This window comes from Oryctolagus cuniculus, chromosome 13, assembly GCF_051225735.1.
Source record: "Oryctolagus cuniculus isolate XC-2025 breed Fujian yellow rabbit chromosome 13, ASM5122573v1, whole genome shotgun sequence".
Taxonomy (NCBI): domain Eukaryota; kingdom Metazoa; phylum Chordata; class Mammalia; order Lagomorpha; family Leporidae; genus Oryctolagus; species Oryctolagus cuniculus.
The window spans coordinates 60,918,835-61,142,866 of record NC_142879.1 but is presented as its reverse complement, the minus strand read 5'-3'; the positions used below and the strand labels follow the sequence as shown (position 1 = coordinate 61,142,866).

At 42.0% G+C, this 224,032-nt stretch overlaps 1 protein-coding gene and 2 pseudogenes across 11 annotated transcripts; 2 read left to right on the top strand and 1 right to left on the bottom strand.

Annotated features, from left to right (window-relative positions):
* The first annotated feature begins 22,238 nt into the window (after nt 1–22,238).
* Nucleotides 22,239–171,407, top strand: MTR (5-methyltetrahydrofolate-homocysteine methyltransferase). Of its 10 annotated transcripts, none has more exons than XR_016219029.1 (34): nt 22,250–22,659; nt 30,287–30,498; nt 34,495–34,584; nt 38,507–38,576; nt 41,868–41,960; nt 43,327–43,433; nt 51,045–51,104; nt 51,827–51,921; nt 53,693–53,793; nt 55,165–55,226; nt 56,195–56,262; nt 60,322–60,401; nt 66,130–66,242; nt 69,609–69,749; nt 79,792–79,977; nt 93,659–93,838; nt 96,374–96,490; nt 97,021–97,161; nt 112,384–112,473; nt 114,516–114,668; nt 115,461–115,568; nt 116,924–117,024; nt 118,513–118,651; nt 126,206–126,273; nt 127,272–127,392; nt 142,408–142,489; nt 147,422–147,520; nt 148,556–148,631; nt 151,215–151,370; nt 152,845–153,041; nt 162,884–163,084; nt 163,837–164,029; nt 165,775–165,887; nt 166,329–168,239. XR_016219029.1 is itself a non-coding variant. In XM_070055569.2 (33 exons), the coding sequence occupies exons 1-33, from the start codon at nt 22,626–22,628 to the stop codon at nt 166,413–166,415; spliced, it is 3,795 nt and encodes a 1,264-aa protein (XP_069911670.2). In that variant the 5' UTR covers nt 22,239–22,625; the 3' UTR covers nt 166,416–171,407. The 10 variants fall into 10 exon arrangements, 6 of the variants coding, with proteins under 6 accessions (XP_069911670.2, XP_051676704.3, XP_069911673.2 ...); XR_016219028.1 differs by having other exon boundaries at nt 22,270–22,659; nt 30,284–30,498; XM_070055569.2 differs by lacking the exon at nt 118,513–118,651 and having other exon boundaries at nt 22,239–22,659; nt 166,329–171,407.
* Nucleotides 171,408–180,067: 8,660 nt separating this feature from the next.
* Nucleotides 180,068–201,992, bottom strand: LOC149122618 (peptidyl-prolyl cis-trans isomerase-like 4 pseudogene; annotated as a pseudogene). The gene is made up of 3 exons (XR_016218791.1): nt 201,942–201,992; nt 201,035–201,106; nt 180,068–196,142 (listed from the first exon to the last, which is right to left on the bottom strand). The product of XR_016218791.1 is annotated as a peptidyl-prolyl cis-trans isomerase-like 4 pseudogene (transcript).
* Nucleotides 201,993–210,257: 8,265 nt separating this feature from the next.
* Nucleotides 210,258–210,474, top strand: LOC149122617 (copper transport protein ATOX1 pseudogene; annotated as a pseudogene).
* The last annotated feature ends 13,558 nt before the right edge of the window (nt 210,475–224,032 follow it).

Sequence of the window (224,032 nt, the reverse complement as noted above, 5' to 3'; positions counted from 1 at the left end):
CCCTCTCTGTGATTCCATCTTCCTTTCAAGTGAATAAATAAATCTTTAAAAAAAGGGAGGCAGATTTAGGGTTAGCCCAATTAGAGGTGAGTGAGAAATGGATTAGAAAGAAGTGCTTAATCAGGAGAATTAATTTAACCAGAACACCCAGTTAATTTAATTTTAAATGTATGCATACCCAGCCACAACCTCAGAATTTCAGACTCAGGAGGTCTGAATTAAGACCTGGACATATGTATTTTTTTTAAGCTCCCAGGGGATTCTGATAACAGCCAATTGAGAACCACTGGATTAGAGATAAAGAAAAGGTTGGTAGTCATCAAAAAGTCTAAAACCATTGAAGCCCTTCCTAGAAAGCTTGGTCTGAAGTTGGAAAATAAGAATGGGCAGGTGAAATCTTGCGCTATCTGGGTGGTAATAGAGGAATACTTGAAAACTAAGTTTTGGAATGGAACATTTTAGCTTGGCTCATGGAATAAGCAGCTGAATATGCACTCTCTATAGCCCTTCTATGAAAGGAAACAAATGTAAATGATACACAGGAAGAAATTTGTGTTTCATGGAACAGTTGCTAATTGTTACCAAGAGGGCAGAATCATCTGCAGTTTTGGGGTTTTATTTGAAAAGACAATACTTGACGTGTCCCCACTGGGATTTCTCAGGTACCCCTTTGCTTACGGAATGGTTATATTGTCCCATCTGAGGAATTTTCATTTTACATCTGGCATTGCAGGGGAAGACTGCGTTTTCTGTTTTGAATTCATCCATTATTATCTCAATCCCTAAGCAGCTGACAAACCATCATTCTTTCTAAGCTTGGAACTAGTAGTAGTGGTTTGGCAGTGAGAATCCCTGGCTATAAATTGCTAGGGCCTGAAAGTCTTTTAGAAGTTACCTCTGCTGGCTGGTGCCGCGGCTCACTAGGCTAATCCTCCACCTGCGGCGCCAGCATCCTGGGTTCTAGTCCCTGTTGGGGCACCGGATTCTGTCCCGGTTGCTCCTCTTCCAGTCCAGCTCTCTGCTGTGGCCCGGGAGGGCAGTGGAGGATGGCCCAAGTGCTTGGGCCCTGCACCCGCATGGGAGACCAGGAAGAAGCACCTGGCTCCTGGCTTCGGATCGGCACAGTGTGCCAGCCATAGCGGCCATTTTGGGGGGGTGAACCAATGGAAGGAAGACCTCTCTCTCTCTCTCTCTCTCTCACTGTCTAACTCTGCTTGTCAAAAAAAAAAAAAAAAAAGTTACCTCTGCAGCAGTGCGGATCTCCCCTTGTTGGTAAAACAAATAGGCAGGGAGGAAACCTTGGGAGCCCAGCAAGGTCTACTCTCAAATCCTTTCGCATGGCTGGGAAACTAAAGTGGTGGATGTTCATAAAGCCAATCCTAATAGGTCTTTGCCAGACAGCTCCTGGAGGAGAAAAATTGGCTTTGTAAGTAGAAGTTGTGGAGCACAGAAAGAGACCCTCAGAATACTCAGGATGAACAATGAAATGGTATTATGGGGGCCAGTGTCTGGCATAGCAGTTGAGATGCTTGTACCCCGTATCAGAGTACCCATGTTTAATTCCCGTCTCCAACTCCTGACTCTAGCTTCCTGCTATTAAAGACCCTGGCAGGCAGTGGTGATGATTCGATGATCAGATGCCTGTCTCACATGTGAGACCCAGACTGAGTTCCCAACTTCCAGTTTTGCCTCCACCTCTGGGAGTTGGGGGCATATGGGAATGACCTGGCAGATGGGAGTTTTCAGTTCTTCCCACTACTACACTGGAATAAATTTTTTAATGGTAGTGTGGTTAATACTTAATTATATACCTGTAAAATTAGGAAGGTGGTAATTATATAACTGTAAATTAGGAAGGTGGCCAAAACCAAGAAAGAAAACTCTCATCAAAATTAAGATAAAAGAGCTGAATGGACATTTCTCCAAAGAAGACATAAAGTGGTCGACAAGTGAAAAGGTGCTCAACATCATTAACCATCAGAGAAATGCAAATTGAAACAACTATAAGGCCAGTGCCATGGCTCACTTGGCTAATCCTGCGGCACCGGTACACCAGGTTCTAGTCCCGGTCAGGGCACCGGATTCTGTCCTGGTTGCTCCTCTTCCAGTCCAGCTCTCTGCTATGGCCCGGGAGGGCAGTGGAGGATGGCCCAAGTGCTTGGGCCCTGCACCTGCATGGGAGACCAGGAGAAGCACCTGGCTCCTGGCTTCGGTTCAGCGCAGTGCTGGCCGTAGTGTCCATTAGGGGAGTGAACCAGCAGAAGGAAGACCTTTCTCTCTGTCTCTCTCTCACTGTCTATGACTCTACCTGTCAAAAAAAAAAAAACAAAAAAAAACCAAACAAAAAAAACCTACAAGATACCACCTCATACTCCTTAGAGTGGTTATTACAAAAAAAAAGTCAAAAGAGAGTGTGGGGAGCAACTCGGACTAGACTAAGTTACTGGAATTAAGACTTATTCTATGCATCTGCTCTCCCACAATATGGCGCTGAGAAGGGAGTGAACAGCTTCTACACAGCTGCCTCTAGCCAATTTGATTGACTGAGCTGCAGGAGCTGATCTTGCTCCTGATTGGAGGAGAGCAGCGTACTCGGCGTGTGGGTAGCAGAGTTGGGATTGGTGGAAGAGGACTATAAAGGAGGAGAGAGACAACATGCACCAGGAACATCTGAGGGGAACACCTGAGGAACATCTGAGCAGCCCCCGAGAGAGCCGGCCAGCGGTGTGCCACTCCCCCGCGGAAGTGGGGAAAGTGGCAGGGGGAACCGCCCTTCCACGGAGGTGGAAGGGACGGTAGCCAACCCGGGAAGAACCAGCAGCAAACCCGGGGAGGGCCGAGCAGACGAAAGAACAGCGCAGGGTCCTGTGTCGTTCCTCCACGAAGAGGGGGAGCGACATAATGGTGCCGTGACTCGGATATGAAGCCTAGGCAGGGTTTAGTGTCGTTCCTCCACGAAGAGGGGGAGCGACAGAGAGCATGTTGGTGAGGGTGTGGAGAAAAGGAAGTTCTTGGTACAGTCACTATGGAAGAGAGTATGTTATAAAGAAATGCAAATAGAACTGCCATATGACCCAGCAAGCTCTTTTCTGGGCATACACCCAAAGAAAATGAAATCACCACCTCATAAAGATATCGGCACTCTGATGTTCACTGCAGTGCTGTTCACAATAGCCAAGATACAGAAGCAACCTAGGTGTCACTAACAGATGGGTAACATATATACAATGGGGCATCATTCAGCTCCCCAGAATAAAGAGATCTTGCCATTTACTACAACATAGGTTAGCCTGGAGAACACTATGCTAAGTGAAATAAGCCAGAGACAGAAAGAAAAGTGTGTGGTCTCACTTATATGTGGAATCTAAATGTTCAGATATATAAAGAGAACACAACTGGGTACCAGAGGTGATAGGGGAGGGGGAGGGGGGAGGCGTAGGCCAGAGGATACCAAGGAGCAGATATTAGGATGAACAAATCAAGAGGTCTCATGTGCAGCTTAAGAACCCATAGGCAATAAAATACTGTATATGGGATTACTGCTCAGTGAGTAGTTCTAGCTGCTCTTGCAACAAAAACAAGACAGAGAGTTGATGGATGTGCTATTTGCTTCATTATAATAGTAACCTTATACTATCTACATGTAAGGCATAAAATTGAGTTGTACACCTTAAATATACACAGTAAAATTATTTTTTAATAATTGGATTAAAATAGTTTAATTGCCTTTACTTGAGTCATCAGCTGCTGCCTCCCAGGGTGTGCATTAGCAGGAAGCTGAAATTGGACACAGAGCTGGGATTTGAACCAGACACTGTGATATGGGATGTGGCCATTCCAAGACGCATCTTAACTGCTGCACCAAATGAAATGCCTGCCTCCAAAGGGCCTTTTAAAAGAGCATGGCCCGGCACACTTCCTCCCCAAAACATGTTTCTGCCCTAACATGTTACATTCTGGCGTCTCCACTCTGGGGGCACATGATACCCACTAAGAATGCTTTATTAAATTACTCATGCCTGGCCCCTATCCCAGACCACTTAAAGAAACTAATAGGTAGCAGTGGGAGTTTAGGGTGGGAATACCCAGTCACTTATGGTAGTCTGCCCAGATGAGTCTAATAGAGTTGGGCCAAGAACCACTATCCTGCCAAACATAAACCTTCCTCTGTGCCTCAGGATTCAATTCTCTGCTTTGTGACTTGTTCGTGAGAGAAGCAAAAAATGCAAGGAAACCAGTGTGTTAATAATTTTTTAACTCTTTGCCAGTAGGGGGCCTATTTCCGCTTTTGGGAGACCTCGCCTCACCTCGCCCAATCTTCACAGGTGCTGCTTGCAGCACAGCCTACACTCTGCTCATACTTCTCTTTTCTTTTTGAAGATTTTATTTATTTGAAAGTCAGAGTTACAGAGAGAGAGAGGGGAGAGATCTTCCATCTGCTGGTTCACTCCCCAGATGGCTGCAACGGTCAGGGCTGGCCCAGGCTGGAGCCTGGAACAAGAAGCTTCATCCAGATCTCCTACGTGGGTGCAGGGGCCCAACCACTTGGGCCATCTTCTGCTGCTTTCCCCAGGCCATTAGCAGGGAACTGGATTAGAAGTAAAGTAGCTGGCGGGTGCTGCAGCTCACTTGGTTAATCCTCCACCTGCAGCGCCAGCACCCTGGGTTCTAGTCCCAGTTGGGGCACCGGATTCTGTCTCGGTTGCTCCTCTTCCAGTCCAGCTCTCTGCTGTGGCCCAGGAGGGCAGTGGAGGATGGCCCAAGTGCTTGGGCCCCTGCACCCACCTGGGAAACCAGGAGGAAGCACCTGACCCCTGGCTTCAGGTCGGCGCAGTGCGCCAGCTGTAGTGGCCATTTGGGGGGTGAACCAACGGAAATGAAGACCTTTCTCTCTGTCTCTCTCACTAACTCTGTCAAAAAAAAAAAAAAAAAGTGAAGTAGCCGGAAATGAACTGACACCCATATGGGATGCCGGGGCTGCGGCTTTACCAGCTATGCCACAGCACTGGCTGCCTCATACTTTTTGCACCCTCAATCCTTCTGAATCTTACTAAGGTGAGTTTAACAAAGGTGTAAACAAAGAGGTTGAGAAATCATTTTTGGGGAGTTCCTTTTTGGAATGCTTAAGTCACCATACATCACTCTGAAACTTTGATCTTCTATCTTAACGATCTGCTAGTAATTGAAAAATGAAGTCAGATTTTTAAAAAAAAACTAATGTATTATTTATTTATTATTTATTTAAGAGGCACAGAGACAGGGACTGATCTCCCATCTGCTGGGCCATTCCTCAAATGCATGCAGTAGTGGGGGGTGGGGACATTCAGGGGTCTGTAACTCAATCCAGGTGATTGGCATGAATCCAATCACTTGAGCCATCACCACTGCCTGCCAGAGTCTGCATTAGAAGGAAGCTGAAATCAGGAGCCAGAGCTGGGAATCAAACCCAGACACTCAATGTGGGACAGGGGTATCTTAACAGGTAGGCCAAATGCCCACCCCAGATTTTGTTTAAATGACTGAAAGTCAGGCTAATTCAGCTAATAATTTAGGCAAACTATGTAGGGGACATTTTCCATTTTTTCAATTATCTAAATCTTCAGGTCGAATTTTTTTAAAAGGATGATTTGTGTATTTGAAAGTCAGAGTTACAGAGTGGGGAGGAGTGGGGAATCTTCCATCCTCTGGTTCACTCCCTAAATGGCTGCGATAGCTGGACTGGGCCAGGCCAAAGCCAGGAGGCAGGAGCTTCATCTGGATCTCCCACTGGGGTGCAGGGGCCCAAGGACTTGAGCCATCCTCTGCTGTTTTCCCAGTCGCATCACCAGGGAGTTGAGTCAGAAGTGGAACAGCTGGGACTTGAACCAGAGCTGACATTGCAGGCAGTGGCCCTGTTTGTGACCATTCTTTAAAATTTTTTTTTAGGGGCCAGCACTGAGGTACAGTGGGTTAAGCCACAGCTTTTGGCACTGGCATCCCATATGAGTGCTGGTTCGAATCCTGGCTGCTCCACTTCTGATCCAGCTCCCTACGGATGTGCCTGGGAAGGCAGTGGAAGTCCCTGGGCCCCTGTAACCACAGGAGAGACCCAGAAAAAGCTCTGAGCTCCAGGCTTTGGGCTGGCTCAGGGGGTGAACCAGCAGATGGAAAATCTCTCTCTGTGGCTCTGCTTTCAAGTAAATAAATCAATGTTTATTTTTTTTTCTTGATCAGTAAGCATGCTAGCAAAATTTAATGAAGACAATATACCTGTCAGGCCAGGTGGGCATCTCAGCCAAGAACGGAGAGCCCAGTCTGTATTCAGACTGGAGTTTTGATAGATATGGGCCCACCCCCCACCCTCTTCTGGAATATTCTGGGGTAGAGGGCTTTCCAGATGTGGAATTCATGACATTGCTTCCAGGACTTTATGAGCACAGTGGTATTGGACCTAATAGCCCCCTGGCACAGAGTGGAGAAGGTTACCCTAAGCTGCTCCCCGCAACCCCACTGCCCAGGGAGGCCTGGGTCCCCTCCTCTTTTATAAATGAGACAACATGTGGCATGGGTCCTAAAGGATGAGCGTGACAAATGTCTCATCTTTCACTTGGACCTTTCTTTATATCAATCACTCTTCTGAGAAGGTTTACAGACAATAGCGATAGGAAGGCTCTTGTCCAGCCTTGCTGCACTCTTTGTCATTCCATTTTCAGATCCCTGATCCCCCTGTATGTTTGGGATACGAGTTATATTAACACGGTCTATCAAATACCCTTTAGCCTGTTACTCTTGGCTGCATTCAGCCTATGATATGTGATGGCAGAGCCCTGGCCAACCAGAATGTTCTTGTCCTCCATGGAAAATAACCTTGGGAGGTGCCATGCACTGCAACTGTATGCATGGACCTCAGGTTGGAAAAGTCAGACTCGCTGCCTGCGAAGGGTTGAGCCTGGTCTTGGCACTTGGTGAAGACACTAAGAACATGTGTGGATTCCTTTCTACTAAGGAGAATATTGGAGAGGAGGCTGCCTAGGAGGATGAGGTATGTTCTAATGGGTGAGGATCGTTCTAATGGGAATTTTCTCATGTGTCATAAACTTCTACAAATTTTCCTTCACTTAAAAATATAAGTTTTGCTTTTGTTTTCAATCAACTACACCAGAAAAATGGCTTCACATTTCACAGCTTCCAGTTTTAATTGCCCGTTCTATCCTCTAGAATAACCTCCAGGTTCTCTTCCCCTGATCTGCCCTGGCTGAACTGGCACGCTTCTTGCTGGACGGACAGTATCTGGGCATCTTGGAAGCTCTGACAGTACCCGGCTATCAGCCCCAGGTTCTGGTGAGTTGCTTGGTTCTTCACAGTGTGCTTGAACAGCTGCCCCTGATTTCCCGTTAACCTTGTGTATCTTTCTCTGATCACAGATCGAATTTTATCATCTTCTGGGTTCTGCCTCCCTCTCGGCGTTATTCTATCCAAAGCAGACTACTTTCCCTATTTGTTTTGATGTGTCCCTTGTTTTCTTGTCTCCATAATTTGCCCAAAGATCCTCTCCATTAGTCTATTTCTTTTCAACAGATTTGCTGATTAATATTCAATCTAACCATAGTCTACTATAATATTTACCCAGTGTTATTTACTTAATATTTTTTATTTTAAAGCAATACAGTTATCAAAAAAGAAAATGTATTACTGGAGAAAATTTTATCAGAAAGCAATATCGCTTTACCATAAATAGAAGGTAACTATAATTAAAAATAAATATATAAATATTTCCTAACCATGTGATCTCCATTCATCATTTGCTGCAATGCTGCCTCTGTTGCAGAATATTCTTGGTTTCAGAGTGCACAACCTCAGCCTGTCACTGCACAGCCTCTGAGCCTGAGAAATCAACCTTAGGGGTTACAATTATGCCTGTTTCCTCTTTACACTGCCATGCAGGGGGCCACAGGTATATCTAGCAATACCAGAACTCAGCTCTCTCCCCAGGTTGAGAGGTCTACCTTAACACTCCCATAGACGCTCCTATCCTGAGTGAATCCATGTGTCTGAATCCCTGTGGGAAGCTGTGTGGTCACCGAGTTGTCATCATGCAATTAAACTTTTTTTTTTTTTTTTTTAAGGGAAAGGGTTTATTGGTGGGGGAAGCCCGACAGACCAGAGGAAAGGGCCAAAGAAGGAAAAGAGAGAGGAGAGCGTTAAGAAGAGAGAGAACGAGACAGAGAACTATGTGTTCAGGAACAGGTCCTGTTAAACCTTTGGGGAGGAGCAGAGAATCCCATTAGGATGGGGGTGAAGCTGACACCAGTGATTGGGTCATGGGGTCACCTGGCTTCCAGAAATGGTGGCGGGGGCTAGAGCCTAGGATGGTGTCACGCCGTAGATAAGATTGCTCCATTTTACTAATGTTCCCCCGCTTTTTTTTTTTTTTTATAAAGCAAGAGTTGTATGGGATTGCATCAGCCCCAAAAGTCCAGGAGGAGTAGAAGGATGATGATCTGTCTTTAGAGCTACTTCCTGCTGACATGGGGCCACGAGGTGCTCTCTGCTGGCATGGGGTGATGTCTCAAGCTGCTGTCTCCTGGGTGGGGAACCAAGTATATCCCTGTAGCAGCATTTGGTTGACTGCCTGGTTGGTGAAGGCCTTGGCTCGTTCCGTTATCACCTCTTGTAAATACTTAAACAGACAGGGTAGTATAAAAGACAGGGTGAGAATAGCAACCAATGATCCTAAGAGTGGCATTAACCAAGTAATGAGAGGATTTCATAGAGGAGAGGAAATGAGGGGGGTCTCTGGATCCTTGTAAAGACTGTTGATGGATGTGGTTTAAAGCTGATCCCAACCAAGACTGGGAGAAAGGCCCGCTTGTCTTCTGTGGGTAGAGGGGTTTGTCTGGGGAGAAAATCCTGAACAATCATATAACATTAAGTAGGGGAAAGGACCATCGATACACACAGGTGGGGCAATTCAACTTTTATGTCTCTTCTTCCTGTATCTGGCAGCCCCCAGATAGTTGTCATAAAATTAACCATTCATTGCCTTGCTTCCTTTGGGTAGTTCTGGAAGGGGATTGCTGTTTATGGATTATGGGCACGGTGAAGGCTGTGCCATACCATCCCCAAAGGAATCCTGCTGAGGTCACTTTGTACTAATTGATGGATTCCTAATCTCAATCTCTCTTTCAAGCATTCTGCATATTTGTGGTAGAATGACTGGGAAATGATAACTCAAAGTCACCCTAACTTAATGGGCAATTTGGGGCCCAGAAGACAGCACCAGAGCATGCTGGAGAGTCCGTATATTACATATTCATAGAATTATTAAATCACGCATTTCTTTTACATGTAAACTTAGCCCAAATGAATGCATTAATGAATTAATCAATCACATGGCTACATCTAGCATGTAATGATACTATGATATATTTTTCTATGTCTGGGATCTCAGCCAATTCCCAATAGATTTTGGTACTCAACAGGTAAAGATATCTCTTATTATCATTCTTTAAAAATATTTAAACATAGATTTTTAAAGTATTTGAGGCAGATTTTGTTTTATTTTTTATTTTTTGTGGCTAAAGTACTTTATTAAATTAAGTATGTAATTTGCAAACGGCTTCATAAGAAATTTTAAAATCAGTAATAAACATTTTCAATAAAAAATACAGAGTTAACAGCAAAATTACATTTTCTTTATAGTACAAATAAAACATTTATCTCTGATATACCGTCTGAAAATTTTATAATATATTCTCCAACTGATAGCTGCAATATTGTACTTCAACAAGAAGTCTCGTGATTAATTCAATCATCTAGTAATAACAGACTTATCATTTGGACCATAAAAATCAATTGTTCAACTTTAAGGAAAATAATAAGCTTTGTCATCATATAACGTGAAGTTATGTATAAAAGGCTCTTCAGCATGTAGATGTGTTCTAGACTTGTTTCTTTATTAAAGTCTATAAAGAGGCATTAAGTAATACTGTAAACTTGAATTACATTTTAAAAATAAGCACCATTAACATACATTCTACACAAACCTATTCAGCTTTTAAACAACACATTTTTTGACCACACATTTAAATCTGTTTTCTTTACATGTAAATAAAATGTGCAATATTTAACCACTACACAGGAACATTATCAAACTTTACCTCATTGCACAAAGGAAAAGCACTTAGAAAAAGCACTTGGAAAAAACAGCACACATTATTTTTGTCTTTTTTATACATTTTGTAATTTTCTTAAGTTGAGAGCAGTTAAAAACATTGTCAGAGCAATTTCCTGAGTTTCAAAAGTTTCCAATTTCCAGCTCAGAAATAACTAATCTGGTTTTATTCGTGTCCTTTTTCTAAGCATATAAAACACTTGGATTTAAAAAGAAAGACTGAAATAAAAGACAGGAAGCTATGCAAAACAACTGTAAGCTTTTCTTCTCAAGATGTGTTATAATACCCAAGATGCTTTATAAAGTCAAAACTTCTACCATTTAATGTATCCTACCTATAAAAGCTAAATATTTGCAGAGAGTATGGAAGTACTAACAAACAGAAGAAGCTTCACCTTGAAAATAATACAGACATGAATAGCCCACAAATTTAAGAAAACAAGCTTCCATTTGTCACATGGATTGAAAACACTGTTAAGGGTCCCCCTGGTCCAACCATTCACCCATTGTGGTTTCTACATTAGTTCTGTTTTTATCTCTGGCAAATAATTGGTGAGAGACTATTACTGTTACTAAGACTTTCCAAACTATAGAAGTGTTGTATTTTAAAATATTTTAAAAGATTAATTAAATTTACAAAGAGTCATTGTAATGACCATGTATTTGCATAAATATACCAATACATGGAAACTTGGATCAACTTCAGACTATCTTTACCTGTGACAGAAAAGATTTAGAAATGGGCAAAAGAAGGAAAATTTATAATTAAGCAGACCGGAAAGAGACTAAAATGTCATTCTGGGCTCTGCTCACCATTCATATGTACATGGTATATAAAGAAGACTGTATAGGTGATGTTGGTGATGTCAGAGTGGTAGCAAGATGCTAAACTACACAAGGTGCAGGAACACCCCCCCCCCCCCACAATGAATTGGCAGAGGCTGTCTGATGCAATTATTTGGGAATTCTGGGTCTCCTAGAACGCAAGCAGCACCCTGAGAGAGCTTCATGGAGGGACTGGTACATTTCAGACAATTTTAGTTTTCCTGCAATTCCCACAACCATATGGACAGCAAGCATTCTTGGTGTGGCTCGTAGGAGTCAGCTCTGGGCAATAAGAGGCTTGTCCTCCAAAAATCAGGGCTGCATGTTTTGGTTGCTGATTGTTGCCAGCGCAGGGAAGAGATCAGTATTTGTTTCAGCCTCCACAGGCTGAGTCTACAAGATGAGAGTGAAAGAGACAGGATCTAGTTTCCTCTCTAATGAGAGCCAGACATTTAAGGAAATCTTTGTTAGATCGCTAGTTGAGTGCAGAGGCAGTGGAAGAGAAGCCAAAATAACCACCACTACAAGGAACCTATGCTTTGCTCCTTAGGAAGAATCACAAAAAGGATATTGTAAGATCAAAGAATTCTAATATCTAGGCATATACCAAAAGGAAATGAAAGCAGAACATTGAACAGGTATTTGTATGTCAATGTTAATTGTAGTGTTATTCACAATAGTCAAGAGGTAGAAATAATAGAAGTATTCATGAACAAATGAACAAAATATGGTATGTAAGTACAATGGAATATTATCCAAACATAAAAAGGCATGACATTTTGACACACACTACAGCATAGATGAACTGTGAAAACATTATCCAATGCAAAGGGAATAAGCCATACATAAAAGAACACAGAGTTTATCAATTTGCCGAAATGAGGCACTTAAACCAGGCTATATCATAGAGACAGAAAGTAGAATAGCACTTACCAAGGGCTGGAAGCAATGGAGAATTGGGAGCCACTGCTTAATTTTTAGGATTTCCTTTTGAAGCAATGAAAAAGTTTTAGAAGTGACAATGTAATACAACATACCCAATGAATTGTATACTTTAAGTGGGTGGATGGTACAGCATGTGAATTATATTTCTGTAAAGCTTTATATCTTTTTATATCTGTAGAAAGGCCTTATGGGAAACAGGCTATCATCACAACACAGCAGTCATTTTTGATGGGGGTGGAGACTAGTGATTCAAGAATTTCATAGGCACTCAGGCAGTTGTTCGTGTATATGAACAATAGCAAGACCTTTTATATATGGCAGAGCTTAGAATATCTGTCATGCATTTACCCATCTTCCTAAAATTGCCTGCAGCCAAGAAATGTCCTTCCTTCCTTCCCATTTATTTTCATCATAGTCCAAGCCTATCTCCTTCCCTTGATTCTTTCTCAGTTTCTCATATTTCATATTAATTTCTTCCTTTTCTCCATTTTCATTTGTACTCTTGTTACCTCATTTATCTTGATATATATTGTCTTATTCATTTATATTTTCTTTGTCTACATTAAACTCTCTTCGGAGAAGGAATCCTATTAGAACTTTTTTGTATTCCCCAAAGCAGCTGAATTGATGCATATTCATTTCAGGCACCCAATAAACATTTACTTTATAAAGTTCTGCTTTCAATATATTCCAATAATCTACACAATGTCATAGGCTTCAAGTTCTTTGAAATGAAATTGACTACCAATAAAAAAACTCCAAGATTCAAAACACTATAGAACTACCCATGCAATATAAATTAATGATATTTGGCAAATGGAATAAATGAATAATTGGTGATTAAATATTTGAAGAAATAGATATATTGTTTAATTTTAATGCTTTGAGGCTATATTTCATTTTTATGAGACCAAAATTAATGATTTTGATTTTCATGAGAACTTTCTGTGAAGGTCCTTAAGACCAACTTGTCATCCAAGTGTTAAAGATACATCAAATACTTTTAGAAATATGTAATAGTTTATGGGGCCGGTGCTGTGGCGCAGCAGGTTAACGCCCTGGCCTGAAGAGCTGGCATCCCATATGGGCGCTGGTTAGAGACCTGGCTGCTCCACTTCCTGTCCAGCTCGCTGCTGTGGCCTGGGAAAGCAGTAGAAGATAGCCCAAATCTTGGGTCCCTGCACCTGCATGGGAGATCTGGAGGAAGCTTCTGGCTCCTGCCTTCGGATCAGGGCAGCTCTGCCCATTGATGCCAACTGGGGAGTGACCCATCAAATGGAAGACCTCTCTCTCTCTCTCTCTGTGCCTCTCCCTCTGTCTCTGTAATTCTGCCTTTCAAATAAATAAATCTTTTTTTAAATTAATGGAAAAGTAGAATTAAAAGATAAGTTAATCTGGATGCAAAAAATGTTGAAATTTGTGCATAAATTGTTTTGTGAACTTTCTTTTGAGAGGCAGAGAGGGTGAGAGAGCTTCTATCTACTGATTCATGCCCTAATGCTCACAACAACTGAGTGTGGACTAGGCCAAAGCCAGGAAGTCTGAACTCAATACAGATCTCCCACATTGCTGGCAGGGTCTGACCTACTTGAGACACTACTGCTGCCTCTCAGGGTCTGCATTAGCAGGAAATTGAACTTTTTGAAGTGCCTATACCAAGTATATACTTGCTTCTGGACAGAGCAAAGCTGACACTGTTGGCTATCACTAGAGAAGAGTTGGCTCACCTGCTACCCAGGCAATGGTTGGATGACTTTGGAGACTACTGTTGTCAAGCCACAACAACCTGAGGTGTCCAATCCCCAGTACACATACCAGCTGCACCTTCACATGAGGAACAAGTTCGAAGATTCCATTAGCAAGGTGGGCTTTCTTGAGTTCCCTCCTCAATGCTTCTGTTCCTAAACATATTCATCCTCACCTCACCACAGACATTTTCTGAGGGACACGGTTTTCCTTTACTAGGATCAATACCTTTCATCAAATTATGGTCATTTTGACTTGGGGGACTATTTTTACTTGATTGATGGTTAACTTAGTGAGATTTTACTATTAACAAATAAGAAAATCACATTTCCAATTTTAGAGAATGGCTATGCCTTTCAAATTACGTCCTACCTAAACGAAACAACATAAAAAATCTCTGTCCTTTATAGAGTCCTCTGTGAAAGTTGAGCTATCACATTTGTTAATATCCAAAGAGTGGTGACTGCCGAATTTCTCCAATAATTCGTTCTTAGACACATTACTTACTCATTTGCCACTGTGTGCCAGGTAGTAGGTGTTCTGAATTTAGAGTTGAGTTCAAGACAGAAAAGATGCTGTACTTAAATAAGTCTTTCTTGCACTTAATAAAAGACTTTATGTACACATTGTACTAGGGAAAGGCATCTGACCTACCAGGAATCAGGAAGGTCTTGTACTAACAGTTTGGGGATAATATTTTGTGGCATTCCTTTAAATAACAAGCCAGGTAGGAATGCCTTCCATTGAAAATTTACCACTCTTAAAATTCCAGGGTTTCGTGAATGAAGATGGCATTTGTCTGAATGCAAGGATGCAGCCACATTTAATAAGCTCATATTATTCTATTGAAATAAGCAATTTGGTGAGCCCCTTTCTTCCATAGAGAATGCTGTTACTCAAAAGGACATATGACATATTAGCTAAGTAATTAAATGCATGAATGTTGAAACCAGCTTTCCCAGGTTTGAGTTCATTCTATCAGAAGTCTGATTTGGGGCAAGTTATTTAACTTCTTTTTACCTTGATTTTCTCATCAGATACTGACAGCAACCAGCTTATGGTACTCTTCCTCTATGAGGCTTCATAATGGTATTATAATTGACTATCACTTGTCTCACCCACTAAGCTGCAGGACCTTTATCTCATCATTTCAGCCCTGGTGCACATAACAGTGGCAGTCAATATTTGCTAAATAAATACATATGTCATTTCACCCAAACAATTCATCAGATTTCAATAACTGGATCTTTAAACAACAGTATACTAAGAACTCTTTATCTGTTAAATAGATTTTAAAAGAGGCCTTTGATTTGGAATAGGCTCCTGCACTAAGTTCCAACATACTAAACCAATATGCTGTTAACGAGTGACTGGTTGATTCACTAAGCTTTACTTAGTTAAGTTGTTATCTTTGCCAAACCTGTTTTTGTATGAGTTTTTGTGAGTTCCAGTTTCTAGAACTTGCTCTGGTTCTGAGAAGTCTCTGATTCATGAACTGTTTTTTGTATTGCTTTGTTTTCTCAAGTTAAGTTCTACTAAACTTAATTAGCCTAAGGAATTTTCTCTTTTAACTTATCTTTTAATAACTTGAATTATGTCCTAAATGAAACAGAAATTCTAGGTTTCAATTTTATTATCTTAATTGGGCCTTTCCTTCCAAGCAGGACCAGAAAATAACACTCACTAGTCCACTTAATTCTTTCAAATAACCTCTATTTTAAAACTTGCCCTTTTTTTTTTTTTTATTTGACAGGTAGAGTTATAGACAGACAGAGAGACAGGTCTTCCTTCTGTTGGTTCACTCCTCAAATGGCCGCCATGGCCAGGGCTGTGCCGATCCGAAGCCAGGAGCCAGGTGCTTCTTCCAGGGAGCCAGGTCTCCCATGAGGGTGCAGGGGCCCAAGCACTTGGGCCATCCTCCAGTGCCCTCCCGGGCCACAGCAGAGAGCTGGACTGAAAGAGGAGCCACCGGGACTAGAATCTGGCACCCATATGGGATGCTGGCACTGCGGGTGGAGGATTAACCAAGTGAGCCACAGCACCGACCCCAAAACTCGCCCTTAAAAGGCAAACAAGAGTAAAATATTAACTTGGTTTAAAATGCTAAACATTTTTAGCATTGAACATTAACTAATTTCTTTTTCAGTTACGAGAAAATAACTTATTCTCAACTAATTCTCTTCAATTTGAAAATTATTTACTTTATTTCCTTTTATGTTTAGTATGTAAGTTTCTAGGATTCCAAGGTAAGACTTCAGGGACAGGAATTTGGTCTAGCATTAAGGCATTCAGTGAGATAGCCACATTCCATATAATAGAGTGCCTGCGTTTGAGTCCCAGCTCTGAGTAATTCTGGCTTCCTGCTAATGCTGACTCTGGTAGGCAACAGGTGTTGGCTCAAATATCTGGGCCCTTGCCACCCTTGCAGGAAAACTGGTGAGATGAGTCTGGGTTGGTGTTGTGGTGTCAGTGACAATCTACGACACAGGACACAATGGTGAGAGTAGAAGAAGTGAAGTTTTGTTTTAAGTAAGAAAAAGAGAAGCTCCCAACAGTACTATCAGAGCGGCTGGTAGAGAGACCGAGCTGCTGGGGTCTCGCAGTCTAGGGATATTTTTATGTCCTTACCACGTTACCTCCAAGGAACTAAGGTGGTGGTCCATACATTAGTTATTGTGAAGGCCAGGGCTGGGAGGGAAGGGGAACAGTCTTAATGGAGCCCTTTCTGGCTTGTTTTTATCCAGACCTAGATCTTGTCATGGTTGATAAGGATTTGTTACAAGGGCCTCCATCCCGTTCTGTTAAGGGTATACGAGCTGGCAGGGAGCTGTGGGACGGCCTTAGTCTGGCCTGCTTCTAGTCCCAAGCTCCCTCACTCGCATGGCACAGCAAATGGAAGGTTTATTTCTTTCTATGTCTGCTTCTCCCTGTGAGATCATTTTCCCTTCCCTATGTCTCATTTCTTTAAAGATATGTATATTGGTGCTGGCGCTGTGGCATAGTATAGGTTAAACCATTGCCTGTGGTACTGGCAACCCATATGGGCAGCAGTTCAAGTCCAGTCTTCTCTACTTCCAATCTGGCTCCCTGATAAAGTGCCTAAGAAAGCAGCAGAGGATGGCCCAAGTGCTTGGGCCCCTGCACCCACATGGAGGAAGCTCCTGACTCCTGGCTTTGGTCTGGCCCAGCTCTGGCTGTCGCAGCCATTTAGGGAATGAACCAGTGGATAGAACACCTTCCTCTCTGTCTCTCCCTCTGTCTATAACTCTGCCTCAAATAAATATACAAACCTTAACAAATAAAGATATGTATATTAGCAGTTACTATGTTTAGCTCTAACTTCACTCTCTTAAGCTGATCAATCACCATATTGTTGTCTATTAAATAAAAATACTTGGCTGTACTCAGACAAAACCAAAGAAAAAAACCAACAAAACCAAATCCCAAAATCCTGAAGATCAAACTAAAACAAAAAAGAAAGCAAATCTCTTTCACACATTAGTTTTTAAAAATCTTGCAATAAAATCCACAAATATCCCTCCTTATCTTTTCAACATTGATAATTCTGGTATTTTTCAGCATTTGTAAATATATCTTTGCTTACTTAAGCCCTAATTTACTGCATTGGGCACTGGCATAGGGCTGCCTGAGTTCTCATTATATACCCATATACCACCTAGGTTGTCTGAGTCCTTGGTGCTACCTTCTTGTTAACTTTTTTAAAGTCTCCAATTCTGCCCTTCTTCTTCTTTTTTTAAGATTTATTTATTTATTTGAGAGGCAGAAAAAGAGAGAGAGAGGGAGAGAGTGGGAGAGGTCTTCCATCCACTGTTTCATTCCCCAGGTGGCTGCAATGGCCAGAGCTGGGCCAATCCAAAGCCAGGAGCCAGGAGCTGCTTCTGGGTCTCCCACGTGGGTGCAGTCACCTTAGGACTTGAGCCATCTTGTACTACTTTCCCAGGCCATAGCAGAGAGCTGGACTGGAAGTGGAGCAGCTGGGATTACTGTATGGGATGCCAGCATTTCAGGTGGCAGCTTTACCTGCTAGGCCTCAGTGCCGGCCGCTCCAGTTCTGTCCTCCTAAAATAAGGGCAAATATCTGAACTCTACATGGAGAAGATTAAGTAAGAGATTTCACATAAGAGTTTAAGGGTTTCATTGAAAGAATTACATAATTAGCTAAAATTAATCTTTGTATTTAATGTTAGTCATGCCTAAATTCAGGTGCTGGAAAAATTAGCCCTGTAAAAGATCAAGTATCTTTTGATAACTGAGAATGCTCTTGAGGTCCATGGAGCAGGTGGCACAAATTGAGTCAACTGATACCACAGGTGTTAAGTATTACAGGGAGAAATTCTAATTCACTCTGTGTGGGAACAAGGAAAGAGTGAGGTCTCCCAAGGCTACTGGTTACAATAAAATAGCCGCAAATTTCTTATACATTCTTTCTCACTACCTTGTACCTTGTGCCTTGTGCTAGGATCACCTCTTACAGACTCAATATTCAGCTAATTTTTTTTAAAAAATTATTTATTTGAAAGAGTTACAGAGAGGGAGAAGGGGAGAGGCGGGGGGGCGGTGGGGGAGCAGGAGGGGGAGGGAGATGGGGAAAGAGAGAGAGAGAGAGAGAGAGAGAGAGAGAGAAAGATTCCATCCAATATTTCACTCCCCAGATGGCTGCAATGGCCAGGGCTGAGCCAGGCTGAAGCCAGGAGTCAGGGGCTTCATCTGAGTCTCCCACGTGGCTGGCAGGGGCCCAAGGACTTGGGCCATCTGCTGGTGCTTTTCCCAGGTGATTAGCAGACAGCTAGATTAGAAGTGGAGCAGCTGGGACACAAACCCGCATCCATATGGGATACTGGCATCGCAGGTGATGGCTTTGCGCACTATGCCACAACGCCAGCCCCTCAGCTCATTTTTAGTCATCTTTGTGGGCAATCATAATGGTTGTTGACCTCTGTTATTCTAGGGCTGGGTTTAATCTTGAGAATACAAATGGATTTGAGGAAAGGAGACAATAGGCTCACCTTTTTGGCAGTCAGAGATTTTTCTTGGGGGAAGTCATTGATTACCTTGACAGATCCTGGGGTGTCACACATTGCTCCAGACCGGGCCTCAGTTTACATTCTCAGTTCTCTGACTAGCAGGGCACTAAGAATGACCTATTGTGTTTGACACACATGACGGAGCACAGAGAATAATGTAGAAAGCTAGCTTGCCAACTCAATATTGGTGTATAGAAAGAGATGGATTTTTGGGTCCACTGATCAGTGCTTTCTCTACAAAGGTAATTCTACTGGGAAATAAGCCCCAGATAACCAAGGGTTTGTTTGCAAGTCTGACTTCTACAATGAGTTTGTGTTGGATGGGTTTAATGAAAATAGCAGTTGGGGGAAGTGGGAGTGAGGGGAGAGGGTAGCTAGAAGGCCATCACCAAGATAAAATATTCTCTTCTATGGAGATGGGAGACCCAAGGCCTTGCCTCAGTTGTCCCATGCCACCTGAAGATAGATGTGCACTTGTTTCTTAACAGTGCTGTAATCAGATACTATAAACTGAGTGTCTTAAAACAACAGACATTTATTGTTTCACTATTCTGGAAACTGGAAGTCTGACAATCAAGGTGTAGGCAGGGCCATGCTCCTTCTGAAACATACAGGGAATCCTTCCTCAACTCTTCGAGCTGCTGGTGTCTGCTGGCAAAACCTGCCGTTGCTTCATTTGTAGACACATCACTCTAATCTCAGCCTTTGTGAGCACATTGTGTTTTCTCCTGGTGTCTCTCTGCTCTTCTTAGAAGGACACCAGCCATATTAGACTATGGGTCCACCCTACTCCACCACGATCTCATCAAACTGAACTAACATTTGTGACAATCCTGTTTCCAAAATTTTCATTTTGAAGAACTAGGGTTAGGGTTTTAGCATGTTGTTGGAGGGACATAATCCACAATAGTGGTCTTGGAAATTTCTTTTGAGTTGCATACATTATTTTGTAGGAATTCACTGTTTCTTTAGGTACTATATATTTCTTAATCTTTTTGGTCATCATTTTATGACTACAAGAAAATGCAGAATTTGGCCAGTTTATTTATTTTTAAAAGATTTATTTATTTTAAAGGCTGTGTGTTTGTGTGTGTGTGTGTGTGTGTGAGAGAGAGAGAGAGAGAGAGAGAGAGAGGCATCTCCAAAGTGCCCACAACAACTGTGGCGTGGGTGGCAGAGACCTAGGTACTTTGGCTATTATTTTCTGTCTCCTGGTTGCATTAGCAGAGAGCTGGATTGAAAGTAGAGGTAGGATGGTAGGACTTGATCCTAGGCACTCTGACAGGGGATGTGGCTATTGCAAATGGTGGCTTGACTCACTGGACAATAAACCCATGGATTTAGTCAGTTTTAGCTGAGAAACTAAACTTTGATGAGTTGCTAAAAACAGAGAGTGATATACAATTCTTTTGGTGTGTGGTAGTGTTACAGAAATCCGGGGTGGGAAAACTCCCTTCATTCAAACAGGCACCAGAAGCAGTGGAGGCTCCAAGAAGTTTAAAAACGCCAGCAGCAGGCTCAGCTGGAATAATTTCCTGAGAACTGAGCAACAATCCCAAGTTTCTTATATTTATAGGTTCATCAGCTTTATAGCTTAACTGCTACAGCATTGGTGGGTTTAAATTGCAGCCTTCGTAACTTTAGGACCACACTTCCAATGGTCGGTGGGTCCGGTATGTTTGTCAAAGAGATACCAGGGGCTGGCACTGCAGCGTATTGGGTAAAGCTGCTGCCTGCAGTGCCAGCATCCCATATGGGCGCTGGTTTGAATCCTGGCTGCTTCACTTCCGATCTAGCTCTCTGCTATGGCTGAGAAAGCAGTGGAAAATGGCCCACCCGCGTGGGAGACCCAGAAGAAGCTCCTGGCTCCTGGCTTAGGATTGGTGAACCAGTGGATAGAAGACCTCTCCCTCCCTCCCTCCCTCCCTCCCTCCCTCCCTCTCTCTCTCTCTCTCTCTGCCTCTCCTTCTCTCTCTGTAACTCTTTCAAATAAAATAAATAAATCTTTAAAAAAAAAAAAGAGAGAGAGAGATACAAGGGGCAGATTTATTAGGGTAGATTTATGACTGGAGTTACAGAAGCAGAACTTAGGATGTCTTCCCTCCCTAGACAAGATAACAGTGTGCAGCTATCTCACTAGTTACTGCGAGCGGCCACTTTTCAAGGTCTGTGTTGGGGGTGAGGGGCCCGCTTTTCTTTGTCTTTGGTTGCGGCCGTATTTCCTCTACAGTAGGAAGAAGGTAGCAGTAGATGAGGAGGTACCTGAAATAGCATTTTGAAGAAACACATTAACAATCTTTGCTGGACAGGTGATAATTTGAAACTAGTCCTTATAATTTTGACATCTTCAGCTATTCAGGGGCATTTCATCTTTCCCAAGCTTTTCCTTGCTGCTTCATTCTTATTTATTTCACTTTCCCCCTTCCAAGTATTCCCAGACTGAAGTACCTGGGTTCAAAACATGACTCTGGCTCTTGACTCCAGCTTCCAGTGTGGACCCCGGGAGGCAGCAGTGACGGCTCAAGTAACTGGGAACCAGCTACCCACTGGGTGACTTGGGTTGAGCTCCATCACCTGGCTTCAACCTCAGGTGTTGGCGGGATATTTGGGAATTGGATCAATGGATGGACTCTCTCTCTGATTAAATAAGTAAATAAATTGAAGTATAATTACATGCAGTAATTAATGCAAGTTTGTACCTTTTAATAAAAGCCTAGTAAACTTCTTAATTTGGTTACTATTTTATTTTTTAGATTTATTTGCTTGTGCTCTCATCTACCACTATCAGCCTTACAGGGCTGTCCTGTGTTTTAAATTCTCTTTAGTGCTGCTGCATTTTACCCAGTGAGTTTCTCCCACTGGAATGGTCTTGACACACACCTTCTCTTCCCTTAAGACCAAGCTTGCTTAGAGGACTGCAGTTCTTTTGGCACATGTATGTTGTTTTTTTTTTTTCTCCTGTTCAGTTATAAACGTGCTGTAGCTTTTTTCTTCGCAATCGAAATGTGTAGCACAATGCTTGACGGTAGGTGTTTAACAAATATTTACTGGCCTTTGATTCCATGTATGTTCTTCAGAGTTTTCATAGTGCATTCACAAGTCCACACGATCTCATTTAATCCTTCCTACAAGCCTATAAAATATTCATCACTATCGCTTATCTTTTCCCATATAGTGTGTGGAATGGTGACTGACAAGGTTAAGTATCTTACTCAGTGCAAAGCAATAGCAAATCAGAAATAGAGTTGGTCTTGTGACTTCAAGTTCCGGGCTCAGTCACCAAACAGCTTGTTGAAGCCAGCGCCAACTAGGCGACGCCACTTCGAGGGGACACTCTGGGCGCACTCCCGGAAACTCTGTGCAGAAATTCTCAAAGCCTCTGCGTGTGGGGACTTCGGATCCAGGACTACATCTCCCAGAGAGCTTCGGGGCGAATCCTCAGGTGATTGGTTGACATTCACAGCCAATACAGCTGCGAGGATCTAGTGCAGCCCAATCAGAGGCGTGAGAGGGTGGGATCTCCCACGCCGAGGCTAGATTGAGCCAAGAGCTAACGGCTTTCTGAGCTTCCCAAATCGCTGAGGGGCTGAGAAACGCGCCCCGGCGTCCTTGACGCCACGTTGGCCTCTGCTTTGGGTCCATGCCTGCGCTCTCTCAGTAACCCCGCCTCTGGCTGCGCGACTCGCCGCTCGGTGACTGGGAAGAAAGCACGTGGCGCAGCGCTTGTCGCGGGCTCGCGCCCGGCCGAGGGAGGTTCCCTGGCGTGGCGGACCCTCTGTCCCCTCAGAGACCCTAGCTGCTCCGGCCTCCCCTGCCCGACTGTCCCGGCGCTGGCTGGCGTCGCGCTCGGCCGTCACCTGTGCAGAGCGGCTCTTCCCCGCCGCGCCCCCCGCGGGAGGAGACTCGGCAACATGTCACCCGCCTTCCAAGAGCTGTCGCAATCCGGTAACGCTGCGGTCCCTCTGCTCGGTTCGGTTGCGTGTGTAGTGACCCGTGCTGTGGCCTCTTCACCCCTCGGGTGTTTCTCTGCTGCGGGAGACGCCCGGAGGGATTGCCCTGTGAGCCGGCGGCAGCTTTTGAACTTGGCCCAGTATCTCCTGAAGGCCACATTTTTTTTTTTTTTTTTTTCTCCGCTTCTTACCTAACCTGCTGTGCCCTTTCCTCCGCAGGCAAACAAATCATGAAAACTTGCAAAGCATCCCGCTCCCCATTCGCCTGAAACACTCGCTTGACGTCAAAATAAATAAATTTTGCCGTTCAGTGCAGCCTGTTCCAGCAGGGCGCGGTGGCAGTTTTGCATGATGTAATGTTCTTATTCCGTAAATGCTTGTTGGGCACCTTCTGCCAAAGAAAGTTCAGGTGCTGAGGCCAGATAGGGAAACCCACACAACTAGGTTTTTTTTTTTTTTTTTTTTAAGATTTATTTATTTATTTGAAAGGTGGAGTTACAGAGAAGCAGAGGCAGAGAGAGAGAGAGATCCTCATCTGCTGGTTCACCCCCGAAATGGCAGCAAGGGCCGAAGCTGGGCCCATCTGAAGCCAGGAGCCAACAGCTTCTTCCAGGTCTCCCACACGGATGCAGGGGCCCAAGGACTTGGGCCATCTTCTGCTTTCCCAGGCCATAGCGGAGAGCTGGCTCGGAAGTGGAGCAGCCCCAACCGGCGCCCATACGGAATGCTGGCACTGCAGGCGGTAGCTTTACCCGCTACACCACAGTGCTGCTCACAAGGCTAGTTTAAACTGCACAGAACTTTTATTTTCCGGGTGTGTTTCTGCAAACGCCAGTGTGCTTAAAATCACTGTTACCAATCCCTGCTTGCAGATACTCAGTCAATCTGATGTTGGTGGTCTGGGATTGAGTGTAAGAGAAAAACGAGTTGAGCTAAGAACTGAATTAATTTTAGCTTTATAATAAGCTCTGGGTCTCTTAGAACGTCATCCCTGATTATGATTTGTGTGCATATGTATGTCTAAAACAAAACATAAAATCGTGTGAGGTGTGAAGTAGGAGACACAAAAAACGAGAGTTAGTAATGAGGACAGAAGAGTAGCTGAGTAGCTGCCCTATGGTGGAGTGAGAATTCTCAGTTCTTTTGGGGAGTGAACCAGCGCAGACTGAGTCGGGAGCAAGGAGCTTCTTCCAGGTCACCCACGTGGGTACAGAGGCCCAATTTCTTGGGCCAGCCTCTGCTGCTTTCCTAGGCCTATCACAAAGGGAGCTGGATTGGAATTGGAGCACCAGGACGTGAACTGGCGCCCGTTTGGAATGCTGGCATCATGAGCAGGTTACCTAACTTGCCATGCCAGGATGCTGGCCCTTTAATGAAGTTTTTAAATGAAGAGCTTGGAGTTCTTGAATCTTAAAGTTGACCGCTAAGGCTAAATGTCTGTGATCTCAGACCAATATTGTGTTCCCTTGGGGAAGGAGGCTCGTGGGCTAGCAACTACTTCTTGTGAGAAAATTTTAGCTATATCTTCTAAAGGTTTCTTGGGTTTCATCTTTGCTTAATACTATACCTGTTATTGTGTATATTAATAAATGTTATGTAATTAATGAATAGTTGATGACAGAATGAGTAAATGATTCAGCCAAAGCCTTTCTGTGACTTACTGAAATCCAAGGGGGGAAATACAGTATTTAAAAAATTGGAATAATACCCAAAGAGATGCCTACAAAATGTGGCAAGCTGATACAAACTAGAAATTAGATATCTAAAAATAAAGTGCAAAGTATCTTGCCAGGGACTTAGAGGGCAGTCATAAGATCTTTAATATAGCAAAAGCAAGAAACTGCTGAGAAAGCATTAGGGAACATTTGATTACAATGCAGAAAATAAAAATATCATTTCTTTTCTGTATGTGTTCCCCACTTAGCACAAAGGAAAGGGGTGTTCTAAGTGAATTGTACCTACTTGTTGTCACTATATCTCCAGGGGAGAAGTGTTCCTGACACTAATTTATTACTTAAATCCATTTACCAGGCGTTTTTGGTTTCTGCCTTCATCTTGTGATTCTTTAGGATATTTCTTCAAGGTGGTGCTACCATTTGATTTCAACACCTGATTGTTGCTTTAGCCAGTTAATTCTATGTTTTTTTTTTTTTTTAAATTTTATTTATTGATTTGAGGGGTAGAGAGAGAAAGGAGAAAGAAGGAGCTCCCATCCGTCTGCAGTGGCTGGGGCTGGGAACTCAACACAGGTCTCCCAGCTACTTGAGCGTCACTCTGCCTTCCAGGATCTGCATTAGCAGGAAGCTGGAGTTAGGTACTGGAGCTGGATATTGAACCCAGGTACTCCAGTATGAGATACAGGGAGCTTAACTGCTAGGTCAAACACCAAAACCTGTTTATTTTTTGGAATGTTTGCTGTGAATCAGAATATTATCTACCAGAAAATTAAATGTTAATGATGGAAAACAAACTCAACAAAATACATTGGTTTGATTGACTCAAACTGGAGAAAATGCTGTGTGACCTCTTAAGCTCACTAACGGCGCACATTCCTTGAGACTGTCCTCTGTTCTGCAGTTATCTTCTTTTGGGTCTCCCACATGGGTGCAGGGGCATGAGCACTTGGGCCATCCTCCACTACTTTCCCAGGCACATTAGCAAGGAGCTGGATGAGAAGTGGAGCAGCTGGTACTTGAACTGGCACCCATATGGGATACCAGCTTTGCAGGTGGAGACCTTACTCGCTATACCATAATACCAGCCCCGAAACAATGGATTTTTAAGGACCTCAGTTATAGAGGAGTTTTTTTCTCAGTCCATACAATTCCCATGCATATTTGTTTTATTGTATATTCTCTTTTATCTATATTTCCCATTCTCTCTATTTCACATACGTCTGCATATTTGTAGGTTTCCTTGCAGTCTGTAGTCTGTGTATTTTTAGTTTATATAATGCTATCTTGATGGTTAATCATTTTGAACTTTTATTTGAGAGGCAGATATATACTCCCTCCCTTCCTCTCTGTCCTACACACACACACACAGAGCTCTCATCTGAATGCCTGCAATTACGGGCTAGGCCAGGATGAAGCCAGGAGCTGGGAACTCAGTCCAGGTCTCCCATGTGGGTGTGGCAGGCACCAGATTACTTGAGTCATCACTGCTGCTTCTCAGGGTCTATATTAGCAGAAGCTGGAGTCAGGAGCCAGAGCTGGGTATGGAACCCAGGTACTTTGATAAGGATTGTGGTTATTTTTCTTTTTTAGATTTATTTATTTATTTGAGAGGCAGAGTTACAGAAAGAGAGAGGAAGAGACAGAGAGAGGTCTTCCATCTGCTAGTTCACCCCCCAAATGGTTACAACAACTGGAACTGGACTGATCCTAGTTTACTGAAGCCAGGAGCCAGGAGCTTCCCGGTCCAGGGTCTCCTGCTTGGGTGCGGGGTTCACCTGGGCCATCCTCCACTGCTTTCCTAGGCCACAAGTAGAGAGTTGGATTGGAAATGGAGCAGCCAGAACATGAACCTGCACCCATATGGGATGCCCGCACTGCAGGTGGAGGCTTAGTCTACTACGCCACAGTGCTGACCCCGTGGGTATCTTTAAAAAAAAAAAAAAAAGATTTATTTATTTTGAAACTCAGGCTTACAGAGGGAGAGGGAGATGGGGAGGGGTAGGGGTAGGGGTTAAGGAGAGGGGGAAGGAGAGATCTTCCATCCTCTGGTCATTTGCCAGGTGGCTGCAATGACCAGGACTACGCCAGGTCAAAGCCAGGAGCCACGAGTTTCTCCCTGGTTTCCCACTTGGGTGGCAGGGGTCCAAGCACTTGGGCCATCTGCTGCTGCTTTTCCCAAACCATGATCAAGGAGCTTCATTGCATTGGAGCAGCTGGGATGTGAACAGCGCCCATATGGGATGCTGGTGTTGCAGGTGGTGGCTTTACCTGTTAGGCCTCAACACTGGCCATGGGTATCTTAACCAGTGTCTAAACTGTTATGCTGAACATTCACAAGAGCCAGCTGTATTACTGTGGCATATCTGGTTATCAGTGTGTAGTATTCCACAGTGAACATTGTTCTGCTCTCAGGGAGCACAGAAGAAAATAGGTTGGTGTCATTAAGGTTTGTTTTGAGTGATTTGTATTGACTTTGGTACAGACAGTTGGGATCTATTGAAGATGCTTAACATTTTTCTATAGATGAGTAATCTGATAGTGGTGCATTGGATGGATTTGGAACACAAGGTGGCCAGGTTTGGTAGTGGTCTCTTTGTAGGACCTTTGTCTTTATTTATTTATTCTTTTCATTTGAAAGGCAGAGTTGGGGCCCATGCCATTGCATAGCAGGTAAAGCTGCCTCCTGTGGTGCTGGCATCCCAAATGTGCACTAGTTTGAGTCTCAGCTGCTCCTCTTCCAGTCCAGCTCTTTGCTAATGTACCTGAGAAAGCAGTGGAAGATGTCCCAAGTGCTTGCCCCATCACCCACACAGGATACTCAGAAGTTGTTTCCGGCTCCTGGCTTCAGATTGGCCCAGCTTGAACTGTTGTGACTATTTGGGGAGTGAACCAGTGATTGGAAGAGCTTACTCTCTTTCTCTCTGTCTCTTTCTCTCTCTAAATCTGCCCTTCATATAAATAAATAAATCTTCACTTGATCTTAGCCAAAAGGCCAAGAAGTGATAATAAATAAATCGTAAAAAAAAAAAAAAAATAGAGGGAGAGATTTTCTATCTGCTGTTCACTCCCCAAATGGTCACAATGGCCAGGGATGGGCTAGGCAAAAGCTAGAAGCCAGGAGCTCCCTCCAGGTCTCCCACACGGGTGCAAGGGCCCAAGCACTTGGGCCATCTGCTGCTGCTTTTCCAGGTGCATTAGCAGGGAAACTTGATCAGAAGTAGAACAGCCAGGGCTTGACCCAGTGCCCATATGGGATGCTGGTGCTGCAGTTGGTGGTGACTTTATCCTTTATCCTCTACACCACGATGCCAGCCCTGGACCTTTGATAAAAATGCTTACAAAGCGCCTCCACTTGTATGATATTAATTGCATGGATATATCCTAGAGCTCAGAGATGATTTGTGGTGGTTGGCATGTGTAGTCAGGGCCTGAAGAAAGGGTTCACAGTTAGCTTAGAAGGTGAGTTGAGTATGAAGGGCCTTTTGGAGGTAAAATCTGTAGGGCTTGGAATCTGAGTAGATGTTCGTTATCAGGGAGAACAAAGAGTTAGATAATACCGAGATTTTAAGGTTATGCTTCTGGGAAGGATGTTGCTATTCACAGAGATAGGGAGATCACGCAGAGAATTTAGCAAGTTTGTTTTTGAAAATTAGATTGAGAAGCAGGTGGGTATTTTAGGTGATGTTATCAGATGAACAGTTTGAAATTTGAGGTTAAGATTGGGGTCGGGGCCGGCGCTGCGGCTCACTAGGCTAATCCTCCGCCTAGCAGCGCTGGCACACCGGGTTCTAGTCCCGGTCAGGGCACCGGATTCTGTCCCGGTTGCCCCTCTTCCAGGCCAGCTCTCTGCTGTGGCCCGGGAGTGTAGTGGAGGATGGCCCAAGTCCTTGGGCCCTGCACCCCATGGGAGACCAGGAAAAGCACCTGGCTCCTGGCTCCTGCCATCGGATCGGCGCGGTGCGCCGGCCGCAGCACGCTGGCCGCGGCGGCCATTGGAGAGTGAACCAACGGCAAAGGAAGACCTTTCTCTCTGTCTCTCTCTCTCTCACTGTCCACTCTGCCTGTCAAAAAAAATAAATAAATAAATAAAATAAAAAATAAATAAAAGATTGGGGTCAGGTGTTTTGGTAATTAAAAATTCATTGTTGACTACAAAAAATGTTAGAGTGTGGTGGAGTAAGACATCATGTTAGGAAGATAAGGAATTTGTGGGTGCTGTGGTATAACAGCTGAAGGAGCCAGGAGCAGTAGATAGGGAAGAAATGGGATGTGTTGGGGTGATGATGATCATGCATTCTTTTTTTGTTGTTGTTGTTAAAGATTATGTCAAAGGCAGGGGAGAGAGAGAAGGAGGGAAAGAAGGAGGGAGAGGAGAGGAGAGGAGAAGAGGGGAGGGGAGGAGAGGAGAGAGAGATTCTTCCATCTGCCAGGTTACTGCCCAAATGGCTGCAACAGCCAGGGCTAGGCTAGACTAAAGTCAGGAGCCAAGAGCTTCTTCCCATCTCCTATGTAGGTACAGGGACCCAAGTACTTGGGCCATCTTCTGCTGCTCTCCCAGGCATATTAGCAGGGAGCTGGATCAGAAGTGGAACAGCTAAGACTCAAACTGGTGTGCATATGCGATACCTTCAGGCAGAGGCTTAACCTTCTACACCACAGCACCAACCCCTGCATTCTTTAAGTGCAGAGAGGATAAGAGTTAGCTGAACTGTAAGAGTATTTTGAGGTAGAGAGGTGATAAATTTGAGGAACTTCCAATAGAAAACTTCTTTGTATAGGATTGGGCTAGATCACTTACAGAGTGAGAAAGATGAGGATTTGGTTGTAAAAAGAAAGCAGAAGGCCTCCCTCTCAAACCCCATTCCACCCCGCCCCCCTCGCCCAACCTGGGAGGATTAAGCTGTCACCTAGTGGCAGCTTCTGCTTGGCCCAGCCCTGGTTGTTGAAGCCATCTGGGGAGTGCACCAGTAGATCGATCTCTCTGTCTCTCCTTCTTTCTCTCTCTCTATGTCTCTACCTTTCAAATAAATAAATAAATTTAAAAAGAAAAAGCAAAGGTTAGGATAGCAGATGTTGGAAGTGTTCAGGGAACTCAAGAAAAGATGAATCAAAGAGGTTCAACATTATGAATTTTCATTGACTGCAGTCAGCATAGTTTGTTGCTTTCCAGTAGTTCCTAGAAGAACCAAGTTCAGAACCAAGAATTAGAAATCAAGGAACATGGGGAAAACTGAGAAGTTTGAGAGTTTGTTAGCCAGTTACTAGTTCATAAATGGAGCAGAAGTGAGTGAAACACTGCTTGCAGGCTGTTAGTTCTGGCAGTGCGTGAGGGAGATGTTCAAAGCTGACACTTTAAATGGCTATTTGGAATTACTGATGGTTTTTAGGTATCCATGCTAAATCTCCCTGTTAAGGGAATATTTAATAAAAAAGAGCCTCAATGTCTTTCTTGCACATCCTGGCCTGGCCTTATATAGCTTTGCTCATTGCTTCTTTGTTTTTATCATCTCTGAAGCAGAAATAGCTATAGCTTCCTTTTACCTTGGTTGGGTGCTTCATCAGTGATTTTGTACCATGTACATCTTTTATTAGGTACTGTCATGACTTAATGACAAGATTTTTGGGAAGCATTTTTCTTTTTTAAAAAATATTTTATTTATTTATTTGAGAAGTTAGTTACAGCCTGAGAGAGGGAGAGACAGAGAAAAGTCTTCCATCTGCTGGTTCACTCCCCAAATGGCCACAATAGCCAGGGATAGGCCAATCCAAGGCCAGGAGCCAGGAACAACTTCTGCATCTCCCACGCTGGTACAGGGGCCCAAGCACTTCGTCCATCTTTTGTTGCTTTCTTTGGGAAACATTTTCCTAATGCATCTTTTATGAGCTACTTTTATTCTCTATTTTTTTTCATGTTTCTTTATTAAATGTTCACTTTCTTTAAAGCAGATATGAAGAAAACTCCACAGCATGAAATTGAAGCCATTCTGCAGAAGAGGATTATGGTGCTGGATGGAGGGATGGGGACCATGATCCAACAGTACAAACTCACTGAAGAACACTTCCGAGATCAAGAATTTAAAGACCATGCCAGGCCTTTGAAAGGCAACAATGACATTTTAAGTATAACTCAACCTGATATCATTTACCAGATCCATAAGGTAAAGTATTCTTACACACTTTTTTTTTTTTTTTTTTTTTTTTTTGACAGGCAGAGTGGACAGTGAGAGAGAGAGAGACAGAGAGAAAGGTCTTCCTTTTGCTGTTGGTTCACCCTCCAATGGCCGCCGCGGCTAGTGCACTGCGGCCGGCGCACCGCGCTGATCCGATGGCAGGAGCCAGGTACTTATCCTGGTCTCCCATGGGGTGCAGGACCCAAGTACTTGGGCCATCCTCCACTGCACTCCCTGGCCACAGCAGAGAGCTGGCCTAGAAGAGGGGCAACCGGGAAAGAATCCGGTGCCCTGACTGGGACTAGAACCCGGTGTGCTGGCGACGCAAGGCGGAGGATTAGCCTATTGAGCCGCGGCGCCGGCTGTATTCTTACACATTTATTTAAGTTTTTTCTTGTACCAAGGTCAGACCACTGTGCTAGGTGTTCTGGGGAGTACAAAAGAAAGAGGGATTTATTCAGAAAGCAGATATTGGGTATCAAATAAAAGTCATGTATTCTGGTAGTCACTTGGAATAAGATGAGGAAGATAGTTTTGCTGCTCTTGAGGTGTTTAAACTCCAGTGAAAAACATTAAAAATATGGACAAATGAAGGGTTTCATATTTACTATTTTATTTAAATCACCAAAACAGCCTTATGAAGAAATATTGAGAGGTGGTATCTTAGTTCAGGCTACTATGAAAAATTACCATAAAGTAAATGGCTTCATAACATACATTTATTTCTCCTAGTTCTGGAGGCTAAGAAGGCCATGACTGAGATCTAGTAGATCTGGTGTGTGGTGAAGGCCTGCTTCCTGGTTTACAGACAGCCATCTTCTTGTTCTCACACTGTGGAAAGCAAAAAGAGAATGCAAGGTGTTGGAAGGTGTATCAGTCAGCTTTTTGTTACTTTTAATGAAAATAACTGAGACCTTCTTAGGAAGGAAGAAGGTTTACTTCAGCTTACAGTTTTGGTGGTTCACAGTCCAAGATTGGGTGGCCCCATTAGTTTGGCATCTAATAAGAATGCACGTGGAGGGTCTCACATGAGGAACCCAGGAGCAAGGAGACACAGTGGGGCACTCTTTATGTACCCTCTGTGTGGTCTTTCCTTACAATGCTATCATGACTTGAGTTTTGAGCTGCTTCCTAGCAACCTGATGTAAGCTGATCATTTTTCTAAAGCTCCTCCTTCAGACTCCACAACAGGATCAAGCCTCCATTTTAATCCTTCAACCATTAAATCCATTAACCAAATTTTACATTAAGTAAAATTTTGGAGTTTAAATGTCTGCATGACATTGGGAGTCAAATTTTGTTCAGTCCATCAACAAAGGACATTGCTATGGTCTCAATGTCCATGTCTCCCAAGATCTCTTTTTCTATTTTTTTTTTTTTAAAGATCTATTTATCCATTTGAAAGAGCTACAGAGAGGGAGAGACACAGAGAAAGAGATCTTCCATCTGATGGTTCACTCCCCAGATGGCTGCAATAGCCAAGTCGAAGCCAGGACCAGTAGTCTCCTTTGGATCTCCAATATGGGTGACAGGAGCCCAAGCACTGGGGCCATCTTCTGCTGCCCCTCCCAAGCCACCAGCAGGGAGCTGGACTGGAAGTAGAGCAGCTGACATGAACCAGAATCCATATGGGATGCCAGTATTGCAGGCAGTGGCCTCACCCATTACGTCAGAATGCCAGCCACATCTCCCAAGATTTCTATTTGCCCAATATTGGGTGTATTAGGAGGTACCCTTATAAAAGAGGCCAAAGGGAGCTTATTAACCTCTCTCACCACGTGAGAACACAGAAGATACTATCTATGAACCAGGAAACAGGCTCTCACCTGTTAGAAAATTCTAAGATGTAAATACCATTCATGTGTTTTAATTTCTATTTTGGTCTGATTTTCTGTACTTGGATATTTTTAAAAATATTATTTATTTATTTGAAAAGCACTTCCTAGATGCCTGCAGTTGTCATGGCTGGGCCAGGTAAAAACCGGGAGCCCAGAACTCAATCTTAGTCTCCCACATTGGTGGCAGGGACCCAGGTACTTGGGCCATCACTGCTGTGTTCCAGGGTGTGCATTAGCTGGAAGCCTAAATCAGAAGTGGAGCTGGGATTCAAACCCAGGCACTCAATGTTGGGGTGTGGGTGCTCTAAATGGCTGCCTAACTACTGTGCCAGGTGGTTGCCTCTATAATTTTTGGATTTCTAAGTTAGATTGTTTCATATGAGGGTACTTGTAAAAGCTTGTAGAAAAATGGAATCAAAAAATAAGTTTATTTGGGTGCAAGAAATTTTTGAAATCCATTATGATAAGCATTTTCCATGAACTCTTTGAAGTACCTTTGTACGGTTTGATTTGCATTTTTTGTGTTAGCATTAAATATTCAATTTACTTAACACCTCTTCCTAGGTATTAAAGTAGTTTTTAATTTTTCTTGCTCTTTTTAAAAAATATTAAATTTTAATTAATTTGTTATTATTTATATTTTTCAAGATAACTTTCTCAGAGGAGAGGAGTCACAGTAAAGCACCCTTCCTCTTTGCTGAGGCTGCTTGGGTACAGGCTCCAAACACAGCTTGGTGACTGGGAGTCTTGTGGTTCAATTCCCAGCCATCCTCCTCAGCCTTTTTTTTAAAGATTTATATATTTATTTGAAAGGCAGGGTTATAGAGAGGGAGAGGCAGAGTCAGAGAGAAAAAGGTCTTCCATCCGCTGGTTTACACCCTAAATGGCTGCAACGGCCAGGGCTGGGCTTGGCTGAAGCTAGGAGTCAGGAGCTTCTTCTGGGTCTCCCACGTGTGTGCAGGGGCGAAGCCTTTAGGCCATCTTCTGCTACTTTCTGAGGTGCATCAGTAGGGAGCTGGATGGGAAATGGAGCAGTCAGGACTCAAACCCAAGCCCACTAAGGCTGTTGGTGCTGCAGGTGGTGACTTAACTTGCTATGCCAGCGCTGGCCCCTTAATTTGTACTTATAAAAAACAAACCCATAAATAAGAATAAGTTCTGATTTGACTGCCATTCCAAATTACCATTTTTTTCTCCAGAGGCAATGGCTGTTACTAGTTGGTATAGTCTTTCCAAATCCTTTTAAAAATGTATTTATATGTTTATACATGTGCTGGTAGAAAACTCAGTACTGTTCATGTGTAAACTTAATGGTTTCATGCTTCTTTTTCTATTTCTGTTTTCTATTCATTATCTTAACTACATCAGCATATGTAAATATATATTTTGCACTCTATAACATGTAACAATAGATATACTGAAGTTTATTTCTCTATTGAAGGATATTTGGAATGTGACATAAATTATTATAAATGTATATATGTTATTATAAATGTGTATATGTTGGTTTTTATTTCCCAGTTCTTCTTCAGACACTGCTCATTAGCTCAGGAAGGGTTGAGTTTTTTTGCTTTTGGAAAATAAAGAGGGTCGAGAGTCTCTAGGGAATTGGGTTGATGTTGAGGTGGAAGACTGATTTCCAACAGGGAGGACAGAAGGGCACAGAAGTCTGCAAGGTTCCAGGGTTGGAGATTTGAGGTTTCAGAGAATGGTACTTTCAGTATGCTTATTGAGAAGGTAGGGGAAGCATGGAGAAGGTAAGGGCACAGAAGTAATGTTTGTTAAGTGCCCCTTAAATGCCAGATACTTACTGTGTTATCTTGAGTTATCATATAGCCACCTTGTTTACACAGAAGGGTTATGATACTTACAAATGAGGAGACTGAGACTCAGTTTAAGGAATTTGACTAAATTTGCATAACTTAGTATATTAACTTTGACTTCAGGTTCTGTGCTGTATATTTAAACCTCATGTCTTTCTGTGACACACTTATACCATGTGCATCTCTAGCTTCTAGTGGAGTGCCTCACTTTTAGTCGGTGGTCAAACGTGGTTGTTGATGGTGTTGATGAAAGGACATCCTTATTTTTGGGGAACAGGGACTCTGAAACTCCTAAAAATTGACTTTACTATTTCATGTTGTAGGAATACTTGCTGGCTGGGGCAGATATCATTGAGACAAATACTTTTAGCAGCACTAGGATTGCCCAAGCTGACTACGGCCTTGAACATTTGGTAAGAATTCCATTTTTGCTCCTATCTAAGAAGTTTATCAGCATTTGCTGCATTAGTAATTGCTAGTGAGAAAACCACCCGAAGCTACAGAGTCAAGCTAATACCTAGTTATCTGTTGTTTTGGTTGAGACAGGGAAAGTAGTTTGAATTTCTTCTTAATAACAGCCCATTTATTTCCCAACTGTCTGCTTTAATGGGCAAGAAATAATCAAATGAAAATTATACTTATATGCAGAGACTATTGATAAAGGCATACTCTTTAGTTGTGTACACATAGTTTTATGAGGCCTTTTAAAGCATTTGTTGGTAGATGTGTTTTTTCTTTCCTTTTTTTTTTTCTTTTTAAGATTTATTTATTTATTTGAAAGGCAGAGTTACAGAGAGGCAGAGAGAGAGAGAGAGAGGTCTTCCATCTGCTGTTCATTCCCTAAATGGCCACAATGGCTGGAGCTGCACTGATGCAAAACCAGGAGCCGGGAGCTTCTTCTGGGTCTCCCACACTGGTGCAGGAACCCAAGTGTCTGGGCTGGCTTCCACTCATTTCCCAGGCCACAGCAGAGAGCTGGATCGGAAGTGGAGCAGCTGGGACCCAAACTGGCACCCACATGGGATTCTGGCACTGCAGGCGGCGGCCCTACCTGCTAAACTGCAGCACCGGCCCTGTAGATGGTTTTTTAAATTGGGGCAAAATACACATACAATTTACCATCTTAACTATTTTATTTCTTCTGAAACTAATACTTTACTGTTTCCTTGAAGATAAATCACGTTAATTTGGATTTTAAACAAATGATTTTTTTTCATAGAAAGGTATTTATATTGTTTTTCTGATTATAGAAACAATGTGTACTATAGAAAATTTAAAGTCGATCCATCATCTCATCTTAATGATTTTTAAGTGTAGAGTTTAGTGACATTAATTATACTCAGGTTATTTTGCTGTCATCACTGCCATTCATCTGTAGAACTTTTTATTTTGCAAAACTGAAACTTTATATCCGTTAAACAATAATTCCTCATTTTCTCCATTTCACTGTCTCTGGCATCCACCATTCTAACTTCTGTCTCAATGAATTTGACTATCCTTGTACCTCATATAAGTTGAATCATGTAGTGTTTAACCTTTTATAATTGATTTAATTCACTTAGAATAATGTCAGGAATTCATCCATGTTGTAGTATGTATCAGAATTTCTTTTATTAAGGTTGAAAATATTCCACTATATGTGTATACCACATTGTCTTTCTGTATTCATTTGTCAGTGGACATTTGTTTTGCTTCTGCTCGTTTGCTATTGTGAATATGCAATGGTGCTACTATGAATATGTGTATGTAAGTATTTACTTAGTCCCTGCTTTTAGTTCTTTTGCACACACACACAGAGAAATGGGATTGCTGAATCATACAATACTTCTGTTTTTAATTTTTTGAGGGACTGTCATACTGTTTTCCTTTATCATATATACTGTTTTCTCTAGCACCTGCAACCTCTTATATGTCACCAGCAGTGTACAAGGGTTCCAATGGATGTATTGCCAGTGCTTGTTATATCCTGTTGTTTATTATTTTTTGATGGCTTTCTTAGTGGATGTGGGTGGCAGATATAGTTTCCTTTTAATCAACATGATACTTCTATTTTAAAATTTTTGTAAAATGTTAAGAATGGAAATACATGGTAGATGCTGAAGTCCCCATTTTTGTATAGGATTTTTCCAGATATATACATCTGTTTCCATGTAAGTACTCCTGAATACTCTGACACTGATTCCTCTCATATTATTGATCCTTGTGAGATCAAATGTCTGTTGAGTTATCAAGAGAAAATAAAATTATGTTCTGGTTACTTCTGCAATACTTAAAGACAGGAGTTGACAAACTGTTTCTTGAAAGGACTGGGTAGTAAATAATTTAGGCTTTCTTAGCTACATAGGGTCTCTTGTAACTGTTCATATCTGTGATATGTAAATAATGGTTGTGGTGGTGTTTCAGTAAAACAAAACCAAACAAAACACAACAAGAAACGAAAACTACAGACCAATATCTTTGAGAACATAGATGGAAAAATTCTTAATGAAATGTAGCAAATGAAATCCAAAAGCATATAAGGTTCATACACCATAATCAAGTAGAATTTATCCCAGGAAAGCAAGGAGGGTTAAACATTTGCAAATCAATAAATGTAATAAATCACATCAGCATAATGAGGAACAAATTCTATATGATCATCTCACTAGAGGCAGAAAAGGCTTTTGATAAGATTTAACACCCCTTCATGATAAAAACTCTCAACAAATAAGATATAAAAGGAATGAGCCTCAAAATAATAAAGCTGTGTATGGCAGCTCCATAGTCAATATCATAATGAATGGGGAAAAGCTGAACTCTTTTAAGATCTGGAACTAGACAAGGATGTCCACTTGCAATACCTTATTTGTGATACTTTATCAAATTTTCAGGAAGATAATAATCTACAAGAAGTTCAAATTCACTGAATCTATCTATTGGGCAGTGAAGGAAGTCAAGGCCAGTGGAAGTTGCTATGGGAACTAATGGTTTTGTTTTACTGAAACACCACCACAACCATTATTTACATATCACAGATATGAACAGTTACAAGAGACCCTATGTAGCTAAGAAAGCCTAAATTATTTACTACCCGGTCCTTTCAAGAAACAGTTTGTCAACTCCTGTCTTTAAGTATTGCAGAAGTAACCAGAACATAATTTTATTTTCTCTTGATAACTCAACAGACATTTGATCTCACAAGGATCAATAATATGAGAGGAATCAGTGTCAGAGTATTCAGGAGTACTTACATGGAAACAGATGTATGTATCTGGAAAAATCCTACACAGAAATGGGGACTTCAGCATCTACCATGTGGTATGGGAACTGCTGAGTCACAGCACAGTGGCCTGAATATAGTTCACAATTAACATATTTTCTGAGCAAGTAGAAGAGGGGAGTGAAAAGGAGTCAAGCATAAATAATGAGAGGCATAGGAAATGTTGATTACCTTGATTTGATCAGTGTACATTGTATACTTTTATTGGACTACCACAGTGTACCCTATAAACAGTTACAACTATTAAGGGTTAATGAAAAGTTAAAAAGCTAAAGGAGATAGTTATGCTGTCTAGTCTAATTTGATCACACTTTAAATACATGTAATGAATTGTACTGTAGCTAATAGATATGTATAGTTAAAATAATAAAACTTTATTTATAAAAATAGGCATTGGTCTGTATTTGCCCTGTAGGTCATAGGTAGTGTGCCAGCTTTCTATTTAGGATCTTCTCATTTCTTATATACCTGATGGGAGAATCCAAGGTACATAAAATCTTAGATTGGAAGGGATTGTAAAGATCATAAGTCTAGGACCTTCTGATCTGGTCTGTGCAAGAGTTTCCAAATGGCCATGGACCTCTTTAAATTATACACAGCACTTTGTGCTAGTGAGAGGTTTCATTGTCCTTTATCATATTACTGATTCCAACAATTATACAGTGAAGGAAATGAAGGCCAGGAGAAGTTGTTAGCAGAAGGCCATGACAGAACCAGTCCTAGAGCTCAGGTCTGCCTCTGAAGCGTCTTTTCTGCATTACTCTACTTTTTCCTTAATTATATCAATTTATTCTGTGACATGCAAGATGACATGCCACTAACTAGCTTGTGGTTAGGGAGAAGAACCTAAAAGTGCTTCCCAGGAACTTTTGCCTTTCCCTGCTGCCTTTGAAGACTAGGGCATCTGATACACCTTTTTTGGCTAAGATTTTATTCAGACTTCAGATTAATGCCCGGTTTTTTTTTTTTTTTTTTTTTTTTTAAGAATAAAACTGGGTATTAGATGGCCATGAATTTCTCATTTGTCTTATGGAAGAAGTGAAGCATAAGCTAATGTTTGTGGTTGATGTTATTAGGCCTACAGGATGAACAAGTGCTCTGCGGGAGTGGCCAGAAAAGCTGCTGAGGAGATGACCCTCCAGACAGGTAAGGATTGTTCTTCCTGTTTTGATTTTTCTCAGCAATAATGTTCTATCTTTAGTTCAGGCTTTTCTATATGACCTTTGGCTTTGAGCAATGCTGCAGACGTGGTGTTTTGCTTGTTTGCAGATTACTTCTCTGCAGTTCCATAATCAGGCATTCAGCAACTTGTCGCTCCCCCTCTTCGTGGAGGAACGACACTAAACCCTGCCTAGGCTTCATATCCGAGTCACGGCACCATTGTGTCACTCCCCCTCTTCGTGGAGGAACGACACTAAACCCTGCCTAGGCTTCATATCCGAGTCACGGCACCATTATGTCGCTCCCCCTCTTCGTGGAGGAACGACACTAAACCCTGCCTAGGCTTCATATCCGAGTCATGGCACCATTATGTCGCTCCCCCTCTTCGTGGAGGAACGACACAGGACCCTGCTGTGGGGAGCAACTCGGACTAGACTAAGTTACTGGAATTAAGACTTATTCTATGCACCTGCTCTCCCACAATATGGCGCTGGGAGAGGAGAAAACAGTTTCTACCCAGCTGCCTCTCACCAACTTGACAAACTGTAGGACCTGCTCCTGATTGGAGGAGAGCAGCGTGCTCGGCGTGTGGGCAGCCGAGTTGGGATTGGTGGAAGAGGACTATAAAGGAGGAGAGAGACAACATGCACCAGGAACATCTAAGGGGAACATCTATCTGAAGGAACACCTGTGCAGCCCCCGAGAGAGCCGGCCGGCGGTGTGCCGCTCCCCTGCGGAAGTGGGGAAAGTGGCAGGGGGGCCCGCCCCTCCACGGAGGTGGAAGGGATGGTAGCCAACCCTGGAAGAACCAGCAGCAAACCCGGGGAGGGCCGAGCAGACAAAAGAACAGCGCAGGGTCCTGTGTCGTTCCTCCACGAAGACGGGGGAGCGACATAATGGTGCCGTGACTCGGATATGAAGCCTAGGCAGGGTTTAGTGTCATTCCTCCATGAAGAGGGGGAGCGACACCCTGCGTTGTTCTTTCGTCTGCTCGGCCCTCCCGGGGTTTGCTGCTGGTTCTTCCCGGGTTGGCTACCGTCCCTTCCACCTCCGTGGAAGGGCGGTTCCCCCTGCCACTTTCCCCACTTCCGCGGGGGAGCGGCACACTGCCGGCCGGCTCTCTCGGGGGCTGCTCAGGTGTTCCTTCAGATAGATGTTCCTGGTGCATGTTGTCTCTCTCCTCCTTTATAGTCCTCTTCCACCAATCCCAACTCTGCTACCCACACGCCGAGTACGCTGCTCTCCTCCAATCAGGAACAGGTCCTGCTGTTTATTGGTTGAACTAGAGGCAGCTGGGTAGAAACTGTTTTCTCCTCTCCCAGCGCCATATTGTGGGAGAGCAGGTGCATAGAATAAGTCTTAATTCGAGTAACAGTCTAGTCCGAGTTGCTCCCCACACAACTCTGTGAATTGATGCATCCCTGTGGGTCTTGGGCTTAAGCTTTACTCTTGTACACTGCTGGTGATTAGCTTGTTTTTGTAGCTAGGTCCTTGATTTCCTTGTATATTTAGAGCTAAAATAATTTTTCTTTTCTAGAAGCACATTATCAGGTTATTGAAGTAACAGTAGGCTATTTTAATTATTTGATTATCATTAGGAATTTTGGTCTCATCCCTTTAAAGCCACCTTGCTCCCTATGATTGGCTTAGTTAGAAAGATAGCCCTTTTAGCATTTCCTCTTTCTACTGCTGATGTCTTTGAAGACCCTGCTACACACTGAAGAACATTAGATTCAGTCTTGCTAGGACTTGACAAGAGGATCTTGAAATAATCTCCTGGCTGGCTGTCATCAGAACACTTGGGCCCCAGTTAGTGGGAGGCTTTGGGGGAGAGAAAGGAATGGAAGAAATAAATGGAGCCCCTTAACATTTGGAAATGCGGTTATTGCCAACAGGAACAATATAGAGCAAAATTGTTAGGAAGTTAGATACAGCATGCTAATGAAGACCAAAACAATTTACTGGAAGTCTGTTTCTGAGAGACAATGTTTAAATCCATAGAAATGCATATACTAGTACCCCAGCAGCCTTGTTGGTCAGAGGATATTTAACCAGCTGATACAGGGAGAGAAAAGGCATTTTTCTTATACTCACATTATTACCCCACTTTGGGGAAGATAAAGAAATTTTGGACCTATAACCTGTTCAAAGGCAGGGTTATCAAGTAGTTGGTGGTTTTCTCCAGTTCACTTGAAAAGCATAACCCAGTTATTCAGTGGCTGTAATCACCAAAGGTAATGAACAGTATGACCCCTGGCTTATGCTATTTTATATTAATGAACAGAACTTCTCAGGCTGTTTTAGAAGTATCTGGACTCTAATCTAGAGGAAACTTTATTAAAGAATTATTAAAATAAAATTTAATCTTCTTCATACTTCCATTGCAGGCTTTAAAATTGTTAATCTTGATTTAATAATTAACCTCAGTGAAGAGCCTCCATTATAGTACTGGAGAACATTTTAAGTTGAGTGCTACTGTGAGGCAGTTTTTCAGAGGCTCAGTTAAGTTCAGGACCTTCACAATTTATTTATAGAAAGAATTTGTCCAAATACAGCTTTGTTTATGGAAAGGGATTACTTACTGAAACAGTTTGAGGTCAGCTGTATGAGAATTCAGTTTTTTGGATTGCTTGATCACAATATATGCCTAATTCCTTTCACATATTTACCAGTGGATCTGAGCAGGCCCTGTGAACAAATGTATGTTAGCAAAATCTATGAATCATGTCTCTATGTGAGATAAGGACTACAAATAGCCTCTTGTTAGTTTAGTAGAGGTCAAATTTTATTGTCAAATAAATTTGGAAGAAAATTGGGGTCTTTAGGAAATTTCTGGATTTCAAAGTTGTGAACAGAGGATTGTAGACCAAGAAGAATCTTACAGCCTAGTGATTCACAACAGAAGAATGGAACTGTTGGGCCTGGTGTTGTGGCATAGTTGGTAAAGCTGCTGCCTGTGATGCTGCATCCCATGTGGATGCTGGTTCTTGTCCTGGCTGCTCCATTTCTACTCTGGCTCTCTGCTATGGCCTGGGAAAGCAGCAAAGGACAGCCCAAGTACTTGGGCTCCTGCAACCATGTGGGAGACCAGGAAGAAGCTTCTGGCTCCTAGCTTTGGCCTAGCCCAGCCCTAGCCATTGGAGCCATTTGGAAAGTGAACCAGAAGGTGGAAGATCTCTCTCTCGCTCTCTCTCTGACTTTCAAATAAATAGAATAAATCTTAAAAAAAAAATTGAACTATTGAGAAATTTCACATTTGTTTTTCTTTTCCCAAAGGAATTAAGAGATTTGTAGCAGGAGCTCTGGGTCCAACTAATAAGACACTCTCTGTGTCTCCATCTGTGGAAAGACCAGATTATAGGAACATCAGTGAGTATTTATCATATGTAATCATTGAGCTTGGGCGAGTACTTTTGTGCTTTAGGAATCTGTAAATCTGTAAGATGTGATCAACAGTAGGGTCTGCTTCAGAGTTACTATGACTTCATCTGTGTAAAGAATTCACAACCATGCCTGGAATATAGCAGACATCTTTTTATTATTGTTTGAGTTTCTTTCAGATGTACATGGTGTGTCAGTTCTCCTTTATCAGCTGTGGAAGAAAACAACTGAAATAAAGCTTTACACTGAGAGGCTGAGAAAATGTGGATACTAGATCTTGGTCTATTATATAATAGTCTACTATATTCCCATTTAGTTTATCAGAATACAGTCCAAATTATCTAAACATACTAGCATTATAAACATTAAAAACTAGTGCATTTGTGAAAACATACTTGTTATGAAAGTTGACAAAAATTTCAGAAATGGTCAATTTCTAAGCATCAAGATTATAAAAATAATTAAAATGTTAGAACTAAATAGTAATGTTACTGAATATGATAATGGGTTTTATGTACATGAAAAACTTAGGCAAGTATAGTTAGTAAGCTTTTAATGACAGAATTTTGCACATCACAACACCACACTTTTCACGAGGTATTGCTTATGCTGGGCTTATGTGTGATTGGTATTCTTTGGTCTAGACCTGACAGAGGGGAGTGAACCTCTTTACTGTTGTGCAGAGTGAGGTGAGAAATACAACAAACATAAATTGGTCATTTAGACTTCTCTGTTGAATAGCTGAGCATTTCTTTTTTTTTTTTTTTTTCCTTTTTGGGTTTAAAGGTAAAGTGGGGAGAAGGATTACCTCTCAGGTGGAAGTAGATAACCCAAGAGATTTCAAACAAAAATTTTATTTAAGAGTAATTGAATATTTTTTGGTTTGAGATTCAAATTGCCTATCAGACAGCTTTCCTTTCTGACAGAGTTGGTGTAAGGGCAGAAGCAAAATCCACTGAACTACAGCCTTTTATGACAGAGTGAGTCTTTGACTCAACCTGTGATGTATCAAATCAGTGTGACAAGTTTCTCACACTCATCTCTTAATGGCTGATTGAGATGAACTGTGGAGAATGATACATTGCATAGTTCAAGAAATTCCTATACCTTCCTACTCACTTCTCAGCTCAAACATGGGAAGTGGAGATTATATAGGAAGTGTTTAAGAGCATCTACATTCACTGTTTATCTTCCATCACTGCGTATTTTTTTATTTGGTTTCTTATAAAAGGTAGTGTTGTCCTCAAACTATATGCTATAAACCAGCAGTAGTTCAGAGGGGCTGGATCTGAACTCACTACCCTCGGGTCATTCAGAAGATACAGATGAGCTGGATGTGATTTATTTTTTGCAGCATTTGATGAGCTTGTTGAAGCATACCAGGAGCAGGCCAGAGGTCTTCTGGATGGTGGGGTTGACATCTTACTCATTGAAACTATTTTTGATACTGCCAATGCCAAGGTGAGTTAAAAGAATTAAAGGGATAAGGCTGGGTTGAGGGCTGTGAGCTATCCCGCAATATAGTGAGAAGATAATAATCCAAGTTAAGTAAATTTTGTGTATTTGCTTCCTTTTATCCTTGAATATTTTTAACTGAGGCCAGTAGAGGAAGAAAAATGTCAGTGGAGTTGTCTTTTTAGCTTTTAAAACATTTTTTATCTGATTATGAATATATAGCTACTATATGTATATATATTATATATCCATACATACTCATTGTAAATTCAAAAGGTACATAACTATACGTAGTGATAAGTAAATATCCTTCCTCTCCTAATCCTTGGCTCTCCAGCTGTCTTCCTAGACCCACGATTATAGTTTGGGGTTCTGACAGATTCTCTGCAAATATAAACATATGTGTGTGATCCTGTGTTTGTGTTCTTTACAAATGTACAAAGGTATATAAGTGTATGAAGTGAAAAGTAATATTCTTATACATATGTCTTTGCACAGTATATCTAAATGATATGTTTTGACAAGGGAAATTGCTGAGTCAGATTTTATCTTTAGTGTCAAATTACCCTCCATTTGCATTCATTTATACTCCCATAAGCAAACAGGGTCAAAAAGTGCTGATTTTATTATACCTTCTGTAACACCAGATATTCTTAAACTCTTTGAACTTTTCCAGTTTAAAAAGTGAAAAATGTGACCTCACTGTAATTTTAATTTTTGTATTTCTTACTATAAATTGAGCATCTTTAGTTTTAGAGGTAATTACAGTTCCTTTTCTGTAATTTATGTACTGTGCCTTTATTGTATTGGATTTTTGGTGCTTTTTTAAATTTTTATTTAATAAATACAAATTTCAAAAGTACAACTTTTGGATTATAGCAGCTTTCCCTCCCCCCCATAACCTCCCTCCCACCTGCAACCATCCCATCTCCTACTCCCTCTCCCATCTGATTCTTAATTAAAATTAATTTTTAATTATCTTTATATACAGAAGATCAACTTAGTATATACTAAGTAAAGATTTCAACAGTTTGCAACCACACAGACACACAAAGTATAAAGTACTGTTTGAAGACCAGTCTTACTGTTAATTTGCATAGTACAATAGGATCTCTACATGGGGAGTAAGTGCACAGTGACTCCTGTTGTTGATTTAACAATTGACACTCTTATTTATGACGTCAGTAATCACCCGAGACTCTTGACATGAGCTGCCAAGGCTATGGAAGCCTCTTGAGTTCAAAAATTCCGATCTTATTTAGACAAGGCCATAGTCAAAGTAGAAGTTCTCTTAACCCTTCAGAGAAAGGTACCTCCTTCTTTGATGGCCCGTTCTTTCTGCTGGGATCTCACTCACAGAGATCTTTTATTTAGGTTGTTTTTATTTATTTATTTATTTTTTTTGCCACAGTGTCTTGGCTTTCCATGCCTGTGTAACTCTCATGGGCTTTTTAGCCAGATCTGAATGCCTTAAGGGCTGATTCTGAGGCCAGAGAGCTGTTTAGGGCATTTGCCATTCTGTGAGTCTGCTGTGTATCCTGCTCCCATGTAGGATCATTCTCTCCTTTTTAATTCTATCAGGCATTATTAGTGGACACTAGTCTTGTTTATGTGATCCCTTTGACACTTAATCCTATCTTTCTGATCACTTATGAACTTAAACTGATCACTTTAACAAGTAAGATGACATTGGTACATGCCACCTTGATGGGACTGATTTGGAATCCCATGGCACGTTTCTAGCTCTACCATTAGTGCTAAGTCTGAGTGAGCATGTGTCGAACTGTATATCTCCTCCCTCTCTTTTCCCTCCCTTGTTTTTAGCAGGGATCACTTTTCAGTTAATTTTAAATGCCTAAGAATAATTGTGTGTTAATGAAAGAGTTCAACCAATGGTATTAGGTAGAACAAAAAAAAAATACTAAAAAGAATAAAATAGTAAGCTGTTCCTCGACAGTCAGGACAAGGGCTGATCAAGTCATTATTTCTCATAGTGTCCATTTCACTTCTACAGGTTTCCTTTTAGGTGCTCAGTTAGTTGTCACATATCAGGGAGAACATATGATATTTGTCCATTTGGGACTGGCTTATTTCACTCATCATGATGTTTTCCAGATTCCTTCATTTTGTTGCAATTGAACAGCTTTCATTTTTTTTTTACTGCTGTATAGTATTTTATAGAATACATATCTCATAATTTCTTTATCCAGTCTTCTGTTGATAGGCATTTAGGTTGATTTCATGTCTTAGTTTAGCTTTGAATTCCATGTCTTAGATATTGTGCTGCAATAAATATTGAGATGCAGAGAGCTCTTTTATTTGCTGATTTAATTTCCCTTGGGTAAATTCCAAGGAGTGGATGGCTGGGTCATATAGTAGGGCTATATTCAGGTTTCTGAGGAATCTCAACTGTCTTCCATAGTGGCTTTACCAGTTTGCATTCCCACCAACAGTGATTTAGTGTCCCTTTTTCCCCACATCCTTGCCAGCATCTGTTGTTAGTTGATTTCTGTATGTGAGCCATTCTAACCAGGGTGAGACGAAACCTCATTGTTGTTTAGATTTGCATTTCCCTGATGGCTAGTGATCCTGTGCATTTTTCTATGTGTCTGTTGGCCGTTTGGATTTCCTTTTTTTTTTTTTTTTGTGGTGAAAAACCTTTTATTTAGAATTAGCCATCTGGACTCAGTTCAGATGATCCCAATTTTGTTGGCAACGTCCAGAGCATCATAGTCAGGAGCCAGCTGCACATATGCCTTCTTCTCTCCATCAGGTCTGATCAGGGTGTTGACTTCGGCCACATCAGTGTCATAGAGTTTCTTCACAGCTTGTTTGATCTGGTGCTTGTTGGCCTTGACATCCACAATGAACACCAGTGTGTTGTTGTCTTCTATCTTCTTCATGGCCCACTCCGTGGTCAGGGGGAACTTGATGATGGCATAGTGATCAATCTTGTTTCTCCTGGGGGTACTCTTCTGAGGGTATTTGGGCTGCCGTCAGAGGCGTAGTGTCTTGGGCCGCCGGAAGGTGGGGGATGGATGTGCGGATCTTCTTCTTGTGGCTGTGGACGCCTTTCAGCACTGCCTTCTTGGCCTTCAAGGCCTTCACTTTGGCTTTGACTTTAGGAGGGGCAGGAGCTTCCTTCTTCGCCTTCGACACCATCTTGGTGAAAAGGGTTTCTGGATTTCCTCTTTTGAACAATGTCTAGGCCGGCGCTGCAGCTCAATAGGCTAATCCTCCGCCTGCGGCACCGGCACCCCTGCTTCTAGTCCTGGTCAGGGCACCGGATTCTGTCCCAATTGTCCCTCTTCCAGTCCAGCTCTCTGCTATGGCCCGGGAGTGCTGTGGAGGATGGCCCAAGTGCTTGGGCCCTGCACCTGCATGGGAGACCATGAGAAGCTCCTGGCTCCTGCCTTCGGATCAGTGCGGTGCACCGGCCACAGCACACCAGCAGCAGCAACCATTGGAGAGTGAACCAACAGTAAAGGAAGACCTTTCTCCCTGTCTCTCTCACTGTCCACTCTGTCCAAAAAAAAAAAAAGAAAAAGAAAAATGTCTAGATCCTTTGCCCATCTCTTAAGTGGGCTGTTTGGTTTGTTGTGGAGTTTCTTGATCTCTTTGTAGATTCTGGCTATTAATCCTTTATCAGTTACATAATGTGCAAATATTTTTTTTCCCATTCTGTTGGCTGCCTGTTCACTTTCCTGACTGTTTCTTTTGTAGTACAGAAACTTCTCCATTTGATGTAATCCCATTTGTTAATTCTGGCTTTGCCTGCCTGTGCCTCTGTGGTCTTTTCCAATAAATCTTTGCCTGTGCCTATATCTTGCAGGGTTTCTCCAATGTTCTCTAATAATTTGATGGTGTTGAGTCGTAGGTATAGATCTGTAATCCATGTTGGGTGGATCTGTGTGAGTTGTAAGGTAGGGGTCTTGCTTCATGCTTCTTCACGTGGAAATCCAGTTTTCCTGGCACCGTTTATTGAATAGACTGTCCTTACTCCAGGAATTGGTTTTGGATCCTTGATCAAATATAAGTTGGCTGTAGATGTTTGGGTTGATTTCTGGTGTTTCAATTCTGTTCCATTGGTCTATCCATCTGTTTCTGTACCAGTACCATGCTGTTTTGATAACAACTGCCCTGTAGTATGTCCTGAAATCTGGTGTTGTGATGCCTCTGGCTTTGTTTTTGTTGTACGAGATTGCTTTAGCTATTCGAGGTCTCCTGTGTCTCCATATAAATTTCAGCATCATTTTTCCAGATCTGAGAAGAATGTCTTTGGTATTTTGATTGGTATTGCACTGAATCTATAAATTGCTTTTGGGAGAATGGACATTTTGATGATATTGATTCTTCCAATCCATGAGCATGGAAGATTTCTCCATTTTTTTGGTATCCTCTTCTATTTCTTTATATTTATATTTCTTTATATTTATATTTCTTTCTTTAAGATTTTGTAATTCTCATCGTAGAGATCTTTAATGTCCTTGGTTAAGTTTATTCCAAGGTATGTGATTGTATTTGTGGCTATTGTGAATGGGATCGATCTTAGAAGTTCCTTCTTAGCTGTGGCATTGCCTGTGTATACAAAGGCTGTTGATTTTTGTGCATTGATTTTCTATCCTGCTACTTTTCCAAACTCTTCTAGGAGTTCCAATTGTCTCTTAATAGAGTTCTTTGGATCCCCTAAATAAATAAAAAATAAATTCTTAGCCTATTTTAGTTCAGTCAATTCAGTATGTATTTATTGAACAGGGACCTTTTTTTTTTTTTTTTTTTAAGATTTCTTTATTTATTTGAAAGATAGAGTTACACACAGAGAGAAGGAGAGATACAGAGAGAGTTCTTTCTCAAATGGCTGCAAAAGCCAGGGATGTACCAGGCTGAAGCCAGGAGCCAGGAGCTTCTTTTGTGTCTCCCATCTGTGTGCAGGGGCTCAAGGACCTTGGCCATCCTCCGTTTCTTTTCCAAGTGCAAAACAAGGAACTGGATTGGAAATGGAGCATCCCAGACTCGAACTGGCACCCCTATGGGGTGCTGGCCCTGCAGACTGTGGCTTAACCCACTGTGCCACAGAGCCAGCCCCAAGTCTTTAAATGAGTCTTTTATTGAGGAAATCAGGCCCTTTTCAATAATGAGTAGCAAATACTGCCCTCTAGGTTGTTTAGCTTTTGATTTTATATGTGGTGGTAAGCGTATATTGTTTCATTGTGTATTTTAATGATATACGAGAATTTCAATTCTTATAGTTGACTTTCCAGAGTCTGTATTGTTTTGAAGGGGGGTGGGTATTATACTTATGGGGTACTCCTCATTCCAAGATAATGAGAAAGAATTGGTCTTTTTTTCCCATAATACTTTGTAACTTTTTTCAAACCTTTAGGATTGCTTAATTCTTAAAGAAATAAGGCCATATATTCAAAAATTTTGAACTTTTTTTTTCTTTTTTTTAGATTTATTTATTTATTTGAAAGGCAGAGTAACAGAGAGAAGGAGAGACATAGACAGAGGAAGATATTCCATCCACTGGTTCACTCCCCAGATGGCCTCAATGGCCAGAACTGGACCTGGCTGAGGCCAGGATCCAGGAGCTTCTTCTTCTTCTTCTTCTTCTTTTTTTTTTTTTTTTGACAGGCAGAGTGGATAGTGAGAGAGAGAGACAGAGAGAAAGGTCTTCCTTTGCTGTTGGTTCACCCTCCAATGATCACCACGGCTGGCACGCTGCGGCCGGCACACTGCGCTGATCCGAAGGCAGGAGCCAGGTACTTCTGGTGTCCCGTGGGGTGCAGGGCCCAAGCACTTGGGCCATCCTCCACTGCCTTCCCTGGCCAGAGCAGAGAGCTGGCCTGGAAGAGGGGCAACTGGGACAGAATCCGGTGCCCCGACCGGGACTAGAACCCGGTGTGCCGGCGCCGCTAGGTGGAGGATTAGCCTAGTGAGCTGCAGCGCCAGCCGAGGAGCTTCTGTGTCTCTCACAAGGGTGCAGGAGCCCAAGCACTTGGGCCATCTTTTACTGCTTTCCCAGGCCATAGCAGAGAGCTGGATCAGAAGTGGAGCAGCCGGGTCTTGAACCTGCGCCCATATGAGATGCTGGCACTAGAGGTGGCAGCTTTACCCGCTATGCCACAGTGCTGGCCCCATGCTCCACTTCCTATCCAGATCTCTGCTATGGCCTGGGAAAGCAGTAGAAGATGGCCCAAGTGCTTGGGCCCCTGCACCCAAGTGGGAGACCTGGAAGTAGCTCTTGGCTCCTGGTATCAGATCTGCGCAGCTCTTATCATTCTGGCCAACTGGGGAGTGAACCAGCAGATGGAAGACCTCTCTCTCTGTCTCTTCTTCTCTCTGTGTAACTATGACTTTCAAATAAATAAATATATCTTTAAAAAAAAAAAGGTTGGTTTAAAATATCAAGCTTATCATCCTAAATTCTAGAGAGCATTTGGGTCTAGTTTTTCTAGTAATTTATCTGCTGATGTGATAGCACCCCTACTATTTACCATAGCTTTAGGATATGTCTGAGTAGCTGGTTGACCTAGTTCTCTTTTGTTAACAACTTCTCTCTTTCCTGGATATTCTTACCCGTTTGTTTTCCATAAAATCTTTGGAATTAATTTATCCAGTTCTAAGAAGGAAATTCTGATGTTGTTGGCTTACTAATTTTCCAGGATAAAACCTACCATCACAGAGAATATTAATTACAGGTTGAATTCTGGTTTCAGAAAATTGAATTGTGAAAACATGCACATCTTAGAAACAAGATACATAATGATAAAACAAAAGGGAAGATCCATTGCCTGGAACTTAAACTGTGGACTGACTAGCACATAGTAACATGGGATTAGTACTTTAACAACCCAGTCTAAGCTAATGTTGTTTTTGTGATGACACATAGGTTCATACCGTATGTGAGAGCGGATGAGGAAGGCCGACACTTCTTGTTTGTTTATTTTAATTTTGATTAAAGAAAGAAGAATAAGCTCTTTTTAAAAAAGATGTATTTATTTATTTTAAAGTCAGAGTTATACAGAGAGAGAAGGAGACACACACACACACACACACACAGGGAGAGAGAGAGAGAGAGAGGTAGGTCTTCCATCGTTGGTTCACTCCCCAATTGGTTGCAATGGCTGGAGCTGTGCCAGTCTGAAGCCATGAGCCAGGAGCTTCTTCCAGGTCTAGCATGTGGGTCCAAGGGCCCAAGCACTTGGGCCATCTTGAACTGCTTTCCCAGGCCATAGCAGAGAGCTGGATCAGAAGTGGAGCAGCTGGGACTCGAACCGGCACCCATAGAGGATGCTGGCACTGCAGGCAGCAAGCAGCTTTACCCACTATGCTACAGTACCAGCCCCAAGAATAAGCTTTTGAGCTCCAGGAAATATTAGTTCACAGGTGAACTTTAGTCAGCATCTATTTTGTTTTAATTTGTGCAGTGTTATACTTGGGAAAAGAGCATTGGGATTGTGTTTTATGAGGAAGAAATTTTTCTTTTCCCCTGAGAGCTCAACATGTGTTTTATCACAGGACATCATGGAAAAGGATGGGTTCTGATTAGGCAGTTAGACTGACCTCGGACCAAGTCTCTTAGAACTGAGGATGTTCTTCCTTTTCCCCTGACAGGCAGCCTTGTTTGCACTACAGCAACTTTTTGAAGAGAAGTATACTCCCCGGCCTATCTTTGTAAGTTTTAAAATGTTTGCAATGTAAAATTTGTATTTTATTAATGATTGTCATTGTGAGCATAGGTCTCCCTCCTTCTACCGCTCCTGGCATAGTGGAATATTGATGGTATCTCTTAGAAAATATCTACCTTAATTTCCTCTGTTAACCTTCCTCCTACTACCACTTCTAGATCAATAGTAGACAAAGAAAATGAATCTAGAAGTGGTTGTTGAGAAGCAAGCTGTTCAAAAAAAAGCTTGGCTGGTCAGGTTTCCTGCCAAAGGTTTACATGCTCAGTCTTATTAGGTCCCAGTGCTGAAGACACTAGACTGCTAGTTCATTAACTTAATAGGCAGACCTATGAGAATCCTAAGATTGCTCAATGAGAATGGAATTGAACTGAAACAAAAGATGTTAATAAATCAGATGTTTAACATCAAAAGGCTAGAATAACCTGAGGCATCTCTGGGAAAGCTCCTTCAGTGGAACTGGACCTGTGAGTTTGAAAGCTGATTTGGGCATTGCATTTGCTTCAGTGCTTTTCTCTACTTTGATGGCTTTCTGTCTCTTCCCTGAGCTCCTTATCATATGTCTGTTCTGTTAACAGAAAATACTGTCTTAGTTTCTTAGTTCTCATAAAAGAACAAAGAAAGCTTGTTCATTTTATTTTGTCTTTGTGTCTATGTTCTAAATTTGCATCTGAATGAGCATTGTTGACTTCACTTACTTTGCTAACTCAGATTTCAGGGACGATTGTTGACAAAAGTGGACGGACTCTTTCTGGACAGACTGGGGAGGCATTTGTCATCAGTGTGTCTCATGCAGACCCACTCTGGTGAGTGATCAGTCTTTCCATGATTCTCTTCCTTTTGGGGACTCCTTTCTGATGGCTACAGATGTGACCTGGGAGGGGATTGCTTCCACATATTTCCCCTGTGCCCTTTCCATGGTGTATTGGTTTTCCTTTAAGTACTTTCAACTTTTCGCTCCAGAGCTTGAGAAGACCACTGCTAAGTAAGTCAATTTGAGGGGCTGGGAGAGTTCTTCTAGCTTCTGGCCCAGCCAAGTATTTCTCTGTAGGTGAGCCCCTTGTAGTTTCAGATCACAAGTAACACTTTAAAGCTGCTATCCGTCATTTAAATTTTTAAGGCAATGCTTTGCACATTTTAAGGCCATGCCTGTAAGGCCGCCACAAAATACACCAAACATCAGAGTTAGAGGAAAGGCTTATAGTTGGGGAGGTTGGAGGAGGAGAGTAAGAGAGAGACAGCACGTGTTCAGGAACAGATCCTATTAAAACTTTGGTTGGTGGGGGGGAGGGCAGGGGAGTAGGAGCAGGGAGTCCCATTAGGGTGGGGGTGGAGCTGACACCTGTGGTTGGACCATGGGTCTTAAGACCGAAGCCTACTATGCAAGGTGGTGATGGGGGCCAGGGCCTAACATGGCATCCCGGGCATAGATGGTGCCACAGATAAGACTATGCCATTTTACTAACAATGCCCCTTGCTATGTATCTGACAACCAGAAGCAGAAGCAGTCTAACTTGGTATAGGTGGGAATTCTTTCTATTTTATTTTTTTAAAGATTTATTTATTTGGGGGCCGGTGCTGTGGCTCAGTGGGTTAACACCCTGGCCTGAAGCGCCAGCATCCCATATTGCCACCGGTTTTGGTTCCAGCTCCTCCTCTTCAGATCCAGCTCTCTGCGGTGGCCTGGGAAAGCAGTACAAGATGGCCCAAGTTCTTGGGCCCCTGCACCCATGTGGGTGACCAGGAAGAAGCTCCTGGCTCCTGGCTTTGGATCGGCATAGCTCCGGCCGTTGCAGCCATCTGGGGAGTGAACCGTCAGATGGAAGACTCTCTCTCTGCCTCTCCTCTCTCTGTAACTCTGACTTTCAAATAAATAAATAAATCTTAAAAAAAATTATTTATTTGAAAGAGTTTCACAGAGACAGAGAGAGAGAGAGAGGAGAGAGAGAGGAGGGAGAGGAGAGAGAGATACCGATCTTCCATCTACTGGTTCACTTCCCAGATGACTGCAACAGCCAGTGCTGGGCCAGACTGAAGCCTAAAGCAAGGATCTTCATCCTGTTACTGGAGAAATTTCAGGGTTCTTGTCTTCGCGCAAGAAAGAATTCAGGTGTGAGACAGAGAGCAGTGGGAGGTAAAATAGCAAGGTTTATTAGGGAAGGGACATCCGTAAGGATGGAAAGGCACCTCTCCAGACAGAGCCTGAGAGGGTGCCCAGTCTCTCGGACTGGGGGCGGGGGAAGGAGTGAGGTTACATGGTTGGGTGGAGAGATTACACCTGGCCAGACCAGGCGGGTGACTCAGCATAGAGGCAGAGGGCTGAGCGCGTAGTGTGGTTGAGACCGGGGGTTTTTAAGGAGATGGGTCTTGCTTCCCCACCTGTTCCTCTTGGAACAAAGGGCTTTTTGGATGCAAATGTTAAGAGGAGCAGCTGGGACTAGAACCGGTGCCCATATGGGATGCTGGTGCCGTAGGCGGAGGATTAATCCACTGCGCCATGGCGCTGGCCCTGTCATTACTTACATATGCATAGGTACTTTGAAAGGTAATGCTTCTAATATCTTTTTGTTTTTCCAGCATTGGATTAAATTGTGCTCTGGGTGCAGCTGAAATGAGACCTTTTATTGAAACAATTGGAAAATGTACCACATCCTATATCATCTGTTATCCCAATGCAGGTTTGTGTTTCTAGGGGAGATACTTCCACAGATTGGGTAACAGATTTTGATTTAAAGTTTTTCACTTCTTTGTATATAGTCAACATTCAACAGGAGTTTTCCGTAAGAAGAGTGCTTAGGACTAGACCAATATTTCCACTCAAATCTGAAGAAATGGTTTGCTTCAGTCTGAAGCTACGTTGGAGGACATACCTTCAGGGAATGGGCCTGGACACATAACTGACCAGAGCATAGTTTATTTATTATTTTTAAGAAATTTTTAATTTCTTACAAACTGTTCAAAGTGAACTATATTTTATTTTAAAGATTTATGTATTTGAAAGGCAGAGTTACAGAGAGGCAGAGGCAGAGAGAGAAAGAAGTCCTCCATCTGCTGGTTCACTCTCCAAATGGTCCCAATGGCTGGAGTTGCACCAATCTGAAGCCAGGAGCCAGGAGCTTCCTCTGGGTCCCTGACATGGACGCAGGGGCCCAAGGACTTGGGCTAGCCTCCACTGCTTTCCCAGACCACAACAGAGAGCTGGATTGGAAGTGGAGCAACCGGGGCCGGAACTGAAGCCTGTATGGGATGCCGGCACCACAGGTGGCGGCCTCACCGACTATGCCACAGTGCCGGTCCCAGAGCATAATTTAATCCAATGTCACTTTGGTGACAGTGCCTATCATGTGGAAGTGGCCAGAAGGATGAGTATAAAGAAGAGAAGAAGGATTACTTCTCTCTGCTCTGCTCTGTTAGCAGAAAAGCTGACTTCCAGTTTATTGAGTGTAAAAATTCTGATGATATTTGTAGACGCTTCTTAAATCATTCACTTAAACTTGCTAATCTGAGTTAGCCAGGTTTCTAGGTAAATGCTTCTTTCTCCAAATATATACATTTTAATGCCTAGTAAATTTTATTTCCCACCAGAAATAAGGTAACTAGACGGGGATAATAAATAAAACAGAAAACTGGGTAGAGACTAAATTGTTACTTGAGAGAATTTGTTTGAAAGCAGATTGGTTGTCTTTGCTTTCAATTACATTTCAGATGCTCATTAGTTCAAAAGATACCTAGTACTGCTCCCTACCTAAGAACCTTTTGTTAAGAAGAATGGATTTCCATTATGGGAAGGCAGTGGAGTAGTGGCGTTCTGTGCCATATAACAGTCAATCTTTTCTTTGAAATGAAAAAGAAATGGTGAATGTTTATTTTTCTCAGTGATTTTTTTGGAGGTGTGGTATCTATTTACTATGTATTGTCATGAGTATTTGTTTTTGTAAGCAATCATTTGATATAAAATTTGATATAAAATTTAACTTTTAACCTAAAGCCTTTAAACATAGAATGTGTACTTGTGAAGGTAGTTAATAATGGTTGAAATTCTTTCTCAGGTCTCCCAAACACCTTTGGTGACTATGATGAGACACCTTCCATTATGGCTGCACACCTTAAGGTCAGGAATGTTCTCTCACTTGGGTTTTTAAGTGATGGCATTTTAGAGTTATACTATTTAGTTGCAGAATTTCCCCTCAGATATATATATATGTATTAATAGAAAGTTTAGCTACTCTGTATTAAGGTAGTAGAGGCATGAGAAGGACTGGCTGTTAGCATCCTATCTCTGATTGACACTGGTGATCACTGGAAAATTCCCAGTGGGGTCCACCCCAAACCAGTCGACATTTGCTTCTCTTCTGAGATGTTACTTCCTCTGCACCTCTCCCAAGTGGTTGCCTTCCTCCCCTTACCCCCAAGGTTTCCCATTGCCATATTCATCGTCCTCCCTTTCTCCAGATACTTGCCATCCTTGAATCCTAGATCAGGAAACAAATACCCTTTACTGCTCCTTAGTGTGCTCATCTGCTGATGCCTGATTCACTCACATTGACTTTTCAGTTCTTTGACTTCCTCTTAGTTATTATGCCCTTTACTCACTAGCTTGTAGTTAAACTTGAGATCTGTGATGTCTAATATGTAGCCACTCACACATGTGGTAGTTGGAATACTTGAATGAGGCTATGGTACAGGAACTGAAATTTTTACTTTAAAAAGTTTTTAATTTACATTGAAAAGCTAATATTCATGTTGTATGTAAATGTGTAATGAAGCTCACATTCATTCACTTCAATCTATGGGTAAAAATTTCTTTAATATCATTAGATAAATGAATACATTTCCCACTGCAGTTTAAATGGTATAAAGGATCTCATAGGCTATGAGTGATTCTCAGGTTTTACCTTTATATCTAAGGCATGTATAATCTTTATGTCTAATTAATTATGTCTAGTTAATTAAGTAAGTTTAGCTGTGTTTTTAGTATAATTTTATTAGGGAAATTAGATGGCTTTTGTGCTGAGTTGGTAGTGTTTAGTTTAGAATGTAGATGGATTTGCTGAAACTTTTATCTTTTCTTAAATACAGAACTTTGCTATGGATGGCTTGGTCAATATAGTTGGTGGATGCTGTGGTTCAACACCAGCTCATATCAGGTAATACTCACCTCTAGGTACTTTTGTTATGGGCAGAATTCTTTTCCCCTGGAGTTCATATGTTGGAGTCATAACTCCTAGTATCTCAGAATGTGACTGTGGAAGTTCTAACCTCTCGTGTCTCAGAACAGGGCTTTTGAGCAAGAGGTAGTAAGGTAAAATGAGATCATATGGGTAGACCCTAGTTCAATATGACTGAAGTCCTGAAGAGGACACAGATGCATACACAGAGGAAAACCTTATAAAGACACTTGGGAGAAAGCTGTTTGCAGGCCAGTGGAAAAGGCCTTTTGAAAGACAGACCCTGGCTGGCTCCGTGACACAGTAGATTAATTCTCTGCCAGTGGAACAGGCATCCCATATGGGCTTTGGTTCTAGTCCCAGCTGCCATTCTTCCAATCCAGCTCTCTGCTGTGGCCTGGGAAAGCAGTAGAAGATGGCCCAAGTTCTTGGGCCCCTGCACCTGCATGGGAAACCAGGAAGAATTACCTGACTCCTGGCTTCGGATCGGCGCAGCTCTGGCCATTGTGGCCATCTGGGAAGTGAACCAATGGAAAGAAGACCTTTCTCTCTGTCTCTCCCTCTCACTCTGTAACTCTACCTCTCAAATAAATACATAAACCGAAAAAAAAAAAAGACAGACCCTGCCAATTTTATCTTATACTTTTTTTTTTTGACAGGCAGAGTGGACAGTGAGAGAGAGAGACGGAGAGAAAGGTCTTCCTTTGCCGTTGGTTCACCCTCCAATGGCCGCCGCGGCTGGCGCGCTGCGGCCGGCGCACCGCGCTGATCCGATGGCAGGAGCCAGGAGCCAGGTGCTTATCCTGGTCTCCCATGGGGTGCAGGGCCCAAGCACCTGGGCCATCCTCCACTGCACTCCCTGGCCACAGCAGAGGGCTGGCCTGGAAGAGGGGCAACCGGGACAGAATCCGGCGCCCCGACCGGGACTAGAACCCGGTGTGCCGGCGCCGCTAGGCGGAGGATTAGCCTAGTGAGCCGCAGTGCCGGCCTATCTTAGACTTTTGTCACCCAAATTGTTTTTTTTTTTTTTTATTTTATTTTATTTTATTTTATTTTATTTTATTTTATTATTTTTTTTTTTTTTGACAGGCAGAGTGGACAGTGAGAGAGAGAGACAGAGAGAAAGGTCTTCCTTTGCCGTTGGTTCACCCTCCAATGGCCGCCGCGGCCGGCGCGCTGCGGCCGGCGCACCGCGCTGATCCGATGGCAGGAGCCAGGAGCCAGGTGCTTTTCCTGGTCTCCCATGGGGTGCAGGGCCCAAGCACCTGGGCCATCCTCCACTGCACTCCCTGGCCACAGCAGAGGGCTGGCCTGGAAGAGGGGCAACCGGGACAGAATCCGGCGCCCCGACCGGGACTAGAACCTGGTGTGCCGGCGCCGCTAGGCAGAGGATTAGCCTAGTGAGCCGCGGCGCCGGCCCCAAATTGTGAAACAATACATTTCTGTTGTTTCAGTCACCCTCGCTATCTGTAGTACATTGTTATGGCTGTCCTTACAAATGAATAGATTGAATAGATCTCTTTATTATGAAAAATTCCTCCAAAAAAGTAGATAAATAATTAAACAAACCTCCATATGCCTATTTTTAATATTGCCATAATTTTCAAGGTTTTGCTATTCTTATTTTATTCCCAGCTTTCTTCCTTGAATAATATAAGAGAAATTCTATAAATCATAATATTCTACTTTGAAATACCTGAATAATATTTGAGTGCTGAAAGAGGGACAGCTCCTATTTTTTGTGGGTAAATGCATGTTTCCATTAGATTCTTTTATGGAAAGAAGACAAGTGTCTTTTTTTTTTTTTTTTTTTTTTTTTTTTGATAGGCAGAGTTAGACAGAGAGAGAGAGACAGAGAGAAAGGTCTTCCTTTTTCCATTGGTTTACCCCCTAAATGGCTGCTACGGCCGGCTCTCCGAAGCCAGGAGCCAGGCGCCTCCTCCTGGTCTCCCATGCGGGTACAGGGCCTAAGCACTTGGGCCATCCTCCACTTCTTCCCGGGCCACAGCAGAGAGCTGGACTGGAAGAGGAGCAACTGGGACAGAATCCGGCGCCCCGACCGGGACTAGAACCCAGGGTGCCGGCGCTGCAGGCGGAGGATTAGCCAGGTGAGCCACAGCACCGCCTAGGACAAGTGTCCTGAAGTCAGGAAAAGTATCTTTTCTTTGCTTGGTGCACGGTCATTGCTTCATTCACCTTTTGAAGTGAGTGTATGAAGAAGGGGAGTGAAACAGAGCATGACCTGGAATGTATTTAACTCATTATACTTTTGTGGCTAATGGGAAGATTGAATTTTGGTGGAATAGAACATAATTTAGGACTATTTTTCTTTTTTCTTTTCCCCTAGAGTGATTGATGATCATATTTTGAGGCAAGCTTCTCAATATTCCAAGTCTGTTTTCATGCACATATCTAAATTTCAGTGCTTTTTTTGGATTTCTGTGGTATCTATCTTCTTAAATCAAATTTTTAAAATATATCTGTTAAGGGGCTGGAACTGTGGCTCAGTGGTTAAACCACCATCTGTAGTGCCGGCATGCCATATGATGCTGAATAGTCCTGGCTGCTCTACTTCTGATCCAGCTCCCTGCTAATGCTCTTGGGAGGGCAGTGGGACATGGCCCAAATTCCTGGGCCCCTATGCTTGTGTGGGAGACCTGGAAGAAGCTCCTTGCTTTGGCCTGTCCCAACTCTGGCTATTGTGGCCATTTGGAAAGTGAGTCAGCAAATGGAAGGTTCTCCCTCCCTCTCCCACCTCCATCTCTCTCCCTCCCTCTCCCTCTCTCTCCCCCCACCTCTCTCCCTCTCTCTAACTCTGCCTTTCAAATAAATAAATAAAATCTTTTAAATAGTATGTGAAGCAGGCCGGCGCCACGGCTCACTAGGCTAATCCTCTGCCTTGCGGCGCCGGCACACCAGGTTCTAGTCCCGGTCGGGGCGCTGGATTCTGTCCCAGTTGCCCCTCTTCCAGTCCAGCTCTCTGCTGTGGCCAGGGAGTGCAGTGGAGGATGGCCCAAGTACTTGGGCCCTGCACCCCATGGGAGACCAGGAGAAGTACCTGGCTCCTGCCATTGGATCAGCGTGGTGCGCCGGCCGCAGCACGCCAGCCGTGGCGGCCATTGGAGGGTGAACCAACGGCAAAGGAAGACCTTTCTCTCTGTCTCTCTCTCTCACTGTCCACTCTGCCTGTCAAAAAAAAAAAAAAAAAAATAGTATGTGAAAGCTATTAGTAGTTGAATATAGCCGATCTTCAGATCACAGATTCTTACTGTTTTGAAGATTATTTCCTCTTTCAGAAGAAGAGTTGTTTTAAACACCTTTGTGTGTATTTGTGTGGCATCTTTACCTGTCTATTTGTATTTATTTGGTGCTTTTACTTAGATACCCAAATACTAATTATGGGTGACAGACACTAGAGTGAGTCGTTCTTATTGATTCTGATAAATTTAGTAGAACAGCCAGATTTTTCCTGATTGAGCAAAGATATGATTCATTACAAGATTTTAGAAGTAATTATTTTGGAGTGTTAGTGCCTTATTGCTGTCTACTATGCATGTGCATTAGTTAAAACAGATCCACAGGACCTAATTCTCTCCGTTCTCAGCCCCTCTGCTCTTGTCTGCTGCTCCTCCTCAAAGCTGAAGCCTTTTTTCTGTTAAAACGTTGAGTTGAAAGCAAGGGCATGTTTTAGGTGTGAATTTGATGAACATCTGTGTATTTGGGGAGAAGATATGAAGGTTGCTGTTTGCATTTGCAAAAACGGTCAAACAACGTCAGGTTCACAACTTTGGGAGAGAAGCAACACAGCTAGTGCACAGCCAACTGGGCAGGCATATAAAAGTTAGTTGATTAATTTTCTGCATTGTTGAAAAAAAGGGAAACTGTGGCTGCACATTTGGAAGTAAGTATATAATTAGTTGCTTAGTTATGTTTATTTTTTTGTTCATTAGTCTTAATTTCATAGCTGTAATTAGTTTAAATTAATTTTATTCTGAATTAATGGATATAATGTTTCTTTCTTTCTTTTTTCCGACTCAGGGAAATTGCTGAAGCTGTGAAAAATTGTAAGCCTAGAATTCCACCTGCCACTGTTTTTGAAGGATACATGTTACTCTCTGGTATGTCATGAAGATATAGTGTTTATAGTTTGAGAAAGTACTTCTTTTAAAAAAAATTCTTATTATTATAAAGGGGACAGATTTCTTTTTTTTTTTTTTTTTTTTTTTTTGACAGGCAGAGTGGACAGTGAGAGAGAGAGACAGAGAGAAAGGTCTTCCTTTTGCCGTTGGTTCACCCTCCAATGGCCGCCGCGGCCGGCGCGCTGCGGCCGGCGCACCGCGCTGATCCGATGGCAGGAGCCAGGATCCAGGTGCTTTTCCTGGTCTCCCATGGGGTGCAGGGCCCAAGCACCTGGGCCATCCTCCACTGCACTCCCTGGCCACAGCAGAGGGCTGGCCTGGAAGAGGGGCAACCGGGACAGAATCCGGCGCCCCGACCGGAACTAGAACCCGGTGTGCCGGCGCCGCTAGGCGGAGGATTAGCCTAGTGAGCCGCGGCGCCGGCCCAAAGGGGACAGATTTCATGTATTTCATAGATACAATTCTAAGAAGATAACTATAATTCCCTTTTCCCTGCTTCTCTCAATCTCCCTTCCTTCCTTTTTTTTTCCTTTTAATTTTTGCAATAATATGCTTTCACTTTACTTTGTAATCACAGGCCTAATGTGCCATGAACCATAATGTTCAACGAGTAAAAGTAGAAAGACCACTGTTCCACAAGAATACAAACAAGGACTATGAACAATAATCAAATCATAAGAGAGACTAGTTATAGAGCATATTTACTATGTTTAGTCTAAGGGATAGTGATGTTTGTGCCAAGCAATTTGTTTATTAGGTCAAAGAAGAGTACATATTTATCTTGGCAGTTGTGTAAATTATAATGAACCATTTGTTGTATTAGGGGTTGTGGTAGATAGATGTCAACTTTGGGGTAAAAGTGAGTGATTTGCCCAGGTTATAGTGAGATCTTTATTGGCCCTGTAACTATTGTGCTGTGTTTTACAATTTTAATTGGCAGCTTGGTACTAGCTATGGAAAATTCCAAACTACCAAGGTCTAGTGTTTGGTGATGGCAGCAGCATATAAGCAAATTTCATTTACTTACAAAATATTCTGTTGTAATCTTAAGATTTGCTGTGTATTTAGGACTTTATAAGGAGTTGTGTATTTACTTTGTGTTTGATTCTTAGTGTGAGTTTTGATAGTCAAATAAGGAAGGTTTGTAAAACAAGTCATTCCAACTGTTAGGAAAAAAACTTTAAAATTTCATATTCTTGCCTCAATATTTTCTTAAAATGTTAGATAGGAACTTTAAGCCAAAAATGTATGATTTTTTTCAGAGAATCTATAAATAATACACATGGGAAATAGCATATCTCTAGTAGCATATAATTTGTATAGAATTTAATATCTCTCTAAAATGGAAATATTTTTGTTTCTTATTTTTTTTTAGACTTATTTATTTGAATTGAAAGTCAGAGTTAGAGAGCGGGAGAGAGAGAAAGAAAGATAGAGAGATATCTTCCATCTACTGGTTCACTCCCCAGATATCTACACAGAACCAGGAGCCAGGAGCTTCATATTGGTCTCCCATGAAGGTGGCCAGGACCCAAACACCTGGGCCATCTTCCGATTCTTTTCCCAGGCCATTAGCTGGGAGCTAGGTTGGAAGTGGAGCAGCTGGGACACGAGTTGGTGCCCTTATGGGATGCAGGTATGAGCCTTAACCACTCCACTATAATACCAGCCCCTGTTCCTTATGCTAGTGTAAGAAAAATAAAATGAAATACAATTAACAGTAAAAGTAACATCAACTTTTGTCACTCAGAACATACTGCATACAATTAATCCCAATGAGGAAGTATGAAATTGAGGTAATCAACATACTTCTTCAGTCTACCTCCCCCCTCTTTTTAAAAAAAGATTTATTTATTTGAAAGGCAGAGTTAGTAAGGGAGAAACAGTGACGGAGAGATACCTTTTGTCTGCTGGTTCACTCCCCAAATGGCTGCAATGGCCGTAGCTGTGCTGATCTGAAGCCAGGAGCCAGGAGCTTCTTCTAGGTCCCCCACGCGGTGCAGGGGCCCAAGGACTTGGACCATCCTCCAGTGCCCTCCCAGGCCACAGCGGAGAGCTGGATTAGAAGTGGAACAGCCATACTAGTAAAGCCACTATGGAAGACAGTTTGGAGATTCATCAGAAACCTGAATATAGCCCTACCTCATGACCCAGCCATCCCACTCCTTGGAATTTACCCAAGGGAAATTAAATCAGCAAATAAAAGAGCTCTCTGCATCTCAATATTTATTGCAGTTCAATTCACAGTAGTTAAGACATGGAATCAACCTAAATGCCTATCAACAGAAGACTGGATAAAGAAATTATGGGATATGTACTCTATAGAATACTATACAGCAGTAAAAAAAAAAAAAGTAATCTGGTCATTTGCAACAATATGGAGGAATCAGGAAAACATCATGATGAGTGAAATAAGCCAGTCCCAAATGGACAAATATCATATGTTCTCCCTGATATGTGACAACTAACTGAGCACCTAAAAGGAAACCTGTAGAAGTGAAATGGACACTATGAGAAACAATGACTCGATCAGCCCTTGTCCTGACTGTCGAGGAACAGCTTACTATTTTATTCTTTTTAGTATTTTCTTGTTCTACTTAATACCATTGGTTGAACTCTTTAATTAACACACAATTATTCTTATTTAACTGAAAACTGATCCCTGTTAAAAATAAGAGTGGGAATAAGAAAGGGAGGAGATGTGCAGTACTTGGACTTACCCCTCATGGTAGATCTAGAAACCTGCCAGGGGATTCCAAATCCCATCAAGGTGGCATGTTCCAATGCCATCTCAAAGTGATCAGTTTCAGTTCATAATTGACCATAAAGATAGGATTAAGTGTCAAAGGGATCACATAAACAAGACTAGTGTCCGCTATTAATGCCTGATAGAATTAAAAAGGAGAGAACGATCCAACATGGGAAGCAGGATACACAGCAGACTCATAGAATGGCAAATGCCCTAAATAGCTCTCTGGCCTCAGAATCAGCCTTTAAGGCATTCAGATCTGGCTAAAAAGCCCATGAGAGTTTCTCAGGCATGGAAAACCAAGACACTGTAGCAAACAAAATGACCCAAATGAAAGATCTCTGTGAGTGAGATCCCAGCAGAAAGAACGGGCTATCAAAGAAAGAGGTACCTTTCTCTGAAGGGCTGAGAGAACTTCTACTTTGATTATGGCCTTGTCTAAATAAGATCGGAGTTTGTGAACTCAAGAGGCCTCCATAGCCTTGGCAGCTCATGATAGAGCCTCAGGTGATTACTGACGTCATAAATAAGAGTGTCAATTGTTAAATCAACAACAGGAGTCACTGTGCACTTGCTCCCCATATAGGATCTCTGTCCTTTATGTGTTGTACTATGCAAATTAACAGTAAAACTAGTATTAAAACAGTACTTTATACTTTGTATATCTGTGTGAGTGCAAACTGTTGAAATCTTTACTTAGTATATACTAAGTTGATTTTCTGTATATAAAGATAATTAAAAATGAATCTTAATGAAGAATGGGATGGGAGAGGGAGTAGGAGATGGGAGGGTGGTTATGGGGGGAAAAAAACACTATAATCCAAAAGTTGTACTTTCTAAATTTATATTTATTAAATAAAAGTTTTAAAAAAAAGTGGAGCAGCCAGGACCTGAACTGGTGCCCATATGGGATGCAGGCACTGTAGGCGGCAGCTTTACCCACCATGCCACAGCATCAGCCCCTACATATGATTTTTAAGAAATAATTTATATGTAAGGATGAAAGAATCCTTTTTCTCCAATGTGAATATCATGCATTATTTCTAAATTCCTCTAACAGTCACCTTCAATTAAATTTTTAAAAGAAGAGATCAAGGGGCCGGTGCTGTGGTGCTGTAGGTTAATCCTCTGCCTGCAGTGCTGCCATACCATATGGGTGCTGGTTCTAGTCCTGGCTGCCCCTTTTCCAATCCAGCTCTCTGCTATGGCCTGGGAAAGCAGTAGAAGATGGCCCAAGTCCTTGGGCCCCTGCATCCGTGTGCACAGGAGACCCGGAAGAAGCTTCTGGCTCCTGGCTTCGGATCGGCGCAGCTCTGGCCATTGTGGCCATCTGGGGAGTGAACCAACGGAAGGAAGACTTCTCTCTCTGTCTGTCCCTCTTGCTGTCTGTAACTCTACCTCTCAAATAAATAAATAAATCTTTATTAAAAAAAATTCATCAAGCACAATTTTAAAAATTGCTCTTTTATACATTGCAAACTTGAGAGAAATATAGTTTTTTATCAGAGACTTCACATTCATTGTAGATCATAAGTGCTCTGTGCAAAAATCAAAGGGAGGTCACAAGAGGACTTCTCAGCATTTAAATGTTGGCATCCCTGTTTGCCTGTCCTATAAGCCTCAGGGTCAGATTTGGGGTCATGGACAGCCCTAGACTAACCTGTGAGGCTGATGCTATGAGGTTCATTTCCAGAGGCGAGGGAAATCATAAGCCAACACTTTTGGAATTGGTAGTCTTCTCAGGTAACAAATAGCCTGGAATAGTTTTAAAATTATTGAACTTATATTCATTATTTTTCTCTCCCTCTTACTTCCTCAACCAGTGCTTTGTTATAGTACTCAAGCTATTCTTTTTTTTAATTAATAATGACTGCTGTGATGCTGGTGTAAATTTTATGCTTATTAGTGTTATCCAGTTTCACATTTAAAATTATGTTATAAGGTAGGCGACTTACAGTCTCTTATTTTGTAAGCTCAGGAGCTGTGTAGGAATTGCCCCAGGTTAGTCAGGTAAATGATTTGAACCCAAGACCCTCTGTCTTCAGAACCTGCCTTTAACTATCCAGGAGACTGTGTGTCTCTTAATACTTAAGTACGTGAATAGCAGAACAGTTGTACTTGTTCTTTACACATATGTTGCTTTTTGCATCAGTATAAAATGTATCCTAATGTATTATCTGATATTTGTCCTTAAATTAGCCTATATCAAGATAGATGTTATTACTTCTTGATAAATAAAGAAGCAGGTACCAAAAGCTCAGGTGGCTTGCCTAGAGTCAGCTTATTGGTGGTGGATCTGCCACAGTGACTGCTGTCTCAGGACTCAACCTTGGTCCTTCCTCGTAACTGGATTCAACCTTGCTTGTTGTGAGTTTTTGGCTTTTGGGTCAAGATGAAGTAAAGCTCTAAACTCAATGTTAGTAGGATTAAGAAAGCTTGCTCCATCTAGCCTCAAGCTAATGTTTGCAGGGACATCTGTGGAACAGTCTTGTGATTCAACTTTCTTCGTGGCTTTTGCCCTAGACACTTGGTTAACCTGTTGTCTCCCATCATCCTTTATATAGGACGTACACTGAGCAACAGCTGTACTACTTATGGTAACTGAAATAATGTCATTGAAACATTCACAGAGTAAAAACTTCAGACTTAATGGTTTAAATAAGGGAGAAGGTAATGATTTTTCCCAATGTTTCAGAGATGGTATAATTTGGCCCTTTAGGGATATTTGCAACACAAAACCCTGAAATATTTCTTCTTTGGAGAGTTCTAGTTATAAATGTAGCTGCAACAAGTAGTCTTTTGAATTTGGAGAACACTGTGGTCCTGTTTCCACGTTGGATCACTTATGTACTCAGATGGGCGACGGCAAGTAATTTATTTCTTGTGAAAACATTTATGTTTGTCTCATGTCATCCATATGCATTTTCAGAAAATTTTCAAAATGCTTCTCCTTTTAAGGTCTAGAGCCCTTCAGGATTGGACCGTACACCAACTTTGTTAACATTGGAGAGCGCTGTAACGTTGCAGGATCAAGGAAGTTTGCTAAACTCATCATGGCAGGAAACTATGAAGTGAGCATCTTCATAAGACCTCTGAGGCATCTGCCATGTCTTTGGCTAGACAGCATGTAAACGCAACAGCTTTCTGACTTTACTAGTGTTATTAGTAGAGCTGTTGGGAAGTATGCGGTGATGGTAATGTGTGTTTGCAGCTGCCTGGGCTGGTGGGAGGATGAGGCTTCAAAAAAATCAAAGCTGCTATCATTAATATTTGTCAAAATGTACTGCATTTGGGGCACGAAATGGGATGAGATGGTGGAGAATTCAAGTTCTAGCTATTTCTGTTAATTGTGAAATAAGTTAAAAAATTTGAAAATGTTTCATTTTGGCTTCCCACAAATCTTTCTGGGGAAAGTGAAAGCCAAGAAAATTCCTGTTCAATTCTTCATGACCACATCAAATGCTGATTGATGAAGGTATTGTTTTGTTAGCTGTAAACTAAAATAAATAAACAGATGAAAGTGATAGGCTTTTGCCTTGGAAAGTTTATGTGATAGTTGTGGCCATGGTGTTTTTAAACTTGGTCAGCGTAAATCAATCAAAACAAGGCCTACTGAAGATGTCTGGGTAGATTTTCTTCTGCAAGTATTAAAAATGAAGTCATTTAGTCTCAGTTTTAATGATGGTCAATTTAATCGTCCAGCTTTTTCTTGCTTTAAGGTTTTGCAGCTTTTAGGAAATAGATCTTCTAGAAACCAGTATCAGATTGAATTTTTATCACAAGGGGAGGGCTCATTTATCACCCTTTATGGACCTGTTAGTTATTGCATGAAGGGCTGTCTGCCTTCCAACTTCCTCTGCCAACGCATTACAGGGGCCTTCTTATCTCCTTTTTTTTTCTGGGTATAGGATAAAATTGAGTCTCCTTAGGCTGTCATTCTGTCCTCTCCATTTATGCACTAAACTACCTTCCCTCCTGACTTGTTACCTAAACATTCCAGGAAACTTGCCTCTGCCTCCATGCCTTTGCTCATGTTTATTCCCTCTAAAGTGCTATAGCCCTTTGTAGTTGTATGTTTTTCAGTTGGCAATATTTATATTTATGTTTTGATTTCTATGCCTATCCTGTGTTGTTCCTTTTAGCTCTCAGATTTGTTGGATTTGACATTGAGAATAGAATGTTTTAGGAAGAAGGAAATAATGGTGGAAGTAGTAATACCTGTCATATGATTGGGTTTTTCCATGTACCATTTACTGTGCTACTGTGTTTATTTCATTACTGAGTCTTGACAGGCTCATGAGTTGGATACTATTGTTATCCCCATTTTACTGAAGTGGAACAGAGGCTTGGGAGGTGAGATTAATTGTCTGTTGTTTGACGGCAAGGAAATGATAGAACCTAAGTCTGCCAAGCTCATGTCCTTAACTAGCTTGCTCTCTCTGCTTAGTGGAACCAGTAGAAGGAAACAGTCCCTCAGAAGGCTTTGTGCAATGTTTTCCATGACTTAATGATCCCTCAGTGCTCTGTAGTTTCATGGAGAGAGTGCTGACCTGAATGTAGTTCTAGTTTTATCCTCTTGCTTAGTTGGTTCACCTGTAAACAAAACACTGCATCTCTTGGGCCTGTTTGACAAGGTTGGACTATCAGATTGTTATTCTGTGACTCTTACTAAATAGACGGGCTTTGGGGGCCTGCATTGTGACTCAGTAGATTAAACCACTGCCTGCAGTGTTGGTATCCCATATGGGCACCAGTTTGAGTCCTGGCTGCTGCACTTCAGATCCAGCTTCTTGCTAATGTGCCTGGGAAAGCAACAGAAGATGACCCTAGTCCCTGGGCCTGTGCACCCATGTGGGAGACAAGGTTGAAGCTCCTAGCTGCAGGCTTCGGCCTGGCACAGCCACAGCCAGTGCTGCCATTTGGGCAGTGAACTAGTGGATGGAAGATATTTCTCTCTGTATCTCCCTGTCGCTTTCTCTAACTCTGCCTTTCAAATAAATAAACAAATCTTAAAAAATATATATAGGCCAGGTACCTCTGTCACTGTGTATCTATTTGCCTCCTTTAAACCATCTCCCATTTGGCAGCTGAAGACTCTCCCTCTTAGTTAGCTTTCTCCATATTTGGTTTATAGAATCCTTTTCCTTTTCTGAATATTGAAATAATCATGGCATTTGATCTACGTATTGTATGGCAGAGCCCTGTAGTATTTTATGGGACTATATATTGTGTGTCCCCAATTAGATGAAATCCTTCAAGAACAGAGATTTGTGAGTTAAACTGACACTGAAGAATTTCTTGACTTGCTGAATATAATTGTGGTCTTTTCTCCATGCAACCTTGGCTCACTATGAATGATTTTTCCTTGTGGCATAGGCCAGAGAGTTTCATGCCTGTTGTGTCACAATGATGGCTAGAAATTTCTGTTTGATATTTTTGGGCCAATAAATCAGGATAACATCAGCATCTATGATTGATTTATACTTGGCTTACTTTATTTTGCTGTGAAATGTACAGCAAGAATTTTATAAAAAACTCTCGACTATTTCCATCAGTATTATTAAATGTGTGTATTTGCCAAGTGTTGTTCAGGGTAGGCAATGCAGAAACCTGCCTTGATTTCCAGTTACTTCAGATCTGCTTGCAAGCAGTGAAGTAGTACTCAGGAAATCATGAGGTAATGGGGTTGTAATAAGCCATGTTATTATGATGAGAGGCCACAGATAATTGTGGAATAAGCAATGTTTCCCAAAGTGTGTTCTCTGGAACACTGATCCTACAAGATATTCCTTAAATGATCTTAAGTGGGAAATACAACATACTGTGTCCTGTTCTTAAAGGGTGCAGTTATAATAGTGTGTTAAGGGAATTGAAAAGCCTTCCGGCATAAAAATCTACTGAAATTTATTTAATTCAACAGTTATTTTCATGTATCTCCCATTAACAGCCTGTGGTGAGTGCTTTGCACGTCTAGGCAAAAAGTTACATGAGGTTTGGGAGGTTATTCTAAGAACCTTTCTTGGAAGAGATGATACTCGAGCTGTGTCTTAAACACCATGGAATAGAAAGGGATTGCTTTCAAGCAGAGGGACATTGTGATCTGTGGCACAGTGATGGAAACGGAGTCAGCTGGTGAAGGGTTTATTGGGGGCCAGTGGGAAGTTCAGTTGGGTAAGAAGATGGGGCTGCCTCAGAGCCTTTGACCACCAGGTTGAGAAGTTTAGATTCTGTATCACAGGAAAACACCCTTGGTGTGTTCCAAATGTGAAATACATGATGGAAGAAATGTGTAAGAGGGACGAATCTGTGAGGATACTAGAAGGAAGGCAGACTTAGCATCAGGGAGCCTGCTGCTGGGTATATAAGGGATTACTTTTGTTAGCCTTCTCTTGAGTCACCATCTCCTAATGCCACTTTCCCCCACATTCTTTCTTCAGGAAGCCCTGAGTATCGCTAAATTGCAGGTGGAAATGGGAGCCCAGGTGCTGGATATCAACATGGATGATGGCATGCTAGACGGTCCGAGTGCAATGACCAGATTTTGCAACTTAATTGCTTCTGAACCTGACATCGCCAAGGTTGTGCAAAGTTTATACTCAAAGGATTTTACCTGACTCATTTTGTCCTTCATTTATCTCTGCCAGTTGTCTCACTGACCTGACAACACTTGAACTGGTTTTCTGTTTTTGTTTGTTGAAAGTGCAGTATGATTGTCAACTTTTTCAGTGTAATCTTTTTGATAGAAATTTTTATGTATTTGAAATGCAGGGAGGGAGGGAGAGAGAGAGAAAGATATCTCTCATCCACTGATTTGTTCCTTAGATGCTTAACAACAGCTGGGACAGGGCCAGACTGAAGCCAGGGAAATCAACCTGGGTGCCCTACATGTATGGTGGGCACCTATCTACTTAAGCCATCACCTGCTGCCTCCCAGGGTGTGAATTAGTAGGAAGCTGTTGGGATAGGAATAGAGACTCAAACCTAGGCAATCTGCTATGAGATGAGGGGTGTCCCAAGTGGCTTTTTTTTTTTTTTTTTTGGACAGGCAGAGTGGACAGTGAGAGAGAGAGACAGAGAGAAAGGTCTTCCTTTGCGTTGGTTCACCCTCCATGGCCACCGCAGCCAACGCTCTGCGGCCGGCGCACTGTGCTGATCCGATGGCAGAAGCCAGGTGCTTCTCCTGGTCTCCCATGGGGTGCAGGGCCCAAGTACTTGGGCCATCCTCCACTGCACTCCCTGGCCACAGCAGAGAGCTGGCCTGGAAGATGGGCAACTGGGACAGAATCCGGCGCCCCGACCGGGACGAGAACCCGGTGTGCCGGCGCCGCAAGGAGGAGGATTAGCCTAGTGAGCCGTGGTGCCGGCCCCAAGTGGCTTCTTAACCACTATGCCAAATGTTCATCCACCTTTTTTGATAGAAACCAAATTTTGAAGAGAGATGTGACTTCTTTTTAGCTGCTTCCAAGGCTTTGAGACTGATGATAAGAATTCATTGAGTGTCCACAGATATCTGGACAGACTGAGAACCTACTTTTCACATCTCAGAAGGAGATACTTAACCTGTTCTTACCACATCACTGCTTCCATTCCTGCCATACATAATGAAACTCAATTGATCATTCCTATTGCAGGAGGAAGAGACCTTTTTAGGAGTATCAGATTAAGACAAAACTACAAAATGAGTAAATCAAGGTATATTATATCAGCTTTTACATTTGTTCCTTAGAAGGCAAAAGATAATTTTTGTGTTGGTTTTTTAAAAATATTTAGATGAGTTCTAAGAACTTTAGAAATATCATCTTGTTTTTCTGACATTAAAGTTTTGATGAAGGGTGATTGTTGAAGTTCCTTTTTTTCCCATAAGATCTTCCTAGTGTTTTTAAGAGTTTAAGAGTTGTATTTTTCAGGTTGAGCTTTCATTTTGCTCAACTATTTAAAAAATTTTATTTTCTTACGTGAGAGGTAGAGTGACAGAGACATAGAAAGAAAGACAGATAGAGATTGTCCATTTGCTGGTTCATTCCCTAAATGCCTCAGTGGCCAGGGCTGGGATAGGCTGAGGCCAGGAGCCAGAAACTCTTATCTGGGTCTCCTGTGTGGGTAGCAGGAACTCAAGTAGTTGAGCCATTGTCTGCTGCTTCCTAGGTGCATTAACAGGAAATTGGATTGGAAGCTGAGTAGCCAGGACCAGAGCAGGCACTCTGATATGGAATATGGGCATCTCAAGTGGTGAATTAATCAGCACAGTACCTGCCTCATGTTTGCTGAACTGTGATTTGTGTCTCAAACCTCTTTACTAAAAAGACTCATCACTCCTTTGAGAGGAAATATTTTGAGAATTCAAGGTGAAAGGAAGCTAAATGATTGGTTCAAAGTCAGAATCAGAGATGGGGCCAGCTGTTTTCAGCTTAGTAGTGGAAAGAGGGCTGAACCCTTTAGAGTTTCAGTCTAGTCGAAAAACTATTGGCCTTATTCATGCTTTGCCTAATTTGTCAATTGTAAAGATAAACATGCCTTGTCAACTGTGAAGGATTCCATGTAATTTAAGGGATTTTTACTTGGTGTTGTGATTGCTTTAATAATTTTTTTTGTTTCTTCATTTTTACCTACTACCTAAATTTATTAGAGGCCAAAATTTGACCAAATGGGGTAGGACATCTTTTTAAAAAATTACTTATTTATTTGAGAGATAAAGAGAGAAAACAAGTGCCGGGGCAAGAGACTACACTCTTACCTGCTTGTTCACCCCTCAAAAGCCCCATAATAGCTGTGACTTGGGCTGAGGCTGAAGTGGGGAGCTGGGAACTCAATCCAGATTTCCCATGTGGCTGGCAGGAACCTAATTATTTGAGCCATCGCTGCTGGCTCACAGGGTCTCCATTGACAGGAGACTGGAGCCAGGAGCCAGAGGTGGAAATTGAAGGTGGGTACTCTGATGTGGGATGTGGTCATTTAACTGGCCTCTTAACTGAGGCAGGAGATAGCTAGGGTCTTAATAAAACAGTAAGAAAGAGGAATTTCTTTTTTTTTCTTTATTTTTGACAGGCACAGTGGACAGTGAGAGAGAGAGACAGAGAGAAAGGTCTTCCTTTGCCGTTGGTTCACCCTCCAATGGCCACCGCAGCCGGTGCGCTGCGGCCGGCGCACTGCGCTGATCCGATGGCAGGAGCCAGGTACTTCTCCTGGTCTCCCATGGGGTGCAGGGCCCAAGCACTTGGGCCATCCTCCACTGCACTCCCTGGCCACAGCAGAGAGCTGGCCTGGAAGAGGGGCAACTGGGACAGAATCCGGTGCCCTACTGGGACTAGAATCCTCTGCCGGCGCCGCAAGGCAGAGGATTAGCCTAGTGAGCCGCGGCGCTGGCCAAAAGAGAGAGGAATTTCAAAAGGCTGTAAAAACTACATTAACTACTGGGCTAAATTTCCAGTCCTATAAAAGCAACATATGGACATGTCTTCAGTAGGTTGAGACACTGGAATATCAGCAAGCTTTGTATTGTCTTTACATTTAACCCTTTGCCTAGCAAACCCCTTATTATTAACATGCTTTGAAAAATCAAAATCAGTAGAGTCCTTGTTTATATTTGTTGTCCTTTGGTGATGTAGCTTAGGGTATTGCTGACTATTCATTCTTTAATCATTAGTTGAAGTTTTTCCTGCCCAGGAAGCTTTCCTTGAATTCTCTCTCTGATTCTCTTCGCACTGGGTTTGGTGTTCCTGAGAGATGCTCTCATAGCAGTCTGCTTCTCTGGGGCTCTAGCATCAGTCACACTTTGTGTCATTACTTGTTTAATAATTTATCCTTGTAAGCTTGAGCAAGAGACCTGTCTGCCTTACTAATGTTCCTGTATTTATTTGTTGAAGGGCTTAACTAAGTCATAGGGCCTAGATCTATTGCATTTCAAAAAACTCATCTAATCCTTCCTGTAAGTCTTCCCTTTTATCTTTCATGGAACAGAGGCATGAATTAAAAAGGAGCCTCTTCTCATCTGTACATTTCAACTTTGTCCTTTCTTTAGTTGCATTTCAAGAGTGTTATATGGCTGGCGCTGTGGCTCAGTAGGCTAATCCTCCGCCTGTGGCGCCAGCACCCCGGGTTCTAGTCCTGGTTGGGGCACCGGATTCTGACCCAGTTGCCCCTCTTCCAGTTCAGCTCTGCTGTGGCCCAGGAGTGCAGCAGAGGATGGCCCAAGTCCTTGGGCCCTGCACCCATATGGGAGACCAGGAGAAGCACCTGGCTCCTGGCTTCAGATCAGCATGGTGCGCCAGCTGCAGCAGCCATTGGAGGGTGAACCAATGGTAAAGAAGACCTTTCTCCCTGTCTCTCTCTCTCTCTCTCACTGTGCACCCTGCCTGTCCAAAAAAAAAAAAAAAAAAAAAAAAAGAGTGTTACATCTTTTTTACTTTCTAAGATTGAAACTCATTTTTTTTTTCCTAGTCAGGAACTTGGACTTCTAAAGAGGAGATAGAATTTGAATAACTTGGGTAGAGAGCTGTTCCCAAAGGGCAATAAGGCTATAAGGCTAAGAACTGAGTCAGAGCAGTGATGTCTGAATCTTACTTGAGCTGTTCACCTCAGGGTTTAGGCACTTGAAAAGTACACTAGTACTGAAGCCAGTGAGCTGATATCTCTGGTTCCATCCTGCTGCTGTAACTGCGATCTTTGAGTTATAAATTCTTGGCCCATGCATGTAATCTATTGTAATGCTGACAGTACTCCTTTTTGGTACGTGGTTAGTTGTTACTGATCAGGGAGAACATACGATATTTGTCCCTTTGGGACTGGCTTAATTCACTCAGTATGATGTTTTCCAGATTCCTCCATTTTGTTGCAAATGACCAGATTTCATTGTTTTTGACTGCTGTATAGTATTCTATAGAGTACATGTCCCATAATTTCTTTATCCAGTCTCCTGTTGATGGGCATTTGGGTTGATTCCAGGTCTTAGCTATTGTGAATTGAGCTGCAATAAACATTAAGGTGCAGGCAGCTTTTTTGTTTGCCAATTTCATTTCCTTTGGGTAAATTCCAAGGAGTGGGATGGCTGGGTTGTATTGTAGGGTTATATTCAGGTTTCTGAGGAATCTGCAGACTGACTTCCATAGTGGCTTAACCAGTTTGCTGGTTAGTGGGTTAGTGTCCCTTTTTCCCCACATCCTTTCCAGCATCTGTTGTTGGTAGATTTCTGAATGTGAGCCATTCTAACTGGGGTGAGGTGTGATTTTGATTTGCATTTCCCTGATTGCTAGTGATCTTGAACATTTTTTCATGTGTCTATTGGCCCTTTGGATTTCCTCTTTTGAAAAATGTCTCTTAAGTGGGTTGTTTGTTTTGATGTTGTAGAGTTTCTTGATCTCTTTGTAGATTCTGGTTATTAACCCTTTATCTGTTGCATAGTTTGCAAATATTTTTTCCCATTCTGTCGGTTGTCTCTTCACTCTCCTGACTGTTTCTTTTGCAGTACAGAAACTTCTCAATTTGATGCAATCCCAATAGTTGATTTTGGCTTTGACTGCCTGTGCCTCTGTGGTCTTTTCCAATAAATCTTTGCCTGTGCCTATATCTTGCAGGGTTTCTCCAATGTTCTCTAGTAACTTGATGGTGTCAGGTCGTAGATTTAGGTCTTTAATCCACGTTGAGTGGATTTTTGTGTAAGGTGTAAGGTAGGGGTCTTGCTTCATGATTCTGCACGTGGAAATCCAGTTTTCCCAGCACCATTTATTGAATACACTGTCCTTGCTCCAGGAATTAGTTTTAGATCCTTGATCAAATATAAGTTGGCTGTAGATGTTTGGGTTGATTTCTGGTGTTTCAATTCTGTTCCATTGGTCTATCCATCTGTTTCTGTACCAGTACCATGCTGTTTTGATTACAACTGCTCTGTAGTATGTCCTGAAATCTGGTATTGTGATGCCTCCGGCTTTGTTTTTGTTGTACAAGATTGCTTTAGCTATTCGAGGTCTCTTGTGTCTCCATATAAATTTCAGCACCATTTTTTCCAGATCTGAGAAGAAGGTCTTCGGTATCTTGATTGGTATTGCATTGAATCTATAAATTGCTTTTGGGAGAATGGACATTTTGATGATATTGATTCTTCCAATCCATGAGCATGGAAGATTTTTCCATTTCTTGGTATCCTATTCTATTTCTTTCTTTAAGGTTTTGTAATTTTCATCGTAGAGATCTTTAACATCCTTGGTTAAGTTTATTCCAAGGTATTTGATTGTTTTTGTAGCTATTGTGAATGGGATTGATCTTAGAAGTTCTTCCTCAGCCATGGCATTGTCTGTGTATACAAAGGCTGTTGATTTTTGTGCATTGATTTTATACCCTGCTACTTTTCCAAACTCTTCTATGAGTTCTAATAGTCTCTTAGTAGAGTTCTTTGGGTCCCCTAAATAAAGAATCATGTCATCTGCAAAGAGGGATAGTTTGAGTTCTTCCTTCCCAATTTGTATCCCTTTAATTTCTTTTTCTTGCCTAATAGCTCTGGCTAGAACCTCCAGAACTATATTGAATAGCAGTGGTGAGAGTGGGCATCCCCGTCTGGTACCAGATCTCAGTGGAAATGCTTCCAGCTTTTCCCCATTCAGTAGGATGTTGGCCGTGGTTTTTTCATAAATTGCTTTGATTGTATTGAGGAATGTTCCTTCTATACCCAGTTTGCTTTCAGTTTTCATCATGAAAGGGTGTTGTATTTTATCTATTGCTTTCTCTGTGTCTATTGAGATAATCATATGGTTTTTCTTCTGCAGTCTGTGAATGTGGTGTATCACATTGATTGTTTTGCGCACATTGAACCATCCCTGCATACCAGGGATAAATCCTACTTGGTCTGGGTGGATTATCTTTCTGATGTGTTGTTGCATTCTCTTGGCCAGAATTTTATTGAGGATTTTTGCATCTATGTTCATCAGGGATATTGGTCTGTAATTCTCTTTCAATGCTGCATCTTTTTCCGGCTTAGGAATTAAGGTGATGCTGGCTTTATTGAAAGAATTTGCTCCAAGTATTTTGGGCATTAAGAAAAAGTGTATTTTTCTTTGTTGGTTTTATATCCTACCACTTTACCAAACTCTTTTATGAATTCCAATAGTTTCTCAGTGGGAGTCTTTTATATCCCCTATATATAGAATCATGTCATCTGTGAATAGGGATAGTTTGATTTCCTCTTTCCAATTACTATCCCTTTGATTTCTTTTTCTTGCCTAATGGCTCTGGCTAAAACTTTCAGACTGTATTAAATAGCAGTGATGGGAGTCGGCGTCCTTGTCTGGTTCTGTATCTTAGTGGGAATTCTTCTACCTTTTCCCCATTCAGTAGGATGCTGTCTGTGGGTTTGTCATAAATTGCCTTGATTGTGTTGAGGAATGTTCCTTCTATATCCAATTTGCTTAAGGTTTTCATCATGAAAGGATGTTGTATTTTATCAGATGCTTTCTCTGCATCTATTAAGATATCCATATGGTGTTTGTTCTTCACTTTGTTAATGTGATGTATCACATTGATTTGCGAATGTTGAACCATCCCTGCATACTAGGGATAAATCCTACTTGGTCTGAGTGAATGATTTTTCTGATGTGTTGTAGGATTCAATTAGTTAATATTTTGTTGAGGATTTTTACATCTATGTTCATCAGGGATATTGGTCTATAGATCTTTTTCTCTGTTGTGTATTTTCTGGCTTAGGAATTAAGATGATGCAGGCTTCATAGAAGGAGTTTGGGAGGATTCCTTCCCTTTTTTGAAGATCTTGAGAAGAATTAGAATTAGTTCTTTAAATGTCTGGTAGAATTCAGCAGTGAAGCTGTCCAGTTCTAGGCTTTTCTTTTTTGGGAGGGTCTTTATTACTAATTCAATTTCCATATTGGTTATTGATCTGTTTAGGTTTTCTATGTCTTAATGACTCAATTTTAGTAGATTGTATGTGTCTAGGCATCTATTCATTTCTTCTGGATTTCCCAATTTGTTGGCAACAGCTCTTTATAATAATTGCTGATGATTCTTTTTATTTCTGTGGCATCATTACATTTCCCTTTTTATCTCTGATTTTATTGATTTGGGTCTTATCCCTCTTTTTTTTTTTTTGCTTAGTTGGGCCAATGGTATATCAATTTTGTTTATTTTTTCAAAAAAAAGTTCTTCATTTCACTGATCTTTTGTAATTTTTTTGTTTCCAATTTTTTTTATTCTCTAATTTTAATTATTTCTTTCCTTCTACTAATTTTGGGTTTGGTTTGTTGTTGTTTTTCTCAGTCCTTGAGGAGCATTGATAGCTCATTTATTTGGTATCTTTTCAGTTTCTTCATGTAGGCACTGATTGCTATAAACTTCTCTCTTAAGACTGCTTTTTGCTTTTGCTGTATTCCATAAGTTCTGATAAGTTTTATTGTCATCTTCATTTGTTTCCAGAAATTTTTTTTGATTTTTATTTTGATTTCTTCTATGACACACTGTTCATTCAGGAACATGTTGTTCAGTCTCCATGTGTTTGCATATGATCTAGAGATTCTTGAGTTGTTGATTTCCAGCTTCATTCCATTGTGATTAGAGAAGGTGCATGGTATGATTTTGATTCAGTAGCCTTTGTATACACAGATGTTGCCATGGCTGAGAAAGAACTTTTAAGATTAGTCCCATACATAATAGCTCCAAAAAGAATTAAATACCCCAAGGATGTCAAAGATCTCTATAATGAAAATTACAAAACACTAAAGAAAGAAATAGAAGAAGATATTAAAAAATGGAAAAATCTTCCATGTTCATGGATTGGAAGAATCAACATCATCAAAATGTCTGTACTACCAAAAGTAATTTAGAGATTCAATGCTATTGCAATCAAATTACCGAAGACATTCTTAGCAGATCTAGAAGATATGATGCTAAAATTAATATGGAAACACAGGAGACCCCGAATAGCTAAAGCAGTCTTACATAACAAAAACAAAGCCAGAGGCATCACAATACCTGATTTGAAGATATGCTGTAGGGCAATTATAATAAAAACAGCCTGGTACTGGCACAAAAACAGACCGATGGAATGGAATAGAAACTCCAGAAATCAATCCATGCATCTGCAACCAACTTATCTTTGAAAAAGAGCTAAAATGAATCCCTGGAGCAAGGATAGTGTCTTTAACAAATGGTGCTGGGGAAACAGGATCTCTATGTGCAGAAGTATGAAACTAGACCCATACCTTACACCTTACACAAAAATCTACTCAAAATGGATTGAAGACCTAAATCTATAACCCAGTACCATCAAATTACTAGAAACATTGGGAAAACCCTTTAAGACATTGGCATATGCAAAGACTTTTTGGAAAAGACCCCAGAAGCACAGGCAATCAAAGCCAAAATTGACAAATAGGATTACATCAAACCGAGAAGCTTCTGCACTGTGAAAGATACACTCAGGAAACTGAAGAGTGAACCAACATAATGGGAGAAAATATTTGCAAATTATGCAACTGATAAAGGGTTAACATCCAGTATCTATAAAGAGCTCAAGAAATTCAACAACAACAACACAAACAGTCTAGTTAAGAGATGGGCAAAGGACTTGAACAGGCATTTTTCAAGAGTAGAAATTCACTTGTCCAACAGACACTTGAAAAAATGCTCAGGATCACTAGCCATCAGGGAAATGCAATCAAAACCACAATGATGTTTCACCTCACTCCAGTTAGAATGTCTGTCATATAAAAATCATCAAACAACAAATACTGATGAGGATGTAGGAGAAAAGGTACCTTTATCTACCATTGGAGGGAATGTAAACTGGTGCAGACACTGTGGAAGATAGTGTGGAGATACCTCAGAAATCTCAATATAGACCCACCATATGAGCCAGCCATCCCATTCCTGGGAATTTACCCAAACCAAAAAAAAAAAAATCAGCATCTGAAAGAGTTATCTGTACCTCCATGTTCATTGCAGCATAATTCACAATAGCTAAGATACAGAATTAACTCAGATATCCATCAACTGTTGACTGGATAAAGAAATTTTGGTATATATACACTATGGAATTCTAAGCTGTAAAAAAAAAATGAAATCCTGTCTTGCAGCAGGAGGGACGCAACTGGAAACCATTATACTTAGTGAAATAAGCCAGTCCCCCAAAACAAGACATCATATGTTTTACCTGATCCGAGGTAACTAATAGAGTACCTGAAATGTAGTGTATTAGAGTGGAGTGGATATTTTGAGATTTGATGATTGTTTATAGCCCTTGTCTCTTCTGTTGAGGAACAGTGTTTTTTTTTTTTTTTTTTTTTCATACTATTTGTTGAACTCTTTTACTTAATGTAGGGTTAGCTATATGATCATTGAGTAAACTGAAAATAGATCTTTGTAAAAATTAAGAGTGGGAATGCAAGATGGAGGAGGAAGAATGGTTGGAGCATGGGTGGGAGAGAGGGTAGGGGGAAGTATCACTATGTTCCTAAATCTGGGTATATGAAATACATGAAACTTATATAACTTAAATAAAATTTAAAAAATTTAAAAAGTAAAAGTATATTAAAATCCTATCTCTGACACACTACCATTATTTGTTTATTGTTTCCTTAAAGAAAAAGTAAGGAATCTTTGATTTTTCTGCCGTTTTGATCCCAGGTGCCCTTGTGCATTGATTCTTCCAATTTTGCTGTGATCGAGGCTGGGTTGAAGTGCAGCCAAGGGAAGTGCATTGTTAACAGCATTAGTCTGAAGGAGGGAGAGGATGACTTCTTGGAGAAGGCCAGGAAGATTAAGAAATTTGGAGCTGCTGTTGTGGTCATGGCTTTTGATGAAGAAGGACAGGTGAGTGATTTCTTTTGGCTTAGCTTCATTGTACTACCTAAGTTTGATAGCAGTAGGAGAAAATGAAGTCTGAAACAACTATACACACATACATCTGTCTTTCTTTCTCTTTTAAGATTTATTCTATTTATTTGAAATGTAGAGTTGCAGAGGGAGCGGGAGAGACAGAGACAGAGAGAGATCTTCTATTCTTTGGTTCATTCCCCAAATGGCCTCAGTGTCTAGGGCTGGGCCAGGCTGAAGCAAGTAGCCAGGAGCTTCATCTGGGTCTCCCATGTGGGTGGCAGGGGCCCAAGCACTTGGGCCATCTTCTGTTGCTTTCCTAGGTGCATTAATAGAGAGCTGGATACTCAAACTAGTACCCAGATGGGATGCCGGGCATTGTGTAACTTATTGCACCACAACATTGGCTGCACACACACACACACATATATGTATATATATATATCTGTATGTGAAAATTTGATAAATAAAAACGTTTTATGTCGGTAAAGAAATGTTGACTTAACAAATACCACTAGGGACAAGTGGCTATTCTTTTGAGAGAAAATAAAGTTTGAGTCCTTTCTTAGTATGTTTTTTTTTTGGTGCTATAAGACAGTACCATAGACTGAATAATTTATAAACAATATTTATCTGACTTATGATTTTGAGGGTTGGGAAGATATAGGGGCCATATCTGACTTTATCATCCCACGTGGAAGGGCAGTGAGAGGTTGAGAGAAAAAAAGAGAAGGGCCAAATTCATTTTTACAACAAATTCACAAGAGCAAGTCCATTCCCGTGAAAATAGCATTAATCCATATGGTGAGGACAGAGCCCTCAGGATCTGATCACAAATTGAAGGTCCTGCCTTAGCACTAGCCCCATTTTCTACCATATACTACAATAAAATTTACATTGATTGAAGATGTAATTGTAAGGTGATTCTGAAGAATACATAGGAAAACATTGATTTCAGCTTAGAATGCAGATGATATTGGTGACTTCGGAGGCCAGAATGAAAATTATTAGAGCTGGCCCGCGCCACAGCTCAATAGGCTAATCCTCCGCCTGTGGCGCTGGCACCCTGGGGTTCTAGTCCTGGTCGGGGTGCTGGATTCTGTCCCGGTTGCTCCTCTTCCAGTCCAGCTCTCTGCTGTGGCCTGGGAGGGCAGTGGAGGATGGCCCAAGTCCTTGGGCCCTGCACCTGCATGGGAGACCGGGAGAAGCACCTGGCTCCTGGCTTCGGATCGCAGGCCTCAGCGCGCCCACCATAGTGGCCATTTGGAGGGGGTGAACCAATGGAAAAGGAAGACCTTTCTCTCTGTCTCTCTCTCACTGTCCACTCTGCCTGTCAAAAAAAAAAAAAAATTTTGTTAGAACTGTTCATATAAAAATGTACAGCATTGAATGGTGAATGATGTGGTGGTACTTGGAATGTGAATAATAGGATTGTGTCTGGTTGTGGGGAGCTGTTTCCCCTGGTTGGCAGACTTGTTGCTCAGTATAGAAATAAAAAGTCTGAAACATAGTGCAAGAGCAAAAACGAATTTATTTGCAATAAGTAACAGAAGCTCCCCGTGTTGGGGAGTTGCCCCAGAGCTGGGAATCCAGTCCCCTCAATGGGCTGATCTCTTTTATATTACTTTTTTCTCCCTCCTCCCTTATTTGTGAAGTACTGTTTCCATATGGGGAGCCGATGAGGTTTGGCTTCTACATTTGGTGTGGCTTGTATAAGATGGTGGCAGAGTAGGAATAATCTCAGGGCATTTTGGTCCGGGAATTTGAAAGCATTGAGCTGTTCGGATGGGACTGACTGTGGCAGAAGCAGATTTGGGCTGCAGGGGGTATGTTGAGCATGCAGCTGCATAGATGAGTCTGGGTTTCGTAGGCAAAGTCTGGCTTCAAGGTATGATTCCCTTACTTGGGAATTATTTGTGCATAGGTGATAATTAAAATGAGACTGGACAAGCACACCAAAAGAATGACTACAGAAACAGGCAGAGTGGATAGTGAGAGAGAGAGACAGAGAGAGACAGAGAGAGAAATGTCTTCCTTTTTCCATTGGTTCATCCCCCAATGGCCGCTGCGGCTGGCGCACCGTGCTGATCCGAAGCCAGGAGCCAGGTGCTTCTCCTGGTCTCCCATGCAGGTACAGGGCCCAAGGACTTGGGCCATCCTCCACTGCACTCCTGGGCCATAGCAGAGAGCTGGACTGGAAGAGGAGCGACCGGGACTAGAACCCAGGGTGCCAATGCCACAGGCGGAAGATTAGCCTATTGAGCTGTGGCGCCGGCCCAAGACTGAGAGTCTTGAAACCCCAGTGCTTAGTGACTGAGGAGAAGAGAAGATACCATCAGAATGATTTGGAAACAGCCTGTTTGATAGGTAGAGAAGCCAGAAGATAGGGTTTTCTTGGAGCTGAATGGATAACAAGCTTCAAAGAGAAGGGGACGATCAGCAATTTTAAAGAAGCTGTGGATAGATCAAGTAGGATGAGACAAAAATTTACCATTAGATCTAGAAGTGGAGTCATTGGTGATCTTGCTGTATGTAGTGTTTCCAAGGAGATTAAATATTTGTTGGAGTGGGTATAAGAGAATAGAAGAATGGATACAGCAACTTTTTTGGAGGAGTTTTGCTACAAAAAGCAGAAATAGAGGGAACGAGGGGCCATTATGAAGTTAAGAAAGAGTTTGTGGGTGAGTGTGTTGATGACGTGACAACATGTTTTTGAATGCTGATGGGAATGATCTGGTAGAGAGAGGGAGGAATTGATGCAGGCGAGAAAGGAGGCATTTGCAAGGTGGATGGCTGTGTGAATTGAGAGGGATGGCAATCTGGGAGTGGAGCAGGTAGATTTAGATCAGAAGCTGTAAGTTTGTTCACAATGCAGGGTTGAAGACAGAGTAAAAAGTGAAGACCTATAGGCATGGTGGCCTATGTCCTTGTGGGGGTCTTTGGTTATTTCTATTTTCTCAGTGATATTGTTGCTGAAGTCAACTCTGGGAGTGAGAGTGGATATTGGGTGCTTTGCAGATATTTGGGGATTACACAGGAGTATAAAGTGGAATCCTTTTGACAGGGAAAGGCAGTTACTGCCTAAACTTTTAAAAAAATATGTATTCTTGATTCTGATCCTTTAGTTTCTGATTCATTTGGTCTGGGATAAGGCCTAGCTTCCATAATTATAGTCTTGGAAGTGATTCTCATGTATACTGTGGTCGAAACTACCAGCAGAGATTATTTCACTTAGTCCTCACATAACAACTGCCTCATGTGACTGACATCCTGTTTTACAGTTAACCTAAGTCATGTTTAGGACATGTTGAAATCAAGTGTTTTGCCCTTGGTCTGCCTTATTTGAAGACTGATAAGTTTTCATATTCTCTGTTTTCCCAACGCTTTGTTCATAACGCTTTGTTGTGATACTGCATAGTGCTCAATCTTGTCTAAGAACAAGTTGTCCTAATTTAGATTTTTTAAGAATTTATTTAGATTTTACTGTTTATTCATTTTAAAGATAGAGTTATAGTGAGAAAAGGAGAGACAGAGAGAGAGAGAAAGATGGATCTTCCATCTACTGATTTAGTCCCCAAATGGCTTTAACAACTAGGACTGGGCCAGGCTGAAACCAGGAGACTGGACTTTCTTTTGGGTCTCTTACATGAGTGCAGGGACCCAAGCACTTGGGCTATTCCCCACTGCTTTCCCAGGTGCATTAGTAGGGAGCTGGATCAGAAGTGGAGCAGCTGGATTTTGAATTGGCATCCATATGGGATGCTGGCATCACAGGTGGCAGCTTAACCCACTATGCTATGACACCAGCCCCCCTAGTTTAGATTTGAATGTGACCATTTATAAAAAGCAAATACAGAAAAAATTAACTTGATATTTATGAAAGAAATACAAAGTAAAGCAAAAGTAAGGTAATGTTGGGGCAGTTGTTTGTTCTAGTGGTTAAGATGTGGTTTGGACACCTGCATCCTACATTGGAGTGCTTGGGTTTGAGGCTCAGCTTCACTCTTGATTCTAGCTTCCTGCTAATATGTACCCTGGAAGATAATAGTGATGGCTTAAGTAGTTGCCTTAAGTAGTTGGATCCCTGGCACCCACATGGCAGACCTCAATTGAGTCTCTTTCTCTGTCTCTCAAATAAAAGTTAGTAAGTAAATAAAATGTTAAGATACTGTCTTATCCCTTCTAAATTAGTAAAAGCAAACTTAAAAATGATCAAGGTTGGTGTAGGTACAGCAGTGATGAAACAGAAACCTTGTTTATTGTATAGTGTAGCATAAAATTGTATAATCCTTTTGAAAGACAATATAATACCTGTTAAGAGACATAAAATTATTCATACTCTGTGGGCTAATAATCTCATTTAAGGGAAATTATTCTAACAAAAGAATTCAGCACAAGAATATGTACAAATATATTCAAAGTTTTTTTATCAGTATTATTGAAAAATCTAAAAACCCAAATGCCACAGTGAAGAGAAATAGATGGGTTATATGATTCTATGGAAGGATTATGTAGATACTTAGGTACTATGGCAGTTATGGAGCAGCACTGTCAAATTGGTACATGTTGAAAATTGTCAAGAGTGAAGCAAAAAATTTATACACTTGCAAAGGTCAGAAACTAACAATACAGGTGCCTTGATATAAAGGTATTTTTAATGACTTTTTTTTTAAGATTTATCCATTTTTTTTATGAGGCAGAGTTACAGAAAGAGAGAGGGAGAAACAGAGTTCTTCCATCCACCAGTTCTCTCCCCAAATGGCTGGAGCTGAGCCGATCTGAAGTCAGGAGCCAGGAGCTTCCTCCAGGTCTCCTACGTTGATGCAGGGGCCCAAGCACCTGGGCCATCCTCCACTGTTTTCCCAGGTCATCAGCAGGAAGCTGGATCTGAAGTGGAGTAGCCAGGATTAGCACCACAGTAGGAGGCTTAACCTACGATGCTACAACGCTGGCTCCTTGATTGACTTCTTGTAATGCTGTTGGCTGTAATAGGTAGTTAAGAATCAGAATTCGCTTTTCTTGAATAATATCTTTATTATAAGGAGAAAGCAGCTCTCTTAAATGGAAAATCACTGTTTTATAAACAAAGCAGAGTAACCCATGTCACTTTGCGTTCAGTGTCTGGCTGCTATCTTTTGTTTTTTGGTTCATGTTTGTGATCCGTGTTGCAAACAAAAGTGCAAGATCAAGAGGGAGAGGGACTGGCCCTGAGAGGGCTAAACTAAAAGCAACAAGGAAACATTTCTGTACCTTTTTTTTTGTTAACAGTTTTGATCAACTGCTGTTTTAGTATTAAGAACAAGACAGGGGCTGGAACTGTGTCACAGCAGGTTAAAGCCCTGGAGTGCAGTGTTGGCATCCCATAATTTGCGCCAATTTGAGTTCTGTCTGCTTTGTTTCTGATCCATCTCCCTACTAATGCATCTGTGAAAGCAGTAGAAGATTACTCAAATCCCTGGGCCCCTGCACCCATGTGGGAGACCCGGAAGAAGCTTCTGGCTCCTGACTTTAGATCAGCTCAGCTCTGGCCTTGGTGGCTATTTTGATATCGGCCAGATTATTACAGATTTTCAATATTAATAACCCTGTGGGTTCTTGCCACTTATTCAGAGAAGAATTCTGAATACTGGCTCAAATAGACCAGGCAACATGGTAAATTTTAAGTTTTTTATTCAGTGAGAGGAATACACAGGAGAGTTAGGGCTTTCTAGAAGCTAAGTTGGGTCCATACTAAGTAGAGCAGCCCAGGAGCGAGCCATGTGGAGCAAGCATGTGGTTATGAGCAGCCATGGTAGCTTAGCGTGGGTGGCAAAGCAAAGGTAGAGAGTGATTTTGGGGTGCTCTTCGCCTTTTATATGCTTTCCAAAGGGGAGTGGTTACATAGCCTGATGGGCAGAAGGGCATTCAGGTGAAATCAGGTAGGGACTCGAGATCACACAAGGAGTATGGTGGAGGGCATGGTCTCCAGTTAAAAAATCTAATCAATTTTATACTATCTGGGGAGTGAACCAGCAGATGGAAGTCCTCTCTCTCTCTCTCTCTCTCTGATTCTACCTCTCTCTCTGTAACTGTCTTTCAAATAAATAAAATAAATCTTAGAAAAATAAGACATAAAGTACCTTTATTATTAAAATTTCTGTGGTAAGAATAACTATTACTACTCTCCAGATTTTTTTCTCTTTTTCTAATTGAAATGATTGTTTTTATATGATAATTTTGGATAATGTGATATTTCTTAGGAATACAATTATCACATAATGATTGGACTATATTATTTGTACAAGTCAGTATTATCTTATAAATGGATGCATTATATACAATACATTTTCAATTTATGGAGATTTGAAAACACATTTTCAATTTATGGAGAAATTAAGCACCATTGAGATATTGTGCCTTGGATGCAGTTGCTAGAAGCCATCAGGCTCCAGTCTCCTAGCCACCCTCCCTTGGTTTAACTCACTGCATTGAGGGAGTTCTAAGCTGGTCCTACAAGATTCTTTTTTTTTCTTATAAAAATATTTATTTATTTATTTGAAAGTCGGAGTTAACACAGAGAGAGGAGAGGCAGATAGAGAGAGGGCTTCTATCCGTTGGTTCACTCCCCAATTGGCCGCAACGGCCGGAGCTGCGCCAATCCGAAGCCGGGAGCCAGGAACTTCTTCCAGGTCTCCCACGTGGATGCAGGAGCCCAAGCACTTGGGCCATCTTCTACTGCTTTCCCAGGCCATAGCAGAGAGCTGGATTGGAAGTGGAGCAGCCGGAACTAGAACCAGCGCCCATATAGGATGCCGGCGCTTCAGGCCAGGGCGTTAACCCGCTGTGCCACAGTGTGGCCCCATACAAGATTCTAATCACTGGACTCTCCAACAGATAACACAAGGGATTGTCTTTAGGGGAAATTCCAAGTCCAAGGCAGAAAATAACTACCACCTGCATAGAGCCTCCAGGCTGACTGAAGCCCGCTTGGCCATCATACCAGCAGGGCATCTTGTTGATGCTTTAGGCCTCAACTGCTGGCTTCTTTTGCCTGTGAACTAAGGTACAAATTGCCTTTTTCCTTATCTCAACAGACAGAGCAGCAACAGAGAAGGAATATGTTAAGTCTTGGTGACCGGCCAGAGGCCAACATGCAGCCGTCCCTATTCTTTGACCCTCTTATTCTGACTCCCCCTTCCTTGTAACCTTTTTAAAAAACTCTTTAAAAAACACCATCATTTAGCAGAGCAGAACTTCTTGAGACCTGGAGGTCTGCTACTGTCTCAGCAGTCAACAGATTAAATATTCTAATTCATTTATCCCCAAAGCTTGTCTTTGTTATTTTGATTTGGCATAGGGAACAGGGACCAAGCTTTCAATAACATAATCTTAACCTAGAAAATAATGAAGAATTGGTATCTTATAAGTATTCTTATTTGTCATTGAGGAATTTGGAATCTCTTTCCAATTACTCATTTAATACAGTTTTGTACTTTCTTTCGGTAGGAAATTTCAAAATCATTCCCAGGTATTTTGTGTTTTGCTGTGATTTGCTTATTTTCCCTTTGGTAAATTATTTTTCCTTTGGTAATCAGATTCTTTAATGAACTTAGAAAAATTGAAACTGTTTTTCTGGTGAATATTTTAATTTATTTATTTTTCAATGTTTTTTAACATTTAAAAAAATTTATTTGAAAGGACTACAAAGAGGGCGATCAGTCTTCCATCCATTGGTTCACTTCCCAAATGGCCACAAGGACCAGGGCTGGGCCAGACTGAAAATATATCTCTAATCAATAGATGAGTCTTTTTGCTTTTCTATGAAGCATCTGTTCCTGCTCCATCCATTTCTGAGTGCTGTGAAGCACTAAAGCAGATCCATCTCTGTTCTATCTAAAGATTTGATACGTGGGTTAAGAATTTCTTTCTCATTTCTCCCTTCACCCCCTACAGAGCTTGCATTTTTTTTTTTTTCTCCTAAAGGTGGCATTTGAAACAATGCTTCTTTAAACATCCAGAAATTTTCCATAATGGCGCCTGTAGTTTCTGGATTGCAGCAGATCTCTGTTCCTCGCCAGTATCAGATCTATAGAGACTGCCTTTTAGTCTTGAATGTATAGTGTCTGAGACCCTGTCCATTTCCCCCTTGACCCTGAATTTTGGCCTTGAATGTGAGCTCTGTCCTGGGTTCAGGTGAGTGTCTTTTAACCAAGAAGCATTCTAAGTTGTATTTGCTTCCTTTTTGTTATTTTAATGAAAATATCTGAGAGGAGCTTCTTAGGAAAGAGGTTGGTTTCAGCTTACAGTTTGGAGGTTGCAGTTCAGGATCTGGCAGCCCTATAGGTTGGCATCTGATGGAGGCTGATCATGTGTGCAGAGAAACGTTCACACTGTGAGCCAGGAAGCAGAAAGAGCACTAAGGCTGCTTGAACTCAGTAATCAACCCTCTTGCAAGAACCGTACACCTCCCAACTAACCCAGCTCTCAGGCATCATAAGTTGATCAAGTCTCCACCTTTAACTCATCAACCACTAACATTAAAACATCAGAGTTTAAACGTCTTGCATGAATTTTTTTTTAAATGTATCATTTAAAAATATTTATTTATTTGAAAGGCAGCATTACAGGGAGAGAGAGGGAAAGATAGAGAGATCTTCCATCTGCTGGTTCACTCCCCAAATGGCTGCAAAGGCTGGGGCTGGGCCAGGCTGAAGCTAGGAGACAGAGCTAAGAGATAAGAGTCTCCCATGTCGGTAGCAGGGGCCCAAGTACTTGGACCATCTTCCACAGTTTCCCCAGGCCAATCAGAAGGGAGCTGGATGGGAAGTGGAGCAGCAGGGACTTGAACTGGTGATGTGTGATGTCAGCATTCCAAGTGGTGTTTCAACCCTCTTCACCACAATGCTAAGCCCCTTGCATGCATAAGTTTTTAGGAGACAAGTTCTGTTGTCCCATAACAATTGTCTTTGTATTTCCATAACCGTAGCTCAGGGGTCTTCTCTGTTCTTGTGATGTTGGCAGAGTGTCAGCTGTCTTCATTTTTACACTCATGGCTGCTACTTCTACCTGGGCTCTTGGTTTCCTAGCACTTGCTTACAGCTGCTTTGGCACAGCAGAGAATTCTGTTTGAAAGATTTCTGACTGAGCCTGTGCCCTCAGTGACCAAACTATCCTTCACCTTGCTTTCTCTGAGAAATCTCCCTTTCTTCAGCTTGTTCTTTCCAACTTGTTGGTGTTCTTCTGATGGCACAAGAATCCTTTCCATCATTTTTTTTTTCACTCTGTAGAAGCAGGACAGCCCTCTGCTGTTCTTATCATCTGTTTTGATGATAACTCAGAAATTGTTTTATATTTCTCCTGAGTGTTTGGTATTGTAGCAAAACCCAAGAGTAGACTTAAGTAAAGCCTTAAACTCACTAATTGCTGTCTAGCTTTTCTGTGGCTTAAGAATAAACTGTTCATAAAATCATACAAGACATTTGTTCTTTCCTCCTTTCCCCTTAGATTGTCACTGAGTTTTTTGTCTACCCCAACATAAGGAGATGCCATATCTCATTTCTCAATGATTCTCATCCTGGCTGTACACTAGCATCTAATGGGCTCTTGAGAAAAATTGTTGCTGATGTTTCATTTCAAGATTCTATTTAACTGGTTTAGGGTGAGGTATTAGTACTAAAAAACAAAAAGGCAAAAGCCTGCCCAGTTACTATAATGTGCAGCCAGGGCTTATAGCCCTTCCTGATGCGGGAAAGCCCCATTCTGTTGTTTCACCAAATTTCTTTTTGGTCTGTGAAATTCCAAAGCATGATTGTAGCTTACTAGCATGTGTGCATTGCAGCCCTAGCTAAGATATAAGACAGTGAATCTTGGAGAGTGTATTACAGTGTAGTCTGCTCCTGGCAGAGGCCTGCACACTGATATATTGTTCTGAGATTTGTCTGTTTATTCCGTAGGCAGAGGTTGAGCGGGTGTTACTGTGACATGTACTGTGCTGGCATGAGAGCAGTTTCACAAGGGTCTTGTTCTTTTTTTAAAAATGATTTTATTTTATTTATTTGAAAGAGAGTTACAGAGAGAGCTAGAGACAGAGAGAGAGGTCTTCCATCTGCTGGTTCACTCCCCAGAGGGCTGCAATGGTTGGAGCTGTGCCGATCCGAAGCCAGAAGCTTCTTCCGGGTCTTCCACGTGGGTGCAGGGGCCCAAGGACTTGAGCCATCTTCTACTGCTTTCCCAGGCCATAGCAGAGAGCTGGATCAGAAGAGGAGCAGCTGAGACTAGAACCGGAGCCCATATGGGATGCCAGTGCTTCAGGCCAGGGTGTTAACCTGCTGCGCCACAGTGCTGGCCCCCAAGGGTCTTGTTCTAATGGAGGTTATGGTTGATGACCCTTTTCTGGCTCTGGAGATTGATTCCTGTACATGAGGGTGTTCCTCATGTCCCCCTGGCAGTGCTGCCCTTGGTATGTAGCTGGACTCCATACTCCAGTCTTCTGTATGTGACAGACTCCTCTGTGCCTGCTCCTCTGGCTTAGAAACAGAGATGACCAGAATCTTGACTACCTGAGGCTGCCGGGTTAGGCCAAGTGTCTGTGGGCCTCTCAGGCTTTAGCAGAATGTTTTGTGTATACAGGCCATAAGCTGTGACAGGGAGGTTTGCTCTGAGACCTGCTGGCATCTCTCCCCACTGTTAACATCCTGTTTTCTGTATGAGCCTGTGGTTTTGACCACATCTTCAATTTAGTCAAAATTTTCCATGCAGAACTAGCTGAAGAGGGGGCTGGATCCACCAAAGAGTATAGCACTTAGCATCTCCCATTTGGGCTGTCACCAAAAAACCTCTACTATCACTATGGCCCTTAGCCAATGAGCATACATTATGTGAAATACCTGTCCAGCAGGCGCCCTTATACAAGGACCCATTAAACAAAAACAAAAACAAAAAACAAAACAAAACAAAACAACCAGCAAAGCCTTAAAAACTCTGTGCACTTCATGAAAACTAGTGTCCTGCTTGGGCACTCAGTCTGGTCTCCTTTCAGACTAGATACTCTACTGTCGCTTTGCAAAACAAAAATTAAGTTTCTGCTTACTTGGAACAAGGGAAAGAACCCTTCCCTCAGTAACTGGTAATACTACTAACCAAACTAAGTTAGTAAGAACAACTAGTATCACTGGCAATCCCAATCCCTATACCTCCCCTTTTAGTGAGCTTAAAGTCTACTACTCCATTTGGCCTTCTGGTGAACTGAAGTCAGCTCTGGGTAACTGCTTTTTCCTAGGCCCATATCTTAGTCTCGACTTCAACTTTCTCACTCTAACTAAAGGCAGAGGAAATAAGAAGTTGTTCAAATTGAGATGAGTTTACTGCCTCCCTTAGAACCTGGAGGAGTGGGGCTGAAGACTTGCTCCTTGTCACCCTTTTCTTAGGTCTGCTAAGTTTGTAAGGGCATTTCCCAGATAGGAAGTGAAATCTAACCCAACCAGCTGCAGGAAGCAAGAAAAGATTAAAGAGACTAAAGAGAATAGTTGAAGAAATAAGTACCAAATTAGGTAAGTGATCAAAAGAATAGACCTGAGTGAAATTTTTTTTTTTAAGATTTGTTTATTTATTTGATAGAGTTACACAGAGAGAAGAAAGGCAGAGAGAGCAAGAGCGAGAGTGAGAGAGAGAAAAGTCTTCCATCTGCTGGTTCACTCCCCAGATGGCCACAATGGCCGGAGCTGCACCGATCCGAAGCTAGGAGCCAGGAGCTTCTTCCAGGTCTCTCACAAGGGTGCACACGGGCTTGGACCATCTTCTACTGCTTTCCCAGTTCATAGCAGAGAGCTGGATCGGAAGTGGAGCAGCCAAGTCTTAAACTGGCATCCATATGAGATGCTAGCACTGCAGGCGGTGGCTTAACCCTCTATGCCACAGTGCAGGCCCCAGAGTGAATTCTTTTAATTCCCCACCATTGTTTGCTTTCTGGAGGATGAGACCTCACTGTCCTTGAGTCAAGTCAGTGTCTCTGAGGTTCCTGGGAGAGCTCCCTCCAGAGGGCAGGAAGTATGTGATCAGAAACTGGGACTAAACCTTAGTGTTCATATCCAGGCAGGAGCATCTTCCCTGAGTCCTCAGCTTGGAAGATTGCAGTACATCTCAGAGGGGCTCGACATTTCTCAAGCACATTTTTCACATTCATTAGAATTTCCCATAAGAATTGTATGTGATTTATTTTTTTGGAATCACTATAGTGATAACAGGTTTTTCTATCAATAGATTTGCTTTTCTAAGAAATCTCATCACAAATCATTGAGTATGTCATTTGGTGAATATGCTGTATGTTTGAGTTATAAATTTCATCAGGAGACACTTTGCATGACAAAGTTTAGTAATTCTTTGAGTAAAATAATAAGTAATAAAACAGCCAGGGCTGGCGCTGCGGCTTACTAGGCTAATCCTCCGCATGTGGCGCTGGCACACTGGGTTCTAGTCCCGGTTGGGGCGCGGGATTCTGTCCCGGTTGCCCCTCTTCCAGTCCAGCTCTCTGCTGTGGCCCGGGAGGGCAGTGGAGGATGGCCCAGGGCCCAAGGACCTGCACCCGCATGGGAGACCAGGAGAAGCACCTGGCTCCTGGCTTCAGATCGGTGCAGCGCACCAGCTGCAATGCACTGGCCGTAGCAGTCACTTGGGGGGTGAACCAACGGAAAAAGGAAGACCTTTCTTCTCTAACTCTCTCACTGTCTAACTCTGCCTGTCAAAAACAAAAACAAACAACAACAACAACAACAACAAAAAACCCAGCCAAAAATAATAAATAAGTTTCTAAATTAACACTGATTCTGGAAAGAGATATTCTGAAGAAGAATGGAGAAGCTGGAAATGGTAGAGGTGTGCAGGCTAAGAGAGAGTGATCAAGGAAGGCCTTTGGAAAAGTGATGTTTAGGTAGAGACCTGAGTGGTATAAGGCTCAAAGCCATGTCACTGTATGTTCTGGGCAGCAGCAGCAGAAAATGGAAAGGCTCTGAGGTGTGAGCAAGCTTGGTGGGTTTCAGGAACATCAAGGGAGTAGCATAGGGGAAGAAGGGTAGAGGAGAGAGCAGGTGGTTGGAACTGACATTAGAGATGGCTGCCCTGGTTCTGTGGGTGATAGGAAGTAGTTGGGAGTACAAGTTTGCTGCAGTCTGTGTTTTACCTTCTAGGGACATCTTGAAGGGTAACACTAAATTTTGTGTATGACTTAAAAGCGTATGTTAATAAGCCAGTGCTGTGGTGGGAGGATAAATAGGTATCTGAGTCTACTTAAAATATGATTGCCATAAGATACAGGAAAAGATGGCAGTGTTGCTTGAGAGAAGAGCTTAGATCTTTGCAGGGAGGTCAAGACAGGGAGGACACTTATTTTTTTAATCTATTCTTTAGTGGTGTTTGAGTTTATATTTGATATGTGTAGCTTTAGAAGTTTATTAATTTGTTATAATTCACAAGTAAAATTTGATTTTTATTAAATAAGCATTAATTGTTGTGGTAATGTTGTTAATGGTATCTTTAAATCAGTTCTTTCTCTGGGATAACTTAATAAATGTTTAGAGACTATTTAGCATTTGGATTTTTATAAAATCTAAGCATTGATACTTGAGTGCTCTTGACATGTGAAATTGCTCTGTTTTCACAGATAACACTTAATTTTTCTGTTTCAAATGACATCTCCTTTCCCTAGGCAACAGAAACAGATGTCAAAATCAGAGTGTGCACTCGGGCCTACCATCTACTTGTGAAAAAACTGGGCTTTAATCCAAATGATATCATTTTTGACCCCAATATCCTCACTATTGGTACTGGGATGGAAGAACACAACTTGTATGCTATTAATTTTATCAATGCAACAAAAGTTATTAAAGTAAGTATGGATATTTTCTGTCTTTTACTCAACTCATGGCTCAAATTTATCATGTGAGTCCGGTGAATGGTTAGAGCTAACATATATATATGTGTGTGTGTGTGTGTGTGTGTGTGTGTATTAAATATATGTATAGGCTGGGAATGTTGACATTCTTGTTCTTGGTCAATTGTTTTTCTGAAATTTAAGGACTTTTCTTCTTTTATATGATATTGTTTTAAATTGTTAAGTATAACACACATAAGTGAGAATATATAAAAAATATGTGGAATATAATAAACAATTAATTATGACGCATATCCTAGGTTTCACTTAGCCTAGAATAAAAATGACTAGTCTCCCATGTGCCTCCCTTTCTGATTACACCTTATTATAAAGTACCTTTTGTCCTGATTTTTATACCACTTTATTGTGTATTTTCATAATTTCATCATTTATATGTATAACTTGGATTTACATTATCCATGGATTTTGTAATTCCAAATTCACATACTCATTAAAACTTGTGACCCCAAAATCAGTACTCATGCTGTTTCTGTAATCATTCACAGACATACCCATGTGTAAAGTGGTGAAGAATTTGAATAACCCACATGAACCCAGATGAGATTAAATAGGGTGATGATAAACCTTGTTTTAGCTCTCATTCTTTTTTTTTTTATTTTGATAGGCAGAGTGGACAGTGAGAGAGAGAGACAGAGAGAAAGGTCTTCCTTTTGCCGTTGGTTCACCCTCCAGTGGCCGCCACAGCCGGCGCATTGCGCTGATCTGAAGGCAGGATCCAGGTGCTTCTCCTGGTCTCCCATGCGGGTGCAGGGCCCAAGGACTTGGGCCACCCTCCACTGCCTTCCCGGGCCACAGCAGAGAGCTGGCCTGGAAGAGGGGCAACTGGGCCAGAATCCGGCGCCCCGACTGGGACTAGAACCTGGTGTGCCGGCGCCGCAAGGCGGAGGATTAGCCTAGTGAGCCGCGGTGCCGGCCAGCTCTCATTCTTTTTACAACTGTTTTTCACTTTTTTTAAAAAAACAGATTTTATTTATTTGAAAGGCAGAGTTACAGAAAGAAAGAGGTAGAGAGAGAGAGAGAGAGAGGGAGAGATCCTGCATCTGCTGATTCACTTGCCAAATGGCTGAACCATACCAAAGCCAGGAGCCAGGAGCTTCATACGAGTCTCCCACATGGGCGCAGGGGCCCAAGAAGCTGAGCCATCTTTGGGGATGCTAACACTGCAGGCAGCAGCTTAATTCCCTATGGTACAATGTTGGCCCTGATTTTACCTTTTTTTTTTTTTTTTAAATTTATTTTATTTATTTGAAAGACAGTTACAGAGAGAGAGGTAGAAAGAGAGAGAGAGGCTGGCGCCACGGCTCAATAGGCTAATCCTCCACCTAGCGGTGCCGGCACACCGGGTTCTAGTCCCGGTCGGGGCGCCGGATTCTGTCCCAGTTGCCCCTCTTCCAGGCCAGCTCTCTGCTGTGGCCGGGGAAGGCAGTGGAGGATGGCCCAAGTGCATGGGCCCTGCACCCCGTGGGAGACCAGGAGAAGCACCTGGATCCTGCCTTCGGATCAGCGCGGTATGCTGGCTGCAGCATGCCGGCCGTGGCGGCCATTGGAGGGTGAACCAACGGCAAAAGGAAGACCTTTCTCTCTGTCTCTCTCTCTCACTATCCACTCTGCCTGTCAAAAAATAAATAAATAAATAAATAAATAAATAAATAAAAGAGAGAGAGAGGATCTTCCATCTGCTGGTTCATTCCCCAAATGGCTGCAATGGCTGGAGCTGAGCCAATCTGAAGCCAGGAGCCAGGGGCTTCTTAAGCTCTTCCATGTGGGTACAGGGGCCCAAGATGGTGGACCATCCTCTGCTACTTTTTCAGGTGCATTAACAGGGAGCTGGATCAGAAGCGTAGCAGATGAGACTCGAACCGGCACCCATATGGGATGCTGGTGCTGCAGATTGGGACTTTAACCCACTGTGGCACAGCATTCCCCCTCCCCCATTTTGCTTTTTAGGATTTATTTATTTGAAAGGCAGAGTTACAGAGAGACAGAAAGAGAGGTCTTCTATCCACTGGTTCACTCTCCAATTGGCCGCATCGATTGGGGCTGTGCTGATCCAAAGCCAGGAACCAGGAGCCTTGAGCTTCTTTTGGGTCTCCCACATGAATGCAGGGGCCCAAGCACTTGGGCCATCTTCTACTGCTTTCCCAAGCCATAGCAGAGAGCTGGATCAGAAGTGGAGAATGGGACCGGCGCTGTGGTATAGTGGGTAAAACCGCTGCCTGCAGTGCCGGCATCCCATATGTGTGCTGGTTCGAGTCCCGACTGGTCCACTTTCCATCCAGCTCTCTGACAGTCGAATAAATAAATAAATAAATATATAAATATTAAAAAAAAAAAAAAACCCATAGGATCACTGTATTGCCCAAATAAGCTTATGTTTTTACTTTCCACTTTTACATATAAAGTTTAAGAGATGTGTTTGCTGCTTTTGGGAAATAGGGATATATTTTCAGATTCTTAAATTTCTTCCAGGAAACCTTACCTGGAGTCAGAATAAGTGGGGGTCTTTCCAACTTGTCCTTCTCCTTCCGAGGAATGGAAGCCATTCGAGAAGCAATGCATGGCGTTTTCCTTTACCATGCAATCAAGGTATGGTAGAAGTCCTGTTTGTGCTGTTGAAACCAATTTTTATTTAGGGCAAGGATTGTAAAATATGGCTACAGGCTCACTCTTGCTTGCTGCCTGTGGCTGTAAATAGGTTCTACTGGGACAGAGCTACACCCATTCACTTACATTTTTAGTAGTTGCGGGAGAGACTGTGGCCTGATATATTTTCTCTTTTAAAGATTGATTTACTTCGGCGGGGGGGGGGGGGGGGGGAATGAGTATGCACTCCCAACTGCTGGTTCATTCCCTAGATGCCTATGTTGGCTGAGACTAGGAACCATCACTGCTACCGCCCAGAGTACATATTAGTAGGAAGTCAAGAGCCATAGCCAGATATCAAACCCATGCACTCCACTATGGAATTGGAGGTGTCTTAATTGACATCTTAACTGCTACACCAAATTCCTGCCCCTGTTAAGATATTTTCTTGTCTGGCCCCTTCAGAAAAAGTTTGCAGATCCCTGATGTAGGGCATCACTGCACATCCTAGCTTTTCTTTTTATTGCCCTTAGTTTGGTATGGACATGGGGATAGTGAATGCTGGAAACCTCCCTGTGTATGATGATATCCATAAGGAACTCCTCCGGCTCTGTGAAGACCTCATCTGGAATAAAGACCCTGAGGCCACTGAGAAGCTCTTACGTTATGCCCAGGTAGAGAGAAAAGTGTTTTCACAGATTACTTTTTTTTAATCCTTGAACTTACTACTCATGGTTATTAGACTTTTGTTGTTGAATAGAAGCAATTATTGAATTGTGTCTTTAGGTCACTGAAGATTTATTTATACAGAGAATTCCAGGAAAGGTATGGTGGGGGTGAGGAAAGAGAAACAGATCAGACCTAGGATGCTTTGGTTTTCTGAACTGAAGTTTGTTTAAATTTGTCTTAAAATGTGAAATTTGCTTTTCCTGTACCAAAGTAACACATTATTTCTGGAAAATTAATAAAACACAGATAACCAAAGGAAATAATAAAAATTATTACTAAAAGTTAATAAAATAAAAATAAAATTGATTAAAAATTTTTCCAAAGTTAACACTTTGAGATTTTGTTATAACCATCTAGTCATCTGGTATTTTATGTACTCATAGGTGTATACACATTCACATTTTTCTTCAAAAATAGAACTATATTCTAGATGCTTTCGATGGCATCTTTGTTATGCAGCATGTTGGGAACATCCTCACTTTTTTATTTTATATTTTTCTATTTCTTCATCTAAAATAGCTTTTTTGGATTTTCTTATGTGACTGTGTTGGTATTACCCATTTCCCATTGTTCTGTGTGCAGGTCTGCATAGGATTTGGTCTCTTTGTGCCAGGGTTCTGCATTTCAAAGCTGGAGGTCTGTTTGTATTTGATCTGTAAAAGTAGGGTTAAGAGTAGTTAATTAGAAAATCAGCCCCTTTTCTCCCACTTATTTTATGTTAGCACATTAAATATCTATCATGGGTGATTAGAATTGAATTTAAGGAAATATGAGATGTTTTTCTCAAGAAAACTTGGACTTTCATCTATTTAAGAGAGTAAGGGCAAAAGAAGACATTTTCCCCCCTGAGCCTGCTGGGAAGGTAGTAGTATGCTTTTGTGTATATTGCCAAGTTTGTCAATTTTTTCCATGTTAGAATTTGAATTTAATTCTGATAGAACTGCTAACTTTTCCTATTCTACAGAAGAGTAATATTCTGGAAGAAGAATAGGACCATGTAGATTAGCTGCATCCTTGATTTATCAGCCTTATTGGCAGTAAGACTAGCTTTCTGAAACTGTGGAAGCCTTAGTTTCAGCAAAACTGTGAAAGTGCGCAAACCATAGTCCTCTTAGTTTCTTTACACATTTCAAATTTCTCATATGGACCCAAGACAGATCTTGGTCTTGGTTGTTGAAGATATTATCAAGTTCTGCTTCTCAGCTCATTATATAAGAAATAATCTCTAGATACCTGCCCCTCCCTTCCATGACTGTTTCTGCTCATCTAGGCAAAATGCTTATTAGCCCTTTCTTACTCTTTGAACATTGAGATATGAATATCTGGTTTCCATCGTAGCCCATCTTCGACCTTGCAGGGGGCTCTTCATTAATAACTAATTAAGATAGAGTTCTGTTGAAAGCCAAGGGGACATCATATCTTCTGTAATCATGATGTTGTAGTCAAGAGTTCTTTCTGAACCTAGGAAATGATGTGTTATTTTTCCTCCTGCCTGTCCAGGGAAGGCAGCTCAGGAAAGGGGAGGCTCTTTATTTGTAAGACCATTCACATTTAAGATTTTGTTGACATTGTCCAGTTTGTCGGATGTCCTTTCTAGCCTGTATTCACTTTTTGATTTGTTTACATGTTTTTGTTTCTGTATTCTGAGCCACTAAGAGGTTGTGCCCTTGGAGACACACCTGAACTGAGGGAAATCTTAATGGAAATTATAAGAACTTAGCAATCCATCATGTAATAAATTGCTCCTTTAAAAAAAAGGTTTATTTATTTATTTGAAAGTCAGTTACAGAGAACGAGAGGGAGAGCTAGAGACAGACATATCTTCCATCTGCTGGTTCACTCCAAGTTTGCCTCAACAGCCAGTGCTGGGCCAGACCAAAGCCAGGAGCTTCTTCTATGTCTTCCACATGGGTGGAAGGGGCCCAAGTACTTGAGCCATCCTCCACTGCTTTTCCCAGGCCATTAGCAGGGAGCTGGATTGGAAATGGAGCAACTAGGACATGACCCAGCACTCATATGGGATTCTGGCATTACAGGTGGTGGCTTTACCTGCTGTACCACAACACTGGCCCCAAAATTGCTCCTTAGTTATAAGCCACTGACCCTCTGTGAAGTGGGCTATCTACATTCAGTTAGTAACCAATTAACAACCAAAACAGGTGTACCTTACTAACTCCTGAGAAATGCCAGCTTTGTCGCTGTTCCCCAGTGCAACCAGGGCAGGAAAAACAGGAATATTATAAGGTAAATAAGGGTTATGGGAAGTTTTTTAAAAATAAATAAGAGAAAGATGATCTCTTTTGTTACTAGTGATGAAATCTGTACCTGAGTTCTTGTCTGAGACATTGAAAATGCTGGGAAGATTCTGCCTCTGATTTTCCAAGGCTCCCTAATCCCACATCTGGGGAGTAATGGGCTTCTTTTGAAAAATGAATTCACATGGGATTTCTTTATTAAATGCTTCTCTGTTCCAGATCATTGTCTCTCTTGGACTAGACAGTTGTGCTGAGCTCTATGAATGATCCCGGATCTTGAGAGTATTGTTAATACTTCCCCAGGAGTTTCCATAATTTTCCAGTCATCTGTTTCTTGATCTGGCCTTGATCCTTCTCATTGCCATCTGAGCTCCTATTCATTGCTTTCTCTAGAGCAGGGGTGGGGAATGTCTGGCCTGAAATCATTTGGTCTGGCCCTGCCAAGGCAACTGCAGGTGGGACTTGAAATTCAATAAATGTATGGCAGGCTAATTTTATTTTATTTTATTTATTTATTTATTTAAAGATTTATTTATTTATTTGAAAGTCAGAGTTAAACAGAGAGAGGAGAGGCAGAGAGAGAGAGAGAGAGAGAGAGAGAGAGTGAGTCTTCCATCTGATGATTCACTCCCCAATTGGCCGCAACAGCCGGAGCTGTGCTGATCTGAAACCAGGAGCCAAGAGCTTCTTCTGCGTCTCCCATGTGGGTGCAGGGGCCCAAGGACTTGGGCCATCTTCTACTACTTTCCCAGGCCATAGCAGAGAGGTGGATTGGAAGAAGAGCAGCCGGGACTAGAACCGGCACCCCTATGGTATGCCGGTTCTTCAGGCCAGGGTGTTAACCCACTGCGCCACAGCAGCAGCCCCAAGCAGGCTAATTTTTAAATCGATAATTTTGTATGACATGTGAATGATGTTATAAATATTCAAAAGGCCCTTGGTAGAAAAAAGGTTCCTCACCCCTGCTCTAGAGCAATTTACTCCTCTTAATGCTGGTCCAGTTGAATATCAGAAGCCATGAGACCCCTAGGAAGCAGAAACAGCTCTAGAGCAGGAGGAGGAAGTTTTTCTTACCAGCCATTATATGTATGCATACAAGGAGAAGCAGGTGGATATATTGATTTATGGTAGCTTCTGATTTTGTGCATTTCCTCATGTGCTGGAGTCTGGTCTCCCTTACCAGGTACCATGTGTTAAACCTTGGTTGAACAACTAATTTGAAAGTAAGATGGGCTGAGCATGCTGTCTTGTACTTCTGGAGTAACTGCTTTTTTTATTTTTATTTTTATTTTTTTATTTGACAGATAGAGTTAGACAGTGAGAGAAAGACATAGAGAAAGATCTTCCTTCTATTGGTTCACTCCCCAAATGGCTGCTATGGTCGGTGCTGCTCTGATCTGAAGCCAGGAGCCAGGTGCTTCTTCCTGGTCTCCCATGTGGGTGCAGGGCCCAAGGACTTGGGCCATCCTCCACTGCCCTCCCGGGCCACAGCAGAGAGCTGGACTGGAAGAGGAACAATCGGGACTAGAACCCGGTGCCCATATGGGGTGCCAGCGCCACAGACAGAGGATTAACCAAGTGAGCCTTGGCACCAGCCCCAGGAGTAACCGCTTTTAAATGGTGCTGTTTCATTGTTTTAAGTCCTGATTGTCTGAATTGGGTTCATCAGTTTTGGGTTATAACTGTCAGGTGGGGTAATTGTCACCCATTGTAACCTCCAATGTTTTACTGCAATCTTTTATGGTGTTTTGTTTCCTTCACTTGCCCCTGTCCATGGTTTGTATTTCTTGACCCCTCCCTGCCTGCTAAGTGTGACACATTGTGATTTTTTTCTGTGACAACTGGTCATATTATTCAAGAATTTTTGGAACATTCTACCCTGTTTTTAAACAGCAAACTCCATCTAGCAAGCAAGAATTATCTTAGTGTATAGCTGATATAACAAATGGTATTACATGTGTCTAGTGATTGGAATGCGAGCATTTGAAGAACTTTTTTTTATTATGATTGATTTATTTATTTGAAAGGCAGAATTATAGATCTTCCATCCTCTGGTTCACTCCTCAAATGGCCACAATGGGAACCTGAAACAACATCTTGGTCTCACATGTTGGTAGGAGGGACCTAGCTACTTGGGCCATCAACTGCTGCTTTCTCAGGTGTGTTAGCAGGGAGCTAGATTGGAAGTGGAGCAGCTGGGACTCGAACTGGTGCCCTCATGTGATGCTGGCACTGCAGATGGAGGCTTAATTTGCTGAGCTACTGACCTCAAAGCAGCATTTTTTTTTTTTTTTTTTTTTTGACAGGCAGAGTAGACAGTGAGAGAGAGACAGAGAGAAAGGTCTTCCTTTTTTCTGTTGGTTTACCCCCCAATGGCCGCCACGGCTGGCGAGCTGTGACCGGCGCACCGCTCTGATCCGAAGCCAGGAGCCAGGTGCTTCTCCTGGTCTCCCATGTGGGTGCAGGACCCAAGGACCTGGGCCATCCTCCACTGCACTCCTTGGCCACAGCAGAGAGCTAGACTGGAAGAGGGGCAACTGGGACAGAATCCGCCGCCTCGACTGGGACTAGAACCCAGTGTGCTGGCGCCGCAGGTGGAGGATTAGCCTATTGAGCCGCGGCATCGGCTCAAAGCAGCATTTTTAAGAGTACCCAGAAATGGGGGGCTATTTTAACAGTACTTCACAAAGGCCTGCACTAAGAGGTGGCAACAGAAGAGGAATTAAGAGATAATCATAAAGGCAGTAGATAACAGACTATGAATACAAAGGAGAGAATCAACCAGCAGAAGAGAATAAGATTTTAAGGCCAGGGTGGTAACAGGAATGATGACAACACAAGAGCTCTCTCACATACTGAAAAGCCTGCAATTAGAAAAAAAAGTCCAGGGCCACTGCTGTGGTACAGTGGGTTAAGCCAGCCTCTGCAACACTGGCATCCCATATGGGCACCAGATCAAATCCTAGCTGCTTCTTTTCTAATCCAGCTCTCTGCTTATGGCCTGGGAAAGCAAGCAGAAGATGGTCCAGGTTCTTGGGCCTTGCACCCACATGTGAGACCCAGGAAGCTCCTGGCTTCGCACTGGCCGAGATCTGGCCAACGTGGCCATTTGTGGAGTGAACCAGAAGATGGAAGACCTTTCTCTTTGTCTCTCCCTCTCTCTTCCTGTAACTCTGCCTCTCAAATAAACAAAATCTTAAAAACAAACAAAAAAACCCAGCTTCTCTAAGATTTTTATTAGCACTCCAGTTTGTGATGACCACTCCTTTCTCAAAACTTCTCATGTATCTAATTGCTATTATGTACCTATTCAGCCCTTGACATATACTTTCTCTGTAGCTTATATTTCTCCTGTATTTCTACTTATTTTATGTTATGGCAAAGTCTTTGAGAACATAGGCTGTGTCTTTTTTTAAGATTTATTTATTTATTTGAAACAGAGAGGGTGAGACAGAGAGAGAGAGAGAAAGATCTTTATTTTTTTTCCTTCATGAAGCTTATATCTTTTTTTTAAAGCTTTGATTTAATGAATGCAAATTTCATAGGTACAACTTTAGGAATATAGTGTTTCTTCCCATCATTCCTACCCTCCTACTCCCACTCCCATCCCACCTCCTACTCCCTCACTCATCGCATTCTTCATTAAGATTCGTTTCTAATTAACTTTATATAGAACACCAGCTCTGTGCTCTGTAAAGATTTCAATAGTTTGCACCCACACACACACACACACACACACACACACATAACGTAAAAAGTACTGTTTGAGAACAAGTTTTGCAGTTAATTCTCATAGTACAACTCATTAAGGCCAAAGGTCCTACATGGGGAGTAAGCGCAAGGTGACTTCTGTTGTTAATTAAAAAATAACACTCTTATTTATGACGTCAGTGATCACCTGAAGCTCTATCCATGAGTTGCCGAGGCTATAGAAGCCTTTTGTGAACACAAACTCCATAAGTATTTAGACAAGGCCGTAAGCAAAGTGGAAGTTCTTTCCTCCCTTCAGAGAAAAGTATATCCTTTTTTTGATGGCTACTTCTTTCCACTGGGATCTAACTCACAAAAGTCCTTCATGTAGGATTTTATTTTTTTTTTTTTTTTTTTTTTTGCCACAGTGTAATGGCTTTCCATGCCTGAAAGACTCTCATGGTCTTTTCAGCCAGGCCAGAATGCCTTAAGGGCTGATTCTGAGGTAAGAGTGTTATTTAAAGCGTTTGTCATTCTATGAGTCTGCTGTGTGGACTTTACTCATGTTGGACATTCCCTCCTTTTTAATTCGATTATTATTTGCTATTTATATGATTTTTTAACACTTAATCCTATCTATATATTCACTTTAACACTTAATATTATCATTTTAATAATTAAGATTGTGACTTGAGCTGCAATAAACATGGAGGTGCAGATAGCTCTTTTGTTTACTGATTTCATTTTCCTTCGGTAAATTCCCAGGAGTAGGATGGCTGGGTCACATGGTAGACCTGTATTCAAATTTTTGAGATGTTTCCATACTGTCTTCTGTAGTGGCTTTACTAGTTTACATTCCCACCAACAGTGGATTGGGGTACCTTTTTACCCACATCATCTCCATTTATTGTTTGTTGATTTCTGATTGAGAGCCATTGTAACTGGGGTGAGGTGAAACCTCATTGTGGTTCTGATTTGCATTTCCCTGACAGCTAGTGATCCTGAACATTTTTTCATCCGTGTGTTGGCCATTTGGATTTACTCTTTTGAAAAATGTCTGTTTAAGTCCTTGGCCTGTCTCTTAACTGGGTTATTTGTTTTGTTGTTGTATAGTTTCTTGATCTCTTTGTAGATTCTGGTTATTAATCCTTTATCAATTGCATAGTTGGCAAATAATTTCTCCCATTCTGTCAGTTACCTCTTTACTATCTTGACTATTTCTTTTGCCGTGCAGAAGCTTTTCAATTTGAAGTAATCCCATTTGTTAATTTTGGTTTTACTGCCTGTGCCTCTGTGTTCTTTTCCGAGAACTCATTGCCTATGCCAGTGTCTTTCAGTATTTCCCCAATGTTCTCAATTACTTTGATGGTGTTGGATTGTAGATTTAGATCTTTAATCCATTTTGAGTGGATTTTTGTGTAAGGTGTAAGGTAGGGGTCTTGCTTCATACTTCTGCATGTGGAAATCCAGTTTTTCTAGGACCATTTGTTGAAGGGACTGTCCTTGCGCCAAGGATTGGTTTTAGCTCCTTTGTCAAATATAATTTGGTTGTAGATGTTTGGATTGATTTCTGGTGTTTCTATTCTCTGCCATTGATCTATCCATCTATTTTTGTACCACTATTAGGCTGTTTTGATTATAGCTGCTGGGGCTGGCACTGTGATGTAGCGGGTAAAGCTGCCACCTGCAGTACCAGCATCCCATATCGGTGCCAATTCAAGTCCCAGTAGCTCCACTTCCGAAGCAGCTCTCTGCTATGGCCTGGGAAAGAAGTGCATGATGGCCCAGGTCCTTGAGCCCCTGCACCTGTGTGGGAAACCTGGAGGAGGCTCCTGGCTCCTGGCTTTGGATCGGCGAAGCTCCAGCTGTTAACAGCCAGTTGGAGAGTGAACCAGAGGATGGAAGACCTCTCTTTCTCCCTCCCTCCCTCCCTCCCTCTCTCTCTGTCTCTCCTCTCTCTGTTTAACTTTAATTTTTAAATAAATAAAAAAATCTTTAAAAAAAGATAATAACTGTCTTGTAATATGTCTTGAAATCTGGTATTATGATGCCTCCCACTTTGTTTTTTTGTACAAAATTGCTTCAGCTATTTGAGGTCTCCTGTGCCTCCATATGAATGTCAGCATCATATTTTCTAGATCTGAGAAGAATGACTTTGGTATTTAGATTGGTATTGCATTGAATCTCTAAATTGCTTTAGGAAGAATGGACATTTTGATGATATTGATTGTTCCAATCCATGAACATGGAAGATTTGTTTCATTTTTTTGTATCTTCTTTTATTTCTTTCTTTAATGCTTTGTAATTCTCATCATAGAGATCTTTGACATCCTTAGTTAAATTTATTACAAGGTTTTTTTTTTTTTTAGCTATTGTCAATGGGTTTGATCTTAGAAGTTCTTTCTCAGCCATGTCATTGTCTATGTATACAAAGGCTGTTGATTTCTATGTATTGACTTTACATCCTGCTACTTTACCAGACTCTTCTATGAGTTCCAATAGTCTCTTAGTAGTCTTTTGGATCATATATATATATGATCCAAATATATACATATATATATATATATGTATAATCATGTCATCTGCAAATAGGGTAGTTTGATTTCCTCCTTCCCAGTTTGTATCCCTTTGATTTCTTTTTCTTGCCTAATGGATCTAGCTAAAACTTTCAGTACCATATTGAATAGCAATGGTGAGAGTGGGCATCCCTGTCTGGTACTGATCTCAGTGGGAATGCTTCCACCTTTTCCCCATTCAATATGATGCTGGCTGTGGGTTTGTCATAAATTGTCTTGATTGTGTTGAATGTTCTTTTTTCTTTTTTGGACAGGCAGAGTTAGACAGTGAGAGAGAAAGAGGGAAAGGTCTTCCTTCCATTGGTTCATCCCCCAAATGGCCGATCTGAAGCTAGGAGCCAGATGCTTCCTCCTGGTCTCCCATGTGGGTGCAGGGCCCAGGCATTTGGGCCATCCTCCACTGCCTTCCCAGGCCACAGCAGAGAGCTGGACTGGAAGAGGAGCAACCGGGACAGAATCTGGTGCCCTAACTGGGACTAGAACCAGGGGTGCCGGCACCGCAGTTGGAGGATTAGCCAAGTGAGCCACTGCGCCGGCTGAATGTTCCTTCCATGTTGCAATTTATTAGAGTTTTCATCATGAAAAGGTGTTATATTTTGTCAGTTGGTTTTTTCTGCATCTATTGAGATAATCATATGGTTTTTGTCCACCAATTTGTTAATGTGATCTATCACATTGATTTTGTGAATGTTGAACCTTCCCTGCATACCTGGGATAAATCCCACTTGGTCTGGTTGAATGATCTCTGATATGTTGTTGGATTTGATTGGCCAGAATTGTGTTGAGGATTTTTGCATCTATTTTCATCAGAGAAATGGGTCTTAGTTCTCTTTTTCTGTTGCATCTTTTCCAGGTTTAAGAATTAATATGATGCTGGCTTCATAGAAAGAATTAGAGAGGATTCCTTCCCTTTCAATTGTTTTAAATAACTTGAGAAGAATTGGAGTTAGTGCTTCTTTAAATGTCTGGCCTGGTAGAATTCAGCAGTGAAGCCATCTGGTCCTGGGCTTTTCTTTTTTGGGAGGGTCTTTATTACTGCTTCAATTTATGACTTGGTTATGGGTCTGTTTAGGTTTTTTATGTCTTCATGGCTCAATTTAGGTAGGTTGTATGTGTCCAGGAATCTATCCATTTCTTCTAAGTTTCCCAGTTTGTTGGCATACAGCTCCTTGTAGTGGTTTCTGATGATTCTTTTTATTTCTGTCTGTTGTTATGTTTCCTTTTTCATCTCTAATTTTATTGATTTTGGTCTTCTCCCTCCTTTTTTTGGTTTGTTGGGCCAGTGGTATGTCACTTTTGTTTATTTTTTCAAAAAACCAGCTCTTCATTTTGCTGATCTTTTGCATTGTTTTTCTGGTTTCAATTTTGTTGATTTCTTCTCTAATTTTAATTATTTATTTTCTTCTACTTTTTTGTTTGGTTTGCTGTTGTTTTTCTAGATCCTTGAGATACATTGATAGCTCATTTATTTGGTGCCTTTCTAGTTTCTTGATGTAGGCACCAACTGCTGTCAACTTTCCTCCTAACATTGCATTTGCTGTATCCTACAAATTTTTAAGTTATAGTGTCATCTTCATTTGTTTCTAGAAATTTCTATGATTTCTCTTTTGATTTCTTCTGTGACCCACTGTTCATTTAGAAACATGTTATTCATTCTCCATGTGTTTGCATATGATGTAGATTCTTTTTTTTTTAAACTTTTATTTAATGAATATAAATTTCCAAAGTACGGCTTATGGATTACAATGGCTTCCCCCCCATAACGTCCCTCCCACCCGCAATCCTCCCCTCTCCCACTCCCTCTCCCCTTCCATTCACATCAAGATTCATTTTCGATTCTCTTTATATACAGAAGATCAGTTTAGCATACATTAAGTAAAGATTTCAACAGTTTGCTCCCACACAGAAACATAAAGTGAAAAATAATAGATGATTTTTTAAATGATGATGAAATCAGATCAGACCTATTGTCATGTTTAATCCCAGTGAGAGTCAAGTTGGGAATTGATAATTTCTTCTTCTTCTTTTTTTTTTTTTTTTACAGAAGATCAGTTTAGTATACATTAAGTAAAGATTTCAACAGTTTGCACCCCCATAGAAACACAAAGTGAAATATACTGTTTGAGTACTCGTTATAGCATTAAGTCTCAACGTACAGCACATTAAGGACAGAGATCCTACATGAGGAGTAAGTGCACAGTGACTCCTGTTGTTGACTTTACAAATTGATACTCTTGTTTATGGCATCAGTAATCTCCCTATGCACCAGTCATGAGTTTCCAAGGCTATGGAAGCCCCTTGAGTTCTCCGACTCTTATCTTGTTTAGACAAGGTCATAGTCAAAGTGGAGGTTCTCTCCTCCCTTCAGAGAAAGGTACCTCCTTCTCTGAAGACCTGTTCTTTCCACTGGGATCTCACTCACAGAGATCTTTCATTTAGGATTTTTTTTTTTTTTTTTGCCAGAGTGTCTTGGCTTTCCATGCCTGAAATACTCTCATGGGCTTTTCAGCCAGATCGGAATGCCTTTAGGGCTGATTCTGAGGCCAGAGAGATTCTTGAATTGTTGATTTCCAGTGTCATTCCATTGTAGTCTGACAAGATGCATGGTATTATTTCGATTATTTTGAATTTGCTGAGACTTGCTTTATGGCCTAGTATATTTTAAATCCTAGAAAAAGTTCCATGCACTTGAGAGAAATATGTGTACTCTGTGGCTATAGAATGGAAGGCTTTGTAGGTATCTGCTAGGTCTATTTGGTCTGTGGTATTGATTAACTCTGTTTTTTCCTTGCTGATATTCTATCTGGTTGACCTGTCCATTGCTGAAAGTAGGGTTACTATTTATTTGAGTCTATATCTCCCTTTAAATTCCTTAGGAATTCTTTTAAATACCCAGATGCCCTGTAATTAGGTACATATACATTCATAATAGTCACATATTCCTGTTGGATTGATCCTTTAATCATTATGTAGAGTCCTTTGTATCTTTTAATAGTTTTTGTGTTAAAGTCTATTTTGTCTGATATTATGATGGCCGCACCAGCTCTTTTTTGGTTTCTGTTAGCATGGATTATATTTTTTTACCCTTTCACTTTCAGTCTGCAGGCATCTTTGTTGGTAAAGTGTGTTTCTTGTAGGCAGCAAATAGATGGGTTTTCTTTTTTAATTCATTCAGACAGTCTGAGTCTTTTAACTGGGGAGGTGAAACCATTTACATTCAGTGTGACTATTGTTAAATACTGTCTTTGTCCTGCCATGATTCCTTAAACAGTCCTATTTATATATTTTGGATTTCATTTGTACTTTTGCTTGGTCATTTTTTACATTCATCTTCTTTTGTAGTGATGCTCCTGTTTCTGTGTTTCTGTGTGTAGCACATCCTTGAGCATCTTTTGTAGGGCTGGGTGAGTAGTTCCAAATTCTTTTAAGAAGATCCATATTTCTCCATCATTCATAAATGAGAATTTTGCAGGGTACAGTATTCTGGGTTGACAGTTTTTTTCTCTTAGGGCTTGGAATATATCTTGCCATTGTCTCCTTGCCTGTAGTGTTTGCAATGAGTCTAATTGGGTTTCCTCTGAACGTGATTTGTTGTTTCTCTCCTGCACATTTTAAGATCTATTCTTTGTGTTTCACTGAGTTTTGCTACAGTGTGTCATGGTGATGTTCTTTTCTGGTCATGTCTATTGGGAGTTCTGTGTATTTCTTGTACTCAGATGTCTCTTTCTTTCTCCAGATTAGGGAAGTTCTCTGTTATTATTTCATTAAGATGGCCTTCTAATCCTTTCTCTTTTTCCACAGTTTACAGAATTCATAGGATCTGTAAATTGGGTTGTTTGATAGAAAATTGTAAATCTCCAACCGTGATTTTTTAGTTTTCCAGTTTCTTCTTCTTGTATTTGGTCTGACTGTATTATTTCAGGAAATTTGTCTTCTAATTCTTACATTCTTTCTTCTGTCTCATCTATTCTATTGCTAAGACTTTCCACTGCATTTTTTATTTGATCTATTGAATTCTTCATCTCCAGTATTTCATTCTGGCTTCTCTTTAAAATCTCAATTTCTTGGGAGTGCTTTTCATTTAGGTGGTGAATTTGCTTCTGATTGCCTTTAAGTAGTCTGACTATTAATTTTCTGAATTCCTTTTCTGGCATATCCTCGATCTCTTCTTCTTCAGCCTCCATTATTGAAGAGTTATATTGTTCCTTTGGGGAGTTCATAGAGTCTTCCTTATTCTTATTCTGGATTTTTCCTTTGTTCTTAGGCATTTCTGGTTGATTTTGTCTTTAATTTGTGACTTTGTGCCTGTGTTGCGATTTCCCTCTGCTATGACCTGCTATGTGTCTGTGTGTTGCAAGTGGAAGCACGGCAGCCCTGCCTCCTGGAGCCCTGTTTACTTCTAGATTGTGATGGAGGTGGGTACCAGGGCTTTGGTGCACTAAGCCCTGCCTACTGGGGCTGGGCTTGCTTCTCACTGGTGCATGAAATGAGCTCAGGGTTTCACTGTTTAAGACTAGTCCTTGTTGTACAGCTTGCATGGTGGGGAGGAAATCACTCTGAAATGTTGTGATCCTTGTTCCTGGGTGGGGGGTGTTGTGAGGTGGCCCCCACAATTGATGGATGTGTGTGCAGGAGGCAGCCATTGGCAGACCCCTGCTTACACTCAAAAATGTGAACAATCAATATGGATTCTCCCTGCCAGCTGTAGGTCCCATTGTGGGGAGAGGGGAGACATAGATGGACTGTGGTGTGCCCAACCTCTCTGCTTCTTCCCCTATAATTTCTCCTTCTTCCTGCTTGGAGCTTCAAACACAGTTCACCAAGCTTCTGTGCCTGCCGCTATTCTGTAGCTCCGTAGACTCCTGACTTCTTACCTGGTTCACTGCTGGGGGTGGTGCCAATCTTCTCATTCAGTCTCTGCTGTATCTTCGCTGTGTTTCCACCTCTTCTCTTTGTTCCCTTAGCGTGGACATGAGCAATCTCCGGTGGACTCCTGGGCTACTCTGCGCAAACTTCTTGAGATTCCGTCACCGGCTTGTATCCCTTTGCTTATTAACTATTTTTCCCTGCATGACTTGGAATGTCCTGTTGCTATACTGCCATCTTGTAGCTTATATCTTAGATAGAGATCTTCTATTTGGTGGCTTACTTTCCAAATGGCCTCAATGGCCAGGGCTAGGCCAGGCTCAATCCAGTAGCCAGAACCTACATCCAGATCTTCTACATGGGTGGAAGGTGTTAGGTTTGGAATAGCTCGGGGTTCTGGCCTTTTGTACCTCCAGAAAAGGGAGATGGAACCGACCTCAAAAGAGACAGGGTGCTTTGTTGAAGCGAAGAGGGCTGGCAATCTGTTCTTGTGAATAGACTGCACGCAGGGTACATGGTGGGCTGGGTTTTTATCTGGTTGAAGAGGAGGTTTGCAGCTGATGTGAGGTAGCAAGTAAGGGGCTTTTAGAAACCACTGGGAACTTTCCTCTTATCTGTTCCACAAGCAGCCATGTGCAGCTGCTTTGCATGGAGTCTGGGGGAGGTTGAGCCTGGTTCTTGCATCAAGGATCTCACAAAAAAGGGGAGTACATGGCCAGAGGGTAGGGAAAGGGGGAAGGGAGGGCAGGAATAGGCAACATGCTCTTTAGAAGGGAGCTAAATACTTGGGCTGCCTTCTCCTTTCCAGGTGCATAAACGGGGAACTGGTTCAGAAGTGGAGCATCCAGGACTCAAACGGGTGCTCATGTGGCATGCCGTTGTTGCACCACAGTGCCAGCCCCATAGGCTGTGTCTTTTTTTTTTTTTTGAAAGTTTTTTTATTTATTTGAAAGACTGAACTGGTGTCTATATGGATGCTGGTGTTGCAGGCTGCGGCCTTAACCACTATACCACAACGTTGGCCCCAGGCTGTATCTTAAACCTCTTAGTGTGCCCACCTCCAGAATGTCTGACTTAATTTTGTTATGGCCTGTGTGCGTCTGTGGGTACTGGTTATTCTTAGAGCATGGAAGGTTCTTCAGATTTAGAGTATAGCTTCATTACCGTCCTAGAAATGTTTTATTCTGTGTTATCTTTTAGGAGAGAAAAAAAAGGATGAAGTCTTATCTCTCTACCAAAACTTCAAATCCTTGACAGTTTCTTTTTCCCTGTCTCCTTCCCTCAAACATTTAAATTTTTTAAAAAAGATTTTGTTTATTTATTTGAAAAGCAGAATTATAGAGACAGAAGGTGGGAGAGAGAGAGAGAGAGAGAAAATTTTCCATCCACTGGGTCACCCTCCAAACTGGCTGCAATGGCCAGGGCTGGGCCAGGTTGACTCCAGGAGCCTGGAACTCTTTCTAGGTCTCCCACATGGGTGGCAGGGCTCCAAGTACTTGGGCCATTTTCTGCTGCCTTCCCAGGTGTGTTGGTGGGGAGCCTGATTGGAAATGGAACAGCTGGAGTTTGAATTGGTGCTCATGTGGGATGCTGGCATTGACTTAACCTGCTGTGATACAATACCAGCCCCAAAACATTTAATCTTTCATGCTAGGAGACTCTTACTAGAGTCTGGAAATGTAAAAGAAGAATAAGATACAGGTTGTTTGGTTTTTGCTGCTAATTAGTTAAATAAGTGACCAGTTAAACCCATTTTTTTTCGGTTTTTATTTCAATTCAGACTCAGGGCAAAGGTGGGAAAAAAGTTATCCAGACTGATGAGTGGAGGAATAGTCCCATTGAAGAGCGCCTTGAGTATGCCCTCGTCAAGGTGAGTTGTGGGAACCTGAACTGGCTGTCTGATACTGGTGCTGGAGGGGAGTGATGACTGCAGCTGGAGGAGATGCCCTAAACCACTGTTCTGTAATGCCCTGCCCATGCAGCATAGTTGACAATAGCCATAGCCGTGTTTGTCACAACTGGTTGTGGGAGGTATTACTGGCATCCATGGCTAAGAATGCTAATTGTCTTAAGTGCTCAGGACAGCCTCACACAATGAAAAATTTCTAGCCCAAATATCCGTAGTGCTGAAGTTGAGAACACTGTCCTATACCATGCTGCTTTGACTTCCTCAGCAAGGTAGTCCTGACTCTTCTACTGACAAATACAATTATAGGCAAGATAAATTATCTCTTGGCTTCAGTTTCCTTATTTATGCATCTGGAGAGCTTTAGATTTCTTTTTTCAAAAAATTTTTTAAAGATATATTTATGGGGCTAGTTCTGTGGTATAGTAAGTTAAGCCCCTGCCTGTGGTGCCGGTTTGAATCCCAGCTGCCCTGCTTCTGATCCAGCTCCCTGTTAATGGCCTGGGAAAGCAGTGGAAGATGGCCCAAGTCCTTGGGCCTCTGCACCCATGTGGGAGACCCAGAAGAAACTCCTGGCTCCTAGCTTCAGATTGGCCCAGCTCTGTCATTGTGGCCATTTGGGGAGTGAAGCAGGGGATAGAAGATTTCTATCTCTGTCTCTCCCTTACTCTGTCTATAAGTCTGCCTCAAATAAATAAATAGTAAGAAAAAAATTTAAAAAAAAGATTTACGTATCTGTTTGAAAGTAAGAGTTAGAGGGAGAGACACACAGAGAGATATTCCATCAATTGGTTTACTCCCCAGATGTCTGCAATCTCCCGGGCTAGGTCAGGCCGAAGCCAGGAGCCAGGGACTTCACCCTGGTCTCCCGCGTTGGTGTAGGGGCCCAAATGTTTGGTCCATCTTTTGCTGCTTTTCCCAGGCCATTAGCAGAGAGCTGGATTAGAAGTGGAGCAGCTGGGGGTTGAATTGGTGTCTATATGGGATGCCAGTATTATGGTGTCAGGTTTGCGCTCTATACCACAACACTGGCCCCTCAATTTTTTTTCTTTAGAATTTGATTTAACTCTTGGAAATTTTTTTTTAAGATTTATTTATTTATTTGAAAATCAGAGGTGCAGAAAGACACACACACACATATCCTCCATCTGCTGGTTCACTCCCCAGATGGCCACAATGGCTGGAGTGAGCCAGGTGGAGCCAGGAGCCAGGAGCTTCTTCCAGGTCTCACATGTGGGTGCAGTGGCCCAAGGACTTGGGCCATCTTCTGCTGCCTTCCTAGGCATGTTAGCAGGGAGCTTGATCAGAAGTGAAGCAGCCAGGATTTGAACTGGTGTCCATATAGGATGCTGGTGCTACAGGCAGCAGCTCAACTTAGTATGTCATAATGTCGGCCCCTCTTGGACCTTTTGAGGTTCTCATATTTCAGTTTGTTGAACTTATCAGCAGCATCCAAGCATCCTTGAGGAGGAAGTCTTGGCAATGAAAGCCAGATGATCAGAGCTGAACTGGCTTCGTGGACTTAGCCTCTTCTAAGGGCTCTTCCCATTGTCATTCCTCACCAGCCCCATACCATTACAGTGAGAAAATCTGTTGATTTCACTGAGATGTTTATGAATGTCTAGTCTATTAAAACACTAGGATACAAAGTGTATGGTATTATGAGTTTGGACTTTTAGTAGTTCTTTTACTAAAAGCTGAGTACTTAGTATCAGTGATGACAATTAGGCACTTTACATGTGTTATTTCATTTAATAATCCTCAAAATATATGTATGCGGTAGGTACTGTTGTCATTCTGACTGTGGAAACTAATGCTTAATCAACTGCCTAAATTAGAGGTAGGAGCCAGAATTCATACCCATGCAGTCTAATTATAGAACCTGGGGTCTTATAGCATTTCTGTGCTTCATATTTTGTTGGCCATTTGGATTAAGCCAATTTGGGGTATGTGTGTGTGTTTTCATCTATCTTTTCCTTTTTTTTTTCTTCTTTTTTTTTTTGTAGGGCATTGAAAAATATATTATTGAAGATACAGAGGAAGCCAGATTAAATCAGGAAAAATATCCCCGACCCCTGAATATAATTGAAGGCCCGCTGATGAATGGCATGAAAGTTGTTGGTGATCTTTTTGGAGCTGGAAAAATGTTTCTACCTCAGGTTGGCAAACAATAGGAAGGCATTTTCAGAATCAACCTTTTCTTTGTCTTTTAAAAATAGTAAGTTGGGAACCATCTGTAAATTCTTAGTGTTGTAATCTAATCTTTATGTTAGGATACTTTTGTATCACCTCTTGCCTCCAGTTCCTAGAACTTTTCTCTTGAAAGTAAAACAAACTCAACTTCAAATGTAAAGTTAATATTAAGATTTGATCTGGCCAGCCAGTATCCAACTTTAGGGATGTTTAACTTGAAAAATATTACTGTTTTATATGGTCATGTGTTTCAAGTAAACCAGAACTCTTTTGATTTGTAGCAGCTACTAACCACATCAGTTGAGAAATACATGTTGACTATCTAGGATAGGGCCATGAAAAACTACCCTCTTCTTGTGTAAGCTTAAGGCTTAGTTTTAAGTGAGTTGTAATGCTGGAGATTGAGAAGAGAAGGCTGGGAATGAGCTCATGGAGGAGAGGTTTGGAACCTGAAAGATTTGTGGAACTTAGAGAAGTGTTAGAGGGCTTTCTAGGCAGAGGAAAATAGAACAAGCAGAGGTTCCCAGGCCTGAAATTGCAACATTTTATTTTTGGTCTTGTTTTCTTTCTGCTGTATCTCATTCATTGGCTGCTTACAGGGAGGGAACATGTTCTTTGTCCTGCTCACTGACAAAAGCAGCCTGCAATGGAGCTGGCCTGAGGTCAAGTCCTGCATTCTAAGCTGCTGAGGTTTCCCCAGTGGCCATTAGCAGCTCCTGTAGTTTGGTGAAGATGCCTGACTCTGCTTTTTTCCCCAGGTTATAAAGTCAGCTCGTGTCATGAAGAAGGCTGTTGGCCACCTTATCCCCTTCATGGAACAAGAAAGAGAGGCTAACAGAGGACTTAATGACGCTGCAGAAGAAGAGGTAAGTCATTTTGTCCAGGCCTGTGGGTCATTTAAGAAGTTGGTGTGGAACACTCTTGTTGGGTTAGGGTTAGAGGCAGTTAGGCTTGCCTGTGTTTGTTACTGAATATAAAATAGGCAAATGCTCCGACATCTATCTCTTTTACCAATTAGCATAATATCTGGGATTTTCTTTTAAATTTGATCTTATGAAATTTTTGGTAGAGTCATAATCGTAGTCAAAACCTAATGATTTCAGACAAAACGGGTTCGTTTCTTCAGCAGGCACTGTCACTACAAAGATTTGAGGAAAAGGAGTTATGTTTGTTTTTGGAACACCCATTGTTGTCTCTGTACCGGTAATGTCCTTGGCATTACTTCTGGATTCAATTTAATTCCTGCTGGCTGCATCACCAGAGTAATCCTTGAGCTTTCTTTTAGATGTTTGTTTATTTGACAGGCAGAAATACAGAGAAGGGAGAGAGAGAGAGATAGAGAGGCAGGGAGGGAGGGGGAGAGAGAATTTTCTATCCGCTGGTTCACTCTGTAAGTGACCACAATGGCCAGGACTGGGCTAGGCTGAAGCCAGGAGCCAGTAGTTTCTTCTGGGTCTCCCACATGGGTACGGAGGCCCAAGGACTTGGGCCATCTTCTACTGCCTTCCCAGGCCATAGCAGAGAACTGGATTGGAAATGGAGGAGCTGGGACTTGAACTGGTGGCCATATGGGATGCCGGCACTGTAGGCGACAGCTTTACCTGCCACGCCACAGCACCAGCCTCATTCTTTTTGACCTTGTATAGCTCCATTCTTAATTCTTAAATTGATTGGAGTTTGTGAATGGCCCAGACAGTTTATAAAATCCCACTTGTCTTTTTCTGTTTGTGAGGGAGGAGGCTGCTGGCAGTGCACAGAAGAACCATATTAAATAAACAGAAAGGTAATCAGATGCCCTCTGCACTGGGCTGGTGTGGTGGTTTTGCAGGTTCTGCTGGAATGTATGCAGTTAACCAACTCCTCCCTCTCTCTTCTCCCTCTCCTTTTATTGTTAACAATAAACATTTGGCAGGCAGTTATGGGGAGTTGAGGGTATAGTCTTCAGCTGTGAGACTGTGTTGTGTTTTACCTGTTGTTTGGGGTTATGGGATCCATGATTTCAGTTGAAGCCCCTTGGACTAACCTACTAGATGGGCTTCCTTTGATCTGCTTAGGCGCACCACAGTCTTCCTGCAGACACCACTGTTGAGTTTCCACATCTGTCCGAGGTTGTTCTGGTTGTATTAGATTCCTTCTGTGCTACCCCCTGTCTGGCTCTGGAGAACTGGGTGATCTGCCCTTAGTGACCCCAGCCTGCTTAGCTGCCTGGCTTACTTTCTAGGATCCTTACCAAGGCACCATTGTGCTGGCTACTGTTAAAGGTGATGTGCATGACATAGGCAAGAACATTGTTGGAGTCGTCCTTGGCTGCAATAATTTCAGGTAAGTTACCACTTCACCTCCTTCAGTCTCCTTTCTCTCTAGAACTGAAAGCATTTCAACAGAGTAATTCTTCATTGGGAGGGAGAGGCAGTAAATATTAAAGGTTATGTTTTACTTCTTTTTGTTAACTATATTTTCAAGTTTTCTATAGCGAACACAGCTTTTCAAATAAAGTAAGTTGGTAATTATCTATTATGTATTCAGTAGTGGGGTCAGAGCAACCAAGAAGCTTCCTGGGAATTGACATTGGCACACAGGATCTATGTTCAGCTGCTCCTCCCTGTGGCTCATGGTGGTCAACATATTCTACTTTTTTTCTCAGTAAACCGTCAGATTTTAGAGCTGAGAGCTTATAATTGGCTAAATGGAATTTTATATGAAGGCCATGTCTGTATGTCTCTTCATGCTTTGCCTACAGCAGGACCCTGTGTGTTACTTGGTGATGTTCAAGTTAATTTTGGAATGTTGTATATATAAGCAAAACCCCTTTCTGCTATATATCATTATAATGAATCAATATTCATAATACTGTTACTTTCCAGTGTGCTATTTTCTCTAGATCTATCTAGATCTTCTGTAGAAGAGAACTGACTGTAAGCTGTAACTGTGCTCCTTAGAGAATTCTCTTCTCTGTTGTCAGATGACAATCACTCTAAGCCCCCTTCTTATGCCAACATTTTATCCATCTCTGCTTAAATTTAAGGTTGGTTAAATGGAAACCTGGTATAGTTGGTTTCCATTTGCATTCATCACAATCAGTAAAAATACAATTCAATTGATAATTATTATTATTATTTTTTTTAATGTCAGTTGCTATCTAGTAGGCAGTGTACTAAAGATACTGGATAATTTAGTCAACTTTTCTCCTTTCATGAAGTTTACTGTTTATCATGCTAAATAGCCCACTATACATTCAACCATGGTACTGAGACAAGAAACATTGAAGAAGGTGACTTGGAGGTAAACTTCCTAGAAACAATTCCTTTTTTTAAAAAAAAATATTTATTTATTTATTTGAAAGGCAGAATTATAGTGACAGAGGGAGAGGGAGAGAGGGAAGGAGAGAAGGAGGGAGAGAGAGAGAGAGAGAGAGAAAGAGAGAGAGACCTTCTGTACTTGCCAAATGGCTGCAATGGCTAGAGAGAGAGAGAGAGACCTTCTGTACTTGCCAAATGGCTGCAGTGGCTAGGGCTGGGCCAGGCTAAAGCCAGGAGCATCTGGTTGTTAGTGGTCTAAGTACTTGGCGATCTTCCCCTGCTTTTCCAGGCACATTAGCAAGGAGCTAGATGGGAAGTGGAGCAGCCAGGACTCAAACCAACAGTAATATGGGGTGCTGGCATTGCAGGCAGTGGATTAACCCACTGTGCCACGTCACTGGCCGCTAGAAGCGATTCTTGAGATATCTTTGCCACATGCTTTATCATTATTTATTTTGATCAGTGGATGATTATCTTGGAACATCATACTAAGGAATATTTTTCCTCTCAGTAAAGACATTTTAAGAGACCCTGGAGAATTACGGCATTGCTCCAGGGTGCCACTGGAACTGAATGTCAAGCTGTGAAGGCTGCTTATTAAACCCGAGGCTTTTCTGCAGCACATCCAGGTCCTGTCTTTTGCACTGAAGGTTTGCTTATCTTTGCCAATAAATCTTACTGGGGGAATGTTTTCTGATGAAACTTTAATTTCTTTTCCCAGAAAAATGAGTGAACATGTAAACTTCCTAATTAGAGTCTAGAAGCCTTTTGGCTTACATTTCATAACACACAGCCTCTTGCATTGATGAGTTTTATTTTATAGTGTCAGCAAGTAGGCAAATGCCTTATGTAGTAATGTGCACTTTTGCTGAGTGGCAGCGTGACACTGGTGCGCTTGTGTGAATCAGCCAGCTAGTGAGTGAGTCCAGCAGACCATCCACTTTCAAATCCTCTTTCCTGGCTTTTTGTCACTGATGCAGTAAATCTCACAAAAGAATAAAAATGTTTTTCTCTGTGGGGAAGGAAACTAAAAATGATAGTGTCTTCTTAGGAAATTATATTTTGTGGGGAAGCTGATATGATGCAATTGAACTTGCAAATTTGAGGATTTGAATAGATCTAGGGATGAATTCACCAAGGGTCTGCTAATACCTAACTTTTGCTTACCATTTCACAAAGTCTACAGTGCTTTTATGTCAGTGATTTCTTTCTCTTTTTCCTGGTTTTGTTTCTATTTTGTGGCTCCTTTACTTTCTTTCCTTTGATCTTTCCTTTTTTTCCATGGTTTTCTTCCTGTCCTGCCTGCTTTGGAGCTATTTCATTTCCCAACTTACAAATGGAAAAATGAACTTAGAGAACTTAAGTATTTTTTTTTCATGGTCACACAGCTAACAAGTAGCAGGCTAGGCTCAGGGCTTCTGATTCTAAAAGCTGGGACTTTGTACTGTTTCACTTTACTTTGTGTGTGTGTGTGTCTGTGTGTTTATACTTTCAAAGAACCTTAACTGTAATGTCTAATGTGATTATTCTAGATTCCCTTTAAGAAATAAAGGGAATATTTAGAAATGTTTTGATTAGATTCTTGGTTATTTTAATTTTTGATTAAAAAAGACAAATTGAGACTTTCTATATTTAACAGAAAATGCACACTGTTGAATTGGTAAGAAAAAGTGTGATATGTCAATGGAAATTCCAAAATTTATATATCACATCTAGCATTTTAGAAAATATGGATCTGATGAAAAAGATAATGAGGCATATTTGTATTTGAAAGGCCAGTTCTTTTTTTTTTTTTTTTAAAGATTTGTTTATTTATTTGAAAGAGCTACTGAGAGAGAGAGAGAGAGAGAGAGAGAGGGAGAGGGGGAGAGAGAGAGAGGTCTTCCATCTGATGGTTCACTCTCCAGTTGGCCACAGTGACCGGAGTTGCGCTGATCTGAAGCCAGTAACCAGGAGCTTCTTCCAGGTCTCCCACTCAGTGCAGGGGCCCAAGGACTTGGGCCATCTTCTACTGCTTTCCCAGACCATAGCAGAGAGCTGGATTGGATGTGGAACAGCCGGGTCTCGAATTGGTGCCCATATAGGATGCTGGTGCTTCAGGCCAGGGCATTAACCCGCTGCTCACAGTGCCAGCCCCAGACCAATTGTTCTTAATATAATTTTCTGGTATGAGTAAAAAAAATAAGGGGGCAACAAATAGGTGTGAATGAAAATGGTTTGTATAATAGAATATTCAGCTTAGTGAGGAAAGTAGGTAAGTTATTGGGGCACACTGATCCCATCTTTCTTGCACACCTTCACATGTTCACAGTATTTATTTAAAGGCTTTTAAAGCAGAAACTTGCAGAGTTTTGTTTTGCTTATTGCTTTTAAAGCAGATGTGACAACAGACCCTATTAACCCACTTAACCATTGAAGACCATGAATGGGGATTGTAGACTTGGAGGGCACTGCCATCTAGTGGTAAATCATGTGAATTGCAGGAGCAGCAGATAGACTGCACCTACCTTAGTTAACAGAGTAATATGAGTAAAGGGTTAAGGGACAACAAGTATTTGTTATCTTAAAGGGATGCAGATGCAGTTCATTTTCCTTTTAAATTTTTCCTCAAAAGGAAAATGACTTTTTGTTTGATATTTTGGTATTTATTTTCTAAATTCTATATATTCTTAAATAATATTGGACGCTTTTGCTAAAGCGTTCAGTGCAGTTTACATTTTTTTTCTGAATTAGAAACCCAAATGAAATTATTGTACTTATACCTCTATTCAAAGTATTTTAGAGGGCCGTGTTGTGGCTCACTTGGTTAATCCTCTGCCTGTGACGCCGGCATCCCATATGGGTGCCGGTTCTAGTCCCGGTTGCTCCTCTTCTAGTCCAGCTCTCTGCTGTGGCCCGAGAGGGCAATGGAGGATGGCCTAAGTGCTCGGATTGGCGCAGCTCCAGCCGTAGCAGCCATTTGGGGAGTGAACCAATGGAAGGAAGATCTCTCTCTGTGTCTCTCTCTCTCACTATCTATAACTCTACCTGTCAAATTAAAGAAAAGTATTTTAGAAACAAACTTTCATTTTTATTCTTTGAAATCTCTAATATGGCAAAATGCAAGAATGTATATAAGGAGAGGCTGATAGACATGAGGTATGGTGCAGAGTAACAAAGGGAAACCAAGGGAGAGTCAAGGAGGATGGGGGTCTACGTGGGGGAAGCAGGTATAGGGGAGGGAATGTTTGGGGATGATCTGGCCCATGCCCTCCTTGCCAGGACCCATGTTCCCTAGGGGCTTCGAGCAGGTTCATAATTGTGCACCTTCATGATGCAAGCCTTTGTCTAGACTGCCTTCAGTTGCCTTCATTCTAGCTAATATCTGCTTTATTTATTTTTTTGGAGAATTCAGCTCAGACATCCTCTTGGGATGCTTTGTCATTCTGTAGCAACACTATAAAAGCCTCCGTTCTAGCACTGATATTCTAACTCACTCTGCATTCTAAGTCAGAGCTTGCCAGCAGTTTCTCAACTCATGTGCCAAGAAACACAATTCCTATCCCTTTCAGTGGAACTCGGGGCAGCATGAATTCTAACTTGGTTGCCTAGGGCTGTGAGCAACCTCCTTTGTGTGTCTCAGCACCATGGTATTATTTTCTCTGTGTGGAAAAGGTTGGGAAGTGCTCTTACAGTCAGTGGTGTAAGTGACCGTTCTTCAATAAGACTTCTTTGGAGGTAGGCTACTAAGATGGAAACTGAGCTTGCATCCAAGTCTCCTGACTCACTGTTCTCAGTCCACGTCTTTGCTCACTTACCAATGGCTGTCATTTTGTTTTCTAGTTCCCTAAACATGGGAACTGATTACATCTGATTAAGGGAGGTCAAGACTTGAGGTTCTACATTTTCAGTGAGCCCTTAGGTAATGCTGATGCAGCTGACAGGAGTCTACCCTGTCAAGGGCAATGTTGGGCTTGCATCTTCTCATCCAGTCTTATGATTTTATTATCATTTAATAATCTGACAGGTCACCATTTTACCTCCGGTTTGGGTTTATCCCCAAAACTCCAGACTTGACTATCTGAGGGCTCCATTTGGATATCTAAAGAAATCTCAAACTTAATATTTTAAAACTGAGCTGATCACCAACATCTTGTGAACACCTCTGTCTCCCTGTTTCAATAAATGGCAAATCCAGCTTTACCACTCAAAGAAAACCCCTGGAGTTGTCTTGAACTTCTCTGTTCTCTCATATCCCACATGTGATCCACAGATCTACTCTCAGTGTTTCTAGGACCTGACCACTTCTCACCACCTACACAGCTTCCTGCCTGGGTTTCTGCAGCAGCCTCTCTCTGCTTCTACCCTGTACTGTTTTCCCTGCATTGTTTTCCAGTCCAGAGTAAATCTATTAAAACTTTTGTCAGATTTCTTGCTCCATGGTTTACATGCTTCACTGACTTCCCTTCTCTCTCACTAAAGTCCAGAGCGCTTGTAGTAGCCTTCAAGACTCTCCATCTGTGGTTCAACCTGGGAGCTGCTTGGGCCCCACCTATGGCCAATTTAATTGCAGTCTCTGGGGATGGCATCCAAGATTTAGTTTGATTTTGAAAACCGCTCCTGTGGTGATTCTGATGTGCAATCTGCAGGCACTTGCCTGCTCCTTCTCTTTGAATTCATCACCCACAGCTTTCTCCTTCCTGGTTGCTGTTCCAGCCACAACAGTCCCTTTGCTCTTTCTCAAATAAGGCAAACCTGCCTGCATATGAGATGTTCTTGAAAGAACCAGTGCTGAAAAAAAGAAAAAGCAGTAGGAGCAAGATGATTTCTTGCTACCAAACAGATGATTTTTAATTTTTTTTTTTTTTTTTTTTAAGATTTATTTTTTCCTTACTTGGAAGGCAGAATTACAGAGACAGAGAGAGAGGCAGGAAGGGGGGAGGGCAGAGAGAGAGAGGGAGGGAGGGAGGGAGGGAGGGAGGGATGGAGGGAGGGAGGGAGAAAGATATGCCTTTTAGCCACTGGTTCACTCCCCAAATGGCTGCAACTGCCAGGGCTGGGCCAAACTGAAGCTAGGAGCCAGGGACTTCTTCCAGGTCTCCCACATGACTGCAGGGTCCCAAGCCCCTTGGATGGATCATCTTCTGCTGCTTTCCCGGGCACACTAGCAGGGAGGTGGATTGGAAGTGGAACATACTTGAACCAGTGCCTATATGGGATGCCAGCGTTGCAGGCAAAGGCCTAACCTGCTGTGCCACATTGCTGACCCCTTTTAATTGAATTTTAGAAATATCTGCAATGTTGAAAAAAAGTAAGCTTTGAAATGCATGCCTTTTTGTCTTGATTTAAAAGCAGTATACTGTTTTGCCTAGTTTTATATGCAGCTATTCTATACTTAATCATTGTTTAACAAAAAAAAATGCATTTACTGGATGTTCTTCAATATGTTTTTTTCAAAAGGTATTGTGGTAGCATTTTACTTCTGTTAAAACCTCAGTGGTTATACATCATTAGCACCTCCAGTATTTGCTCCTGGGTTAGCACTAATAACGCTGAATATAGTTATCATTGATTTGAAATTGTCTTACCTTTTACCACAGATTCTGTATCTGCTAATTTTTTTTAAATCCTTTTAAAAAAGGTAATGTGGGAGACCGGTGCTGTGGCAAAGCAGGTAAGGCTGCCACCTGTAGTGCCAGCATCCCAGATGGGCACCAGTTTGAGTCCCTGCTGCTCTACTTCTGACCCAGCTCTCTGCTGTGGCCTGGGAAAACAATGGAAGATGGCCCAAGTCGTAGGGCCTCCATACCCATGTGGGAGACCTGGAAGAAGCTCCTGGCTCCTGGCTTCGAATCTGCACAGTTTGGCCATTGGTGGCCATCTGGGGAGTGAACCAGTGGATGGAATGACCTCTATCTCTCTTTCTCTCTGCCTCTCTGTAACTCTGCCTTTCAAACAAATAAATAGATCTTTAAAAAATATGTAATGTAGAAACAAACTAAAAATCCAACAGGATAGGAGGGCATACAGTGAGAAATAAGTCTCCTTGCAGCCCAGGTGTCCAGCAGCCGATTACCAGCTGATATGGCATGTCTGAGTGTCTTCCAGTAGCTATTAAGCATTCTTTGTTTTTATTTAAACATTTTTGCCTATTTAATTTTAAGAACTGTTGACATCATAAAATAGGTGGGAATGAATGCTGTAATGTTTTAAAATATTTATTTATTTGAAAGGCAGAAAGAAAGGCAGAGAGGCATAGACAGAGAAATCTTCCATCTGCTGGTTCACTCTCCAAATGCCCACAACAGCTGGAGCTGGGCCGATTTGAAGCCAGGAGTCAGGAGCTTCTTCTTGGTCTCCCACATGGGTACAGGGGCACAAGTATTTGGGTTGTCTTCTGCCGCTTTCCCAGGTACATTAGCAGGGAGCTGGATCGAAAGAGGAGCAGCTGGGACTTGAACTGTTGCTCATATGTGATACTGCTGCTACGGGCAGCAGTTTTATCTGCTGTGCTACAGTGCTAGCCCTGAATGCTATAATTTTTAAAACAGCTTTTAACAAATGCTCATAACAAATTTACATTGTAAAAATGACTTACTGTGGGCGCTCTCTTAATCTAAAACAGGCAAAAGTCATACAGAGAACATTTTCCATGGCAGACATTCCTTTCCTCTGAGTTCCAGGAGGGTTTCCTCCTTCATTAATTGAGGTTCCTCTGGCATTATTTTGTTTTCTCAGCCTAGCTCCAGTGTTTTTTTTTCCCCCAGTGCCTGTCTCTTTCTCTCTCTCGTGTGTGTGTGTGTGTGTGTCCATCTAGAGTCTGCCTTTCCTTAAGTCTTGTCCCCCTTTCTTGCTGACCTGCCCCCTGAGTTTTTCTCCCTTTCCTTGCCTTGCCTTAAGAAGCCAGATTTCCCCATCATCAGCTCTTCCTGTGCAGGAACTGACCTCCTCATTGACTTCTTTTTTTTTTTTTTTTTTTTGACAGGCAGAGTGGACAATGAGAGAGAGAGACAGAGAGAAAGGTCTTCCTTTTGCCATTGGTTCACCCTCCAATGGCCGCCACGGCCGGCGCACCACGCTGATCCGAAGGCAGGAGCCAGGTGCTTCTCCTGGTCTCCCATGTGGGTGCAGGGCCCAAGGACTTGAGCCGTGTTCCACTGCACTCCCGGGCCATAGCAGAGAGCTGGCCTGGAAGAGGGGCAACTGGGACAGAATCCGGCGCCCCGACCGGGACTAGAACCCAGTGTGCCAGCGCCGCAAGGCGGAGGATTAGCCTAGTGAGCCACGGTGGCGGCCTCATTGACTTTCATGTTTTAGCAGATACTTATTAAGCAACTTCCCCAAGATTTTTTAAATATCCTAAATGGATAAAATAGTGGGTTTTGGTGCCAAATACTGATTTAGCTTCTAAGACTGTGAATTAGTTGTGGGACTGGACAAGTTGCTTAACTTTTTTAGGCCCTTCCTCATTAAAATGGGGCAACAGCTGTATTTTCATCTAAGAGTTGCTATGAAGGGTAAATGAGATGGCTTATTCAAAAAACTTAGGGGGAACAACCCAAGTGTCTTTCAGCAAATGAATGGATAAACATTCATCCTTAAAAAAGGATGAAACTCTGACATGAACACTGAATACATTGTGCTAAGTGAAATAAACCAAATATGGAAGGACAAATACTTTATGATTCTACTTGTGTGAAATATCTAGATTAGGCAGATTTATAAAGATAGAAAGTAGAGGTTACCAGGAGCTGAGTTACAGGCAGAGTTGGAAGAAAGAAACCAGAGTTATTGCTTGATAGATACAGTGTTTCTGTTTGGTGTGATAAAATAGTTTTGGAAGTAAATAGTGGTGATGTAACTGTAATCAATGTCACTGAATTTTACACCTAAAAATGCTTAAAATGAAAAATAATGTATATTTTACCAGTTAGAAAATAACAGAAACCACTGAATTATACACATTACATGGTTGAATTATATGGAGTGTGAATTATAACGCAGTAAAGCTATTCTAAAAGTTGAGCATAGTACTTGAATATACTCAGTGCCTAATCAATGGTGGCTGACAGTGGTAGCATTGGTTCATATTTAATGAGCATTTTGTTGTGATTCCAGTTTACGTTAGAACAGTTTTTAATGACATAAATTTTAAAAATGTTCATTTCAGCTTTGTCTTTAATGGATTCTCGTTAATTTTCTCTCATCTCATTTTTGTGCCATAGAGTTATTGATTTAGGAGTCATGACTCCCTGTGATAAAATACTGAAAGCTGCTCTTGACCACAAAGCAGGTATTGTGTGACTATACTTTGGACATTTCACTACATATCATTTCCCTAAGAGTCCCTCTGTCAGTGAATAGTAATGTCCCAGCCCAGGTAGAATCCATGGGACCCTGAGATGAAAGTGCCAGCTCCTGCATGGAGCTGTTGTGGCCAGTTACATTGGGGAATGAGAGAGGGGCATCGTGACTGTGGAACTCTTTTTTTTTTTTTTTTAAAGATTTATTTATTTATTTGAAAGTCAGAGTCCAATAGAGAAAGAGAGAGAGGTATTTTCTATCTGTTGGTTCACTCCCCAAATGGCTGCAATGGCTGGGGCTGGGCCAGGCTAAAGCCAGGAGCCAGGAGCTTCTTCTGGATCTCCCATGTGGGTGCAGGGGCCTGAGTACTTGGGCCATCCTCTGTTGCTTTCCTAGGTGCAAGAAAAGGGAGCTGGGTCAGAAGTGGAGCAGCTGGGACTCGAATTGGTACCCACATGTGATGCTGGCATTGCAGACTTGTGGCTTAACCTGATGTGCCAGACCCCATGGGACTCCTTTCAACCTCTAGATGAGTAGAATAGGGCCAACTTGTTATAAGAGAATGGTTGTATTAGATTTTTTTCCCCCTGTATGTAATCATTTTTTGAAAACTGGAACATATTCAAGTCTGACAATTCATGAACTAGGGCTATCTTTTTTTTTTTTTTAAAGATTTTATTTATTTATTTACTTGAAAGTCAGAGTTACACAGAGAGAGGAGAGGCAGAGAAAAAGAGAGGTCTTGTATTGTATGACTTCTTAAAACTTGGTGAGTTCATTCTTGCAACTTAAAAGTTCTAAATTCTGTTTACTAACAAAAACAAACAAGAAATTGAAATTCCCCAATCAGAAAAAAATGTCTTAGAAACAGAAATCGAGAATTGTGGTTAGACCTTGTGGTCTTTATTACAAAGTTTAAAAAATGAGTCTTATTATATCGTCCCTTCTCATTGTCCTTTTTAATCTTTTTCCTTTTTTAAATAACAGATATAATTGGCCTGTCAGGACTCATCACTCCTTCCCTGGATGAAATGATTTTTGTTGCCAAGGAAATGGAGAGATTAGCTATAAAGATTCCATTATTGATTGGAGGAGCAACCACCTCTAGGTAAGTCATGCTAATGAGCTTTTTGCTCATTTAAATTCTCTTAAGTGCCAATGTTTAAAAACAGTGATAAATTTTGCTTTGTTTTTTGTTCCTTATGCTGAGCACATTTCCCATCTTCGCTGGTGCAAAAGCTATAATACTTTTGGAGCATATTGTAGTCACACTCTGTGACTTTTTGGTCTTTTCTGGATGCCTTTGGCCTTTTTTTTTATTCTTCTGGCTTACTGTTATCTTTTTTCTTAGTCTTAATTTTCTGTTTAGTTCCTAGGAATTCTCCTAAACTCAACACTTTTGAAATCATACTGAGTAGAGAAGCTGTATTTTTTGGCACAAAGATGTTGCTTGAACTTTTGTCCACTCGGTCTTGAAGCAGATATCTGAATAGTTAGAAGTTCCTTTGAACAAATAGAAAACTCATCCAGCTAGAATGAACTGAAGGATCACTTTGGGGAATTGTTTCTGAAAGGGGAACTTTTTGGGCTAGAAGCTGTAAAGAGAAGAAAGTTCAAATGTGATCATGTGATCATTATTTGGTGTCTCAGGTTTTTCTTAGGATCATGATCCTGGTGATACTTGAGAAGAGATGTATTGATTATGGGCACTAGACTTTTTATGATACATTCTTTATGCCACACATTGTTTACTTTGATGGGGCACACTAGAAAGCTGAAGCGTTGAATTTGATGATTCCATAGCATCTACTTTACTTTTTTTTTTAAGATTTGTTTATCTGTTTATTTTTACTATTCATTTGAAAGGTAGAGTTACAGAGAGAGAGAGCAAGAGAGACAGAGAAGTCTTCCATCTGCTAGTTCACTCCCCAAATTGCTGCAACAGCCAGAGCTGAGATGTTCTGAAGACAGGAGCCAGGAGCTGCTCCTGCATCTCCCATATGGGTGCAGGGGACCAAGCACTTGGGCCATCCTCCACTGCTTTCCCAAGCCATAAGCAGAAACCTGGATTGGAAAAGGAGTAGCTGAAACACGATTTGGTGCCTGTATGGGATGATGGTGCCTCAGGCCGAGGCTTAGCCTACGATGCCATAATGCCAGCCCTATTTATTTGAAAGGCAGAGATATGGAGAGAGAAAGATCTTCCATCTACTGGTTCATTCCCCAGTTGACCACAACATCCTTGGCTGGCTAGACCAAAGCCAGCAGCTTCAGCCAGGTTTCCCATATGGGTGGCAGGGGCCCAGGTACTTGGGCTGTCTTATGCTGCTTTCCCAAGTGTATTAGCAGGGAGCTGGTTAGAAAGTAGACCAGCTAGGGATCCAGCTGACTGGATATTGGCATTTAGGTGGCAACTTCTCACTGTGCCAAAACATTTACTTTTCTGGTGCAAAAATGTAATAGAGGCTTGGTCATAGAAATTCCAGAATTCCTTTCACACTAGAAACAACTGTTGAACTATTTGTGTTAGTCATTGTTGTTCACAGAAGTAGAACCAAGAGGTTGAGTTTATATACAGATTGATAGATTTATTCAGGAATGGGCTCATGTGATTATGGGGGTTGGCAAGGCTGAAATCTAGCTGGAGACCAAGGGAAGAGTGGATGTTGCCTCTTCAGTCTGAAGACAGAATGCCTTTTTTTGGGGCCGGCACTGTGGCTCACTTGGTTAATCCTCCGTCTGCAGTGCCGGCATCCTATATGGGCACCGGTTCTAGTCCTGGTTGCTCCTCTTCCAGTCCAGCTCTCTGCTGTGGCCCGGGAGGGCAGTGGAGGATGGCCCAAGTGCTTGGGTCCCTGTACCCACATGGGAGACCGGGAAGAAGCACCTGGCTCCTGGCTGGCTGTAGCAGCCATTTGGGGAGTGAACCAACGGAAGGAAGACCTTTCTCTCTGTCTCTCCCTCTCACTGTCTGTAACTCTACCTGTCAAATAAATTAAAAAAAAAAAAAATGCCTTCTTTCTTGAGAGCATGTACAGGGACTTGATGGGGCCCCTTAGTCTTTATTTATTTATTTGAAAGTCAGAGTTACACAGAGAAAGAAAGAGAGAGAGAGAGGAGAGAGAGAGAGAGAGAGAGAGATTGAAAGAGCTCTTCCATCCACTGGTTCACTCCTCATATGGCTGCAATAGCTGGGACTGAACCAGGCCAAAGCCAGGATCCAGGAGCTTCTTCCAGGTTTTCCACATGGGTAGCAGGGGCCCAAGCACTTGGAACATCTTCTGCTGCTTTTCCCAGGCAAGTAACAGGGAACTGGATCAGAAGTGGAGCAGCCAGAACACGAACTGGTGCCCATATCGGATGCCAGCATCACAGGTGGTACCTTACCTGCTGTGCCACAGTGCCGGCCCTGGGACCTTCTTTTAAGACCTTTTAGTGGTTAATGAGGCACATTGATGTTATGGAGGGTAATTTGCTTTACTCAAAGTCTACTATTGAAATGTTAATCACATCTACATAAGTACTTGCACAACATAATTTAGATTGCAGCTTAACCACAAACTGCATACCAAGGACTAGGCAAGCTTGCACATAAAATTATCCATCATACCATTTATAGTTTGAAAGGATCATTTTTGCAAGTAGCCACATATTTTGTATCTTTTACCCATTCTCTTCTTTTGATACTCAAATGACGCCGTAATTGGACTATTAGTGCTTACATCAGAAAACTGGATTTGTTTTTCCACAAAGAACATACATACTAGTAGGATATGTGACAGAACTGTTCTTAAGGGACCAAATGTTGATAACTGGGATTTTTTTTTCCCCTTAAAGATTTTATTTATTTGAAAGGCAGAGTTGGAAAGAATATGAATCTTCTCTGATTCACTCCCCAAATGGCTGTATTGGTGGGACTGGGACTGGCCAAAGCCAGGTTCCTGGATCTCCATCTGGGACTCACACGTGGGTGGCAGGTGGCAGCACTTGGGCCATCTTCCACTGGTTTCCTAGGCCATTAGCAGTGAGCTAGATTGGAAGCAAAGCAACCATGACTCAAACTGGTACTCATATTGGAATGCCAGTGCTGCAGGCAGCAGCTTAACCTGCTGTCCTACAATGCTGGCTCCAGTAACTGTTATTTTGATGAGTATAATCTTGGGTGATTGATGACAAGCTTAGTAAAGAGAATGATAAAAGAATCTATAGGCTATTGGCAGAATGAGGACCTTTTAAAATCACAGTTGTAAAGTAGAATAAATATTTAAATGAGCAGATGCATTAAAATGCATTATGAGTTATATACATGTGATGTTGGCTTCAAAATAAATTTTTTATATAGTAGGCTATGTAACACTCAAGTTCAGGATCAGGAATTTATTACTTGGCAAGTTGGCAGTTGACCAGATATTTCATTTTGTTGTATCTCTTACACCTCAGAGATTACAGAAAACAAAAAGCCATTCAAAAGCAACATGAGGCCGGTGCTGCGGCTCACTAGGCTAATCCTCCGCCTTGCGGCGCCGACACACCAGGTTCTAGTCCCAGTCGGGGCACCGGATTCTGTCCTGGTTGCCCCTCTTCCAGGCCAGCTCTCTGCTGTGGGCCGGGAAGGCAGTGGAGGATGGCCCAAGTGCTTGGGCCCTGCACCCCATGGGAGACCAGGATAAGCACCTAGCTCCTGGCTTTAGATCAGCACAGTGCGCCGGCTGCAGCGCACCGGCTGTGGCGGCCATTGGAGGGTGAACCAACGGCAAAGGAAGACCTTTCTCTCTGTCTCTCTCTCACTGTCCACTCTGCCTGTCAAAAAAAAAAAAAAAAAGGCAACATGATTGGCCACTAAGGATATATCACTGACAAGATTAGCCTCTTAAGAATTATAGATAAATTCTTTAGTGATTAGCAAGTTAGAATGATTGAGATAAAAAATCACTCATTGTGTCTTCAATGATTGCAAACTATCTGTTCTCATTGTGAAACTGTAAAAAAAGTCATGGGTCCCATGACTTCCCAGAGTTTCTTCTAACTCTCCAGCTTTATTGATGAGCTCTGAATTTTCTGATTCTCTTCTCTCAGTGCCCATTGTAGTTTCTGGAAAATTATTTGGAAAATAAAAGCCAGTAGCGGTGTTTTCCAGGAGCCATCTCCTTCACTGTGGTGCTGGAGCAGTCCTGGGGGCCGATGTGGTGTGGCAGTTAAGCCTCTCCCTGAGACTCAGGTATCCCATTTGGATGCTGGTTTGAGAGCTGGCTGCTCTGCCTCTGATCCAACTCCCTACTAATGTGCCTGAGAAAGCGGTAGAAGATGGCCCAAGTGCTTGGGCCCTTGCTACACTTGTGGAAGACCTGAAAGAAGCTCCAGGCTCCTGGCTTTGGCTTAGCCTAGTCCCAGCTGTTGCAGACATTTGGGAAGTGAACCAGTGGATGGAAGATCTCTCTCTGTCTCTGTCTCTGTCTCCCTTCCTCTCTTTATAACTCTGCCTTTCAAATAAATTAAAAAAAAAAAAAAAACCTTACCAAAAACAAAACAAAAGCACATTGTCCCACAGCATCCAAGACTTGAGTCTAACATCCCCCAAACTGAACAAGACTCTTTCTTCAGCAAGTTCTTATTTTAGTAAACCCTTTTACAGAAGTATAACAGCCAAACAGAAAAGTACCCAAGTCATACAGGTGTATGACTCAATAAGTTTTTACTAAAATAACCATTCCCCACATCATGAAGTAGAACATTAATGGCCTCCTGGGAACCTTGCTGGGATCGCCACCCAGTCATCTTTTCCCATAAAAGTAATCAATAGTTCTGTCTTCCATTACTATAGGTTGGTTTTGCCTACAGTTCATCTTTTTTTTTTTTTTTTTTTTTTTTTTTTACTACTTTATTCCTTTTAGTCTTTTTTTGTTCTACTTAATACATTGGTTGAACTCTTTAATTAACACACAATTATTCTTAGGTATTTAAATTTAACTGAAAAGTGATCCCTGTTAAATATAAGAGTGGGAATAAGAGAGGGAGGAGATGTACAATTCAGCACATGCTCAATTGGACTTACCCCTAATGGTAGAGTTAGAAATTCAATCCCATCAAGGTGGCATGTACCAATGCCATCTCACTAGTCAAAGTGATCAGTTTCAGTTCATAATTGATCATTATGATAGGATTAAGTGTCAAAGGGATCACATAAATAAGACTAGTGTCTGCTAATACTAACTGATAGAATTAAAAAGGAGAGAACATGGGAAGTGGGATACACAGCAGACTCATAGAATGGCAGATGTCCTAGACAGCACTCTAGCCTCAGGCTCAGCCCTTAAGGCATTTGGATCCAGCTGAAAAGCCCAGAGAGTATTTCAGGCATGGAAAGCCAAGACACTCTGGCAAAATAAATGACCTAAATGAAAGATCTCTGTGAGTGAGATCCCAGTGGAAAGAACGGGCCATCAAAGAAGAAGGTACCTTTCTCTGAAGGGAGGAGAGAACTTCCACTTTGACTATGGCCTTGTCTAAATAAGATCAGAGTTGGCAAACTCAAGAGGCTTCCATAGCCTTGGCAGCTCATGACAAGAGCCTCGGGTAATTACTGACGCCATAAATAAGAGTGTCAATTGTTAAATCAACATCAGGAGTCACTGTGCGCTTACTCCCCTTGTAGGATCTCTGTCCTTAATGTATTGTACTGTGTGAATTAACGGTATAACTAGTACTCAAACAGTACTTTACAGTTTGTTTTTGTGTGGGTGCAAACTGTTGAAATCTTTACTTAGTATATACTAAATTGATCTTCTGTATATAAGGATAATTGAAAATGAATCTTGATGTGAATGGGATGGTAGAGGGAGTGGGAGTTGGGATGGTTGCATGTGGGAGGGAGGTTACGGGGGGAAAAAGCCGCTATAATCCAAAAGTTGTACTTTGGAAATTTATATTTATTAAAATAAAGTTAAAAAAAATAAAAAAAAGATTTATCCATTGGAACTCTATCTGGGTCTCCCACATGGGTAGCAAGCAAGGGCCTAAGCACTTGAGCCATCTTCTGCTACTTTCCCAGGCACATTAGCAGGGAGCTGGATTAGAAGTGGAGCAGTTGGGACTTGAACGGGCACCCATATGAGATGCCAGCACTGCAAGTGGAGGCTTAACCTTCATGCCACAGTGCCAGCCCCTACATTTCATTTTTATATAAATATTATTTTTTTTGTTGTTTTTTAAAGATGTATTTATTTTGAGAGGCAAAGTTACAGAGAGAGACAGAGATCTTCCTTCAGCTGGTGTACTGCCCATATGGCCACAACAGCTGGAGCTGAGCCGGTCTAAAGCCAGAAAACAGGAGCTTCTTCTGGGTCTCCTGCTTAGGTGTTGGGACTCAAAGACCTGGGCCATCCTCTGCTGCTTTCCCAGGCACATTAACAGGGAGCTGGATTGGAATTGGAGCAGCTGAGACTCAAACTGGCACCCATATGGGATGCTGGCATCGCAAGTGGCAGCTTTACCTGCTGTGTCACTATGCCAGCCCCATAGATTCTTGTCGTATGTATTCTATATCTAGCTTCTTTTGTTCACCATCATGTCTCTGAGACCCAACTGTGTTGCAGTAGGTTTTTTTGTACATGTGTGAGTGTTTTCATTTCAGTGTAGCATTCCATTGAAAATATACTAGATTTATGTATCCTTGCTACTGTTGGTAGATGTTTGGATTTTCCAGTTTTGGCCTATCACAAATAATGCTGCTATGAACATTTTTTATGTATTAGTTTTAGTGCCTGTTTGTGTATATTTCTGTACAGAAGCAGAATAACTGACTCATAAGATATACATACGATCTTCATTACCTATTGCCAGATGGTTTTGAAAGTGATTGTAACAGTTTATAGTCCCACCTACAATTATGAGAATTCTGATATTTCTGCATTCTTTTTAATTTTCTGCATTTTAGTGGATATAGTAATATTTGGTTTCCACTTGCATTTCTCTGCTGATTAATAGTTTAGCAACTATTCCTATGTATGTATATATTGACCATTTGGACATACTTTTCTTTTTAAAAAAAGATTCATTTTATTTATTTGAAAGACTTAAAGAGATAGAGAGAAGGAGAGATAGAGAGATCTTCTATTCTGCTGGTTGACTGCCCAAGTGGCCACAATTGGCTAGGGCCAGGCCAAAGCCAGGAGCCAGGAACTTCATCTGGGTGTCCTACATGGCTGCAGGGACCCAAGTACTTGGGTCATCTTCTGCTACTTTCCCAGGCACATTAACAGGGAACTGGATCAGAAGTGGACTAGCTGGGGTTTGAACAGTCCACCCATATGGGATGCTGGCATTGTAGGTGGTGACTTAACCTGTTTTGCCGACAAATCTGGCCTCTTGGATATACTTTAAATTATTTTTAATTTAAAAACTTTTTTTTCAATATTTATATATTTATTTGAAAGACAGAGTTAGAGAATGAAGAAGACACACACACACAAACACATACAGAGAGAGAGAGAGAGAAAGAGAGAAGGCTTCCATCTGCTGGTTTACTCCCCAAAAAGGCTGCAATGGCCAGGGCTAGGGCAGCCCAAAGCCAGGAGACATGAGCTTCATCCAGGTCTCCAACGTAGGTGCAGAGGTGCAAATACTTGGGCCATCTTCTGCTGCTTTCCCAGGCAGGAGCTGTATCAAAAGTGAAGCAACTAGGACTCTAACTGGTGTCCATATGGGATGCCAATATTACAAATTTTTTTATTTAATATGTATTTTTATTGATTGGAATGGCATGGAGATAGAGAGACAGTAATCTCATATCCCTGTGTTCACTTCGCAAATATCTAAAATAGCCAGGGCTAGACCAGCCCACAGCTGAGAACCAAGAACTCAGTCCTGGTCTCCTATCTGGGTTGTAGGGACCCTTGTATTTGAGCCATCACCTGCTACATCCTAGGGTGCACATTATCAGGAAACTGAAATTGGGAGTGGATTCAGGACTCAAATCCATGTGGGATTTGAACATCCAAGGGACATCTTAATTGCCAATCAAAAACGCCCCTCCTCCCTAAGTAGTTTTAAAAAAATAGGTATTCTGCTTTATTCTTAATGATTCATTTATACTATTTAAGAAAACTGTTTTCCAGGAGAGAAAGTAGGAGTTTGAGTGTCTCAGAAGCCCAAAACATTCAAAACCACTGTTAAGTCTGTCTCTAGTGGATGGATCCTTGCACAAGTTGAAAGGGTAGTTGAGATTTGGAGTCAAACATGGGTAAAAATATGCTTAGAGTATCCTCTTTAAACCTGTAGCTATTAGAGAATGTAAAACCAAATATTCTCTTATCTGTAGTATGTAAAGTTTGGGTGTCACAAACTAGAATATGAGTGATATATATGAAAATATGCTTGGAGTGTGCCTTTTAACCTGTAGCTATGAGTATAGAAAATGGAATATTCTCCTATTTAAAATATATAGATGATTTTGATATTACAAAGTAAAAATTACTTTAATGGAAATGTGCTTACATTAACTCCAGAACTACTTCAGGATATAAATTCTATCAGTTAGCTTTGACTTTTAACTGACTTATAGCCAATGACTTCAGAATAGCTTTTAAAATTATTTCTTAGGTCTCTTGGAGAATTCAACAGGAAGTCAAATTGCTCCAAGATAGAGTTAGTTAGTTTTATGAGTTTTTCTTTTAAGTACTATGAAGTTAGTTGTATCAATTTACGTAAGTGATTTTATTTTCCTCTTTGCGTTGACCACAGGGTAGCCTAGAAGTGAGGCCTGGGTATAGAATGTCTTGTCTAGGCCCAACGCTGTGGCGCAGTGGGTTAACGCCCTTGCCTGAAGTGCTGGCATCCCATGTGGGCACCGGTTCTGGTCCTGGCTGCTGCTTTTCCGGTCCAGCTCTCTGCTATGGCCTGGGAAGGCAGTGGAGGATGGCCCAAGTCCTTGGGCCCCTGCGCCCGTGTGGGAGACCCTGGGCTGGGGGGTAGGGCGGGGTGGGGTTCCGGTTTCTGGCTCCTGGCTTCAGATCAGCACAGCTCCGGCCGTTGCAGCCATCTGGGGCGTGAGCCACTGGACAGTGAACCTCTCTCTCTGCCTCTCCTCTCTCTGTGTAACTCTTTCAAATAAATAAATAAATCTTTTTTTTTTTTTTTTAAATTTTTAAACTTTTATTTAATGAATATAAATTTCCAAAGTACAGCTTATGGATTACAATGGCTTCCCCCCCCATAATTTCCCTCCCACCCGCAGCCTTCCCCTCTCCCGCTCCCTCTCCCTTTCCATTCACATCAAGATTCATTTTCAAATATCTTTATATACAGAAGATCAATTTAGCATATATTAAGTAAAGATTTCAACAGTTTGCACCTACATAGAAACACAAAGTATAAAATACTGTTTGAGTACTAGTTATAGCATTAAATCACAATGTACAGCACATTTAGGACAGAGATCCTACATGAGGAGTAAGTGCATGGTGACTCCTGTTGTTGACTTAACAAATTGACACTCTTGTTTATGGCATCAGTAATCACCCTAGGCTCTTGTCATGAGTTACCAAGGCTATGGAGGCCTTTTGAGTTTGGTGACTCTGATCTTATTTAGACAAGGTCATAGTCAAAGTGGAGGTTCACTCCTCCCTTCAGAGAAAGATACCTCCTTCTTTGATGACCTGTTCTTTCCACTGGGGGATCTCACTCACAGAGATCTTTCATATAGTTTGTTTGTTTGTTTGTTTGTTTGTTTTTGCCACAGTGTCTTGGCTTTCCATGCCTGAAATACTCTCATGGGCTCTTCAGCCAGATCTGAATGCCTTAAGGGCTGATTCTGAGGCCAGAGTGTTTTTTAGGACATCTGCCATTCTATGAGTCTGCTGTGTATCCCACTTCCCATGTTGGATCATTCTCTCCCTTTTTTAGTCTATTAGTTAGTATTTGCAGACACTAGTCTTGTTTATGCGATCCCTTTGACTCTTAGTCCTATCATTATAATCAATTGTGAACAGAAATTGATCGCTTGGACTAGTGAGATGGCATTGGTACATGCCACCTTGATGGGATTGAACTGGAATCCCCTGGCACGTTTCTAACTCTACCATTTGGGGCAAGTCCGATTGAGCATGTCCCAAATTGTACATCTCCTCCCTCTCTTATTAGGATACAATTTCAGATTCATCCTCATCATCTAGCCCATTGCTTCTATTGTATAGGAAAAAGAGATTCCAATGTTTTGCATCTTTTCATACTTCAGAAAGAAGTCTTCATCTAGCTGGAAAAGGGAGAAAGTGGATCAATATAAAATTATTTTATAAGTAAGCCAAGAACACTTTTAATGGTTGACTGAGCTCAAATTTCATGCCTCTGGTCATCAAGCATTGCCAGTTTTTATGTTGAAGAGTAGCAGTTTGCTTTCACTGATGTTTTTAAATAGTAGAATCTGTCAGTTTCTTCTTAGTGCCCTTGTTCAGAAGATCATCGAAGAGAGAATTGACCAGAATTGACTGAGAACCTTTGAATTCTTAATAAATATTAATTGTATTGATTTTAAAATCTAAATTTGTATAGTTCTTTTTAAGTGAAAGTGTTGTCAGGTTTAAAATAATGCTTCCTTGCAGAATATACATTTCATGTAGAATGTAGATTGAAGTACATTGGTTTGGTCAAAGAGGTTATTATCCAAAAGAATTAGAAACAGATTTTGTCAGACTTATGGTCTCTTTTGACAGTGGGAACAGCAGCTTCTTTGTAACTTTTCTTATGGTTTGAAAATCCTTCCTCTGGCAGAATACTCAAAGATATCTTCAAGGCTTCAATTCCTGAGCAAACACTGTGCACAAAATGGGTCCTCAGGAGGAGTGGAGTTCATTTAACTGCTCTAGGGCCATCATCTGACTTTCGCTGCTTCTCTGTACCCTAGCCTCCCAGTCCAAAAGATGTCTCTGGCGCTCACTGGCTGGTGGTTGAATGTCCATGTGGCAGTTCACTTTGTGGCTTATGCCTTAAGTTTTTCTCTTTCTTTTCATGAATGGTGATCCTCTTAGGAACAGAGGAGAGGTGAAGTGTTATCAGCTTTGCTGATTCATTAGGCGTGAAATTTTAGAGGCTTCCCTGAGAAGCTTGTTAAAAATACACTTGGGGTCAGTGCTGTGGTATAGGAAAAGTTGCTGCCTGCGATGCTAGCATCCCATATGGGTGCTGGTTTCTGTCCCGGCTGCTCCACTTTTGATCCAGCTCCTTGCTAATGGCCTGGAAAAAGCAGTAGAAGAAGCTGCTCCACTTTTGATCCAGCTTTCTGCTAATGTGCCTGGGAAAGCAGCATTGGATGGCCCAGGTCCTTAAGTCCCTGCACCCAACTGGGAGACCTGGATGAAGCTCCTGACTCATAGCTTTGGGTTGGCTCAGCCCTGGTCATTGTGGCCATTTGGGGAGGGAACCAGTGGATGGAAGATTTTCTGTCTCTTTCCCCTTCTATCTCTGGAACTCAGACTTCAAATAAATAAATCTTTAACAAAAAATACACTCGCATATATATTCCCCTTTTAATATTCTCTTGTGTGTGTGTGTGTGTTTTTTTTTTTTTTTTTTTTTGATTTATTTGAAAGGTAGAGTTGGAGTGGAGGAGAGAGAGAGAGAACGAGCAAGCTTCCATCCACTAGTTTACTACCCAAATAGCCACAATGGCCAGGACTAGGATGAAGCCAGGAGCTTCCTCCAGGTCTTCCAAGTGCAGGGGCCCAAGCACTTGGGCCATCTTCTGCTGTTTTCTCAGGCACATTAGCAGGGAACTGGATTGGAAGTGAAGTAGCCAGGACTAGCGCCCACATTAGATGCCAGCACTACAGGCAGATTTTTAACCTTCTGTGCCACAGTGCTGGTGCCTACGTTTCATCTTTACTTAAATAGATTCTTTTTTTGTTTTTTAGAGATTTTTTTCTTATTTGAAAAGCGAAGTTACAGAGAGAGAGGGAAAGATAGAGACCTTCCATCCGCTGGTTCATTTCCCAAATGGCCACAACAGCTGAAGCTGGGCCGGTCTGAAGCCAGAAGCCAGTAGCCAGTAGCTTCTTCTGGATCTCCCAGTTGGTTGCAGGGACTTAGACCTGGGCCATCCTCTGCTGCTTTCCCAGGCACATTAGCAGAGAGCTGGATCAGAAGTGGAGCAGCTGACACTTGAACCGGTGACCATATGGGATGCCTGTGCCATGCCACAGGTGGCAGCTTTACCCACTACACCACAGTGGCAGTCCCTAATATTCCCTTTGTTTTAAAAATTACCTCTGTAGTCCACGTTTACTAAACTATGCTGAACAATTCAGAGGAATATAAAGTCAAATTTAACTCTTTCCCTTCCCAACTTTTGTCCCAGTAAAATCAATGTTAACACATCAATGTATATCTCTTTGTGTTTTTCTAAATATACACAAACTTAAATATAAGATTAGTTGGTTGGGGCAGGTTGGAGGTATTATCTTTTTTTGTTGTTACATATTATAACTGAAATATTTATTGACCTGTTTAAAATGATAGATGAAGATTATTAGCAGATTACTTTTTTCCATCTCTACTACCTAATAATTATTTTTGTTTTAATTTTTTTGTTAACAATAATTGGTGTTTAATTTTAAAGATGTATTTATTTATTTGAATGTTAGAGTTACACAGTAAGAGAAGGAGAGGCAGAGAGAGGTCTTCTATCCGCTGTTTCACTCAGCAATTGGCTGCAAAGGACAGAGCTGCGCCAATCCAAAGCCAGGAGTCAAGAGCTTCCTCTGGGTCTCCCATGTGGGTGCAGGGACCCAAGGACCTGGGCCATCTTCGACTGCTTTCCCAGGCCATAGCAGAGAGCTGGATTGGAAGTGGAGAAGCTGGGACTCAAACCCGGCGCCCGTATAGGATGCTGGTACTGCAGGCAGCGACTTTACCTGCTACGTCACAGCGCCCAAACCCCGGTGTTTGTTTTTTAAAAATGGAATTGCATTAAACATCATACTACTTTGTTTCTTTCTCATATTATGGCACATTTTAGACAGCATTCCGGATGAAAATACATTTTCATTGAGGGTAAAAAATCAGAAAGCACCTGACTGGGGAAGAGTGCTGTCACTTTAGGAAAGAAGTCATAAGGAGAGAGGTCTGGAAAGCATTTCCATCTTGTGGAAACTGTTGTCCTGCACCCTCTATTTGGGATCAGAGCCACTGAACACTTCTTGCCTACCTTCAGTGCCGCAGTGGGGACTGGGTACATTTTCAGTTCTCCTTTAAGTTGTCAGGTTCTAGAATGGAATGACAGTTCTGTGGTCTATGTTGTTGTTCTAAACATTCAGTGATCAGAGGGCAACTTGTTTTACATTTGAGTTAATTAGATAATTTTAAGGATGAAAGGTATACAAACAGTTCCAAGTTGTCAGTAGGGATTTGGGCTTAACCAGTCATTTTAAAGTTTTTCTTTAAGGTAAAATAAAATGTTTTTAAAGTATGTTTATTTTTCAAAGAAGATTTGGTACATTTTAAATAATACTTAACTTTTAGCTTCTTATAAAAACAGTCATTTGAAAGTGAAATAAAAAATTCAAATATCATGTTTTTGTGTGTGTATGTATTATGGTATTTTATGAATTCTCCTGGATGGTAAGTTGAGAACATGATAAAAAATATATCTTTTTCTGAGAGTCTTAAGTTCCATCTTCAGATACAGTCACCTAAGGTTCTTTGTCAAAAAGGATAGTGAACTTCATTTGAGACTGAGATAGAAATTAATATTTCTCTGAAAATATACATATGTGATACTTCATATAAATTTCACATATATGCATTTCAGTACCTAAAAGGCTGTGCTCTTTGTTTTTCTAATGTTTTTCCAACTAGGGTCCAACTAGTGGGCAAGCAGCAAAACAATGAGCTGGAAATTCTAATGGCACAGAGGGTTTGAAAAAAAAGATGGCCAGAGGCCGGCGCCGCGGCTCACTAGGCTAATCCTCCGCCTAGCGGCGCCGGCACACCGGGTTCTAGTCCCGGTCGGGGCGCCGGATTCTGTCCCGGTTGCCCCTCTTCCAGGCCAGCCCTCTGCTGTGGCCAGGGAGTGCAGTGGAGGATGGCCCAGGTGCTTGGGCCCTGCACCCCATGGGAGACCAGGAAAAGCACCTGGCTCCTGGCACCTGCCATCGGATCAGTGCGGTGCGCCGGCCGCAGCGCGCCGGCCGCGGCGGCCATTGGAGGGTGAACCAACGGCAAAGGAAGACCTTTCTCTCTGTCTCTCTCACTGTCCACTCTGCCTGTCAAAAAAAAAAAAAAAAAAAAAAAAAAAAGAAAAAAAAAAAAGATGGCCAGAGAGGATCAGATCATTAAACCCAAGAATTTGGGTTCGTTGCTTTTATTGGGGGATTAAGGGGATAAAATATGGTCATTTATCTTGTACAGAAGAAGACAGAGGGTCAGGAACTGGGAACCATGGACAGGAAAAATAGAAAGGACATGGTGCTACTCCTCATTTCCTGTTGTGTAACCAGTCTTAGTGTAAAATGTTTTTGTTGCTTTTACATCTCTCTGCCGTTTTGTGTGGAAATGTGGGTTGGAGGTTCCTTTCACAAGTACAAGGTGAAGTTGTGGCTGAGGAGTGTTGGTGTCTCCCATAAATAGGAGAGCAGCAACTAGACAGCACGCCCTGGGGCTCCTGCCAGGTCCCTATTCCTCAGGGACCACGGCTAATTTTCCAGATCTTTTGGAAGATGGAACTCAACTCAACCTTCAAAATAGCTGGGACTGATGGCCTGGGACTGTTTTCTCCATCCCCCCTACCTCCCCTGCACAGGCTTAGTTCAGAAAGGCAGCTGGTGAGGACCAGCTCACAGGATTGGTCAAGTTGCTCAGGACAAGGTCTTTCTCATTTTGTCACTTACTTCTTTGTAGCTTGTCAGTTTGTAGCCTATCAGTCATTTTACCTTATTTTCTCCATCTTAAGAGTGGGGAAAAAGTAATTTTTGTTTAACAAGGGAAATTGGACATTCAATATTTGTAAGTAAGTACCTTGAAATCTTTCTCTGGAAAGCACTGTAGAAACACATTATCGCTAATGGTTCTGAACAGCAGTTGTATAGGATCTGTCAGAACTGATGGATATGCTTTTCTTCCTGACCCCTCTTTCCAGAACTCACACGGCAGTTAAAATAGCTCCAAGATACAGTGCTCCTGTAATCCATGTCCTGGATGCATCCAAGAGTGTGGTGGTGGTAAGTGTGGGCCTTCCATTTTATTTCAAATATGCTGTAAAAAGAGAATGAAGAGAGCATTAAGAATTAAAGATATCGCCCCAGAGCTATTTATTCCTTGTCCGTTTCTACTTACAGAAACTAATAGAGCAATGTAAGGCTTGTAGTGTGCCATTGCAGTGTCTGCCTCGCTGGGAGGAAATCTTGTGCTTTCAAGTACACTGAGGAACGAAGCAGACAGACAGGTGGCACCAAGACACCTTTGACCTGTACACCTTCCCGGACAGAGGGATTTCACCCACTTGTGGTATGAATAGGGATTTACGACTCCATTGCCAGATCTAAAAGAAGTGTAAGGTTTTTCAAATAACCATTTTCCAGATAGACGTTTCACTTGAGAATGGGCCAGTTGAGCTGACCCAGAGACAGAAAAACATTTGCTATATAGTCAAAACCCAGAATAATGGTCCCTTCTCAGGGAATGTAGTTAAAAATTTGCCCAAGCATCTTTCCTTGCTTTTCTCCTTCAACAAAGTCTGATATCCAATCTTGTTAATGGCTTTCATCGTTTTTGCCACTGGTGGGGATCTGAGAGACTACGTGGTTCATTGATTTCCAAGTTAGTTTTAACTGCAGCCCCCCTTGGCTATAAATGGAGGTTCTCTGGAACCTCATTGTGATACAGAAAAGAGCTGAATAGCCCCTTAACGTCCTTCATCCTGCTCCAACATCTTTTTGAAAGAGCACAGCCTAAAAACCACCAGTGTAGCCCAACCATCTCATTCTGTAAGCCAGAAGAGTTTAGTGATGGGACCTGGTGATCTGGAGACTTTCAGCGATACCATGCAGCCAGTCCTATTCCAAAGAAATTCTTTCGGATCTGTGGATTTGTTTACATGAAAGTTACATAATTTTTACTAGCACTGAAAACTTTCAGTAAGCCAGGAAATGAGCTAAGTGCTTTTATGTGGATTATCTTATTTGTCATAGAATAACCTCATGAGATAGGTTATTTTATTATGCTCCATTTAGTGATGAGCACACAGAGACATGAAGAAGTTAACTCTGGAGGCAGCAGGTGGCAGGTGTTGGATTTGAATGCAGCTGGTCCTACTCTGCTAAGTTGAACATATTCCTATTACTATTTAACAGTTCTCCTTTATTATAAAGGATAGCAGTAAATTAGGTTGGAATCATAAAATTTCCATGTTTTTAAATTTTACCTGGGACTGGCACTGTGGCATAGTGGGTAAAGCTGCTGCCTGCAGTGCCAACATCCCATATGGGTGCTGGTTTGAGTCCTGGCTGCTCCACCTCTAATCCAGCTCTCTGCTATGGCTTGGGAAAGCAGTAGAAGATGGCTCAATTGCTTTGGCCCCTACACCTGCTTGGGAGACCCGGAAGAAACTCCTGGCTCCTAGCTATGGATTGGTATAGCTCTGGCTGTTGCGGCCATCTGGGGAGTGAACTAGCACATGGAAGACTCTTTCTCTCTCTCTCTCTCTCTCTCTCTCTGCCTCAGCCTCTGCCTCTGCCTCTCTGTAACTCTGCTTTTCAAATAAATAAATAAATCTTTAAAAAAACTTTACCATTGACATAGACTAATGTATAATAAAAGCCATATGTATACATTTAAATTTTATAATAAAGCATTTTTTACAAATTAAATATTTTACTTTGAAAAAAATAAAAGTTGAGGACAGGAGCCAGGAGTTTCATCTGGGTCTCCCATGTGAGTGGCAGGAACCCAAATACTTGGGCCATCTGCTGCTGCTTTTCCCAGGCCATTAGCAAGGAGCTAGATCAGAAGTAGAGTAGCCGCCACATGAACCAGTACCCACATGGGATGCCGGTGTTGCAGGCAGCAGCTTTAACTGGTATGCCACAATGCTGGCCCCTCGAATAAATTTTTATCCTATTTTTGGATTATACCTCATAAGAGTTTTTTTTTTTTTTTAATTTTTTGACAGAGTGGACAGTGAGAGAGAGAGACAGAGAGAAAGGTCTTCCTTTGCTGTTGGTTCACCCTCCAATGGCCGCTGCGGCTGGCACGCTGCTGCCGGCGCACCGTGCTGATCTGATGGCAGGAGCCAGGTACTTCTCCTGGTCTCCCATGGGGTGCAGGGCCCAAGTACTTGGGCCATCCTCCACTGCACTCCCTGGCCACAGCAGAGAGCTGGCCTGGAAGAGGGGCAACCGGGACAGAATCCGGCGCCCCAACCAGGACTAGAACCTGGTGTGCCAGCGCCACAAGGCGGAGGATTAGCCTAGTGAGCCGCAGCGCCGGCTCCTCATAAGAGTTTATATCATATCCATGGTTGAGTATCCAGTAGGGCTAGGCTTGTTGCTATTTTCAAATGCTGATGAATGGCCTTGAACAGTTTCCATTTGGAGACAAGGTTGTTGGATCTCTTTAAGTGTATAGGCTAATGTTTTCCCTACAGGTAAGGGAAGGAATCAACCCTTTAATTCCATGTTTGCAGAACAAGCTCCTTCATTGTCTTGAAGAATTGGAGCAGCCTCGGCCTTCCTAGAAGCCAGACAGAGGGCAAGGATGGATATTTGTATTTCTGCAGTTTGGTCCCACCAGACAGCTGGTAGTGCTTAGCCTTTCTCATAAAAAAAGAAATGACCGCTTTTTCAAGTTACTCAAATATATGTCAGATGATAAATCTTTTAGGTAATCACTAGTGACGCTTTTCAGGAGCCAGTGGTATAATTTGTTTTGATCGGTTGTTATCTTTTAATCTAACTGAAATGAACATGGAACAGGACCATGCTCTTTATATATTTGAAAGATCCTAAAAAGATAAAACAGATACTTAATGACTAGAGATTCAACCCTGTGGATTCTCTTTGCTTTTCTTTCTTGTTTAATACACAACAAATTGCCAGTGTTTAGTTCTTTTTCATTTATAAAATACCTTTTTAACTTATTTCCTCTCATTGTGCAGATATTACCATATAAAATCAAAAATAAATGAAGATAAACAAAAGCTGTAATATATCTATGTAATATATCTCTGTTGGCATGAAAATGCATAATAGACTTTGATATTTTGGTAAAAGGACCATATATAATAGTTCATAGGCAGTCCATGAACTTGTATCCATCAGTCAAGTCAAACTGGACAGGATGGGACCTGTTACTGTTTTGGAAGCAGGAGGCTCCACTGGGGTGTGGAAGGTGTCAGCAAATTATTTTATGTTCCTGACTACCCAGTAGAACTTGTGTAAGAGCATTGTAAATTAAATGTAGGTTAAGGAAATCTGGATTTGCTTTAGCGAAATGTAACAGTGTTTTAAAATACTGGTTGCAGGGGCTAGTGCTCTGTTATAGTAAGTTGAAGCCTCCACCTGTGCCCCAGCATCACATATGGGTGCTGGTTCAAGTCCCAGCTGCTCCACTTCCAATCCAGCTCCCTGTTTTGTTCCTGGGAAAGCACAGAAGGTGGCCCAAGTCCTTAGGCTCCTGCACCCACAAAGGAGACCCAGAAGAAGCTCCTGGCTTCTGGCTTTGAACTGGCCCAGCTCCAGCTATTGAGGCCATTTGGGGAGTGAACCAGTGAATGGAAGATTTCTGTCTCTCCCTCTCTGTCTATAACTCTGATTAAAAAAAAAATAAAACATTGGTTGCTTCTACTTTCGGGAGCTCAGGAGTAGGCATCCCCATCTTGTTTTTCTGTTAGCTCTGCTGGTTTTCCTAAATTAAAACTCTATTGAGATGAGTTTAATGTGGGGCTGGAAAATATTTTGCAGTGTGAATACTATTTGAAAGCCTATTTCTAGTCTGCCACAATGACCTTTTCTGATTATATTCCTTAATAAAATTATTTTGTTTTTTACTAACTTGTAAGTGATTGGATTGTTATTAGAGATACTACTTGGAAAATTCACATAGAATTACAGATTTTTAAAGCTCTAAGCACCTTAGCATCATCCAGTCTAGCTTCCTTAATTTCAGATGAAGATACTGAAATCCCTGTTTTTTGTTTTTGATTTTGTTTTGTGTCAGAGAATACAGGCATTGAGCAGTGCTGTGAGTTAGCTAAATTTTTTTTTGTAATTTTATTTTGATGGTGGATATTCATCTACCAACTTAATAATTGTACCTTGATGGTAGGTAATCACCTACCAATTTGATAATCATAAATACAGATATTTAGCTGATCTTAGTTTTGCCATGTATTGAATAGCCTCACTTTTTCTCTGATCAACAATTTGCTTTCATATTTTAGCCAAAGCTCACAATTGATCATGAAGATTAGCCTCATTCCTTCATTAAACATTTAGTTAGGATGCAACTTGTACATGTCAACCACTGAGCTAGAATCAGGCATGCCAGTGGTTAAGGTGTGAACCCAGCTCTCAAAGGGCCTGTCCTCTGGAAAGGGAAGTAAATACATAAAAAGACACTGAAAACCTCTGATAAGTGCAGTGATAGAGACATGAACAGAGTGTCTTTGAAATACTACAGAGGGTATCTTAACTGTGGCAGCACTCAGTGACTCACTGGAAGGACTCACAGAACTCAGAAATGCTGTGAGTCTCACAATCACAGTTTATTGTCTTGACAGGATATAGATTAGCATCAGAGGTCAGACAGATACAGCCTGAGCCAAGGGGGTCACCATAAATCAACTGTTAGCATAAATTAGTTTGGTTCAAGGACCTGGGTATACAGTGATACTCATATCAAGCAGGATATCCCGAGGTCATAGAGTTTATCTCCCGGACACCAGTGAAGGACTAGTCTTTGTTCTGGTAAGCTTTTAACATGCTGGATTTACGCTTATTGCACATCCAGGCAGAACTTGGCCCAGTGCGTGAAGGGAGAGCAAATGATGTTAGGGAAGGCTCCTGAAGGTGGTATAACCAGAGCTGCCCATGACTGCTGGGATTGCCTTTTCTTCTGCTGCTTTATGGTTAGTGAACATTATCTTGCATTTCCAGTGTTCTCAACTGTTGGATGAAAATCTAAAGGATGACTACTTTGAGGAAATCATGGAAGAATATGAAGATATTAGACAAGACCATTATGAGTCTCTCAAGGTGAGTGACAGAAACAGGTCTTTGCTTATTTGGGCAATTCAGTGATCCCATGGTTTTTAATGTGACTTTACTGTTTTGAGGGAGGGTAAGAGCTTACGATCATTTCAGAGAAGTCTTATTTTCTAATTCAAATTAGTTTTTCAGGGTCTTAAGTTCCCAATAATTTTTGGTTATATTAAAATGAATTTTATTTATTCAGCCAAACATGTATTGGGCCCCCAGTAAGTGTTAGGTACTATGCTAGACACCAGAGTTATGAGAATGAGTAAAACATGAGCTTCTACCCAGCAGGGAGACAGGAGCTGAAACAGTGTACGGAAATGATGCTCACAGATCCCTGTTCTTGAGGGAGTAATGGAAGAAAATGGGGACATTAGACAGGACCATTGTAAGCCTCTCTCCCGGATTGCCCAACAGGACTGTGTAAAAGCGATGTTTCAGGAACTGTCCCTCCCTAGATAAACTTCAGAGAATCTGTTCAGAGCAGGGACAGTGACTTCCTTTGAAGCCGTTGAGGTAGCTCTCCCTGGTTATCTGCCTTCCCAGATTTTACTTTGTGGGAGCCTTGGGAGAATTGTTAGGCAAGGGGGAATGAGCTAACAAAGAGCCTGATGAAAACATGCTGCTTTGTTTTGGGGGAACTGGTTAGCCCAGGATGCTGTGGTTGGCCTTCTCTCTTCTTGAGTTTGTGTACCTTAACAGTCCCTCAGTTCTACCTTCTGTCCTTATGGTGGTTGATGGCAGGCCAATTAACATCCACCAAGGTTCTGAAGATACTGGCTTGCTTATTCCAGGTTCTGTCTACATGCAGAGTTGACCTTAGGTTTACATGTCAATATTCCTCGTTCTGGTGCTAGTGTAAATGAAACCCTACTGAAAGGGAAAGGAAGAACTTTTTAGAGTAAGGATTTTTATTAATAAAAGCATTTGTTTTCTTGCAAAACTTATAAAATGGCATACTTGGACGTATTTTCGTAGTAGCAGTGGCAAGCTAAGAGTCTCTGACTAAATAACTTTTTTTTTTTTTTTAAGCAGGAGAGAAGATACTTACCCTTAAGTCAAGCTAGAAAAAATGCTTTCCAGATTGATTGGCTGTCTGAACCTCACCCAGGTCTGTTTTTCTGTTGGCTAGAGAAAGGCTGGGCGTGATAACTGACAGTGCACTGAGGAGATATTTGTATTAACTTGGCTACAAAATGAAACCGGCTTCTAGTTGCTCTCAGTTGTGTCAAATAATGAGTGACCCTGATGACTGTGAACAAAGTAAATGGGTACCATTTATGGAGAGCCTGTGGTGTGCCAGACACTGTCCTTAGGTGAACCCATAAGAGCTTTGTGAGTCCTTGAGACAACTCCCATGTGAATGGGGGTCTTATCTCCATTTTAATTTGAGGAAACTGAGTTTTGGCTAATAACTTGAAACGTTACTAGGTTTCTATCTCAGATCTGTCTCTTTCCTCTGTGCTGTGCTTGAAAAAGCTCTGTGGAGATATGTGTGGGTGGAACTGTCATTGAGGTGGCCTGGGTCTCAGGCCCAAGGGCAGATGTGGAATGTCTGACATTGAACATGCCTCTGCTGGTGCAGATCTTTGTAACATTGCAGCAAAGCTGTACTGCCAGTTCCTTATTTTCTTTCTCACTCTCTCATGGGTGATTCCCTTTCTTTGTATTTCTTTTATTGGGTTTTTTTCTCTTTCTTTTTTCTTCTGATTTCTGTCCACCTCTCTTGACTCACATAGGTGTTCATGTGGGAATAAAATGTGTAAGATGTTTTGACAGACTCAGAAAGACATGAAATACAAATGCAAAACCGAGACAGGGTGAACAGGGCTTCTATTAATTGAATCCGTATTTCCAAGATGATATCTCAAATCGGCTTTTATTGCTCCTGACATCTGTGTTCTGCACATGCTCGGCAAAGTTGTGAGGATTAAATTGGAAATGTAGGTGTGCTTGGTTCTAATTTCATTCCTGCAGAGTTCTGTGTGGTTCAGTGGAAAGAATGCCAGAGTAGGAGCTGGGAGGCCAGCGTTTGCATCCAAACTTGGGTCCTGGCTCTGATTCATTACATGACCTTGAATGTCTTTCTTCCACACTTGACAGTTTCTGACATGTGAAAAGAGGGTTACTTTATGGAAATGTTATGAGGATAAAAGTAAATATCATATGAAAACCTTTGAAAACATAGAAATCACTGTGTATTCCAGCCACAAACATTTGCTCTTCATCTTTTTCTGTGAAGTTAGACACAAGGGCATGTCTGTTTTGATGAAATCAAACATCCAAAACGTATTTTTGTAGAGATAATCCTGGGAAGGCCAAGAATGCCTGGCGGCAGTGGGGACTTTACAAGTGGCTGATTTAACCCCCAGAGCAGGGCCCACTGCAAGCTCTGACTTCGGCCTAAGGGCTTTGGGGCCCTAAGGAACAGCCCTCGGAAATGTTTGTGTGGGCAACTCAGTCTTGGGGTAATTTCAGAAAGTCAGTACAGGAATGAAGGAGATCTTCTCTCAAGGCCCTGCATGTTAAACCTGGAGCAACTCGAGAACTTAGGGGGTCAGACTTGTCAAGGGCAGTGGCCCCGGGTGACACTGCAGCAGCACGCAGTTCCCTGCTTTCCTGAGCAGGAGGCCACTTTAACCAGGAATCTGTCACTAGTTGCTGTTTGATTTCTCTACTAAGTAGACTGTACAGACTGTGTTTCCAGACAAATCAACATGATAGAAGATTTACAAAGGAGGGATCAGCCTCTGTAGTAAAAAGATGACAGGGCAATATGGAGAGAGCACTGTAAGCCAGTGTGCTAAGGAACGGTTCCCAGGCAGAGATTCTACTCCTGCTTATCTGTCCCGGTACTCTCACCCTGCACTTCAAGATTCTGTGTTCTTTTAGAGCCCCTGAGGTTGGTAGAGTAGTTAGAGACTGGCAAGGATAAACAAGAAGTCTTAGAGCTGCAGGAGGGTTGGCATCATAGAGTCTGGCTGTGATACTGCTGCTCTTGGTGGCCCAGAAAGCCCAGTAGCACCATCGCTCTATAAGGCCTTCACAATTATATAAATTATGGTAGGCCTTAGACTCACGAGATGTTAAGAACAACCTATTTAATATTCATGTATACCCACTAGTCAGCTGAAGAAATATTTAATAAGAAACAGCAACACAATTATATGTAGTGGAATGCGTGTGTATATGTCCATCCCCCTTCCTTCCTTTAATAAATAACCACAGTCCTGATTTTGGGACTTCATTTCCTTACAGTTTGTATGTTTATGTCAGTAGGCAATATAGATGATTGTTTCATGTTTTAAAACTTTATATAAGCAGCCTACTATATATGTCTTTCTGTAGTGATCTTTATTTTAGTCTTATTTTCATTTGCATAGGGGAAGATTAACCCAAGTCTTTTTTCTTGGTGGAATGGGGGTGGAAGGACTGAGAGAAGTTTCCAAGAGTGGAGTAGTCAGTCAACTGCATGGGAAGAACAATTTTATTTAAGATTTGGTGCAGAATTACTCCTTTTCCACGGTAATTTAAAGTTCCCCTCTATGTAAGACAACTCCTACGGGTGACAGGAGGGAGGCAGAGCGTGGGAGTCAGCGCAGCAGTGAGGAGCTGGCAAGGCGGCCCCTGTAGGCAGTGTGCCAGTGTGAGGGGCTCGGCCTGAGCACTGACAATTGTACTTTTTTTCTTGTAGTGAAGCCCACGTTTATCGGGACCCAGGTCTTTGAAGACTATGACCTGCAGAAGCTGGTGGACTACATTGACTGGAAGCCTTTCTTTGATGTTTGGCAGCTCCGGGGCAAGTACCCGAATCGTGGCTTTCCCAAGATATTTAACGACAAAACAGTAGGTTAGTTCAGTATGTTCTTCCTTCCTGCCTCTGATAATCAGGATGTGGTACTGTGAAGGACAAAGCGGTGATTGGGATTATGCAGGGGATTTCTGCTTTCGTATTGTTAACCTGCTGAACTTCTGGGTGGGTTTTAAATTGGTTAGTACTTACTTTATCCACTAAATTTGACCTTTCACTTACATGTTCTTTCAATAAATGGACATCCGCCATATGCTGGGTTTTGTGCTGGGTACTAGGGATAAACAGAAGATAGTATAATTCCTGCCTTTACTGCATGACTAACTGGCACAGTCTATGTAATGGTTACCTGTTGGGTTCCTGTTGAAGGCCTGGCCCAGCCACATGGACACAAGAAGAGGAGACAGAGCTTAGACTGGGAGGCCAGGGCTTCCTGGGATAGGGAGCATTTAAACTGCTTTTTGAGTTACTGGAGGTGGAACTGGGTTTGCAGGATGACATTGAAGGAAAGGATCTTCCAGGTAGAGGAGATGGAGTATGGGACGACAGAGACACCTGCGCCCATTTGGGAAACTGCAAGGAGTCCAGTGGCCTGAGCATAGAGTAGAGGAGTAGGATTCGGGATTGTAAACTAGATAAGAAAATGAATCAATAAACAGTTATTCCCAAATGTCACTTTGAGCCTAATGCCTAAACCTTCCCCAAGAGACATGGAATCAAGATGAAAAGCTATTCAAAGAATCAGGTAATGATTAGATCAGAACAAGATGTGGGTGGGGGTAGACTCGTGGAAGTAGGAGACTAGATCTCAGAAAAGCCTGAGAAGCCAGTGCCTTGTCAGCTTCCTAAACACATCCTGGAAGTGTGTGCGTATGAAGCTGCTGGGACTCAGCAGCTCTCAGAAAGCCTGGAGTACAGTGGTGGGCAAGGGTTTTCTCACTGTGCTGCTCCCGAGTCATCATGGGCAAACAGTGGGGAGACCGTAGGACAGGCTATTCACAGAGCTTGGGCTGCTCCATTTCACTGACACAGAAAGCTATGGAGGGAGTCAGGAGAGTGGAGGCCTGGCTCCCTTGTGCAGGTGCCGAGACTGTCCAGGCGCTGTGCAGAAGCCACACTGTCATGCCCCCAGAGGTCACTGTGAAGTCAGTGGAGTTGTGTGTGCATGAAGAATGTCAGGGAGCCAGGAATCTGGCCTGCTTTTTCTCACCCTCTGTCTGACAGACTGCTTTGGGGAGCAATGCTTTGGCTCTCTGCCTTTTGTTAAATGGAAAAATTTAAGTGGCTTTAGCTGAGGGAAGCAGACTGGGAGCTTCACTTAGCAGGAACCACTAAGCCCTGGCTGCTCTGCCTTAAAGTATGCTGGTGGTCAACACTGAGAAATTATTTGAGGAGAATAGACAGGAGTGAAAGGAGAAGATGGCTGAAGAGGGGTAGTGGTTTTAAAAAGAAGCATTCTTGTCTGGTTATCATTGGCATCTTTAAGTGAATTCAAACCATGTTTTCCTAATAGGTGAAGAGGCCAGAAAGGTCTATGATGATGCCCAGAACATGCTAAACACACTGATTAGTCAAAAGAAACTCCAAGGCAGGGGCATCGTTGGATTCTGGCCAGCACAGAGTGTCCAAGATGATGTCCACCTGTATGCAGAGGATGCAGTGCCCCAGGCAGCAGAGCCCATAGCCACCTTCTATGGGTTGAGGCAACAGGTATGAAGGGCATATTGACAGTGAGCTCATTGTGTTTGCTTTTTTGATTTCAACACTAAAAATGTCAATGAGAATTAAATAAGAAGCTTGAGATTTGTATAAAGGTTAGAGTCTGCTCCACTTCATCCCCAACAGCCAGTCACAGGCCCATGCCCAAAGCATTTGTGAGGGTGATGGAGAGCAGGCTCCAGCATGGGTGTCAGAGGCAGGGCCTCCCAGGCGCCAGCAGTAGTGAGGCAGTTACCATTGTATTTGCAGATGGACTGCTGAGTTGCTGTTGCTTCCATGGACACACCCATGTTCTCAGTTGTCTTATTCTCTGAAGCAACAGAACATTTACTTGTTCAAGAGCACTGGTTTGCATCTGTGTATTTTTAAAATAGACTGGTGGCTGCCTTTCTCCAGGGAAGGCAGGCAAAAACTAACAGTGGCTGAATGTGTGCCAGATACCAGTTGCTAAGAGGGTGCTTGATGACCCATCCTGTTTGAGTCCCACACAGCCCTTTGGTTAGCAGTGTGCTGCCATGGCACAGATGAGTAAATGAAAGCTGATAGAGATGGTGCTGTGTTCCATGGCTTGTAGGGGCGAGCCCTGCCTGTGTGCATCCCCATGGCTGTTCTTTTACTACCCTGGCCTCCTTTGGGTTGGAGAGAACAGGCTCTTCTCAGCACAGCTCCTTTCATGTCCCCTTCTTTAAAAGCACAAATAGCATATGTGGGTCCCTTTAATTGCTGTAAAAAATAGTTGTTCTAGACTGGCGCCACGGCTCACTAGGCTAATCCTCCACCTTGCGGCGCCGGCACACTGGGTTCTAGTCCCGGTCAGGGCGCCGGATTCTGTCCCAGTTGCCCCTTTTCCAGGCCAGCTCTCTGCTGTGGCCAGGGAGTGCAGTGGAGGATGGCCCAAGTGCTTGGGCCCTGCACCCCATGGGAGACCAGGAGAAGTACCTGGCTCCTGCCATCGGATCAGCGCGGTGCGCCGGCTGCAGCATGCCGGCCGCGGTGGCCATTGGAGGGTGAACCAACGGCAAAGGAAGACCTTCCTCTCTGTCTCTCTCTCTCACTGTCCACTCTGCCTGTCAAAAAAAAAAAAAATAGTTGTTCTAATCAAGAATTGGAACCAGAATTCACCAGACTTATGGGCAAGTTAATTTCCAATAAATTATTCTTTCAGTTTTATCACTGTTTTCAGAAGGGATAGTATTGCTTTTGGTCACCACCACAGTATCATTCACAGTGACAGGTATTTTGACCATAACAATGTCTGAAGGGACTCTTCAACTGGGTGCCTTGAACAGTACCATAAAGAATTCAGTGAGGACAGCTACATCCTTATTGCTCACATTCAGGCTCTTACTGTATGCACCCAGACTTGGATACCCCAGGATATAAGCAGCAGGGTTCCAGGGTTAGATTTCAGCCCCTCTTCACTAGGGAATTGGTGACTCTTACCTGGTTGTAACTAAGGTCCAAAACTGCTGCTTTGGCTAAGCCTTTCATTTTTCAAGTCTGAGTCCTCTCCTGATCTCTCTTTACTTCCAGTGGCATTCATGTCTGGGCAGTCTGTGACATACTCTATTTGAGCGTGAACTGTAATGAATTCTCAGAGTTTGCCTTTGTAAGTCTCTGGAAAGGGGTACTGGACTGTGCACATAGATGACCTAATCAGATTTTTCTAAGGGCATGTCTTCTCCAGTACCCTCTGGGAAATTCTAGCTGCCGTGCCTGATTACTGTGGCAGTCTTTGTTCTGAGTAGGCTATGATTGCTGTTTCCTCATAGGTGCCACAGGATTCCATGACCTGTTCCTTCCTTGCTGCTGGGAAGCTTTGTAGCCCTGGTAGCCCCTGTAGTTTTGTTAGCAAAACACAGTGGAAGGGCAGAGTACAACTGGAAATGGCCCCTCCACACACAGCTGCCCCTGAGCTCCATGACATTTACCTACGCTGTTATCAAACACCTCCTGGCCTGTAGCACCCAATGATTTTCTGTCCAGTGTCAATTAAGCTGTTCTTGCTTCCATGGCCAAAAAATAGCTCCAAAGCTTCTGTAATGGCCACAAACTGATTAACTGATTAGTCCCCCGAAGAAGGAGTTTCTGTTGTGGTATGGCTCCCTGATTCTGAGCTAGTTGATCAGTCTCTGTGTGCCTCAGGTTTCTTGTCTGTAAAATGGACCTGATGGTATTATGTACTTCAGAAGACTGTTGTGAGAGTTAAATTAGTAATTTGTATAGAGCACGTACAGCAGGCCTAGAGTGAGCACTTGATAAATATTAGTTGTAAGTTGTTTGCCTTCTCAGCAAATATTTACTGATGGTCTTTTTTTTAAATCATAACCAGGACCTAAGTATTAATTCCTAATGTGCTAAAGAACTTCAAACTTTCATAGTATTGCTCTTAATTTGAACACTTGCATGATTTTTATTTCTTGATATTACCATTGTCTAAATGTAAGCAAAGCATTATCTTAGATAGTGATTTCTCTAGGATAAACTAATGATAATCCAAAAGGCCAGCAATTTCTAAGTTTACATTCAATTCCATGACTTAAAATTTCCATATAAAGGTTTGGGAATTAACAAGCTCAAAGATACATCTACTAAAAAATCTATCTAATATAATTTTTGGTATCAAGTTAACATAAATATGTAATATGTACTTGTAAGAATGACATTGTATTTTTTTCCCCAAAGAAACCTTTTATATAAGGAATACAAATTTCCTAAGTACAACTTTAGTAATATAGTGATTCTTCCCATCATACCCACCCTCCCATCCACACTCCCACTCCTCCTTCTCCTTCCTCTCCCATTCCCAATCCCATTCTCCACTAAGATTCATTTTCAATTAACATTATACATAGAAGACCAACTCTATATTAAGATTTCAACAATTTACACACACACACACACACACACAAAAGAACTTTGAGAACAAGTTTCACAGTTAACTCTCCTAATACAACTCATTGAGGACAGAAGTCCTGCACGGGAAGTCAGTGCACAGTGACTCCTATTGTTAATTTAACAATTAATGCTCTCATGTATGATGCCCGTGATCACCTGAGGCTTTTGACATGATCTGCTAAGGCTAATCCACTACCTCTGTCAGTATTTAGACAAGGCCATAAGGAAAGTGGAAGTTCTCTCTTCCCTTTAGAGAAAAGTAAATCCTTCTTTGGCCACTTAAAAAAAAAAAAGATCTATTTATTTATTTGAAAATCAGAGTTACACAGAGAGAGGAGAGAGAGAGAGAGAGAAAGAGGTTTGCTATTTGATGGTTCACTCTCCAATATGGTTCACTCTCCAATTGGCGGCAATGGTCAGAGCTGTGCTGATCCGAAGCCAGGAGTCAGTAGCTTCTTCCAGGTCTTCCACACGAGTGCAGGGGCCTAAGGACTTTGGGCCATCTTCTAGTGCTTTTCCAGGATGGCCACTTCTTTCCGCTGAGGTCTTACTCACAGAGATCCTTCTTGTAGGACATTTTGTTGCCAAAGTGTCTTGGCTTTCCGTGCCTTAAATACTCTCATGGGCTTTTCAGACAGGCCAGAATGCCTTAAGGGCTGATTCTGAGGTCAGAGTGCTGTTTAAAGTGATTGTCATTCTATAAATCTGCTGTGTGGACTGCTTCCCATATTGGAACATTCTCTCCCTTTTAATTCTGTTGTTATTACCAGACACTCGATCCTATTTATATGATCCCTTTAACACTTAATCCTATCTATATGTTCCTTTAACACTTCATATGATCACTTTAACACTTAAGATGCCATTTTTACCACCCAGCTTAATGGGATTTGGGGTCCCATGACAAGTTTTTAAACTGTACCCTTAGAAGTAAGTCCATAGGGATGTATGCAAAACTGTACAGCTTTACAGCTACCAACTTCCACCTCCCTGCCTTATTCCCATTTTTATTTTTTACTGAGATATATTTTCAATTGGCTTTATACACATATGAATAAGTTTATGTTAAGTAAAGCATTCAACAAATAGTATGAAGGAAAAAAAAACTGCTCCTTGAAAGTCAAGACAAGGGCTATTCAAGTCATTGCTTCTTGTGGTATCAATTTCTCTTCTACAGATTTCCTTTTTGGTGCTCTATTAGTTATCATGGATCAGGGAGAACAAATAATATTTGTCCCTCTGGAACTGGCTTATTTCACTGAGTGTGATGTTTTCCAGATGCATCCATTTTGTTGCAAATGACTGGATTCCTTTTTTTTTTTTTTTTTTTTTTTACTGTGTGTACTATTCTGTTCCATACTGTGCATATCCCATACTTTCTTTATCCAGTCTTTAGTTGACAGGCATTTAGGTTGATTCCATGTCTTAGCTATTGTGAATTGAGCTGCAATAAACATGGGGGTGCTGATAACTCTTTTATTTACTGATTTTGTTTCCCTTGGGTAAATTCCCAGGAGTGGGATTGCTGGGTCGTATGGTAGGTCAATATTCAGATTTCTTTTTTTTTTTTAAAGATTTATTTATTTATTTGAAAGTCAGAGTTAACGCAGAGAGAGGAGAGGCAGGGAGAGAGAGAGGTCTTCCATCTGACGGTTCACTCCCCAGTTGGCCGCAATGGCTGGAGTTGTGCCGATCTGAAGCCAGAAACCAGGAGCTTCTTCTGGGTCTCCCACGTGGGTACAGGGGCCCAACACTTGGGCCATCTTCTACTGCTTTCCCGGGCCATCCGGTCCCAGGCTTTCCTTTTTTGGGAGGGTCTTTATTACTGATTCAATTTCTGTCTTGGTTATGGGTCTGTTTTCGGTGTCTTCATGGCTTAATTTAGGTAGGTTGTATCTGTCTAAGAATCTATCTTCTAGCTTTCCCAGTTTGTTGGCCTACAACTCTTTGTAGTAATTTCTGTTGATTCCTTTTATTTCTGTGGTGTCAGTTTTTACATTTCCTTTTTCAGCTCTAATTTTATTGGTATGGGTCTTCTCCCTTCCTTTTTAGTTAGTTGGGCAGTGGTGTGTCAATTTTGTTTATTTTTTCAAAAAACCAGCTCTTCATCTTGCTGATCTTTTTATAGTTTTTTTGGTTTGAATTTTGTTGATTTCTTATCTAATTTTAATTATTTCTTTTCTCCTATGAGTTTTGGGTTGGGTTTGCTGTTGTTTTTCTAGATCCTTGAGATGCAGTGATAGCTCATTTATTTGGTGCCTTTGTAATTTCTTGATGTAGGCACCTATTGCTATAAACTTTCCTCTTAACACTGTTTTTGCTGTCTCCCATAAGTTTTTATATGTTGTATTGTCATCTTCATTTGTTTCCATAAATTTTTTGATTTCTGTTTTGATTTCTTTTATGACCCACTGTTCATTCAGGAGCGTGTTGTTCAGTTTCCAAGTATTAGCATATGTTCTAGAAATTCCTAAGTTACTGATTTCCAGCTTCATTGTATTGTTGTCTGAGAAGATGCATGATATGATTTTGATTTTTTTGAATTTGTTGAGACTTGGTTTGTGGCCTAGCATGTAGTGAATCCTAAAGAAAGTTTCATGCACTGGTGAGAATGTGTTTTCTGCAAGTGTAGGATGAAAAGTTCTGTAGATATCTGTTACGTCCATGTGGTCTATTAGTGTCAGTTAACTCTGTTATTTCCTTGCTGATTTTCTGTCTGATTGACCTATCCATTGCTGAAAGTGGGGTATTGAAGTCCCCTTTTACTAGCGTATTTGAGTCTATGTCTTTCTTTAGATTCTTTAGTATTTCCTTGTAAATAGCCAGGTGCCCTATAATTAGGTATATAAATGTTTATAATAGTTACATCTTCCTCTTGAATTAATCTCTTAATCATTACATAGTGCCATTCCTTATCTCTTTTAACAGTTTTCCTGTTAAAGTCTATTTTGATGATATTTAGATGGCTACATCACCCCCCCCCCCCCTTATTTTTTGGTTCCTGTTAGCATGAATATCTTTTTCCATCTTTTCACTTTCAGTCTGTGTGCATCTTTGTTGGTGAAATGTGTTTCTTGTAGGCAGCAAATAGATTTTTTTTTAAATCTATTCAGCCAATCTGTGTCTTTTAACTGGGAGAGTCAAGGCCATTTACAATCAAGGTGACTATTGATAAGCAATGACTTTACCCTGCCATTTATCCAAAAATATTCCTATTTTTTACTTTGAATTTCCCTTATACCTTTACTGGGAGATTTCCTTCCTTTACCTTCTTTCATAGTGATGACCATATTTCTGTGTACAGGTGTAGCACATCCTTAAGCATCTTTTGCAGGGCTGGACAGATGGTGACAAATTCTTTCAATTTCTGTTTGTTATGAATGGTCTTTATTTCACTTTCATTCATAAATCAGAGTTTTCCAGGTATAGTATTCTGGGTTGACAGTGTTTTCCCTTAAGACTTGGACTATATCTCACCATTCTCTCCTATCCTGTAGGGTTTCTGATGAGAAGTCTGCTGTGAGTCTAATTGGAGATCCTCTGAAAGTAATTGCATTTCTGTTGTGCATATTTTAGAATCTTTTCTTTATATATTACCATGGAGAGTTTGATTATAGTATGTTGTGTTGAAGATCGTTTCTGGTCATGTCTATTAGGAGTTCTGTGTGCTTCCTGTACTTGGATATCCCTTTCGTTCTCCAAATTAGGGAAGTTTTCTGTTATTGTTTCACTAAAAAGGCCTTCTAATCCTCTCTCTCTTTCCATGCCTTCAGGAACTCCTAAAACCTCTATGTTGGTTGTTTGATAATATCCTATAGATTACCAATGATGTTCTTTAGTTTTCTAATTTCTTATTTTTGCTCTGAATGTATAATTTCCTTTGCTTTTTTTCCTAAGTCGGATATTCTTTCGTCTGCTTCACCGATTCTGTTGTTAAGGTTTTCCACTGTGTTTTTTATTTGTCCTATTGAATTCTTCAATCCTAAGATTCATTTTGATTTCTCTTTAAGATATCAATTTTGTGGGAGAAATTTTCTTTCATGCCATGTATGGATTTCAGTAGTTCATGTATTTGCTTCTGATTACTTCTATGTAATCTTACAATGAATTTTTTGAATTCCATTTCTGGCATTTCTTCAATCTCATCATCTTCACAATCTAGTATTGAAGTGTTGTGTTCTTTTAGTCATGTTATCTTCCTTATTCTTGTTTCTTGAATTGTTGCATTTGGTATTCGGCATTTGTGGTGATACTTGTTGTTTTCTTCTTTCTTTTTTCACTGTGGCGGCTTTTATTTTTGTACTGTTCCTCTGTAAATTAGTGGAGTGTCTGCTTTCAGTGAATACCTAGAGACATGTAGTGGCCCTGCCCAGATGAGCTCCTCTCCTCAAAGGAGACCAGTGCCCCAGTGCTAGCCACAGTGACTATAATATTTGTCCACTCTGCTCCAAGAACCACACAAAGGATCTGTGTAGTCCTCAGTGTAAGCTCAGATTCCCAGCAATCTCCCCCACCAGGTAACCAGGGGGCCCTGAGTGTGTGGAGCCTCCCACAGTGACTGCCCCAAGCCCCAGCCATACCATAAGCCTTCCCACACAGCCTCAGTTTTTTCAAAGTCCTGGCACACAAGCCTTCCACAGTCATGAGCACCCAGCTCCTATTAGTTCTCCCCATCATACTCAGAGTCTGCACTCAGCTGATTGCTGGGTGTGGACATGAGCTGGCACAGCTGTTATGTATGTCCAAAATGGCACCCACTTTCTATTGGCTTCTTACAGGATGCTTTTGCATGTTGATCAGGAAAAAGAAATGTGCCCTTCTTTTTTTTTTTCTCCTCTAGTTTGGCAGGTACACTATCCTCCATGGGGCTCCAAGCCGAGTTCCCTGTAGTTTCTTCCTGCAGCTTTATCACCCGTAGCTTGGGCTACTTCAGTCTAGTCTCACTTCACTCTCCAAGGCTGGTATGGAGGTTCTCAGCTGCTGGGGTCCTGAGTTATTGGCATCCATGCCCTTCACGTAGGTCCACAGTGTCCCTCCTATTTGCATAGAGTTTCCTCTGTCATTTCTCCTTAACTCTTCCCTGAGACTGCACTCTCTCCACTTTTTTTAAACTGTCTTCTCCTAGACTAGAGCAGTAAGCTCCCTCCCTACTCCACCATCTTAATCCCCTCACTGATGGTCTTAACATGAAAGAACTTCAGAAAGTTCATGGAAAATGCACATTATGAAAAAATTGCATGGATTTCTTTTTTTTACACCAAAACAAACTTATTTATTTGAAAGGTAGAGTGAGAGAAAGAGACAGAGAGAAGGAGATATCTCTCTACTGTTTCACTCCCCAGATGGCCACAAAGGCTGAGTCTGGGCCAGCTTGAACCCAGAAGCTTCATCTTGGTTTCTCACATGAGTGGGGGGAGGCATCTTCTATCTTTTCCCAAGTGCATTAGCAGGAATCTGGATCAGGTGTAAAGCAGCCAGGACTTGAGCCAACACTCTGATATGGGATGCTAATGTTTTAAGTGGTGGTTTAACCTACTGTGCCACAATGCTAACTAAACTTTTCTTTTAATTCCATTTTCCCATGTATGCATCAGACCTTATTTGTCAGCTTAGTAGCGGGGAAAAGTTAGTTATCAGCTGATTGGCAAGGAAGGCACATGGGATTTTGGAGTGAATCTAAAGCAAATCCTGCTGAATTATTGATTAGGTTTAAGGATGATTCCCTAGGTGCCTTTGCTATCTCCTGTACCATCACCAGTGGCAGGCAGCACATGACCCATGTATTGTAGACTTCAGTAGTTTAGCTGCTTCTGTTGATGCAAAATGGAGGCTTATACATTTAGTGCACCCCTTTCAAACAAAGCACTTGGATTCAATCTGAATTGAAAATCTTTTTTGAGAAAACAGTTTTTAAAAATAGGTGATTGGGGGCCAACGTTGTAGCATAGTGAGTAAAACTGCTACCTGTGATGCATGGCATCCCATTTGGATGCTGGTTTATGTCCTGGCTGTTTCATTTCCAATCCAGCTCCCTGCTAATGGCCTGTGAAAAGCAGCAGAGGGTGGCCCAAGTGCTTGGGCCCCTGCCACCTATGTGGGAGATGTGGAAGAAGCTCCTGGCTCCTGGCTTTGGCCTTGTTCAACCCTGGCCATGGTGGCCATCTGGGAGAGTGAACCAGCAGATGGAAGATATCTCTGTCTCTCTGTCTCTCTCTCTCTCTCATTCTCTCTCTCTTTCTCCTCCTCTATCTCTGGAACTCTGACTTTCAAATAAATAATAAATCTTACAAAAAATAGATTTTGGGGATCAGGGTGTAGCTGTTTGGCACAGAGCTTAGGATGCTGCTTGGAATGCCATATCCTATAATGGAATGCCTGGGTTTGAGTCCTGGCTCTTCTTCTGATTCCAGCTTCTTGCTAACATACTTCCTGGGAGGCAGCAGGTAATGGCTGATGTACTTGTGTACCTGCCATTCATCTGGAATATCTAGACTGAGATTTGAGCCCTGGCTTCAGCTTGGCTCAGCCCTGGCTGTTGTAGGCATTTGGAGAATGAATCAGTGGTATGGAAAAATCTCTCTGTTTCTCACTGCCTTTCAAATAAAATTAAAATAGGTAAATTTTTTAAAAGGTGATAGTTTAAGGTTCTAGTTCCTAGCACAGAGCCTGTAGGCATTCAGCATATCCTAGGTTATTGTGTGAATGAGCCATGTATGTTATGTCATATATATTTTTTAAATCTCATTTCATTTCTTTATTCAGCAGTATTTACTGACAACTCAGTATGTATCAAGTACTATTCTTAGTGAACTCATCAGGCAGACATCCCTGTGTCACGAAGCTTGGATTCCTTTGAGTATCTCAGATTGCTTTCCACTGTCTTCTGATTTAATGTCCATGCTAACAGCCCCTTCTGCCCATGTTTGGGTTTTAAGGCTGAGAAGGACTCTGCCAGCACTGACCCGTACCACTGCCTCGCGGACTTCATTGCTCCTTTACATTCTGGAATCCGTGACTACCTGGGCCTGTTTGCTGTTGCCTGCTTTGGGGTGGAAGAGCTGAGCAAGGCCTATGAAGATAATGGTGATGACTACAGCAGCATCATGGTCAAGGCACTGGGGGATCGGCTGGCAGAGGTGAGACTACGACAGTGCACTGAGGCAGGGTCCAGGTGGTGGGGAGCCCATGAGAGGTGCCAGAAAACTGATCAGCCATGTGAACCAGTGTCCTTTATTTACTTTGAGTCACATGCTTCTGGCTTTACCATTACACATACTTTTTGGCAAAAAAGAACCTTCCAGCTTGCCATAGTTGGCTGTTGTCCTTACAGCTTCGACCTTTTTGCCTTATCTCTGATGACTTCTATTGTGTTGTCTGTTGTGATGTACTCCAAAAAATTAAAAACAGATTTCTGTTTGAGGGCCTCTCATTCTAATGTTATTTTCTGTAGATTCTTTATCATCCTCTGCATGGAATGTGATATCTGAGGCTTAGGGGAGATATTCTTCTTGTGGTGAACAGTGGAAGAAGTAGCAGCTGGTTTTTATAATGAAACGGGTTTATAGTTCCTCTACTGCTTTTTTTAGCCATTGCAACTACAGACTGACCTTCAGGGAAATCTTTAAGTTAAAAGGCCTAGCATCCCCAGGTCATTAAATATAACACTTCAAAACTCAGGTTGAGGCCAAAATTGAGCTGCTTAGCAGCTAATGAAGGTACAAACAAATCAAGAATCTAGCCTGAGGTCTCCTCTTGACAGGTTTGCCTGGCCTGGCTATGGTCCAGGTGAGAGGCTGCTCTGGCTGACTTTGATTCAGTGGGTGGAGGCCACGCTGATGCTCTGAGCTCCTTGCTCTGCCTGACCACACTGGGTGCTCTGGGTTTCCAGGCCTTTGCAGAAGAGCTCCATGAAAGGGTTCGCAGAGAATTGTGGGCTTACTGTGGCAGTGAGCAGCTGGATGTTGCAGACCTGCGCAGGCTACGGTATGAGGGCATCCGCCCAGCTCCTGGCTACCCTAGCCAGCCTGACCACACTGAGAAGCTCACCATGTGGAGACTTGCCAACATCGAGGAGTCCACAGGTGTGTACCGGGAAGTGGTGGGCTCCTGTCTTTCCTTACTTCTTAAGTAAACTTTAATAAAAGTAATGGCATGTATGATTAAAATTTTTAAAAAATAAGAAGGGTTTATAATTAAATCATCCCTTGTCCTTTCTCACTTAGCTGTTTCTTCTAATCTTTTACTCTCGTGTTAATAGTATTCTTATAGCACCATTTTTGGATTTATCAGCTTGAATTATTTCCTCTTAACCTGTAACAGAAATTTAGCTTACTTATACCAACTCATGTTATTGGTGCACTAGTGTCTTCATCCCTCCCTTGGAGGCTGTCCTTTGTCCTGTCTGAAATTTCACCTGCCTCATGCTCTTAACGCTTGTTAATTGTGTCTTTGGACATTAGTCTTGCAGAACTCCCAACTTTTCCTTCCTCTTTTCTCTTTACTTTTACACTTTTATTAAGATTTGTGGTCTTGTGTTATCATAATTTCTCTTAGGTTTTGTCTGTGTGTTGATTTGATCATTGAAAATGAACAATTACTGTGTGCCTTTTTGAGACAAAGACCAGGGCACCCATCCTTAGTGTCGTGGGCCCAAGGTAGAATTGCTCATGGTTCTGTGTAGGTTGTTGCGTGCATGTGCCCATTCTAGTCCTTACTGCATGGTTGCTGTAGCTGAGGTGATCCAGGCTAAGTTCATAGTTTTTAGTGGACTTAATTAAGAGTATGATACCAAAGCTGACAAAGGAATGTGTATTTAAATGAGGAGCTGTCAGCTCTGTTGAATCTGCATCAGCAGGAACAACAACTGATTCCAGGAGTCATGAGTCTGGGTTCAAGTACCCTAGCCCATAAGCTAGCTGGGTCACCTTTGGCAAGTCACTCAGTCTTGTTCAGTTTTCTTGTCCACAACATGAGTGGCGTAGAAGATACAGTCTTTCGGCCGGCGCCGCGGCTCAACAGGCTAATCCTCCACATAGCGGTGCTGGCACACCGGGGTTCTAGTCCCAGTCGGGGCGCCGGATTCTGTCCCGGTTGCCCCTCTTCCAGGCCAGCTCTCTGCTGTGGCCTGGGAGTGCAGTGGAGGATGGCCCAAGTGCTTGGGCCCTGCACCCATATGGGAGACCAGGAGAAGCACCTGGCTCCTGGCTTCGGATCAGCGTGGTGCGCCGGCTCTGGAGGTCATTGGAGGGTGAACCAACGACAAAAGGAAGATCTTTCTCTCTCTCTCACTGCCCACTCTGCCTGTCAAAAAAAAAAAAAAAAAAAAAAAAAGATACAGTCTTTCTTGGTCCCTTTGAGTTCTCAGATCTCAGTAGAAAATGTCTCATCTTTCCCAGTGCTATTGTAGGCTCGTGCTTCACTATAAACGAGTCTTGGTCATTCCTAGTGTCAGTAGCTCACAGAACCTGTGGAGAGCTGTTTAGATGGTGCTCTCATCTCCTGGGCCTCAGAAGGCCCAGGCTTAGGAGCAAACAAATTGGGGTAGCAAATATGGAGATAAAGGATCTTGGACGACTAGGTTAAGAGTAAAGAGAGTCTTTTCCAGGTTTGCCCCCATGGATTAGAGGAGACCTGCAGGTCCTGAATTTGTTTATGGATCTGGCAAGAATTTGCTAGACTTGTCTGTCACTTTCATGCTGTGCTGTGTGTCTGCTGAGTTCACTTTTATCCACTTGTTCAAGGAGAGTTCATTGAGTGCTTGCCAACTGCTAGGCCCTGTGCTATGCACTGAGTCAGTAAGCATTTTCCTCTGTGTTGCTCTCTTTAGGCATTAAGCTAACAGAATCATTAGCCATGACACCTGCTTCAGCGGTATCAGGTCTCTACTTCTCCAACTTGAAGTCCAAATATTTTGCTGTGGGGAAAATTTCCAAAGATCAGGTAGGTTACATTGTGTGTGGCTTCCTTAGATGCTTATTTTGTTTTAAATGGAATTCTAGAGCCTATTTGTTGTGAATGTGAACGTGAATAAAATGAATGAGTGGGGAAAGGATAAGAAATTTGTTCCAGTTAATGTCTTAATTTGGTTTTAATCCACTACACCAATTCTGGCTCTCCCCCACACACGTGTGCACAGACACAGACACACACCCAGTACACACACAAAGTTTCTAAGTATCAGATATTTACTGTGTGTTTTCCTGCCCAGAAAACAAGGCAACTTGGTGGGCAGATAAATATCTGTCTCCCTGTAGCTCAGTAGATTATTATTGTTAAGACAAGAAGTGGAAGGTACTTAATGTTTTTTTGCAGAACCTGTGAAAATTTGGTTCAAAAAGTCTTATCCCTTTGGTTTAATACACTCTTTGTAATCTTTTGCAGATTGAGGATTATGCTCTGAGGAAGAACATGTCTGTGGCTGAGGTTGAGAAATGGCTTGGACCCATTCTGGGATATGATACAGACTAACTTTTTTTTTTTTTTTTTTAACTTTTCTATACTTGATGATCCATAAGGAAATATAAATCCATAGTGCCTTAAAAACCATGAGTAACAATGAGCCTGTGTACCTTGGGTTAACAGTGCCCTGCTGCTGCCTTTGGAAGACTTTGGTGTAACACTTTAGGGGCAGCAGGATCTTCCTATAGTATCTGGAAAACAAGTTCTGTTCTTGGGGGATCTTGAATGAAGAGCAGCAAGCAAAGCTCTGATGGTGTCTCTGCTCCCTTGGGACAGGCTGGAGCTGGAGGTCTTTTGCATTTCAAAGCAAGTCAGCCTACTTTTTTCCATTTTTACCTTGGATCTAAGCAGCCACTTATTTCTCTTTTTTATTTTTTCTTAGGAAAGAAAGCCTGAAACTCAGTTGAATAGAGAATTGTATAGAGAAATGTGACCCTGTGGCAAAATGACACTGTGTGAGAAATGGGGCATTTTAATCTAAGTGGTTACAACTGAAGACTCTGACAGGCAAGAAAGTACAACCCTGCTCTCTCTCCCTGGAAGACCTCATTTTCTAAAGGCTCGATTAAATGGTTGCAGAACTCCCTTTGGCAAAAAGTATGCTCTCACTGCTTGCCTGTCAGAAATACTCACACTGTTTGCCCTAGTGTGGTCAAGTACAGCCAGGTTCTCTCCAAGCATTTTGTCCTCCCATAGTTTCATATTCCCCTGCCCTAAGAGGGAGAAAAAAATGAGATAGGGACAGAGAGTGTTTGCTATGGGTGGTTAACATCTTTTAGTCATTTTCAGAATTTAGCAGGTTCTTGGCTGAGCTGTGGTGTCATGTACAGAATTGGACAGGTGGACATTGTAATGCCACTCAGTTCTTCATTTCTCTGTTGTCCCAGCTCTAAACTTAGACAGTTGAAGAATAGCTCACTGATTTGTGTTTTAAGGGAAATTATTAAGAACATGGACTTTGAAGTCAGACATACTTAGATTCAGGTTTCAGCTTTGCCACTTAAATACCGAGTGAAGTTGGTAAATTCCTTAAGCTTCCCAACACCATTTTCTCATGTGCAAAATGATAACAGTGCTATTAGTCTGTATCTTACGGCATGAGCTGCAGGTTAAACAATGATGCCCAGGACATTTAACATGGTATCTGGTAAACAGTATCTGCTTAATAAATGGAAGCTTCTGTAGAGCTCTGTTGGTGGCCCCTCAGACTCAGAGCATAGTAGGAGCTCATGGAAACGAATATAAGAGATCAGTGGATTTGAAAAAACAGTGGGGAAATGCATGTCGTCATGACTAGATTGAATATGCTAGGTACCATTCTTTTTAGGATTAAAATACGATATAACACTGACTGGGACAGAGAAGCTACCTCCTATGCCACCAACACCATTGATGCTCATTGGAGTGACCACCCTTCTCCCTCACCTCTTGTGATATATACCTGCCTTGCCCTGAGAGCAGTAATATCAGCTGTGCATGCAGGCACAGTGGAGGGAAAGGGGGAAAAAGAACTTGGGAAGTGGCCATTCTACATATCCATAGTGGATATACATTTTTCTTGCAGAATAGCATGCATTTTCAGCATTGCTTGCCCTTAAGAATTGTGTTCTGTCTTTCGTACATTTAACTTGTGCTGAATAGAGACTTGAACCTCATGTCCTGAGACACTTCTTTGGTGGATTTGTCTTAGTTGATGCCTCTTGCATGGCAAATATGTTATTTAGATGTTGTTACATTCTTCTATGAGAAGAAATAACTTCAAATATCTTAGTGTGTTTTATCTGAACGGTAACTAGGAGTCTCCTGATTTCATTAAATATTTATAATATCTTTTCTTGGCTGGTTGTGAGATGGAATGATTTCCTTAAGTGGGTTGTTTTAATCACAATTTGAATATCTTTTTTCTTAAAAACAAAAGCAGTTTGTGCAAGTCCACATACCTATATATTAATGAACAAAGATGAACTACAACTTGAAAACATCCTCCTTGGTTTATTTTAGGTATGCCAGAAATACAGAACTTTGAAAGCAGGTAGTAAACTTTCTGAACCCAGGGTCTTCACACTGGTGATTGCACACCCAGAACCTGTCTGTATCATCATCTGTGACTGTGACATAAACTTACTCTCTTTGCTTCCAGGTTTGTTTTTATTTTTCTCTCTAAAGAAACATATTTGGAATCATACCTACTCTGTTGCTTCTTCTGCAGTCTGTACTGAGAAGGTTGATTTGTGGGGTGATGGTTGAGATCAGGGTTTATTACACCCTATTTCCCCTTTGCACTCCTATGCTAGAGGCCATCCTCCATGCACAGGTGAACTCAGAGTGTAGTTAACCTGCTTTAATTTCTCTTAGGCATGCCCTCAGTGAGTATCTGAGTGCCTGCCTTCCGCCAGTTACCTTCTCCCATTCTCTCCCTAATCCAGTGAAGTTAGGTTTCTATACCCATCCTTCCTGGTACCAATGACTTCTATTTATTAGATCCAGTGGACTTTCTGATGCCTAGCTTTTTAATTTTTTCTCTGTGATTTTGGACAGTATTAACCCCTTAAAAACCCTCCTTTCCCCATTCTCCTTGACAGTAATCTGTTGGTTAACCTTCCACGTTTCTGATAAGTTCATAGCCCTTTTCATGGTTTTCTCTTGTTCTACTCACTTGTATCTTCATGTCCCTGAAGATTTGCCATTAGTTGCTTTATTAGTCTGGATAGTGTCAGTGGGCAGTCTCATCCAGTCATCATCTCCAGGGAGCTCCATCTGGATTCTTGTCTGTTGAAGAACATAATTTATAATCCAGCAGCTCCTCCAGGAGGATGTGCAGACATCACAAAGCCATCGTACCCCAAGCCACTGTCATCTTATTTTTCTTCAATTCTTGATGTATGCAATAATAAATAATGGTACCACCACCTAAGTAGCAACCTCAGGCTCACCCTATATCTTTCCTGGAGTATTACAGTTATCTCAAAAACTGGCACAATAAAAACATACTTATTCTATGTTAGCTGGGTTGGTGGTAGACATACTCAGGGAAAGCAGTAGTTGAGACCTGATTTGGGACTTGAAGGGTATAGATCAAGAAGCAGGAAGGGTGGGGGGATGCAAAGAAAAAACAGTCTATTAGGGATTAATGAGGTATCCTGTCTCCCCAAATTGATCTGTAGGTTTAATGCCATTTCCAACAGAAATTCCAACAGAGCTTATGGTAACATGCAGATATTTAAGTTTATGTGGAACAGCAAAAAACTAAGAATGGCCAAATGTTTCTAAGAATGTAGAAGCTGAAGGAACTTAAGCGATAATTAAGTTTTGTTGGGGGTTGGTATAATACCTGTTTATAGAGGTAGGCGATCTGAATGGTGGAACAAAATGAGGAGCCTGGAAACTAACCCGTGCATATGTTGACCTTTGCCATGAAAGTGGCTTGGCACTTGAGTGGGGACAAAATAGTAGCAGTACGGGATCCTCCATGGGGGGAAAATAAATTCCATTTTTGAGCAACATCAATTCCAAGAGTTTTAGCACAAAAAGCAAAAGTTGTAAATGTGTTAAAAAAATCACTTTTGAGCAGGAAAGAATCTTTTGAGACATAAAGCAGTGCCCATGAAAGAAATGATAATTAAATCAGCTCTTAAAACTGAGGACTTAACATTAAGCAAATCAACAATTTAAGTGAGAAGATAGGCTATGACTTGAGAATACCTATGTAGAAGACAAATAATATAGAGAGAATTTGTGTTTTAAAAAATTCATAGAAAACATTGGAAGAGGCATTTCACAGAAGAGAAAATATCTAGGGATTATAAACTAGTAGAAAGATATCCCACAGCATTTGTGATCGTTAAAATATGAGTCGAGATCACAATGAGATTCTATTGTACATCCTGCAGACTTTGCAAACTTTGGATCCAACAGTACCAGGTGTTAAAGAAGATCTATGGGAACTCCATTTGTTGTTACAGGTGTGGGTGTATAAATCATGGCTTTAGTAAATTATACTTCAAAGCTGGAAGTTTGCAGCCCTAATGATCTAGCTTCTGAATTCCAGTTGTGTCTAATAGATTTGCATGTGGCCTCCAGGTGGTATGTGCAAGAATATTGATAGTAATATATTCATAAAGGTTATTGGAAAATGAAATATATATTTGGATACAATATAATGGGTAAAAAAATTAGGTATATTCACCCTAAGGGATATTCAGTAGTGAAAATTAGGAACTACTTTATACCTCACAATAAGGATGAATCTCAGAAAATATTATGGGGGGCCCAGCACTTTGGTGTAGTGGGTAAAGCCGATGCCTGCAGTGCTGGCATCATCTGGGTGCCAGTTCAAGACCTGCCTGCTCTTCTTCTGATCCAGCTCTCTGCTATGGCCTGGGAAAGCAGTAGAAGATGGCCCAAAAGCTCGGGCCTCTGCACCCTCGTGAGGAACCCTAAAGAAGCTCCTGGCTTCAGATCGCCCATCTTCAGCCATTGCAACCATTTGGGGAGTGAACCAGTGGATCTCTTGTTTTTTCTCTCTCTCCCTCTGCCTCTCTGTAACTCTGCCTTTCAAATAAATAAATAAATCTTTAAAATAAATATTAAGGGAAAACACCCAAGTTCCAGGAGACCACATATTGTATGGTACTATTTTTATTGAGCTCAAAAACAAGCTAAACCAAAGAATGTATTGTCTTAAGTATACATATGTGATAAAGCTATGTTGTAAAAAAAAAAAGCAACAGTAATAAACCAATGTTTAGCATAGTTGATTCCCTATGGAAGAAGAAAGTGGAAGAGACAGAGGAACACATAGGTTGATGCAGGTTATGAGGAATGTTCTATTTCTTAGGTGATAGGATTATGTGTGTTTGCTATATACTGTATTACACATTGTAACTGTTACATAATGTACAATTTTGTATGTGTTAAATATGTTTGTACTTAATGGTACTAAATGTATATATTAAATATATTGTAATAATAATAAAGGTAATATGGAATCATAACCCAAAATCTGGTATGGCGGTTTTGTATATGTATAAATCAGATACCTTTTTTCTTTTTTTGAAGAAGGGAAGAACGTTTTAGCCAGAGTGAACAGCAGGTATGAAGGCGGTGGGGTGAGAGAGAAGTGCATTTGTGCGCCTGCCAGTAACTCCCAGATACCAGGTTTTTGTGGGTAATTTGATGGCAGAACCATTTGCAAAGACAGAGATTAGAGGAGGGGAGAAGAGATGAGTTTTGGAGAGGTTTGACATAAATATGTAACTCTGAAATTTCCTTAGAATTGGGAGACCTCAACCTGGAGATGGAGGTCAGGTAATAGATGTGGCTAGCATGACTTCTGGAACATATGAAGGGAAGAAAATCCAAGATGGACCTTACTAGAAGCACAGGGAACAGGGAAAAGTTTGAGCCAGAAGAGGAGCAGCTTTGGGTTAAAGGAATCCAGGAGCAATGTCAGGGAAGGAAGAGAGGATTTCAAGGTTTGTCTCCAGGACCTAGTGCTTCAAAGAGTACGGGAAGGGCATGGAGAGAGCCCTTCTCATGGGTGAACCTTGTAAAAACAGCTTCAAAGGACCAGGGGACCCCTGCAGGATGTAGTAGGTTGAAGACTGAGCGAAAGACGAGAGAGATTTGTTGGTTAAAGATTGGAAGGGAAGATAGAATTGAGACAGTGCTTAATATAGAGAAGGGCTTTTATGCCTAATGCAAAGTACCAATACTGAGGGCTGCACCAGTGCAGAATCTTAAAAAATCTTTTTCTATCTAACTTCTAGAGAGACTGGACTTCATCTGCCAATCAATGCCACTGGAAACCTGGGATTGCTGTGTACTCTAAGGTGGTGTCTACTAATGTTCCCTGTGTCTGGAATAATCTCACTGCATCTCAGCCATAGGCTTCAGGAAAATTTCCCAAACTAAGGGAAGTGACCCCTCCTCTTGCTCCATAACACCACGGTGCATGTTTCGTACTGCCCTCCCCAGAACACAGTCTAATTCCCATGAGACTGTAAAGTCCTTAAGGTTAGCTTTGGGACCTTAATCTCTCTCTCTCTCTCTCTTTTTTTTTTTTTTTTTTTTTTTTTTTTTGACAGGCAAAATTAGACAGTGACAAAGAGACAGACGGAAAGGTCTTCCTTCCATTGGTTCACCCCCCAAATGGCCGCTACGGCTAGCGCGCTGTGCTGATCCAAAGCCAGGAGCCAGGTGCTTCTCCCTGGTCTCCCATGCAGGTGCAGGGCCCAAGGATTTGGGCCATCCTCCACTCCCTTCCTGGGCCACAGCAGAGAGCTGGCCTGGAAGAGGAACAACCGGGACAGAATCCAGCGTCCCAACTGGGACTAGAACCTGGGGTGCTGGCGCTGCAGGCAGAGGATTAGCCAAGTGAACCGCGGCACCAGCCCAAGGGACCTTAATCTCATTTTTAAAAAAATTTACAGTTTCTGAAATAGTGCTTAGTTCATGGTAAGTGTTCAGTGAAGGTTGACTTGAATGAAGTTATATCATCTTGGGGAACAGGGGTTCTACAGGGAGCTTATTCTCTTACTGGGCCCAGCTCAAGACCTATAGCATAGTTACTTGTTCCTTAAAGTTTTATTTCCTGAGTGAAGGGGAAGCCATGATGATTTTTCTTGCTCAGAAGGAGGTTGGGTCATAAAAGCCCCAGGATTGGCCCTGCTGATGCTGTCTTTACTGCTCCATGAAGATAGCGTGTTGGCAGCCCTGTACAAAATCTGCCTTCCTCCATGGTTGACTTGCTATGAATCAGCAGTGTGTACTGTCAGGTGATAGTACAAAAAGTGTGTTCAGATTCTGTGTTATCTGTGTGTTTAAGGAACTAGGTGCTGGTAAAAGCAATGAAAATGTCTAGAAGGATGCACAGATTCTCAAGTGATTACCTCTAGGGAATGGGGCTGGGGGGCCAGGGTGGGAGGACTCATAGTTTGGGTAGTTCTCATTCTTTCTGCATTGTTTCAAGTTTTTTTCAATAAGCATATATTATTGTACTTTAAAAAAGAAAAACTTGGCAACAAATCTAGCTTGAAATGGATGCTATTTTGAGTCACTTGAGTGAAAAGTTAGGATTTAAATAAATTAACTCCCTAAACTCTGTTCCATTTCTTTCCTTTTTTTGGGACATGCTCAAGCTGACTTACCTCAAACGGTAGAGTTAGAAACATACCAGGGGATTCCAATTCAATCCAATCAAGGTGGCATGTACCAATGCCATCTCACTAATCCCAGTGATCAATTTCTGTTCACAATTGATCATAATGATAGGACTAAGAACCAAAGGGATCACATAAACAAGAATAGTGTCTGCAAATATTAACTGATAGAATAAAAAAGGGAGAGAATGATCCAACATGGGAAGTGAGATACACAGCAGAGCCATAGAATGGCAGATGTCCTAAACAGCACTCTGGCCTCAGAATCAGCCCTTAAAGCACGTGGATCTGGCTGAAAAGCCCATGAGAGTATTTCAGGCATGGAAAGTCAAGACACTCTGGGGAAAAAAAAAAAAAAACCTAAATGAAAGATCTCCGCGAGTGAGATCCCAGTGGAAAGAATGGGTCATCAAAGAAGGAGGTACCTTTCTCTGAAGGGAGGAGAGAACTTCCACTTTGACCATGGCCTTGTCTAAATATGATCAGAGTCGGTGAACTCAGGGGGCTTCCATAGCCTTGGCAGCTCATGACAAGAGCCTAGGGTGATTACTGATGCCATAAACAAGAGTGTCAATTTGTTAAGTCAACAACAGGAGTCACTGTGCACTTACTCCTCATGTAGGATCTCTGTCCTTAGTGTGCTGTACATTGAGATTTAATGCTATAACTAGTACTCAAACAGTATTTTTCACTTTGTTTCTGTGTGGGAGCAAACTGTTGAAATCTTTACTTAATGTATGCTAAACTGATCTTCCGTATATAAAGAGAATCGAAAATGAATCTTGATGTGAATGGGAGACGGAGTGGGAAAGGGGAGGGTTGCGGGTGGGAGGGACGTTATGGGGGGGAAGCCATTGTAATCCTAAAGCTGTACTTTGGAAATTTATATTCATTAAATAAAAGTTAAAAAAAAAATTTTAAAAGATTTATTTATTTATTTGAAAGGCAGAGTTACAGAGAGAGTTGGAGCAGTATACAGGGTCGGGGGAAGAGAAAAGAGATCTTCCATCCACTGGTTCACTCCCCAGTTGGCCATAATGGCCAGAGCTGGGCCTATCTAAAACCAGGAGCCAGGATCTTCCTCTGGGTCTCCCAAATGAATGCAGGGGTCAAGGACTTAGGCCATCCTCCACATTAGCAGGGAGCTGGATTGGAAGCGGCACAGCTAGGACTCAAATCAGTGCCTATATGGGATACTGGCACTGCAGCAGTGTCTTTACCTGCTGTACCACAATGCCAGCTGCCCTCCCTTTCCATTTCTTGATACTTGGATTATATCTAATTCCATTACACTCTCCATTATTAATTTAATTTTTAATTATTTTAATTGTACATAATTAGGGTATGGAATAATAACACATGTTCAGTGTGTGAATTTCAAATCAATTTTATTTCATTTCATCTCAAACATTTAGTATTTTTTGATGACTAATACTTGTACATATTTATGGGGTACAGTATGACATATATATGTATATATACACACACATACAATGTGTACTGATGTAATCACCATAACTAATATCACTCTCCTTGTCATTACTTTTTTTTTTACAGGCAGAGTGGACAGTGTGAGAGAGAGAGACAGAGAGAAAGGTCTTCCTTTTGCCGTTGGTTCACCCTCCAATGGCCGCCACGGCTGGTGCACTGCGGCCGGCGCACTGCGCTGATCTGATGGCAGGAGCCAGGTACTTATCCTGGTCTCCCATGGGGTGCAGGGCCCAAGCACTTGGGCCATCCTCCACTGCACTCCCTGGCCACAGCAGAGAGCTGGCCTGGAAGAGGGGCAACCAGGACAGAATCTGGTGCCCCGACCAGGACTAGAACCTGGTGTGCCGGCGCCACTAGGTGGAGGATTAGCCTAGTGAGCCGCGGCGCCGGCCTCTTGTCATTACTTTTGATTGGACTTTTGAGCTCCTTTCTTCTGTTTGTTCAGAAAATAGATATTAGGCTGTTGTGTGAAGTGTGGTCACCCCACTGTGCTGCTGTGGAACTTACTCCTAACTCTGTTTTGGTGCCATTATTCGACCTGCCTCTCTCCCCCTCCCCCAACCCCTTCTCAGCTTCTAGTAATAATCTGTTTGTTTTCAGATTGACATTTTTATTTTGCTCCCACCTATGAAGGAGAATGTGCAGTATTTTATTTATGTCTGATTTATTTCATTCAATATAATATCCTCCATTTCCATCGGTTTTGCTGCAAATGACAGAATTTCATTCTGGTTTATGGTTGAGTAATATTCCACTGCATTATATGTCTGTCTGTCTACCTATCTATCACTTTTTCTTCATCCATTCATCTGTTGATGGGCATCTTGGTAACTTCTATATTTTGGCTGTTGGAAATCATGTTGCTGTAAACATGAGAGTGCAGGTATCTATTTGATACGGTGATTTTTTTCTTTTGAAGGTATACCCAGTAGTGCAATTGCTGGATCATATGTTAAGTATATTTTTAGTGTTTTTACGGACACTCCATAGTGTCCTTTTATAGTGGCTGTAGTAATTTATATGCCCACCAGCAGAGTATAGGTGTTCCCCTTTCTCCATATCAGTTCTTCAAATGTAACTTTTAAATATGCTTTAAGTTCATCACTTCTGTTTAAGTATTATTTACAGTAGTCCCCCTTTATTCCAAGGCCCCCAGTAGGTGCCTGAAACCAAGGGTAATACTGAACCCTCTACTGTATTTAGTCCTGTGTATGCACACACAAATTTAATGCTTTCTCCATCTTAATAGAGCACTTAGTCATACCAGTGTGGCTGTAACTTTTGCATTTTGAAGAGTGACAGCAAATTTAATGTGAGTTTATTTGTCACAGTTTTATGGATAGATTTGTTCTTATCATAGATCTTAACATCCTCAGCCTATGAATTTCTTCTTCTTTCCTTATTTAGTTGAGCACTTTTTGCCTTTTCACTTAAAGCAGGTGCTTTCTGGCTTCCTTGTGCATATCTGAATTGCCAACATCAGTACTCTTGTGTTTGGGGGACATTATTCATTGAAATAAGGATTACTGGAGCACAAGCACTGCAATACCACAACAGTCAGTCTAATAGCCCAAGTGGCTACTAGGTGAGTTATGGACAGGTAAGCGTGTACAGCATGGATATGCTGGACAAAGGGATGATGTGCATCCTGGGACATAGAAGATTTCCTCATGTTACTCAAAATAGCATTCACTTTAAAACTTTGAGCTTTTTAAAATTATTTCTAAAAATTCCCATTTAATATTTCAGACCAAAGCTGATCCTGGGTAACTAAACCCACAGAAAGTGAGCCCATGGAGAGGAGGAGACTAGTACAGCCTGATTTTTGCCTAGGAAGGAGTCTCAGGTTAAATGACTTTTGAGACCTTGAAGTTATGTATTCTAGGAAATGGAAGAAGTAAAAACCAGACAGGCTCATAAATGATGTTTATCATAGTCTCTGCCTTACATAATATGTGTGCAACCTGCTGAGTGTGAAGCTCACAACAGTTGCAAAGGGAACTTCGAGCTTTTCCAGTCCTGTGCGTTCTTTCATGTGGAGAAAAATTGGTACTAGAGAAAAGTGGCATTTCATTCCAAGTTATCTGGAAGAATATGCTTATCTATCTTTGATCACATGACATTGTTTTATTTATTTTGTGTGTTCAATGGAAATATGTGAAATCCAGTTGTTTTGGTGGATAGTGCTAAATATCACTAATTAAAAATATTTTAGCCTGATGTGATAGATTGCTGGTTTTTAAAAATACGCTGTTAAGGCCGGCGCCGCGGCTCACTAGGCTAATCCTCCGCCTAGCGGCGCCGGCACACCGGGTTCTAGTCCCGGTCGGGGCGCCGGATTCTGTCCCGGTTGCCCCTCTTCCAGGCCAGCCCTCTGCTGTGGCCAGGGAGTGCAGTGGAGGATGGCCCAGGTGCTTGGGCCCTGCACCCCATGGGAGACCAGGAAAAGCACCTGGCTCCTGGCTCCTGCCATCGGATCAGCGCGGTGCGCCGGCCGCAGCGCGCCGGCCGTGGCGGCCATTGGAGGGTGAACCAACGGCAAAGGAAGACCTTTCTCTCTGTCTCTCTCTCTCACTGTCCACTCTGCCTGTCAAAAAATAAAAAACAGACAAAAAAAAAATACGCTGTTAAAATGAGCACATGAAGAAAAATTTGAAGGATTCCAAGGGAGAATCTTGGTGTCAAAGTGCTTGGTTATTTTTAAAATAATGTAACTGTTTTCAGTAAAGGTAGCAATTCGCTCTAAGACATATTTTAATGGCTTGCCTATTTAAAGCCTTCCTTATAGTCATCAGATTTCTCCCTACAGTGCTGTGGCTAAATACTAAAACACATTTAAAAGCCATTGAGAAGGCTGACATGCAGCAAACCTAAGTGATAACTTGATTATCAGCTGAGCCAGGACTGGTTTCTGGTCTGCAGAATCCCATTTATCTCCACTGGGCCTTCAAATTCATTCAGTCTTGAACAACATTAGGAATCAAATATCAACCAGTGATTAACCAGTGGATACTCTCCCTGCCCTGCATTGTTGGATTATATGATAGGAGGAAGGAAGTAGGCATATAAGTTTATGTAAGTTTTAAGTTTACTGGTCCATCTATGAGATTTTTAGTACATTCCAGGTTGGTGTGGAGATGAGTTTGGATACAACCTTTTTTTGTAATTTGAAAAAATTATCAGTAAACCAAAGATAATTTAAAAACTTAATCCTACATCCCACTCTGAGCATTATTGCCCTGTAGGTCAAATAACTCAAGAGACAGAACTTATGTAAGAACTTGTGCTGCAGTTGTTGAAGTTAACCATCAATTAACTGGGAAAAAGGGATGAAAACAAACCTTTACTTGAAAGTAGAAGCAGGGTATCAGTCCTAGTACCCATTCTATTTGATCATGTACGATAGTTAGTTGCAGAGCCAAAAAATTAGCAATTCTAGTTGGAACTAGAATATTGGTTAAATGGGTAAATCATAGAGGACTAGAAACCAAGGAGCTGGCTAATGCTGTCTAGAGCTGCTTTAGGCAGTCAGGGAGTTCCTGTGCTGCCTCATGCGAGGAGACAACCACACAGAAGCAAATCTGGCCCATCCCTTTTACTGGTCTTTTTAAAAAAAATGATTTGTTTGTTTATTTGAAAGTTGGAGTTACACAGAGAGAGAAGGAGAGAGAGAGGGAAAAGGGAGGGGGGGTAAGGGGGAGGAGAAAGGAGAGGGGAGAGGGTGAGGGAGGTCTTCCATCGGCTGGTTCACTCCCCAATTGGCTGCAACTACTGGAGCTGGGCCAATCCGAAGCCAGGAGCCAGGAGCTTCTTCCAGATCTCCCACATGGGTGCAGGGGCCCAAGGCCTTGGGCCATCTTCTACTGCTTTCCCAGGCCACAGCAGAGAGCTGCTTCAGAAGTGAAGCAGACAGGACTTGAACTGGCGCCCATATGGGATGCCGGCATTGCAGGTGGTGGCTTTACCCGCTATGCCACAGCGCTGGCCTCTTACTGGTCTTTTAAAACCTGCAATTCAATGATCACAGATATTTCTAATGGTGACTCATAAGTATTGCATTATTCCTGCAATACCTTCTGAATCATCAAAGACTCATTAAAATTCAGTACAACTTAAATACATTTTGCCATACGAATTGTTGTGTTTGAAGTTTAGCTACTCAAGTAGGATAAATGTGATCCCTCCCCTGTAAACAGAATGTGGATTAAGCAGAATTCCTCCTTCCTCCATTTTGCCTGATAGCAAGATATCTTCTGCTATCCATCCCCATGTAGCCAAAGAGGCAAGCCTTACACTGTTTAAACTAGAGAGAGGGGTGCTGAAGTAAAGAAAATGGTTTACCAGGGTGAATGAAAAGATGTTGGAGAAGAGTGGTTACAAAATGAGGGAGTGTGTCGTGACAAGGATGTCAGCACAAACCCTGGAAGCTGAAGGGGCTGGTGCATAGCAGGGTTGAGTCATTTAATGCCTTTGGCTTGGAGGGGGAATGAAAGTGCTAATTTTGGATGATTTGTATCAGAATAGCAGGAGTGTCAGACTTAAGACAGCAGAGTAATTACTGGGTTTTAACAAGTGAAAAGTGAGGTTTGGTTTGGGATGCCACCTTTAAATTTCACTTGGAAAATGTGAAGGGTGTATGGGGATGGGGAAAGTTGAGATTTCTAGATGGAGGTAAATGTGAGTAAGTTTTGTAAAAGGTTTGATAATACTAGTAGCAAACATTTGTGGGCATATTTAGGAGCAAGGAAGAGTAGTTGAGTCATGACTGCCCTAAAAAATGGGGAGAGTGGAAAGGATTGTATTCAAGTATTTTCCTACCAGCACTAGAGAGATAAAGCGCACCTTCTGTGGGAAAAAGAGTGTGGGTGCTCATTCTGGTGGGAGAGGTGTGTTACCGCCATTGATTTGGCGTTATGAATACAACCCAATTGTGTAACTTACTTCAGGTAAAAATCTCCTACTTTTTACAGATTTAATAATTAACCTATTACTAGGGCCAAGCCAAGATTTGCAGCAATAGGGGAGAAACCAGTTACATCCATCTTTTAAACTTCTCTTCCAATGAGCTCCAGTAGTGGTCATGGTACTTGAGGAAAGGCTGGCTGGGAAAATTGGTGCTACTCTTGCTTTGGCTGAGATCCCCAAGAAGTGAAATATTTGCCATGATATGGAATTTACATTCATTCATTTCTATGTTCATCCTGTAGTAGGGTTGAATATACAATGGTGGCACAGTAAAATTTCCTGCCCTCATGGAAAGTAATTTCTGCAGTTTGTAGAGAATTGACTTCCTTTGTCCCTTGTGTTGCTCAAGTCTGTTTTTTTTTTTTTAAGATTTATTCAAAAGGCAGAGAGAAAGGGGGAGAGAGAGAGAGAGATTTTCCATCTACTGGTTCACTCCCCAAATGGTACAACAGCCAGGGCTGGGCTGGGCCAAAACAAAGAGCCAGACACTCCATCTGGGTCTCCCATATGGATGGCAGAGGCCTAGGTACCCAGGCCTCTTTCGTTGCTCTCCCAAGCACATTAGCAGGGAGCTGGGTTGGAAATGGAGCAGCTGGGACTTGAACTGGTGCTCATATTGGATGCCATTGTTGCAGGCGGTAGCTTAATCTGCTGTGCTACCATGCCAGCCCCTGCTCAAACCTTAAACTGCACTGTGGATTTAAAAGCAAAAGAGGCATCTCCTGGTTACCCATGGATTGTTATTATTTTAAATGTTTATCTTTTTGAAAGGCGGAGAGAGACAGAAACAGAGCTTCCATCCACTGGTCCACTCCCCAAATGCCTGCGACATTCAGCGCCAGGCCAAAGCTAAGAGCCAAGAACTCAATCTGGGTCCCCCACGGAATGGCAGGGGTTCAACTTCTTGAGTGCTTACTTGCTGTTTCCCAGGGTGCATGTTACCATGAAGCTGGGAACAGAAGTAGAGCTGGGACTTGAATCCAGACAATTGATACAGAGTGTGGGTGTCTCAAGTGGCATTTTAACCACTGTGCCAAACATCTCCCCCATGTGTGATTCTGAAGAACACTGTACTGTCTGAGTGTATTTCAGGCCTGTGTCCCAAGGTTTGCTTCTGCTTCTGCTTCTAAGTGCAGTTACCAGTACTGAGAAAACTCAGCCCTTTCTTTCACTTTGCCCCCTTAGCACCTCCAGGTTTAGATTTCATCAAGCAAGCCCGGATTCGTGTCTTCTTGTTCGTGGCTTCAGACCAGGATGCTATGTACTACTGTTGAAAAACACCAGCATGGTGTCCTGCTACAGAACTCTTTCTGAATTTTAATCTCTTCATTGCTGTACCAGAATCAGGGAAAGTGTTTGTACATGCTCGTGCACACACTTAACACATGTGTGGGCCATGGGTATGTGTGTGTGTGCATTGTTCTTTTTCTTAGCAAGGAGAGGCTGTGGTGAACCAAGAGCATAAACACATTGCAATGTTGCTTGAGAAACACAGGGCCAGGAGCAACTGTCAAGCCTCCTCCTTCCTTATCTTGACCTTCTGCAAACAAAAGTGCCCAATATCTCCCCCTGCAGATTAACAAACTGCGCTCAGGAGCAATGTTTACTGATAAACATCTGCCTTCCAAAGAGAAACCATTTATTTAGCACACTGCTCTTTAGAGATTAATAGATGTAGCTCTGCTTCCTGCCATTGCTCTAAATCATGATTTCCTTCTTGGTCATCCCCCATTTTTCTTTTCTAAAATTTTGCTTTGTGAGCATTGATACAGCTTCCAAGGAGTCAAAAATTTCACATTAACATAAGTAAAAAAAAAAGCTCACAACTCACATTTTTTCGAAGTGATAGTTTTTTATTACTATTTTAATTATACATATTTATGGAGTAGAGTGAGGTACGTCAATACATGTATTCAGTGTATGAAGAACAAATCAGGTTTGTTAGCATTTTCTGTCTCTTTAAACATTTTAAAATATTTATTTATTTGAGAGGCAGAGAATCAGAAAGGGAGACAGATACACAGAGAACTCCCATTTGCTTGTTCACTCTCCAAATGCCTGCAACCACTGGGGCTAAGCCAGGACCAAAGCCAGGAGATGGGAACTCAATCCAGCTCTTCCACATGGGTGGCAGGAATCTGATTACTTGAACAGTCACTGCTTCCTCCCGTGGTCTGTATTAACAGGAAGCTGGATTTGGGAACCAGAGCCAGGTATTGAACCCAGGCACTCCAATATGGGACAAAGATGTCTTCACCGTTAGGCTGAATGCCCACCCATGAACATTTTAAAAGGATTTTGGGGAGGGGAGGGGCAGGTGTTTGGTGCAATGGTTAAGTCACTGCTTTGGACACCTGCATCCCATGTCAGAATGCCTGGTTCACGTCCCTGCTCCTCTTCTCCCCATCCAGCTTTCTGCTAATGTTCAACATTCTAAGAGGCAACAGATGATGGCTCAAATATCTTGGTCACTGTCTCCCACATGGAAGCTCCTGGCCCATCCCTAGCTGTTGTGGGCATTTGGGGAGTGAGCCAGTGGATGGAAGATCTTTGTTTCTCTGCCTTTCATTGGTTAACTATAAGGTGTACAGATTTATGAGATACAGTGTGACATTTCAATACATGTGTATACTGTATACTGATCAAATCAGGATAATTAATGTTTCCTTCTCCTTGTCATTAGTTTATGATTGGAGCCTTCAAGCTCTTCTCTTGTATGTGCTCAGAAAATATATAATCAGCTATTGTGAATACAGCAGGGTGACTATATTTAACAGTAACCCCAACTCACTTTGAAATGTCTTTTAGGCTCAGTCATTAACAGCTATTTATGATGAATAAAATCTGTAGAACTTTCTTCATCTCATTACTCCTTTATGCTATATCTGCAAATACCTAGGAAAGAGAAATGCCGTCAACCACCAAATTTCTTTCAATTACCAACCCTCACCCTCCTCACTCCTCAGTTTGTATACCTTGGCCTTTAGTTGCTCTTGTATTGTTTTTGAGGGTACCGATTGATTCATAACTCTACTTAACATCAGAAGGAATAAGTACTATCTCCCCAGTTATCTCGTAAGATATTTAAAAGGGCAAGAACTATCTTCCACTTTCTTTGTGTGTTTTAGAAACTTTAGAGTTTGAAGAAAGCAGATGCTTAGATGTTTATTAACTAGTCTCACCTAAGTGAAGGGTTCTGTTAGGTACTCCTGGATCAGACTTGCCTTTTGAGAAAGGTGTACAATTCTCTGAAGTATATAAATAGCATTCTGTGTTGTCTCATCAGTGCCTCCCTCATGCCTCTGACGATTACTTGCTGGAGGACTGTGGGCAGGTTACATGGCCTCTCCACACTGCAGCTTCTTCACCTGTAAGTGACCGTAATGCTAGCACTGACCTCATAGAACGTTGCAAGAACTCAAGTGCAGTCATCCACAGAAAGCATTGCCTTAAAAACCCACAGTGCCTGGTTTAAAGACAAATCCTCATCAACTGAAGACCCTTGGGAAGTGTTTAATTTTCTCAGTTCTTCACCAAACCATTCTTTAAAAAAAAAAAAAAAAGTGAATGTAACACCACATCAAAGTAACTTCCTTAGTTCGACAACATGTACAAGTCTAATTATGAATGCCAGTGCCACAAGGGAAGTTTAAGGACAGGACACCTAACTATGTGAGACTGGAAATTTCCCAGATGCAGCTGTAACCTTTGTAGATGAGCTCATTGGTATCATCAAGGCCACTTGTGCTGTGAATTCAGAGAAGGTGCTTTGCTGGCTTTTGCCAACTGTCTTATTGTAACTGTAGCATCACATATTTTTGTCTAATAACCTTTTTTTGTAGAGGAGGTTTTATTTTGACTTTTCCTGAGGAAAGTCAAAAGTGGGCAACTTCTTCTGGATCTACAGCTACAGACAGTTCTGTGGTAGAGTTGAACATCTTACAAATTGATTCCTTGGTCATTAGGAGAACTATACCAGGCATGCTGGTGGTTTAGTGGAACACATTTCAAATCTGAAAAAGCACAGCAAATGTATTAAGCTATGTTTGCATTAAGAAAGCCGTTTAAATGTTGCATTTTTTCAGTATAAAACTCTTTCATTGATTCATTGCAAGAAAATTTGTAAACCATATGAAACTCAGTCAAGGAAAAGAATTCATAATTCTATATTCTATACTTGGCTAATATTGATGTTTTATTATGTTTCCTTCCATTATCTTTGTATTTCCATTTTTAAAAAATATTTATTTATTAACTTGAAAGGCAGAGTTACAAAGAGGGAGGGAAAGACAGAGAGAGAAAGAGATCTTCCATCTGCTGGTTCACTCCCCAAATGGCACAACAGCTGGGGCTGGACCGGGCTGAATCCAGGAACCCGGAACCCTACCTGGGTCTCCCACATGTGTGGCAGGGGCCTAAGCACTTGGGCTGTCTTCTGCTGCTTTCCCAGATACATTAGCAGGGAGCTAGATCAGAAGTGGAGCAGCCAGGATTCAAACCCGTGCTCCCAGAATGGGATACCAGCATTGCAGGTGTTGGCTTAGCCTACTGCACCACAATGCTGGCCCCTGTATTTCTCCTTTTCTTTCCTTCTGTCCACTTGCATGGGCAGGCTGATAATGGCCTTAGAAGGTATCTATGTCTAAATCCTCAGAACTAGATAGGTGTTGTGGTGCAGCAGTTAAGCCGCTGCTTGGTGGCACTCATATCCCATATCAGAGTCCAGCTTCCTGCTAATGCACACCCTGAGAGGCAGCAGGTGATACCTGAAGTACTTGCATCACTACCATCCATGTAGGAGACCCAGATGAAGTTCTGAGCTCCTGGCTTCAGCCTGGCCCAGACCCAGCTGTTGTGGGCATTGTGGACATGAAGCAGTGGATGGAAGATCTCTCTGAATGAATGAATGAATGAATGAATGAAAGATCTCTCTCAAATAAATGATAAATGAGTGAAAGAATAAATAAATCTTTAAAAAGCCCTCAGAACCTGTGTATCCTACTTATGCAGTCCAAAATGTCTTTAGAAGAGGGAGGTAGAGGAAGATGTGACACAGAAGCAGCAGTGTCACCATGACTGAAGCTTTTATGGTGGCTTCGAAGGTGGAGGAAAGGATTGTGAGCCAAGGAAGGCAGATAGCTTCTAGAAGCTTCAGAAAGCGGGAGAGCAGATTAGCCCTAGAGCCACCAGAGAGAGGGCAGCCCTACTGACCCCTAGACTGCTGACCTATTTCTCCAGAACTGTAAGGGAATAAATACGTGTTAAACCACCTAGTTGGTGGACATTTGTTAGCAGCAACAGGAAGGAAATATACCATGAGTCTACCAAACTGCTTACACAGGGGTTGTCTTTCCTTATATGACTGATATTTTACAGTATATGTATGTATGTTTTTACAGTGTTTTATATATATATATCATAAAATTTACCATCTTAACCATCTTTTGTTTCTAAATATTTATTTACTTTTTCTTTATTTAAGAGAAAGAGAGAAATATCTTTAATCTTCTGGTTCACTCTCTAAATGCTCGTAACAGCCAGAATTGGGCCAGGCAGAAGCCAGGAGCTGAGAATTCCATCTGGGTCTCCCAGGTGTGTGGCAGGGACCCAAGTACTTGAGCCATCTTCACCTGTTACAGGTCTCTCAGGGTTTGCATTAGCAAGAAGCTAGAATTGGGAGTAGAGCTGAAACTCCAACCCAGGCATTCGGATAATGGGATTCGGGCATCTCGAGTGGTATCTTTACCGCTAGACCAAATGTCAGCTCCGTCTTAACTGATTTATAGTATGCAATTCAGTGTCATTCAATTCAGTGTATAAGCACATTGCTATGCAACCATCATCACCATCCATCTCCAGGACATTTCCATCTCTCCCAGCTGATTAAACACTAACTCCATTCTCCCTTCCCCCGGGCTTTGACAACCTCCCTTCTACCTTCTGTCTCTATGAAATTGACCACATGAGGTCCTTCCTACAGGTAGAATCATACAGTATTTGTCCTTTTGCAAGTGGCTTATTTTGCTTAGCACAGTGTCTCCAAGGTTCATCCATGTTGTAGCATGGGCTCAAATTTCCTTTCTTTTTAAGGCTGAATATATACAGTAGCACATTTTAAAAAATATAGTATCACCAGAACACCTATGAGAATACTTGTGAACTTGAAGAACTACAGGCACAGAATCACTTGCTTATTAGGAGCAAACAAGCTCATTTTTCAGTGTTAGAATGTTAATATTAAAGACAATTAATACCCAGTTTTCACCTAGATTCTCAAGAGAAAGAACTTCCAACTAGAAAGGAGACAGATTGCTGGAGGGAAAAAAATCATTTGCAAGCAACTCATAAGACCTAGGCTCTGGTCTGTGAACCATAGGGAGAGGCCTCCGAAGGAAGCAAGCCTGCCAAAACCTTGATCGAGGGTATCTAGCCTCCAGAACTATGATAAATAAATTTCTGTTTAACCTACTTACCTTGTGGCATTTTGATATGGCAACCCCAGTAAACAAATATACTGGTTTCAGATTATCCAAACATAGTTAAATCTTTGTCCACATCACCATCCTTTCCATATTGTTTTGTAGTGATTGCCATACGTGTTATTTCATCTGTAAATTTTTTAGTATGAATCTCTAAAAGAAAAAAAACCCACATGTCATTATGACACCTAAAATATAATAATACTCTAATATACAGTAAGTATTTACATTTTCTTGGTATTGCCTCTTGTTATTTATTTTCCTATGGTTAGTATATTGAATTGGAAAAAAAATGAGGCATATATGTTTTAACTGATTGATGTATGTTAAATCTCTCTCTTTTTAAAAAAGATTTTATTTATTTGAGAGGCAGAGTTACAGACAGGAGGAAACAGAAAGGTTCACTCCCCCAAGTGGCCGCAATGGCTGGGGCTGGGCCAGGGTTTCCTCTGGGCCTCCTCCAAATCTCCCATGTGAGCACAGGGGCCCAAGCACTTGGGGCATCCCCCACTGCTTTCCCAGGCCATTAGCAGGGCACTAGATTGGAAGTGGAGCAGCCAGGACATGAGCCTACTCCGCTGCAGCGCAGGCCCTTGTTAAATCTCTTCTAATCTGCAGGTTCCCCTTCTATCTTATTTCTTTCATTGCAATTAAAAGCATTTTAAATAGCATTAAGTATTTATGTATTTGTTCTTTGAAGGGCAAAGACATTGATACACGCAGAGATAAGAGAAAGGGAGAGAGAGAGATGGAGACAGAAACAGAAAGAGATCTTCCATTTACATCTCAAATGCCCCTAATAGCTGGGGCTAGGCCAGGTCAAAGCCAGGAGCCTGTGTTTGATGATGTTATGAATTAACTCATAGGTATTAGCATATTTGGTGTGTTTTATTCCATTTCATATTTTAATACGCAAGTTTCTTACCTTTGATCAGTGTGATATTATTCAGGACAGCTCATGAATCCCTTTGACGCAGTACAGTAATGTTTAATATTATCCTTGTTTTTTAGTAAGAATGTTTTTCAGCCTCATCTCTTACATTTCCTGTCTCAAACTTAGAATCAGCCCTTTCTCTAAAAATTCCTGTCCTTTAAATGGGAAGTAATATTTAGAAACCACATTCTTGGCTCAGGTGGTGACTTGCTACTGGATTGGTTATTGGTTTTATTCAGTGGAAAGAGAAAGGAAATAAGATTTTTAAAAACCTTTCTGTTGAAGTTATTTACAAACAGAGAAGTGCACAAATCTTAACATCTTAAAGAATTTTTGCAAATGTATATACCAGTGTAATTATAATTCAGGTCCAGACAGAACATTGCCAGCGTCCCAGGAGTCACTCTCTTGCTCTTTCCTAGTTACTACAACTCCAAAATGTCAGTTTTCTAAGTTGTGTCACCATGGGTCAGATTTTGTACCTTATATAAATGAAATCCCATCATGTGTGTTTTTGGGTCCTTGGCCGTTTGTTTGACATTATGATCTTAAGATTAAAGCATGTTGGGGGCCAGTGCTGTGGCATAGCTGGTAAAGCCACTGCCTGCAGTGCCAGCATCCCATATGGGTGCTGGTTTGTGTCTGGTGGCTCCTCTTCAGATCCAGCTCTCTGCTGTGCCCTGGGAAAGCAGTAGAAGATGGCCCAAATCCTTGGGCCCCTGCACCTGTGTAGGAGACCCAGAAAAAGTTCCTGGTTCCTGGCTCCTGGCTTCAGATCTGCACAGCTCTGGCTGTTACAGCCATTTAGGGGGTGAGCCAGTGGATAGAAGACTTTCTCCTCTCTCTCTGTTTTTCTCTGTGGCTCTGTCTTTCAAATAGATAAAGAAATCTTAATAAAAAAGATTAAAGCGTGTTGTATATCTTAGTAGATTTTTAAATTAATGTATTATATGAATTTATCCGTTCTACCATTTATTTATCTACTCATTGGTAGACGTTTGGATTATTTCCATTTTTCCTTCTCATGAATAAGGTGCTATGAGCATTATTGTGCACTATTGTACATCTCTTAGTGCACAAGTGCAGGAATTCCCAATGGGCAAATGTCTCAGAATAGTTAGAGGGCATATTTCACTTTAGAAGATGCTCCCAAAACCTTCGTTCAGTAGTCACTGTGGGTTGTAACGCACGCCTCCTGTTTTCCAGTTGTGGTGACTACATCCCTGTTTGTCCCAGTGCTTTCTCTTGAGGCTGGGACCTGCACTGCCCACACGATGGTCAGGCTGAAAATGCTAGAAAGTTACTGCTAGTGGGAGTAGCTATCAAACAGTCCTGTTGACAGGACTTGGTATAAAAACCCCTCAGCACCTGCTCCCCTCAGATAGGATACCTCTTGAGGAAGTGTTCTATAGCGTCTCTCAGTTCTCAGGGGGTCACTTCAATTACACACGGTGGTAACTTGCTTGATAAGGCACACTGTATTTATTTTTTAAGTGTATTTATTTTCATGTAATTGAAAGGGGAAGAGAGATAGAGAGCTCTCATCTGCTGGTTTACTCCCCAAATGCCTGCAACCTGCAATAGCCAGAATGGGTCCAGAGGAAAGACAGGAATATAGAACTCCATCCATTCTCCCACATGGGTGGTAAGGACCAAAGTACTTAGGCCATTATCTGTTGCCTCCTAGGATATAATTTACTTTATTATCTGCTACCCTTCCTCCATCTCTCTCCCTTCTTCACATCTATAGCAATGTTTCTTTAGATCAGATCACACATAATTTTCTTGTACTTGAAATTTGTCTAATCATCTGCTTTTGGGGAACCAAAATACTGATGTTCCACATCCTCTCCAGCACTTGTATTGCAAGATTGTTAAAATTTTGATTATTCTGTTGTGTGGGGATAATATCACAGTATAGTTTGAATTTGCATTGCCCCAAGGACCCTTGATGTTAAGAGCCTTTAGTTTTACATAAGAGCATTTTCTCCATGTTCACAAGTAAAGTCCTTCTGTAATTTTCTTTTCTTGCTATGGAGTCACAATATTCACGGGATCAAAATTTTAAAGTACCTTTAAAAATTAAATTTTTCATCTAGGTTTTTAAATCATTTGTAGATTATTTGTGCAAAGTAGTCTTGGCTTTTTTCTTTACCTGTTTTGTCAGCTAGTTATTCCCTTTTGTTATAGATACTTTTGTATATTTATGCTCTGTGGTGGTGTACTTATTTTGTTGAGTTTTAAAAGAATTACTTCTTGATTTGTTAGTCTTGTTGGTTTTCTATTGTCTAAGTCATTAATGTCTGGTGACTTTTTTTTTTTTAACAGGACAGTGAGAGAGAGACAGCAAGAAAGGTCTTCCTTTACCGTGGTTTCACCCTCCAATGGCCGCTGCGGCCAGCGCATCGCCCTGATCTGAAGCCAGGAGCCAGGTGCTTCTCCCGGTCTCCCATGGGGTGCAGGGGCCCAAGCACTTGGGCCATCTTTCACTGCCTTCCCGGGCCACAGCAGAGAGCTGGACTGGAAGAGGGGCAACCCGGACAGGATCAGGCACCCCGACTGGGACTAGAACCTTGTATGCCGGCACCGCAGGTGGAGGATTAGCCTACTGAGCTGCCGCGCCAGCCTCTTTTTATTAACACTTTTTTTTTATTAACACTTTTTATTAAGTGTTTTGGTTTTCCTTTTGTTCTTTTTGTAGATTTAAAAAATTAGATCTTTAATTAATTCCTTTTTACTTTTAAATATTTAATAGCTTGAGAATTAGTTTTTAAATTTTGTATTTATTTGAGAGACTGAGTGATGATAGACAGATAGAGAGCTTCCATCTATTGGCTCACTCCCTAAATACCCACAATGGCCAAGAGCAAAGATGGAAGCTGAGAACTCATCTAGGTCTCCCATGCGGATGTTAGGGACCCAGTCACTTGAGCCATCACTGCCATCTCCCATGGTACACATTAGCAGGATGCTTGAGTTAGGGGGCATAGGTGGGTATCAAATGCAAGCACTCCAGTGTGGGATGGAGGCATACCAACTGGCGTCTTAACTGCTAGGCCAAGCACTCAACCTCACTAGGACATTTAATGCAGGAACCTTTCCTCTGATAATTGTTGTATTTCACAGATTCTGATATATACTGTTTCCACTGTCATTATTAGAAATTATCATTTTATCATATGTTTCTCCTTTGACCCAAAAGTTAATAGTATTTTGTTTGTTTGTGGTCTAATTATAGTCAGTTTTCTTGAATATTCCATGATTGCTTGAAATAGAAATGTACACTCTATTGTTGTGGCTCAGAGTTTGATGTCTAACTATAAATTCTATTTTGATAGCTGTTATTTAGGTGTTCTATAGCTTTACTAATTTTTATCTATATGATCGGTTTCAGACTATTAGAAGTATACTAAATTCTCCTCTTTTTTGCTGTGTTTGTCATTTTCTACTTGCATCTTCTGTAGTTTTAACTCTGTAGAAGTTGTTGCTGTTAAATTAGGTATATAAAAACCAGTAACTATTGTATCTTACTATTCACTGGTACTTTTCAAGATAGTGTGGCACTGCCTTGAGATTAGGCATTTAAATGAATGGGATAAAATTGAGAATCAGAAAGAAACCCTCACAGTTAGTGGTCAGTTGATTTTCAACAAGAACATCAAGACAATTCAATTAGGGAAAGAATAGTTTCTTCACCGCCTGGTGCTGGGACAGGTGGATAGCCCATGAAAAAGAATGAAGTTGAAGCCCTTCCGCATACCATATATAAAAATTAAGTCAGAATGGATCAAATAACTAAATGTAAAAGCAAAAACTAAACTCTGTTAAAGGAAAAGAGGCATGGATATTTGTGACCTTGATTAGACTTACTTATCTATGATACTAAAAGACAAGCCAAAAATTAAAGGAATGGTATTTAGAATGTAGAATAATTAGGACTCTCATACACTATTGGTGGGAAAATAAACTTGTGTGGTCATTGTAGAAAACAGTTTAGTGGTTTCTCAAAAGTTAAACTGAGAATTACCATGTGACTCAGAAATTCTACTCCTAGGTGTATAGGTAAGAGAACTGAATGTATATACATAAAAAGAGTTGTACACACATGTCCATAACTGCATTAATCTTAATAGTTTAAAAATGAAAACAACCCAAATGAACATAAATTGATGAATGGACAATAATATGTGGTATATCCGTTTGATAGAATATTAATCAACAATAAAAAGAGATGAAATACTGATACATGCTACAACTCGGGTAAATTTTGAAAATATTACATGAAGTGAAAGAAGGCGGTCATGGAAGACATTTATTGTATGGTTCCTTTTTTTGTTTAAATCCAGAATAGACAAGTCTGTAGCAAGAGAAAATAGATTATGGTTGTCTAGGACTTATAGTTTGGGGTTTTGGGAAGTGATTGACAGTGGGGACTGATTTCTTTTTGGGGTGATGAAAATGAAAATTGATTGTCCAACTCTATGACTATACTAAAAGCCATTGAATTTTACATTTTAAAAGAGTTAATTGTATGATGTGAATTATATACCAGTAAATCTGTTTTTAAAAACTCAAAACAATGAAAAATTTCCAAATTTGATAAATTATAAAACTACAAGAATCTCTCCAAAACATATATGATTAAATTGCTTCAATTTTATAAGGAGGAAGGCAGCCAGAGAGGAATGGGGAAAAACAGATTATTTATAGAGAGGGATAACAACAGATATTTTCTTGGAAACAATGCAAAGCAGAAGACGATGAGACCACAGTTTTACAGTACTGTGAGAAAATTATCAGTCTAGATATCTATATATAGCAAAAAATCTTTCTTTTTAAATTTTTTTTAGAATATCTTTATTAGTTCAGGATAGGTAAGGATTTCTTAAAATACAAAAAGCATAAAATACAGCAAGAAAGGCTAGTAAGTTTATGATTAAACTTAATTTTCTGCCTAAAATGTATAACCTAATTCTAATCAAACAAGCAGAACTTCCAATTTATAGGAAATAAACTAGCGAACATGATGAAGATGCCATGAAATAATTAACTTTGCCATCTTAAGCAAGTAAAAACCTTTACAATATGTATACAACAAAATTTTCAGACATTGGACAATATCCAGTATACAACAGTGACTTTTTTAAAATTAACTGATCAGAGAGGCAGAGAGATAAAGAGTAAGCTTTCGTACACTGGTTCAATCTCCAAATGGCTGGGACTGGGCTGAGCCGATGCTGGGAATGCAATCCAGGGCTCCTACCTGAGCAGCTGGGACCCAGCTACTCAAGCCATCACTGCTGCCTCCCTGCGTGCACTTGAGCAGGAAGCTAACAGGAGCTTTGCCAGGGACTGGAACCCAGGTACTCCATGACGAGATGCAGGCATGTTAATGGGCATCTTAACCAGTAGGTAAAATGCCCACCCAGGACAACTACTCTTAAGAAGAAAAACAAGCAAGGTAGGCCCTACTACATGGAATTTGCAAGCTGTAGCACAGGCTAGGGAAGGAAATCCAAAAAGAGCCTGGGAATCTCCCTGAGCAGAGAATTTAGGGAAGCCAATGTAAAATTTGGAAGGAAAACTATTGCAGAGGAGAGAGCTATGGAGGCTTTCCTTGGGCCTTCAGCTAAACACCAGTGTTTACGTGTGAAGAAAGTACCCACAGCCAGGAAAGAAAAACCAGAAAGGAACAGGAGGTAAAATATGAGCTCGCATAGAACTCAGAGTACTTCATGTCCCTAATGGCCAGGGTGGAGAAACAGTGTAAGCGAAGACTGCTCAGAAGGCGATTACCTCAACAGAGGGCCAAATCATCCCTGGATTAGAGGCGGTTCTGGTCCCATCTCACCTAAGCTTATAAAGCAGGCTAAGGAAGGATAAAACTGTTTCCAAATAACTTACATGTCCCAGAACAAAACTCAAGATGTTTAAAGGAATATCGAAAACTCCAGCACAATGTAAAAACCAAAAACTATAGGTAAAAGTTATAACTCAGTATCAGGTTGAAGGTCAGGGGCTAGGGGGAATCAACATAAACAAACACAGAAGAATGATACATATGTAGAATGAACAAACAGGTATTATACATACATGTATACTCCGAAAGTCCAAAAAAAAGGAAAAGATTAGATATAAAGTCTGAGGTAAAAAATACATGGGTAGTACGAATAGGAGATGAGGCACTTCAGAAAAAAAAAAATAATGAACTTGACACAGCAATGAAAACAGAGACAGGACAAAGACAACAAAATTGAACATAGTATCAACTGCTATGAGATGTCAAGTGACCTAACAGTGATTGAACCCCAGAAGAGTGAGAGGTAGCAAAGAGACAGAAAAATGTAACTGCAGAAATGTGCTATTTTTTTCTACGTTTGATGATAAACCATAAATCCGTAAGTAAACAAATACAGAAGAAGAAACACTGAGCACATCATAATCAAATTGCTTAAAACCAGTGACAAAACCTTAAATCACAATAAAATATCTCAACATCCACTAAATGGCAAAATTGTTGAAATTTGAAATTACTAAGTATTACAAATGATGGGCAACAAAAGGAACACTTATGTGCTGGTAGGGCTACAAACTAGACAGTCACTTTGAAACAGAATGTGGCATTGTCTGGTAAAGACCAAGATGATAGTATCACTCCCAGATAATGTTCATAGCAGTGTTGTTTGCAACAGCAAACACACAAACAAACAAAACCCAAATGTCCATCAACAGAATGTATAAATTGTGGTAAATTCATTCACTATACAGCAAAAATGAGTGAGTTTCTAAAAATACTAAATTGCAAAAAGAAAGTCACAAGAATAAATATACATTAAGCCATTTATATAAAATTTAAAAACATACAAAAATTAACATTACATTTAGGGATACAAGCATACATTGTGAAACTATAACAACTAGCAAGACTGACAAAACTCAGAGTAACAATTACTGAAGAGGGAGGCCACACAGAGGACTTCTAAAGTATAGGTATTGGTTCATTTTTTAAGCTGGCTGATGGCTACACAGATATTTACATTTATTATTCCTTATGCTTCATATATACATGGCTGTGTATTTCTGTAGTTTGAAATACTTAACTTTTAAAAAGACTGAAAATGTGAAGAACTTTAAAAATGAAGATGGACATTTATGTATAGCAATAAAATTAATGTAAAAAAAACCGGCCAATTTGTTACTCTCATTGCCCACTGCCCTGTGGATTCAGTATTAATGACAAGTGGAGTCTATAACTGCTCTAACGCAATCTGAACATCTGTTTTTCTGGCACTCTACAGTGCCCACTCATGCTTTCATCTGTACTTGGATTTTTCTTTAGATTTCTTTGGACTTCTGCTCCGGCCTCTCCTCTTACCCCTCTCTCTTACGTAAGAGTCAGTGTGGTACTTGGACCTGTGACTATTGCTACAGTCGCCATCCCTTTCTCGAGATCGGCTGCGACTTTGGTTCTGAGGTCGGTCTCTCTTTTCATTCTTTTGTTTCTCCCAACAGCTTTCTTCTTCTTCATAGTGACCAAACCCCATCTCCCTGTAGATATCCTGGTTAGTATTTTTGACCGGCATGTAGTCCTCATCTTCCTTCTCTTCAGAGCAGTGCCGGCTTTTCTTCTTGTGTTTTTTACTGGTGTGTGAGTGACTGGACTTTGTCTTCTGCCTCCTCATCTAGGATTAGATCGTATTTTGCATCCTGTTTGGGTTTTACTTTATCTTTCAGGACCAAATTAGAGCGTTTATCCTGTTCCTTTTCATACTCCTTGAAATCACTCTTAGTGTATTTCCCACCCTTTCCTTTCCACTTAACCTTTGCAATAGACTGGCTAAAATCCACGTGTATTCTTCTGTCATCTATAAGTACATTGTCCATTTTAAAGAACGCTTTCTCACAATCTTTTTTCTTTTCAAATTCAATAAAAGCATAACAGAGGGACTCTCCTGTCTTCCAATCCCGGATAACCTCACAACTTCTTATTGGCCCAAATCTTGAGAATATTATTTCCAGATCCTCGTCTGTGGTCACTGGATTCAATTTACAAACAAACAGCATATTTTCTGGAGGTTTAATAGCTGCATCAGGTAGGTCTCCCACCATCTCTAGAAGAATAGTTTGAGTTTTGGCTTCTTTTTCTGCCTTTATTTCTTCTACTTCTTCAGCTGATCTTCCTTTAGAATCATCAATTTCTTCATCTGCTCCTATTTGGCCACTATCTAATTGTTCCCTTGTGGGTTCCGGTGATTGATCAGGAATTAATAAATCAGGAGGGTCATCAAATGGATCATCTAAAATCACTGTATGATTTATCCTTATATCTTGATATGGTACAAAGTCCTTGTCAACAAAGGTCTCATTAATTTTCTTAACTGTCCATGCCTTCCGTCACCTCGCCAAACACTGTATGAACACCATCAAGGTAATCTAGATTTTCTCCTGTAGTGATAAGAAACTGAGATCCATGCTGATTACTGCCATTGTTCACCATGGACACAGTGCCTTTCTTCTTGTGTTTAATTCTTGGCACTTTTTCCGCCTCAAAAAAACTTGCTTGATCACCGTACAGTTGACCAAAAATAGACTCTCCTCCACGACCAGTGCCTGTAGGATCACCAGTTTGTATGATAAAATCCCTCTGTACATTGTGAATAAGGCAATAATTATAATAAAAAATATCTTTCAGAAGTAAGGATAAAGACTTTTCACATCAACAAAAGCTGGAAGAACTCATCATGAAACCACCTGCATTCTAAGAAATTCTACAGGAAGTCCTTCAGGCAGAAAAAAAAAAAAAACTGTCAGGTAGAAATCTGGATCTCCAGAAAGGAATGAATAGTATTGGAAAGGAGAACTACCTGTTGTGGGTAACTGAAAATCTTTTTTCTTTACTGTTTAAATCTCTTTAAAATAATGTCTATCAGGGCTGGCGCTGTGGCATAGCAGGTAAAGACCTGCGTGCTGCCATCCCATATGGGCACCAGTTCAAGTCCTGGGTGTTCCACTCTTATCCAGCTCTCTGCTACGGCTTGGGAAAGCAGTAAAAGATGGCCCAAGTCCTTGGGCCCCTGCACCAACGTGAGAGACCAGGAAGAAGCTCCTGGCTTCAGACCAGCCCAGCTCCAGCCACTTGGGGAGTAAACCAGTGGATGGAAGATATTCTCTCTCTCTCTCTGCCTCTCTGTTACTCTGCCTTTCAAATAAATAAATAAATCTTTTTTAAAAAATAAAATAATGTTTCTCAATCTGTTTTTAATTATTCCATTGAGGTTCCTTTTTAAACATTTTCCTATAATCAAACCCCCCTCACCCTTGAATTTTAACACTATAGATACACTGTATATCTGTTTGTGTTCCCTGGACTTTGGGAGGAATAATAGCCACTGTAATATTGAACATTTTTTTCAACTTTCAAGGACTATATTTTGCCCCCTCGGATTGCAGCATAAACACATTGAGAATGCATGCATTAGAAGATAGTTTCTATTTAAAGATAAAATAATAAAAAGGCATTGTGAGCTTTGTGTTAATATGGGGTGTACAGCCTGACCCAGTACTGGCTGTTGTGACTAACTGGGCAGTGAACCAGTGGATAGTAGTTTTCTCCCGCTCCCTCCCTCTGTGTAACTCTTTCAAAATCAATAAGTCAATAAAATTTTTTTTAAAAAAAGAAGAAATGATTAAGTGTCAATATAAAGGAATTAGGGAAAATAAAACAATAGAATGTATACAAAACAAGAACATAAAATTAAGTGCATGACAATTTTTAAAAGCAATGTCTCTTAAAGATCATCAACAGAGTCAAAGTTGGTCCTTGGAGGAGACTAATAAAATATCCAAATCTCTGGTGTGATTAATGAAGGAAAAACATAGTAATAGGAAATATGAAAAGGGATATAATTAAAACTAAAAGAAAATAAAGAAACATTATGAATACTTTTATGGTGATAAAATTGGAAACTTATACAAGATAGGCATGTTTTTAGAAAAATGTGATCCCCTGAAACATTCTCAGAATAGAAATATTATGACTGGCCCAAAATCCTTAAGGGAAATAAATAAAAGTTAAAATTTTCACAGAAAGGAAACACCAACCCAGATGATTTTTACAGGCATGTTCTAACAAGCTTTGAAGGAACAAATCATTCTACTTTCATGAAATAAAACTAGAAACTAATAAAAAGGGGCTGGCACTGTAGGTTAAACCTCTGCCTGCAGCACTGGCATCACATATGGGTGCTGATTCATGTCCCTTCTTCTCCTCTTCTGATCCAGCTCTCTGCTTAAAAGGCCTGGGAAAGCAGTGGAAGATGGCCCAAGTGGTTAGGCCCCTGCACCTATGTGAGAGACTCAGCAGAAGTCTGGTTCCTGGCTTCGAATCAGCTCCGCTCCAGCCATTGAGGCCTTTTGGGGAATGAACCAGTGAATGGAAGACCTTTCTCTGTTTCTCCCTCTCTCTGTCTAATTCTGCCTCTCAAATAAATAAATAAAACCTTAAAAAGAAGAAACTAATAAAAGATCAGTATTTCCCCAATTCATTCCAATAGCTTAATTCAATCTCAGTGGCAAACCAGACATCTTAGGAGGAAAAAGAAAAATATTAATGCAACCTAAACAAAGATCAAATTTAAAGCAAAATGATAGGAAACAGAATCCAGTCATGTGTATAATAAGAGCTAATACATCATAATCAATGTGGATTTATTCCAGGAATAAAAAGATAGTTTAACACTAGGAAAGTATTCCTCCTTGAATTGTATTAAAAAATAAATGAAAGGAAAGGAGCTGTATAATTATATCAATATCAAACCTTGTAAACAAGCTATGTAGACCTCAAACCGATGGTCCTATCCAGAACATTAACATGCTAATTTTATGTTCTCTTTCCTTATATGTTCTATTGTTTTATTTTCCCTAATTCCTTAATATTGACAACCTTTTCTCCCTTTTTTTCAATGATTTATTTATTTCTTTTGAAAGAGTTACAGAGGGAAAGGGAGAGAGAGAGAGAAATAATGACTTTAATAAATATTAAGCGCTATTTAGTAGCTTTGCCTTTCATAGTGGCTTGGGTTAGCAATTCTGAAGCTACTTTTAGTATATATCTTTCTTGCTGTTGAAGATGTAGTTGCAAACATGGAAAGGAGGAAATATCATTATTAATGCCAGCATTCTCTGGCATCTCTTTTATAATCTGAAAATGTGAAGAATCTGGAAACATTTTGGATAAATTGGAATTCATTGTAAAATGGATCAAAACTTTCATGGTTGAGTCTGTTGATAATGTGGTTTCTCACTCAGCATTATTCTAAGACCAGACCCTAGGTATGTAATAGATTTTGATTTACTTTGGAGTCTCCAAAGAATGCCTTTTATATATACTTTCCTACAAACAGATACAATGGCTTCAAAACACACACAGAGAATAAGAGGAATTCTCTGTTGGAAGTGGGTATAGTCCTTGGAAAGACTTGAGTTGTCCAGTGTTTCCACTTTAAGCCTCTTAGCTGCATTTCTGTTTCTGCAGAGCAAGAACAGATCCAGGAAAGTAATTTTTCTCTTTTTGTAGAAACTCCTTTATCTGGCAGAAAATGGTAACTCATCAAACCTGCAACAGAAGGCAACTTTTCAACTCTCAGTCAATTTGATCAACATTAAGCATCCATCAAATGAGGGATCAGGAGTGATAACCTTAAAAAACCCTGCTAGCCAACTGGTTATTGATTCTGTGTTCTGCTTGATGGATGAAAGTGCAAAGGCAACAGTGATCACAGGAAGGGCAGCCCTGGCTGCCTTCCTCCCCTTGCTGTGTTAGGCAGGACCTGTGGCTAGGAGGTACTACTGTTGGTTTGGACCAAACCACAGCTACCTCAATGCAATTAATTAGAATTTTTTTAAGGATTTATTTATTTATTTGAAAGGCAGAGTTATGGGGTGGGAGTTGGGAAGAGGCAGAGAGAGAGAGAGAGAACGAACTTCCATCTGCTGGTTCACTCCCCAAATGGCCACAATGGCCAGAGCTGGGCCATCTGAAGCCAGGATCCAGGAGCTTCTCCTGGGACTCCCACATGGGTGCAAGAGCCCAAGTACTTGGGCCATCTTCCACTGCAGAGAGCTAGATCAGAAGTGGAGTAGACGGGACTTGAATGGATGTCCATGTGGGATGCTGGAGCTGTAAGCGAGGGCTAAATCCACTGTACCACAGCGCCAGTCCCAATTAATTAGAATTTGATTCCAGCTGGAGATCAGCTCTTCCTAACCTTTCCTTGGGATTAAAAAAAAAAAAACTCAGAACAATTTACAATAAAACTTCATTACGTTTAGCCTGGCTGCTTGAGGTCCACTGTGAGTGGAATGATTTGGAAGATAATCTTTGTGACTTATACCAAAAAATAAAATAGTTATGTTAATAGTAGGAACTTATAGGAAGGGCTTAACTTATTTTAGAAATTAAATTCTTTTCATGGGCTTTAGAAGCATTAATTCATATTAAAATAATAGATGTACTAATTGCCATTGAGTTATTTCAACTCATTAAGTCAAATTCACAAGACCTCTCATTAGCCACACCACAGTAATGGTTAAGAATGAGGACAGGTATTGTCCAAGGACTCATGAAGACAGTGCAGCTGGGCTAGCCTTGGACAGTCCAGAAAGCAAGAGGTTTTTCCGGCAGTAGCCTTCTCCTTAACTTCCCCCCGGTTAGGTGTTCAGTGCCCTGAAGTTTTCTGCCTCAACGCCCCTGAAAGGTTCAGCTGGTAAGGTGACTTGGGGAGGCCAAGTAAACGAGTTGTGCTCTACTCTGGTATTTGTAGCATCTTGTTTTAATGATAGATTTGGCTTTCTTTCCCTATTAGGCTCTGACTTCTAGCTAATAAATTTTATCGAATAAGTTGTGTAATTAGTGAAAGTTATCACTAATATTAGCATTATTTTACCCAAATTGAAGCCATTGAAATGGAATAAACTAGACTGTAAGATCCAAGTGGATACTGAGTAGATCCTATTTGAGTTGCATCCTGGGGAATATCATAATCTTAGGCACAATAAGTAATAGAAAATGACGCCTGTCTTTTAACTGCAAAGGGCAGGCTCTGAAGGGGAAATTCTGACCGTGGAGGAGAGTAGCCTTGTGGATGGGCTTCTTTCTAGCTGCTCTTGGGGTCATGTGGTCTCTCATTGGGAGCCCTGAGAGGGGCAATGCTTGTGGGACTCTGTCACTCAGACCCTGCAGAAGCATAGCAAGTGGCTGCCCCTCAGAAGTGAGTTGGCTGCCCCTGGGAGTGTCCCAGGAGTGTCCGGGTGCATCCAAGCTGCTGGATGGGAGTCCCATGGGTGCCGTGAGCACTGAGGCACTGTGGACTGAGCATTTATTTACTCCCTCAGAGAACGGTGAAAGTGAACTGTCATTATCATCACCTACTGAAGACTCCACATTATCAAGAAAGCAATGAGAACATTTCGCAACCCAGAGTGAGCAATGCTTGTCCCAGCCAGCTGGGATTCTCAAGCACATAAATCAACTCCCATCTTAATTAGTCAGTGTCTGCTCCACAGCCTGAAAACGGGAAAGAGCCACATAACCAAAGTTACATAACGAATCCCCAGCTGCAGCCCAGCACCTGAAAATCCTTTGAGTGATTTTGTTCTGATGATCATTTTGTCCTGTCAGAAATTATCAGCAAACAGATTCAGGTAAACGATGAGTGAGAAAACATTTCAAAGCTCTCTCCCTGCTAAGGGAAGGAAAATGGCTGAGGGCTGTGTATTTTCCTGAGTTATTGAAAGGAAAGCTCTATCTAGTGCCATGCAGATCAGCCAGTGAAGCATCCAGAACAGGTGACACTTTTACCAAACCATCCAGCTGGTTTGCAATGTTGGTTGAGAACAAGAAGCTCTTTTGTCTTCATTCCTAAGTTAAAGGTTAATTTTGAAAATGGATGGAAACCTCATGATCCACTCTTGCTCCTGTCTAGCACTGAGATGGAGGCAGTGAATTAAAGCGAGGAAGGAAGGGAGCTATGGGTAAATCATAAGGCTTGATATTGATCAGAAGGGCAGGGTGAGGGAAGAGAGTTTAGCCTTCCTGTCAACCTTTCTCAGCTTCCTGCAATGTCATCTATTGGCAGTGGAGATGAAGTCTTCCTCAAAGCCTCGTTAAACAGTATTTTTGAGCCTGAGGCAGTGTAGGAACAGGTCTGGAAGATTCTGGGGAGATGTATATGTGAGAATACCAGTGTTAACTCTACGGGTTTTTCAAGTTCTAATATTTTAATTACATCAAAGATAATTTTTTTAAAGCAACCATGAGGGCGCCATAGAAAGCACAAAGCAATATTAGTGGGCAGGGAGATTGAGGGGATGGAGGTAGGAACAAAATAATGAACAAAAATGCATGATGAAGGTGGATAATTGAGAGATTTGTGAAGAACTGAGAGAAGAGATGGAAGAAGGAAGACATAATTCTCTTTTTCTTACTGCTCTTGGCAGCCGGCAATACTTTGAGGCACGTGACTCCCAGAGCCTTCCGGTCTGTAAATTTCTCCTCCATGTATCCAGTTGCTCAGGCCCTAATCCTGTCCTCCTCTTTTTCTCCCCCACACACATCCTGTCCATCAGTAAATACAGTTTCCTCTCCAAGCAAATAGATCCAAAATCCAACTCCTTTTCATTCTCATCTGCCTCTCTGACCCCACCTTCCTGGGTCATGATTACATTCTCCTAATGGAACTTGTTGCATCCACTTTTATCCCATGGCCTGTTCTCCACACAACATACCTTTTTTCTAGAAATATATACATATTTATTTGTTTGTTTGTTTATTTAGAAGGCAGAGTTACAGAGAGGCAGAGGCAGAGAGTGAGTGATCTTCCTTCTGCTGGTTCACTCCCCAAATGGCCGCAATGGCTGGAACTGGGCTGATCTGAAGCCAGGAGCCAGGAGCCAGGAGCTTCCTCTGGTCTCCCATGTGAGTACAGGGGCCCAAGCACTTGAACCATCTTCTACTGCTTTCCCAGGCCATAGCTGAGACTGGATCAGAAGTACAGCAACTGGGTCTTGAACCAATGCCTATATGGGATGCTGGCACTGCAAGCAGTGACTTTACCCACTGTGTCAAAGCGCCCCCCCACCCGACATGCCTTTTAAAGCGATCTTGTTACTACTCTCCAGCTCAAAGCCTTTCAGTAGTCTCTCTGATTTAGAATGAAGTCTGTGACCTTGTCATAGCAGACACAGCCCTGCAGGCTTGGCCTCCAGGTGCTTGTTTCTGCTCATCTCTCACCTGCATTCTCAGCTGCAGCTTCCCGGGATTTGTTCTTTCCTCTTCTCATCTCAGGACCTTTGAACGTGCTCTCCTTCTGCTGGAATGTTCTTCTCACAGAACGTCCCACAGATCTCTCCCAATATAAGGGTCCTCCATAGAAACAGATCCAATGGGATAGAGTCATATCTATATCATCTATATCTATATATCTATATCCAGCTATGTAGGTGGGCACCTTTAACCGTATTAATGGTTACTCTGTATTTGGATAATGATCATGTCAATTGGATGCTTTTAATATAAACTAGGAATGAATTATGGGAATAACACTTCTTGGTATTCCTTACAGGAGCAGGAATTTTTTTCAAGGATTTATGTATTTATTTGAGGGGCAGAGTTAGAGAAAGAGGGAGAGGCAGAGAGAGAGAGAGGGCTTCCATCTGCTGGTTCACTCTCCAAGCCAGGAACCAGGAATTTCTTCTGGGTCTCCTACATGGATGCAGGGGTCAAAGGACTTGGGCCATTCTCTGCTGCTTTCTGCTGTTTTCCCAGGCCACTAGCAGGGGCTGGATTGGAAGTGGAGCAGCTGGGATTCCAACTGGCACCCATATGGGATTGCTGGTGCCACAAGCAGAGGCTTAACCCACTATGTCACATTGCTGACCCTTGAAGCAGATATTTAAGAATTATGATTCCTAGGGCTATTTAAGATGGTGATCTTCTGAAAGCCATTTTTTTGCATGCTTTTGTTTTCATGTCTAAGGAATATTTCATGGTCAAAAGCACACCTCCTTGACCTGAAAAGATCTAAGGAAAATGACCTTTCCTCCTGCTATTGTAGATAGTTTGTCATCCCAAATAGAAAGTATAGCATCTTCCTAAAGAGTACCACTGTGAAAAGGTCAGCCTTCTCTCATTCAGCGCACGATCAGCTCACTCTCAGTTCACCCTTAACTAGTCCTTCACAGTTCTGCCCACTTCAGTCTCTCTTGACAACTTTTCACTTACAACTTAAATCACTTAGCCAGAGTGTCTAATGGAGCTGACAGACTAGGAGGTGGCCTTGTTTATTGAGGGGATGGTGGCAGGATCATCAAGCTGCTATTGACTTTAATTAGCACTCCTCCAGTCTGTGAAACTCCATTACCTGAGGCTAGTGACACCAGGCGAATCTTGGGAATACATCCAATCTATTCTCAAAAACACTAGAGGAGCCACTGTGACCATCCTTAAGGGGTTTCTGAAGTTGTTTCACTGAAGTGATGGATAGCAGATGGTCCCACTTCTATTTGCCACATTCCTCAAAGTCCTGTGATAACACAGTATGTTGTGTATGTGCTTTAGAAGTTAAACCCACACTATCCCTTGGTGCTATGGAGACATTACCTGAGTGTCCAATCTGGTTTAAAATGTAGTCTGATATGATCACGGGCATGTGATTAAAAATGTGTGGCCTCTCAGCTCTGTTTTCTTGCTCTGCCATCCCCCTAGGGTGGCATATGGAACAGAAATGAGGCTTCTGCACATCTCATGCAGTTCAGCAGAGTTGGAACGCTAAGCTGTGCTCTGGTTTTTGGGGGGTGACATCTCTTGGCCATGTGGAGCCTGCTCACCCTACCAGCATTTTCAGAAGCCTGCAATTGTGTCACTTGTCAACTGGCCTCTCTCTACCTCATTAGACCCTAGCCTGCTAGGACTATATGCCCTCTGAAACTACTGATTTGAGCCTAAGCATCTACTATAGTTTTATAGAGTCAGTCCATCCCTGCTACTGATGTGATATGACTAGAGAGGCAGCTAGTTAGAGCTAAGTGAGCTGGAATCCTTTGCAAGCCTTACAATGTAATGTTATCTCTTTATCTGTTAGTCAAAAATGCCCATCTTCCCAGGATGCCCCTGTGTCTCATCTGGGACCTAGAAGTGCAGATGCCACGATTGTGTGGATATTAAATGCCACATGGAGGTGCCATAAAATCCCCTGCTGGCATCATGCATGTTAGGATACCACTCTCACCTCATGAAAGAGACTGCAAATGTGAATGAGAGCCCTCTTTTTGCCTCAGCCCCCAGTTTCTTATCTCTGTGTGAGGCAAGACCCTGGAATAGAAATTAAAATACAGAGGCCTATATCACCACTGTAGCTGCTGTGGCCGACTGCCTCCCTGCAGACTCTGTCCATCACTGGGGGTGGGGGTCTTGTGTGGACCCCACTTGAACTGAGGAAGATTCAGTTGAGCTAAACCTCAGCCTGCTCAGCTGACCATCCTGTGTGGCCACGTTGACTCTGATGTGTGGTGTCTCAAGTTGGTACAAGGAGGTCTATTACTGTGGCTTCCTTCTAGAGCCCCAAGGGAGGGGAGGAGGAGCAGCTCCTCTTTACTCTTCTTCCCACAGACCCTCGGAGTAGAAAAGCTTCTGATTTTTTTTTAAGCTTTCTTTTGTCTATGTATTAGTTTTCTGTGGCTGACCATAACAAACACCACAAACTAGGCAGCCTAAGCAGAAGGCATTTATTGTCTCCCAGGTCTGGAGACTGGGAATCGGAGATCAAGGTGTCTGCAGGGCTGGTTCCTTCTGAGGGTTTTAGGGGAGAATCTGGTCCTCGTGTCTCTCCGTGGCTTGTAGATCTTAACACAGAGCCTCCCATCTGGGCCCACATTTCCTATTTTAATAAGGACACCCATTGTGTTGGATTAGGGCCGGCCCTGATGACTTCATTTTACCTTGATGATCTCTATAAGGCCTTGTCTCCAGTAAGATCACATTCTGAGATACCAGGAGTTGGAATTCAACAGATGAATTTGGGGTGGACGGAACTCAACTCATATGTCATATTCTCTGTCTTCCAGAGAGGCACTCAGCTCGCAGAGTTATAGCCCCACCATGTAGTTGTCCTGCAGGGAGGGCTCTGTAAGTGAGAGTATCTAGGATTCATAGATAATATGCCAGTGAGGAGAGGGAGGGGTGTTTAGAAAATCCTTTATTAAAGGTGTACCCTAGTGCAGCCTAGTGCAAGACCATTGCCTTTTTTCTTAGTCCTTGTTGATGTGTCAGAAGGTGAATATTAAGTAAGTCTGTTTCTTTGCATTTTTTCTGACATTCATAATCTTACCCAGATGAGCACCTAAATCCTCCAACGTGTACCTGACCTCAGAAAATGGATTCCCTGGACCAACTAGGAAGAAACTCATGTGATTAGAAAGGCCAAAAATGAAATATTACCAGCCTTTAAACTATGACCCTTATTATGATAAATCAATAGGTCAAGGCGGTAACCTTCAGAGGGAAGAAATAGTCTTGCTTTCTTTCCCACTTGCCAAGCTAATTTTTGGTCGGGTGGGAATAAATGCTATCTCAAAATATGCTGAATTGGTATATTGGTAATTTTAAGCTGAAACCCATCTGAGGAACTGTAACTGAAGGGAGGGTCATTTGGCTCCTCTTTTCCTAGGTGCAGCAAGCCAGAAAGACTCTTCCCAGAGGGTTCCTCATATGCCAGGGTGAGAAAGCAGCCTTTATCACCAGAGAATGGAACCGGGGCTGCAGTGAACCCCAATAAACAAATTTTGTGAAGGAACCCTTGTTTTCCGCTTGCTTCCGCACTGTCCGCTCCCCATAGAGCTCTTAATGACATCCCTAGAATTTATAACCCTCATCCTTAGATCCATTCATCCTGTCATTCCTTCACAAATGCTTTGATTTTTGTCTAAAAATTGTAAAAGCATCTTGCTTGGTCATTTCTTCAGACTTTCTTCACTTACTTGTGGAGATCCCCACATATGTATCCAATAAGTAGAACTTGCCCGTTTTACTTTGTTATTACTGTGTTGTGATCCAGGCAAAGAGCCATCATGAGCGCTCAGGGGGAGGTAGATGGGATCCCTCTCCCCTACTTCTGAAACCTGTACATACTGCTTCACAGTAATAGTCATTGCAGAGAGATTTGGTGTCCAGATTGGATGTGGTGTTCAGGTAGATACGATATCAGGAAAAAAATAAAAAGGTGTCCAGGGGAGGAAATGATTCAAGAAGGTAGAGAAGTGAGAGCAACTTAAGATGAAATGTCAAAAGCAAGCACAGACTGGCAATGAGGAAGCTGGAATTCTTTTTTTAAAGATTTATTTATTTATTTGAAAGTCAGAGTTACACAGAGAGAGCAGAGGCAGAGAGAAAGGTCTTCCACCCGTTGGTTCACTCCCCAGTTGGCCACAACGGCCAGAGCTGTGCCGATCTGAAGCCAGGAGCTTCTTCTGAGTCTCCCATGCGGGTGCAGAAGCCCAAGAACTTGGGCCATCTTCTACTGCTTTCCCAGGCCATAGCAGAGAGCTGGATTGGAAGTGGAGCAGCCAGGACTCAAACTGGTGCCCATATGGGATGCCAGCACTTCAGGCCAGGGCATTAACCCGCTGCACTACAGCGCTGGCCCTGAAGCTGGAGTTCTTTACACACATTTTCCCCTCTGCCCCTCTCCTTCCTCAGTCCTTTTATCTTTTCTTCCTGCCCTGTCTATTAATCTTTCTTCTTCAGGCCCTAGAACTGCAAAGTGGAACTGTTAGAACTTAATTCACTACATTTAAGTTAAAAGGGCTTTCACACACTGATACAGAGATCTAACTGACATTTTCATTGTTTTATGTTTTCATTTTATTTTAAAAATAATATAGCACCATTTAAAGACAAATTTTACTAACCTTCCTACTATTTTAATACAACTAATTTCATTTTTCTATAATGCTCTCTTGGCATGAATATATACATAAATATTTCTGTGAAATTGTAAGTGTGAAGCATGCCCAAAATATAAATACATGTGATTCCTTTACCCAGCATTTCTTGCAAATGTTTTCTGTGCAATTACGTGATTTACATCATAATCATTTTTTGATATTTGCCTAATGTCACAATTCACTGACTTCTCTTAGTTTTTTTTTTTTAAACAATTTTTTGTGGTACATTTAGTATCTATTTTTTGAGTTTAACAACAACAGATTATGGAACATCTCTAGTTGTCTTTTCCCATTGAATTGGTCTCTTAGGTCACATTCTTTGAAGTGAGATTCTAGGATCAATAATTATAAACACTTCGGTGTTTTTGGGTAGGTATTCATAACATTGATTTCACAGGAAAATGAATTCTGAGTTTTCCAAACTTCTACACAAATAAAACTGTGGCAGTTTAAAAAAATTTGGTTCTATATCAAATTTTTCTCTTTGAGAACAGATACAGCAGATCCATCAGTCGTCTTATGACTAGCTTATTCTTAGCTTTGCAGAGCTCCACGATGATGCTGGAGGGTGGGATTTCTGTTCCCCTCAGTCCCCAGGCCTGGTTCAGCCTGCAGGAGCGCTCACAACCCAATCCAGCTGAAGTCTGCTGCACAGGGTGGAGCTCCGGAGCAGACGTAGTGTCTGTGGTGCACTAATGTCTTTCTCCAGCATGCTCCTGTGGGCGGGACGAGTAGGAAGTGTTGTCAAGGCCTGAGAAACAGGATGCAGCTGCTTCTCAGAGCTCTCTAAGGAGCCGGGAGGTGTCTGTGGGCTGCTGTCTGTCCGCTTTCAGGTGAAGCCACAGTTTAAATATCTTGCTAATAGAGTTCTCTGGGTGAGCAAGGATTTCATTTTCTCACTAGATCCTGTTGCCAACTCTTAAATACTTTCAGCAGCTGGCAAGGCTGCCAACAAATGTGCCCAGAGAGAGATTTGAAAGAGAAGGAAGATGGGAATGGCTCACCCTCTCCTCTTTCCTTCCTTCCTGCTCTCCCTCCCTCCCTCCTTCTCTCCTTCCTTCCCTCTTTCACTTTTCTCTCTCTCTTTTTTAAAGCATTTTAAAAAACTCAGAACATTTTCCTTTAAGGGAAGAGCCAACTTCATGCTGCACACCTCAGAACAAAACATAAGAAGCGACGGGGAGTGCTGGCTTTCCGACCCTTCTGCACAGCTGTGTGCTGATGGCTCCCTTTCTCCTGAGGCTTCTACCAAACATTATCAAATTAACGTGGACACCAGCACAGGAGAAGCTGGTGAGCCACGAAAAGGCAGGAGCTCAGATTCACGGTACAGAGGCCGCCTTCTAATTGGCTATGGGAGGGGAGGAGTACTTTTGTCCCGGAGTGGTTGGTTCTGTTAAGGAAGTGACAGGGTTTTACCCCAGAAGTGGCTCCAGCTGGATGGGGATGACTAAATCCCTCTGTGTGGAATGTAAACCAGGTTGAAATAGGGTTAGAATGGTGTCCGTCAAAAGCACTCAGGGCTGGTTATCTTCTGTGCACATCAGGTGTGGCTTTGTGTGGCTCATTAATTCTCATCATCACAACGAGGCTTCCAGGTTGTCCCAAAGGTCCCCAGGCATAAACAGCATCATCCTCCTGTCGGCACTAAACCTGCAGAACTCATAGAAAATACATTCTGAAAGTGTGCACTTGTACTCCAAGACAAAACAGAGACCATACAGTGACTTGGAAACCTGAGAAATCTCTTAAGAGAAAACAAAACAAAACCAAAGGAGGCCTCCACTGGTGGACTACATAGGGCCTGTTTCATACACGCACCCACCCTCCCCCAACATACAAACCTGTGTGCGTGCATGTGAGGGGACTAAAGAAAATATGTGGAAATCTGAATTAAAAGCTCAGTTAAGTTTGGTACAAAAAGATTTTGAAATCCATGTCTCTGGCACATCAGTTTCCTTGATGCAAAGAACAATAGACTAAACAGGGAATGGCAAATATTAGACACATACTTTACCAGCTGCCCAGCTTATGCAAGGAGAAGATATCACGAATCAATTATAGCACAGCCACCACTTGAGAAAGCCATTGCTAATTGATTGGAATCCAGCATCTATTTGTTGTCTGCATAAAATGATCTCTAAGGCCTCCTTTACTTTATTTGAAACATTGGAGAGTGGAATGGGTTGCCAGTGGGCCAGATTCAATTCTATCTAGAAGTAGGAAACTCATACATGAGGGAGAGGTTTGGGTAAGATGATCTTAGTGTTTCTTGACATATCTAACACTGTAGAACAATCTCACTCAACCAAGACAGTATTTATTACACATCTATGATGAGCACAGCTCTCTGGGAGGTGACACCAGAATGCAAAGGTAAATGACTTAAGAAATTAAAAATCGACTAGAGGGAACAGGCAGAATGAAAGGCAGAACGGTGTTAAGTGTAAATAGCAACAGAAGCAACTAGTGGGAGGCCACGGTACTAGAAATAACTGCTTACCCTGTTCTAAAGGCTTTAAGCACAAGTTCTCATTTAGCCCTTTCAACTAAGGACTGTGAGGGCATATTTTTATTATCCTCATTTTTCAGGACCAGGAAATTGAGACCTTAGGAGGCTGAGAAATTTGCACAAAGTCTCACAGCTAATTAGCAGCAAAGTCGGCATTAGAACGTAGGTCGTCAGTCCCCAGGAAGGGGTTCTGAGCAGACTAGGGTCAACATCACAGCAAGAGGACATCTGAGTTGAAGAATGATTCTGGGGCCTGGAAACACACTGCTTCTTGCTGCCATCACCACCACCCCCACTGCCACTGTACTTGCCATGCCGAAACATGAGTTTTCTGTGGACGTGATGTGTGAGGGCTGTGCAGAAACCATCTCTTGAGTCCTCAACAAATGGGAGGACTAGAGTGTAACACTGACCTGCCCAACAGGAAGATTTGCATTGAGTCTGAACATGGTGTTGGATGCCCTGCTGGTAACCCTGAGGGAAACAGGAAAGGCTGTTCCCTATCATTTCCTACCTTGGCCCCAAGTAGCAAGAGCCTGGAACCCCAGCTGGCAGGACGGACCAAAGTGGGCAGGTGGGTGAGGCTGTGGTGCTCTCATCAGGGTCATGCCATGGCCTTTGACAGTTTGAGTGCAGCAGGAGAGCAGCCTAGGTTACTTTCACCCCACTGCCTGCCTTCTTTGGAGTGTTAAAATATTTCATTATTGAATAATGCAAATCGCAAGTTCAAAGGCTGTTAAAGCCCACTGCGAGTGGACAGAGTGCTATGTAGTGGGAATGCTTTTCACAGGCAGTGGGGTTTAAGTTCAGAATGTGTGACCCATGCAAGTTAGCCGTTTGCCAAGTTGACTATCTTGAAGCAGGCATTTACTGTGGCAGTTAAGATACCACTTAGGGTACCCACATCCTATATAGGAGTGTCTGTGTGTTTGAGTCCTGGCCTTGCTTCTGATTCCAGTTTCCTGCTAATGTGCACCCTGGGAGGCAGCAGAGTGAGGATGACTCAAGTAGCTGGGTCCCTGCCACCCCCACAGGACACATGAGTTCTTGCTCCCAGTTTCAGCGTGGCCCTGCCTTGGCTGTTTTGTGTGTTTTGGGGGTGAACCAGAAGATGGGAGCTCTGTCTGCCTATTTGTCTCTCTCTCTCTGCCTCACACATAAATAAATAAAGGAGCAGGGCGTTCTATGCCGAGGGAGCAGTGCCGGCATTGGGCAGAGTCCTGGAAGGAGATGTGAGGAGCAATGACAGTGCTGACCACAGGTTCATGTTCTGTTTCCAAATATTCCTCAGCTCCAGCAGAGGCTCAGTCAGTGTTGGTTCTACACATGGTTGGTTGGATGAACCATCAGGTGAGTGATGGTTATGCAGCGGGTGATAAGGTTGGAGAGTAAATTTGGAGATAGACTTTCAGGCTTGGGATGTGATATTAACTCAGGATTCCCACTCCTGTGCGATTCTGAGAATTGTGATGTGGCTGACCTTCTGTAAGGCTGGTGATTCTGGCCTTAATGTGAATGATGGATCAGAGAGGCAGGAGCTGGGAGGAGGGCAAATGTGGGGCAGGAGGCTGGCCGAGTTATCTAGGGATGAGACACTGAGACCTTAAACAAGGACAGTGTTTGTGGGAATGAGGGAGGGATGCAATGTGTGGGCATGTGAGCACGTGAGTGTGGATGAGCAAGCTGAAGACAACTCCGCAGTTTATAGTCTGGTGATGAGGTAGACAGTACACACACACACACATAAGGATGAATGAATGTGTGCCGGCATGCACACACGAAAACACAAATGTACATGTTTACATACACACAAACTCAAATTCACACACATGCCTCTCTCTCCTGGTCTGATATTACTCTAAAAATCATTTACTGGCTAAATGCAATATGGTTAGAGGCAATGAGATAAAATTCCACAACAGAGTGACTCATCAGGTTTCCAAAACCAGACAGCGTAGCTGGCCAGACCCCCCGCCTCCCCGGCTGGAGTTAATGAAGCAAATGTATGTGAGGGCAGAGGTATATGCACAGAGAAGCAAAGGTGGGGTTCAGGCACACCAGCGGCTCCCTTCCAGAGTGAGGCCAGTGCCTCTGGCTTCACAGCTGTTAAGCAGCTTGCTTCCCGAGCATCCAGGGAATAATGTGAGCATGGGGTCAAGGCCAGGAAGCAGTCACAGAAGTGGTTGTGTGCTGAGACTGAAGTAAATGGATGAGTTGTTAGAATCTTCAGTGTCAGGGCAGAGAAAACCCATTAACCCAGGAGCTCCAGGCTCAGTCCCACAATGAAGTCTAAGAGCTTGTCATAGTGAAGAGCTACAGCAGGACCTGGGAGCCAGGTCCTCCTGGGGACGGATTCCCTCCTGAAATACATCCCGTTAGAATGCCAGAGAGGTGCGAGTGGGGGTCGGCTCCTGGCTCCCTCATTGCCTAGCTGTGTGGCTTTTGTGAACCACCTGAGCTCCACCAATTTCTTCACCTCTAACACAGGAATGTTAGTGAACATTGCTTTTTGGCTGTTATGAGGGCTAAATGAGATTGTGCAGTAAGACAGTGCCTGGCACATTGTTCGTGCTCAATAACCATCAGCTGTGGTCATTTTGTTATTAGGCTCATTCACATTTTGCATGTGTCTGCATAGGAGGGTACTTGAAAGAGTTCCTGGAAAAATGGAATTAAAGTTTATGTTAGTGCAAAAAGAAATCCTCGCACAGGTTTCTCATAGTACACATTTTCCATGAACTTTCTGAAATATTCTCATTGATGGCATGCTTTAGATCTCAGGTAATTTAAGGGTTGAATGATCTTCCATCAGGTTTAGGGTTCCTCGTACTTGATTCTGGTAGGAATCTTAGAGGCAATTGAGGCTAACGTCCAGTAAGAATCCAGAATGTAGTGCATGTGTTTCCCTATGAATTTCTTGCTCCGAACAGAACCTCCCCATTGAGGGGTTGATAGAGGACACGTACGGAAATAAAACAGTCAAGCAACAAATCCCAGTGAGGCAGCAGAGAGACAGTTTTCAAATCACTGCTCCCACCCAGGTGTGTGGTTCTGGACAGCGCAGGAGGCTCCATGAGACTTTGCAGTTTTATTCAGGCTGAGAGGTTCGTTACCGACATCAAGTATTGGGGAGGAGAGGAAGAGGGGGAGGAGGAAGACGTGTAGGAGGGTGGTGACGGGGAGAGGATGAGGAAGAGAGAGAGGAGAGAGGGAGGGGTAGATTTTAGGCAGAGAAAAAAATAGCAGTACAAACACTGAAGATGAGCCATTCCTTCTGTTTTTTTTTTTCCTCCTTAGTCAGATTTACTTTCCTCTAATAAGACAGTTTAGCATTTCAAAGTTTTGCATTCTACAGTCTTACAAACTTTAGTTATTAGCATAGGAAACACAAAAACATTGCAAGACCTCAAAAACACAAATAAATAACAAATAAAACCAAACACAATATACAGTAAACAAAAATATAAAACATAATAATGCTATCAGAAAATCAGACATGTTGCTAATGCATATTAACAACATGATTATTGCTGAGCAATAACTTAGACTGTCTTTTGGTTTTTTCTTAGAAGAGCAGATAAACACAGGACATGAATCACTGGTCACGATCACTTGGACTGTCAAGATGGGTCCTCACAGCGAGCAGCTACTACAGACGGACAGAGTCAAATGAGAGATTGGCCTTCTTTGGTCTTTGTTGGTGGGTAATAGAACTGAACGCAAGAGGTATGCCATCAGAAAATGCAATTCTACAGGGTTACACGGTTGTCTACGTCGCTTTCTGTGTCCCAGGCGTTCTTCTAGAGCTATTTCCTATAGAAATCTTTGGGACGGTGCCGGCTTTTACGATTTCCAATTTAGTCATTGAGTTTGCTGTTGAAGGTTATCTTACTTGTCTAAGGGGATTAAGTTATAAAAATCAATCACCACTAATTCAGGAGTGGTGCAGTGATCCTGGACTTTTAGCCTCGTTTTTCATGGCGAGAATTCACAGGACAGAAGGGCGGACCGACAGACTCTAGATACAGTGCAGCAGGAGAAATGAGATGCAAGCCCTGCTCCCCGGCCTCCTTGCCTGCACCGCAGCCGCCCTGACACAAGCCACTGCCCACGACCCCTGTACAGATGACAACGGTATCCACAGGGCAGCCAGGACAAGATGGGAACCGTCTGCGTGCTGGAGACACTACCCTCCACCCACCCCGCCATGGGCACCTCTTCTCTTTGGGGGAACAGAGTGACAGACATTTGCAAACGGAAGACAGAACCATGGTCTTGGGCTGAGGAGTAATTTGAGTGACAGACCTTCTTTCGTCTCACACACACTCAAACATGAAGGCGCTCCCAGAATTCTCCTTAGCTCTCCTCCCACAGTCTAGTAAGTAAAGATCTGGACTAAAAGTAAAAAAATACCATTTTACAGCTTCACCGTGCCCTTTCAATGTGCTGATGACCCCAAACGGAGGAAGGCGCCGGGACCCCCCCCCCCTCCCCCCCCCCCCCCGGGAGAGAATGTGCTTCTGACCCACCCTGTGACCGCCCTGGGAGGCGCAGCGCCACCACCCTGCTGGGCCCTGCACCACCCCTTAGGTGCAGAGGGAGAAAGCGGGGGCAGGCCTGGTCGCTGGAGTCAGCTCACCCCTTGGTGTCCCCTCGGGCTGACAGAGAGTAAGAGCAGATACAGCCAGAGCAGTGGAGGTGCTACTGCCGAGAATTTCCACCGAAGCACAAGGTCGCTCACCTGCGAAGCTGGGTTCTGTTCTCCAGGCTTGCCCTGCTCCCAGCTGTTCCGGGGAATGCATTGTGAAAAGCACAGGTCCCTCTAAGCCACTGTCAGAGTGACTCACACCTGGGGATGTGAAGCACTTGCTCAGCAAGTCCCCGGCCCTCAGGAACCAAGCTTGGGTCCAGTTCTCTGCTAGGACTGGCCAGGGGCCTGCGCTCTTGGCTGCAATGGGAGATCCAGCTCCTAACTCCAGCCTTGCTACCCGGACTTCTGACCTTCTTGGCCAGTTTTTTTCTGCTTGTGCCCTGTGGAGATTTGAGTCCTGCTCTGAGCTGGCCTTGCAGCCGTTTGGGGCACAACTTTCTGGCTTCTGCCTCCAGTCTCCCCATGACCCTGAGCCCCACTGCTGCTACCTGCCAGCTTCTTCCCAAACCTACTTCAGATTTCTGTGTTGATCGTGGCCCAGAGCATGATTTCTGATTAGGGACAGCCATTGGATTCAGCGATGGCAGCTGCTGGACCTGCTTGGTGAGAAAACTTCACATTCAGGTTAGTGTTCCTCTCCTGATTTTGTCTGGTGCTGCCCCACTTACACCAAGAGATTCCTGTCTGCTGTTCTAAATCACACAGGGAACTAGAGAGCTCCCTGCAATGTATGCACTTGTCCTGACGTGGAAGTGCTGTGGCTGTCTCACAACCATGGATGTGACTGTGGGACAGAATGTTCGAAGGTGTGGCCCCTGGTTGAGAAAGCATTAAAAGCCTCGAGGTAGAGCAGAGCATGAAGCCCAGCGCCAGTCCTTCCTTCCAAGGCTGCAACAAGCCTGTCTTGGCCTTACTGAGTGAGAGAGGACACAGCAGTCAGGGGGTGATTCAGAACGGGGTGCATGGGCCTAGGAAGAGGAGCTGGGCAGGAGGAAGCATTGGGCTTATTCTCAGACCACATTGTGATGATGTCATTGGCAGTGGTGTGATGCATGGGTGACTACCCACTTACTTTATTAATCCGTGCACTGCTCTCTATGGTGCAGTGCCTGTCCCGAGTAAATGGCTTTTGTGGTTGTCCCTGTCGGGCCCTTCAGGGAGTGTTACAGTGGATCTAAGTGGAAGTGGCAGTCAGGTTTCTGCTGCAGAGAGACAGGCATAGAAGGCAGCCACCTTTCTTCTTAAATTACACAAGAGACTGGTCAGAGAGGCAGCAGCGGACATCTGGGGCATTTGGCCAGGTCAAGGGTAAGCTTCAGGCCACAGATGGAAGGATATTTGGAATAAGTCCTTGTATGTGCTTGGGAGTGATCCACTTCACTTTTGCAGAAAATAAAAGGGAGAGGTCCTGTTGGTTTCTTCAGCAAATATTCTTTCCATCTGGGCACAGCTCTATCAGCTGTTATGAGGTCTGCAAGGGAGCTAAGACACACTCCTGGCCTCACGGGTGGTCTCCATTGTGGTAGCAGGCTGTAGTATAAACCTTGGGTTAAGGGGATTGGCGCTTTGTTCCTAGGAAGTCCGGGTCACGGGAAGGGGCTGAACAGTGCAGGAGCTGAGCGAAACGTATAGTGTCAGCCATGGCGAACTTTGGAAGGCAAAAGAAGGCAACTTCAGTGGGAGTCCAGGGCCTTGGGTTTGAGTCAAGGCTATGGCAGTGTGATCTTGAGCAATTCACACCCCTTTTTGGAGACTCTGGTTCTTCTTTTATAAAATGGAGGCAGTATCTCCCTCAGACACTGTCGTCAGGACAAAATGCTACACTGAATATATTAGCTCTTTTCAACCCACGTGATCCTATGAGAATATCAGAACTTCCTCCTTGTCTTCTTCTACCTCCAATCTATTGCCAATGCATCCTTGTGCTGAGCTCCCTTAGAGGTCTTTGGGAATCTTTGCCTTCTTGGAAAGTGTCTGTTCCCAGTTCTACTCCCAGTCTTGACTAGTTTCCACAAAGATCAGATCATTGTATAAACTAATGTACATTAAGGAGTATATCCATTTTCTTGGGCTACCTACCATAACAACACACTACAGACTGGGTAGCTTAAACAATAGACATTATTTTTTCACAGATATGGAGGCTGGAAGCCCAAGGTGAAGGTGATACTAGGGTGAATGTCCTTTGAGGTACCTCTGTTTATCCTGGAGGTGGTCATCTTCTCCCTGTGTGTCTGTGTCCTACCTAATTTCTTCTTTTTTTAAGATTTATTTATTTATTTGAAAGGCAGACTTAGAGGCAGAGAGAGATATCTTCTATCCACTGGTTAACTCCCCACATGGCCACAACAGCCAGAGCTGGGCAGATCTGAAGCTAGGAGCTTCCTCTGAGTCTCCCATGCAGTCTCGTCCAAGCACTTGGGGCATCCTCTGCTGCTTTCCAAGGCCATAGTAGAGAATTGGATCGGAAGTGGAGCAGCTGGGACTCGAACTGGTGTCCATATGGGATGCCGGCACTGCAGGCAGCAGCTTTACCTGCTAAGCTACAGCACAGGCCCCCCAATCTCTTCTTATAAGGACACTCCCTAATGGCTTTTTATTTTAACTTAACCATCTTTTAAAAGACCTTCTTTCCCCAAATAGTCACATTCTGAGGGACCAGGGGTTATGGCTTCAGTATATGAATTTTGGGGGACACAACTGGACCAATAACAAGGAGATAATAATTCCTTCCTAAAATTCTTTGCGCTCATAAGGAGGACACTGAGAGCTGATATTTGGCACAATGGTTGGGATCCCCATGTCCCATGTCAGAGTACCTTGGTTTGATTCCCAGCTCCAGCTTCCTGCTGGCACAGACGCTGTGAGTGAGTGGTGATGGTGCAATTGGTTGCCTTCCTGCCACCCACTTGGAGCCTGGGCTTGCATTCCTGGCTTATGTGGCTTCAGCTCCAGCAGGGGCAGGACATTGTGTGCATTTGGGGAGCAAACAAGCAGATGGTAGCATCCTTTCCCCGTCAGTCTGTCTGCCCACCTCTCAAATAAATAATTTTTAAAAAAGTGTTCTGAAAGAGAAAATTACAAATCAGAGGATGTCTAAATGAGAGATTTAGCATCTCATGGCAAGTTGGATGTGTGTGTGTGTAGGGGGGTATTTTTGGCCAGGGAACTTCTTGGCACTCTTCAAATACTAACATATAGGCAGCCACCTGCTCTGCCCATGAACATGACTGGTGCTGGGGAGACAGAATGCATTTGCATTTTCTTTATGGATTCTAAAGAAATAAGCCAATCTCACCTTCTTGCCTCTGAGAACACCCAGTATTTTCAAATCGTTCCTTGTACGGCAGCTGCTTTAGCACTGCCGGGAGAAATTCGCTGCCAATCTGGCCAACTATTCAGTCCTACAAGGAGAAGCATCAAGGGGCTCCCAGAAAACCAGAGCCCCAAAACACACCCCATGGCAGGGCACGGCCTTCAAAGGGCTGCCACTTCGCAGAGCCAGGCGGCAGATCTCCGCTCCAGCTGCGGCGAGTTGTAGGGGGAGAAATGACTTTCTGTGTTTGCGTGGGGGAAGAAAAAGAGAAATGGGCTTTTGAGCTTTCTGTAAAAAAGAACAGAGCTGCTGCCGTAGGTAACTCAGACTCGTTGGGAGAATATGGAATTTGTTGTTGGCAGCAAACAGAGAGCTGAGCCCAGCAGGTATCAGCTGCTGTCAGGGCAGGGTGTGGAGAACTCCACCTGTCCCCCGAGGAGAGGCTGGACTTCTGCAAATGACACCCTGGACTCATCCTTTGCCCAGAAAGGACAGAAACCTCTCATTATCCCCTTACTTGTAGGAAATAGGTTTGTTGTGTGCAGATATTTTAACAACATAGGCGTTTGGATTCAGACTAGTGCGCCTTTTAGAAACAGAAATACAAATGTAAAATACTTTTATCTTGCTAATTGGAGAGAGATGCTCTTTCATATCTACGCACACATAAATGCAGCTAACTTTGTGCTTTTAAAAAAAAGATGAAGTATTTCACTGCATCTTGTCCTTGTTCACAGAAAATGAAGCTCACCACACACCCAGAGCCTCATAAGAAGGACTGTTTTCTTGGTTTACCTACAGCTCTGCAGCTCCAATCCAAAGGCTGCTGTTTGTTTACACAGACAGCCTGCCAGCAGCCTGCTAGGTGATGGCCTGGAATCCAGAACTAGCTGCAGTCTTGCCAGTAGGATTCACTGGCTGAATTTTCCAGCCAGACAAGACCTGGGAAGCTTCTCCATCTGCCTCCAGTGGGCTTCAGACTGTTAGATGAGGGAGGTGGGCCTTTCCCTAGGCCATGGTTTTCATTCATTTGCTGAGAAACTGTCATTGCTGTGTAAAGCCGTCAGCTGTTTGGAACAAAGGCAATACATAAACAGGGAGTTCCTGGGAATAAAGAGGGTGACCCTCTGTGGATAGAGTTTAAGAAATAAGAACAGATACAGAAAGGTCCTAAAGGGGAGGTAAGATTCTGTTGCCCAGAAACAAGCAAGAAAGCATAGGTCTCCTGGAGCTTGGAGTGAAATGCGAGGTGAATGCGATGACAGAAATGACAAAGCAGGTAAAAGGGATGTGTGTCTGGAGAGGCTGTTGATCCTGTGGTGTGTAACAAGCAACCCTGATGTCTCTGTGGTTCAACACAGGTTCATTTCTTATGCATGCCAATGGGCCCTCACAGGTCAGCTGGAAGACCTGTCTGTTAAAATCATCCAGGAATGAGCTGATGGAGGCTCCATCTTCACACTGAGGCAAGAGAGAAGAATGTATTTTCATTTATACTGAATACTGGATCTTAAGGTTTCCACACAGAATGGACACACGTAACTGTTGGATTTCATTGCCAAAGTAAGGCAATTGACTACACTAACTTCCAGGCGATGGGGATGTGCAATCCTACCATGGGAATGAGGCCCTGGGTGGCAGTGAGGACTCCCTGCTACTCTCCTGGGTACAAGGAGAGGGCTTTGTTAGAGATATAAACTGGCAAGGAAGCTATTTTGCCAAGTTCATACTTTGAAAACTGTGGTTTGTTGCATTGTATGAGAATTGGGGCTGGTACCTGCAGTGCTGGCACCACTTATGGACACCAGTTTGAGCTCCGGCTTTTCCACTACCGATCCGACTCCCAGCTGTGGCCTGGCAAAGCAATGAAGATGACCCAGGTCCTTCCTTGGGCCCCTGTATCTGCATGGGAGATCCAGAGGAAGCTCCTGGCTCTTGTCTCCTGGCTTCAGACTGGCCCAGCACCGGCCCTTGCAGCTATTTTGGGGGTGAACCAGTGGATGGAAGTCTTTCTCTCTGTCTCTGCTTCTCTGTCTCTCTGAAACTCTGCCTTTCAAATAAATAATAAATCTTTAAAAAATGACTCATGCATGAATGCACATGCACACAGACACACACACAAGCAAACCACTCTCATCAGTTAAACAGTATCTCTTCATGTATTACTTTGCCTCGTCCTTTGTCTTACCATCTGGAATACCAGTTACAACTATGTTAGAAGCTTTCACAGTGTCATGTATTTTTCTTATTTCTATGTTTTCCTTATTTCTATATTTTCATTTTTTAAAAGATTTTTGTATTTATTTGAAAGGCAGAGTTGTTACAGAGATGCAGAGGCAGAGAGAGAGGTCTTCCATCTGCTGGTTCATTTCCCAGATGGCCACAGTGGAGCTGTGCTGATCCAAAGCCAGGAGCTAGGAGCTTCCTTGAGGTCTCCCATGCGGGTTTAGGGGCACAAGAACTTGAACCTTCTTCTACTGCTTTCCCAGGTCACAGCAGAGAGCTGGATCGGAAGTGGAGCAGCTGGTGCTCAAATTGGTGCTCATATGGGATGCCAGCACTGCAGGTGGTGGCTTTACCTGCTATACCACAGCTCTGGCCTCATATTTCTGTATTTTTTCCATTTGTCATCTTCTCTAATTGCTTCACCTTTTTTGGACATATCTTCTAGTTTATTAATTCTCTCTTCTGACATGTCTAATGTGTAGGTCTCATCCAATATATTCCTAATTTCACAATATTTTTTCACGCTAGAATGTCCATTTGGTTTACTTTATATAGTTTATAAACATCTTTTGTACCCTTTTATCATCTTTTATATCTTCAAATATATTAATCATGGTAGTTTTAAAGTTTGTGTCTGCCATATTATCTGGACTTGGTGTCTGTTTCTTTTGTTTATCTCTCTTTTTTTTTTTTTTGATCAGGTCTTAGGTTCTTACATGTCTGAATGTTTTAATAAGTGCTAGATATTATTTAAAAGATCAAAGCTATTAGTGCTATTTCCTTTCAGAGAGGAGATGGTTTTGCATCTGGCAGTCATCTAGACTATGAACATGAGCAGTTCCAGATTACACTAAGGAAGCCCAGGGTGGAGGTTATTTGAAGCCGAGCTTCAGACCCCGTGAGGGCTGCTCTATTGGCTCAGGCTTACTTCTGGGTACTCGATGGGCCACTGCACTATGAAAGTTCCCTGTATTTTCCAGGGACCCCCCTTCCTCAGCACTCTTGGAAACCCCTGATCTGAGAGCAGATCTGTGAAGTCTGTTCAGCTGCTCGGGCTTGCAGCCTCTACCTTCAGAATTTGCCTTTGCCTCTGAGGAAAAGTGGTCCCAAATGCCAGGCTCATCTCTGGGCCTTCTTTACATCTTAGAACTGTAATTCCTCACTGATTCAGTAGTTTTGTGTTGCCTGCAAATAGATCATATATCTCACTAGCCTTCCCAGTTGGTCTCCTCTTGAGAGCCATTGCCAGAAATAAAACTCAAGGAAGTGATGTTTGGACTGAGACTTGAATGAGGAGGAATTATTAAAATCTGGGGAGGAGTCTCTGAGGCAGTGGAAAAATATTTTGGGGTTAGTGAGAATTTGATTATGTTCCAAGAATAGATAGGGCATTGTGGGTGGAGTTTGGTGAGCAAGGAGGAGAATGATGGCTTGAGTTTAGATCGGAAACGGGAACCAGATCATATAGGGTACTGGAGGCCCTGGGAAGGAGCGTGGGCTTTTTCTTATTCATGAAAATATGGAGAGAAATGAACATAGTGCTAAATATGCATTGTTGAACCAATCCCTGATTCCACGGAACTTTCATAGTGCAGTGGCCCAGGCACTGTGTTCAGTTTATAGAACTTGAAATAAATAATGAAAAGGCCCTACCTATAGGATCTGAAGATCTCATCCAAAGTAGCTAAGTTTGCAATTAACCCATAAACTAGGCAGCATATGAACCACAGTGCATGCTGATACCTAAGGCAGCAGAAGCCACACCTGCAGGCCAAACCTCAGAGAGAGCTGTTGATACTTGTCAGGGGCCACCTCACCAAAGTCCTCTTCCCCATGAATGTAGCTCTTAATTTTCTACGGTCATGGTGATTTGTCAGAACACAGGTGTAAATCTCTGCAAGACTGTGCCATCAAGAAGGTGGAAGGAAAAAAGGGAAGAAAGATCTTTCTTTATATTAAAAATTTTTGAATGGCATTTTCCAATACTAGGCCTATAAAATATATCACATGCATAGTGAGGGCTCCCTGGGCTTATCTTCTGTAGAAAATCTAGTCCACTCCATATATGGGAATATGTGGGCCTACCTTGTGCCCAGCTGTGGGTTTGTTGCCTCCAGTCTGTGCTGGCAAGCTGTGATAAGGCTGTTGTCCAATCTGCTGTCGTTTCTCCAGAACCCATCACAGGGCATGCATCCCTTGATGGGCTGTTTCCTGTGACATGTGTGATGAGGCAAGAAGCAGCCTGTCCATGTCATTCCAGTGCACCAAGAAGGCATCTCAACACTGAGCTCCTTAGCAAGGGAATTCAGTGGCAGAAATATTCAAGAACAGCTCTGCACTCTGGAGGTAGTGCTGTTTTCCTTCTCCATAGCTCCAAACTCAGGGAGCTAGGATCACAGATGGCAGAAAAGAAACAGCACTCTCCTGGGAGCCTTCTTAACTCTGATTCTAGAACAAATGAAGTCATTGCACAGGAAGCACCTGCCACAAACATCCTGGGTTCACCAGGATGAGGTTCTACTTTTTGTCTGGATGCTTCACAGCCATATGAGATATCCAGTTTGGGTTCTTTGAATTAGGTAAAAAGTGTCTCATGGGAAAGCAATGGAAAACAAGAGCAGTAAAGGGACTTGTCAAGATCACTTAACAAGTCAACACCAGATTTCCTTGAATGAACCTAACTTCCTATTTGCCAAGCTCAAGATATGGGAGTTCACTGTCAGCTGGTTGTGAGAGCTCAGGGACAAGTATTGATTAACATTGATGATTCATTCAACACTTCCTGTGGATGGGAAGGGGCATCTCTTGTGCTAGATACTGAGAACACAGTTGTGAACAAGGCTGATGTGCTGTGAAGATTTTCATTCTAAAGGAAGACAAAGAAAAAAAAAAGAATCATGATCACTTCCTAGGAGTAATTTAGGAGAATGCGGAGTTGGAGATGACCGAACGTGGTCTGGGGGGCAGCTATAAGGAAGGGACATGCAGGGCACTGAGAAGGAAGAACGAGTAGGAGTCAGCACAGGCTAGGCAGGACAGCACCAAGAAAAAGATATTCAGGAATGGCTTGGAATATTCTAGAAACAACCCTTGTTTTAGAGGACCCGGAACAAGAGTAGGATGGCAAAGGTGACTGGAACGGAGGAAGCAGACAGAGTGGGCAGGACTCTGGAGAATAGAGTGGGAACTGCCATTTCAGTCTGGACACAAACAAAGGCTTGTGCAGTGTGGCCGCAGCTGAATGTATACTTTTCAAAGCTCTCTCTGGAAAACTGAATTTGAGGGCAGGAGTGGTAATGGGCTTATTGCATCACTGAGAGATGATGGAGGTGTGAGCCAGAGGGTGGGCAGAACCTGGATACATTTTGGGTGTAGAATTGGTAGGACATAAAAATGGCTGGATGTTGGGGTGAGTAGGCTGTGAGGAAGGAGGAATCAAGGATGTTACCTGGATTCTTGGCCTCAGCAATGCACTGTGTTGAGAGAGTAGGAGAGATCATTAATTGAGGTCAGGAAAACAAGAGAGGAACAGGATTGCAGGCTAGGAATCTAGAAGTTCTATTTTGCAAATTCTACCCAAATGGAGAGAGAAAGAGAGCTGTTGGGTATATAGATGTACCTTGACTTAGGACCAACCCATCATAAGTGGAAAATATCATAAGTCAGAAATGCACTTAATATGCTTAACATGTCAAATATCCCAGCTTAGCTCTCGTGGCACACTGTCGAGTGTGGGTTGTTTCACCTCATGGTTGTTGGGCTGTTTAATGTAGCTGCTGTGATGGCTCAGCATCCTGAGATATGTACTGCATATCACTAGTCTGGGAAAAGATCAAAATTCAAAATATAGATCCTACTGAATTTGTGTTATTTTCATACCTGGCACTTAGAGGA

What these genes read in the sequence shown, in the direction of transcription:
- MTR (XM_051820744.3), top strand. Translation starts at nt 22,626, where the DNA reads ATGTCACCCGCCTTCCAAGAGCTGTCGCAATCCG. An exon ending in CTTTTGATGAAGAAGGACAG is followed by an intron (nt 79,978 to 93,658) that starts GTGAGTGATTTC and finishes TCCTTTCCCTAG; the next exon opens with GCAACAGAAACAGATGTCAA. An exon ending in TGGGGGATCGGCTGGCAGAG is followed by an intron (nt 163,085 to 163,836) that starts GTGAGACTACGA and finishes CTGGGTTTCCAG; the next exon opens with GCCTTTGCAGAAGAGCTCCA.